The sequence below is a fragment of the Lepus europaeus genome, chromosome 8 (genome assembly GCF_033115175.1).
Source record: "Lepus europaeus isolate LE1 chromosome 8, mLepTim1.pri, whole genome shotgun sequence".
Taxonomy (NCBI): Eukaryota; Metazoa; Chordata; class Mammalia; order Lagomorpha; family Leporidae; genus Lepus; species Lepus europaeus.
Genome location: NC_084834.1, coordinates 74,407,693 through 74,696,050, shown reverse-complemented (window position 1 = coordinate 74,696,050; position 288,358 = coordinate 74,407,693). Strand labels below are relative to the sequence as shown.

General features: G+C 40.6%; 4 protein-coding genes, 2 long non-coding RNA genes and 2 pseudogenes across 11 annotated transcripts; 2 read left to right on the top strand and 6 right to left on the bottom strand.

Moving 5' to 3' along the window:
- Nucleotides 1-19,224: 19,224 nt before the first annotated feature.
- LOC133766041 (uncharacterized) lies at nt 19,225-27,535 on the bottom strand. The gene is made up of 3 exons (XR_009866640.1): nt 27,426-27,535; nt 24,844-24,943; nt 19,225-19,530 (listed from the first exon to the last, which is right to left on the bottom strand). It is a non-coding gene; the product is annotated as an uncharacterized LOC133766041 (long non-coding RNA).
- Nucleotides 27,536-27,717: 182 nt separating this feature from the next.
- CISD2 (CDGSH iron sulfur domain 2) lies at nt 27,718-38,955 on the top strand. The gene is made up of 3 exons (XM_062199814.1): nt 27,718-27,881; nt 36,989-37,203; nt 38,486-38,955. Exons 1-3 carry the CDS (start codon nt 27,779-27,781, stop codon nt 38,573-38,575), a joined length of 408 nt encoding a protein of 135 aa, XP_062055798.1. The 5' UTR covers nt 27,718-27,778; the 3' UTR covers nt 38,576-38,955.
- A 21,524-nt stretch (nt 38,956-60,479) lies between these two features.
- On the bottom strand, nt 60,480-193,884 carry SLC9B1 (solute carrier family 9 member B1). Its single transcript, XM_062199805.1, has 17 exons — nt 193,791-193,884; nt 184,247-184,340; nt 163,177-163,287; nt 158,162-158,238; nt 156,454-156,522; nt 155,318-155,453; nt 143,053-143,129; nt 140,894-141,029; nt 123,505-123,675; nt 121,593-121,735; nt 119,696-119,823; nt 104,075-104,250; nt 71,653-71,759; nt 70,631-70,780; nt 65,475-65,583; nt 63,766-63,902; nt 60,480-60,695 (listed from the first exon to the last, which is right to left on the bottom strand). Exons 3-17 carry the CDS (start codon nt 163,256-163,258, stop codon nt 60,480-60,482), a joined length of 1,914 nt encoding a protein of 637 aa, XP_062055789.1. The 5' UTR covers nt 163,259-163,287; nt 184,247-184,340; nt 193,791-193,884.
- Nucleotides 101,765-102,907, bottom strand: LOC133765779 (ribosome production factor 1-like; annotated as a pseudogene).
- LOC133765298 (peptidyl-prolyl cis-trans isomerase-like 4) lies at nt 164,019-170,886 on the bottom strand (annotated as a pseudogene).
- Nucleotides 193,885-194,057: 173 nt separating the features above from the next.
- LOC133766036 (uncharacterized) lies at nt 194,058-205,084 on the top strand. Of its 2 annotated transcripts, XR_009866639.1 has the most exons (6): nt 194,058-194,398; nt 195,223-195,546; nt 199,585-199,717; nt 202,508-202,613; nt 204,561-204,630; nt 204,868-205,084. It is a non-coding gene; the product is annotated as an uncharacterized LOC133766036 (long non-coding RNA). The 2 variants fall into 2 exon arrangements; XR_009866638.1 differs by having other exon boundaries at nt 194,058-195,546.
- On the bottom strand, nt 203,029-262,066 carry SLC9B2 (solute carrier family 9 member B2). 4 transcript variants are annotated; one of them, XM_062199802.1, is made up of 12 exons: nt 261,974-262,066; nt 250,594-250,718; nt 249,443-249,614; nt 242,350-242,520; nt 239,018-239,160; nt 237,724-237,851; nt 236,019-236,194; nt 233,365-233,471; nt 231,510-231,659; nt 222,033-222,141; nt 219,819-219,955; nt 203,029-204,185 (listed from the first exon to the last, which is right to left on the bottom strand). In XM_062199802.1, the coding sequence occupies exons 2-12, from the start codon at nt 250,681-250,683 to the stop codon at nt 203,967-203,969; spliced, it is 1,602 nt and encodes a 533-aa protein (XP_062055786.1). In that variant the 5' UTR covers nt 250,684-250,718; nt 261,974-262,066; the 3' UTR covers nt 203,029-203,966. The 4 variants fall into 4 exon arrangements, with proteins under 4 accessions (XP_062055786.1, XP_062055785.1, XP_062055787.1 ...); XM_062199801.1 differs by lacking the exon at nt 261,974-262,066 and adding an exon at nt 261,225-261,309; XM_062199803.1 differs by lacking the exons at nt 219,819-219,955; nt 261,974-262,066 and adding an exon at nt 261,225-261,309.
- Nucleotides 262,067-265,613: 3,547 nt separating this feature from the next.
- BDH2 (3-hydroxybutyrate dehydrogenase 2) lies at nt 265,614-287,075 on the bottom strand. Of its 2 annotated transcripts, none has more exons than XM_062199800.1 (10): nt 286,949-287,075; nt 283,958-284,048; nt 283,494-283,572; nt 282,386-282,482; nt 281,195-281,303; nt 274,971-275,031; nt 273,880-273,993; nt 268,758-268,816; nt 268,132-268,224; nt 265,614-265,876 (listed from the first exon to the last, which is right to left on the bottom strand). In XM_062199800.1, exons 2-10 carry the CDS (start codon nt 284,027-284,029, stop codon nt 265,823-265,825), a joined length of 738 nt encoding a protein of 245 aa, XP_062055784.1. In that variant the 5' UTR covers nt 284,030-284,048; nt 286,949-287,075; the 3' UTR covers nt 265,614-265,822. The 2 variants fall into 2 exon arrangements, with proteins under 2 accessions (XP_062055784.1, XP_062055783.1); XM_062199799.1 differs by having other exon boundaries at nt 283,958-284,037; nt 286,949-287,074.
- Between the last annotated feature and the right edge of the window lie 1,283 nt (nt 287,076-288,358).

The following is a 288,358-nucleotide window of genomic DNA, read 5'->3' as shown; positions in this document are numbered from 1 at the left end:
CAAGGAAAAGCACATTATACTTTATTCTGAGAACAAGAAAAGGATGTACAACACAGAATTGTCCCAGGCAAAAATATAGGAAAGGCAAATAAGTGCCATACAACCCAAGTTTCTGTATTACCAAAATTCAATTTATGTAAAGGAAACTAGATTAAAATGAGAGAGCAAGAGATGATGGAAGGGTTTGTTCTAACCCTTAAATCAACTTTAAAAAAATTATTTATTTATTTGAAAGGCAGAGTTACAAAGAGAGGGAGAGAGAAGGAAAGAAAGAGAAACAGATCTTCCATCCTCTGGTTCACTCTCCAATGGCTGCAACAGCAGAGCCAGGCTGAAGCCAGGAGCCAAGAGTTTCATCCAGCTCTCCTACTTGGGTGGCAACGGCCTGAGCACTTGGGCCATCCTCCAGTGCTTTTCCCAGGCCATTAGCAGGGAGCTGGATTGGAAATGGAGCAGCCAGGATGTGACCCATTGTCTATATGGGATGCTAATATCGCAGGCAACAACTTTACCCACTATGTCACAACACTGGCCCCTCAAATCAGCTTTTTATTTTATTTATTTTTTATTTTTTGACAGGCAGAGTGGATAGTGAGAGAGAGACAGAGAGAAAGATCTTCCTTTTTGCCATTGGTTCACCATCCAATGGCCGCTGCGGCCGGTGCATTGCGCTGATCAAAAGCCAGGAGCCAGGTGCTTCTCCTGGTCTCCCATGCGGGTGCAGGGCCCAAGCACTTGGGCCATCCTCCACTGTCTTCCCAGGCCATAGCAGAGAGCTGGCCTGGAAGAGGGGCAACCGGAGTAGAATCCAGCGCCCCAACCAGGACTAGAACCCGGTGTGCCGGCGCCACAAGGCAGAGGATTAGCCTGTTGAGCCACGGCGCCGGCCTATTTATTTTATTTTTAAAGGTTAGCTTATTTATTTGAAAGGCAGAGTTACAGAGAGAAAGACTGATTTTCCATCTGATGATTCTCTCCATAAATGGCTGTTACAGCCAGGGCTGGGCCAGGCTGATGCCAGCAGCCAGGAACTTCATCTAGGTCTCCCACATGGGTGCAGGGGCCCAAACCTTGGAACATCTGCTGCTGCTTTTCCCAGGCCATTAGCAGAGAGCTGCATTGGAAGTGGAACAGCTTAGACATGAACCGGCACCCATATGGGATGCTGCTGCTGAGGGCAGCAGTTTAACCTAGGCGTCACAGCGCAGGCCCCTCAAATCAATTTTTTTAATACATGAAGCACTTTTTGCCCAAAGTCACCAAAGATGCTGGATGCTGTTAGGAATTTAACTTCTAAGACAGATTCAGTATAATACTACAGCAGTCTAGAAATAACCAAGTAAACTCTGGGAACAAATTTTTTATTTCTAAAACATGGAGCTACTGTTAATGTAGGTGTCCATTAAAGTTTAATTTTAAAAGCAGCTAAGAGAAACCTAATGACTTTAAGAGCTTGCATTGTGGTGCAGTGGGTTAAGCTGCAGTGTGTAATGCAAGCATCCTATATGGGCGCTAGTTTGAGCCCAACTCCAGCTGTTGTGGGCATTTGGGGAGTGAACCATCAGATAGAAGATGTCTCTCTCTGTCTTTGTCTCTCTATCTCTCTCTAACTCTGCCTTTCAAATAATCTTATTTTAAAATTGATACCAACAAAAACTAAACACCAGAACTTATTAAAAAAAGATTTCAAGGGGCAATAGAAACATTTAAAATGTAAGAGACAAATGTATCATCCATATAACTTTAAGTATTTGATTATGTTTCATAAGGAATTTGGATAGAAAAGCACATGTATACCTTGATTATAGGAAGGTATTAGTAGTGACATTTATTTAGAATGATGCATAGAGAGGTGGGCATTAGATCGAATGGTTAAGTCGCCATTTGGGGCACCCATATCACATATATCAGAGTGCCTGGGTTTGAGGGCTGGCTAATGCACACCCCAGGAAGGTGGCAGGTGACAGCTCAAGTACTTGGGTCCCTGCCACTCATGTAGTAGATCCAGACTGAGTTTGTGGTTCCTGGCTTCTGCCTGGCCCAACCCTGGCTGATGTGAGCATTTAGAGTGAACCAGTAGATATAAGATCTCTGTCTCTGTGTATCTCTCTCTGCCTTTCAAATACATACATATATTTTTAAAATAATCATGTGCAGAAAAAATAGCAGCTCCATATTAAATTAGAGGGACTTAAATAATCTTTAAAACCAGTCAATGCCCTATGTAATGAGTGAAATAGATTAAACTTCCATGAGTATATGTCCTCCCTTCTCCCTGCTTTCTTTCTTTTATTTTTCAGATTTTTTTTCTTTCTTTTATTTTTAAAAGATTTATTTATTTTTTTAAAAGAGTTACACAGAGAGAGATGGAGAGGCAGAAAGAGAGGTCTTCCATCCGCTGGTTCACTCCCCAGTTGGCTACAATGGCTGGAGCTGTGCTATCAGAAGCCAGGAATCAGGAGCTTCCTCCTTGTCTCCCATGTGGGTGCAGGGGCCCAAGGACCTGGGCCATCTTCTGCTGCTTTCCCAGGCCACAGCAAAGAGCTGGGTGGGAAGTAGAGTAGCTGGTACTGGAACCGGCACCCATATGGGATGCTGGCACTGCAGGCAGTGGCTTTACCCACTGTGCCACAGTGCCAGCCCCTCTCCCTGCTTTCTTAAATACGAGAACACAAATTCCCCAGAAGAGAACTCTTTTCTCTGTTTATGAAATTATATTTTAGGAATTTCATATGACAAATACTCAAGAATATATGAAACTAATATACACGACAGAACTGCGTGCTGAACATTTTCCACAATTGAAATTAAATAAATCACTCTTTTCTTCCTAAACCTTGTCCTATTTTCCAAAAAAAATTGGTTTGTCTATTGACTGTCCTACTTAGGTGAATATAGACTCAATATATTGGAGTAATGTTTGCTTTCACCTTTCTTGCTCCTTTCACTCTCCATTTCTGCTTCCTTAGGCCTTCAATGCATATTACACCTTAAGTTTTCTGACATTTTATATGTTGAAAACGTTTTTCATCATTACTATATTTATATAACTACTCTGTGAGTTAAGCCAAAGCTATAAACATGTCATCATTCAAGTATTTATTGAGGGCCTACAAGGTGACTGACATGCAAATAAGAAAGCATCATCAGACAGGCTAAATGACTTGCTGAAGGTGACAGATCAGTAATTAAGACCAATCCTGTGGTTCTTACGTCAACATTCCTTTCATTACATATGATGCCTCTCATGAACTCATTTTTGGTCTATTACTTTAGATTCCTAGTGGGTTTCTCTGTTTCTGCTCTTCTTCATTCTATCTTGTACATCACCATTAGATTAAGCACAGCTTTCAATCTAGCATAGTCCAATAAAATTTTTAGTGGTTTCCCAGTATATCGTATGTAACAGTGAATCATGTTAAGGCCTTATTGAGTCTCATTCTCTTTTAGGACACTGACTACTGGACACTGACCACTGGACAGCCTAACGTAGTACTTTCCTGACACAAAGTTTAAGTGTTATTACAAACCATGATAGTCGGCCGGCGCCGTGGCTCAACAGGCTAATCCTCTGCCTTGCGGCGCCGGCACACCGGGTTCTAGTCCCGGTCAGGGTGCCGGATTCTATCCCTGTTGCCCCTCTTCCAGGCCAGCTCTCTGCTATGGCCCGGGAAGGCAGTGGAGGATGGCCCAAGTGCTTGGGCCCTGCACCCGCATGGGAGACCAGGAGAAGCACCTGGCTCCTGGCTTTGGATCAGCGAGATGCACCGGCCACAGCGGCCATTGGAGGGTGAACCAATGGCAAAAAGGAAGACCTTTCTCTCTGTCTGTCTCTCTCACTATCAACTCTGCCTGTCAAAAAACAAAACAAAACAAAACAAAACAAAAAAAAACAAACCATGATAGTCAAAAAGCACAGCAAGATGCCTAAGGGACCTAAATAATAGTAAGGGAATGTTGTAACACACTTTCAGCCCCTAGCTCCCCATTAATCTGTAAAAGTATCAAACCTGGCCCTTCTATTTTCCCCTGCAGAATAAACCTTACTGAGTCATGCCTGGACCAATCTGTATGTAAATTGCCTTAACATATTCTTTCATTTTTTAAAATAGCTTTTTTTTTTTTTTTAAGATTTATTTATTTGAAAGACAGAGTTACAGAGAGAGGTAGAGACAAAGAAAGAGGTCTTCCATCCGCTGGTTCACTCCCAAGGTGGCAGCAATGGCGAGAGCTGTGCTGATCCAAAGCCAGGAGCCAGGAGCTGCTTCTGGGTCTCCCACGCTGGTGCAAGTGCCCAAGGACTTGGGCCATCTTCTACTGCTTTCCCAGGCCATAGCAGAGAGCTGGATTGGAAGAGGAGCAGCCGGGACACGAACCGGTGCCACATGGAATGCCGGCACTTCAGTCCAGGGATTTAACCCACTGCGCCACAGCGCCGGCCCCTAAAATAACTTTTAAAAATGTTTGTTTATTTGAGGGGCTGGCATTGTGGCATAGCAGTTTAGGTCTCCACCTGTGACGCAGGCATCCCATATAGGTGCCGGTTCAAGTCTTGTCTGCTCTACTTCCTTCCAGCTCCCTGCTGATGTGCTGATGTGAAAAAGCAGCCAAGGACGGCCCAAGTGCTTGAGTCCCTGTACCCACATGGGAGACCTGGAAGAAGCTCCTGGCTCCTGGCTTTGATCTAGCCCAGCTCCAGCTGTTGTAGCCATTTGGGCAGCGACCCAGAAGATGGAAGACTGTAACTCTCATTTTCAACTAAATAGAATTAATCTTTAAAAAAGGTTTGTTTGTTTGAACAGGAGAGTGAGACAGAGAGAGAGAGAATGTTCTCACCCATTGTTTGCTTCCCCAAATGCCTGCAAAAGTCAAGCCTGGGCCAGGCTCAACTCAGGAGCCAGGAATTCAATCCAGGTCTACCACATGGGTGGCAGGGACCTAACTACTTGAGTTACCACCTGCTGCCTACCAGGGTAAGCATTATCAAGAAGCTGGAGTCAGAAACCCAGCAGAGACTGACTTGGACAGAATAGCAGCTTCAGATCCTCCATGAGTTCACAGGTTTATGAAGGTTCCTCTGCCTATTCCTGTAGGACAGAATCAGGAATAAGTTTAATTCTGGAGAAGTTAACTTGGAGAGGGATACCTTGAACTTTTTCTATGGTAGGGATGTTGGGTAGTACTTTGATAGAACACTTTCTATTCAGGCTGTAGTTGAGCAGGTGGAAATCCCCTTCTTCAAGTCTTTAGTAACACAAGATCTAAGAAACAGACTGTTTATGACCCTTGGGATATGGTGTTGGAAAAATTCTGTTACTATATTCTCCAAGAGCTTTTTGTACATGATCCAAATTAATAGTGTACTTTATTTGATCCTGGGTATATGGATCAAAGTGAAAATCAGCAGTATGGAAAGGCCACGCACACATCCTTTCATAGGAATTTAGCAATAAGTTTGCTTTAGGTGCCATTCTTATTTTAAGAAGGAAAACTGGGCAGCAGCTTAAGTCAATTTTCAAAGGTGTCTTGACATAATTTAGCCAGGGTGCATTTAAGGAATTGGTTTACTCTCTCAACTTTGTCTGATGACCAAGGTTTCCAAGACACATGGAGGTGGCAGGTGATGTCTACAGAGGAGGTTACCTGATGGCTTCCTTTGGAGACAAAGGGCCATTATCTCTTGGGAACCTGAAATGGGGAATCACTTCATTTAGCAAGACTTTAGATACCTCTTGGCACCTTTTCTGTTTGAGTTAGAATGGCTTCATCCAGTAGGTGTCAAGAAAAAAACCATTTGCTTTAGGCATGTTTGTAAAGTAAAATTTTCAGTTTTCACCAATATGTGATCCCTTCCCTGTATAGGGTTAAGTAGAAGGTGTGGTTTGTTGTAGCTGCCAGGGATATTTTGAAGACAAAAGGAGAAAAAAGATCTAGTCACTGCTTTTGTCAGTGTATAATCCATTGCATCCAAAACTGTGAGAAGTCATCTGAGCCAGAGTTTCCATCCCCAGCTGGGTGAATCGTATAAGTTTTTGATGATTTTCTACTGAGAGGCCATTGGTAGCACTATTTCAGGATGTAGGTACCCTCATCCATTGGGGTCTTTAGTATAGCCTGGTTGTTGGGGTCATTCTATCTTGGGAAGAGTATAGTGGGAGATTTTAGCTGTTGACAAGAAATGGGGGATCAGAACCATTTTCAGTGCTCCTGAGGCTTTTTTTTTTTAAGGTTTTTAATTTTTTTTTTTTTTATTTGAAAGGCAGAGTTACACAGAGAGAGGGAGAAACAGAGAGGAAGAGAGATCTCCCATCTGCTGGTTCACTCCCCAGATGGCTGCAATGGCTGGGGCTGGGCCAGGATGAAACGAGGAACCTGGGACTCTCCTGGGTCTCCCACAAGGGAGGCAGAGGCACTTGGACTTCAGCCATCTTCTGCTGCTTTCCCAGGTGCTTTAGCAGGGAGCTGGATCCAAAGTGGAGCAGCTGGGACTAGAACCAGTGCTCATAAGGGATGTTGCCATTGCAGGCTGTGGCTTAATCTGCTGTGTCACAATGCTGGCCACCCAGGGCTTCTTATGTAGCAGCTCATTTTGCTGCCTTACCTTCTGCCAATATGATTGTTTCCCTTTTGGTGCCCTCTTCAAGAATCTCAGCTACCTCTAGGGGTTCCAAAATGCCTGTAGAAGAGCCACAATTTCTTGGCCATGTTTAATAGGAGAAGTTTTTTAGAGTAAGTCCAGATTGCTGCCTGCGCATGCAACACAAGGAAAGCATAGTTGAAAAAGTATTGACTCTCTTATCTTTTCCTAATTTTAGGGATCTGGGTAAAGCAATGAGTTTGGCATTTTGACCTGAAGTGTCAGGAGGTAATGTTTCAGCTTCCACATTTGACTGAGACTCACTATGGTGTATCCTTGTATCCTGCCATTCTGATCCCTCATTTTATGAAACTACTGCCATCAGTGACTATTCATCATCTGAGTTTTCTAGAGGCTCATCCTTGAGGTCAAGTGTACTCTGCTCTGAAGTCTCTACACAGGGGTTAGCTCTTTAACATCTTCAAAGGGAAGGAAAGTGGCTTGACTGATAACTAGGCATACTTTGAAAGTTATCTGGATTGAGAACCAGGCCTACTTTGAGAGTTCTCTCTGATAAATCTAAAAGAAAGATCTGTTACTTAGTGAGGCATCTTTATGTTAGCCATTGGTGTTTCTCTTAACTTCCAGAATCCCCCTGCCCCTGGTGAGGAGTTTAAACCTTGGGGGACTAACCTGAAGTTCACTTGGCAACTGACCACCAGTAGTGAGTAGCAATCACTGCCTTTAAGCATCCATTTTGTCATTTTGTGGCTACTGAGTCCAGCTGTTTGGAGAAATAGGTCACTGGCTGTGAGAGTGGGTCTAACTTTTGAGTAAGCACCCCAAGAGGAATTCCCTTTTGCTCAGTCAAAAATAGGGTAAAAGACATATCAAAATTAGGGATTCCTAGTGCAAGGGCAGTGGTCAATAAGCTCTTTTTTAAAAAAAAAAATTAATTTGAAAGGCAGAGAGAGAGAGAGAGGAGAGAGGGGAGAAAGAAGAGGGGAGAGGGGAGAAGAAGAAGCAGAGAGAGAGAGAGAGAGAGAGAGAGAATATCTTCCATCTGCTGGTTCATTCCCCAAATGGCTAAGACAGCCAGGGATGAGCCAGGCTGAAGCAGGAGCCAGAAGTTCATCTGGGTCTCCCATGTGGGTGCAAGGGCCCAAGCACTTGAGTCATCTGTTGCTTTCCCAAGCACATTAGCAGGGAGCTGGATTGGAAGTAGAGCTGGAAGGCAAACTGGTGCCCATATGGAATGCTGGCACTACAGGGTAGCTTAACCCACCACACCACAAGGCCAGCCCCATCAATAAGCTCTTAATTTCTTGGAAAGCCTCATGACATTTCTTGATCCATTCAAGTGGATCCATTTTGGAACCTTTAAGGTTTCGTGTAAAGGCTTGGTATGAGTACAAATCTTGAAATCCAGATCCTGGAGGAGCCTGCCATCCCCAAGGATGTTCTTACATTTTTTAAAAGATTTATTTATTTTTATTTATTTATTTGAAAGTCAGAATTACAGGGAGAGACGATGGGATGCTGGCATCATAAGTGGTGGCTTAACCTACTGTGCCACAATACTGGCCCTATCTGTAACATGTCTCCTTTTTATTTAATTGCTTTCTGGTTTCATGATGTATCCCAGATAGGCCACTTTCTATTAAGAGACTTGGGATTTAGCTGGGGAAACTTAATACCCTCATTCCCCTAAACAATTTAAAACCTGAATAATATTTTTATTTGAATACTCCTTTGATGGGTCACAAAAAAGAATATCATCTATGTACTGTAAAATGTCCCCAGCCTTTAATTGAGCTCCTTGTGTTCCCTAACAAGGCTATCCCTAAAACCTTGGGGAAGGACCTTATCCGTGTACTGTTACATTTAAGTAGGGGGTCATTCCATTCAAAGATGAATAAATATTGGGATTCTGGATGTAGAAGTATACAAAAAGAGCATCATTTTAAGGCCAGGACCATAAAACAGATGGTGCTTTTATGGAACTGGGCTAGAATAGTATAGGTGTTTGATACAATAGGGTGGAGCAGGATGACAGCCTCATTTATGGTCGAGACCCTGAATCATGCAATGTTCCTCATTTGGCCACGGGACTGACAGAATAAGAGTACTGTAGGAGGACTGACATTAAAGTAGAACCCCGTGTTCAAGAAATTTATTGATCAGAGGTTGGAGTCCCCATTAGGCATAGGCCTTAAGGAATACTGACATCAATAGGGAGAAACTGGTGGTATCCTTTTAGATTCTGACAGGGACATAATAGGTGGCCTGTCCAGAAATGTCCCAGAGTTGAGGGTTTGATTTATGTTGAAACTTAACAGGGAGGTTATCTAAATGGAGTATTGCCTTAGTATCTATTAGCATCATAATAAGAGGTCTGGTCCAGGGGCATTTTTAGCCCAAGGAGGACAACAAGTTTCTGAAACTAGAGGCATTAGGCATTCCAGCATTACCTCAAAGTGCTGGGTGACTAGAACATCTATTTGGCAAGCTCTAGAGGCAAGGTAAAATATTGGGAAAGAGATTTACTATCAACTCTGGTAATACATCTTTAAGGACAGGGGTCCTGCCTGGGAATTTTAAAAAGAGTAAATGGTTCCTTTGTCCATCCAATCAGTATTGTTACTTGTGACATCCAAGGTCCTCTGGGTTTCTAGGAGTGAAATAATCATGAGTTGTGGTTGCTACCTGAGTTCCCAGGCCATCAGTCCTCAGTGACATAAGGGAATTAGGATTCTCCCCCTTCCTTTGGAGATGGGGACAATCCCATTTCCAGCATCCTTTTTGTTTGCATTGAGGACATGGGCTGTGTGGCTCTCTCAGGTGGAGACATTATTTGAGCCAATGTCCTGGTTTCCCACTTTCAGTTCTCCTTTGGATTTTTCACTTACACCTGGACACCCCTTAGGTTGACTATGAGGCTGCAGAGCACTGGTTTATAGAAACTGCTACCATGAGGGCTTGTTGTAAAGAACATTGTTCCCTGAAGTAGAGCCCCCTTTTCTCCTCAGCTTTGTCTGTTACTAAGTATGCCAAACACTGTAGCTAGCATCTGGTTACTGAGAATTTGGGGGTTCTACTGATAAATTTTGGAGTTTTCTCTGAATGTCTGGGGCTGACTGATGAAATGAATACTGACCAAGACCTGTCTCTCAGGTGTGCTGGGTTCTATATTGCTGTATCTCTTTAAGGCCTCTATCAGTTGTCTCTGGACTAGAGCTGGGCTTTCTAATTTTGTCATAATTGATTGGCTTAACAATGTATTTTGTTTTCTTTTATCCCAGTCACCAATCAGGTAACTCTATGGCTTCAGTACCCTAAAGCCCCATGACCTCTTTGATAGTTCCATTTGGGATGTTTGAGGAACTGCTGTGGCTCCCATAGCATATCAGCTGGGTTGCTGAGCGGTCAGGGACTCGGTATGAACTTGGGTTTCAGCACAAATTTGCTGTTTTTCTTCCAGGGTACAACAGATAGAACAATAAGTAAGTCACCCAGGTTAGATCAAAGGCTAGGGTTAAGGCCTGAAACTCTTCAGTGATCTAAGTGGCACCTTCCAAGCATCTCCTCAGGTTTTGTTTGCACTGAGTTAGATCAGTCACAGAGAAAGGAACATGTACTTATTATCCTAGCTTCTCCACTGGCTACTTCCCCCAGGGGGCAAAGTCTATTTGCTCCACTACAGGTGACCCCAGATGAACTACTTCCTAGTAAAGGAACACAGACTGGATTATAGGGTGGAGGCTGGGGGCTGGTAGGAAGCAAAACAGAATCAGGACTTGAGAGAGAGGAAGTCCCATCACCCCTTCACACTTAGGCAGGTTGAGGTTGAGGTAGTTGGACCCTGGGTGGTAGAGGGGCACTTAATAGTAATTCATCCATCGAATTCACCTGTCTTTATAGAGGGTGAGGCTAGACTTGATGCTGGACAGGTGCTTCAAGATTTTCCACAGGTATAGCAAGGATAGTTAGGGTCTACAGTGTGGCAGAATTTGTTATCCATCAATAAAAAGAGGCTTGCCACCCAGGGCCCAATATTTCCTTAGCTATGGCAGTGGAATACTTATGTTTTATAACAGGAAAGTAGGGGTTTTAGAAGACAATGTAAAAAATCTCATAGCTAGATTGCAATAAAGATGAGAGACTCCCCAGCCAATGCCTTGGAGCAAATCCCAACCATTCTTACAAGGCTTCATCAGGAAGGATCCCTGGCATCTTATCTGGTTGATGTTGGCTCTTGGCATTCCCACCTCCCAACAGTTGCTGGAGGGAGCAGACATCATTGAGTTAAGAGGAGTTAGTCCATAGTGGGTGAGAATGGAGTGAAGAAGTGAGGGTAGAGGGACACAGTCCAAGATTCTCAACCACAACAGAGATTACAGTTGACAGAAAGATTCATTGGCTGATTCCTCAGTGGGCTTTCAACTACTGCTTGGCTCACCAAGGATTGTGGGGAATGAGGGGGTCCAGGTTCTGGTCACCAACAGAGGATAGAATTTGGAGATAGGACAAAAGGGCCAGTAAAAAATTTTTATTGCAAAGCAGAAGTACACACTGAAGGAGTGAGTGTGGGCACACTAGAGAATGAGCTGTGTCCCAGGTGCCGATAGAGATCATTTTATGAGGCTTTTCCAGCTTGTGGCAGCATCCTTTACTGATGGGTGAGTCTTTGTCCATGTAGTACTACTGGGATAACACACTCTAACATACATTGTGTATTTCACTAGAATCTTAATTTTCCCCCCAGTGATGTATGTGTTTTACTATTATAATAAAGCAAAGGTTGGTCAGTGGTTAAGATGAAGCTTCGAGCTTTTTTTTTTTTTTTTTTTAATTTTTGACAGGCAGAGTGGACAGTGAGAGAGAGAGACAGAGAGAAAGGTCTTCCTTTGCCGTTGGTTCACCCTCCAATGGCCGCTGCGGCTGGCGCGCTGCGGCTGGCGCACTGCGCTGATCCGATGGCAGGAGCCAGGTGCTTCTCCTGGTCTCTCTTGCGAGTGCAGGGCCCAAGGACTTGGGCCATCCTCCACTGCACTCCCTGGCCACAGCAGAGAGCTGGCCTGGAAGAGGGGCAACCGGGACAGGATCGGTGCCCCGACCGGGACTAGAACCCGGTGTGCCGGCGCTGCAAGGCAGAGGATTAGCCTAGTGAGCCGTGGCGCCGGCAGCTTCGAGCTTTTAAAACTGGTTTTGATTGCCTGTCCAGTTTAAAAAAGTGGTTGGGGTATAACTTCTTGGTTATTGTTGATCAGGACTTGTTTTCAAGAGGTGGTTATGACACCAAAAGTGCTTGCCTTAGAGCAGACCACTTGCCCTATACCAGTTATCTATCCTGCTTCATTAGGGTTTTAATTTGAGATCCTGAAGAATCAGAATGAACTGAAAGTAGATCAGAACTTACAGGAACAGAGTCATCTCAGGCATAACTATATTGTGGTGATAACTATATTGTGGTGATAGCCCTTGTCTAGCTGCCTAACAGAAGCAAAAGAAATCCTCTTTAGAGGAAAGTAATGTTATCCACAGCCTCAAAATATCTCTGTGATATTTTATATGTAATATTCAGGACACAAAAATAATCAGGTATATAAAAAGGCAAGAGAAAACATGAAGCAACCCATAATAATTACAAGGACTTTAAAAATCACTGTAATTAATATGTTCTTAAACTTAAAAAAAAAAACAACACAAGAATAGGAATGTTTGTAGTGCCTGGAAACATGGAAAACCAAATGAAAATTCTACAGTTGAAAGATAAACATCTAATCAATGGATCTAATGGCCACTTACAAAGTTGAAAACAATCAAGGAATTGGAAGAAATTTCAGAAGAAAATATGCAGGTGTATTTAGAGAGAGAGATGAAAATATAAAAAATTAGGGAGTGGGGAGAAGAGGAGATATACAGAACAAATATTTTTTTTTTATATGATGGAAAAAACACATATTTAGAATTAGCCAGCTGGACTCAGTTCAGATGATCCCAATTTGTTGGCAACGTCCAGAGCATCATAGTCAGGAGCCAGCCGCACATATGCCTTCTTCTCTCAGTCAGGTCTGATCAGGGTGTTGACTTTGGCCACATCAGTGTCATAGAGTTTCTTCACAGCTTGTTTGATCTGGTGCTTGTTGGCCTTGACATCCACAATGAACACCAGGGTGTTGTTGTCTTCTGTCTTCTTCATGGCCGACTCCGTGGTCAGGGGGAACTTGATGATGGCATAGTGGTCAAGCTTGTTTCTCCTGGGGGCGCTCTTCCGAGGGTATTTGGGCTGCCGTCGAGGCGTAGTGTCTTGGGCCGCCGGAAGGTGGGGGACGTGCGGATCATCTTCTTCTTGTGGCTGTGGACGCCTTTCAGCACTGCCTTCTTGGCCTTTAAGGCCTTTGCTTTGGCTTCGACTTTAGGAGGGGCAGGAGCTTCCTTCTTCGCCTTCGGCGCCATCTTGGTGAAAAGAGAACAAAGATTTTTTAAAAATGTCTAATTTAGGTATAAGTAAAGACCCAGGAAAGGAGTGACAGAATGGAAGAAGGTATTGTTTGAAAAGATGTCTAAAATAAAAGCCTCCTGAAAAAGCAAGAAAATCACACCAAGTCACTTCATAGTAAAACTGCTAAAACCTAGAAAACAAAACCAGAAGCAACCAGAGGACAAAGATAAATTACTTTATTACATGAGTGGCAATAAGAAAGCTGCTTCACAACTCAAATTATGCTATCTTCAACTTACTGAAAGAAAATATTGCGAACATAAAATTCCATATCAAAATAACTATAAAAATAGTGAGAAATAAAGTTATTTTCATACACACAGAAACTAAGAATTCATCACAAGCATATCTGCTCTAAAAGAAAGAGCAGCCTCTGGGCAGAGAAAAATGATGTAAGAAGGAAGTGCTGATATTCTACAAGGAATTAAGAGCAATAAAAAGGAAAAATATGTAGGTAAATCTAAGTGAACATTAACTTTACAAAACAAGGCTGCAATACTGTGTTAAAACATACAGATTTAATTCATAACAGCAACAAAAATTTAGGGAGCACAAATAAAGTGTTAGAGGGTATTTTTACAATGTCCATAGAGTGGCAAAAGTACTAATATACATATTAGAATTTTAGAAGTCAGGGATGAGCAATCAACTTCCTAGAGGAATTAAGATAGTGAGCAACAACAACAAAAGAATAGTGAACACAGAACTAAAAGTCTAAGAAAATGAACTAATTTCCTAAAAATTTGATAAATTGCAAAGGAAGTAAAGAAAAAAGCTTGGGGCCGGTACTAGGGCATAGCAGGTAAAGCTGCCGCCTGCAGTGCCGGTAACCCATATGGGCACTGGTTCGTGTCCCGGATGCTCTACTTCTGATCCCAGTTCTCCACTGGGAAAGCAGTGGAAGATGGCCCAAGTCCTTGGGCCCCTGCACCCACGTGGGAAGAAGCTCCTGGCTCCTGGCTTCGGATCGGCGCAGTTCCAGCCGTTGCAGCCAACTGGGGAGTGAACCAGTGGATGGAAGACCTCTCTCTCTCTCTCTGCCTCTTTTTACTCTGTGTAACTCTGACTTTCAAATAAATAAATCTTTAAAAAGAAAAAGGGTTGTAAACTAGATGGGACAAATAAAATACAGTAGGGTGGCACTTCTAAAGCTCCATATATCAGTACTTACATTAAATGTAAATTAGTATTCGCAACTAAAAGACAAGGTGTCACCTTGGGCTAATAAAATACACCTTTAGCTTATTTTCAAGAGACAAAAAAAATTTTTTTTTTTTTTTTTTGACAGGCAGAGTGGATAGTGAGAGAGAGAGACAGGGAGAAAGGTCTTTTTGCCTTTGGTTCACCCTCCAATGGCCGCTGCGGCCGGCGCATCTCGCTGATTCGAAGCCAGGAGCCAGGTGCTTCTCCTGGTCTCCCATGCGGGTGCAGGGCCCAAGGACTTGGGCCATCCTCCACTGCCTTCCTGGGCCACAGCAGAGAGCTGGCCTGGAAGAGGGGCAACCGGGATAGAATCCGGCGCCCCAACTGGGACTAGAACCTGGTGTGCCGGTGCGGCAAGGCGGAGGATTAGCCTGTTAAGCCACGGCGCCGGCCCAACAAAAATTTTTTTTTAAAGATTTATTTGTTTCTTTGAAAGGCAGAGTTATAGAAAGAGGAGGAGAAACAAAGACATCTTCCATCTGCTGGTTCACTTCCCAAATGGCCACAATTGCTGGTGCTGGGCCAGGCTGAAGGTAGGAGCCAAGTAGAGCAGCCTGGACTTGAACCAGTGTCCATACAGGATGCTGGTGTTGCAGGCAGCTTAACCCACTATGACACAAATTTTAAATATTTACACACACACACACACACACCTGTAAAACTAACATAGATAGATGGTGTGGCCATGCTATTACCCAAGTATCATTTATACAAGAAGCAAAACGAGAGATAAAAAGGTCCTTTGTAAGGGTCCTAATAGGAAACAAATAACATTCAGGTTGGGATCATTTAGTAAGGATTTATTTACAATGGGACTGATAACAAATTTGTGTGTAGGGTACAATAGAATCATAAGGGATAGTTCTGTAACCCAGGGCTAACAGCAGGGGAGCTGTACCACCTTTACACCCAAAGACACAAAGGGATGAGGAAGTTACCAGAATCTGGAAGGAGAGAAAATTGTGAAAAATTCACTTCAAGGGATGCAGTGGCTTTTTGTTAGAGTACACACCCAATTCCAAGGTATCCTGATTTCTACGAGGCAATCCAGTTACGAGGTAACCTCTACAGAGGGAGCAGAGAAATAAATACCCTCATCTCACTCTTTTCACCAGTATCCTCCTGTCAGCTACAAAGTCATCATGCAGTGGTGTTAATTCAGTCATATGTTCACTCAAAACCAAAAACATTAGCCACCCCAGAATTCTTCATACACAGTTGAGAAGAAAAGAAATAAGTAACAAAACAATCAGTTTCATAGAACCTGCTTTTTCACTGGTCATAAGGCCTAGAGTCATAAGCATAAATGCTTTCTTTTACCACCTATTCTAGGTTTCTCTCAATCTTTACCAACAGCTAAGCCGCAGGGAGTTATTTTACAGGTGAGGTAACCAAGATAACATTCTTGTATGATCCAAGTCCTAGTGGAGGTCCTTATGGGGTTATATCCCGCCCCCCCCCCCCTTTTTTTTTATTGAACTACTGGCCAAGAGAGCACTGAATGCATCTGAGTGAATACCCTACATTCTACATGAAGTAATACTTAATCCAATTTTCTCCTATTAAGTAGGAGCCTCACCCTTGCCAGTACAGTGATCCCCTTTTCTGTTGGCTTAGTGATATAAGCAGTTCAAACTTGCTGGTGAACACCATCTGTGTCTAATTAATTGAAACCATTTTCCCTGTGAAGCATTCCTCCACTGCACACAAGGACACTGGAAGCCACTAAAGTTTCAGGGACCAGAAAATTCTTTAAGTGGGTTATTAGGGTATAATAGAGCAACTGCCAAAAAGGTGTATCTTTGTACACCATAATGATATATACAAGAATGTTCATAGTAGTGCTTTTCATAATAGTCAAAAAAGTAAACATTTCCAACTTCCTACAACAGTAAAAGGATTAATTGTAGTATATTCATAAAGTAGAATATTGCATAATAGTGCAAATGGGTGTACAATTTCTACAAGTAACAGGAATGAGTCTCAAAACTTAAATGAAGGAAGTCAGACACAAAAGAATGCACTATGTATAATTCAATTTATATAGTGGTTAATTATTGATGAAACTAATTTTTGGTTTCAGAACAGAAGATGTGACTACCTTGATTAAAACACACAATTTGCTACTATCCTGAATAGATATTCTAACATGTCTCAGGCTGGTGGACCCCCAAGACACTTGTAGGTCCTGGAAGTTTTGTAGGGTATATAGTGTACCTCCTACCATGCATATGTCTTACCAATGTGTATAAATATTGGATACTATTTGCTAATTTCACTTTAATTTCATTACTGTAATGAATCAATGTGATGTTCTACGGTATAACAAGATTACCAAGGTCTCTTAATACCATACAAGAGAGTTGACATAGGTAGTAGTAAGATGATAGGAGGGTTACTGTTGTCCTTTCTATCTAAACTCAATCTGCTAATTTTCTTTACTGATTGCAGCGGTGGGGGGGTAATTCCAGATCAATATCATGTCATGTTTATTAATTTCCTCCAAAGAAGATATCATATCTAAGACAGTTTCTGCAGATGTCATCTCCACCTGCTTAAGCTTTGCAATAATGTGCTGTCATCCTTCACTGCCCACCTGGTTTTTACAGTAATTCTGTAGACCTACCCGGTGACCACACAGGGAGTGGAAATGGCAATGTGGTAAGAATCCTCATGCCAGCATGACAGTGTTAATATCTGCAATTTCCTCAGGCATGTGATGCTGCTTTGCATTTACTATCTTGATGAGGAGTGGCAGAAAGCAGTCTTGAGCTTCCATGTAGCTTTGCTGTATTAGTCATTTTTTTAAAGATTTATTTATTTGAAAGAGTTACATAGAGAGAGAAGAGGCAGAGAGAGAGAGAGAGGTCTTCCTTCTGCTGGTTCACTCCCCAATTGACTGCAATGGCTGGAGCTGCGCTGATCCGAAGCCAGGAACCAGGAGCTTCCTTCGGGTCTCCCACGTGGGTGCAGGGATCCAAGGATTTGTGCCATCTTCTACTGCCTTCCCAGACCATAGCAGAGAGCTGCATAGGAAGTGGAGCAGCCAGGACTCAAACCAGTGCCCATATGGGATGCCGGCACTGCAGGACAGGGCTTTACCTGCTAAGCTATAGCGCTGGCCCCTATTAGTCACTTTTATTCATCACTATAATACCTCAAAGAAGGAAGATTTATATTTGCTCATGGTTCTGCAGGTTCACAGTCCAAGACTGGATGGGCCCCATCAGGGTCTCCTGTGTGGTCAGACAGAGATTGACAATGGCAAGAGTGTATGCAAAGGAATGACCACATGTTGAGCCAGGAAGCAGAAAGACAGTGAGCATCATCATCTCTATGTGCTCTCCTTATATAAAGCCATCATTATACACCATGAATACTTTAAAAACATTTTTATTTATTTTTATTTTATTTGAAAAGCAGAGAGGGGCCAGCATTGTGGTGTGGTGGGTTAAGCCACTGCCCATAATACTGGTATCCCATATGAGAACTATCTCAAGTCCTGGCTGTTCCATTTTCAATCCAGCTCTTTGCTAATATGCCTGAAAAAGCAGTGGAAGATGGCCCAAGTATCTGGGCTCCTACTCCTATTGTGGAAGACCTGGATGAAGCGCTTGGCTCCTGGCTTTGGCCTGGTTCAAACCTGGCTACTGTGGCTACTTGGGGAGTGAACTAGTGGATGGAGAATCTCTAACTCTGCCTTTCAAATAAATAAATCTTTTTTTTTTTTTTTTTTTTTTTTTGGACAGGCAGAGTGGACAGTGAGAGAGAGAGACAGAGAGAAAGGTCTTCCTTTTTGCCATTGGTTCACCCTCCAATGGCCGCCGCGGCCGGCGCATCGTGCTGATCTGAAGCCAGGAGCCAGGTGCTTCTCCTGGTCTCTCTTGCGAGTGCAGGGCCCAAGGACTTGGGCCATCCTCAGCTGCCCTCCTGGGCCACAGCAGAGAGCTGGACTGGAAGAGGGGCAACCGGGATAGAATCCGGGGCCCCAACCGGGACTAGAACCCAGGGTGCCGGCGCCGCAAGTGGAGGATTAGCCTATTGAGCCGCAGCACCAGCCCAAATAAGTAAATCTTAAAAAGCAAAGCAAAGAGAGAGAATGAGATAGAGACAAAGATCTTCCATTCACTGGTTCACTTCCCAAATGTATGAAACAACTGGGTTGGGCTAGGCTGAAGCCAGGAGTCTGGAACTTAATCCAGGTCTCCCATGAGGGTGGCAAGGAATCAAGTACTAGAGCCATTACCTCTTGCCACCCAGGTGTGCATTGGCACCTCCAGAAACCATAATTGGATTAAGGTACCACCCTTACACAATTAACCATTAATGTAAGACTTTGGGGACCAAATACTGAACACAAGGACCTTTGAGTGACACCCAAACTAATATTCAAAGCATAGCACATTCTACCCTTAACAGCATTCACACCATGGGTTAGAAAACCAAAAGTCTGATTGCTTATTATTAAAATATATCTATTCTGACTATATAGCTACATACCTGGGACTGGAGATGGGTTCCTCTGGATCCACTGTTAGCCGCTCATGCCAAGACTCCATCTGTCACTTGACTTAGGTCTTCTATGTTGACCAGTTGCTCAGTGTGGAATTCTGGGTGTTTAGGTATTAGTATATGTTTAGAGATAGTATGCAATAGACCTTAAGAGATCTGGATACTTTCCTTTCTCCAGGAAGCTGGTACTGGTCCCTCTAGAGAATGGTTAGAGTAGTGATTTCCTAAATTTTCTCCTTATTGGAATTACCAATGCCAGGGCCAGTGCTGTGGCACAGTGGGTTAAAGCCCTGGCCTGAAGTGCTGGCATCCCATATGGGTGCCGGTTCAAGACCCAGCTGTTCCTCTTCCCATCCAGCTCTCTGCTATGGCCTGGGAAAGCAGCAGAAGATGGCCCAAGCCCTTGGGCCCCTGCACCCATGTGGGAGACCTGGAAGAATCTCCTGGCTCCTAGCTTCAGATCGGCGCAGCTCCAGCCGTTGCAGCCATCTGGGGAGTGGGCCAGTGGATGGAAGACCTCTGTCTCTCTCTACCTCTCCGTAACTCTTTCAAATAAAAAAAAAAAAAAATACCAATGCCTAGGTCTCACCCTGAGAGATTATAACTCAATTATCCTATAAGATATTCAAATGTGCAGACCGGTTTGGGAACAATTCATGATACACAGCTGTGGTTCCAATGTAGCTTCCGCAAAAGAATGCAGTTTCTTTCCATCAGTCAAGGAGTCCAAAGTCTGAGAAAGAGATGAGATCTTTGTAGTTTCACAATAACATGTTAACTTATTTCTTAGAATTTTTATACCTATCCATCAAGAAGCATCTTAGTAGGTTATCTATTTTGTTTCAAGAACTCTTGATCACTTCGCCATTACCATCTTTTTTCATGGGGTCAAACACTCTGATTAACATTCTATCCTTTGATTGTGGTAACCCTGCCCACTTTATCTCTAATAGTTGTATGTCTCTACCACTTTGGGATTCTATCCCTGCCACTGAGATGAGGAAACCCAATTTCACCACAGTATTCATCACCATGTCTGGCAAACAAAGATTGCTATTTCAGAGTTCTTTGGGAATGCTGATGCTCCCGTCATTATTGCATTCCTAAGTGACTTGAAAATTGAGGATGGCTAAGAGTCTTTGTATTTCAGGAAATTTCTGGCATTTGGACCATTTCACTTCTACACTATTACCGAGACCAAGCCTCATCCTAGCAAACTATTAATGCCAACATAATACATCTTGATTCTTGGGTGAGTATATTTATGCCAATAAATCTGCCTTGATTTTATTTTGTATTTACTCTTCCTTGGTAATAACACCCTTAGAACTCACTTCCATAGATACTTGCCGGGTTCCTGCTGATTAAATTGTCAAGATCTCTTTCTCTTTTTAAAAGGTTTATTTATTTGAGAGGCAGAGTTACAGACAGAGAGAAGAACAAAGAGGTCTTCTATCTATTGGATCACTCCCCAAATGGCCACAATGGCCAGAGCTGAGCTGATCCAAAGCCAGGAGCTTGGAGCTTCTTCTGGGTCTCCCACACGGGTGCAAGGGCCCAAGCACTTGGGCCATCTTTTACTGCTTTTCGCAGGCCATAGCAGAGAGCTGGGTTGGAAGTGGAGCAGCCAGGACTGGAACTGGCACCCATGTGAGATGCCAGCACTGCAGGTGGCAGCTTTACCTACTATGTCACAGTGCCAGCCCTGGCAAAGTCTTTTAATTCTTGTGTATGCTGTCTCCTTCCAGAGCAGGCTTCATACTTTCTTAACCAAGTTGTTTGGGAATTTAACTGGAGGCATTGGGAGACGGGAAGTTGAGGAAAGGTCTTCCTTTGCCGTTGGTTCACCCTCCAACGGCTGCTGCAGCCGGCGCGCTGCGGCTGGCTCACCACGCTGATCCGAAGCCAGGAGCCAGGTGCTTCTCCTGGTCTCCCATGGGGTGCAGGGCCCAAGGACTTGGGCCATCCTCCACTGCACTCCCAGGCCACAGCAGAGAGCTGGCCTGGAAGAGGGGCAACCGGGACAGAATCTGGAGCCCCGACCGGGACTAGAACCTGGTGTGCCGGTGCCGCAAGGTGGAGGATTAGCCTGTTGAGCCACGGCGCCAGCCCTGTATTAGCTTTTGAGGAGGAAAGTGGTCACCAAGGCCCTCCATGTAGAGGCTGATCCTCTGAGAACAAGGGAGGTTGAGGGGAATATGGAGGTTCAAAGTTCTAATTCTTGTCCTGTCTATGCTTTAACCTTAGAATGATTAACTGGAAAAATTAGGCATTTAATTGGTACGATAAATCTGTGTAGCAGTTTCAAAAACATAAGAAACTCCTTCAAAACTGCAGCAGAGGAGTGATGCTCCATATGCATTTTTAAAAAGATTTATTTATTTGAAAGAGTTACATAGAGATTTCAAGAAAGAGAGGTAGAGAGAGAGAGAGAGAGAGGGGTCTTCTATCTGCTGGTTCACTCCCCAATTGGCCACAACAGCTGGCGCTGCACCGATCTGAAGCCAGGAGGCAGGAGTCTCCTCCAGCTCTCCCATGTGGGTGCAGGGACCCAAGGACTTAGGTCATCTTCTACTGCATTCACAGGCCATAGCAGAGAGCAGGATTGGAAGTGGAGCAGCCAGGACTCAAACCAGCACCCATACAGGATGCCGGCACTGCAGGGAGCGGCTTTACCCGCTATGGCACAGCTCTGGCCCCTCCATATGCATAGTTTTTGTTTTTCTTGTGGCCATTCTGTCTAGGTCAGGCAGATCCACAATTTTCATAATTACTACTATTACCATAGTGATACATTCTTCCCACCTTCACCCCATCCCATGCTATTATGGTGATACAACATGGATGTTGTCCCCCAGGGTTCATGTGTTGGATGCCTGTGGAACATTTAAGAGGTGAAGCCTAGTGGGAGGTGATTGAGTCACTGGGGGCATCACTCTTGGAAGAGATTAATGTGGTTCTCATGGGATTCTGGTTAGTTCCCATCAAAGAGTTGTTAACAAAAGAGCAAGACTGGCTCTTTCCTGGTCTCTGGCTTTGGAGACTAGCTTTAGGAGGGCACGATTTTCATCACTAGTCAACCTGACTAGAGATTCTGGAGGGTCTCCCAGACCTTTTACTTACTCCATTGCTCTGGCTGTCTTGTGGAGTGGAGATAGGCAGAGAGCCAGTCTAGCTCGCATGCTGAGAACCTCCATCTATTTTTTCTGGGACAGTACGCTGAAGTGTTCAAGGTTGTGTGCCTTCTTCCAGTGCAGCAGTCCAGCCAGTTGCAGAAATCTGTGTGCTGTATGCAGGCCTCCATGGAGGATGGTGGGGCACTGGCTACGAGGGGCAAGGTGGGTGATGCGTCCCAGTTCAGAGAATCTGTAGAACGAGGCGTGCTGTGGAGTTCATTCACAGGCCTCGTGGTGGAGTCCCACAAGCCAGTTACCAGGATCCATGGCCATCTGTTGGGAATTAAGTACTAGCTGCTGATGTGCCTCAGCCCTTTATCCCAGCATCTAACTATTCCCAGAATATTCAGTCATGAGATTCCCTGAATGTTTAGTTTAGTTTTTTTTTTTAAGATTTATTTGTTTGAAAGGCAGAGTTACAGAAAGGGAGAGGTAGAGAGAGGAGAGGTCTTCCATCCACTGGTTCACTCCCCAAATGGCCACAATGGCTAGAGATGGGCTGATCTGAAGCCAGGAGCCAGGAGCTTCTTCCAGGTCTCCCATGCAGGTACAGGGCCCTAGGACTTGGGCCATCTTCCACTGCTTCCCTGGCCATAGCAGAGAGCTTGATTGGATATACAGCAGCTGGGACTCAAAGTGCTACCCATAAAGGATGTTGGCACTACAGGCAGTGACTTTAACCTCTAAGCCACAGCGCTGGCCCCTCCCTGAATGTTTTGCATGCAGTAAAACAGCAGTGGTCTCCTTGGGCAGCATCAAACAAGCTTAAGGAAACTAGCCATTCCCTTCACTCTTTCCCCCTGCAAGAATTCCTAGGCCACGGAGGCCTCTTTTGGTTCTGAGCTGTGCTGCCTTGGGGAGGACAATGTGAGTCAAGTAAACTGTTCTTACCCTCTTCAATGCATCCATTATTGGAGTTTTTGTTCTACCTAGGTGGTGAAACCTTTGAGTTGGAGTCCAAGCTCCATTAAAGATAATCATCTTGTCTGTGAGTGGTTGTTATCATCAGTATTTCTGAAACCCTTTGAGGGCTGGGAGTTCGTATTCCACCATCCTGATGTCAGTTAGGGTGAAAATGCTGCTCTGAGTTTACTAACTCAAAGGTGAACACATCTTACTTTATTTATTAATTTATTCTAAACACAACAGTAGCATAACAAAGCATTAGTCAGATTCTTGTTTTCTTTAATGTTTTTCAATGCTTAGAGAAGACTAATTTCAGACTTCTGAGGTAAATGAGAATGTGCCCTATTGTTTTATTATTTTACTACTTAATGATAATATGTGCAGATTACAGTGAGCACAGAATTTCTAAGGGAAAAAATATGGCTTCTAAAAAAAGAAAAACTTCCAAAATCTATAGAATTAAGCCTTTAATTATGCATATTCATGTCTTTATATTTACTTTTAAAAAATGTTTTATTTATTTATTTGATAAGCAGAGTTAGAGAGAGGGGGAGTTATCATCTGCTGGTTCACTCCCCAAATGGCTGTAATGGCCAGGGCTTGGCCAGGCCAAAGCCAGGAGCTTCTTCTGGGTCTCTTGCATGGATTGCAAGGGCCCAAGCACTTGGGTCATCTTCCACTGCTTTCTCAGGCACATTAGCAGGGAGCAGGATCAGAAGAGGAGCAGCTGGGTTTGAACCAGTGCCCAAATGGGATGCTGGTGTTATAAGCAGCAGCTTCACCCACTAATACTGCAACACTGAGCCCTATATTTGCTTTTAATCATAACCTTTTTTCTAGTCAATGATTCCATCAGTGAACAATCAATATACACTCATGGAATTATAGAGTATAAAGGTTCTTTCAAAGCTTATTCTAGGGGCAGCTGTTATGGTGTGGTAGGTTAAGCTACTGCCTGTGAAGCTGTGAGCATGGGTTCAGGTCCTGACTGCTCTGCTTCTGATCCAGCTTCCTGCTAATGTGCCTGGCAGAGCAGTGGAACATGGTCTAAATACTTGGGCCTTTGTCACCCACATGGGAGAGCAGGATGGAGTTCCTGGCTCCTGGCTTCTGCGTGGCCCAGCTCTGGCCACTGCAACCATTTGGGGAGTGAACCAGCAGATGGAAGATCTCTTAACTCTGCCTTTATAAATAAAATCTTAAAAAAAAAAAAAAGCAACTGGTTCTATTTTCTTAGGTCTAAGAATTTTACACAGGGAATTCTATAGACTGCTTTTTTTTTTTTTTTTTGGGTAATATAAAGTACTAGGGAAGATAACTGAAAAATAGTTTAATTATTGACTTATAATAATTAACAAATAACAAAACTCCAGTTTTGTTTTTGCAATTTGACTTTTATTTCCAGTTTTCTGTACTTCCTCTTAAAGCTGTGGGCAATGCAAAGCAGTTCAAATGAAGTTCCCTCCAATAAAGAGGAAGTATAATGTAAGAATGCTGAACACCAAAGTCAAAATACTCATTTTAAAATGAGTTTCTTGGTCCCTTAAAAAAATATTTGAGCAGGGTGGTGTTTGACCTAGCTGTTGGAATGCCCACATCCATAGTGGAGTTGCTTGGAATCAGTTTCCACTCTTGCTCCTCAGTTTAGCTTCCTCATAATACAGACTCTGTGAAGCTGAAGTGGCTAGGTTCCTGCTATCCATATGATAGATTGTTTTGAGTTCCTGAGTCTCAGTTTCAGTCCTAGCTGAAACTGGGGGCTGTTGTGGACATTTGGAAAATAGGGTGGCAGAGGGGAACTCTCTTTCAATTAAATAAAAAATAACTTTGGAAAAACAAACTGATATAATTATATTTTCACTATGCTTCTATGTAATAATTATCAATTCAGTCTCAAACCCAGCTCAAGGTAAGTCTCTCAATTTTTTAAAACATATTATATTCTCTTTATTTCATCTACTCACCCAATCATGGATCTGTGACTCTTTTTCTCTCTCGTTTCCTTGATCACATGTCCCATTTGTTGGTTTATTCATTTAGGAGGAACATACTCTCCATTAGCTTCTGGGAAAAAATGCATGGAATATGTATTTTCTTGAGCCCTTTCGAGTTTAAAAATTACTTTATTCTAGTTTCACAACTGGTTGATCATTTGGCTTGGTACAAAATTCTAATTTTTCTGTGAAACTTTGAAGCATTATTCCCATGTGCTTAGTTTCTAGAGTTCATGTTGAGAAGACCTGTACATTCACCTTTGTGTGCATGATGAAATCTAATTTTTTTTTCTGTCTAAAAAACTTGTATAAACTTTTCTTTGACTTTGTAGGATATAGTAATGGGGAGAAGGGAGATAAAATTCCAGACAGCTAACACAGAAGGAGCTCCAGAAATCTGCATGGGGTTCCCTTAAACTTTTTACTTGAGGGTACTTCCAAAAGTTCATGGGAAATGGAATTAAAAGATAACTTCATTTTAGTGCAAAAACAATTTGAAATCTATGCATGGGAGGGTGAGGGGGTCTTCCAAAAGTTCATGAAAAATGTGTATTTTAAAAAAACTCTTCATGGGTTTCAAAATCTTTTGGCTTATGCTTTTTTAAAATTTTATTTATTTTTTTATTTTTTAGACAGGCAGAGTTAGACAGTGAGAGAGAGACAGAAAGGTCTTCCTTTTTCCGTTGGTTCACCCCCCAAGTGGCTGCTAAGGCTGGCGCGTTGCGGCTGGCGTGCTGTGTTGATCCAAAGCCAGGAGCCAGGTGCTTCCTCCTGGTCTCCCATGAGGATGCAGGGCCCAAGGACCTGGGCCATCCTCCACTTCACTCACGGGCCACAGCAGAGAGCTGGACTGGAAGAGGAGCAACTGGGACAGAATCTGGTGCCTCGACCGGGACTAGAACCCGGGGTGCCAGCGCCGCAGTCGGAGGATTAGCCTAGTGAGCCATGGCACTGGCCTGGTTTTTGCTTTAACACGTTTTAATTCATTTTCTGAATTCCCCTTGTACTCATAACAATCTTAATTAGGTATTCAATAGTCTATGTGATTAGTATCGAAGCACTAGTTCAACCACTATAAAAAACAAATTATGTCTTTTACGGAGAGTTTAAATGTAAGAAATGCCAGTGAGACCTGAATTTTGAATACTATGTCACAAGGTGGTAAGGAAGCCTGTCATTCCTTTTTTAGAACGTTATCTTCAGACACTCTCTCTGTTTTATGTACTGCCAAGAAGGCAAGGTTGTGAAAATGAAATCCAAATTAAAAATATATGTAAAAACAAGATTTAAATTTTAAAGGGAATCTAAGAAAATATCCCTGATAAATGTACAATAATTGTACATTTGGCACTTGAGAATTTTTCTGTTATACTTCTAAATTGAGGTATTAGTTTAATTCCTTAAGAAAAAGCTGTCTGGAGGCCTTAACAATATCATTCAACACAGCATGTTTTGCCTCTTCAGGATGACAAAGTGTCTAAGAAACATGTATTTTATTAAACTTATTTTCTTAACTTTTCTTCCCCACTTACAACCTACCGCTACCTCAAACAGCTTCCCAGTGGTATTTCTATATGTGATGAGCAGATATTTAGACAGCCAACAGTTCAGATAACAAGGATGCTTGCTGAGTTGCATTACTTTCTAGATAAAGATGCTCCAGTTCCTTCTTCCCCGACACCAAAAACAAACTCCCAAAGAAAAATTCTAACATAAATGCCAACCTTTTAACTCTGTTCACCTTCTATATTACTCTAGGTCATAGCTATGAATTTACATTCAAATGTACTCATAGAATTTCCACTGTGTTTTTACTTGGACAATTCTGAACAGGTTAAACCGACAGAAGATAATTTTATCTAATTTCTATTACCCCTCTGAACTTTTTGTTTTTGGTAAGAGACATAAAAAATTTAGTTCAGAGAAAGACTGCCTTAAAATTTTTATTCTTCCTTTTCCATTTTAAAATAAAAATGCCAAAGAAAAAGTTAAAAAATAATACCAACTCTCAGTTCCTTGGTATGTGTGGTTGGTTAAGCAAAGAACTGTAACTGACGGTATACACCCCACGGAAGTGGCCACGGCGTCTTTCAGAGATCTTCAGCCCACATGTGACACAATATAGTGGCAAGGAATGATTCAAGAGACTGAGGGTGTCTCCTTTCACCCTCCAATCTTCTTTATACTTAATAAAAGCAAGTAAAAAAAAGGCTTTACATTTTAGCTGAAGGCCTGCTACATAGAGAAAACCCTAAGGCTTTGTTTTTCCATTACCGCGAAGAGTTTTAGTTAATGCAGAAGACATGATCTGCCAGAAGAACGAAAATACCTAAGGCAGGCCTACTAGGGGTCTTGCCTGCGTGCCAAAAACCTCGGAGCAGGGCTGCCGCAAGTTTGCCAAGGGGCAGTTCCTGGTTTAACTTCTTTCTTTCTAGAAAAACACCCGGCCCTTGGGGTGAGGGAGCAGAATCGGGGGCCGCGGGAGCCTGGGTGAGGCTGAAAAAAGGGGTAGAGACCTCAGGGGCGAAACAGCGCCGGCGAGAGAAACTCACTCTTGAAAGACACTGGCCGTTAGCAAGCACCCACAGGCCTTATCAGCACACAGAATCCTTCCCGCTGGCCTCCAGGGCCTCCCAGGCGGAACACGCCCACGGCGCCGGCCTTCAAACGCCAGGCTCCCAGGAAGGCCTCCCCACTCACCCACCAGTTCCCGCGGCGCCGCAGCCCGCCGCGCGCGCACGTGACTCGCCGTGGCCAATCGGCGCCCGGAGACTCGCTTCTCGGCCCGCAGCCCCGCCCGTCGGGGCGACCGAGGCCGCGAGTGCCCGGCGGCCGCTTCCGCTCCCGGCGCAGGCGCAGCAGCTCGGCGTGGGGCTCCGGACAGAAGCGGAAGCCGCACGCCAGGATGGTGCTGGAGAGCGTGGCCCGCATCGTGAAGGTGCAGCTCCCCGCGTATCTGAAGCGGCTCCCGGTCCCGGAAAGCATTACCGGGTTCGCGCGGCTCACAGGTAACCCTGCCGGCAGCCAGGCCCCATCCTCGCACCCTGTCCACGAGGGCGTGGGGAGGGATGGTTATGGAAATCCTGGCTCTGAGGGGCGGAGCGGAGCCTGGCGAGCGGCCCGTCGCCCCGTGACCCGGTGCGCGGAGGGACGCCGCGGCGGCGGTGGATGGCGCGGCCAGCGGCTTTGGGAGGAGCGAGGTCGGTTTTTGCCGAGAAGTTGCTGAGCTGGTCGCCGGCCAGTCTGTTTCGTCTCCTTATCGCTGTCCCCAGCGTCCTTGTTTGTTGTAAGACTGATTAGGTTATCATTGTCCGAGACGTCTTGTTCTGTGACAGGCAGCCTCAGCCCTGCGCTGGGTGTCCCCCTCAGAGCTTTGGGTGCAGGGGACACACACATGTGGCTGTCCTGCTTAGAGAAGTTGTAGCCTCCGGTTCCACAGGGTAGAGCCGACCTGCCGTGGGGGCGTCCGAGGTCCAGTCCTGGGGCCAGTTGAGGTGACGAGTTGGAGGAGAGATGCCTTGGCCGGAACGTATTCGAAGGCTGGTATGACGGGCCCAGAATTAGGAAAGGAAGCTTAATATTTAATATACTTAACGTTCTGTATATAGGGTTCCTCCGATATACAAAGATACTACAATTAGGTATTCGTAGCCAAAGGATGTAAATTGCAGAAGGCAGTCTGTATTTGGAAGGTTCCTTGGGTTGGGAGCGTTACAGTTTGTCTTGTGTGGGATACCTTTGGAAACCATTCTCATTGAGTAGGATGGGGAGGAAACAGGCAAACATGGAACTCCTGTGCCTAGCTGTTGGGAAACTGAAGCAGATTAGAACGTGTGATACTAGACTTAGTAGCTGGGAGATTTTTAGAAAGGTGTCTTGAAGATCCTCACTGTCAACAAATATTTAATCCCTGTTAAAGGCATTAAGAAAACTGATCCAAAACACTTTGCTTTCTCGCTTTATAATTTATAGTAACTTCCACTTTAAAGATGTTAAATATTTAATATACTCAGAAATGACAACTATATTTAACAAGTCTCATTATATTGTGTCTGCAACTTAGTTCTCTGTATCGCTGTTTGTTCAGGAAACATGAATATACTGTAGTAACTGCTGCAGATTGGACAACAGTTGCAGGGTCTCTGGAGTACTGTGGAAGAACTTAAGTCACCCTTTTTGAATTTCCCCTTCAGGATAGATACATTCTGAAGTATACCTAGTGACATTGGACTTTCTTGAATGAGCTACTCGTGGAATCCATAGATAGACTTTTGAAATTAAAAGCCAGTAAGACAACATTTTACCAACTCATCAAAAAGTTTAAGAGGCTGAAAAATATTTCTGTTTTCTTCTATGGAAATTAGAGCAAAAAAAGTTATAGTTCCCAGTATTGTCTATTATTTCCTTCCCTTTTTAGAGCTAGTTTTTTTTTTTTTTTTTTTAAGCAGTGGACTCTCATGATGACTCTGCACTTTTTTTATTTTTTTAAGATTTATTTATTTATTTGAAAGTCAGAGTTACATAGAGAAGGAAAGGCAGAGAGAGAGAGAGATGTCTTCATTCTGCTGGTTCACTCCCCAATTAGCTGCAATGGCCAGAGCTGTGCTGATCTGAAGCCAGGAGCCAGGAGCCTCCCCCGGGTCTCCCACGTGGTTGCAGGGGCCCAAGGACTTGGGCCATCTTTTACTGCTTAACAGAGAGCCATAGCAGAGAGCCGGATAGGAAGTGGAGCAGCCGGGACTTGAACTGGCGCCCAGATGGGATATCAGCACTGCAGGTGGCAGCTTGCGGCTTTACCCACTAAGGCACAGCGCCAGCCCCTGGCTGTTCATTCTCACACACACATTCAGGTCCTTAATTACCATACACTATTTAAATATAATTCTCATCTATCAGAAACAACTTACTTGTCTATTTATGTCATGTTTTCAAGAGTGAACTTTTTAAGATAAATTTCTCCGGCCTCTGGAAGTGTAAGTGTATTCTAATACTTTGACTTTTGAAAAGTCTCTACCTGTTATCTTATAAGCTTTTTTTATTTCATTTATTTATTTGGTTCCTCCAGGTCTCCCACGTGGGTGCAGGGGCCCAAGCACTTGGGCCATCTTCTACTGCTTTCCCAGGCCAAGAGCAGGGAGCTGGATTGGAAGCAGGGCAGCTGGTAGGCTAGAACCAGCACCCATGTTGGGTGGTGGCATCGCAGATGGCGGCTTTACTTGCTGTGCCACAATGCTAGACCCAAATCAGATTTTTTTAAAATAAAATTATTCAGTCTTTCAGAGATAACCTTTATAATATATGTATATATGTTATTAAGTCCAACTCTGTAAACAATCTAATGCTTTCCAAAAAAATTCACTTTGCTGCATTTTTTAAAGTAGATTTACATACAATAATCAGAGCCTCAGTGTTTAGCTGAGTAATGACAAGCAAATACACCCTTGTAGTCTCTACTGAAAATCAAAGGATTCTCCTGCTCCTTTCTAGTCTATTCATCCTCTCTAATGATTTTGATAACATAAAGGTTTTCGAGGTTCATCTAGTAGATCGGTAATTCATTCCTTGTTACTACAGACCAGTATTCTATTCCTTATAATACCATAATTGGTTTATCTATTCTGTTGGAAGACACTGGGTTAGTTCCAGTTTGGGGGCTATTCATATAAAGTGCTTTGGACTTCTTGTACATGTCTTCTTGTAGATGTATGTTTTCCAACTCTGTTCCACTTACAAATTCTTGTTTCAGAATTGGCTCTTTTGGAACAGATAGCACTAACAAACTAACTAACTTGTGTTACTCTGGAAAAGATACTAAAGCCTCAGACACTGATTATGTTTAAGAGTAAAGCCTTGTGGCCAGCACTGCAGCATAGAGGGTAAAGCCGCCACCTGAGATGGTGGCATTCCATATGGATGCTGGTTCGAGTCCTGGCTGCTTCACTTCCGGTCGGCTCCCTGCTAATATACCTGACAAAGCAGCGGAGGATGGCCCAGGTCCTTAGGCCCCAGTTACCCACATGAAGACAGGGAAGAAGCTCCTGGTTCCCGGCTTTAGACCAGCCTAGCTCTGGCTGTTGCAGCCATTTGGAGAGTGAACCAGTGGATGGAAGATCTCTCTGTGTGTCCTTTCCTCTCTCTCTCCTGTAACTCTGCCTTTAAATAAATAAATCTTAAAAAAAAAAAAAAAAACAGCCTTTATGTTTCTCAGAAGCATATTAATTCAAACTGGCAAAATTTCCTAACTACACTGTAGATCTGGAAATTGTTTTTTGACTTTTGAACTGGAAGACTTTTGTTGTTGCTGTTCTATTTTAAAAGCTTATACAGTGGGCGGTGCCGCGGCTCACTAGGCTAATTCTCCGCCTTGTGGCACCGGCACACCGGGTTCTAGTCCCAGTCGGGGCACCAGGTTCTGTCCCGGTTGCCCCTCTTCCAGGCCAGCTCTCTGCTGTGGCCCGGGAATGCAGTGGAGGATGGCCCAAATGTTTGGGCCCTGCACCCCATGGGAGACCAGGATAAGCACCTGGCTCCTGCCTTCGGATAAGCGCGGTGCGCCGGCCTCAAGGGGAAGACCTTTCTCTCTGTCTCTCGCTCTCGCTGTCCACTCTGCCTGTCAAAGAAAAAAAACTTATACAATGGGGCCAGTGCTATGGTGCGGTAGGATAATCCTCTGCCTGTGGTGCCAGCATCCCATATAGGTGCCGGTTCTAAGTCCTGGCTGTACCTTTTCTGATCCAGCTCTCTGCTATGGCCTGGGAAAAAAGTAGAAGATGGCCCAAGCACTTGCTCCCCTGCACCCATGAGGGAGAGCCAGCAGAAGCCCCTGGCTCCTGGCTTCAGATTGCCTCAGCTCAGGCCATTGTGGCCATTAGGGGAGTGAACCAGTGGATGGAGGACCTCTCTTCTCTGTCTCTCCCTCTCTCTCTGTAACTCTACCTCTCAAATAATCTATAAATTAAAAAAAGATCCTTAAAAAAAAAGCCAGTGTAATTAAGTATTGACTAGCCTTTGTAGTAAAAGTATCTTTATTTAAATGTTTTCTTCCATATCGCTATTTCACAATTTACAAATTATTGAAGTATTTATTGAGCACCTACTGTGTGTCAGCCAATGTTCTAGATACCCAGACTGTTTCATAATGATGAATGGAAAAGAGATTTTTTTAGTTGGTCATTAATTTTATTTTATTGGCCCTTCAGTCCTGAATTCAGTTTCTGCTGAGTTTTGAGTGATAATAATAAAGTCATCCATTGAAAATATTCTACTTTCGTTTTTTCAACAGTTGAAAAATAGAAAACATTTCTGCGTCTTAGCTGTAAATGGTACATAAGAAAATAGGATATGAAATTAACAGCAGCCAATTTGTCTATTATTTTTATGGTATTACTATATGTAATCTTTAAAATTTATTTTCATCTTACTCAAAAAGTGGAGAGACAGAAAAAACTTCCATCTATTGCTTTACTTCCAAATGCCTGCAACAGCCAGGGATGGGCCTAGCTGAAGCTAGGAGACTGGAACTAAATCCAGATTTCCATGTGTCTGGCAGTGACCCAACTACGTGCTGACTCCAGGGGTGAGCATTAGCAGGAAGCTGAATCAGAAGTGGAGGACTGGGACTTGAACAGGGCATTCTGATAGAGAATGTGAGTGTCCCAAGTGACAACCATGGTGCCGGATACCCACTCCTATATGTAAGCTTTAGCAGATTTGAAAAGGAAAAAAAAAAAAGAACTGTCCAAATTCTTTATAATATAGTGCCTGATTGATACCTATGTGTTTTTTAAAAAATTTATAATAGATTTTTATAATTGTTTTAATGATTCATTTTCTTATTTGAGAGAGACAGAATTCTTATCCTCTGGTTCACTTCCCAGATGCCTGCCAGGAGCCAGGAATTCAGTCCAGGTTTCTGGTCTGAGTGGCAGGAAACCAGTTACTAGAGCCAAACCACTGCCTGCCACTGTGTTAGCAGGAAGCTGGTATCAAGAGCTAGTAGTGAACGTAGGTCTGATAATGAGACATGCTGTCTCAACTGCTAAGCTGCATGCCTGCCTCTCTTCACGTCTTGATCAGGAGTAGGTTGTCATAGCCAGTTTCACTACATAGGTTGAACCTGCGCTCTTTTAAGTCCAGTTGTTTTTAGTAGGAGATACTTTCTTTGAATTGTTTCTAACCTTTCAGAAAACATGTTAAAATTTCTTTGCTACTCAGGTTGCTTTGAAATATTCCTTTCTGTCTAGATTTTGTTTCTTTGACGATGATGCTGGTTCTTTATTCTACTTTCTTTAGTCTTCTTGCTCATCTGAATAGTGGAACATAGAAGTTCAATATAGATATTAGGAACCTGCTCAGGATTATGTGGTCTGTTTTTTTCTTTTAAACAAGTGATTTTTTTTCCCCCCTTTAAATTAGAAAATGGAAATCTTCACTGATAGAGGAAGAAAGGCTTTTGGAAGTGAAAATTTTTAAGGGAAAAATTAGGAAAACTCAATCCTTTTACATTCAAGTTAGCAAATAAGACACTGAGTGAGTACTTTTTTTTTCTTTTTTTAGATTATTTATTTGAAAAGGTTATATAGAGAGAGAGATCGATCTTTGGTCTGCTGGTTCACTCCCCAAATGGCCACAATGGCCGGAGCTGCGTCAGGTTGAAGCCAGGGTACTGGAACTCTGTCCAGGTCTCCCACAAGATGGCAGGGGCCCAAACTCTTGGGCTATCTTCCTCTGCTTTCCAGGAATCTGGGTCAGAAGTAGAGCAGCCAGGACTTGAATGGGCACTCATATGGCATGCTGGCTTTGCAAGCAGTGGGTTAATCTGCTGCGACACAATGCTGGCCCCTTGTAGTCTTACTTATCTTTCAGAGACCTGTTTAAGTGTCAAGATTTGTTCAGTTTTTGCTCATTTGAGCTAGAGTTAATCACTTTTTCCTCTGCATTCCTTATATATGATTGCCTAGAGTACATTGTACTATAATCCTCTGTGGGTCTGTATTCCATACTAGATGTAAAGCTCCTTTGTGATGGGGAGTTTTCTCTTTTTTTAATTAAATTTTTTTTCACACCCCTATGGAGGGCTGACTTTCTGTAGTCTGCAACAGGGAGGTGCTCTGCTATGGTTGAAATCCAAACCCAGAAGCAGGTCTTCTATGAATAGTTTAATGCCAAGTTCCCCACAAGCATGCATTGTGTGATGGGGTCAGGAAGGCACCCCCCATTCCGGCTGCACCTTGTTTCCCAAGATGAAGGGCTTTCCACACCAGACCCTAGCCCCACGGTGTGGCAGGGGACTGACTGACAGACCAGCTGAGGCTCCTTTGGTGCTGCTGTCCATTCCACTTGGGCAGGATTCTGGCTTAGAGGCATTTAGTCAAAAGTGATAGGGCTTTTTGTATCTTCTGTCCAATCATATCACTTGGCTTATGTCAATGAGATTTTACAGTTTTTGAAGACACTGAAAGTTTTTATTAACGATTTTAAATAGTCTTTCTGAATTTTAACTTAAACTGTTTCAATGGTGAACCATGAACAAAGGTAAGTCAGTCTACCCCTTAAAGGAGTTACCTCAAATGTCAGTTTAATGGAATGCAAACAATTTAGCTGAAATTTATGGAAGTCTTGGTTTATGTAAGTCTCTGTTAAAAGAGATGGGAGTTGACCCTTTTGTTCAGTGAGGCAGGAAACATGTGCATCACTAGTTTCAAGGTGAAATGCAATAATAGCTTTCTTTATAATAGTGCTCTACAGTTTTACTGAGAGTTCCTACTTCAGTCATTTGTTCCTCTAAAAGTCCGATGATGTTGGATGATTTTTTTGTATGTATTTTTTGTATGCCTTGGAAGTTTTTACTCTCAAATCTTTTGAGTGCATAGTTTCTCTTCATTCTTTTGATTTTAGCTTAAAGGTCCTTTTTTAGAAACTTTCTGTGATCCCTTTACCTAGCCTACCTAACAGCCAACCTAGTGCTCTGCAACAGCTTAGTCGTTTGTTCTCCTATACCATCCTGTTTATTTCCTTCATAGGACAGTGTGTGATGATCTTTGTTTGCTTGTGTATTGTCTGGCTCTGCTAAAATGTATCCCCTAAGAGAGCAGGGACCTTACCTAACTGCCTGTCTAATAGTGATGTCCGGAATGGGGTGAGTACGGAGAAAATATTGTTGAACAAATGAATGAATTATTATAATTCCTGCTTTATGGTTAAAATAAACCTGACTCCCACGTGTATGAAAAACTGGATTTATACCAAAGATACACTGGAAACTAGCTGCTTATTGAAATCCTGCCCTGTGCCAGGTATTACATATTGGGTATATGGAGACAAATAAGATAGCAGCAGCTGCACTTGCATGTAACAGTGTCTCTCTACATGGTGGGTCCTTAATAATTATGTAGTAACAAAATTGAAAACACTTAATAAATTAGGAGACTGATCAGATTTGCTTATTCAGAAAATGCTTATTCATTTAATTGAAGATAAAAATAAAAAGGGTAGTGACTGAAAAAGTAAAAGAGGAAACTTGCTGGGGTGATGGAAATAACTTATATTTCATTTTAGGTGGTGTTTACAGGTGTATATACTTTCACAACTCCTCAAACTTACTCAACAAATTGAACTGTAAATTATGCCTCAATGAAAAGGAAATTAAACAAATTACATTATTTAGGGGCTGTAGTGGTGATCAGGTAAGTAAGGTCCCTGTTCGTGTAGATCTTATGTTGTGATTGAGGGATATGATAGGTGACTACAGCCATTAAAGTTTGTGTTTTTCAAGCGATATTAAGGATTTGGGGAGGTATATTTATTGAGTTTGAAAAGTAGGATATAGACTGTACAGTAATGGCCTCATAAAAATTTTATTTGTAAAAAATTATTCATTTACTTGAAAAGGGAGAAAGAAAGAGAAATATCTTCTATCCACTGCTTTCCTTTAGTCCCCAAATGCCCTCAACAACCAGAGCTGAGTCAGGATGAACCAGGAGCCAGAAACTCCATCTGGGTCTACTGCGTGGGTGGCAGGGGCCCAAGCACTGTAGCTATCCTATCATCTGCTACCTCCTAGGATGCATCAGCAGGAAGCTGGATTGGAAGCAGACTAGCTGTGATACAGATGCAGATGGCTTAACTTCTGCCACAATAGCCACTTCCAGTCTCATTGTTTTTAAAGCATTTACAACTTATATTAACATACAACAGCAAAAAAGGAAAAAATAGAAATATAGCAAAATATTACCAACTCTTACTGGTAGGATTATAATTATTCCAAATGTATAATAAATGTTATTTTCTTATGTTGAAACAATAAGAATAAAAATTTGCTGTGTGAAATACATGTCACTTTAAATTATTTCTTATATTTGCAATTTGTAGATAATATTTTCCCTTCAAAGTATTTGAGCTCAACATACATCAGGCAGGTTCATAGAGGGTCTGATGTCATGGCGCAGTGGGTAAAGCCACTGCTTATGACGCCGGCATCCCAATATGGTCGCTAGTTTGTGTCGTGGATGTTCCACTTCTCATCCAGCTCCCAGCTAGTTCAGCTGATAAAGCAACGGAGTATGCCCAAGTGTTTGGGCCCCTGCCACCCATTGTAGGAGACCAGATGAAGCTTCTGGCTCCAGTCTGGCCTAGCTTAAGCTGTTGCTGGGGAGTGAACCAGTGGAAAGAAGATCTCTCCCTGTCTCTCCCTTTCTCTAACTCTGACTTTCATATAAGCAAGTAATTCTTTAAAAAAAGTGAAAATGTTTTCTAAGCCTATAAAATACATCACACATTGAATTTCATTTATATTTATGGTGATTGTAATTCCTGGGGAAAAAATAAATACAAACACAAATATACTTAATGGGAGCAGTGAGATAGGATTTTTAAATAAGATCTGTTTCTAAAAATTTACGTCTCCACCTTCTTATGTGTCAGGTTAGCCCATAAATAAAATAAGGTGACTGTGGGTGAAGCTTGCTTTATTGTGTTACTTATTTATAGTTTCACAGATAAGGTAAATAAGAAATTAATACATGAAGTAAGAGATCAAAATAAGTTCATGGATGAATGTGGACTTGGCTTTTTTTACAACAGCGCTACAGACCCTGACAAGTCTGCACATGTTTAGTTTCAGAATGGCTCCGGTTGCTGCCATTCCTTGGTGTACTCGCACTACTTGGCTACCTTGCAGTTCGACCATTTTTCCCGAAGAAAAAACAACAGAAGGACAGCTTGATTAATCTTAAAATACAAAAGGAAAATCCAAAAGTGGTAAATGAAATCAACATTGAAGATCTGTGCCTAACTAAAGCAGCGTACTGTAGATGTTGGCGTTCTAAGACGGTAAGATGTCCATTTATATGTGCACTAACATTTTGTGCAGCTATATTTGTTTGGCTTGTTAATTCCTCAGTTGTGGGGGTTCTGTGAGATGATTGTTTTCATATTGTTTATAATTCTTCTATGGTATTGAAAGTCCATATTCCTAAGTTAAAGTTTGCATTTTGTGATTGATACTACCTACCTTGGAAGTGATAAAGCTGCAAGGAAGTCTGGAAACTGAAGCTTTCACAATGCTTAAGCACCTGAGCGAGTAACATGTATTTTTAAAAAAAACTTATTTTTTTGAGAGGATATGAAGTTGAATGGAAAAGGGCTGAAGCTGTGGAGTCAATAACTAATGCTCCAATCTGATGCCTGTCACTCGGTCAAGCTGGGCAGGTGGCCAGCTTGGGCTGGAGCAGATTGCTTAATTTTTAATCTCTGATCTCCAGGTTTTTTTTTTTTTTAATCGGCTATGTATCAACATTGCAGATGTTTTTGAGGATTTGGTGAGTTGATCTATGTATAAGGTGCCTTACATAGTATGAGGTAGTAAATGGTAGTTATAATGATAGATGGTTTTTAAGGAGAAAGGAATTCAAAGTGAAGAGTAGTCACGTAGATAGTTGATGGAATCTGTCTTGTACTGCATTGATTACACGTTGAGGTTTTAAGCACAGCATCCTTTGTAATAGCAAGATTTTAAAAACTAAAGATTTGAAAATATGGGAACAATTATAATACAAGTGATGGGATCTTAGAAACCATTACATATCATATTCTTAAAAAATATTTAATGATCTGAGATCCTGATGTCATATAAGAAAAGCATACTATAATATGATCTCAATTTTGAAAAATGAGTACAGTAAATGCATGGGAAAAATAGAACAAAATGTTAATTGCTGTTACATATATCTGGATGGGATATGAGTGAATTTTTAAATTTAGGGTTTACATTCCATTCTTTTTACATGTAAATAAGTTGAGATGTATGCAAAAGTAGAGCAGAATAGAGACTAGGAGCTTTTTTTTTGACTCTTTTTTTAAACCTAGTATAGTCATTCATATGGAGTCATCGAAAGGTTTTATGTTAAAATCTAAACCAAATAATGAATAACTGTTTGGATTGTTAGATTTGCTGGGTATGGGAATGTGGCTTGTTTAGACATAGATTATATCCATTACCTAGAAAAGGTATTTTTTGATAAGTACATGATGTTTTCTTTGTGAGGGCAAAGAAACATTTCTACTTAATGAAACATTTTTAAAATAACACTTGTAATTGTTTTTTTCTTTTTAGTTTCCTGCCTGTGATGGCTCACATAATAAACACAATGAATTGACAGGAGATAATGTGGGTCCACTAATACTGAAGAAGAAAGAAGTATAATAGTATGGAATTAGGATTGGAATCAGTTGTGTGCTGTAAAGTCTTACAATATTTTCTCATCCTTTGTGTGTAGAAAATATGAAATGGTGGTCGTAATTATTACCACTGGTTGAATAATTGTTTCTGCCAGTTTATTTTCTTGCTACACTAGTATTTATATTTGATACTTTATATATTCAGTCATTTATGTAGACGTTAGATTGTCAAACCTCATTCTGACTTCGAGTTAATGTATCTTTCAACAGTAAAATCAACATTTCTGATTTTAATTACCTGAAGAAAATCTAAATTTGGGCAGTGGGTTCAAAGCTGTTTCTTTGAATATCAATATTTCCAACAGAATCTGTACTTTAATAAATTTTTCCGTGTTTTCTGTTAAATATATTATTTTTCATTTTGCTTTGGTTTTTATCATTTGAAGTGTATCTTTTTTCACCTTTTGGTCTCACACAACCTATTCTTTTTAGATTAGGGAACATGTTACCATCAAGAATTATTTGAGTGTTCATTAAGATAAACTCTCCTTTAAAGAGACTGTTGTCTAATTAACATGAATATGCTAATTTCAGAAAAGAAGTAAACTGGATATAAAAATTCCAGTGAGGAACAGTTATTTACATTATAACAGATTTGTTTGCAAAAGGCTTGTTTGTGTCTGTTAGAAAGAAAAAAAAAAATGAGAGGGAGAGAGATTGTGTTTGTGTGTATTTTGAGGCATTTGACTTGGTGACAGCTGGGATGGGGTGGCAGGAACACTTGACAGACTTCTGGACTGCTACATTTTGAAGGTCAGTTAGACAAAAATACACCATATCTGAATTCTCATTGAAATGAAAAATAGTTTTGTTCAAACTTGTATTAATATGAACATTCTGTCTTTAACAATTACATTATCTAAGGAAATAGATAAAAATATTTCCAAAATATACTGGAGAATCTCTTAAAAGTTTAGTACTTTTTTTAGCCTACTAGTAAGAGTCTTTCAGTTCTCACATTAATAGTTATTCTTAAGTCTGTCTAATAAAGGTGTAATCCATTGAGTTAACTGGTTTTTTTTTTTTTTTTATAATTAAGAAGGTGCAGAAGGCAGACATACATACTTAAACATTCCTACAATAATAAAGCTAAAAGTTACTGAGCGTTTCTGTGTATCAGACACTACCCAAGCATGGTGCTTGGATTATTACAAGTAATATAAGGCAGTGCTATTGTGTGATCTTAGCTTTCTCCTGACCAGTAGCTGGAATTTTAAAAGTAGACATAGACATGTGCTTGTGGTTTCTGAGAAGTTTTACAAGGTGTCTGTTTTTTCCTCTCACCACCTGTGAATGGGGAAGAAACAGAATATTGTGACTACTTCTTTGGCTTTGGATTTTTTTTTAAGATTTTTTTTTTTTTTTAATTTATTTGAGAGGAAGAGTTAACAGACAAGAGAGGAGGAGAGGTAGAGACAGGTCTGACATCCACTGGTTCACTGCCCAAATGGCTGCAGTGGCTGGAGCTGGGCCCATCTGAAGCCAGGAGCCTCCTCCGGGTCTTCTGTGTGGGTGCAGGTGCCCAGCACTTGGGCCATCTTTTACTGCTTTCCCAGGCCATTAGTAGGGAGCTAGCTGTATTGGAAGTGGAGCAGCTGGAACTCGAACCGTGCCTTTATGGAATGCCAGTGCCACAGGCGAGGCTTGACCTACTACACCATAGGCACTGGCCCTGGGTATTTTTTCTGAGGCTTTTTCTTTAGCATCCTTAAATGAGCTTCACTGTCAGGTTAACCAATTTGTTTTTTCCACACTTAGTCACACAACTTTAGGAAAAATCCTCATCAAAAGTCTGGATATTCTGTCTGTGGTCATGAGTGCTTTTCTTTTTGTAAAATCATTCAATGCACAGCAATATGTCTTTACACCTGTTTTAGTGGTTTCCCATACTTAAGATTTCACAGTAGGTAAATTTACTAAAAATGTGAAGCAAGATTATGAACTTTTAATTTTGTTAGGTTACAGGACTTAAAAAATTGAAAGTGAATCCACTCATAATTTTAATAGAAAGTATGATGGCCATACTCTCAGAATAAAGTTTTTTTCTCCCACAGCTTTTCAGTTGGAATATGTTAAAGAACTATGCCAAATATTTTCCCACGTGTACAAAATTTTTCAGGAGCCTGGGGCTGGAAGCAAGCATTTATTTTTAATAACTCCTTTATATGAGCATTATTATCAGTTGCCATCACTTGTGAAGTATGCCTTAAAACAGCCACATGCATCTGAATCAATACAAAAGAAGTAATTTAGCTCTTGAGATACATGTCTTAGGTTTCTAGGACTTGAAAGAAACCACCCTGCTGTTAAACTGTCACATGCATGATTTGAGGGCTTCTTCTGCTTGCCGAGGGAACTACTCATGTCTTACTCAGCAAATGAGCACCACCATTACATAAATATCAGGCATCCAAAAGTGTTAGCAGGCTTGAGGTATTAATGATTCATTCATTTGGGTAATTAAGCAAGTTGTATTATGAAAAGCACATTACAGACCAGCTTTGAGTTCAGTGCCTCAGATGATGAGTCATTAAATTGCTTTTGTATTTTGTAACCTAATTTGCTAATAAGTGTATGGGAAGCTAATTAAGCCAGTTGCTGATCTACATGGTTCTAACTTCCTCACTGTGATCCTAGTCTTCCATTAGCAATGTGCTGTCAGACTCTACAGAGAGCTAAAGATCTACTGTTTTACAGCGGCCTTAAGAAATTCTGTCGGGTATTTTATTTGATAGGTACCAGAAACCTCGTAATTCCACTGCACCCATCTAGAATTATTCTGTGGCAGCATCACCAATCTGGAGATGATTAGGAAGGATGTTACTAATACTTGTGCTTTATTCAGTTAGTGCTTCGGGTCCCCACCTTCAGTCTACTAACTGTTCACTCCCAGTTCTAATAAGATTAGTTATCTGATTTCTTCCTGAATTAGTCACAGGTTTGGAAAGGGTCCTTCTAGAGTCAAATGAATAACAAAAAGTGACAGCTAGTAGCAGGAGACGGGACCAAAAAATACAGTGAACATTAAAAGCCTATTAGACTTGAGACAATTTTTTAATATAGGATCCTGCATACAATAGGCCCTGAGGACATCACTGTGATCCAATTGTACAAATGATTTAGGGATGAATTTGAATCAAGATAAGTAGTAAGTGGTAGTTAAGAAGGCAGGATATATTTTGCATTTGGTGACACCAACTTCCACTTTATTAACAGTTAACAATTTAGTGTTTGAAATGGTATATCCAGGTGGAAAATTTATGCAGACTATATCTTGACCCATGTCTTGATATTTATAGGCTTTATCACAAGAAATTTTTCCATTCAACTGAAACTTTTGTTTTTAAATATTTATTTGAAAGGCAGAGTTACAGAGAAGGAGAGACAGAGAGAGAGATCTTCCATCTGCTGGTTCACTCCCCAGATAGCCACAAAGGCGGTGGGGGGTGCTGGGCCAGGCTGAAGCCAGGATGCTGGAACTCTGTCTGGGTCTCCCATGTGGGTACAGGGGCCCAAGGATTTGGGCAGTCATCCACTGTTTTCCCTGGCACAATAGCAGGGAGCTATATTGGAAATGGAGCAGCTGAGGCTTGAACGCAGCAGCTTAACCCACTGTACCACAATGTCAGCCCCTCAGCTGAAACATTTTTAAAGTTTAATGAATAATTCACTAGATGATTTGTGAAAATATGAGGGAAACTAAAGCAGAGGCAATGGAAGCCACATAAATCATGTTAGGCAACCTTTTCTACCTTAGGGAGGATTAAGAATCACTAAAAACTGTGAGCAGCAGCTCTGTGACTGCGTCCCTGTCTTGCTGGCCATGGTGGCCCTTTGCGGCACACAGGTTGGATTGTAGAAGATGCTTGGAGGCTGTTTTCATTTTTTTCATTACTATGATGCATCGTTCGAGGTTGCGCTTTAGTTTGTCATGGTAAGCTTACTTTACTGTATCATGTTCAGTAAGTCAGCTAGTCTTCAGAAATGCAGTTTAGTAGTCAAGTTGTGGCAAGCATCATTTTAATACAGTGTAACAAGTACAGTTTGTACTAGTTATTAGTAATCGTATTGTGCAAGTTTATATCAGTTGCAGTCTTGAAAGACATTGAACATCTGTTCACAAAGATATCTTTCAGCCAGAGATGACATCACTGTTTCTTTCCCTTGGCTGAAGTGCCTGATTCTTTGCTTACTAAAATATTCTGTTTTGAACAATTATGATGAGGGGTGTATTTGTGACTCTTAGAACACTAGTCAAATGCATCACTACAATGTTAAGTTCCTGAGTTCTTTCATAAGGCTGTAATTTTCCAAAATAATATAGAAAAGGGGAAAGGAGTAGTAAATCACTTAATTATAGAGATAAACCCTGTACTAGCGAGAAAATAAAAATGTCAACAAGCAGTTTACTAAAATTTCAAGCTCCCTGTAACTTTCCATTATGACCATCATACTTTCTCTGCACCATCACACATCAATCAATTGCATCCATTCAACAAAATGAAGAAACGGAAAGCTTAGAAGTACTTAGTCTTCAACTCTATAGAGTGACACTCAGAAGTGAAATATGTAGAAAGATGTCTGCTTGAAAATGCTGCATGCAGCTATCAGGTAGCATATTGGGAAATCCAGAGGAAATTTTTCCTGGGAAAACATGGATGACCAAAACTGACCCAAGCAGAAATTTAAAATACTAGACCAATTACAAAAATGAGAATGGAAAGTGATTTTTTAAAAAAAATCCATAATTTAAAAAGTTCTATGATTGCAAGGAAGTATAATTCCAATATTAAGTAAATTATTGCAAATTTTTTAAAAGGAAAAATTTCCCAATTCATTTCATATCGTCAATATATCATTACTATGAAAACTCAATAAACAAGACCAAAAGATCAGATCAATCTTTTACATACGAAAATGTTAAGTAAAAACCTAGCACTTTTTTAAAAAAAAAGCAAGCAATACATTTTGACAGTGTTGTATTTCAGGAATTCCTGGGTGTTTCAATATCAAGATATTAACAATTAAAGGAGAGAAAATATGATCATATTAAGATTGGTGAACAATCAGGAACATTCTTCCTAATGGAAGTTCTTGAGTAAAATAGAAGTTTAAACAGTAGTTACTTATGAAGAGCCTTAAGAAAGCATTTTAATTTTTATTTACTTGAGAGGTGGAGAGAGAAGACAGCATTTGTCTGGTGACTCACTTCCCAGATGTCTGCAAAGGACCTGAAGCCTGCAACAGGGTAGTCATTCTAGGTCTCCCACATGGGTGGCAGGGATCCAACTAGTTGAGCTATCACCTGCTGTCATCCAAGGTGTTGCATTAGCAGGAAGTAGGAATTGGAAGCAGAACCAGAACTACTACCTAGGGGTGCCAAGATGGATGCAGCCTGTTAGGAACAGCTCCTGTAGTGAGTATTTTAAAGATTTATTTATTGGAAAAGCAGAGTTACGGAGAGAGAGAGGGAGAGATAGAGAGGTCTTCCATCTGCTGGTTCACTCCCCAAATGGCCACAGTGGCTAGAGCTGGGCCCATCTGAAGCCAGGAACCAGGAGCGTCTTCTGGGTCTCCCAGATGGGTGCAGGGTCCTAAGCACTTGAGCCATCATAACTGCTTTCCCAGGCCATTAGCAGGGAGCTGGATTGGAAGTGGAGCAGCCGGGACTCGAACTGGTGCCCATATGGTATGCTAGTGCTGCAGGCAGATGCTTAACCTATTAAGCTACAGCACCAGCCCCTCCTAGAATTACTTAATATTAAAAATTATCTTGGGGTATTTGTGACTGTAGAGTTTAAAGTGAAATAATTACAGATATAGGGAAATAGAAAACTTTTTGATATTATTTGCCTAGGAAGAAACAGATTAGGAAAAAGGGAAGAGGGAGTTTTGGTAATATATTTAGAAATGAGGAATGTACAAAACTTATGATTAAGTGCCCTGAAATGCTAATGGGAAAAATACTTCAGAGCAAAAATAATAAAAGTAAAATAAACCTGCCAAGAAAAATAGAGGGGCTGGCGTTGTGGTGTACTGGTTAAATCCACCACCTGATCCCGGCATCTCATGTGGATGCCTGTTTGAGACCTTGCTGTTTGGCTCTGAGCCGGCTCCCTGCTTTTGTGCTTAGGGAGGCAGCAGAGGATGGCCTCAGTGCTTGGGCCCCTGCACCTACGTGGGAGACTCATAAAGAAGCTCCTGACTTCTGGCTTCAGACTGGCCCAGTTCCAGTCATTGCAGCCATTTGGGGAGTGAACTATTGGAAGGAAGATCTTTCTCTCTCACTGTGTCCCTCTCTGTGTAACAGCCTTTCAAATAAATAAATCTTTAAAAAAAAATACAAGACCTTTAAGGAAAAAATACTCTATTACCAAAGATAAATGAACAAGATTTAAACGTGAAAAAGATACTATTAAAATACACACCTCCTGAAATTATATGTAAATTCAATACCATTCACTTTATAATCATATGGGTATTTAAAAATTGGATTAGTGCAGGTGTTTAGCCTAGCAGTTATTCTGTGGGTTTCGGACGTCCACATACCACATCGGAGTACCTGGGTTGGAATGCAGGCTCCTAGCTCCGGATTCCAACATCCTGCCAGGGCAGACCCCGAGAGGCTGCATGTGATGACTCCTTGCCACACTCATGAGTGACCTGGTTTGAGTTTCTGACTTCCAGCTTTGGCCTGGCCCGGTCCTGGCCACTGGAGACATTTGGGAAGGGAATCAGTGTATGGAACTCTGTCTCTCTCAAATAAAAATAAATAAAATTGGATTAAGTTATCTTAACATTCATATAGAAGAATAGAAAATTGGGAAAAAACTTTTAAGAGGAGTTTTTCTCAGCAGGTATCAACAAATATTATAGTTACTGGAATCAAGTTAATATAAGAAAAACAATAGTGTTCAGGACTGGTACTGTGGTGAACAAGCTAAGGCAGCATCCCATATTGGAGTGCTGGTTTAGTCTTGGCTACTCTGCTTCCAACCCAGTTCCCTGCTAATGGTCTTGAGAATGCTGTGGAGAATGACGTAAGTGCTTGGACCCGTGCCACCCACGTAGGAGTCCTGGATGGAGTTCCTGGCTCCTGACTTCTGCCTGGTTCAACTCCAGCTGTTGTGGCTATTAGAAGAGTGAACCATCGGATGGAAGACTTTTCTTTCCCTCTCTGCTGCTGTGCCTTTCAAATACATAAAAAATAAATACTGAAAGGAAAACAAATTGCATTCAGTAAGCAGAATGGTAGGAAAATATGGACAAAGTACCAATACATGAAAGTTTAGTATGTGACAGATGTGTTCGAGGAAAAACATGGGTCCTCAATTTGCACTAACAGTTTTGATGTGATGTGATACAGTATTAAATGCACACACACACACACGTATAGAATGAGAGCGAGGGAGAGAAAATAGGAGATGAAGACAGGGAAAACCAGTGTGACAAAAGGTAACATTTATGTGACAAGATGAAGCCAGATATCAGTAATACATCATAAATAAGGGGGAAATTGCAGCCTAAGTTACAAAGATTAAGCAAACAAAAATAAGGAAAGAAAAATACTAACTTCCACGTTTGACATGCCAATTGGAAATTTTATGAAGTACATGAAGGAAAATTTAAAATGTGGATTTGATAACATGTGGGTCATTGATGACCTTACTCAGAGCTGTTTTGGTTAAATGGGATCAAGGAATGCAACAAAATTCGTATAAGAGCACAATTTGAATAATATATAATTAAAAAGCAGAGTATAGTTTACTGAAATCCAATCTATTCCATAATATCAGTAAATATGAGCAAACCTTTTTTAAAAATGAGTAAATATGATGAACTATGTTGAGCAAGAAAGAATACAGGGAGTACCTGCGTGTTATGTAAATGAGCCAGAAAGCCTCTGTACATTGGCCCCTGAGCTTATTTCTTCATAATAGGCTGAGACTCATTAGCTCAAAAGCACACCAGGACCAAACTCCAGTTTTTACATATCCAATTGCTTTCACAGCGACAGAACAAGCTAAGTTTTGGCCATTTAGAGCCTGCCTGCTTTACATACCCTGTGAAACCGTGTCGGTAATGTGCTTGCTACAGATAAAGCAAGCCTTGAGCCATGGAGGCTCCATGCTGCCGCTGCCCTTTGGAGTTCTCTGATCTCGGTTCTCCTCCATGCCATGCTGCTCAGTGACATCACTGAGACACGGATACCCCTGCTGTAATCCTTCTCTTCCCACCGGGAGGTGGAGCCCATGTCTCCCGCCTCTGGTTGGCCTCTTGCTGGGAGAACCTTCCTCTCACTGCAAGGCTGTCAATCGAATACCAAAAAACACCTTTTGTGTGCTACTGCCACCTCGTGGTCACATTTTTCATTGCTCAGTAGAGAAATCTTGAAATGCACCCTCTTACACTTACGTAAGTAGTAAAAATTCATGAGGAGGGTATATCAATTCTAAAATTGTAAATACCTAACACTACTTCTCACAAGAAGTAAGTGCAAAGTTAATAGGCTTGCAAAATGTCCCTGACAAACCTACAAATACAGTGAAAGATTTTAGCATTTTCAGTAATTGACTAGATGGGCATAAAATTAGTAAAACAATATAGATGCTACAGAACTCTTTTAAAAATTGCTTATTTATTTTCATCTATTTCAAAGGCTGAGCAAGCGAGCAAGAGAGGGATAGAGAGAGAAAGTTATCTCCCATCTTCTGGTTCTCTCTCCAGGTGCACAGCCAGGGCTGAGCCAGGCTAAAGACAGGATTCTGGAACTCTATCTGGTCCTTCCACTTGGGTAGCTGGGGCATAAGCACTTAAGCATCATCAACAGCCTACCAGGAAGCTGGATTGGAAGAGAAGTGGCCAGGATCAAACCCAGGCATTCCAATATAGGATGTGGGCATCTCAAGCTGCTGCTTAATCTGTTGTGCTGCAACACCTCCTGCATGAACAGTTAAAGAATATCTGTTCTGGCCGGCGCCGCGGCTCACTAGGCTAATCCTCCGCCTTGCAGCGCCGGCACACCGGGTTCTAGTCCCAGTCGGGGCACCGGATTCGTCCCGGTCGCCCCTCTTCCAGGCCAGCTCTCTGCTGTGGCCAGGGAGTGCAGTGGAGGATGGCCCAAGTGTTTGGGCCCTGCACCCCATGGGAGACCAGGATAAGCACCTGGCTCCTGCCATCGGATCAGCGCGGTGCGCCGGCCGCAGCGCGCCTACCGCGGCGGCCATTGGAGGGTGAACCAACGGCAAAAGGAAGACCTTTCTCTCTGTCTCTCTCTCTCTCTCACTGTCCACTCTGCCTGTCAAAAAATAAAAAATTAAAAAAAAAAAAAGAAAGAAAGAAAAAATTCACACACACACACACACACACAAAGAATATCTGTTCTTTCCAAGCACACTTGAGATATATGCAAAAACTGACCAGAAATTAGATGTAAAGGCAAGTCTTGAATTTTTACATTGGCATGCAGAATAAAAGCACTATTATTAGAAATCAGTAATAAAGTATCCAAAGTAAGTCTACACATGTAGAAATTAAAAGAAATGTTTCCAGATGGAACCAAGAAGAAATTATAATAAATATCAGAGCACATTTAGAACTGAATGAAAATGTAACGATCATTGATATATATACTGTTGGCCGGCGCCGTGGCTTAACAGGCTAATCCTCTGCCTTGCGGCGCCGGCACACCAGGTTCTAGTCCCGGTTGGGGCGCCGATTCTATCCCAGTTGCCCCTCTTCCAGGCCAGCTCTCTGCTATGGCCCGGGAAGGCAGTGGAGGATGGCCCAAGTGCTGGGGCCCTGCACCTGCATGGGAGACCAGGAGAAGCATCTGGCTCCTGGCTTTGGATCAGCACGATGCGCCGGCCGCAGCGGCCATTGGAGGGTGAACCAATGGCAAAAAGGAAGACCTTTCTCTCTGTCTCTCTCTCTCTCACTATCCACTCTGCCTGTCAAAAAAAAAAAAAAAAAAAAAAGATATATACTGTAAAATGGCTGAAGCAGTACTTGGAGGGAAATTTACCAGAAGCAATTCACATTCATTGGAAGGACAACAGCATACATTCAGAGTGTGTTTTTTTTTGTTTGTTTGTTTTGTTTTTTAAATGTAGACTCCTGATCCCTATCTGAAATTCTGAGTTAACAGAATGTTATTTTGGAGCAAAGGACTCTTCCACTTCCTCTTTCCCTCCACCACCCCTCTTCTTCCATTTTTTAAAAAAGATTTATTTATTTATTGGAGAAGCAGAGTTACATATAAGGAGAGACAGACAGAGAGGTCTTTTATCTGTTGGTTCACTCCCCAAATGGCTGCAACCACCAGAGCTGGGTCCATCCAAAGCCAGGAACCAGGAGCTTCTTTTGGGTGGGTGCAGGGGCCCAAGAACTTGGGCCATCTTATACTGCTTTCCCAGGACATTAGTGGGGAGCTGGATTGGAAGAAGAGGAGCTGGGACTTGAACTGGTGTCCATATGGGATGCTGGTACCATAGATGGAGGCTTAACCTACTATGCCCTACAAGATCCCTACATTCAGGGTCTTAACCAAGATCTATGTTACACAAAAGGACTTCAAAAAACTCATGGAAAAATGGAATTAAAAGAGGTTTGTTTTGTTGTAAAACAACTTGAGATCCATGCGTAATTTTCCGTACTCCTAATTTTCCATTAACTTTTTCAAGACCCCTCATATTAGCTTTTCTACCCTTGGTCACAATGTAGGCCAAAGACTCAAACTATCTATAAATTCTACAGAGCATCCCATTTGTCCTTTATCAGTTCCAATGCACTGTGTAGGAAGTAGACAGTATGTTGGTCACCCTGAGGAGACACATCCCCAACAGTGAGAGCAAACCTGTCTAAGGATGAAAGGACCTAACACATCAGCAAAGATTTTAGGAATTCTAGGGTTCTAAGGGAGGACAAACCTTTTCATCTCACCTATCACCATTTCATCTTCCTACCATGAAGAAGGGGGTATAATGCCTCAGAGGCCTCTGGGGCAGCATATTTGATACTTGGAACACTGCTCTGACACATTTGCTGACTGATATGCAAGGCTTTGACAGGAAGTTGGCCATAGGTTTGATAGGAAGTTAGAGAAGCAAAGAGCTCTACAGCAGGTTCAGGCTCCAGTGCAAGCAGTACTCTTGAGTGGGTTATACAGAGGTGTATGCAGTGGGAAAAGACACCATGCAGAGTTTTATGGCAAATCTCAAAAGGAGAATCACAACATATAGTCTTATGAGGTGCCATCTGCAAACAATTATACACTATATAATTCTATAGCATACTTACCTATCATAATAGCTCCTGGCATGCTACTGGATGCAGGTAGAAATGGATTGCCTATCCCTGGGCTTTAAGTGACCCTGTGGCTCTAAATCCCATCATGACTTTGTCATAAGGGCTACCATGTCATAAGGGCAGGCTGGCCATCAGCAATCCGTAACACAATGGAAGTAGCACATCAAGGACTGGGCATGAGAAGGACTAGAATGCACAAGCAGTGTGAGCAAGTGGTGTATTTTCCTGTGTCTTCAAAACCTATGGTAACAGATTCTCTCCCTCAATTTGCAACTATGTCTGCATAGGTGTTCTCATGTTTCCACAGGAGGATAAAAGCTAAGTTTTGTTCATTGAAAGGTCACCTTACTATGTGGATATAAGCCAAAAATAGATGACTGCTTACCTCAGTTCTGGGATTACAGCCATAGATTAAATTCTCTCCAGGGGAGGTTCAAGAGATACAGATCAATAAATGTAATATACCACATTAACAGAATGAAGGACAAAAATATATGAAAATCTACATAGATGCCTAAAATTTATTTCACAAAAGCTCAGCATTCTTTTATCCTAATAACTTCCAACAAATCAAGTATAGAAGGAATGTGCATTGGGCTGGCATTGTGATATAGCAGGTAAAGCTGCTGCCTATGATACTGGCATCCCCTATGGGCGCCAGTTGATGTCCTGGCTGCTACAATTCTTATCCAGCTCTCTTCTAATGGCATGGGAAAACACGGAAAGATGGCCCAAGTACTTGGGCCTCTGCCACCCTTTTGGGAGACTTGGATGAAGCTCCTGGCTTCTGGCTTTGTTCTGACTCAGTGTTGGCTGTTGTGGCCATCTGGGGAGTGAACCAGCAGATAGAAGATCTCCATGTCTCTGTCTCTCCATCTCTGTCTGTAAGTCTGACTTTCAAATAAATAAATTTAAAAAAGAAGGAATGTGCCACAATACAAGAAAGTCCATAAACGATAAGCCCACAACTAGCATCATACTCAGTGGTGAAAAATGGAAAGATTTTCCTTTAAGATCAGGCATAAGACAAGGATGCCCACCCTCAATATCTTCTATTCAACACAGTACTAGGAGCTATGGTAGGAGAATTAGGCAAGAAATAAAAGAAAGAAGTGAAATCGTCTCTTTGCAGATGACATGATTGTTATGCAAAAAACCTTAAAGATTCCACCAGCAAGAATAAATGGATTCAGTAAAGCTGAAAGATACAAAACCAATATACAAAAGCCAGTAGTGTTTCTGACACTAGTAACAAACTGACAAAGAAGTCAAGAAAACACTCTCATTTACAATAGCCACAATAAAATACTTAGAATAAATTTAGCTAAGGCTATGAAAAATGTATGCCTTGAAAACTATAAAACATTGATTAAAGAAATTGAAGACGAGACAAATAAATGAGAAAACATACCTTGCTCATGCATTAGAACATTGGATATTGTTAAAATGTCCATGCTACTCAGAGCATCTGATGGATTTAACGCAATTTCTATAAAATTTCAGTGTCATTTTCCATAGAAACAGAAAGCGTATACTTGAGGCCGGTGCTGTGGCATAGCGAGTAAAACCTCCACCTGCAGTGTCAGCATTCCAAGTGGGCGCTGGTACAAATCCTGGCTGCTCCACTTCAGATCCAGCTCTCTGCTGTGGCTTGGGAAAGCAGTAGAAGATGGCACAAGTCCTTGGGCCCTTGCATCTGCATGGAGACCAGAATAAGCTGCTGGCTCTTGGCTTCAGATCAGTCCAGATCCAGCTATTGCAGTCATTTGGGGAGTGAACCAGTGGATGAAAGACCTCTCTCTCTCTCTCTCTCTCTGCCTCTGTCCTCTGTAATTCTGCCTTCAAATATAAATAAAGTATTTTTTTAAAAAAGAAAGAGTACCCTAAAATTTGTATGGAATCACAGAAAAGTCCAACTAGCAAATCTTCAGCAAAAACAACAAAGCTGGAGGCACTACACTACCAAATTTCAAATTAGTCTACAAAGTTATAATCATAACAGCATGATACCAACATACAGACATGTAGACCACCAGAACAAAATAAAGACCCCAAAATAAATTCACATCTTTGATTGGTTTTTAACAAAGATGCCAAGAAGACAATATGGGGAAAGGACACTCTTCAATAAATGGTGTTGGGAGAGTTGGGTATTCATACACCGAAAAATGAAGTTAGACCATAATCTCATCTCGTATACAAAAATCAACTCAAAATGGTTCAAAGACTTGAAAATAAGACCCTAAACTCTGAAATTGCTGCAAGAAAACATATAGTTAAAGATCTATGATGTTGATCTCGGCACCGATTTTCTGGAAATATCCTAAATCATAAGCAACAAGAACAGAAACAGACAAATGTGATCACACGAAGCCAAAAAGCTTCGGCATAGTAAAGGGAACAATCAACAGATAAAGACATAGTCTATGGAATGGGAGCAAATATTTGAAAACCATGTATCTTAGAAGAAGTTAATATGCAAAGTATATAAGGAATCAATTCGATACCAAGAAAACAATCCAATTTAAAAATGAGAAAGAGGGCCTGGTGTTGTGGTGCTGATGGGTAAGCCAGTGCTTGTGATGCTGGCATCCCATGTGGGAGCACCTAGTTTGAGTCCCAGCTGCCCCCCATCTACTCCAGCTCCCCTTTAATGTGCCTGGGAGTCAATGCTCCTGGGAAAGCAGCAGAAGATGGGTCAGGTACTTGGGCCCCTGCCACTCACATGGGAGACCAGGATGGAGTTACCGGCTCCTGGCTTCAGCCTGGCCCAGCCCTGACTATTGCAGCCGTTTGGGGAGTGAATCAGCAGATGGGAGATTCTTCTCTCTCTCACTTTCAAATAAATAAACAATTTTAAATTTTAAAAAACTTATTAAAGTATTGAATATTTTGCATGGAGTGAAGATATTTCAAGATTAATTAGAAAAACGTACCTTTACAATGTAGAGATCTCATAGTCACTACCTCAAATTGGTAGTGAAAACTGGCATCACTGAAGTGGAATGAGACATTAGAAACACTTCCTGACGTGCTGCCATTTGAAGTACACAGCATCACCTACAGATGACTCTACCCAAAAATGCTCAAGATACCCAAATCTTTGTATTTAATGTCCCATTTCAGGAAACTCAGGGATAGAGGAGCAAACTAACTGAAATCATGAAGTTTCACGTATCCAGAATGGGGCACGTTCTATGTGGTAGTTGGCATGGTCCCTTCAAAATGTCAATGCCATTTAACAGTGGTTTGAGTGTGGAGGAATTGTGCTGGATTACAAGATAAGTCATAACAACGTATGGTTTGGTTCTTGATTAGATCCTGGCTCATAATAATTGCTCTGATTGGGGAATAATGAAAGAATTTTGAATATATGTATCTATTTGAAAATATTTGGGTACTTAATAATTTAAGGAATTACTGGCAACTGGTTTTAAAGAGATAATGGAGTTGTCATCATGCTGGATATACATATGCCTGAGTATACAGAGCAATATCAGCATAGTGCCTGTAATAATTTATTTTAGCACAAATTTAAAAATTACATGTGAAGAAAATCTGAAAAAATGTTAACAATTATTGCTTTGGGTGGTAATTATGTGGGTGTTTGTTTTTTCCTACCTTTCTGAAGGCTTGGACTTCTTCATAATGAAAAGAGAAAAGCTGAGGTCACTGGAGACAGCGCATTTAAACAGTAGTGGGTCCCTTCCCCTAGCAATTGGCTCAGAACATACATTATTTTAAACAAAGCCCTCCTACTCTGACCCACCAAAATCCTTAAAATATCTTCATCACCCCCTACCCCCCAATTTTACAAAAAGTCTGCATCTCCATTGCTGGAGACATCTTTTTTTCTTTTTATAAAATAATCAGGCAAAATAGCCAAGGCCACTGGCTAGCCTACAGCCTGCTGCAGCTCCCAGGAGGACCTATGGGCTCTAGGCCTTTGGCCAGAACTGACAGGATCATATTAGCCCAAAGCTTGCAGCCTGCAGGGGTCTAGCATGCTGCACACTTTAAAATGCAGCAGCTCAGATTCTAGGTGAGCTTTGTCCCTCTGTGCTGGCCTCCGTCCCTTACAGGGCTCTGGCACTTGGTCTCTTCTCACTGAAGAGCTCCCCACTGGGTGCGCCCAGCTAGCTCCCACCACTCTGGGTGGAGTGACTGGCACCTTCACATAACCTGTGCTGTCCTCTGTGTCTGATTCTGAAGGAACAGGATCTCCCACAGTTCCTGGCCAGGCAGATGCGAAATGTATTTTGGATGTCCTTACTTTTGGTATAAGGACAAGCCAGTATGTACCATGTGGTCTTGGTGCCTGGCCACTCATCATTGTACAAAAGTAGACAACATAGTTACCAAAAATTTGGACAAATCCATTAGTAATAAAGTATTGCATGATCTATTTTTTTGCTGGCATTCTTTCATGTTAAGATACTTTGTGATGAATGTAGTTCTGAGGGTTATGGTTTTATACATTTTGAGATATGGAAGACACTGAAAGAGCTATTGAAAATATGAAATGGTCACTTCTAAATGATGGCAAAGTTATCTGTTGGGTGGTTTACGTCTTATATAGAACAAGAAGCAGGACTTGGAGCTACAGCAAAAGAATTCACAAATGTTTACATTGAGATTTGGGGAGAAGACATGGCCTCTTTGGACCTGCCTTAACAATGTAAAAATAATGATTGGTGGAAGTGTGAAACACAAAGACTTTGGATTCATAACCTTCGAAAGGTATATAGAAAACTGTAGATGAACTGTAAGAAGTTCAGAGGAAAACAAATTTATGCTGTCAAGCTCAGAATAACATGCAACTGCAGACAGAACAAGCCCAAACACTTGGGGACCATCTTTTGCTGCCTTCCCAGGCATATTAGCAGGGAGCTGGATCTGAAGTGCAGCAGCCAGGAATTAAACTGGCACCCATATGGGATGCCAGCGCTGTAGGTGGCAACTTAACTTGTTAAGCCACTGCGCTGGCTCTGGCTAGATTTCTCATTTCTACCAGCTCCTTTTAATGCCTGGGTCTTTTAATACTAACAGAAAAAATACAATTCATTTCCATTTGTGATTTAATTTTGTAAATAAAAACTGAAGATAGTGTTTCATGTAAAAACTGCTAAACCAGACTTACATTTTAAGGATATTCCAGAATGAATGTAAGACCAATTATGGTTCTTCAAAAAATTTTTTTTTTAATTTGAGAGAGAGAGAGCAAGAGAGTAAGGGATATGGAACACTGCCATCTTATTTACTCTCTAAATGCCCAAAACAGCTAGGGACAGACGCCAGAAAAAGGAAACTCAATTCAGCTGTCCCACGTGGGTAGCAGGAGCCCAACTACTTAAGCCATCACTGGTGCTTCCCAGGGTCTGCTTTAGTACAAACCTGAAATGAGGAGCCTGAGCTGTGGATTGAATCCTGATACTTAGATTTGGGACTTGGGAATTCTAACAGGTGTCTTATCTGCTAGGTCAAACACATATCCTCCAACTATGGTTCTTTTACTTACCATATTTATTCAAGTATAATCACCAAGACCATATTTTAAAATCTATTTAGTTGAATCTCCTTTCCTTAATATTAAGCTATGAGGGGCCGGTGCTGTAGTGTAGCAGGTAAAGCCACCGTATGCAGTGCTGCACCCTATGGGTGCCATTTAGAGTCCCAGCTACTCCTCTTCTAATGCAGCTCTCTGCTATGGCCTGGGAAAGCAGCAGAAGATGGCCTAAGTCTTTGGGCTCCTGCACCCACGCGGGAAATCCCGGAGGAAGCTCCTGTCTCCTGGCTTTGGATCAGTGCAGTTCCAGCCACTGTGGCCAATTGGGGAGTGAACCAGTGGATGGAAGATCTCTATGCCTCTCCTCTCTTTGTGTAACTCTGACTTTCAAATAAATAAGTAAATTTTTATACAAAAAGAAAATCAAGCTATGAATTAAAAAAAAATCAAAAAACAACAAAAAACACCAAAAACATGGAGAGAGTCCAATCTCAGGGAAGAGATCCAGAGAAAACGGTAGAGGAAACTCTACACAAATTAAAGGGACACAGTGGACCTAAGTGAAGGGCATGGATGCACACAACTCAGGACTCCAGCAGCTAAGAACCTCAGCACCAGCTTTGGAGAGTGAGGTGAGATTAGACTGCAGCAGCCCAAGCTGCAGGAAGAATCTGGCATGAGTATGGCTTGAAGCCCTGTGGGGATCAGTGTACCTGCCAATCTAGAGAATAAAAAGGGGGCATAGTTCTCTTTCTCCAACCACCTGGCACCAGTGTCCTGTAACTAGATGAGAGAGGGTGGGTGCCATTTTGGACATCTGTAACAACTGTGCCAGCTCATGTCTGCATCCAGCAATCAGCTGAGAGGAGATACCTGAGTATGGCTGGGAGAATTGACAGGGGGCTGGGTGTTCCTGACTGTGGGAGTAGTATGTGCTGGGGCTGTGAAAACAATGTGGCTGCATGTGAGGGGGCAGGGTATGGATGGGTCTTTGGGCAGTCACTGTGGGTGGTTCCACATGCTTGGGGCTCCCTGATTCCCTGGTGAGGGTCTTTGCTGAGGGAATCTGTGCTCACACTGAAGACTGCAAAGATCCTTTGTGTGGTTCTTGTGGCAGTGTGAATGGAATATTATACCCACTGGGGCTAGTAACCAGGCAATGATCTCCTTGGAGGAGAAATAAGCACGAGTCTATGCCAACAGAGCAGATAATTCGCCCCTCTGATAAAATAAAAATGAAAAAGAATTTGAGTGTCACCCTGAACACTCCCCTCACCTGGAGCACTGAACAGAGCTCCATGGCCACACCCAACGCATGCCTCAGGGTATTCACTGAAAAAGCAGATGCTCCACTAATCCACAGAGGCAAAGTTCAAAGAGAAAAGCCATTACAGGGAAACAAAAAACAAGTATCTCCACAAATGCCCAAAAATAGACACTGCAACTCAAGAAATAAGAATAAGGAAGACAACATGATGCCTCCAAAGGAACACAACACTTCAGTACAGAATGTGAAAATGAAGAGATTGAAGAAATGCCAGAAACTCAAAATTGATCATAGGATTACTTAGAGGTAATCAGAAGCAAATCAACAAATTAAAGAAATCTATACATGATATGAATGAACATTTTTCCCATGAAATTGAGATTTTAAAGAGAAATCAAAATGAAATATTGGAAATGAAGAATTTAATAGATCAACTAAAAAATGCAATGGAAAGCCTTAACAACAGACTTGGTGAGGCAGAAGAAAGAATATCTGAGTTAGAAGACAAATTTCTGGGAATCCTACAATCAGACCAAAACAAAACAAAACAAAACAAAAAAACAAAAAACCAATAAGAAGAAAATAGGAAACTTATTGGAGATTTATGGGATGCTATCAAACAACTCAACATATGGGTCTTAGGAGTTCCTGAAGGCGTGGAAATACAGAATGTATTAGAAGGCCTTTTTAGTGACATAGTTACAGAAAACTTCCCTAATTTGGATAAAGAAAGGGACGTCCAAGTATAGGAAGCACACAGAACTCCCAATAGACATGACCAGAAAAGATCCTAACCATGTCACATTGTAGTCAAATGCTCCACAGTAAAACATAAAGAAAAGATTCTAATGTGTGTGAGAGAAACACCAGATTACTTTCAGAGGACCTCCAATTAGACTCACAGCTGACTTCTTATCAGAAAACCTACAGGCTAAGAGAGAATGGCAAGATATATTCCAAGTCATAAAAGGAAAAAAACTATCAACCCAGAATACTGTAACCTGCAAAGCTCTCATTTATGAGTGAAGGTGAAATAAAGACCTTTCATAACAAATAGAAATTGAAATAATTTGTCACCACTCATCCAGCCTTAAAAAAGATGCTTAAGGATTTGCCTCACACAGAAATATGGACATCACCATGAAAGAAGGTGAAGGCAGAAAATCTCCCAGTAAAAGTACAAAGGAAATCTGAAGTAAACAACAGGAACATTTATGGGAAAAGTGGCAGGAAATTTGAACTTACTCTGGTTTTTCTTCTGTATTTCTTTAGATTTCAGAATATTCTGTTACTGAAAATCTAGCCACATATTAAGACATTCTGTTTTTGAATCTTTTTTAAAAAGAAGACATTTATTATATTGGGCCATCTTTTTTTTCCCTTCTCGTATTACATATCATTTGTGTGATTATAGTGTTAAGTCTTGGTTCTTATGTCTTTGGGCAGAAGAGTGTATCAGTTATTTTAAATGAATTTTTCCCTATCTTTGAAGCTCAATCTGTAAGTGTGTTGTTGCCACAAAAGAAAATACTTGGATTTGCATTACTTGAATACTTTAAAACTGAAATTGATAAGATACATTATGTAATGAATTAGTTTTTCATATCTGGACAAAATTAGAAACAAAATAAAGATTTGAATTTGAACAAAATAAAGATTTCAACAAAATAAGCACTGTGAACCCTTTTGTGTCTGAGGCATATAAAATTCAAGTGTTTACCAGATTTTTCTCCTGAAATCCTGCTCTTTTCTGTGCTTCATGCATTTACTCTTATTATTGACATTTTAAAACAGCAGGGTTAAAGTGTTATTATATCTGTGTTCATTATGAATCCCATAGCTTTTCTAGTTAGGAAAAAAATAAAAATATTTTATTAATATTTCATCCACTGATGGTATTTTAGATACCTTTAATCATTTTAATAAGGCATCTATAAAAATGTAAAACATTATATATTGTGTTTGAACTAGTTAGTGAAGAGTAAGAAAAAAACTAGCTTATTGAGACTGTAGATGTTCCATTAGTTAAGTTTCAAAATTTTTAATAAAGGAACTTTCAGGGATAGGTTGAGACCCAACAGTATCCATTAAACTAGCTCCTGTGACATGGAAAGGAACCCTGGAAGCAGTGGAGGACATATGAGGGCATTAATTTACCATGGTTGTGATTGTAGTATGCTCATATTTAAATACAGGTAATGACACATTGATATTTTTGTTGCCCAATAATCTGGAGTAGTGTCTTGTATTTATCTGCACTAAAATAACTATAAATTAATGGAATCTACAAAGAAAAAACTTTATGACTGTACTGTATTTGGGAGCCTTTGTACAGCTGGGTAAAGTTTCCATAATACAAAGTATTTGAGTTTTAAAATTTACTGTTATAAGGAAGAAGACATGGTATTATTTCATCTACTTTATTGATAACTTGCTTATTGAGTTTCAGAAGAAAACAATAAGAAATGATGACTTTTCACTGCACTGGTATAATGTTAAATTGGCAAGTTGTAGCATAAAGCTTAAATCTGTTTCTCAAATGTGAACCATAGGTCGGCGCCGCGGCTCAATAGGCTAATCCTCTGCCTGCGGCGCCGGCACACCAGGTTCTAGTCCCGGTCGGGGCACCAGATTCTGTCCTGGTTGCCCCTCTTCCAGGCCAGCTCTCTGCTGTGGCCCGGGAGTGCAGTGGAGGATGGCCCAAGCACCCCATGGGAGACCAGGAGAAGCATCTGGCTCCTGCCCTCGGATCAGCGCGGTGCGCTGGCTGCAGCGCACCGGCCGCGGCGGCCATTGGAGGGTAAACCAACAGCAAAAGGGAGACCTTTCTCTCTGTCTCTCTCTCTCTCACTGTCCACTCTGCCTGTCAAAAAAAGAAAAAAAAAATGTGAACCATAGTAGTCTAATGCTGCTTTGTGTATACTGTAAGTGCTACAAATAGTCTCAGCACTGAAGATGTATTGATACCTCTCAAATAAATGCAACCTTTGATGTAGGTGTTTTGATATGCCTCAGAAAGTATCTGAGTGTCTGCAAATTTGTTAATCTGTTTGGTAATGAAGATACTTCCTTTTTCTTTCGTTGCTGTTGTTCCATATTTTCATGTTTAAATTTCAATTTTTACATTTTTATTACTGATAATTTAAGTATAATTTGTTCAATGGTTCAAATGGGGTGTCAGTGAAGAAACTTAAGAACAACCTCATTCATGTAACTGCTTAAGTAAAAACTACATTTTATGTTCTGTATTCATACACTTTTAATGATCTGTATTTCCATTTATATATAAGTGATGATGTTTAAAAACAAAAAAACCTATTTAGTTGACCCATTTATATGTGATTTGTTTTATTGCTTTTTTTTTTTTTGGATGATTTTTAAAACAGTTACTAAAGTGATGGAGAGTTCTATTTCTCCTATTTTGGATTAGTCTATTTTACCAAGTTCAATAGTCAAAGATTTTTATTGCTGTCATTAAGGTCATTTAATTCTTATTATGCTTAGTTTGTATCATGACAGCAAACTCAACCTGATAGATGACTTTACTAGGGTATTTACAGATTTTTTTTTTATGTTGTTCTTAAACATGTAAATACTAAGGGAACATTTCATTTAATGTTATTTATATTAAATTAATTTTAGAAATAAAGAATTGAGTAGTACAGTGAGTTATATAGTCACTAAATCCTGGGTTCTATGAACAGTCTCCACATATTTCTACATTTAAATATTTGTAATGTGAGATAATTCATGAAAAGAAGCAGGTCAGTGATGTAATAAATAAACCTTTTAATGATGTTCTAATGCTGACAAATGCAGTTTTATTTCGTTTGGATTATAATGGCGTGTAAGTATTTTGGGCCCCAATATGCCAATAATTAGAGCTCCATTTGGAGCTGTGATCAAGATGGCTAAAAATGCTACTGTCATCACATCCTTCGAATATGCTTCCAAGTGGGGTGCAGTGCGTCTTGCTGTTTCTAGAGCCAAAGGACCTAATACAGCCTGCATTTAGGGGGAAAGATGTTAAACACAGTTAACATGCAATAAAAGTAAATGGCTCTGTCAAAATAACAAACAAAAAATTGCTAGTACTAGGCTAATAGAAAAAAATGAGACAAGAGTAAAAGTGGTTATGCATTAGTTCTATGTTCTGCTTAGTGAATATATCTGGGAGAATAGCAAGAATAGAGAATAGGAAGGACAACTCGGTGTTCAAACTCTTTGGGGCTGATTTTACACTCCTGTCCTCTCAGCCTTTTCCTGTTGAAACATCTGAGTGCTCACATTACCCTCAGATCTTTAAGTGTTTCAGTTGAAGCAGTGTTTTACTTAGTTGCCTTTACCATGTACCACTGGGTTCTGGGCAGCAATAAGACAACACAAGATACTAAGGCTTTCAAGATTCGCTAGGATTTGCTGTTCTTCTCATTGTTCTTACTTGGGAGGTGGTGTGACATAGGACTGACAGGAGTTTTGGTTTCTAACAAACTGGGTTTGAGTTCTGTTTTTGCTGTAACCACATGAGTGATCTTGTACAACCAACTCAAACTCTTTCTAATTACTTGTAAATTGAACAACATGAGAGTACTTCAAAAAGTTCATGGAAAATGTGTATTATGAAAAAAGCAGGCATGCATTTCAGATTTTCTGCAGTAAAATTAACTTATCTTTTGGTTCCATTTTTTCCAAACCTTTTTCTGATGTACCCTCATACTTAACCCCACTGGAATAGTTGTGAGGATTAAATATGAGAATAGAAAGAACACCTGGCACACAGCATGTATTCAGATAATAATAAGTTTCTCTTCCCATTCAGTCCTCATTCCCTGCATGTCAGGGGATGAATTCCTTTGAATTCTTTGTTTTAAAGTGACCTACAGAGTCACAAAAATTTTCCACATATTTATTATATCATATTTATTTTTAATTACTTAAAACAAATTTCTTGCTATCCTTCTTTATATTTGCTAATTTGCATCTGAACTTGTCAATATTTTTAGGGATTAAATACAGATACATATTTTTATGAAGTTGCAAAGTGATAATGCACTGGTAGACATATTAGTCTAATATCAGAGATTATGACAAAAGAACCCCCAGTTTAAGATCATTTTCTATATTCCAAGTCAGTGATTAAAAGTGGTTTCATTTATATATATATGTATATATATATATACATGCAAGTTTTGTGTGTATGTATATATTATATACATAACTTTTATTTACTAAATATAAGCCAGTGTATTCGATTCAAGGGAGAGAAACATAAATCAGGAAGAAAACCAGCTCTAAAGAATATTACAGTTTAGAAGAGATTTTGAACATAAAAGAGCTGCCAAAGCCATTGACTTTTAAGAGATGATGTTGATAATTGCTAAATTAATAATGCTTATATAGTTAGATATAATTTATCATATGGCAATTACTATTCTTAAAGCTTTTCTTTTATTAACTCGTTTAATCCTCAAGTGAAACATACCATATAGGGACTGCTATTAGATGACAAATGATTTCCACCTAGTAACTTAGAGTTAATATTATTTCTTTAGAAGAATCCAGTTAGCAAACTTATCTTACATTTATAACTACATTCTTTATGTGCCCTCATAACATCTTCCATTTTTTCTACTTGAATATTTTTAACAATTTATTTATTTATATAAAGGTTCTGCTTGACTTTCATCAGTATCTTCAAGCAGCAGAGAATGGAGGAAGAGATGAAAGTGAAAACTTAAAAAATTTTGTTCATCCAATTCATCTGTCACATTTTTATCAGCTGTCATTGCTGTTGTGACTGTCTCCTTGCATAAATAACTAATTTTGTATTTCTTGCTACTCACTGGAACCAGTTTGATATTCTTTGTACAGACGACAGCCTAGATCCAGGAGACAAGATCAGGCGGAAGAGGAATAATACTGAAAGACTTGAGGAAGCACTTGCTTTTCTTTTTTTCCCTGCTTTACAAAAATTATGAAATAATAAAAACAAAATTGCAAATGTATTGTTGTAAGGAGACAAAATAGAGTGATGGACAGATACTCCTTTTGCAGATTTATTATCCCTACAGCAGAAATTGAAAACAAAAACATCATTAATTAGTAACATCATTGCTTGAGCACCATCATGTGCCAGAGACTGTGCTGAGCACTTATGTGCATTATCTCATTTAATCCTCACAACACTGCTTACGAAGTAGATTCAATTACAGACTCACTGGAAAATGTGGAAATGGCAGCACAGAGAGATTAAGAAGTGACTTGCCTAATGCTATAGACAAGTACCATGGTATTTAAAATAGGCAATCTGGTCCCTTGGGACTGATTTTCTAACCAAGAGAAAAGAAAATTCTGTTGCACAGAAATTTACAAGCTTCTGCTTTGGAATAACAGTGCAGAGAAGAATTCCAATTAAATGAGGAATTATGTTGCTAGGTTAAAAAAGTCTAACAAGTAGTAATATCTTTTAGAAGGAGAAAATCATTGAATTAGAGGACAAAACTACAAGGTCGCCTTTTTCATTCATTCATTTATTAATTCATTCTTGTAGGTATGCAATTCATATTTATTTTAGGCACACAATGCTTATTTACCTCATGTGTGCCAGGCACTGTGTTAAGTGCCATGGAAAAATAATGAGAAACAAAGCAAATAATGTTCCTGTCCTTTCTATAAAGGATATTGCAAGGACTCTGAAATTAATCAAATATCCATAGAAATGTATAATTTAAAACAATATATGTGTATTCATGTGGTAGAATGAGTAGCAGGATAGAAAAGATGTATTTTTAAAAAATTAGAAAAAATATAAAAATTATAATTTCTAGATACACTCTTTTATATTTTAGGAAATTAGGAACAATCCATAAACTTTAAGAAGTATGTCATTAAAAGTACATTTTTCAATTTCAGAATAATTGCTTTCAAACTCAGTTTCAAAGAGGTTACATTATTATTAATAAATAATTATTGTCAAACAAGCAATCTAAAAGTAAGGCCAGTAAGCCTTACCTTTTTCATTCAGAATTTTAAAAAATAATCATAAAATTGTTAGAATGATTTAATATGTTCTTACTTGGACTGTAGCTTTGGGCATCCATGATAAAGCAATAAATATTTTCTCCTTAAAATTAAAACCAGCAAAACACATCAACAGAAATGTGGTTAAAATTCGAACACACAATGCCAGACTGAGGGTAGCAACACAAACGCCTACAACAGATAAAAACAAACATAAATAAAAAGACATTTGGGAAGAAAGCATATGCCTAGAGATTGCTTTCTATAACTTTTGAAAACATTTTAAAGTTACTGCTCCTTTATGTCTAGTTTTAAGTTAGAATTTAATAATTATAAAAAATGATGGGGCTGGCGCTGTGGCACAGTGGGTTAAAGCCCTGGCCTGCAGCACAGGCATCCCATATGGGCGCTGGTTTGTGTCCCAGCTGCTCTACTTCCGATCCAGCTCTCTGCGCTGGCCTGGGAAAGCAGTGGAAGAGGCCCAAGTCCTTGGGCCCTTGAATCCGCGTGGGAGACCTAGAGGAAGTTCCTGGATCCTGGCTTTGGATCGGCTCAGCTCTGGCAGTTGCGGACATTGGGGAGTGGACCATCAGATGGAAGACCTCTCTATCTCTCTCTCTGTCTCTACCTCTCTCCATAATTCTGCCTCTCAAATAAATAAGATAAATCGTTTTCAAAAAAAAAATGCAGGAATATGTGTTTGGCCTAGTGGTGAAGACACCATTTGAGACACCTGCATCCTATGTTGGAGTGCCAGGGTTCAAGTCCTAATTCCTCTTCTACTTCTAGTTTCCTGCTAAAATGCACCCTGCAAGGCAGCAGCAAGGGCTTAAGTAGCTGGGTCTCCAAAACCCATGGGGAAGACCTGATTGAGTTCCTGGCTCCTGGCTTCTGCGTGGCTAAGCCACAGCTGTTGTGGCATTTAGATAGAGAACCAACAGATGGGAGATCTCTGTCTTTCAGTGTCTCTCTTTTTTCTCTCTCTCTTTCAAATAAATAATAAATAAAAATTTAAAAATACAAATATGATTGAGAATTCAGCATACAGTGCAAGAGTTACCTAATGGTAGAAACATCATATATAAGAAGATAGATGACATTTATTCAATTCTGAACTAACAAATTTTTTAAAAAAAATTTTAAAAAGAGTTGCAGAGAGAGGTAGAGACAGAGAGAGAGAGAGATTTTCCATCTGCTGGTTCACTCCCCAGATGGCTGCAATGGGCAGAACTGCGCTGATCCGAAGCCAGGAGCTTCCTCCGAGTCTCCCACATGTGTGCAGGGGCCCAAGCACTTAGGCCATCTTCTACTGCTTTCCCAAGCCACAGCAGAGAGCTGGATCGGAAGAGGAACAGCACGGACTAGAACCGGCACCCATATGGGATGCCTGCGCTTCAGGCCAGGGTGTTAACCAACTGTGCCACAGTACTGGCCCCTGAACTAACAAATTTTAAATTGAATTCAATTCTGAAGAAATAGACCTTTTGGAAATACTTTTAAGTGGAAGTATTTAAAAGCTCCTGATAGCATCAAGTATTTCTCCACAGAAAAGAAATCTTAATCTCTATTTTCTCAGATTATCCAGGGAAGAGAGTCAAAGCTATCTCTGAAAAAAAAATCACACAGTATAAGGAAGGGCAAATATACGTATGTCACATAGTATCTATGAGTTTTTAAAAAGATATATTGTAAATAAAATTTAAAAATTGATAATTTCTTAAATATTTTTGAATTTTATATTTTTTGTGCTCTAATTATTCTTACCAATTGTATTTGGTTCAAGAGCTGACACAGATATTTCTGATCCAACTAAACCAAAAAGAAGAGGTTGAAAAACATTCCATGCAGCTGTAATAAAACTTTGGACTCTAATCTGTGGAAAGGAGAAATATAGTTACTGTGGCACATAGAAGATAAATGCATTTGAGAGATTTGAAGTTTAACCACATTTAATAAACTTATTTCACTTTTAGGAGAAATGTTAAAACCCAGTTAATAAAAACTGAGTATGTTAATTCTTTTATACAAACATTTAGGTAAAATTTGACTAAAAGAAACATACTAATGTATAAAATAAAAAATGTGGTTTGATCATTTTGCCACAGAACAAGTGAGATCTTGGGAGATTAAGAGATGCACAATTAGAGCGCAAACCTTTGTTTGTAAGGTAACTGAACAGCGACAGAACTGCATCACTCGTAATGAGAACCTATCTGGCTCGTGCAAACATCTGGACTTGCAGAAGGGAGCTGAGAAGACCTCTGCTAACAATCACCCTAGAACTTAGTCCCAGGAAAATGAATCCTTATGATGTCATAGGCTATAAGGTAAAAATGTCATTAGCTACTAGGGAAAAAAATCTGATATTCTGTTAGACCTGCTTCCAGAAGAACTATGTTGAATACTTCAAAGTCATTTTTTTTTCTTAAAATCAAATCAAAGATGGGTATTAGATTCTTATTCAGATGCCTGGCTAGCTCCCCTTTTTGTGAATGAATGCCTCCCAGGGTCATTTCCCAATTAGTTACAAGAAGGCCTGTACTGGTATAACAGTCTGGTTCTTCTGCAGCAATCTGGATGGAAAGATTTTCTGCTCAGTTGGTTTATTTTTGTTTACAGAACATATATAAGAACTCTGAGGTACCTTGCTTGGGGCATAAGCCACCTTCATAACTATTCCCCTTATGACTGGAGTTTCTGATCGCTGCTTATAAAAGTAAAGTTAAAAGAAAGAAAAAAACAAAAAAAAATCAGTATTGCTATTTCTTCTTTAGGGTACATTATTTGTTACATTTAAGATTTTTTTAGAGATTTTATTTATTTGAAAGACAGAGTTACAGAGAGAGAGAGAGAGAGAGAAAGAGAAAGAGAGAAAGAAAGAGAGGTTTTCCATCTGCTCTTTCATTCCCCAAATGGCCGCAACAGCCGGACTTGAGTTATCTGAAGCCAGGAGCCAGGAGCTTCATCCAGGTCTCCCATGTGGGTGCAGGGGCCCAAGGACTTGGGTCATCCTCCACTGCTTATCCAGGCACAGTAGGGAGCTGGATTGGAAGTAGAGCTTGAACTGGCTCCCATATAGGATGCTGGTGCTGCAGGCTGGGGCTTTAATCTCCTGCGCCACAGTGCTGGCCTCTTTATTTAATCTTTAAAAGTTGTTAATTTCTCCTTCTCCTTCTCCTTCTCCTTCATCTCCTTCTCCTCCACCTTCTCTTATTTTGTTCTCTTCCTCCTTCTCCTCTCCTCTCCTCCCCCTCCTTCCTTTTTTTTTTTTAATATTTATTTATTTGAAAGGTAGAGTTAACAGCGAGAGAGGGAGATACAGAGAGATCTTCCATCTGCTGGTTCACTCCCTGAATGGCTGTAACAGCCACAGCTGGGCTGGAGTGAAGCCAGGGGCCATGAAATTCATCCTGGTCTCCCATGTGGGTGCAGGGACTCAAGTACTTCTTTTGCTGCTTTCCAGGTGCATTGGCAGGGAGCTGGAATGGAAGTGGAGTAGCCAGGGCTCGAACAGGTGCCCTTATGGGATGCTGGCATCACAGGTGGTGGCTTTACCCACTGTGTCACAACCCTGGTCTCATCTTGTTTCTTTCTTTTTTCATATGAAAAAGAATTATATAATTTGGGATAAAATCTAGGTTTTTCTTTTTAAAGATTTATTTGAAAGGCAGAATTACAGAGATAGGGAGAGAGAGAGAGAGATCTTCCATCTGCTGGGTTCACTTCCAAAATGGCTGCAATAGCCAGGCCTGAACCAAATTGAAGCCAGGAGCCAGAAGCTTCTTCCAGGTCTCCCATGTAGGTAGCAAGGGCCCAAGCACTTGGGCCTATTCATTAATTTTTAAAAATTATTATATTTGTTTATTTGAAAAGGAGAGAGAGAGAGAGACTTGCTTCTACTCACTGTTGAACTCTCCAAATGCTTACAACAGCACATACACACATATATGAATATATCTTTACCCCACAGTATTCACAAAATAAAGTCTAGATAAAGAACTAAATGCAAAAACATAATGAACAAAAATTACCAACATAATAGAAGATAATATAGTAGTATATCTTTATAATGTTTATACTTTTACAATCTTGGATGTAGAAGTCTTTCTTAAACAGGATGCAGAATCCATGGGGTAAACATTTAACCTAGCAGTTAAGACTCTGATTAAGATGCCCACATCCTATATCAGAGTATGTGGATTCACTTCACAGCTACAGCTGCTGATTCCAGCCTCCTGTTAATGCAGACCCTGGGTGGCAATGGTGATAGCCCAAGCAGTTGGGTTGCTGCCATCTATATGGGAGATCTGAATTGAGTTCTCAGCTCCCAGTTTTGGCTTAGTCCAAACCCAGCCATACAATGCTTTTGGGGTATGAGCCAGCAGATGGGAGCTGTTTGTCTCTGTCTCTCTCACTCTTACTCATCTGCTTCTTTCTCAGTGTCTCTCACATAAATAAATTAAAAAAATTTTAACAACACAAACAAAAAATTCAGGATGCAGAATCCCAAACCGAAAGGAAAAATGGATAAGTTTGGCTATAGGAAATTTTACTTTTATACAAAAGATAACATAAACAATGTTGAAGATAAGTAAATAGTATATGCAATGAATACATAACAAAGGATCAGAAGCCCTAACACACAAACTGTAAGATAGAAACAACAAGGTAAATAATTAAATAAAATGGGCAAAGAATCAATAAGCAGTTAAGAAGGAATATATGAGAAGAAACTTACTCCACTACTAATCAGGGAAATGTAAATTAAAAAAAACAATGTCATTTAGTTTCTTACTCATCTGATGGTTAAAAAAATAAAAAAAGAACTAATTGAGAGTCTCCAGTATTGCTGAAAATTTTAAGTATTAACTATTCTCCTACACTGTTAGTAGGGGTATAAACAACTAAAATATTTTGCAAGTAGTAATTCTACAATACCATCAAAATAAAGGTAAATTATTTTGTAACCCCAAAATTCCATTTCTAGGAATCTATGCTTATGGACGTCCTTGTGCAGATGTAAAAAAGACACATTGACAGGATTGTTTATGGCAGCATCATATGAAATACAAAAAATGAAAAAGATTGAAATGTCTTAAATTAGTGGATTGGTTAGATGAAATCATTAATTGTGGGAAGTGAGTTTGATAGGAGTGATGGAGGATAATCTTCATGGATTAATTATATGATTAAAATGTTAACATATAAGACTTAAATTAATAAAAGTTATATAATTATACTAAATACAATTTGGGGAAAGGCCTGATGTGATAATGCAACTTCTGATTGCATTTTAGTATATTTCTAAGTGTTTTTCCTAAATATATATTTTTAAAAGTCCAAAGTTGGTTTATATATATATTTTTAAAGATTTATTTTATTTCTTTGAAAGACAAGTTACCGAGAGGTAGAAACACAGAGAGGTCTTTCATCCATTGGTTCACTCCCCAAATGGTCACAACAGCTAGAGCTGAGCTGATCCAAAGCCAGGAGCTTCCTCTGGGTCTCCCACCTGGGTACAGGTGCCCAGGAACTTGGGCCATCCTCTGCTGCTTTCCCAGGCACATTATCAGGGAACTGGAAGTGGAGCAGCCAGGGCTCAAACCAGTGCCCATATGGGATGCCGGCACTGCAGGACAGGGCTTTAATCTGCTGCACCACAGTGCCGGCATTAATATTCTGTTTCCTTATTGATTCATACACTTCCTTGCGGACACAAATGGCCTGGGAACATTTTTCATCTAGGATGAGGGGATTTCCTAATTGTCCATTATAAATATAAAAATTAGTTATTTTGTCTTTTATTTATTTTTAAAAATGTTTATTCATTTTTATTCACTTGAAAGAGAGAGAGACAGAAAGATCTTCATCTACTTGTTCACTCTCCCAAATGCCCACAACAGCTGGGGTCAGGCCTCGCTGAAGCTAGAAAATAGCAACTCCATCTGTTCCTCCCACATGAGTACCAAATACTCAGTACTTGAGTCATCGCCCACTGCCTCCCAGGTAATTATAGGAAAATGGATTGGAAGTGGAGGCAGAGGCAGGAATCAAACCAACGCAGTCTAATAGGAGATGTGGGTATCCCAACTGTTGGCTTAAATGGTTGTGTCACAATGTCTGCCGCTATTTTTTATTTAAAAATTGTATTATGTGAAAGAAAAAAAGTTGATTTCATGGAAGTAAAGAATAGATAGTGGTTATCAGACCTTGGAAAGGGTGTGGAGGAGGAAGATGGAGAGCGGATGAGTACTGAGTACAAGAGTCCAGTGGGATAGGAGAAGTAACTTCTGGTGAATGTTTTGTAGCACAGTAGGATAATTATGGTTGACAACAATTAACTGATTTTTTTTTTTTGACAGGCAGAGTGGACAGTGAGAGAGAGAGAGAGAGACAGAGAGAAAGGTCTTCCTTTTTCCGTTGGTTCACCCCACAATGGTCGCTGCGGCCAGCACGCTCTGGCCAGCGCACCGCACTGATCCGAAGCCAGGAGCCAGGTGCTTCTCCTGGTCTCCCATGCAGGTGCAGGGCCCAAGGACTTGGGCCATGCTCCACTGCACTCCTGGGCCACAGCAGAGAGCTGGACTGGAAGAGGAGCAACTGGGACAGAATCCGGCGCCCCAACCGGGACTAGAACCCGGTGTGCCGGGGCCACAGGCGGAGGATTAGTATATTGAGCCACAGCGCCAGCCAATTAACTGAATATTTTAAAATGGGCAATAGAGAGGACTTTGAATGGTTCCAACACAAAGAAATAGTAATTATCTGAGGGGGATGGCTATGCCAGTTACTTTGATCTCATCATTACACATTGTATGCAAATAATGAAATATCACAGTGTACCCCATAAATGTGTACAATTGCTAAGTGGTGAATGAAAATAAAAATACATTTTAAAATGGTATATTAAAAATATTCACCTTTTCTTCAGACCATGTTTTCCCTGCAATGAAAGACATCACTAATGTACATAATCCTCCAGTTCCATGCAAACCAATACGTTGGCTGCCTAAGACAGCAGAGACACACATACTCAAAATAAGGAATGCTCTCTTCAATGGGAGTTTTGACTAGAATTAGATAGATATTTAGAAATTAATTTACATTAAATACATGACACACAATTTGACATTATCATTTATTTTTGAACCTGTGATATCATATTGCAAAATATTATATTAAAGAGTGTCTAAAATGTCAATTTCCTTCCTCACTATGCATTTTAGCAGACTTACTAGCAAGTAACAAGACTTTTGATTACTAGAGGTTCAACTTCCAGTACATCTGATATGAATGTTATTAAAGTGTTTATAATACTTAAATTGTAATTGAAGATAACAGGAGGGACCCCTATAACCTTCAGTTCCATATACTATCCAATTAATTATTAAATTTAAAATTTTGAGTATCTTTTTATCCAAAATAATTGTTACAGGTCAATTAGGATGGAGGTCACAGAAATACAGGGGGTAATGAGACATCTTTTAGGGCAGTAAAGGGTAAATTTAATGTGTTGCCTCTGTCAAAGGAAAGTAGCAGCAAATTTAAGTCAGAAAGTATGCAGCAATGAATAGGAACCTCTATTTCCATAAAATGTTCAACGGTTAAGTTTTGCGGACTAAAGATTAGGAAAAAAGCCATCAAACATCAATAATCAATTTAGTGGAGAAAAGGTTTGGTGGAATGAAAGTGATAAGCTGAGTTTAATGACATTTTTCTGATATTCCTTACCTGCCAAGTCAGGAAATAAGTCTTCAATCAAAGACATTGACCTGTATCAATCACTACTGTGCTGTTTTTGCACAGAGCAAGCATGAGTCTACTTTTGTGGAAAGGGAAGTAAGTACTAAATTTAGTATTTCATGGATCTCCCTAAAGTTAAAGATTTTTAAAGGAATGTCTAATACAACACTTCTACAGAATAGGTTAGTTTTTAATTTACCTGGTCTTTACTTGGAAAAAAATGAACAAAATGTCCCAGAATAGTTCCTACCAGCACACCAATAAGTACATCCCGGAAGGAGGATACGATATTATTAAGTATACCACCTGTAAGGGCACACAATAAGGGAAACATTTCATAGAGAAATATTTTCACAGATGCTACATATCAGAAAACCATTTCTAATGATTCATGAAGAAAGGCAAGCATTTTATAAAACATATATTAGGAAAATGAAACTTTACTATTATTTTTAAATTTTTTTATTAATTAATTTTTTATTTTTTTTGACAGGCAGAGTGGACAGTGAGAGAGACAGAGAGAAAGGTCTTCCTTTGCCGTTGGTTCACCCTCCAATGGCCGCCGCGGCTGGCGCGCTGCAGCCGGTGCACTGCGCAGATCCGATGGCAGGAGCCAGGTGCTTCTCCTGGTCTCCCATAGGGTGCAGGGCCCAAGGACTTGGGCCATCCTCCACTGCACTCCCTGGCCACAGCAGAGAGCTGGCCTGGAAGAGGGGCAACCGGGACAGAATCCAGCACCCCAACCGGGACTAGAACCCGGTGTGCCGGCGCCGCAAGGCGGAGGATTAGTCTAGTGAGCTGTGGCGCCGGCAGGAAAATGAAACTTTAATAGTGACATATGTGAAAACATGTAGATTTACTAGATAAATTAAATATGTGCTTGCAAAGAATTTAATAGGGACTCAACTCAGAAGTTTCCATTGTATAAAGGGCTAGAAAACAAAGAAATAATGAGTTACAATGTGGTCCTCTTAATCAAGCCTGAAAGACCAGGTTAAAGCAAAGTAACAGAGAGAAAGTGAAAAAGGAGCACCTGTAACACCTAGCAGATGGCCAGGGCAGTTTTATTAATGATTTTTCTCTGATGCATTACTTTGAGAAAGAAACAAATCATTTAAACATTAAAAAATAAAAACAATTTAACAACATAAAAAATTTTGCTCCTGGGCCAGTCCTTGCAATATCTGAGTCAACTGAGTTTTCAATATATTTTATACCCATGGATATTATACATTTATATTTCTGGCTCATTATAACAAGTAAAAAGCAAGAATAAGCAACAAAAAATTAATCCTGGGTCACAAGAAACTTTCCATTCTACTTTAGGTATTGGACTCACTAAACTATGTAAATATATATCTTGGAAAATTTTTATATTAAAAATAATAGTGATGGCTGGCGCCGCGGCTCAACAGGCTAATCCTCCGCCTTGCGGCGCCGGCACACCGGGTTCTAGTCCCGGTCGGGGCGCCGGATTCTGTCCCGGTTGCCCCTCTTCCAGGACAGCTCTCTGCTGTGGCCCGGGAAGGCAGTGGAGGATGGCCCAAGTGCTTGGGCCCTGCACCCGCATGGGAGACCAGGAGAAGCACCTGGCTCCTGGCTTCAGATCAGCGCGGTGTGCTGGCCGCAGTGCGCCGGCCGCGGTGGCCATTGGAGGGTGAGCTAACGGCAAAGGAAGACCTTTCTCTCTGTCTCTCTCTCTCTCTCACTGTCCACTCTGCCTGTCAAAAATTAAAAAATTAAAAATAAACTAAAAAAAAAAAAAGTGGGGCCAGCACTGTGGCATAGTGAAGCCACTGCCTGTGATGCAGCATCCCATATAGGAATCAATTAGAGTCCGGCTGCTCCACTTCCTATTCAGCTCCCTGCTAATGGCCTGGGGAAGCAGAGTAGGACATCCCAAGTGCTTGCGCTCCTACACCTATGTGGGAGACTTGGATGAAGCTCCTGGCCGAGCCCCAGACATTGTAGTCATTTTGGGAGTGGATCAGGGGATGGACTATCTCTCTGTTTCTCCCTCTCTCTCTATGAGACTCTGCCTTTCAAATAAATAAAATGAACCTTAAAATAGAAACAGTGACATCAACAAGGTGATGAATTAGGAAGCTCCAAACCTTTATGTTCCATAGAGACACTCTCTGAACAACCATAAAAAAAGCCTTTACAGAACTCCATAAGCCAATTAAAAAGCTGCAGCACCCCAGGCAAGTCCAAAGCATGGGATAGTGGCATGGAAACTTGTAAGAAAAACTGCTTCTTTGTACACACAATAGCCCTTCCCCAAGCTGGCACAGGTTGGCATGATTGGGAGAAAATCATCAGGAGTGAAAGAGAAGAGCAACTATAACTAGTACTCAAACAGTATTTTTCACTTTGTGTTTCTATGTGGGGGCAAACTGTTGAAATCTTTACTTAATATATACTAAACTGATCTTCTGTATATAAAGAGAATTGAACATGAATCTTGATATGAATGGAAGGGGAGAGGGAGCGGGAAAGGGGAGGGTTGTGGGTGAGAGGGAAGTTATAGGGAGGAAAGCCATTGTAATCCATAAGCTGTACTTTGGAAATTTATATTCATTAAATAAAAGTTTAAAAAAAAAAAGAGAGAAGAGCAGGACATTTTTGGGAGGTTTCCTTGGGTTACTGCTCTCTGCTTTACCTGTCTCCCAATCTGCATACTTTTTAGATGCCTGAGAACCACTGAGAACAAAGGGCACAGAAAAGGAACATATTACAGAACCACAGGCAGACACCAGGGGGAGCAAGAACTCCAGAAGAAGAAACTGGCAAACCCCTCTAATTGGGCTACTGCATGCACAAACTCGAAGTTGATGCAGCCCAGAAGTTTGAGAGCCCCTAGAATCTATCTCCAAGCTTCTTGCTGAATGTCTTCTACATGAAGCCAGTCAGTGAAGACTGGGAAAGGTGGCAGTCTTTCTAAAAGCCCTAATCCCTCCAACATTAAACACACATACAAGGCATACATGAAAAGGGATATATGATCAAAGCAAAGAAGCAAATTATATCTCCAGAAACCGACCTCAAAGAAATAGAGATCCATGAATTATGTAACAAAGAATTCAAAATAACTGTCGTAAAGCAGTTCAATGAGAACATGGATACACAACTAAAGGAGTCAGGAAATGAGGTATGAACAAATTGAGGATGTCAACAAAGAGACAGAAATTATAAACAGGGGGCTGGCATTGTGGCATAGTAGATTAAGCCACTGATTGCAGAGCCAGCATCCCATATCAGTGCTGGTTTGTGTCCTGGAAGCTGCACTTCCAATCCAGTTCCCTGCTAATGCACATGGGAAAGCAGTAGAAGATGACCCACATGCTTTGGCCCCTGACATCCACATGGGAGACCCAGATGGAGTTCCTGGCTCCTGGTTTTGGCTTCTCCCAGCCCTGCTGTTGTGGCCATTTGGAAAGTAAGCCAGCAGATGGAAGACTCTCTCTCTCTCTGTAAGTCTGTCTTTCAAATAATAATAAATCTTTGAAAAAATGAAATAAACTATAAGAAGAACCACCCAGAAACTCTGGAGCTGAAGAATACCATAACAGAATTTAAAAATTCACTAAAAGGGATCAAAAAGAGTCCGCATTAAGCAGAAGAAACAATTAGTGAAGGTGAAGACAGGTCATTTGAAATTATTAAGTCAGAGGAGCCAAAAAAAAAAAAAAAAAAAAAAGAAGAAGAAGAAAAGTTAAGAGAGCCTAAAGGACTTATTGCATGTCATCAAGTGGACTAATTTGCATATTATGGAACTTCTGGAAAGGAGAGAGGATATAAAGGGGCAGAGAGTCAGTTGAAGAAACAGCCAAAATCTTCTCAAATTTGAGGAAGGAAATGAACATTCAACTTCAAGAAGGTCAAAGAACTCCAATAAACCCAAAGAGACCTACAAAGAGATATATTGTAATCAAACTGTCAAAGTCAAAGAAAAATACAGAATCTTGAAAACAGGAAGAGAAAGCATCTAGTTACATCTAAGCTAGTTGCCATAAGATTATCAGCGGGCCAGCGCCGTGGCTCAATAGGCTAATCCTCTGCCTGCGGCGCCAGCACACCGGGTTCTAGTCCCGGTCGGGGCGCCGGATTCTGTCCCAGTTGCTCCTCTTCCAGTCCAGCTCTCTGCTGTGGCCCGGGAGTGCAGTGGAGGATGGCCCAAGTCCTTGGGCCCTGCACCTGCGTGGGAGATCAGGAGAAGCACCTGGCTCCTGGCTTCAGATCAGCACGGTGCGCCGGCCGCAGCATGCCGGCAGCAGCGGCCATCGGAGGGTGAACCAACGGAAAAAGGAAGACATTTCTCTCTGTCTCTCTCTCTCTCTCACTGTCCACTCTGTTAAAAAAAAAAAAAAAGAATAGTATATACAATGAAACTATCTTTCAAAGATGAGGGAGAAACAGATGTCCCCAAATAAATAAAGCTGAAAGAATTCATCACCACTAGATCTTCCTTACAGGAAATATTAGGGAGAACACTTTAGGCAGAAATGAAAAGGCAGAAGACAGTAACACAGAGGTATCAAAATATAAACTTGCACATTAAAAAGATATGTATTTAATAGGCAGAGTGACAAAGAGAGAAACAGACTGAGATATCTTCCACCAGCTGGTTCACTGCCCAAATGTCTGCAACAGCTGGGGCTGAATCAAGCCAAATCCAGATGGATAGAGCTCTATGCAGATCTTCCACATGGTGGGCAGGAGCTCCAGTACTTGAGACATCTGCTGCTTTACTGGCTCATAAGCAGGAAGGAGAGTAGATGGGACTCAGCAGGCACTCCAATATGGGACAGGGGCATCATAAGTGGTAGCTTAATGGCTGTGCCACAATGCCTGCCTCTAAAGTTTTATATTAAAGATAAATATATTGGGGCCAGCTCTGTGGTGTAGTGGGTAAAGCCACTGCCTGCGGTGCCGGCATCTCATATGGGCACTGTTCAAGCCCTGGCTACTCCACTGCCAATACAGCTCTCTGCTATGGTCTGGGAAAGCAGTAGAGGATGGCCCAGGTCCTTGGGCCACTGCACCCGCGTGGGAGACCTGGAGGAAGCTTCTGGCTCCTGGCTTCAGATCGGCACAGCTCTAGCCGTTGCGGCCAATTGGGGAGTGAACCAGCGGATGGAAGACCTCTCTGTCTCTCCTTCTCTGTGTAACTCTGACTTTCAAATAAATAAATAAATAAATTTACATAAAAAAGGTAAATATACAAATATAGAATCCTGAAATACTGTACTAGTGCTGCTAAGTCATTTTTTTAAGCTTTTATTTAACGAATGCAATTTTTTTTTTGACAGAGTGGACAGTGAGAGAGAGAGACAGAGAGAAAGGTCTTCCTTTTACCATTGGTTCACCCTCCAATGGCCGCTGTGGCTGGCACACTGCGGCCGGTGCACCGCGCTGATCCGAAGCCAGGAACCAGGAGATCTCCTGATCTCCCATGTGGGTGCAGGGCCCAAGCACTTGGGCCATCCTCCACTGCACTCCTGGGCCACAGCAGAGAGCTGGCCTGGAAGAGGGGTAACCGGGACAGAATCCAGTGCCCCGACCGGGACTAGAACCTGGTGTGCCGGGGCCGCAGGTGGAGGATTAGCCTATTGAGCTGCAGCGCCGGTCAATTATGCAAATTTCATAGGTACAACTTTAGGAATATAGTGGTTCTTTCTCCCATACCCACCCTCTCACCCACACTCCTATCCCACCTCCCCACTCCCTCTCCCATCCCATTCTTCCTTAAGGTTCATTTTTAGTTTAAGTTTATATACAGAAGACCAACTTTATACTAAGTAAAGATTTCTACAGTTTGTGCCCCCCCCAACATATAAAGTACTGTTTGAGAACAAGTTTAATTCAAATATGGAATATAAAAGATGAAAGCATACAAATAACTTCATTAAAATATATGAATGGGTACAGAATAAAAGCAATGTAAGGTATGGAAAAGGAAATGTAAAGGAGTAAAATTTTGTATGTAATTGAACTTGTTTATTTATTTATTTATTTATTTATTTATTTGACAGGCAGAGTGGATAGTGAGAGAGAGAGACAGAGAGAAAGGTCTTCCTTTTGCCGTTGGTTCACCCTCCAATGGCCGCTGCGGCCAGCACATCGCGCTGATCCGAAGCCAGGAGCCAGGTGCTTCTCCTGGTCTCCCATGCGGGTGCAGGGCCCAAGCACTTGGGCCATCCTCCACTGCACTCCCTGGCCACAGCAGAGAGCTGGCCTGGAAGAGGGGCAACCGGGATAGAATCCGGCGCCCCAACTGGGACTAGAACCTGGTGTGCCGGTGCCGCAAGGCGGAGGATTAGCCTGTTAAGCCACGGCGCCGGCCTGAACTTGTTTTAAGTTTAAAATAGATTGTCATAACTAAGATGCTTTATGTAATTCTATAGTGATAAAAAATCTACAGAAGATACACAAATAAAAGTGAGAAAGGAATCAAAGCATATCACTACAAAAAAGGAATCAATGAAACACAAAGGGAGGCAGCAAGAGGTGAAAAGAAACAAAAATAATCACAAGACACGAGAAACAATGAATAAAATGGCAATAGTTAGTCCCTGCCTATCAGTAATTGCTTTAAATATTAATGAATTCCCTGATCGGTGACAACTAACCGAGCACTAAAAAGGAAACCTGTTGAAGTGAAATGGACACTATGAGAAACGGTGACTTGATCAGCTCTTGTCCTGACTGTTGATGAACAACTTAATACTTTTTTTTTAATTAAACTTTTATTTAATGAATATAAATCTTTACTAATTATATACTGAATCGATCTTCTGATATATAAAGATAATTGGAAATGAAAAAAAAAAACCTGGTGTTAAATTGGAAATGGCATAGAAAATTAATTAATTTTTTAAAAAAATATTATGTAGGATCTCTGTCTTTAATGTGCTGTACACTCTTATTTAATGCTATAACTAGTACTCCAATAGTATTTTTTTTCACTTTGTGTTGCTATATGGGGGCAAACTGTTGAAATCGTTACCTAATATATACTAAACTGATCTTCTGTATACAACTTAATACTTTATCCCTTTTAGTACTTTTTTTTGTTCTACTTAATACTATTGGTTGAACTCTGTAATTAACACACAAGTATTTCTTAGGTGTTTAAATTTAACTGAAAAGTGATCCCTGTTAAATATAAGAGTGGGAATAAGAGAGGGAGGAGATGTACAATTTGGGACATGCTCAATCGGACTTGCCCCAAATGGTAGAGTTAGAAACGTGCCAGGGGATTCCAATTCAATCTCATCAAGGTGGCATGTACCAATGCCATCTCACTAGTCAAAGTGATCAGTTTCAGTTCACAATTGATCACAATGATAGGATTAAGAATCAAAGGGATCACATAAACAAGACTAGTGTCTGCTAATACTAACTGATAGAATTAAAAAGGAGAGAATGATCCAACATGGGAAGCAGGATACACAGCAGACTCATAGAATGGCAGATGTTCTGAACAGCACTCTGGCCTCAGAATCAGCCCTTAAGGCATTTGGATCCGGCTGAAAAGCCTATGAGAGTATTTCAGGCATGGAAAGCCAGGACACTCTGTCAAAAAAAAAAAAAAAAGACCTAAATGGAAGATAGCTGTGAGATCCCAGTGGAAAGAACAGGTCATCAAAGAAGGAGGTACCTTTCTCTGAAGGGAGGAGAGAACTTCCACTTTGACTATGACCTTGTCTGAATAAGATCGGAGTTGGTGAACTCAAAAGGCTTCCATAGCCTTGGCAACTCATGAGAAGAGCCTAGGGTGATTACTGATGCCATAAACAAGAGTGTCAATTTGTTAAGTCAACAACAGGAGTCACTGTGCACTTACTCCTCATGTGGGATCTCTGTCCTTAATGTGCTGTACATTGTGATTTAATGCTATAACTAGTACTCAAACAGTATTTTACACTTTGTGTTTCTGTGTGGGTGCAAACTGTTGAAAGCTTTACTTAACATATGCTAAACTGATCTTCTGTATATAAAGAGAATTGAAAATGAATCTTGATGTGAATGGAATGGGAGATGGAGTGGGAGATGGGAGGGTTGCAGGTGGGAGGGAAGTTATGGGGGGGGGGAAGCCATTGTAATCCTTAAGCTGTACTTTGGAAATTTATATTAATTAAAAGTTAAAATAAAAAAATTAATGACTTAATTCCTCAATCAAAAGACATAGTTTAGTTGAATGGATTTAAAAAACCCAAGTTGTCTACAAGAGACTCACTTTATTTATTTATTTATTTTTTGAGGTTCACTTTAGCTACAGGGACACATATAGGCTGCAAGTGAAAGGGCAGAAAAAGATATCCCATACAAAGGGTAACCAAAAGAGGGAAAATAGACCTTAAGTAACCATTGTCACAGAGAGAATATTATATAATGAAAGAAAGGGCAATTTATCCGGAAAATGGCATTGTGGCACAGTGGATTTTAAAGGTGCCTCCTGTGACACTGATTGTGCTCGAATCCCAGCTGCTCCACTTCCAATCCAGCTCCTACTAATGACCTGAGAAAAGTAGTGGACAAGTGCTTGGGCCATTGTACCCATGTAGGAGACCCAGTGAAGCTTCTGGCTCCTGGTTTCTGCCTGGCTCAGCCCTGGCTGTTGCCAGCCACCTAGGGAGTAAACCAGCAGATGGATGATCTTTCTTTCTCTGCCTCTCTTTCTGTAATTCTTTCAGATAAATAAATAAATATTTTAAAAAATTATAAATAGGTATGCAGAGCACCTAACTATATGAAGCAAACACTGACAAAACTGAAGGAAGAAATAGACAGCAGTGCCCTAATAGTAGGAAGCTTCAACACTTCAATTGCAGTAACAGACAGAATGACCATACAGAAAGAATAATTAGAAACCAAAAGATTTGAAACATTATAGACCAACTGGACCCGACACTTCCAGAACACTTAACTCTAACATAGTAAAATCTGCCTTCTTCTGAGGACTACAAAAAACCCTCTCTGAGACATGTTACATGTTAGCTTGCCATATTTAAGAGATTTAAGAAGACTGAAGTCATACCATGTATCTTTTCTGACACAATGGAATGAAACTAGAAACGCACAGAAGGAAAACAGGAAAAGTAAAAAAAACTGGTAATTAAATAATACAGTATTAAACCATCAATAGGGCATAGAAAAAAATCACAGGGAAGTTAGAAAATGTTCTGATACAAATAAAAGTGAAAACACAATGTACCAAAACTTAGAGGATATAGTGGAAACAGTACTAAGAGGGAAGTTTACAGAGGTAAAAGCCAACATTAAAAAAGAAGAAAGATGTCAAATCAATAATCTAACTTTATACCTTAAGGAAGAAAAAGAACAAACTCATGTATGATGTTAGCAGGAGGAAGGAACTAATAGATGTTAGAGAAGAAATAAACAAAATAAAGATTAGGAAAAAAATTCAGTAAAACTAAGAATTCTTTGAAAGTTCAATAACTGATAAACTCTTAATTAGACTAAGACAAAAAGGATACTCAAATTAAAAATGAAAGAAGCGACATTACAAAGGATGAATAAAGAGGATTATGAGTCCACCATTGGGGCCAATGCTGTGGCATAGCAGGTAAAGCTGCCTCCTTGCAGTGCTGACATCCCATATGGATGCTGCCAGTTCGAGACACGGCTGCTCCATTTCTTTTTTTTTTTTTATTAAACTTTTATTTAATGAATATAAATTTCCAAAGTATAGCTTATGGGTTACAATGGCTTCCCCCCTCCCATAACTTCCCTCCCGCCCGCAACCCTCCCCTTTCCCGCTCCCTTTCCCCTTCCATTCATGTAAAGATTCATTTTCAATTCTCTTTGTATACAGAAGATCAGTTTAGTATATATTAGGTAAAGATTTCAACATTTTGCCCATATAGCAACATAAAGTGAAAAAACTACCATTGGATTACTAATTATAGCATTAAATAGCAATGTACAGCACATTAAAGACAGAGATCCTACATAATTTTTTTTTAAAATTAATTAATTTTCTATGCCATTTCCATTTTAACACCAGGTTGTTTATTTTTTTTTTTTCATTTCCAATTCTCTTTATATACAGAAGATCACTTCAGTATATAATTAGTAAAGACCTCATCAGTTTGTGCCCACACAGAAACGCAAAGTATAAAAATACTGTTTCAGTACTAGTTATAGCATCACTTGGCTTTAGACGACACATTAGGGACAGATCCCACATGGGGTGTAAGTACACAGTGACTCCTGTTGCTGATTTAACAATTTGACACTCCTGTTCATGGCGTCAGTAATCTCCCTAGGCTCTAGTCATGAGTTGCCAGGGCTATGGAAGCCTTTAGAGTTCGCTGACTTTGATCTTATTCTGATAGGGTCATAGTCAAAGTGGAAGTTCTCTCCTCCCTTCAGAGAAAGGTACCTCCTTCTTTGATGGCCCCGTTCTTTCCACTGGGATCTCACTCACAGAGATCATTCATTTAGGTCTTTTTTTTTTTTTTCCCCATGATATCTTGGCTTTCCACGCCTGCTATACTCTCATGGGCTCTTCAGCCAGATCTGAATGCCTTGAGGGCTGATTCTGAGGCCAGAGTGTTGTTTAGGACATCTGCCATCCTATGAGTCTGCTGTGTATCCTGCTTCCCATGTTGGATCTTTCTCTCCCTTTTTGATTCTATCAGTTAGTATTAGCAGATACTTGTCTTGTTTGTGTGATCTCTTTGTCTCTTAGACCTATCAGAGCTATCAATTGTGAGCTGAAATTGATCACTTGGACTAGTGCGATGGCATTGGTACATGCCATCTTGATGGGATTGTGTTGGAATCCCCTGGCACATTTCTAACTCCACCATTTGCGGCCAGACCGATTGAGCATGTTCCTAATTGTTCATCTCCTCCCTCTCTTTTTCCACTCTTAGATTTAACAGGGATCACTTTTCAGTTAAAATTTAAACACCTAAGAATAATTGTGTGTTAATTACTGAGTTCAACCAATAGTACTAGAACAACAACAACAACAACAAATACTAAAAAGGATAAAGTATTACATTGTACATCTAAAGTCAGGACAGGAGCTGATCAGTTCATTGTTGCTTATAGTGTCCATTTCACTTAACAGGTTTCCCCTTTGGCGCTCAGTTGTCACCGATCAGGGAAAACAAATGATATTTTTCTCTTTGGGACTGGCTTAATTCACTCAGCATGATGTTTTCCAGATTGCTCCATCTTGTTGCAAATGACTGGGTTTCGTTGTTTCTTACTGCTGTATAGTATTCTATAGAGTACATGTCCCATAATTTCTTTATCCAGTCTACTGTTGATGGGCATTTGGGTTGGTTCCAGGTCTTAGCTATTGTGAATTGAGCTGCAATAAACATTAATGTGCAGATGGCTTTTTTATTTGCCAAATTAATTTCCTTTGGGTAAATTCCAAGGAGTGGGATGGCTGGGTTGTATGGTAGGGTTATGTTCAGGTTTCTGAGGAATCTCCAGACAGACTTCCATAGTGGCTTAACCAGTTTGCATTCCCACCAACAGTGGGTTAGTGTCCCTTTTTCCCCACATCCTCTCCAGCATCTGTTGTTGGTAGATTTCTGAAAGTGAGCCATTCTCACCGGGGTGAGATGGAACCTCATTGTGGTTTTGATTTGCATTTCTCTGATTGCTAGTGATCTTGAACATTTTTTCATGTGTCTGTTGGCCATTTGGATTTCCTCTTTCGAAAAATGTCTATTGAGGTCCTTGGCCCATCTCTTAAGTGGGTTGTTTGTTTTGTTGTTGTGGATTTTCTTGATTTCTTTGTAGATTCTGGTTATCAATCCTTTATCTGTAGTATAGTTTGCGAATATTTTTTCCCATTCTGTTGGTTGCCTCTTCACTTTCCTGACTGTTTCTTTTGAAGTACAGAAACTTCTCAATTTGATGCAATCCCAAATGTTAATTTTGGTTTTGACTGCCTGTGCTGTTGGAGTATTTTCCAGGAAGTCTTTGCCTGTGCCTATATCTTGCAGGGTTTCTCCAATGCTCTCTAATAATTTGATGGTTTCGGGTCGTAGATTTAAGTCTTTAATCCATGTTGAGTGAATTTTTGTGTAAGGTGATAGGTATGGGTCATGCTTCAAGCTTCTGCATGTGGAAATCCAATTTTCCCAGCACCATTTATTGAATAGACTGTCCTTATTCCAGGGATTAGATTTGGATCTTTGGTCAAATATAAGTTGGCTGTAGATGTTTGGATTGATTTCTGGTGTTTCTATTCTGTTCCATTGGTCTATCCATCTGTTTCTGTACCAGTACCATGCTGTTTTGATAACAACTGCCCTGTAGTATGTCCTGAAATCAGGTATTGTGATGCCTCCGGCTTTGTTTTTGTTGTACAGGATTGCTTTGGCTATTCGAGGTCTTCTGTGTCTCCATATGAATTTCAACGGCTGCTCCATTTCTGATCCAGCTCTCTGCTATGGCCTGGGTAAACAGTAGAGGATGGTTCAAGGCCTTGAACCCCTGCACCCATGAGGGAGACCTGGAAGAAGTTCCAGGCTCACGTTTCAGATCAGCATAGCTATGGCCATTGTGGCCATTTGGGGAGTAAACCAGCGGATGGAAGATCTGTCTCCCTGTCTCTCTGTAACTCTGCCTTTCAAATAAATAAATCGATCTTTTTTTTAAAGAGTCCACCATGAATAACTCTACACTGGAAAATTGGGTAAGTTAAGGAAAAATGAACAAATTTGTAGCAGATAAAATCTGCCAAGACAAAATCATGAAATAAAAAAATCCAAATAGGCCGGCGCCGCGGCTCACTAGGCTAATCCTCTGCCTTGCGGCGCCGGCACACCGGGTTCTAGTCCCAGTCGGGGCACCGATCCTGTCCCGGTTGCCCTTCTTCCAGGCCAGCTCTCTGCTGTGGCCAGGGAGTGCAGTGGAGGATGGCCCAAGTGCTTGGGCCCTGCACCCGCATGGGAGACCAGGATAAGCACCTGGCTCCTGCCATCGGGTCAGCGCGGTGTGCTGGCCGCAGCGCGCTATCGCGGCGGCCATTGGAGGGTGAACCAATGGCAAAAAGGAAGACCTTTCTCTCTGTCTCTCTCTCTCACTGTCCACTCTGCCTGTCAAAAACAAAAACAAAAACAAAAACAAACAAACAAAAAATCCAAATAGATCTATACTTACTGAAAAACCTTTTAACAAAGAAAGCCTAAACTCTTTGGAAATTGAAGAGGAAGGAACACTTCCAAATTAATGTTATGAGATTAGCATCACTCTAAAGCCAAGGATACTATAAGAAAACTACAGACCAATATCCCTGATGATTTTTTAAAGGTTTTTATTTAATGAATATGAATTTAATGAATATGAATATGTACAGCTTTTAGGAATACAGTGTTTCTTCCCCCTATTCCCTCCTTCCCACCCCCACTCCCATCCCACCTCCTACTCCCTCTCCCATTCCATTTTTCATTAACACTCATTTTTAATTCACTTTATATACAGAAGACCAACCCTATACTAAGTAGAGATTTCCACTGTTTGTACCCACACAGACACATGAAGTAAAAAGTACTGTTTGAAGACTGGCTTTACCATTAATTCTTACAGTACAACTCATTAAGGACAGAGGTCTAATATGGGGAGTAAGTGCACAGTGACTCCTGTTGTTGATTTAACAACTAACACTCTAATTTTTGATGTCAGTGACCACCGAGGCTCTTGACATGAGCTGCCAAGGCTATGGAAGCCTTTGGGGACCACAAACTCCGTCAGTGTTTAGAAAGGGCAATATGCAAAATGGAAGTTCTCTCCTCTCTTCAGAAAGAAGTACATCCTTCATTGATAGCTCCTTCTTTCCACGGGGGTCTCACTCACAGAGATCCTTCATGTAGGTCTTTTTTTTGCCACAGTGTCTTGGCTTTCCATGCCTGAATTGCTCTCCTGGGCTTTTCAGCCAGATCCAAATGCCTTAAGGGCTAATTCTGAAGTCAGAGTGCTATTTAGGGCATTTGTAATTCTATGAGTCTGCTGTGTGGCCTGCTTCCCGTGTTGAATCATTCTTTCTTTTTTAATTCTATCTATTGTCATCACCAGACACTTGGTCTTATTTATGTGATCCCTTTGACACTTAATCTTATCTATATGATCAGTTACACACTCAATATGATCACTTTAACATGTAAGATGGCATTAGTACCTGCCAACTTAATGGAATTTAGATTCCTATGGAAAATTTTTAGCTTTACCTTTAGGTCTAAGTCCGTAGGAACATATGCCAAACTGTACATCTCCTCCCTCTCTTATTTCCACTCTTTTTTTTTTTTTTGACAGGCAGAGTGGACAGTGAGAGAGAGACAGAGAGAAAGGTCTTCCTTTGCCATTGGTTCACCCTCCAATGGCTGCCGCGGCCGGTGTGCTGTGGCCGGCACATCGCGCTGATCCGAAGGCAGGAGCCAGGTGCTTCTCCTGGTCTCCCATGCGGGTGCAGGGCCCAAGGACTTGGGCCATCCTCCACTGCCTTCCTGGGCCATAGCAGAGAGCTGGCCTGGAAGAGGGGCGACCGGGACAGAATCTGGTGCCCTGACCGGGACTAGAACCCGGTGTGCCGGCACCACAGGTGGAGGATTAGCCTATTGAGTTGCGGCACTGGCCTCCACTCTTATTTTTTACAGGGATCAATTTTCAATTGAATTTAAACACCTAAGAATAATTCTGTGTTAACTGAAGAGTTCAACCAATGGTATTAAGTAGAAAAAAAAATACTAAAAAGAGTAAAATAGTAAGCTGTTCCTCAACAGCCAGGATAAGGGCTGATCAAGTTATTGCTTCTCATAGTGTCAATTTCACTTCTACAGGTTTCCTTTTAGGTGCTTAGTTAGTTGTCACAGATCAGGGAGAATATATGATATTTGTTCCTTTGGGACTGCCTTATTTCACTCAGTATGATGTTTTTCAGATTCCTCCATTTTGTTGCAAATGATGGGATTTTATTATTTTTTTTTACCACTGTGCAGTATTCCATAGAGTACATATACCATAATTTCTTTATCCAGTCTTCTGTTGATGGGCATTTAGGATGATTCCATGTCTTAGCTATTGTGAATTGAGGTGCAATAAACATAGAGGTGCAGATAGCTCTTTTATTTGCCAATTTAATTTCCCTTGAGTAAATTCCGAGGAGTGGAATAGCTGAATCGTGTGATAGGGCTATATTCAGATATCTGAAGTATCTCCAAACTGTCTTCCACAGTGACTTTACCAGTTTACATTCCCACCAATAGTGGATTAGTGTGCCTTTTCCGCCAGCATTTGTTTTTGTTGATTTCTGTATGAAAGCCATTCTAACCATATCCTTGATGATTATCCAGGAATCCTCAACACAATACTAGCAAACCAAATCAACAGCACATTTAAAGGATTATATAGCATGACAAAAGTGAGATCCACCCTTGGAATTTAAAGGGATTAAAAAATTATTCGATGCAATACAGCACATTAACAAAATGAAGAAAAACAAAACACACAATTATTTCATTTGATGTGAAAAAGCACTAGACAAATCCAATACCCGTTCATGATAAATACCTCAGCAAATAGAAGCAAATTGCCTCAACATGATAAATTCCCTATGTGAAAACCCTACAGCCAATATCATACCCAGTAGGAAAAAGCTGAAAGCTTTTCATTTAAGAATAGGAACAAGGCAAAGTTGCCTGCTTTCACCATTTCTATTCTCAAAGTACTGGAAGTCCTAGCCAAAGAAATTAGACAAGAAAAATATATAAAGGCATTGAGAATTGGGAAGGAAAAAGTAAAATTAACTCTCTTCACAGATGGCAGAATCTTATATGTACAAAACCCCCAAATTTCCACAAAAAAATATTAGAACTAATAAACAAATTTAGCAAACTGGCAGGAAGCCATATCAACACTAAAAATTGGTTGTGTTTCATACATTAATAATGAGAAATCAGAAGATAAATTTGTAAAATAATTCAGTATCAACAATAAATAAATATAACTAAGGAGGCAAAAGAGTTCTACACTGAACCAGAAAACATTGATGAAAGAAATTAGACACAAATAAATGAAAAGACATTTCATGTTCATAGACTGGAAGACATAATTTTGTTAAGATGGGCATACTACCCATAGCAATCCACAGATGCAATGCCATCCCTATCAGAATTCTAATATTTTTAATAGAAATGGAAAAAGAATCCTAAAATTCACATAGAACCAAAGGACCCCCAAATAGCCAAACAATCTTGAGAAAAAAAACAAAGCTGAGGCCTCACATTACTGGATTTTAAAACTTTAGTAATCAAAACAGTAATTCACTGGCATAAAGACAAACATGTAGAACAATGGAATAGAAAATATAAAGCCCTGAGATAAACACTCAATAAATGGCCAAATGTGGCCAGTGCCACGGCTCAGTAGGCTAATCCTCCACCTGTGGCGCCGGCACACCGGGTTCTAGTCCAGGTCGGGGCGCCGGATTCTATCCCAGTTGCCACTCTTCCAGGCCAGCTCTCTGCTATGGCCCAGGAGTGCAGTGGAGGATGGCCCAAGTCCTTGGGCCCCGCACCCACATGGGAGACCAGGAGAAGCACCTGGCTCCTGGTTTCGGATCAGCGCGATGCATCTGCTGCAGCGCGCCGGCCGCGGCGGCCATTGGAGGGTGAACCAATGGCAAAGGAAGACCTTTCTCTCTGTCTCTCTCTCTCTCACTGTCCACTCTGCCTGTCAAAAAGAAAAATAAATAAATAAATAAATAAATGGCCAAATGATTTTTGACAAGGCATGAAGATCACATAATGCATAGTGTCTTTTAAAAAATTTTAAGTTTTACAAGTTTCATGTATTTCATATATACAGATTTAGGAACATAGTGATACTTCTACCCTACCCTCCCTTCTTCCCACACTCTAACTTTTCTTCCTCCTCCCTCTTCCATTTCTACTCTTAATTTTTATAAAGATCTACTTTCAGTTTATATAATGATCATAAAATTAACCCTACACTAAGTAAAAGAGTTCAACAAATAGTATGAAAAAAAAAAAAAAAAACCAGTATCCCTCAACAGAAGATACAAGGGCCATAATCAGTCATTGAATCTAAAAATGTCAATTTCACTCCAATACATTACATTTAAGTACTCTATTAGCTATCTCAGATCAAGGAAAACACATGGTTTCTGTCTTTGGGACTGGCTTATTTCACTAAGTATAATGGTTTCCAGTTGCATCTGTTTTGTTGCAAGTTGGGATTTCATTCTTCTTCTTCTTTTTTTTTTAATAGCTGAGTACTACTCCTTAATATGTGTCTGTGTCAACGATTAGATATCTGGGTTAATTCCATATCTTAGCTATTGTGAACTGTGCTGCAATGAACATGAGGGTATAGACAACTCTTTCATACGCTGATTTCTTTTGGTTTGGGTAAATTCCCAGGAGTGGGATGGCTGGGTCATATGGTAGGTCTATATTCAGATTTCTGAGATGTCTTCATACTTGGACAGTATCTTTTGCAAATGATGTAGGAAAACTATGTATTCACTTGCAAAAGATTGAAGATGGGGAAAAGCTCCATGATCTTGAATTTAGCAATGATTTCTTGGGTAGGAAACAACCACAGGACTATATTATGTCAAAATGTCAAGCTGGTAAAATCCAATAGTGAGCAGATCCTAAAAGTCCTTGCCGCAGGGCAGTGTCTGGAGTTGGAAACTCTAGAAGTCTTTGTTCCAGTGTCAGTCTCTGGACCTGCTCTACTGCCAAATGGAGTACTCTGGCACCAGTTGATCAGTTTTATATCATAGCCAGCATCACTGGTAGTGGCTAGTAGGAGTGGCCTTGGGTTATGAGTCTACTACAACAGTAGGCAGACCACAGTAAGGTGGGCTACAGTACCACTGCTACCCCATTTGTAGGCTGTGGGATATAGGTGTGGCATAGCATCAGGGCTTTGGTAGCCACGGTGTTAGGCATCTGGACCTACTTCTGCTCTAAGAAAGGACTTGTAGGAATGGACAACAGTTTTAAAAATTAATTAATTAATATTAATATTTATTATTTATATTTATTAATTTATATTTATTTATAACAGTTTAAAAAATTAATTTATTTCACACACACACATACACACACACACACGAGAAAGAAAACACCAAATACCTATAATGGGCAGGCCTCCCAAAGCTGGGATGTAAGAACTCATTCCAGGTCTTCCATGTGGGTCACAATAATCCAATTACCTGAGCCATCACTACAGCCTTTCAGGGTCTGCATTAACAGGAAATTGGGTTCAGGAGCCAGAGCTGGGTATCAAACCTAAGTTTTGCAATATAAGAGCAACTTATCCAGCGCCTTAACTGCTAGACTTAATGCTCACTCCAGACCACCCATTTGTAGACACTTTCCCAGTTCATTCTGAATCATACGCAAACTGTGAATTTGGGACAGATTTGATCTTGGGGTACATTTTAGGACTGAACATACAGAACACACTAGCAGATGATCTATGGCAAACTTTGACTCAAGATACCATCTAGTACTGGAATTGCCGAAGTGTCCACAGGCCCAGAGAAAATAAATAGACTCCTTAGAATTTCTGGAAGGATAACCACAAATAAAGCAAGATTAATTTAATGAATCCTGAAATGAACAGATGATGTTGTACAGCAGAAAGTGTCAAGAACTTCCAGGGACCCATGACATCACCTAACAAAATAAGATGCCAGAAGCCAATCATCTAGGAATTGGAATTTTCAAATGAATAGATGAAGATTTCAAAATAGCTGTTTTAAGGGAACTCAATGAATTTCAAGTGAACACAGAGAAACAATTATACTCTAAGAAAGACTTGACAGAGATATTAGAGTAATTAAAATACACTAAGTATAATTAAAAATGTCATATAAGTCATAAATAGCATAATAGATCAAATGGAAGAATGAATCAATAGGTTTGAAGACAGTCTCTTTGAAAACATACAATTAGATTAGAAAAGAGAAACAATCAAGCAGATTGAAAAAAGCTTATGGGAACTTTGGGGAAGCATGAAAAGGGCAAATATCTGAGTTTTTCAGGTTCAGGAGGGACTTGAGAATGCCAAAGGTTTAAAAGACATATTCAAAGAGTTAATAATGAAAAGATACAACTATTCAGGAACAGAAAGGCCAGAGATCATGAGTCAGATTCAACCCAACTAACTCTACCTAAGACATATTATAAACAAACTCTCTGTATTTAAAGATAAAGAGAAGATTATCTAAGCTACAAGAGAAAATAACATATGCAGGGGTCCCAATTTGCCAGAAACCTTATGGGCCAAGAAGGAGTGCGACAAGATTTTCACAGTACTTAAGGACAAAAATTGCTAATCAAGAACACTGGCAAAGCCAGGCTTAAGATCTGAAGGAAACACAGTCAATTCTAGAGAAAGAAACATAAGATAATTCTGTTACCCCCCAGACCTGTCTAACAAGAAATGCTAAAGGAAGTTCTTCAAGCTGAAAGATAGAGACACTAATGAGTAAAAAGGAGCTAGCAGAAGGTAGAAAACTCCAGTAACAGTAACTATATAAATGTGGAATGCTCTAATATTGTAAACATGGTCAGTAAAGCATTCATATCTTTAGTATGAAGACCAAAGACAACAATAATGGCTACATATAAATGTTAAGAAATACACAATATAGAAAGGGAAAATATGGGACATAAAATTCAAAATGTTGGGAACAACAAAGTGCCAGTACAGAGTTCTTTCTTAGCATTTGTTATCTCTTTCTTTTCCTATATTTATAATCAATGTCATTTTGCTATAATTCCTCAATAGCTTGTTTGTAACCAAACATGTTTTTGATAAGCCTCACAGTAATCACAAAAGCAAAAATATATAACAGACTTAAAAAATAATTAAAACACTACTAGAGAAAATCACTTGTATGTGTGCATGCGCGTGCGCGCACACACACAAAGACTGTAAGAGAGGGAGAAAGAAAGGACAACAATTAGACTAGAAAACAATTATCAAAATGGCAGCAGCAAGACCATTGCCTGTTGAGAGTCACATTAAAAGCAAATGGATCAAATTCTTCAATTAAATAACATAGAGTGACCAAATAGATTTAAAAAAAACAACACCCAATTATATGCTGCTTATAAGAAACTCGTTTAACCTTAAAGGACACAATGGACTTAAAGATAAAGGATGGAATAAGGTATTTCATGCAAATGGAATCCAAAGGAAAGCAGGAATTGCCACAGTTATATAAGCAAAAATAGATTTTAAACCAAAAGCAGTATAGACAGACAAGGAAAATCATTATACAATGATATAGGGTTCAATCCAGCAAGAGAAAAATAACAATTGCAAATAGATATGCATCCAATATTAGTGCTCCCAAATCTGTAAAGTAAACAGCAATAGATCTAAAGGAGGAGAGATATACTCCAATACAATATCAGGGGACTTTAACACCCTACTTTCAGCAAAGGACATATTATCCAGACAAAATTAACAAAGAAGTAGCAAAGTTAAATAGCTAGATCAATTGGACCTAACAGATATCTATAGAACATATCCCATCCAACAGCTTCAGATACAAATTTTTCTCAACAGAACATGGACCATTCTCCAGAACAGAGCATATAGTAAGTCATAAAATAAGTCTCAACAAATTTACAAGATTGGAAATCACAGAATATCTTTTCTGATCAAAATAAAACTAGAAATCAATAAAAAGAAACACGTGGGCAACTACATAATTAATAGAAATTAAACAACTTACTCTTGAACAATCAAGGAAGAAACTTAGAATGAAATAAAAGTTTTCCTGATGAATAAAAATGCAACACAAGATACCAAAATATAAGGGATACAGCAAAAGCAATAGTAAGAGGGAAGTTTATAGCAATCAACAGCTACATCAAAAGAGCAGAAGGCTCTGAAATAAACAACTTATTACTTCTCAAGGAACTAGAAAAATAAGTGTAAATTATATCCAAAATTAGTAGATAGAAATAATTGTGAAAAGTAAACCAATCAATTTAGTATTTTTAAGAATTTCAACAGGATAAAAGTCACATTTCCATTATTTGAGAGCTATATAATATTCAACAACAAAGTAGAAAGTACTGCCTTAATAATTGGCAAAAAATAAAATTAGATCCTGACACCTACCATATTCCAAAATATAAATGTAATAAAGATCCAATATACAAATAAAACTTTAAACATCCTTAAAATTTTAAGTGACAGTTTAGTGTCATGAGGCAGAAGAGGATTTTCTAAGCATGTACCTGCTTGGTTTTTCACTTTCTTTGGTGCTCCACAACTTGGGTTTCATTTCCTATAACGTGTTCACATGGTACCATATACTCTGTAACATTCATTGTATTTGTAATTATGGGTTCAATATAAACTTGAGAACTTGAGTCACTTGGTCTTGTCTGTATGCTGTGTTGGGAGCCAGATCAGAACAGTAGTCAAATGTGTGCAACTGGGATCAGACTGTCAGATTTGCATATTGGCGCCTCTACTCATTGGGTCTTTAACCTTAAGTAAGTTATTTAACATATTACCCTTAGTTTCCATACATGTAAATGAGTGGAAACATGTATGAAACTCAAAATAAGTATCAAGCAAGGATTCAGTAGTAGCTAGAATCACTGTTCACTCTATCCTCAGTGTCTGGCACAGTAGCTGGCACAATAGAAGAGGAATACAAAAATCATTTTTTGAAAGAATAACTGATACCAGTCATGAAGGAAAGACTGTCAGATTGAAATAAAAATATTTACAATTTCTGAATTTTAAAAATTGAGATAAAATTAAAAGGGAAATTACAATGGGTAAACTACAGAATACAAACAAAGAGTTATTCTAAATTTTATACAGAGCCGGCGCTGCGGCTCTCTAGGCTAATCCTCCGCCTTGCGGCGCCAGCACACCGGGTTCTAGTCCCGGTCGGGGTGCCGGATTCTGTCCCGGTTGCCCCTCTTCCAGGCCAGCTCTCTGCTGTGGCCAGGGAGTGCAGTGGAGGATGGCCCAAGTCCTTGGGCCCTGCACCCCATGGGAGACCAGGAGAAGCACCTGGCTCCTGCCATCGGATCAGCGCGACGTGCCGGCCGCAGTGGCCATTGGAGGGTGAACCAACGGCAAAAAGGAAGACCTTTCTCTCTGTCTCTCTCACTGTCCACTCTGCCTGTCAAAAAAAATTTTTTTTATACAGAACCTTGACAAATCACAAAGAATAAGAGATAAACATACCAATAAGAAACTGGCAAAAGACTACCAATAAAAGCAACTTCCAAAACACTCCAAAATGCCAATGGCCAATAAACATGAACATTTTTAACATGACTAGTACTCAAAGTACTTAATTTAAAGAGCTCTCACTTCTGTCTGGCTGCTGCTGCCTTGGGCCATGGAGCCAGGAGTGTCATCACTTCTATGCTTGGCATCAAAGCTTTTAACAGCTTTCCTTTGGCGAACAACTGGGATGGTGTTTTTGATACTTGGATGTGCCCTTCCAATATACAACCAATAGTTGCCCCTCTTTGTTCTATTTTTCTGCATTGTTTCACTTATTCCATACTGTGTAGCAGGAAGTCTGGTGGATGACAAAGATGTTATGAGTAATGCTTGCAAGGAACTTGTATTTCTTATAACAGGCATTGTTGTCTCCATTTTTGGAATTCTGATTATATTTGCCAGAGAACATGTGATTGAGTGGAGAGCCTGAGCACTTGTTCTCACAGGAAACAGTTATCTTTGCATCTTCACTAGACTTTTTATTAGTCTCTGGTAACAACGACAACTTCAGTTGGCAGCACTGATGGAAAATTACTGTTGTCAATGGACTTCTTGTCTCTTTTTGGCTATCCAAGATGGGGCAGTGGTGCTGAATAGTACAGCAAGCTTCTTGGGAGTATTCTAGGTACTCCCTTCTCACTTTTCTTCTAAGTATACTATTTTCACAGAAACTTGCTGGAAGTTTAAAAGGATTTTCTCTTTTGGAAGAGCTTGACTGATTTCACCACGTATGCTTCTGTGGTGTCCTGCTGAATTTAAATATTTATGTGTTTTTCCTGTTCATTTTATTTTTAAAATATTTACTTATTTATTTGAAAGGCAGAGTTACAGAGACTGAAGGGGCAATGGAGAGTGGGGGAAATCTTCCTTCTGCTGGTTCACTTCCCAAATGGTTGTAACGGCTAGGACTGGGACAGGCCTAACCCAGATCTTCTATGTGGGAAGCAAGGCCCAGGCATTTTTGGACCATCTTCCAATGCTTTCTCAGGAGCATTATCAGAAGTGGAGCAGCCAACATTAGAACCACTGCTCATATGGGACGCCAGTGTTGCAGGCAGTGGCTTAAACCACTGTGCTACAACACAGGCTCCCTGCTCATTTTAAAAAAAAATCAATATGCAATGTTAAACACTTTTTTGTGGGGAAATTAGTTACATGATGGAGCCCAAAGTTGTTTACCACTAAAACTGATTGGCTGCGCAACATCAGGGGAGGTAACAAAACTAGTAACAAGTGTATAGACATAGGGCTAGTCCTATAGAAAGCCCCCCCGTAAGGTGAATTTTTAAGTGATTGGTTGATCCTTAGCCCTGCCCCAATGACTCTGCAGTTTTGTGCTATAAAAGGTTCTGTTTCGCAGGAAGTAAATGAGTCCTTGCTAGACTTGGCTCCCCGCTGCGTCTGATTGTCTCCGGGACAGGGAGGCTGGGGAACGGGCAAGCTGCGCACTCACCTTTCCTCGGACCCAGTCCATCCTTGTACGGGTGGACTAAGACCCAGCACTTTTTAAATGTAACAAGCATTTGTACTGGTTAGGAATTCAGAATTCTGCTGTTTCACTGGGCTCAAGTATATCTTTTTCTCCTAAAATTAAGTTTTATTATTATAAGAAATGATAAGGGCTGGTGCTGTGGCTCACTTGGTTAATCTTCCACCTGCGGTGCCAGCATCCCATATGGGCACCGGGTTCTAGTCCCTGTTGCTCCTCTTCCAGTCCAGCTCTCTGCTGTAGCCCAGGAGGGCAGTAAGGATGGCCCAAGTGCTTTGGCCCCTGCACCTGCATGGGAGACCAGGAAGAAGCACCTGGCTCCTGGCTTCGGATCGGCGCAGCACCGGCCGTGGTGGCCATTTGGGGAGTGAACCAACGGAAGGAAGACCTTTCTCTCTGTCTCTCTCTCTCACTGTCTATAATTCTACCTGTCAAATAAAAAAAAAGAAATGATAAGTCAGGATGACATCATTCCCAGTTTTATGCAGACATGATGAGTACTGGCACACCTATATACTCAGTGCAAATATGGTAGCATTTATACCTCATAGGGGCCAAGTATTAATGTTCAGGCTCTCCATTAAGAGCTGCTAGTTTTACTAATAGACAGGTGTTTTGTGAATTGGAAATTATTTTATGGAATTGCTACAAAGGAGTGCTTTTCTTCTCAGCTATGGGTAGAATTATGTGAACTTTAAGGTAAGCGTGTAAGGACTCTGGCCTCAGAATCAGCCCTTAAGGCATTTGGATCCGGCTGAAAAGCCTATGAGAGTATTTCAGGCATGGAAAACCAGGACACTCTGTCAAAAAAAAAAAAAATGACCTAAATGAAAGATCTCCGCAAGTGAGATCCCAGTGGAAAGCACAGGTCATCAAAGAAGGAGGTACCTTTCTCTGAAGGGAGGAGAGAACTTCCACTTTGACTATGACCTTGTCTGAATAAGATCGGAGTTGGTGAACTCAAAAGGCTTCCATAGCCTTGGCAACTCATGAGAAGAGCCTAGGGTGATTACTGACGCCATAAACAAGAGTGTCAATTTGTTAAGTCAACAACAGGAGTCACTGTGCACTTACTCCTCATGTAGGATCTCTGTCCTAAATGTGCTGTACATTGTGATTTAATGCTATAACTAGTACTCAAACAGTATTTTACACTTTGTGTTTCTGTGTGGGCCAAACTGTTGAAATCTTAATATATACTAAACTGATCTTCTATATATAAAGATAATCGAAAATGAATGTTGATGTGAATGGAAGGGGAGAGGGACTGGGAAAGGGGAGGGTTGCGGGTGGGAGGGAAGTTATGGGGAAGAAAAAGCCATTGTAATCCATAAGCTGTCCTTTGGAAATTTATATTCATTAAATACAAGTTAAAAAAAAGGTAAGTGTGTAAAAACAGACATCTGAGTTAAGATTTTTATCATGTTTATTTGGTTGAAATAGAATGAATGGTTGATGGGAGGAAATGTTATTGAAATTCTTTTTTGAATGCTGTTTCTATTTATGAATACAGTTTCTGATCTTTTATCAACCATTTGTGTTTTACCATGGACAAAATGGACATAGATGGAACTACTACTGATAAGGAAAAGTTTTATGTTTGCATGCATACACCAGAAAGCCTTCCTCTACTTCCTTCTTTTAACTTACTTTTACAACTTAGAATATAGTTTAATAACACTCAGAAATCCTTAACTCACTGGGAAAACAATTGCTTTAGCATACATTTGAGTCTCCCCTCCCCAGCAAGGTGTTACGTGATTAACAAGTCACTTGCTAGTCTTGCAGATAATTCATACATTATTGATTTAACACTTAGACAATGGAAAGGGTAGTTCATATTTTCTACAAGGTTATATCATATGTAATTAAAAATATTTAAGACAAATTTCCTGTGTACTTCTCAATTATTTTGATTTTGATTTCATCATGACAGATTTACTCTTTCTTCATAGAAGGTTTATGTTGTATGGATTAATGCAAAGCAGGCAAATCCAGTTGTAAAGGAGTTTTGGTACAAACTTGACTGAAAAATCCCCACTAACTGGGCATAATCAAATTCTAGCGGTCATTTGTACCTCACAATTATCAGTACTTTTCCAGGAGCTGGTTAGGAACATGTTCAAGTTGGTCTGACAGTATTTTGTTAGGGATATTTGTTTGTGTGTTTACTCAGTATATTTACATAAAATTTACTTTGCTTTCTGTCAAAACTGAATAATCATGACAGCTATCTTTTGTTTTATATGGCTTATTTCTTAAGAAATGGCAAGGGGCCAGCACCATGGCTCACTAGCTTAATCCTCCGCCTGCGGCACCAGCATCCCATATGGGCGCTGGGTTCTAGTCCCAGTTGCTCCTCTTCCAGTCCAGCTCTCTGCTGAGGCCCGGGAGGGCAGTGGAGGATGGCCCAAGTGCTTGGGCCCCTGCATCCACATGGGAGACCAGGAAGAAGCACCTGGCTCCTGGCTTTGGATCGGCACAGTTCTGGCCGTTGCGGCCATTTGGGGAGTGAACCAATGGAAGGAAGACCTTTCTCTCTGTCTCTCTCTCACTGTCTGTAACTCTATCTGTCAAATAAATAATAATAAAAAAGATATATATATATATATATATGTACATATATATATATATATAAACAAATGTGGAAATGTTTACTTTTACAACTTCTGTAGATCCATTCAAGGCCAGATATAACCTTTGAGATTAGAACAGGAGTTAGAGTCTTGTCACACAAATTACCAAAAAGCATTTGGTTGTCCTGGTGCTATAGATTTAAATTGTCTTAATAAAAGAGCAACCTGTTACTTTATAAGGATAGTACAAAGGTACCTTTAAAAAATATCTGTTGGAGTAGATATCTGATGCAGTGGTTAAGATGCCACTTGAGATGACTATATTCCTCATTGAAATGTGTGGATTCAAGTCCTAGCTCTGCTCTTGTTTCCAGCTTCCTGCTCACACTCACCTTGGGAGGCAGCAGTGATGGCTCAAGTCACTGGATCCCTGTTATCCATGGGGGAAACCTGCATTGTGTTCCCGGATCCTTGCAATGGCCTGGCCCAACCCTGGTTGTTACAAGCATTTAGGGAAACGAATCAGTGGATGGGAGATCTCTGTCTCTTGGCTTTTCAAATAAATTTTTAAAATTAAAATAATTAAAAATACCTATTAAATATTAGTAGTAATTTTAATACCTATTAAAATTAAACAAAAATAATAAATTTAATAATACTGCTGTTTAAAGTTTTCTAGTAAAAATTGTGATAAAGTTCCAAAATAGCATAAGCAGATTAAGAATAATAATATGGTGGTGCCGTGGCACACTAGGCTAATCCTCCGCCTGTGGCTTCGGCACCCTGGGTTCTAGTCCTGGTTGGGGTGCCGGTTGCTCCTCTTCCAGCCCAGCTCTCTGTTGTGGCCTGGGAAGGCAGTGGAGGATGGCCCAAGTGCTTGGGCCCTGCACCCGCCTGGGAGACCAGAAGCACCTGGCTCTTGGCTTCGGATTGGCATAGCACGCCAGCTATGGCGGCCATTTGGGGGGTGAACCAACAGAAGGAAGAACTTTCTTTTTTTTTTGTCATTATTTTATTTTAATTTTTATTTAATTTTTATTTTTTTTAACTTTTATTTAATGAATATAAATTTCCAGTGTACAGCTTATGGATTACAATGGCTTCCCCCTCCCATAACTTCCCTCCCACCCGCAACCCTCCCCTCTCCCGCTCCCTCTCCCCTTCCGTTTGCATCAAGATTCATTTTCAATTCTCTTTATATACAGAAGATCAATTTAGTATAAAGATTTCAACAGTTTGCACCCACATAGAAACACAAAGTGAAACACACTGTTTGAGTACTAGTTATAGCATTAAATCAAAATGTACAGCACATTAAGGACAGAGATCCCACATGAGGAGCAAGTGCACAGTGGCTCCTGTTGTTGACCCAACAAATTGACACTCTAGTTTATGGCACCAGTAACCACCCTAGGCTGTCGTCATGAGTTGCCAAGGCTATGGAAGCCTTCCAAGTTTGCCGACTCTGATCATATTTAGACAAGGTCATAAAAGACAGAGTGAGGATAGTAACCAATGATCCTAAGAGTGGCAATTACCAGGTTTGAACAATTATACAGCATTAAGTGGGGAAGAGGACCATCAGTACACACAGGTTGGGAGTAGAGCCATTGGTGGTAGAGTAGAGGCTATGATTACAAAGGAATGAGGCCCAAGTGCGCTAGACAGGGCCTAGAACAAAGGACAGAGTCATTATTAGAGGAGCTAAGAAAGGTGCTGTCTAACTACAATTAAGTTTTCTGATTGAGAGGCAAATAGAACCTGATAGAAGGGGCTTGATAATAATCTGGTGGGCTTTAGGCCTTGTAAATGAAGAGGCCCAGACCTATCTATCTCTTCACATGGGGTACATCCTAAGGGAGGTGTGAACCTCCTAGGGGAAGGCACTCTGTTGACTTTCATTACTTGGCTGGCCTGGGAGGAGAGATGGCCAGGTAAAGGCAGGTGGCATCTCTAACAAGAAATTTACAGTTCTGCAATTTACAGCCTGCAATGTTGCTGACCCTACTTGACCATCCCCTCAGCTGCAGTGGTCACTTTGGAAGCTGGGCTGAGTGAAGGGCTTTTCAGCTTAGAGCCAATAAGATCTGTGGCTCTGACCTGGGCATCCTTCGACTCCAGGGCAGGTCCATTTCCAGTGATCCAACTCTTGGCAGAGCTGCCAGGGCTCTTCACAAGCTGACTTCTGCTGAAGCCCAGGCTTACCACATTGAAAGCCACTGCAGTGGACTGGCCTGTTGGGTTTCCTTGAGGGCAGATCACTGTACAGATCAGCCATTAATAGGCCTGCCACCCATTGCTTCTGATGCCGAGCTTTCTTTTCCTCCTGGTTTGTGTTAAAGCAGACCAGAGGATGCAAGTCAAGGGAGTGCCCAAGTCCCATCTCTAATCTTCGGTGGCCTAAACTACAAGTCTATAGTCACAGGCATGTTCTGTAGTAGTTTTTCTAAGGTAGACAAAGCCCATATGGAAAATTATATTCTCACTTTAAAACTTTCTTTCCCTTTGGTCTGAAAGGGAGGTTTTTTCTACTTACTGTTTACTTCACTGATGGCGAAGTGAATCTAGCTATGAAATTATAATTTAAGTTCTTATTTTGGCTATGCTATTACATAAAAATGTTAGCCATCTCTTTTATAAGGTCTAAAGATTAAATTGTGCATCCTACAGATTCCTTCATAATAGAATTAGTTTCCTACCTTGAAGAGAATAGAGAAATGAAAGAACAAGTTGGGCTTAGAATAGAGAAATGAGGGAGCAAGTCCTAGATCGCTTGCTGAGAATAGAAATATCACATGAATAGTTAGCAAACCGTTTCAACCATTAGATAACAACTTAAGAAAACATTTACCAGAAGGTCCAATGCCTTCTAGAAATTTTAAGAATCATGTATTTGGAAACACCTCTTAAATATCTAACATGGTGTAGTTTGTTTAACCAGTAAACTTAAGCACAACCATATAAAATGTTTTTAGTTTCTTTCTACCAACAAGTTTAAAACATATGATACACAGATTCAGGTCACACAAATTAAAATGTATCTTTGATTGATTTTAGCAGCTTAAATTTATGGACAATCTTATCTATAAGCCAATTAAAATAAAACTCTTAATAAAATTTTCCTATGTGGACATACAATATGTACACACATATAACATAGCATAATAGACCAATATAGCAATTTTAATAATAGCTTTTAAAATCTTTAACTCTTTTTGTAGATTGCCAATTGATTTGAATTGCTTTTTGTTTTTAGTAACCTCAGTTAACCATACTTTCTCTCAGTTGGTACTGTTAATACATTATTGGCTTCATCTGTTTACAGAGCCATCCCAAAGTACTGAATACAGTAGAAGTGGCTGGAAAAAGTCCATAGGAGCCTATAGGAGGACAGCTAAACACAGAACTGACAACACTTTAGTTTTATGAGCAGCAAATCATATATAACTATGGATGACAAAAGACTTTAAGTCGCCATGTTTAAAATTATAAACTCATCAACCATCAAGAGGCACTTGCTTACTTCACAGTATTTTTGAAAGCACCTGTAGGATTTTACAAGTATAGAAAGACCTTTCTCTTTGTCTCCCTCTCTCACTGTCTAACTCTGCCTGTCAAAAATAAAAAAAGAATAATAATATGGATTATCAAATTAATTGAAACATATTATTTTTCCAACTTTTATTTAATAAATATAAATTTCCAAAGTACAACTTTTGAATTATAGTGGCTTCCCTTCCCTCATAACCTCCCTCCCACCCGCAACCATCCTATTTCCCACTCTCTCTCCCACCCCATTCTTCACCAAGATTCATTTTTAATTATCTTTATATACAGAAGATCAACTTTACTAAGTAAAGTATACACTAGTAAAGATTTCAACAGACAGCACCCACACAGACACACAAAGTATAGAGTACTGTTTGAGCAGTAGTTTTATTGTTAATTTGCATAGTACAACACATTAAGGACAGAGGTCCTACATGGGGAGCAGATGCACAGTGACTCCCATTGTTGATTTAACAATTGACACTCTTATTTATGATGTCAGTAATCACCCAAGGCTCTTGTCATGAGCTGCCAAGGCTATGGAAGCCTCTTTTTTTAAATTATGAAACAAATGGTTTATTAAACCTAAATGACCACTTTAAACTGTCACCAAAATGACTTATATTTACTATATAAACAATGGCAGTCCAGGGTACTTGGTCATTTTTGTCCAGACATGAAAGGGAGTTTTTGAAATCAGTAAATGCCATTTTGAAAAAGGTATTCCATTCAGAAATAATTTACCAAGTTCAAGATAGGCCTGTTCAGCAAAATCCAAGTTATCCCCTCAGTAGTTTACAAATGAAATTTTCTTCTACTTGTGTCCATTTCCCGAGGCTTATGGACCCATTCATATTCTCCGTATTTAGAATCAAAGGTTCCTTTCTGAAGAGATCTTAATTTTAAGGTAAAACGTGGTCCAAGTTCCTGAATTCCTGCTTTCTTTTCACTCTTGAATATGTATCTGTGAAATCTGAAGAAGATAAAATCCCGCTGATTATGGAATGTTGCAACTTGCCTTCCAATAAACTGAGGATTATGGGGAAAGAGAGAAGCAAACATACGACCAATAGAATGACCTAGCCGTGTTGTAAAATTATTCAGAATTATTTCAGGTCTGTGTTCTGTAGGGTCTTTGCCTCTTCTCTTAATTTCTTTATGAAGATGAACACTGCTCATTTTAAAATGAGCAGTTGGACCATTTGGCAAGTGACTCAAAATCAGTCCATTTGGTGTTTTACGATCTTCATTAATAACAATCAGATCTGTGGAATAATTTTTTTCAGAGCCAGTCCTCTTCTGTAATAAACATGTGAGTTTAGTATAACTGTGGAGAGCTGTTCACAAAGTTTTACTGTTCTCCCATGAGGTCTATCTGATGTTGTGATGAGAATCTTGGGACGCAAAGAACCAAAGAAAATGGCGAAAGCCGCGGATAAGACTGGCAGTGGGGGGAAGAAAAACCTAAAAAGGAAAGCCGTTACCGAAGAACCGCAGGAGGCCACAGTCGCTGGGGATGAGGTGACAGAAAGTGGGGTTCAGCCCCCGAAAGCGGCTGCGTTTCCCCCAGGTTTCAGCATTTCCGAGATTAAGAACAAACAGCGGCGACACTTAATGTGCACGCGGTGGAAGCAGCAGCAGCGCAAGGAAAAGTTGGCAGCTAAGAAAAAACTTAAAAAACAGAGAGAGGCTCTTGGTGATAAGGCTCCATCAAAGCCTGTACCCAAGACCATTGACAACCAGCGCGTGTATGATGAAACCATAGTAGATCCTAATGATGAAGAGGTTGCTTATGATGAAGCTACAGATGAATTTGCTTCTTACTTCAACAGACAAACTTCTCCCAAGATTTTTTTTTTTTGACAGGCAGAGTGGACAGTGAGAGAGAGAGACAGAAAGGAAGGTCTTCCTTTTGCCGTTGGTTCACCCTCCAATGGCCGCCGCGGCCAGCGCGCTGCGGCCAGTGCACTGTGCTGATCTGATGGCAGGAGCCAGGTGTTTCTCCTGGTCTCCCATGGGGTGCAGGGCCCAAGCACTTGGGCCATGCTCCACTGCACTCCCGGGCCACAGCAGAGAGCTGGCCTGGAAGAGGGGCAACTGGGACAGAATCCGGTGCCCCGACTGGGACTAGAACCTGGTGTGCCAGCGCCGCAAGGCGGAGGATTAGCCTAGTGAGCCACGGCACCGGCTTATGGAAGCTTCTTGAGTTCATCAACTCCGATCTTATTTAGACAAGGCCATATTCAAAGTGGAAGTTCTCTCCTCCCTTTAGAGAAAGGTTCCTCCTTCTTTGATGGCCCATTCTTTCTGCTGGCATCTCACTCACAGAGATCTTTCATTTAGGTCTTTTTTTTTTTTTTGCCACAGTGTCTTGGCTTTCCATGTGTGAAATACTCTCATGTGCTTTTTAGCCAGATCCAAATGCCTTAAGGGCTGATTCTGAGGCCAGAGTGCTGTTTAGAGCATTTGCCATTCTATGATCTGCTGGAAACACATGTTTTTAAAATGAACAATTTCTGTTAAGCATTAGTTTCTTGATCCATTTAAGTTTATTCCCTATTCTAGATTGACTTTCCATGAAAAATAAAAGGATGTTAAATTGGAAAGTATTGGTAGTAAATTAAGAAGGAAAGCCAGAAACCTTTTTTAAAAAACTGACTAAAAAGGTCATGAATTGATATGATGTAGTTGTATCTTCTGCATACCTGAGGAGAAGACTATGCTCAGGCATGTGTTGAATCCAGTGATGGCCAGGATGTCATCCAAGCTGCTTGCAGCTACTAGTAAGGTTGGGATGCCTTTCTCGACACCATATCCATTTTCCTGCAGAAGCAGCATGGAAGGGACAACAACAGCAGGAGAGACAGCTCCTAGCACAAAGCTGAAAAAAAGACATGGAAAGCTAACTGGAAAATATGCTTTTACCAAAGAGCATTTCACTGTAAACTCTGAATATGTTAACCTTTATGACAATTCCAAGTGCAAAGATTCTGCTTTCATGTGAATTTCATCTAATGGTGATAAAACTTCCCAGGCATCATTTAGTGCTGGCTAAAATTTTATAAAGATGTGGTTCAGGATGCTAGGCTGTATACAACAGCAGCCTCTCTCCTTGCCCTTAAATCTTTTGACATGAAGCTATAAGGATAAAAGGAAAAGCAGTAACTCAAGTAGAGAACAAAAGTGGAAATCTCAATGGACTAAACGCAAGCGGATCCCAGGAAGACAATTTAGGTTTGGCAAAAGAAACCATAAGCCAAACTATGTGTAGGTAATGATCACTGCAAAAAATATGGTATGCCCCTAAATGTGCTCTAGGTCCAGAATTGACATATGCTGAGAGCAGGGGAAATCTCCGGGGAAAGCAGAGACCACTGTCAGAATGGCCAGACAAATCTACCTTCCACACCACCAAATACCCTTGATTCATAAGGGATAGAGATGTCTGCCCCAAACCAGGAAAAGTGAGTATAATCACCATTGCTACAAAGGTAAAGGAGAAAATTCCTAGGAGTGATTGATGACATGTATGAGGAATGGGAAAACTACTGCTGCAAATGTCATATCCCATCCAGAACTTTGCCTCACCTCTTCCACATTCACTCTTTTATTTAAAATTTTTAGTATTTTTACATTATCTTTATTAAAGACAGAGTGAGAGAGGATAAGAGATCTTCCACCCTCTGGTTAGCTCCCCAAATGGACACAATAGCCAGGGCTGAGTGAGGATGAAGCTAGGAGCTTGGAACTCCACCCAAATCTCTCACATGGGTGGCAGGGACCCAAGTACTTTGGTCATCTTCCACTTCCTTCCCAGGCACATTAGTAGGGAGCTGGATCAGAAATGGAGCAGCTAGGAGTAGAACTGTTGTTACAACATGGGATGCTGGCACTGTGAGTGGTAGTGTAACCTGCTGTACCACATTGCAAGCCTCCATAATTACTTCTTAGAGTTTGAAGTGTTTCCTGGGTGAAGGTACTCTTGGTGACTCCACCACAATCCATTGAGCAGTCCTGATCACACAACCTCCAGCTGCTGCTTCTTGGCAGCCAGCTACCAGCATCTGTAGGATTCTAAGAGCTTTGCGCTACCAATAAGAGTCCACCTGGGGACCCTGGGGAGGTTTCTCCCTCTTCCGTTGCCTCAGACAACTCCTGTCAAGTGACTGACTGATGATGAAAGTCAAAGTTCAGCTCTTTTGTGTCTGGCTGTACAACATCCATGGTACAGTTTATGCTCCCGATTTCCCTGTGGACTTCAAGAATGGAGACTACAATTCTATGAAACCACATATTTTCCCCATTCAGTGGTGCCTGCACATTGTTGCACACTGGGATTACCTAGTGTTTTCTGTATCTGTTTTTGTTATTATCTCCAAACATAGTATCTTAAGAGAAAAATCATTTATCTCATGACTTCTGTGAGTCAGGAATCTGAGTATGCCTTAGTTGTATGCCTCCAACTCAGAACCTCTCATGGGTTGGCTAGAAGATTTGCATTCTCTTTATTCACACAGCTGTTGGCAGGCTTCAGTCTTTGCCAGGGGGAGCTTCTCCACAGGACTGCCCCAGGGCATGGCATCTAGCTTCCCACAAACCATCAAAGAGAAGGCAAGAGAGAACATGAAAGACAGCACTCACGCCTTTCTTATAGGCTAATTTTGCAAGTGACATCCATCACTTTTGCTGTTTTTTGTTTATCAGAAGCAAGCCAGTGAATCTAGCCCACTCTCAAGAATAGGGTATTAAACAGAGTTGTAAACAGCAGAAAGCAGATGTCACTGATGCTTAGGGACTTTCAATGAATAAAATACCTGCTTCCTATTCCGAGACATTCTGGTATAATAAGAATAGAGTGTGAAATGAGTGTTGGGGTAATTTTTTAGGAGCTGTGGTAAAAGATACATAATTTATTATCATTTTTTAAACTTTTATTTAATGAATATAAATTTCCAAAGTACAGCTTATGGATTACAATGGCTTCCCTCCCATAACTTCCCTCCCACCCACAACCCTCCCCTTTCCCACTCCCTCTCCCCTTCCATTCACATCAAGATTCATTTTCAATTCTCTTTATATATAGAAGATCATTTTAGTATATATTAAGTAAAGCTTTCAACAGTTTTCACCCACATAGATATACAAAGTGAAAAATACTGTTTGAGTACTAATTATAGCGTTAAATCACAATGTACAGCATATTAAGGACAGAGATCCTACATGAGGAGTAAGTGCACAGTGACTCCTGTTGTTGACTTAACAAATTGACACTCTTGTTTATGGCATCAGTAATCACCCTAGGCTCTTCTCATGAGTTGCCAAGGCTATGGAAGCCTTTTGAGTTCACCAGCTCCGATCTTATTCAGACAAGGTCATAGTCAAAGTGGAAGTTCTCTCCTCCCTTCAGAGAAAGGTACCTCCTTCTTTGATGACCTGTGCTTTCCACTGGGATCTCACTCGTGGAGATCTTTCATTTAGGTCATTTTTTTTTGACAGAGTGAAAGATACATAATTTAAAATTTACTTGTTTAACCATTTTTCAGCATATAGTCAGTAGTGCTAACTATATTCACATAGTTGTATAAGAGATCGCTAATATTTTTGCATCTTGCAAATTCTTATATCCATCAAGCAATTCCCCTTTTTCCCTTTCCTTCAGTTCTTGATAATCATGGTTATTTTCTTGGTTACCTTGATTCTGGCTATGCTATATAATTCATATAATTTGAGCCATATAATCCTTTTGTATATGGCTCATTTCAATTGGCATAATGTTCTTAAGGTACATCCTTGTTGCTGCATGGTCCAGAGTTTCTTTTTTCATATGGCTGAATCATGGTCCACTGATGCTCGTATTGGCTGTTTCCACCCCTTGGTTACTGTGAATCATGTTGCAATGAACATGAGTATACAAATATGTCTTAAAGATCTTACTTTTAATTATTTTGAATATATACCCAGTGGGACTGATGGACTATTTGGTAATTCTACTTTTTGAAAATCTCAACACTGTTTCTCATAGTGGCTTCACCAGTTTACACTTCCACCAGCAGTGTACATGGGTCCCAAATTCTCCAGATCCTAGCCAACACTTGATATTTTGTATAAATCAGGGTATGAGGTGGTGTCCCATTGTGTGGTTTTTAATAAATGTTTATTTATTTAATTTATTTGAGAGGCAGAGAGACAGAAAAGAGAAGAAGAAAGAGGCAGAGAGAAGGGAGGGAGAGCTTGCTCATCTGTTGGGTCACTCCCCAAATGGCTGCAACAGCTGGGGTTAGGGCAGGCTAAATATGGAAACTGGTCACTCAAGCTGAGGCTTCCATGTGGTTGGTAGGGACCTAACACTTGAGCCTTCATTGCTGCCTCCCAGGGTGCACACTGTAGGAAGCTAGAATCAGGAGCAGAGCCAGAACTTAAACCTAGGCACTGTGATATTATGGACTGTCAGCAGCTCAAGTGGTGTCTTCACTGTTAAGTAAAATACTCACCTCCATACCTTTCTCCGAAGGGAGGAGAGAACTTCCACTTTGACTATGACCCTATCGGAATAAGATCAAAGTCAGTGAACTCTAAAGGCTTCCATAGCCCTGGCAACTCATGACTAGAGCCTAGGGAGATTACTGACGCCATGAACAGGAGTGTCAAATTGTTAAGTCAGCAACAGGAGTCACTGTGTACTTACACCCCATGTGGGATCTGTCCTTAATGTGTTGTCTAATGTGAAGTGATGCTATAACTAGTACTGAAACAGTATTTTTACACTTTGTGTTTCTGTGTGGGTACAAACTGATGAGATCTTTACTAATTATATACTGAATCGATCTTCTGTATATAAAGATAATTGGAAATGAAAAAAAAAACCTGGTGTTAAATTGGAATTGGCATAGAAAATTAATTAATTTAAAAAAATATTATGTAGGATCTCTATCTTTAATGGGCTGTCCACTGTTATTTAATGCTATAACTAGTACTCTAACGGTAGTTTTTTCACTTTGTGTTGCTATATGGGGCAAACTGTTGAAATCTTTACCTAATATATACTAAATTGATCTTCTGTATATAAAGAGAATTGAAAATGAATCTTGATGTGAATGGAAGGGGAGAGGGAGTGGGAAAGGGAAGGGTTGCGGGTGGGAGGGAATTTATGGGAGGGGGGAAGCCATTGTAACCCATAAGCTGTACTTTGGAAATTTATATTCATTAAATAAAAGTTTAATAAATGAAAAAAATACTCACCTCCAAATACAGAATTTTAAAATTAATCAAATTGTCATTTAAATATAAGGTTTAATTAAAGTATTTTACTTAAGTAAACCCTTATATTTGGATATTTTACAGGTTTATTAGTTTATTATATCATAATATAATTATATTATATTAATATTATAATTAATATTCATCAAATTAGAATATTTGCAAGCATTCAAAGTTTGAAAAGATTGTCATTAAGAACCATTTTATGAATCATAAAAAGCAATAAGTTAAATGAAAAAAATTGTGGAAAGGGGGAAAACATGAATAAAGAAAAGACAGGGCAAATAGAAAACAAATACCCAACAGTATTGATAATTATATTAAATATAAGTGGTCTAAATATTCCAATTAAAAGACCACACTTGTCAGACTTTATAAGGACATTTAATTATATACTGACTAAAAGAATTTAAACATGCAAATGCAAATTACATTTCTGAGTAAAAGCCATCAGTAATTGGAAAAAAAATTAAAAGTAGTTTTAAACAATGTAAAAAACATAAGATATTAAGGAATATGTATAAGAACTAGAAAGTGAAAGACAAAAATTATAAAATATTAATAAGAAAATTACAAAAGACTTGAATAAGTTCATAGATTACATTATGGTCATGGGTTCTGAAACTCAGTATTGTCTGTGAACTATTTCCAAACAGATCTTTAAATCCAACCCAATTACAAAAAAAATCCAAGAAGAGGATTTTTTCTTTTTTCAATAATAGTAAGTTTATATAAAGTGTACATGAAAATATAACAGACATAGAATAAAAAACTAATCTTGAAAAATAAAACATTACATTATCTGGTTTGAAGATTTAAAATAAAAATACAGTAATCAAGAAAATAAGGAAAGATATTTAGATCAGTGAAGTAGAATACAGAGAGCAGAAAAAATTCCACACATACATGCCCAACTGTTTTTCAACAGAGGTGTTAATATAACATGGAATTAGCAGTATTTTCTTCCTTTTTTTTTGACAGGCAGAGTTAGACAGTGAGAGAGAGAGAGAGACAGCGAGAAAGGTCTTCCTTCCATTGGTTCACCCCCCAAATGGCTGCTACAGCTGGCACGCTGCGCCGATCTGAATCCAGGAGCCAGGTGCTTCCTCCTGGTCTCCCCTGCAGGTGCAGGGACCAAGGACTTGGGCCATCCTCTACTGCCTTCCCGGGCCACAGCAGAGAGCTGGGCTGGAAGAAGACCGGGACTAGTACCCGGGGTGCCAGTGCTGCAGGCGGAGGATTAGCCAAGTGAGTCATGGCACCAGCCAGAATTAGCAGTCTTTTCTATAAGTGGCACAGGAAAATTACACAGCTTTATAGAAAAAAATGAACATTAATTCTTACTTCATGGCATCCAACAAAAATAGAATGAAAAAAATTAATAGAGCTAAGCTCTCATGTTGAAATTATGAAACTTTTAGAAGAAAGTAGAAAATTTTCATGATCTGAGGGGCTAGAAAAAGTAAAAGACACTACATAAAAAGCACAAACCATAAAAGAAAAAAAAAACCTGGTAAAACTGAGTATATATGTAGAAGAATGATATTAGATCCTTATTTCTCATCAATTAAAAAATTAACCCTAGTTGTGTCAAAGATCTAAATATAAGACCTGAAACTATGAAATTTGTAGAAGAAAACACAGGGTAAATACTTTAACACATTATTATAGGTTATGACTTCTTGGATAAGACCCACAAAGCACAGGCAAAAACAGCAAAACTAGACAAACGAGATTGTATCAAACTCAGAATCTTCTGCATAGCAAAGGAAAGAACCAATGTAGTAAAGAGAGGGGCAGGTACTGTGGTGCAGCAGGTAAAGCCGCTGCTTGCAGTGCGAGCATCCCATATGGGCAATGGTTCGAGTCCCAGCTGATCCACTTCCGATCCAGCTCTCTGCTATCACCTAGGGAAGCAGTAGAGGATGGCCCAAATCCTTGGGCTCCTGCACTCACACGGGAGACCTGGAAGAAGCTCCTGGCAGCTCCGGCTATTGTGGCCAATTGGGGAGTGAACCAGTGGATGGAAGAGCTTTCTCTCTCTCTGCCTCTCCTTCTCTGTGTAACTAACTTTCAAATAAAGAAATAAAAATATTTTTAAAAATGTAGTGAAGAGATATCTAACAGAATGGGAGAAATATTTGCAAGTTACTCATCTGACAAAGGATTTATATTCAGAATACATCAGCAAGTAAAAAAACTCAACTTCAAAAAACTAAGTAATCCAGCTAAGAAATGGCAAATGATCTGAATAGATAGCTATTTTCAAAAGAAGAAATACAAATGTCTGATTCTTGGATCCAAGATGTCTGAATGGTAAGAAGTCACACTGCTCTCATCCATAGAAAGATAAGAGAAACAAAGGAAGGACCATATCTCCAGGGGACTGATGAAGAGAAATTTTCAGTGGAGGACTGACAGAACAGACAGGACAGACATGCTGCCACTAGCCATGCTACTAGCCACGCCTGCATCTATGTGACTGACTTCCAGTTGGGAAATACCATCTTGCCAAGATAAAAAAAAAGCTGCAGCAGCCCCTACCACTGGTAGCTTTAACTGAAGGAGAATTCCACAGTCCCCACTGATTTCAAGACCAGCCTAGGGAGCTGACAGGTTATCTGAGTGACAACTTTGCTCCACAAAGGGAAGCTACAGTATCTCCTCCCTCTTCTCCCATGAAAGTGCCAGCCTCAGTTTGCTGTGGTAGAGTTGCTGCTAAACTTTGTTCTGACTCGGGGAACAACAAGCAGTGCTCCTGCTACTAGAAGCCACTGGAGCTGGAGACAGAGAAACTTACAGAGTCTAGAGCTGACCCCATACACTGTGACTGTAAGAGTCCTGGGCATAAGCCCTGGATCTAAAAATATTGCAGGTTGTATTTTGGTTCCTGTGTACCCACTCAGTCTGACTGCAGAGACTCAGAACTCCTTGCATACTGGGGAAAAATCTCACAGTGGGGTCAGAAGTGGGGTCAGTACTAAGCCTCTGCCCATGGCACTGGCATCCCATATGGGTGCTGGTTTGTGTCCTCTCTGCTCCTCTTTTGATCCAGCCCTCTGCATGGCCTGGGAAAGCAGTGGAAAATGGCCCAAGTGCTTGAGCCTCTGCACTCATGTGGGAGACCCAGAAGGAGTTCCTGGCTCCTGGCTTTGGGTCAGCCTAGCTTCGGCCATTATGGCCATTTGGGGAGTCAATCAGCAGATGGAAGACATTTCTGTCTCTCCTTTTCTCTGTCTGTAGCTCTGCCTCTGAAATAAATAAATAAAACTTTAAAAAAAAGCAACACAGAAGGATAGTCATCATTATGAAAGAATGTGAAGGCAGAAAATCTCCCAGGAAAACTACAAAGGAAATCCAAGCAAACAATAGGAATATTTACAGAAAATGGCAGGGCCAAATAGTTATTAGTAGTAATGTTGAATGTAAATGGCCTAAATTACCCAATTAAAAGATACAGGCTGGCTGAATGGATTAAAAAACAAGACCCTTGTATTTGCTGCCTACAAGAAATACATCTCACCAATACATGCAGACTGAAAGTGAAAGGGTGGAAAAAGTTATTCCATGCTAGTGGAAAGCAAAAACGAGCTGGTGTAGACATCCTACTATCAGACAAAATAGACATTACCATAAAAACTTTAAAAGAGACAGAAAAGGGCAGTGTGTAATGACTAAGAGATCAATTCAACAGGAAGATATAACTATAATAAATGTATATGTACCCAATGCCAGGGTGCCTGACTATTCAAAACAAATGTTAATGGACCCAAAGAAAGACACAGACCCCAATACAATAGTAACCAGGGACTTCATCAGCCACTTTTCATCAATGGACAGATCAATGAGACAGAAAATCAACAAACAACAGAGCTAATCAACACTATGGAGAAAATGGACATGATATGTATAGAATCTTTCATCCCACAGTTGCAGAATACACATTCTTTCCATCAGTGCATGGAAATTTCTCTAGGATAGACCATATGCTAGGCTATAAAGCAAGTCTAGCAAATTAAAAAAAAAAACTGAAATCATAGCATGCATCTTTTCTTTTTTTGTGGATGAAAGAGACAAATATTTTTTTTAAAAATAAATTTTCCATTGCAAAATATTGCATACATAGCAAAAGAAATGAATGTAGAGTTTAACAAGTGAACCAACAGCACTGTAACTATTCTAGGTCAATATATATGAGATACCTCTGGCACACACAAGCCCCTGTGTGTCCCTGTCCCATCTCACCTCTTCCTCATTTAGGCTGTGTTAACTTCTTTGCTATTCTCTGTAGCTTTTTTTTTTTTTTGACAGGCAGAGTGGATAGTGAGAGAGAGAGAGACAGGGAGAAAGGTCTTCCTTTTTGCTGCTGGTTCACCCTCCAATGGCCGCTGCGGCCAGCGCATCCCGCTGATCTGACGCCAGGAGCCAGGTGCTTCTCCTGGTCTCCCATGCGGGTGCAGGGCCCAAGGATTTGGGCCATCCTCCACTGCTTTCCTGGGCCATAGCAGAGAGCTGGCCTGGAAGAGGGGCAACCGGGATAGAATCCTGCTCCCCAACCGGGACTAGAACCTGGTGTGCCGGCGCCGCAAGGCGGAGGATTAGCCTGTTAAGCCACGGCGCCGGCTCTTATTCTCTGTAGCTTTACCACCTGTGTTTCCCTCCACTAGATTGAGAGTTCTATCCTGCTTCTACTGTAGAGATTATAATGTTTATATTTACCCAAATCTATAACATATTTCAACTTCCATTTGCTATTTAAAAGTTCTTAGAATATTCTAAAAACATTTCACTTTTCTGAACATCTTTTTTCTCATTGTTCAATGTTTTAATTCTGTATTCTTTTAATAGAAAACTTTTATTTAATATTTATAAATTTTGAAAGTACAACTTTTGGATTATAGCAGTTCTTCCTCCCATAACCACCCTCCCATCCATAAACCATCCCATCTCCTACTCCCTCTCCCATCCCATTCTTCATTAAGATTCATTTTTAATTATCTTTATATACAGAAGATCAACTTAGTATATACTCAGTAAAGATTTCAACAGATTGCACCCACACAGACACACAAATATAAAGTACTGTTTTAATACTAGTTTTACTGTTAATTTGCATAGTACAACACATTAGGGACAGAGATCCTACAAGGGGAATAAGTGTCCAGTGACTCTTGTTGTTGATTTAACAATTGATATTCTTTTTTTTCTAAAGATTTATTTATTGATTTAAAGTCATAGTTACAAAGAGAGAGGAGAGGCAGAGAAAGAGACAGAGAGGTCTTCCATCCACTGGTTCACTCCCCAATTGACCACAATGGCTGGAGCTGTGCTGATCCAAAACCAGGAGCCAGGAGCTTCTTAAGGGTCTCCCATGCGGGTGCAGAGGCCCAAGCACTTGGACCATCCTCCGCTGCTTTCCCAGGATGTAGCAGAGAGCTGGATCGGAAGTGGAGCAGTCGGGACTTGAACCATGCCCACATGGGATGCCGGCGCTTCATGCCAGGGCATTAACCCTTTGCATCACAGCGCCGGCCCCAACAATTAATACTCTTATTTATGACATCAATAATTACCTAAGGCTCTTGTCATGTGCTGCCAAGGCTATGGAAGCCTCTCGAGTTTATCAACTCCGATCTTATTTAGACAAGGCCATAATCAAAGTGGAAGTTCTCTCCTCCCTTCAGAGAAAGGTGCCTCCTTCTTTAATGGACCTTTCTTTCCACCTGGATCTCACTCACAGAGATGTTTCATTTAGGTCATTTTTTGCCACAGTGTCTTGAGTTTCCATGTCTGAAATACTCTGCTGGGCTTTTTAGCCAGATCCGAAATAGCATGCATCTTTTCCAACCACAATGTAATGAAGCTGGAAATCTCCAACTCAAGAGTTTCTAGAACATATGCAAACTCATTTCACTGAATTATGCCATCATACAACATACTCTTCTTTCCCCATATTAAAAAAAAAAGAAAGAAAGAAACACCAGAGGGGAGGAAAAGTAACGACTCTTGGGGTCCCAATAATGTTGTGTTCTTAGTTTGTGTGTTGGTTGTAAGTGTGCTCAGAGGGCAAAAATTACAAAATATACATCCTGCATTTCTTAGTTTGTATCCTATAATTAAATAAAATGTTTAAATTAAAAAATACAATTGGCTAACAAATATATGAAAAAATGCGTATCAGTAGTCATCAGTAAAATACAAATCAAAAGTAAAATGAGATATCACCTCACCCCTGTTTGAACAGTCATTGTCAAAATGACAGCAACTTGGGGCCAGCACTGTGGCATAGCAGGTAAAGCCATCGTCTGCAGTGCTGGCATCCCATAAGGGCACCAGTTTAAGACCTGGCTGCTCCACTTCCGATCCAGCTCTCTGCTATGGCCTGGGAAAGCAGTAGAAGATGGCCCAAGTTCTTGGGCCCCTGCACCCACGTCGGAGACCTGGAAGAAGCTCCTGGCTCCTGGCTTCAGATAAGCGCAGCTCCGGCCATTGCAGCGAATTGGGGAGTGAACCAACAGATGGAAGACCTCTCTCTCTTTCTCTCTCTCTCTCTCCCTCCCTCCCTCTCCTCTCTGTGTAACTCTGACTTTCAAATAAGTAAATAAATAAATCTTTTTTTTTTTTTAAAGACAGCAACAAATGCTGGTGAGGATGTAGAGATGGGGAACACTTACACATTATTGGGGGACTATAAATTAGTGTAGCCACTGTGGAAAACAGTACGGATACTTCTTTATAACTTTCTTTTTAAGATTTATTTATTTGAAAGAGAGAGAGAGAGAGAGAGAGAGAGAGAGAGAGAGAGAAGTGGCTTTCTATCTGCTGATTCACTCCCTAAGTGGCCCACAAACTTCATCTGAGTCTCCCATGTGGGTGGAAGGGGACCAAGCACTTGGACCATCTTCCAGTGCTTTTTCTAGGTTATTTACAGGGAGCTGGATTGGAAGTGGATCAGCTGAGACATGAACCGGCATTCATATGAGATTCTGGCATTGTAGGCGGAGGCTTTATCTGCTTGGGATGATGATGCTGGCCCTAAGATTTCTTAAAAAACTAGAGATAGGATTGGCCCGGCTGCAAGATGGCGGAATAGGAAGGGAGAACACTGATAGTCCGGGAAGAGACAGTTTAATAAAAGTGGAGGTACTGCAGGTTCAAGGAAGAGTAGGAGAAGAAACAGCAGAGGAAACTCTTCAGGAACTAGTGATTCACAGTGGACCTGCGTGGAGAGCGTGGGAGCCCAAGCTCGGGACACCAGCAGCAGACTCAACACACCAGTGCTGGAACGCGAGGTGAGCGGAACCTCAATAGCCCGAGACACCAGCGGGCAAGAGGAAAAATGAGACTAGAGGGAATGAGGCTTGAAACCCGGTGGGGAAAAGTTCACCAGGCTAACTAGAAGAGAGAGGAAAAAAAAAAGTGACCAATACGGACACAAGTTTCTCTCTCTCCGCTCACCTCTCAAAGGTGAGCAAGACAAAGAGCAGGCGCCATTTTGGACATATGTCATAAGCAGGACAACCTCAGGTCTGCACCGGCTCTTAGCCTAGCAGAAAAATCTGACTCTGGGGGTGGTGGTGGTGGTGAAATAACAGGAGATTAGGACCTAGTGAATTTGTGGTGCTAATGAACTGAGACTTGAAAAAAGGGACGGTGAGGGAGAGAACTCATGGAATTCATGTGAGTACTCTCCAGAGACTCTACAATTCAGTAACCTTGGCAACCCAGTGGGAGACTGCAGGAGAATTTGAGCCCACACTGAAGGCAGCACAGATTCTCTGTGTGGTCCTTGGGAAAGAGATTCTGATCTCTGGCTCCTGTGGGTATATCATTCGTCTGCTAACTACCTCCAATTCCATTCAGCTGTGTGGAATTACTTCCCTTTTGAATCAAAAAAAGAAAGAGAGATTTGCCACGCTTAACCTGGGAGTGTCACCTTTGGCACACCCTTAACCCTGAGGAACCAAACAGAGCTCTCAGGCCACACCCATCTCAAGCCTCTAAGGCTCCATCAAAAGCAGACAGTCCACTTAATACAGTCATAGTATAACAAGAAAAAACACCACAGCGAGGACAGAAAAATCCAAAGATATCTCCACAATGCCAAGCAACAAATGCAAAAATTGAGGAAACAAGAACAAGGAAGACATTATGACACCCCAAAAGGAACAAGACACCCTAAGCCAAGATTATGAAGATGATGAGATGGAAGAAATGCAAGATATGGATTTCAAAAAATTTATGATAAGAACAATTAGAAGTTTTCAAAAACAAATGCTTCAGGTATGGAACTCCTTACTGGACAGGATAGAAAATCTCCTTCGAGAAAATGAAATCTTAAGGAGGAATCGAAATGAAAGGCAGAAACTAGTACAGCAGGAAAGTGTGATAGTGAAGAGAAATCAAAATGAAATGAACTCAACAGATCAAATGACAAACACATTAGAGAGCCTTAAAAACAGAATGGGTGAAGCAGAAGAGAGAATATTGGACTTAGAAGACAGAGCACAGGAAAGTATACAGTCAAACCAAAGAAAAGAAGAGGAAATTAGAAATCTAAAAAATAATGTTGGGAATCTACAGGATACTATTAAAAAACCTAATATTCGGGTTCTAGGAGTTCCTGAAGGCATGGAGAGGAAGAAAGGATTAGAAGGCATTTTCAGTGAGATACTAGCAGATCTTATTGGCTCTAAGCTGAAAAGCCCTTCACTCAGCCCAGCTTCCAAAGTGACCACTGCAGCTGAGGGTATGGTCAAGCAGGGTCAGCAACATTGCAGGCAGAACTATATATTTCTTGTTAGAGATGCCACCTGCCTTTAACTGGCCAGCTCTCCTCCCAGGCCAGCCAAGTAATGAAAGTCAACAGAGTGCCTTCCCCTAGGAGGTTCACACCTCCCTTAGGATGTACCCCATGTGAAGAGATAGATAGGTCTGGGCCTCTTCACTTACAAGGCCTAAAGCCCAACAAGTTATTATGGTTCACCCCCAAATGGTCACAACAGCTGGAGCTACGCTGATCCGAAGCCAGGAGCCAGGTGCCTCTTCCTGGTTTCCCATGTGGGTACAGGGGTCCAAGCACTTGGGCCATCCTCCACTGCCTTCCCAGGCCTCAGCAGAGAGCTGGACTGGAAGAAGAGCAACTGGGACTAGAACTCAGTGCTCATATGGGATGCTGGTGCTGCAGGCGGAGGATTAACCTAGTGCGCCATAGCGTCGGCCCTGCCTATAGATATATTTTAGAAGTACAGAATTCTTTTTAAAGGCTTAGAATAATAGTGTGAAAATCATGACTTTTCACTTTGGGTAGAGTATAGGCACTAGAATTTGAAGATACAGGCAAAAGACACTTTACTTTTATCTAAAGTTCTAATTTTTCAAAAAATAAAATGTATTTAGATATTTCATAATGAAAATTAATTTTAAAAATCCACTGGATTTGGCCACCAAGTATGCAATGGATGACCTTTGCTGCAAATTTTATTGGAATGGATAAGTTGAGGCAAAAGTTAATTTTTTCTTTCTTTTTTTTTTCTTTTGACAGGCAGAGTGGATAGTGAGAGAGAGAGAGACAGGGAGAAAGGTCTTCCTTTTTGCCGCTGGTTCACCCTCCAATGGCTGCTGCGGCCAGCGCATCGCGCTGATCTGAAGCCAGGAGCCAGGTGCTTCTGCTGGTCTCCCATGCGGGTGCAGGGCCCAAGGATTTGGGCCATCCTCCACTGCTTTCCTGGGCCATAGCAGAGAGCTGGCCTGGAAGAGGGGCAACCGGGATAGAATCTGGTGCCCCAACCGGGACTAGAACCCGGTGTGCCAGCGTTGCAAGGCGGAGGATTAGCCTGTTAAGCCACGGCGCCGGCCAAAAGTTAATTTTTTCTTTTGACAGTCAGAGTTAGACAGTGAGAGAGAGACAGAGAGAGAGAGAGAAAGGTCTTCCTTCCGCTGGTTCACCCCACGATGGCTGCTACGGCTGGTGGGCTGTGCCAGTCCAAAGCCAGGAACCTGGTGCTTCCTCCTGCTCTCTCATGTGGGTACAGGGCCCAAGCACTTGGGCCATCCTCCACTACCTTCCTGGGCCACAGCAGAGAGCTGGACTGGAAGAGGAGCAATCAGGACAGAATCTGGTGCCCCAGCTGGGATTAGAACCTGGGGTACCAGTGCTGCAGGCAGAGGATTAGCCTAGTGAGCCTTGGCACTGGCTGAGGCAAAAGTTAATTTTGAGGAATCTGGAATTTAATCGATTGTAGAGCAGATAAAAACAGATGAAGCAGTGAATCTAGGAGAAGAGTTTTTATTTCTTTTCTTGTTTTTAAAAATGGTAGAGTTTTAGGCCGGCGCCGCGGCTCACTAGACTAATCCTCCACCTTGCGGCACCGGCACACCAGGTTCTAGTCCCAGTCGGGGCGCCGGATTCTGTCCCGGTTGCCCCTCTTCCAGGCCAGCTCTCTGCTGTGGCCCGGGAGTGCAGTGGAGGATGGCTCAAGTGCTTGGGCCCTGCAGCCGCATGGGAGACCAGGATAAGCACCTGGCTTCTGCCATCGGATCAGCGCGTTGTGCCGGTCGCAGTGCGCCAGCCATGGTGGCCATTGGAGGGTGAACCAACGGCATAGGAAGACCTTTTTCTCTCTCTCTCTCTCTCTCTCTCTCTCTCTCTCTCTCTCACTGTCCACTCTGCCTGTCAAAAAAATAATAATAAAATAAAATTTTAAAAAATGGGAGAGTTTTATTTCTGTGTCTATCTCTACATAAAATCTTTTTCTCACACACACAGTATATAAGAAAGAGGCCACTGGATAGGTTACAATATACAGCCATGTAACAACACAGAAGAGAAGGAATACATCAATGAAGTGAATTAACTTCGCTCTATACATTTAGGGACTATGAAGGTTTGTCAAAGATATGATAGATTTCAGACACAGTTCTACTTTCGATCAACTAATTTCCATGGTTTTCTACCACTGTGAAGAGAACTTTAACAAAGAGTCTTGTCTCTGTAATATTTGACTAGTCAATAATTTTAATCTAAGCATCCTTAATATTTTCATAGGGAAAAATGAGAAAAAAATTACCCTAATAGAAATCCCCATTCCCAGGGAAGTTTCATAATGAAGTGGGAAAAAACAGCAGCTGAACAGGCTTCCATGATACACGGACCCATGGACAATCTTAAACAAACTCTCTTCAAATGCTTCAAAGCCTGAAACACAAAAAAGGTTACATTTAGATAAATTTTACAATAACCAACAAAAATATTATTTAAGAAAATATGAAATATAGAGCCTTTTTAGAGTAAACTAAATTTTACTAAACTAAATTTCATCTGACCAGATTGTTCTATTGTATTGGTCTTGTAGCTCTAATACTCCAACAGCTCACTTTATGTTACCATGGGTTGGATTACAAACAGTTTCACATTGTATAAAACACTATTACATTTTATTTATTTGTTTTTAAAGATTTACTTATTTATCTGAAAGGCAGAGTTACAGAGAGGCAGAGGCAAAGAGAGAGGTCTTCCATCCGCTAGTTCACTCCCCAAAATGGCCAGAATGGCCAGAGTGGGGCCAATCTGAAGCCAGGAACCAGGAGTTTCCTCCAGGTCTCCTGCACGGGTTCAGGGGCTCAAGGACTTGGTTCATCTTCTGCTGCTTTCTCAGGCCATAGTGGAGAGCTGGGAAGTGGAGCAGCTGGGACTTTAACCCGTGCCCATATGGATGCCAGCACTGCACGTGGCGGCTTTAAATGCTATGCCACAACGCTGGCCCCTAAATATTAATTATTAAAAAAGATTCATTTCTTTGTGATTAAATAATTACTTCTACTTTCCCTAATATATGGTAAATGATAATATCAGTTAATTTTGGAAATAAACTGGTTAACTTATTACATAGAAAATACCAGTGTGTCAAAAAAGAGGAAAATCACTTAAAAACTGCATAATTAACTTAAAAAGGGAGAAGTCTTCCAATCTTTCATGGTCAAATTTTCTATTGGAGAACAGAATAAATTATCACTTGATTTAATTACTTATACTTTTGAGATAGTATTTCCATTAAACCCATACATTTGCCACATTTATCTGACTAGCTCTTACATTCATGAACAATCATCATCTTGAAACTCACATAGATTTATGATCCCTAGATTGTAATATTTTAGGAAGTCTTTTAAAAGATTAGCTTTTACAATTATTCAAAAATAATTAAGATCATACATTTGTGGAGAAGTAATGAAACAAAAATATTATTGAAATTTTTAATTTCCCTAAAAAAGAAAAAAAAATCCCCTTACAGGGGGAACTAACTCTGAATTAACTGTAAAGTTCTCCATAAAACAGTATACTACTAATAAAGATGCTGTATTAGAGACATCTGTATCTGCAAATCACTAAAAATGATCTCGGGGGCTGGCACTGTGGTATAGCAGGTTAGGCTGTGTCCTCTGATGCCAGCATCCCATATTGACACCATTCTGAGTCCTGGCTGCTTCACTTCCAATACAGTTCCCTGCTAATGGTCTGGAAAAAGCAGTGGAGGATGGCTCAAGTGCTTGGGCTCCTGCCACCCACGTGGGAGACCAGGATGAAGCTCTTGGCTCCTGGCTTTGGCCTGGCCCAGTCCTGGTTGCTGGGGAGTGAACGAGCAAATGGAAGCACTCTCTCTTTCTCTTTCTCTCTCCCCTTGTCTCTCCCACTCTCTGTGTAACTTTGGTTTTCAAATAAATAAATGAATAAATCTTAAAAAATGATTTCAAGTAGAGACCGTCCTTCACAGCGATTTATCTTCATATCAGTAATAATGATGGCTGGAGATAGAACTAAGGTGCAGTATTTCTGGAAAGTCTATTCTTTAGCCTAGTTTTGCTTACAGACTCCAATTGGAACAACTATAATAAAAATTCTGCTTCTTTTCTCACCACTGGCTAATATTTGAAATTACTTTAATCAAGTTATAATTGGAAATCTACCTTCGCATCAAGTCCAAGCCCTGCTCGTATAAGGATAATGGTAAGCGCAATGTTTCTTAATGTTGAAGACCATGTGTTATGAACTTGGACATGCTTACTGATGAATGGAACATTCCTGATGATAAAACCAGCCAGTAACATCCCTTAAAGGAAAGAAGATACAGTAAGTCTGATTTAGTTCATTTTTCTAAGTGAGAAAATAAAAATGTTTAATTACTTCTCTTCAAAAACACTGTCTCTGATTGCTTTGGTGAAAGGCAGGTTACATAGCAGTAGAGGAGATAGAATAAAAAAGGAATGGAGATAAGAAACACCACATCCAAAATGGAAATTTAAATCTAATTACTGAACACAAATGGGCAAGGACAGGAGTGGGGAGAATGAGCTGGAGTGGCCAGATTATGGAACTCTCCCCTCCCCTTTAGCACAGTAAGGCACTGGTGGGTTTTATACAGCAAGTGACATATTGAGTCTTGTGTTTTCTATGGGATGTTCTGGTGAATTAGAGATAAAACTGGAAATGGACCTGTTAGAAGGCTATGCCATAGTACATTTAAACGCTATAAATAGTCTAAGCTGCAGCAAATGTGAAGATTTTGGAGAGGAGGAAAAAGATTTGATGAACACTTGGGAGCTGTTTCTAGGTGGGTATTACAGACACAGAAAGAGGGTTAGAGATACCATGTAGAGATTATCTTTACTGATTGTGCACTGAATAATTTAGATGTATTTACTTAGAAAATAAGAGGCATAACTCCCAAAAACTTTTCCACTAATTTTCCTTTGTTCAGCAGAAGACCTAAAGGACAAGGGTGATGAAGAAATATGGTATAGGGGCTGACACTGTGGCACAGCAAGTTAATCTTCCACCTGCAGAGCCGGCATCCCATATGGGCGCCGGTTTGAGTCCCAGCTGCTCCTCTTCCAATCCAGCTCTTTGCTATGGCCTGGGAAAGCAGCAGAAGATGGCTAAGTACTTGGGTCCCTGCACCCCCATGGGAGACCCAGAAGAAGCTCCTGGCTCCTGGCTTAGGATTGGCATAGTTCTGGCCATTGCGGCCACCTGGGGAGTGAAACAGCAGATGGAAGACCTTTCTGTCTCCTCTCCCTCTCACTGTCTGTAACTCTACTTCTCAGATAAATAAACAAAATCTTAAAAAAAAAGAAATTTGGTATAATACAGTTGAGGCAGATGGTGTATCCATGATTATACATTGTGAAGATACCTAAATAGGTTACTAAAAAAAAAAAAATCATAGGACCTCTCTACAAAATTTGATTCTTGTAATTGTATTTGAGTTAGATTATCTACAGAAAAATTCAGTCTATTGCAAATTTTTCTTTTTCCATATTATACTTAAAACCAAGAAGAATATCTTAATAAATTATAAAACAATAAGAATCATACATTGAAGATATGCAAATTATTTTAAAAACAGATTTTGAAAAAAAAATCTGTGTGTGTATGTGGAGAGATTAAACACAACTATAACAGAGCTCTCTCAGGGCCAGCATTGTGATGCATTAATTTAAGTCACTGTCTATGATGCCAGCATCCCATATGGATACTGGTTTGAACCCCACCTGCTGCACTTCTGATCTAGCTCCCTTCTAATTCACCACAGAAAGCAGAGGATGATGGCCTGAGTACCTGGGACCTTGCCATTCATGTGTGAGACCCAGATGGAGTTTCAGGTTCCTACTGCAGCTGTTTAGGCAGTGAATTAGAACATGTTAGATCTCACTCTCTTTCTCTCTCCACACACACACACACACACAGACAGTAAATGCATAAAGAAGCTATATAGATCATATTACATTAAAATATTTCTGAATTAATATACAGCTAGACTAGAAGATTTTCACAATTTACAGACAGTAACAGAGAAAAGAGATCTAATTATATACTTACCAAGAAGAGGTGGAAGTGGAGGCACTGAAGGTATTCTAATTAGTTGTAAAAGTTTACCCCCAAGTATAGCACAATAAAAAACAATTAACAGTCCAAATAAATTTCCACCAGGGAGCACTGCAGGGCCTGAGAGTGACCAGGTTATACACCATATCATAAGGAGTATAACTCCTGAAACAGAAAAAAAACTTATCTACATAGACATAGATACAAAAATGAAAGAATTATATTTTATCAAATGTATAATTATATATTTTATAATAGTAAATGCATAATATATATACATTTTATTTTTTATTTAGTAAATATAAATTTCCAAAGTATAGTTTATGGATTACAATGGCTCCCCCCCCCCCCCATAAATTCCCTCCCACTCGCACCCCTCCCATCTCCTGCTCCCTCTCCCATTCCATTCACATCAAGATTCATTTTCATTTATCTTTATATACAGAAGATTGATTTAGTATGTATTAAGTAAAGATTTCATCAGTTTGCACCCACACAGAAATACAATATATTCATATATTAATAGCCAAAGCTATATAATGTACATAGTATAGACTAACATTGCTTACTGATATGGCTGAAGAAATATCTACTTAAAAGACTTTCAAATTATTGGACAAATTTTAAAGAGAGTGCTTTTATTTAAGAAAAAAGTTAAAAACTATGCATTAATTAATTCTTTAAAGGGCTAAGGATTTCACAAGAGCTGGTGCTGTTATATAATGGGTAAAGCTGTTGCCTGCAATGCCAATATTCCATATGGGCACCAGTTCATGTCCTGGCTTTTCCATTTCTGATCCAGCTCCTTGATAATGGCCTAGGAAAACTAGTGGAAGATGGTCCAAGTGTTTGGACCCCTGCTACACACGTGGGAGATTCAGATGAAGCTTTTGTTTCATAGCTTTGGCCTGGCCCAGCCCTGGCTGATGCGGTCATCTTGGGAGTGAACCAGCAGATGAATGATCCCTTTCTCTGGCTGTTGCCCTAGCTATTGTGGGCAATTGAGGAATAAATCAGTAAATAGGAGATCTGTCTCTCTGCCTTTCAAAGAAAATAAATAAATAAGGGAATAGAAAAAGAAAAAGGAGTTATGAAGAAAAGTGAAATAAGAGAAACAAGGAAGGAAGAAGTATTAAGGGGAGAATAAATTTAGGAGTAAGTAATGCCTCAGAATTCAAGGATAATGCTTCAGTAAGGAAAGAGTGTTCACTGGTATTAAAAGCTGCAAAGATCTTGGATAGGTATGCAGTCAGAATGGCCAATGGATTCAGTTAATACACTTGATCACATTAAAATCAGAACAATTGAACCAATTATGGTCCTTTCCATATTCCAGCAATGAAGTATGCTTACTAGCCTACATAGTATTTTATGCCTTGAATGTAAATACTAATATTGATTTACTTAGGACTTCTAGTTTAAAATCAAGAACTGAAATATCTTATAAAATTCAAAGACATTTCCTAACAGTCACCAACAGTTTGCATGGCATCTCATCTACACAGGAACTAACTTACATCCAAGCAATTTTTTTTTTTTTTACTTTTACTTGTGGGGGTAAAAGGAAAGTGGGGAGAGGAGAAAAGAAGAGGAGGGGCCGTGGCGGTGCCCGCCAGCAGTGGCAGCCGCTACATCCAAGCAATTTAAAAGTTTTTTTTTTTCACTTTTAAATTTGTTAATATATACAGAACAGAGTTCATGAATTTCACAGGTGCAATTCTAAGGATACAATGATATTTTTCCTCCCTCCCACCCTCCATCTACCTTTCCTTTTTTTTTTTTTTCTAAACTGTCTGCAATATCATACTTTCAATTGACTTTATAATCACAGGCTGAATGCTCCTCTAAAGAGCTTTACAAGTTAAAGGTAGCTAGATCACTGTTCTGCAGGGGGTACAGACAAGGGTTACTGACAACTATATTCTATATTAGCTACAACCAATCAGAGAAAACCTATGATGTTTGTTGTTTGGGGTCTCATTTATTTCACTTAGCATCATAGTATCTAGTTGCAAAAGACAGGATATCATTGTTTTTCATGGCTGGGTGATTACATATATGGAAGTTCCTAGTAGTGCCTATAGTATTAATTCTCACATTAAAGAAACCAACAATTGATTTAATCAAGAAATAGAAATACACACAAATTAAAATTATATAAGTGCTACAAAGAATTCATTGATCCTTGAAAGATGAGATTTTACTAAGCAAAGAATTAAGGAATGCTTTATTGAGGGATAGGCTGAACACAGATACAGCAAGGTAAAGTCAAGAACACACTGAAAGGTGAATAAACCTTTCTGGTTGTAATGAGAACTTTTGAGAGGTAAGAGTAGAATGAAAATTAGGAACTGAAACATGAAGTACCTTGAATTCTGTAGTAAAACTCAAAGTAAATAAATATGATGTAAGTAGAAATGATAGGATTTATAAACAAAGTAACTGGCAACAGCATGAGGAAAAAGAACAAAGATGATTATTATGAAATTTCTAGGCTAACAGACATAAATTTTTTATATACTTAAAAACATTTTTATATACTTAAAAAAGGAGGAAAAAATAGGAACAGAATTATCTGGTGAGACGATTTTTTTGCTATTTTTAAAAAATCAATTTATTTAGCATTTAAGGTAAACAAATTTCATGTATATCATATATACAGATTTAGAAGCATAGTGATACTTCATATATTTTTGGCTACAGTGCATCTGAGGCACTTAGCACCTTACAAACAAGATTTTGGTTAAAGATTTACTATTATGTTTTTGGTTGAAGTAAGATTTTCTTTTGGCTCTCTAACAATTAGGACTATAGGTATGCACAAACATTTGCTTAATAAATAAAATTTTGATGCATCTAAATTAATGTTACTTCAGTACAGTACCTAAATACCACAGCTGAGAAATTCTTTTGGGAATACTTCTATCAAGAACTTTTAGAACACTAGTACAATTTTTTTTTTCTACTAATGAGAAAGATTCCTTGTTTCTAGTAATTCTTTTCAATGTGCCATTCTCAGAGTCTCATTTGGGCACACAATATGACAAAGCAATGTATATGGGACAGCTAGATTTCTTTCCTGGCTTATCTGTGAGAAGTTTCAGATTTTAGAAAACATACAGTTCTCTTTTATCTTTAGGACAAACTATAAAAATTTGTTAAAACAGATGTTCCAGGAGCCAGTGTTGTGGTGTAGTGGGTCAAAGTGCCAGCTGCGATGGTGGCATTCCATATGGGCACCAGTTTGAGTCTTGGCTGCTCTACTTCTGATCCAGCTCCTTGCCAATATGCCTGAGAAAGCAGCAGAGGATGGCTCAACTTCTGAGCCCATGAATCCTTGTGGGAGACCCAGAAGAAGCTCCAGGCTCCTGGCTTATATCTGGCCCAGCCCTGATTGTTGTGGCCACTTGGGGAGTGAACCAGAAGATGGAAGATTTCTCTCTCTCTCTGTACTCTGCCTTTCAAATAAATAAATCTTCCAAAAAAAGATGCTTTAAAACTTTTATTTATGGAATCAACCTAGATGTCCATCAACTGTTGACCAGATAAAGAAATTATGGAAAAAAAATAATAAAGGCTTCTCTCTCGCTCCACTTTCTCCTCCCTCTCCCTCTTCCTCTCTCTCTCCTCCTCTCTACTCTCTCTTCTCTCCTTGCTAGCTCCTCTCCTCTCTCTCTCTCTCTCTCTCTCTTTCACACACACACACACACACACACACACTCTCTCCTTCACCCTCTTTTTCCTTCCTCGCCCCTTCTCTCCGGTCTGCTGGGTTTTCCCAATAAACCCTTTCCCTTAAAAAAAAAGAAATTATGGTATATATATATATATATATATATATATATATATATATATATATGTGTGTGTATACACACACACACACACACACTATGGAGTACTAAGCTCTTAAAATAAAAATAAATGAAATCCTGTCTTTTGCAACAAGATGGATGCAACTGGAAACCATTATACTTAGTGAAATAAGCCAGTCCCAAAAAGACCAATACCATGTTTTCTCTGATCTGAGGCAACTAATAGAGTACCTGAAATGTAATGTCTTTGATTAAAATAGACATTTTGAGATTCGATTTGCAGCTTTATAATGACATGATGTTGAGCATCTTTTCATATGCTAACTTGCCATATATATACCTTATTTTGCAGGGTGTGTGTTCCAGTGTTTCATTTTTAATAGGAGTGTTTTTCTTATTGATGAGTTTGAAGAATTTGTGTGTACACATACATTATGTGTGTATAAAAACTATTTGAAAGAGAGAAAGGGGTGGGGGAGAGAGAGAGAGAGATCCTCCAACCACTGTTTTGTTCCCCAAAAGCCCACTACAGCCAGGGATGGGCCAGGCTAAAGCCCCAAACATAATCCAGGTGTACCATGTGGGTGGCAGGGACCCAAGTACTTGAGTCATCAATTACTGCCTCCCAGAGTGTGCAGGAAGCTGGAATTGGAAGCAGAGCTACAACTTGTCCAGGTAATCTGATATGGGATATGGGCATTCCAAGAAAATATGCCAAATGCCTGTTCTTCTTTATATATTTTAGTTAATAGTCTTTATCAGATTTGTCTTTTGGAAATACTTTTCTCTCAATCTGTGGTTTGTTTCTTGAAAGTATATTCCAGGGGCCAGCGCTGTGGCGCAGCAGTTTAACATCCTGGCCTGAAGCGCCAGCATCCCATATGGGCGTGGGTTCAAGTCCCAGCTGCCCCACTTCCAATCCAGCTCTCTGCTATGGCCTGGGAAAGCAGTAGAAGATGGCCCAAATCCTTTGGGAGACCTGAAAGAAGCTCCTGGCTCCTGGTTTCAGAAGGTGTAGCTCCGGCCGTTGCAGCCAATTGGGGAGTGAACCAGCGGATGGAAGACCTCTCTCTCTCTCTCTCTCTCTCTCTCTCTCATTCTCTCTCTGCCTTTCCTCTCTCTGTGTAACTCTGACTTTCAAATAAATAAATAAATCTTAAAAAAAGAAAGTATATTCCAGATAAGCTTTTAATGTTAACTAATTTCAGTTTATCAATTATTTTTTTCATGGAGTATGTTTGGTGTTCTATCTAGTCATTGCCATATTCAAGGTCATCTACATTTTATCTTATGTTACTTTGTAGGAATTTTGTAGCTTTTGTGCTCTATATTCAGGTCTACGATCCACTTTGAATAAATTTTTGTGAAAGGTGTAAGGTTCGGGTCTAGATTGATTTTTTTAATGTGTATGTCCACTTACTTGATCCAGCACCCTTTGCTGAGAGACTATCTTTGCTCTACTTTATTCCCTTATCCTTTTGTCAAAATCAGCTGATGGCAGTCATATTTATTTAAGTCTATTTCTAGGCTCTCTATTCTGTTCCACTGATCTATTTGTGCAGTCTTTCCCAACATCAGAGTTTTGACATTCATGGTTTTATGTTAAGCTTTGAAATTGAGTAAGTCAGTTCTCTTTGTTCTTCTCCTTCAATATTTCATTAGATATTCTGGGTCTTTTGCTGCCTACATGGACTTTAGAATCAGTCTATTGATAGCCATAAGAAAAAACTTTCCAGAATTTTTTATTGGAGTTGCATTCAATTTACTGATCACACTAGGAAGAACTGACAACAGACAATATTGGGTCTTTCATGGATACAGAATATCTATTTATTTAATTTGATTCCTTTCTACAGATTTTTCTATTTTCCTATATAGATCTTGTGTATATATATATATATATATATATATATATATATATATAGTTACTTTCATATCTAAGAATTTCATTTTTTTGTGGTACTAGTGTAAATGGTATTGATTTTTAATTTGAAATTATACTTGTTCACCATGGTACATCTGAAAGCAATAAACCTGTGTATATTACTCTTTTGTCCTGCAACCTTATCATACTCACTTATTATTTGCTCCAGGAGTTTTTTTCCTTGATTCTCAGATTTTTCTATCTAGATAGTTATGTTATCTGTGAAAAGTTTTTCCTTCTGAATCTTTTTATTTCTTTTCTCTGATTTACTGTATTGGACATTAATAAGTACAATGTTGAAAAGGAGTGGTAAGAGGAGGCATCCTGGTCTTGCACCCGATATTACAGGAAAAGTTTCTTGTTCCTTATCATTAAGTATGATGTTAGCTGTAGGGTTTTAGTAGACATTACTGAAGTTGAGGAAGTTCTCTCTATTCTTAATTTGCTCTTAGCCTTTTTTTTTTTTTCAGTCATGAAAAGATGTTGGGTCCTATCAAATGTCTTTTTTATATTCATTGATATAATCATGTAATTTTCATCCTTAGCTCTCACGTGATGGATTATATTCATTGACCTTTGAATGTTGAGCCAACTTTTTTTTTTTTTGACAGGCAGAGTTAGACAGTGAGAGAGAGAGAGACAGAGAGAAAGGTCTTCCTTTCTGTTGGTTCACCCCCCAAATGGCCGCTGTGGCCGGCGCGTGCTGCACCGATCTGAAGCCAGCAGCCAGGTGCTTCCTACTGGTCTCCCATGCAGGTGAGGGGCCCAAGTACTTGGGCCTTCCTGGGCCACAGCAGAGAGCTGGACTGGAAGAGGAGCAACTGAGACAGAATCTGGCGCCCGAACTGGGACTAGAACCCGGGGTGCTGGCGCTGCAGGCAGAGGATTAGCCAAGTGAGCCGCAGCACTGGCCTCCAACTTTGTTTTTTAAAATGATTTAATTAAAAGGGAGGGAAGAAGGAAGGGAAAGATAGGGAGGAGGGCAGAGATTTTCTGCCCACTGATTCACTCTCCAGATGGCCACAGTGGCCAGGACTGGGCCAGGCAGAAGCCAAGAGCTTCATCTGGGTCTCCCATGTGGGTGGCAGGGGCCCAAGTACTTGGGTCATTCTCCATTGCTTTTCCCAGGCAAGTAGCAGGGAGTTAGATAGGAAGTGGAACAACTAGCATTTAAACTGGTACCCAAATGGCATTACAGGAGGCAGCTTTACCCACTAAGCCACAATCCAAGCCCCTATTTTGGTATTTTTCAGCTCATTTTATTATTTCTGATTTAAACCATTTGTTATTTGAGAGCTCACATTTGTAATTTCCATTCTTTTAAATTTGCTGAGGCACATCTGATGGCTCAGAATATGGTCTAGCTTGGTGAATGCTTCAAGTAAGCTTAGAAAGAATCTATTTCAGCCATTGTTGGATGAAGCATTCTACAAATGTCAATTGCATCCAGATGATTGATGGTACTGTTGAGTTCAACTATGTTTTTTTTTTAGGGTTGAGAAAAGTTCGTTTTTGAGGAATACTTTTTTTCTGCTTTTATTTAATAAATATAAATTTTGAAAGTACAACTTTTGGATTATAGCGGTCCCCCCTCCCCCATAACCTCCCTCCCACCCACAAACCATCCCAACTCCTACTCCCTCTCCCATCCCATTCTTCATAAAGATTCATTTTTAATTATCTTTATATACATAAGATCAACTTAGTACATACTAAGATTTCAACAGTTTGCACCCACACAGACACACAAAGTACACAGTACTGTTTGAAGACTAGTTTTGCTGTTAATTCTCATAGTAAAACACATTAAGTGCAGAGGTCCTACATGGGGAGCAGGTGCACAGTGACTCCCGAAGTTGACTTAACAATTGACACTCTTATTTATGTCATCAGTAATCGAGGCTCTTGTCATGCGCTGCCAAGGCTATGGAAGCCTCTTGAGTTCACCAACTCCGATCTTATTTAGACAAGGCCATAGTCAAAATGGAAGTTCTCTTCTCCCTTCAGAGAAAGGTTCCTCCTTCTTTGATGGCCTGTTCTTTCCACTGGGATCTCACTCACAGAGATCTTTCATTTAGGTCATTATTTTGCCACAGTGTCTTGGCTTTCCATGCCTGCGAAACTCTCATGTGCTTTTTAGCCAGACTCAAATGCCTTAAGGGCTGATTCTGAGGCCAGAGTGCTGTTTAGGACATCTGCTATTCTATGATTCTGTTGTGCATCCTGCTTCCCATGTTGGATCGTTCATTCCTTTTTATTTTTTTTTATTTTTATTTATTTATTTATTTTTTTTAACTTTTATTTAATGAATATAAATTTCCAGTGTACAGCTTATGCATTACAATGGCTTCCCCCTCCCATAACTTCCCTCCCACCCGCAACCCTCCCCTCTCCCGCTCCCTCTCCCCTTCCATTCACATCAAGATTCATTTTCAATTCTCTTTATATACAGAAGATCAATTTAGTATAAAGATTTCAACAGTTTCCACCCACATAGAAACACAAAGTGAAACATACTGTTTGAGTACTAGTTATAGCATTAAATCACAATGTACAGCACATTAAGGACAGAGATCCCACATGAGGAGCAAGTGCACAGTGGCTCCTGTTGTTGACCCAACAAATTGACACTCTAGTTTATGGCGCCAGTAACCACCCTAGGCTGTCGTCATGAGTTGCCAAGGCTATGGAAGCCTTCCAAGTTTGCCGACTCTGATCATATTTAGACAAGGTCATAAAAGACAGAGTGAGGATAGTAACCAATGATCCTAAGAGTGGCATTTACCAGGTTTGAACAATTATACAGCATTAAGTGGGGAAGAGGACCATCAGTACACACAGGTTGGGAGTAGAGCCATTGGTGGTAGAGTAGAGGTTATGATTACAAAGGAATGAGGCCCAAGTGCGCTGGACAGGGCCTAGAACAAAGGACAGAGTCATTATTAGAGGAGCTAAGAAAGGTGCTGTCTAAGCTACAATTAAGTTTTCTGATTGAGAGGCAAATAGAACCTGATAGAAGGGGCTTGATAATAATCTGTTGGGCTTTAGGCCTTGTAAGTGAAGAGGCCCAGACCTATCTATCTCTTCACATGGGGTATATCCTAAGGGAGGTGTGAACCTCCTAGGGGAAGGCACTCTGTTGACTTTCATTACTTGGCTGGCCTGGGAGGAGAGCTGGCCAGTTAAAGGCAGGTGGCATCTCTAACAAGAAATTTACAGTTCTGCCTGCAATGTTGCTGACCCTGCTTGGCTGTCCCCTCAGCTGCAGTGGTCACTTTGGAAGTTGGGCTGAGTGAAGGGCTTTTCAGCTTAGAGCCAATAAGATCTGTGGCTCTGACCTGGGCATCCTTCGACTCCAGGGCAGGTCCATTTCCAGTGATCCAACTCTTGGCAGAGCTGCCAGGGCTCTTCACAAGCTGACTTCTGCTGAAGCCCAGGCTTACCACATTGAAAGCCACTGCAGTGGACTGGCCTGTTGGGTCTCCTTGAGGGCAGATCACTGTACAGATCAGCCATTAATAGGCCTGCCACCCATTGCTTCTGATGCCTAGCTTTCTTTTCCTCCTGGTTTGTGTTAAAGCAGACCAGAGGATGCAAGTCAAGGGAGTGCCCAAGTCCCATCTCTAATCTTCGGTGGCCTGAACTACAAGTCTATAGTCACAGGCATGTTCTGTAGTAGTTTTTCTAAGGTAGACAAAGCCCATATGGAAAATTATATTCTCACTTTAAAACTTTCTTTCCCTTTGGTCTGAAAGGGAGGTTTTTTCTACTTACTGTTTACTTCACTGATGGCGAAGTGAATCTAGCTATGAAATTATAATTTAAGTTCTTATTTTGGCTATGTTATTACATAAAAATGTTAGCCATCTCTTTTATAAGGTCTAAAGATTAAATTGTGCGTCCTACAGATTCCTTCATAATAGAATTAGTTTCCTACCTTGAAGAGAATAGAGAAATGAAAGAACAAGTTGGGCTTAGAATAGAGAAATGAGGGAGCAAGTCCTAGATCGCTTGCTGAGAATAGAAATATCACATGAATAGTTAGCAAACCGTTTCAACCATTAGATAACAACTTAAGAAAACATTTACCAGAAGGTCCAATGCCTTCTAGAAATTTTAAGAATCATGTATTTGGAAACACCTCTTAAATATCTAACATGGTGTAGTTTGTTTAACCAGTAAACTTAAGTACAACCATATAAAATGTTTTTAGTTTCTTTCTACCAACAAGTTTAAAACATATGATACACAGATTCAGGTCACACAAATTAAAATGTATCTTTGATTGATTTTCGCAGCTTAAATTTATGGACAATCTTATCTATAAGCCAATTAAAATAAAACTCTTAATAAAATTTCCTATGTGGACATACAATATGTACACACATATAACATAGCATAATAGACCAATATAGCAATTTTAATAATAGCTTTTAAAATCTTTAACTCTTTTTGTAGATTGCCAATTGATTTGAATTGCTTTTTGTTTTTAGATTACTTTAACACATTGCTTTAACAGAGCATCAGAGTTTAATTCTATGTCAAAGAGAAATTGAGCTTCCTGTGATCTTTTGCTGTGAGGTTTCCTTCCTTTACCTTCTTTCATATTGGTGACCATGTTTCTGTGTTTCTGTGTGTAACACATCTTTAAGCATCTTTTGCAGGGCAGGACATTGGCAACAAATTCTTTCAATTTCTGTTTGCTATGAAAAGTCTTAATTTCACCTTCATTCACAAATGAGAGCTTTGCAGGATATAATATTCTGGGCTGGCAGTTTTTCTCTCTTAGTACCTGGGCTATATCTCGCCATTCCCTTCTAGCTTGTAGGGTTTCTGATGAGAAGTCTGCTGTGAGTCTAATTGGAGATCCTCTGAGAGTAATCTGACGTTTCTCTCTTGCACCTTTTAGAATCTTTTCTTTATGTTTCACTGTGGTGAGTTTGATTACAATGTGTCGTGGTGAGGATCTCTTTAAGATGCCTCTGTCTTTCTCCAAACCTGGGAAATTTTCTGCTAGTATCTCACTGAAAATGCCTTCTAATCCTTTCTTCCTCTCCATGCCTTCAGGAACTCCTAGAACCCGAATATTAGGTTTTTTAATAGTATCCTGTAGATTCCCGACAATATTTTTTAGATTTCTAATTTCTTCTTCTTTTCTTTGGTTTGCCTGTTTCCTTTCCTGTTCTCTGTCTTCTAAGTCTGATATTCTCTCTTCTGCTTCGCCCATTCTGTTTTTAAGGCTCTCTAATGTGTTTGTCATTTGATCTATTGAATTCTTCATTTCATTGTGGTTTTTTGTCACTATCATAGTTTCATGTTCTACTAGTTGTTTCATTTCATTTTGATTCCTCCTTAATATTTCATTTTCACGAGAGAGATTTTCTATCTTGTCCATTAAGGATTTCTGTAGTTCAAGAATTTGTTTTTGAGAACTTCTTAATGTTCTTATCAATTTTTTGAGATCCGCTTCTTGCATTTCTTCTATCTCATCATCTTCATAATCTTGGCTTGGGGTGTCTTTTTCATTTGGGGGCTTCATAGTGTCTTCCTTGTTCTTGTTTGGTTTCTTCACTGTGGTGTTTATTCTTGTTACACTATGGCTCTATATTAAGTGGACTGTCTGCTCTCGGTGGAGCCTTAGAGGCTTGAGATGAGTGTGGACTGAGAGCTGTGTTTGGTTCCTCAGGGTTGAGGGTGTGTCAAAGATGACACTCCCAGGTTAGGCGTGGTAAATCTCTCTCTTTTTTTTTTTTTTGATTCAAAAGGGAAGTAATTCCGCACAGCTGAACGTAATTGGAGGTAGTTAGCAGGCGAGTGATATACCCACAGGAGCCAGAGATCGGAAGCTCTTTCCCAAGGACCACACAGGGAATCTGTGCTGCCCTCAGTGTGGGCTCCAATTCTCCTGCAGTCTCCCACTGGGTTGCCAAGTTAGATGCTAATCTCCTGTTATTTCACCCCTCCCCCCATAGTCAGGTTTTTCTGCTAGGCTCAGGGCTGGTGCAGACCTGAGGTCGCCCTGCTTATGACGTATGTCCAAAATGGCGCCTGCTCTTTGTCTTGCTCGCCTTTGAGGGGTGAGCGGAGAGAGAGAAACTCGTGTCCGTATCGGTCACTTTTTTTTTTTTTTCCTCTCTCTCTTCTAGTTAGCCTGGTGAACTTTTCCCCACGGAGTTTCAAGCCTCGTTCCCTCTAGTCTCCTCTTTCCGCTTGCCCGCTGGTGTCTCGGGCTATTGAGGTTTGGCTCACCTCGCGTTCCAGCGCTGGTGTGTTGAGTCTGCCGCTGGTGTCCTGAACTTGGGCTCCCACGCTCTCCACGCAGGTCCACTGTGAATCACTAGTTCTGGAAGAGTTTCCGCTGCTGTTTCTTCCCCTACTCTTCCTTGACCCTGCAGTATCTCCACTTTTATTAACCTGTGTGTCTTGCTGAACTACCAATGTGCTCCCTTCCTATTCCGCCATCTTGCCCATTCCTTTTTAATTCTATCAGAGTTCAACTATGTTTTTACTGAATTTCTGCCTGCCAGATCTGTCTATTCTGATACAAGGAGGTTGAAATTTCCAACCAGAAAATCTATTTCTCTTCACAGTTTTGTTAGTTTTTGACTCATGTATTTTGATGCTGTCTTATTAGGTATCATATACATTACAGATTGCCATGAGTTTTCAGAAAATTAACCTCTTTTATCACTATGTAATGATCCTCTTAATCCCCAGTAACTTTCAAGGTTCAGAAATCTACTTTGTCTAAAATTGATATAGCTACTTCACATTTCTTTTTATTAATGTTAGCATGGTATATCTTTCCACAAACCTTTATCAATATGTGATTTGTATAATCTATAATTGGGTCTTGTTTTTTGTTCCACTCTAACATATATTTGATTTTCTGAAGTTTGACTAGGATATGCCTACATGTAGACCTTTCACATGATTGTTTTACATTTATCCTGTTGGGTGTTCTGTGAGTCCCTGGACTTTTGATGTGGTATTTCACATTCATTTGGGGAAATTCTTAGTCCTTATTGATTCACATATGTTTTAAGTTCATTTCTGCTTCTCTTCCAATTCATGTATGTTCTACCTTTTGTAGCTGTTCCACAGGTTTTGGATATTCTATTAATTTTTCAGCTTTTTTTTCTCTCTTTGTTTTCAGGTTTGGAAGTTGTTATTGATTTATTCTTAATCTCAGAGACATTTTTGGCTATGATCTTTCCATTAATGAACCCATCCAAAGGCATGCTTCTTTTCTGTGTTTTTAATCTTTAGCATTTTTTTCTTCTTACAATTTCTGTCTCTCTGTGCACAATATCTATGTGTTCTCATGTTGTGTACTTTTACCAGCTTAGCATATTAACCATAGTCTGATAATTTTAACATCCATAGTCTGTTATAGGTGGATTTTTCTTTTTTCCTTTTAATATATCTTCTAAATTTTAATTGGAAGGTGGGCATAATTTACTGAGTAAAAGGGCCTTTGCTAAGCAAACTTTTAGTAATATTGTTGTAGGGAAGGGTGTGTGTGGGGGGGTATTCTATAGTGCATGACTAGGTCCTATGCCCAAGGACTGTGAAATTCAGTACAGGATGGCCAGAGCAGACTGGTGTTAATTCCTTTCTCCAGTGTAGAAGACCAGAGAGGCCTGGAACTAGGTATTTTCCTTCCCCTAGGTTGGTTAGGCTCTGGTAAAATTCCTGTAGGTTTGACTCTGGTGAATGATTTCTCTTGAGGGCTGGCCTTGTTAAGCACATAATGCCATGCTCTCTTTCACAGTGACTACTACCTCCCTCTGCTGGTTGGCTCCAGGGGGGGTAAAACTTATAAAACTGTGGACCTCCCCATCCCACAATGGGGCCTCTCCTGGAGTTTTTGACTCCAGATTTGTTCAGAATGGGTTTCAGCCAACTTAAAATTACAACTCAGATTGTACTACTCAGTCACTCATTCCCACAGGAGTTTCTAATCCTGTAAGTGAGAAGCCTCTCTGTCCACCTGTCTTTCTCCAAAATTTTAGGAGTGTCATTTGCCCTATGACATGTTTCTCTCAAGGATTTAAGAAGCATTCAATTTTCACCCTTTATTTGTTGTCAGGGCAGAGTAATGACTTCTAAGCTCCTTACATGTGGGACTAGAAATCAGAACTCTCCAGAATATTATTTTTGAATCATAAATTTCCAAAGACTGCTAACTTTGTAAAAAAGGTAATAAAATTTTGAGAAATTCTGGCCCATTAAAATAATAATATAAATTAAAAAGGTGAGATAATTTGAAAATCACAATTGGCTGTATAACAAAGCTTTTCATTTTTTTAAAGAAAAAAATCTTCATGAAAAAGTACTGTTATTGAAAGTAAGCTAGTGGCTGGCGGCGTGGCTCAATAGGCTAATCCTCCACCTACGGCGCTGGCACCCTGGGTTCTAGTCCCAGTCAGGGCGCTGGATTCTGTCCCGGTTGCCCCTCTTCCAGTCCAGCTCTCTGCTGTGGCCCGGGAGTGCAGTGGAGGATGGCCCAAGTGCTTGGGCCTTGCACCTTCATGGGAGACCAGGAAAAGCACCTGGCTCCTGGCTTCGGATCAGCATGGTGCACCGGCTGCAGTGTGCCGGCCGCAGCGGCCATTGGGGGTTGAACCAATGGTAAAGGAAGACCTCTCTCCTTGTCTCTCTCTCTATCTCACTGTCCACTCTGCCTGTCAAAAAAAAAAAAAAAAGTAAGCTAAAAAGAAATATAAAAGGAATAATGATCTAAAATCTGACTCTATCACCCTAGAATATCCTTCTTTATGACTAGGCATGCCATTCCCCAAATTAGGAATAGAAATACTGTGATTAAATATGTTGACACTAAACACCGTGTACAGCTGAAAATTTAGATTTCTAATTCAAATTAAACTTGAATATATTGTGGGAATGACAAATAAACTACTTCTTAAAGAGAAACTACAGAGCCAGTTCATTTTATAGGGACTTCTTTGGTTGTTTAATTTTACTTAAATGCGGTTATATATCACTTATTCCATGATGAGCAGAGTGGAATTCCTAACAGTGACATGTTCTAAGGACAGCTAGAGATTAAGATTCTATACTTTGCATATATATGAGCCAGTGTGAACATAGGATGTGTGTGTGTGTGTGTGTGTGACAGAAATAGAGACAGCTCAAGAATATGCATCTCCTGAATCAAACATGAAAGCTATGAAAAATTTCCATTTCCTGTTTCTTTAAAATGGCAAAATTGCCACAAATGAAAGAAAACAAAAAGGGAAAGGAGTTAAGGAAAGCTTCAAAACTGATGTTCTGTAATGCCTCACTCAGTTCCTGAAGAAACTGCAGCCTGACCACAGGTGAAAACCTTTGGTGACCAATATACTTCCTTCTCACCCTTAGGCCCTGGCCCTTCTCCTAACACCCACACTATAGAAACTGCCTACCAAGTAGACAGGAGCATAGGAACATACATGTAAGATCCATGTGCAGAAAATCTATTTCCAAAGAAGTCTAATCTCTTATGAACTATGAGGATCACTGAAGTTCAGAGAAAAATAGATTCAGGGGGGCCAGCGCCGTGGCTCACTTGGTTAATCCTCCATCTGCAGTGCCGGCATCCATATGGGCGCTGGGTTCTAGTCCCGGTCACTCCTCTTCCAGTCCAGCTCTCTGCTGTGGCCCGGGAAGGCAGTGGAGGATGGCCCAAGTGCTTTGGGCGCCCTACACCCACATGGGAGACCAGGAGGAAGCACCTGGCTCCTGGCTTTGGATTGGTGTAGCTCTGGCTGTAGCAGCCATTTGGGGAGTGAAACAACAGAAGGAGGACCTTTCTCTCTGTGTCTCTCACTGTCTAACACTATCTGTCAAATAAAAAAAAGAAAGAAAGAAAGAAAAGAAAGAAAGAAAGAAAGAAAGATTCAGGGCCTTCAAGATAGTATTGTTTTTAAAAAATATTTATTAATTTATTTGAAAGTCAGAGTCACAGAGAGAGGGAGGGGAGAGAGGGAGAGGGAGAGAGTTCGTTCTATCTGCTGGTTCAGCTCCAGATGGCCACAACCCAGTGCAGGGCCAGGCCAAAACCAGGAGCCCAGAGCTTCATCCAGATCTTCCACATGGATGGCAGGCGCCCAAATACTTGGGCCGTCCTCTGCTGCCTTTCTGAGGCCATTGGCAGGGAGCTGGATTGGAAGAGGGCCAGGCTGGACATGAACTGGCACCCATATGAAATTCTGGAGTTGCAGGCAGTTTTACTCACTCTGCTACAACCTTGGCTCCTCAAAATAATATTGTATACTAACTAAAAACTAATCTTTACTGATGAAAAATCAATGAGTAAAATTTGCTTTCAAAAGTTTGAAGTTAGCAAGAAGCAAATTAGAAAATACAATTTAATTAAAAACATAATTGAGTATTTTAGAAAATGTTACTTATCCTTCATCATATTTAGTTTTGTTCTCTATAGGCTTATACTTCTTGAGGTCAAAATATCTTTCTCTTTCTTAAGTTTAATCAAATAGAATAATTAGTAAAAAAACAAGGAAACATACAAAAAATATTTAGTGACAATGAAAGGATTTAAAATTTTCATGAGATTGGGCCAGTGCAGGAGCGTAGTGGGTAAAGTCGCCGCCTGCCAGTGCCCACATGCCATGTGGGTGCCAGTTGAGTCCTGGTTGTTAAACTTCTGATATAGCTCCCTGTTGGTTCATCTGGAAAAGCAGTGGAAGATGACCCAAGTCCTTGAGCCCCTGCACCCATGTGGGAGATCCAGAAGAAGTTTCGGGCTCCTGGCTTCAGCCAGGCCCAGTCCTGGCTGTTGCAGCCATTTGGGGAGTGAACCAGTGGATGAAAGACCTCTCTCTCTCTTTGTCTCTCCCTTCCTCCCTCTCTTTCTGTAACTCTGCCTTTCAAATAAATAAAATAACTCTTTTAAAAAATTTTCATGGGAAAGCAACTTTATAGAATTCTTTGCATGGAAGTTGCTGTTTTAAAATTTGAGGCCTAATTTTTATAAGAACCTGCATATGGTCAGGTGGATAAAGTTCTTACTACCTTAAAAATAAGTGTCAAGGTGGGTTGTAAAATAAAAATCTTTAATTTATGCTGCTTCTAATCCCAAACATTTTAGTATATGTGCTGCCGAAGCGAATACACTAATCCCGCAAACATTTAACATAAAAAGGCATGCAAAATGAAACTATAGACTTTTTTTTTTTTTTTTTGACAGGCAGAGTGGACAGTGAGAGAGAGACAGAGAGAAAGGTCTTCCTTTTGCCATTGGTTCACCCTCCAATGGCCGCCGCGGTAGTGCGCTGCGGCCGGGCGCACTGCGCCTGTTCCGATGGCAGGAGCCAGGTCGCTTTTCCTGGTTTCCCATGGGGGTGCAGGGCCCAAGCACCTTGGGCCATCCTCCACCGCATTTCCTGGCCACAGCAGAGAGCTGGCCTGGAAGAGGGGGCAACCGGGACAGGATCGGTGCCCGCCGACCGGGACTAGAACCCGGTGTGCCGGCGCCGCAAGGCGGAGGATTAGCCTACTGAGCCAGGACGCCGGCCGAAACTATAGACTTTTTAAAACATTATTTTGCTTTTGCTTTTGAAAAGTTCAAAGGAATATTTACTTTGTCCATACAGATTCCACTTAGATTTCTTATTTCACATACCATTTGTAATGATTTTATTCAATGTTCCTTTTACAGGACAAGGAATGTGCATTCTCATTTTCTTCTGTGGTTTTGTTTCCTCTGTTTTTGACAGGATAGTTTCTTCATATACATTACTGTTAGGATCACTGAGGATCTGAAGTAAAACAAGGAGATTTTTTAAGAGTGTACTAAAATCACTAAACCTCATAACTAAACTCATATTATTACTATTAACATTGCATGGAGGCTTTCACATTCATGATCTATATTGGCAGGAATTTGGGTGTTACAGCAGTGCAGTTTGGATGGTATCTTGATTTACCATTTTACAGGCTGCACTCTCCATCATTTTCCAATTACCATTTACTGTATAAGGGTACTGTTTAAAAGTACATGGAAAAATAGAAATTAAGAGATCAGTTTATTTTTGGTGTAAAAATTTATGAAACCCATGCACAGTTTTTTTTCATGATATGCATTTTCCAAGAAATCCTGAAGACATTTTAGATAATGAATCAGTGTGATAGAGTAATAAAAGTGTTCATTTTCTGTCTAGTTCCCAAAGATTATTCCACCAAAGCAACTTAAATGGCGGACCTTATTTCATTTCATATGAAAAACTTATATAACTGAAGGAAACATAAAAAAAAAAGGTCGAGTCTTTAGAAATTCAAGCATGCTTTCACTAATATTCTTGGTAATATATTTAGATAGTTTATAGGTATATCTTATTTTTTCAGGCCTTTGAATGGTAGTTAGTTTACTTAGAAAACTGTTGAATTGGAAAAAAAAAAAAGAAATTGTTGGATTGTGAGAATATTGAGAAGTTTCTCCCAATGCAAAAAACAATTACAACTTATAACAACAAAAATCTGGGGTGAGTTTAATCCTGGAATAGATATCTCCAAATCCTGTGCCTCCACACACCAATATTTTGAGTGTACTGATAAAATTGTGAGTGCAGTTGGAGAGAGAACATCACACTGATACAGGAAATAAAACAAAGATTACCGTGCAGTGACAGATTAAGGCAGGGAAAAGTTAACACTCAGTAACCAGGGAGATAGAGAAACCATAAGCAGATGGTGGCCAAAAATAATTTAACTCTTTAAGGTCAAAGTTTTTTCAAACCTGATCATAACTGAGTGGCTGGAGTGCTGCTGTAGAGGCTTCTGAAAATTCTGTTACTGTGTAAAAGGGCTAAAGACACAATGGCAAACTTTTATTAGGGTGGATGAAAGGTAATACACAACAAACACGTTAAGTTTTATTATTTCAGAATTTTCCAATAAGTTAACATAGACTAAGATGAATTATTCATAGGTAAAGAAAAAGTAAAGTTACAGGTAATGCTGAATATTTAAAAAACTTTTAAAAGGGGACTTTATTGGCCCTTAAGAACTGTATAAATCTCTACTTTTTAAAAATAGGCAATTTGCATTTCTAAATATTTTTTAAAAATAGGCAATTTGCATTTCTAAATATAAGCAGTTATTATTACCTAAAACTATACCACAACGGATTTACTGAATACTCTAGACACAAAAATAAAAACTTGAGTTTCCTCAAATATACAGAACATTTTCATAAATATGGAGTCGCCTTTACATCTATTCGTTTAAAATACCAAGTTTTTTCCTAGCCATAACAAGAAGTAATAAGCAATGTTTCTCTTATTCCTAACATCTGACTATAATAGCTAAAAAATACTCTGCATTCAACACTTTTATATCTGTTCCATCCTTCGTACTCATATCAAAACTCATTTAAACTAGCTATTTCAAATTAACTTCTTTACATTTTTAAGACATATAACAGAAAACTAACCAACAGCAAATATTCCAAATGAATTTTAAGATCAGATGGATTTTAATTTTCTCTCTGTCTCTTATCTGCTAGTTCACTCTCCAAATGCCTACAATAGCCATGGCTGTCCTGACTGAAGCCAGGGGCAGAGTACTCAATCTCAGCCTCCCAACACAGGTGGCAGGAACCCAACTACAGGAATCATCACATGCTGACTCCCAAGTTCTCCAGGAACTGGAGCCAGGAATCAAACCCAGGCACTTTGATACAGGATGTGGATGCCTTGATTGGTGTCTTAACCACTAGTCCAAGTGCCCACTCCCAGACTGGCTTTTATATCATATATTACATTGGAGTTTTAAGACTTTTACCTCAGTGGATGTAGATGTTACAAAGTCTTTATTATCCAAAGATTCAGTTTTTGATTCTGTGGTGTGCATGCTAAGATCTAGAAGAAAAATAATTTGTAAGTATAAAAAACAAAAACAAAAACAGGATGATACATCCACATGAAAACAAATATGGTTATGTGACATTAATGTTTAAATTATTATTATCATAAAGCTTTATCAGTCAATCAGATAAGGTTATAGCAAAAACAGCTCCACATATTCATTTTAAAAGTTATTAACCCAAACCATGTGCATGTTTTCAAATTATCATATAGGAATTAAAAAAAAATTTTATTTGACAGGTAGAGTTATAGACAGTGAGAGAGAGACAGAGAGAAAGGTCTTCCTTCCATTGGTTCACTCCCCAAATGGCCGCGACAGCCGGCGCTGCACTGATCAAAAGCCAGGAGCCAGGTGCCTCTTCCTGGTCTCCCATGAGGTTGCAAGAGCCCAAAGACTTGGGACATCCTACTCTGCCCTCCTGGGCCACAGCAGAGAGCTGGACTGGAAGAGGAGGGACTAGAACCCGGTGCCCATATGGGATGCCGGCGCCACAGGCGGAGGATTAACCAAGTGAGCCACGGTGATGGCCCCATCATATAGAAATTTAATATATCCAATAATTCATAATAATGGACAAAGTTTCAAAAGAAAATATCAGAAACTGTAGTCTTTTTATTTCATGGATAGAACTAGAATTTTGAGATATTTTCTACCACTGATTTTCTCTATCTTCAATCACATTCATGAATGAGACTTCAAAAAATTTTAAATGAAATATGAAGGATGGACAGCTATTGGTACTAGATACACTTCCCTGCCATAAGAAATTATTATTTCAGCCGGCACCGCGGCTCAATAGGCTAATCCTCCACCTGCGGTGCCGTCATACCGGGTTCTAGTCCCGGTCGGGGTGCTGGATTCTGTCCTGGTTGCTCCTCTTCCAGTCTAGCTCTCTGCTGTGGCCCGGCAGTGCAGTGGAGGACGGCACAGGTCCTTGGGCCCTGCACCCGCATGGGTGACCAGGGGAAGCACCTGGCTCCTGGCTTCAGATCAGCGCGATGCCTCGGCCGCAGCGTGCCAGCTGCAGTGGCCATTGGGGGGTGGACCAACGGTAAAGGAAGACCTTTCTCTCTGTCTCTCTCTCATTGTCCACTCTGCGTATCAAAAAAAAAAAAAAAAAAAGAAATTATTATTTCAAATAATCAGCATAATGATGCAAGTCAAGGAAGTAGAAAAGTAAGAACAAACTAAAGACCAATTTAATATAACAAAAGAAATAACAAAGATCAGAGCAGAGAGAAATGAAGAAAAAATATATAAAAGATCAAGGAAAAAAGTTTTTGAAAAGATAAACAAAAGTGACATACTTACAGCTAGACTAACCAAGAAAAAAAAGGTCCTATTAAAATCACAGATGTAACAAATAGGCTTTAAAGCTAATACCACAGATATACAAAAGATTATTAGTGATTATTATGAACAACTGTCTGTCAACAAATTGGAAAATTTAGAAGAAATGGGTACATTTCCAGATACCTCCCAAAACTGAACCATAGAGAAAACCTACACAGACCAGTAACATGCAATGAAGCTGTATCAGTCCTAAAAAGTCCCCAAAGAAAGGCCTAGGACTTACTGTTTCACAGCTAAATTCAAGCAAATTTTTTTTTAAAGATTTTATTTTTTATTTGAGAGAGTTGCAGAAAGAGAGAAGGAGAGACAGAGAGAAAGGTCTTCCATCACCTGGTTGCTTCCCCAAATGGCCACAATGGCAGGAGATGGGCCAGTCCAAATATATGAGCCAGGAGATTCTTCTGGTCTCTCACATAGGTACAGTGGCCCAAGCACTTGGACCATCTTCCACTGCTTTCCCAGACCATAGCAGAGAGCTGGCTCTGAAGAACAGCACCCATGATAGAAACTGGCACCCATATGGGATGCTGGCACCATAGGAAGAGGCTTAGCCTACCGTGCCACAGCAACTCTCTATCAAACATGTTTTTTGAAGATTTATTTATTTATTTATTTTAAAGGCAGAGCTACAGAGAGGCAGAGGCGGAGAGAGGGAGAGAGGGAGGGAGGGAGAGAGAGAGAGAGAGAAAGAAAGAGAATCTTCCATCGCTGGTTCACTCCCCAAATGGCTGTGACAGCAGGAGCTGGGTGGATCTGAAGCCAGGAGCCCTGAGTTTCTTCCAGGTTTCCCACATGGGTATAGGGGCACAATGACCTGGGCCATTTTCTTCTGTTTTCCCAGGCTATATCAGAGAGCTGGATCTGAAGAAGAGTAACTGGGTCTCGAACCAGTGCCCATATGGGATACTGCCACTGCAAGTGGTGGCTTTACTCACTACGCCCCAGTGCTGGCCCCTCTAGCAAACTTTTAAAAGAACTCATACCTATTCTCTATCCCCCAAAATTGAAAGAATGTTTCCAAACGTATCATATGAGGCTAGTATTACTGGACAAGACTCAGCAACCAAAGAAAACTATAGACCAATGCCCACAATGAACCTTGATAAAAAAATCCTTAAAGAAAAAAGAAAAAAATGCACATTGAATCCAACAGAACATAAAAAAGACCATACACCACAATCAAATGGGATTATCCCAGAGATACAAGGATGCTTTAATACATGCAAATTAATAAATGAAAAACATTACAAAGGTGGCCAGTGTTGTGGCACAGCGGGTTAAGCTGCCACCTATGACGCCAGGATCCCATATGACTGCCCCACTTCCTTTTTTTTTTTTTTTTTGACAGGCAGAGTGGATAGTGAGAGAGAGAGAGAAAGGTCTTCCTTTTTGCCATTGGTTCACCCTCCAATGGCCGCTGTGGCCGGCGCATCTTGCTGATCCGAAGCCAGGTACCAGGTGCTTCTCCTGGTCTCCCATGCGGGTGCAGGGCCCAAGCACTTGGGCCATCCTCCACTGCCTTCCTGGGCCATAGCAGAGAGCTGGCCTGGAAGAGGGGCAACCGGGATAGAATCCGGCGCCCCAACCGGGCCTAGAACCTGGTGTGCCGGCGCCGCAAGGCGGAGGATTAGCCTGTTAAGCCACGTGGCTGCCCCACTTCTGATCTACCTCCCTGCATATTTCCTGGGAAAGCAGCAGAAGACGGCCCAAGTACTTGAGCCGCTGCTACCCACATGGGAAATCCAGATGGAGTTCCAGGCGCCTGGCTTTGGCTTACCCAGCTCTGGCAGTTGCAGCCATTTGAGGACTGAATCAGCAGGTGGAAGATCTCTCTCCCTGTCCCCTGTCTCTCTTTAACTCTGCTTTTCAAATAAATATTTAAATAAAAAAAAAGTCACCAAAGAACAGAAAACACGTGATCACCTCAATGATGCAGAAAAGTACTAGATAAATTAAGTATAGAAGATGTATGTCTCAGTATAATGAAGACTATCCATGAAAAATCACAGCCCAGGTAATACTGAATGGTGAAAGCTGAAAGTGCTTCCTCTAAGATTTGAAATAACAGGAGGATGTCCATTTCTGCCACTCTTATTAAATGTGGTAATGGGAGTCTTAGCCTGAGCAATCAGGTAAGAGGAAAAAAAGCATGCAAGCAGGAAGAGTGAAAGTCAAATTATACTTGTTTGCAAATGACATAACTTCAAATATAGGAAAACTTAAAGACTCCAACAAAAAACTTAGAATTGATGAATTCAGTAAAGTTGCTAGATACAAAACAACATACAAAAATCTGTTGTGATGTGGCTGCTGTTATGTTGAAACAGGTTAAGCTGCTGCCTGAAATGTTGGCATATGGCTGCTGGTTCGAGTCCCAGCCACTCCATATCTGGTCTAGCTCCTTGCTGATGTGCAGTAGCAGCAGCACTGGAGGACAGCCCAAGTCTTTGGGCCCTTGCATCCATGTGGGAGATGTGGATGAAGCTCCTGCCTCCTGGCTTCAGCACGGCCGAGCTCTGTCCATTGTGGCCATCCGGGTAGTAAACCAGTGAATGTAAGACCCCTCTCTTCCTGCATCTCCCTCCTGCCCTGTCTGTAACTCTGCTTTTCATATAAATAAAATAAATTAAAAAAAAATTTCTTGGGAAAGCGACTTTATAGTACTCTTTGCTGGATAGCTGCTGTTTTAACATTTGAGGCCTAATTTTAGTAAGAACCAGCACACAGCCAGATGGATAATGTTATTCCTAACTTAAAAAAAGTGTTGGGGGGTTCCAAGATGGCGGAACAGTGACAGGATGGTCTGATTTATGCAGTCGAGATCAATATTCTAAAAAGGTAGCATTTCTCTCTCCCTCCCCTCTCCCTGCAACAGCAGAGACCTGCAGCCAGCGGGGGAGGGCTAGTGACGTTTTTAGACACAGGCAGGTAGCAGCCACCCCAGCTCCCACCCAGCAATAACTGGGGTTGCCTTCCACCCAGTCAGTGAGGGTGGAAGCAATTCTGAAGAAACCGATGCCAGGTGCATCCTGCCAGTTGTCCAGCAACAGGAGGAGAGGGAGAACTGTTCCTGTGGAGGGGAAGTGCTGCCTGCGGTACTCTCCTACATGCCCAGCACAATTAAGAAGTGAGCAGGGCTGCAGCAGGTGCCTGAGAACTTTGTGTGCCTGGGAACCACAGATCTAAGCAGGACCACACATAGACAGCAGCTCTGGGAACACCTTAATTTCCTTATAGCCAGGATTGGCTAGAATGGGCAGAGTGGCAGCACTGGCATTCAATGATCTGGAGAGATCTGGGAGCTAAGTTTGAGAAAACAGTGACTGTATAAGAGAAGAAAGAGTGTGGCTAGCTCCTGGGCAACCACAGAGCACTTGTCCGCACTCTCCAAGCTCCTCAGTTGCCTATAGCAGCTCAAAACAGAGGGAACTGTGCTCACAGGAAAGACACAACAGATCAAAAGTGCAGCTTGTGAAGTGGTACACATGAATGCTGAGCTCACTGGGGATTAACACCTGGGTGTTCCTTAGCTGGGAGAAAGGCTGGTAGCACCAACGAGGTGACCATTCCTCTTCATCCAGTTAACCAGAGGAGAGCTATCATGCCCAACTGGGGTGTTACCCCGGATACTCACCCTACCCCGGAGCACTGAAAGGAGTACTCTGGCCACACCCAGCACATACCTCTTAGTATTCACTGAAAGTGTAGACATCACACTAAGCCACAGACAAAAGCCATCAGACCAAAAAAAGAAAAAAATTCTATGCTGAAAAAAAGCAAAAATTCAAGAAACAAGAAATGAGGAAGACACTATGAGCCTCCTAAATGAACACCACAACATTTCAATATTAGAATGTGAAGATGAAGAGATCAAGGAAGTGCCAGAAATGGAATTCAAAAAATAAATCATCAGATTACTCAGAAGCAATCAGAAGCAATTCATGAACTAAAGAAAACTATATATGATATGAATGAAAATTTTTCCCATGGAATTGAGATCTTAAAGAAAAGTAAAAATAAAATACTAGAAATGAGAATTCAATAGATCAAATAAAAATTCAGTAGAAAGTCTTAACAATGAAGTTGCTGAAGCAAAGGAAGAATATCCCAGCTAGAAGACAAACCTCTGGAAATTTTACAGTCAGACCAAAAACAACAGAAAGAAATTAGAAAACTAAAAAAACATTGTTGGAGATCTATGGGATACTACCAAAGACCCAACATACAAACCTTAGGAGTGCATGAAGGCATGGAAAAAAGAGAAAGGGATAGAAGGCATAGTTAGTGAAATAATTACAGAAAACTTCCCTAACTTGGAGAAAGAAAGAATGTCCAAGTGCAGCAAACACACAAAACTACTAACAGATATCACCAGAAAAGATCTTCACCACTACACAAAGAAATAAAACTTTCCACAGTAAAGCATAAAGAAAAGATAGTAGGGGCTGGTGCTATGGCATAGCAGGTAAAGCTGATGTCTGCAGTGCCAGCATCTCATATGGGCACTGGTACGAATCCCAGCTTCTCCTTTTCTGATCCAGCTCTCTGCTATAGCCTGGGAAAGCAGTAGAAGATGGCCAAAGTCCTTGGGCTCCTGCACCTTCATGGAGACCTAGAGGAAGCTCCTGGCTCCAGGTTTCAGATCTGCACAGATCCAGCCGTTGCAGCCAATTGGGGAGCAAAAAAGTAGATGGAAGACATCTCTCTCTCTCTCTCTCTCTCTCTCTCTCTCTCTGCCTCTCTTTCTGTCTCTGCGTAACTCTGATGTTCAAATAAATAAATAAATCTAAAAAGAGAAGATTCTAAAATATGCATGAGAGAAATGCTAGATAACTTTCAGAGGATCTCTAATTAGACTCACAGCTGACTTCTCATCAGAAAACCTACAAGCTAGAAGACAATGGCAAGATATAGTCCAAATATTAAGAGAAAAAAACCTGTCAATCCAGAATACTGTACTCTGCAAAGTTCTCATGCACGAATAAAGGTGAAATAAAGACCTTCCATACAAATAGAAATTCAAAGAATTTGTCACTACTTGTCCAGCCCTACAAATGATGATTAAGGATGTGTTACACATAGAAACACAGAAAGAAAGCCATCATCATGAAAGAAAATGAAGACAGAAAATCCCCCAGTGAAAATACAAAAGAAATCCAAATGATAGGAATGTTCACGGAAAAATGGCAGGGCCAAGTGGTTACTTATCAATAGTTACCTTGCATATAAATGGCCTCAACTCTCCAGTTAAAAGATAGAAACTGGCTGAATGGATTAAAAAACAAGATTCATCTATTTGCTTCCTACAAGAAACACACCACACCAACAAAGGTACACATAGACTGAAAGTGAAAGGATGGAAAAAGATACTCCATGCTAATAGAAAGAAAAAATGCCAGGTGTAGCCATCCTAATATCAAACAAAATAGACTTTAATGCAAAACTGTTTAAAGGAGGATATGATATAATGATCAAGGGATCAATACAATAAGAAGATGTGACAATAATAAGTATATATGCACCCAACTATGGGGCACCTGGCTATGTAGATCTGTTAACAGATCTAAAGAGAGACATATACTGACTTCAATACAATAGTAATGGGGGACTTCAACACCCCACTTTCATCACTGGATAGATCAATCAAACAGAAAATCAACAAAGAAACAACAGAGCTAATTGACACTATGAACCAAATGGACCTGATATCTATAGAACTTTCACCCCACAGTGGCAGAATAAACATTTTTCTCAGCAGTGCATGGAAGTTTCTCTAGGTTAGACCATATACTAGGCCATAAAGCAAGCCTCAGAAAATTCAAAAAATGCAAAATTATACCACGCACCTTCGCTGATCACAATGGATTAAAGTTAGAAACCAACAACTCAAAAATCTCAAGAACATATGCAAATACATGGAGACTGAACAGTATGCTCCTATATGAACAGTGGGTAATAAAAGAAATCAAAAGAGAAATAAAAAAAATTTTGTAAACAAATGAAGGTAACAATACCTCATATCAAAACTTATGGGATACACAGAATAGCAGATGTCCTAAATAGCACTCTGGCCTCAGAATCAGCCCTTAAGGCATTCAGATCTGGCTCAAGAGCCCATGAGAGTATTTCAGGCAGGGAAAACCAAGGCACTCTGGGGAAAAAAAAAAAAGAAGACCTAAATGAAAGATCTCTGCGAGTGAGATCCCAGTGGAAAGAACGGGGCCATAAAAGGAGGAACCTTTCTCTGAAGGGAGGAGAGAACTTCCACTTTGACTATGACCCTGTTGGAATCAGATCTAAGTCGGCAAACTCAAAAGGCTTCCATAGCCTTGGCAACTCATGACTAGAGCCTAGGGAGATTACTGACGCATAAACAAGAGTGTCAAATTGTTAAATCAACAGCAGGAGTCACTGTGTACTTTCGTCTCATGTGGGATTCTGTCCTTAATGTGATGTCCAATGTGAAGTAATGCTATAACTAGTACTGAAACAGCATTATACACTTTGTGTTTCTGTGTGGGTGCAAACTGATGAAATCCTTACTTAGTATATACTGAGTCGATCTTCCGTATATAAAGATAATTGAAAATGAAAAAAAAAAACCTTGGTTTTAAATTGGAAATTGCATAGAAAATTAATCAATTTTTAAAAAAATATCTTGTAGGATCTCTGTCCTTAATGTGCTGTACATTGTGATTTAATGCTATAACTAGTACTCCAACAGTATTTTTCACTTTGTGTTACTATGTGAGGGCAAACTGTTGAAATCTTTACTTAATATATACTAAACTGATCTTCTGTATATAAAGAGAATTGAAAATGAATCTTGACGTGAATGGAAGGGGAGAGAGAGCGGGAAAGGGGAGGGTTGCGGGTGGGAAGGAAGTTTGGTGGGGGGGGGGGGAAGCCATTGTAATCCATAAGCTGCACTTTGGAAATTTATATTCATTAAATAAAAGTTAAAAAAAAACTTATGGGATATAGCAAAAGCAGTGTTAAGAGGGAAATTTATAGCAATTAGTGTCTACATCTAGAAACTGGAAAATCACCAAGTAAATGAGCTGTCAATACATCTGAAGTACCTAGAAAAACCACAACAAACCAAATCCCAAATCAGTAGGAGGATAGAAATAATTAAAATTAAGGAAGAAATAAACAAAATTGAAACAAAAAAATTGAAAATCAAAATTGAAACCAAAACAACATAAAAGATCCATGAAATGAAGTTATTTTTTTGGAAAAATAGACATACTATTTGCCCAACTGATGAAAAAAAAGGGAGAAGACCCAAATCAACAAAATCAGAGATAAAAAAGAAAATGTAACAATAGATACCACAGAAATAAAATCATCAGGTCATCAGGAATTACTACAAAAAACTGTATGCAAATAAATCAGGAAACTTAGAAGAAATGGATAGATTCTTGAACACATACACCTACCTAAATTAAATCATGAAGACACAGAACACTTAAACAGAATAATAACCAAGACAGAGATTGAATTAATTAAGATTAATTAAGATTGAATGGATTAATTAAGACACTTCCAACAAAGAAAAGCTCAGGTCCAGATAGCTTCACTACTGAATTCTACCAGACATTTGAAGAACCAATCCTAATCCTTCTCAAACTATTCAAAACAATTGAAAAGGAAGGAATCCTCCCAAACTCCTTCTATGAAGCCTGCATTACCTTAATACCCAAGCTAGAAAAAGACATGACAAATCAAGAGAACTGTAGACCAAATCCATGATGAACATAGATGGCAAAAATCCTCATCAAAAAAACTAGCCAATCAAATCCAACAACACATCAGAAAGATCATTCATCTGGTCCAAGTGGGATTTATCCCTGATATGCAGGGATGGTTCAACATCCAAAAATCAGTAAATGTGATAAACCACATTTAAAAGTGAAAGCCAAAAACCATATCATTATCTCAATAGATGTAGAGAAAGCTTTTGACAAAATTCAACACCCTTTTATGATGAAAACCTTAAGCAAACTTGGTATAGAAGGAACATTCCTCAACATAATAAAAATAATTTATATCAGACTCACAGCCAGCATCTTACTGAATGGGGAGAAATAAGAGACATCCCATTAAGATCAGGAACCAGACAAGAATGTCCACTTGCTATTTAATACAGTTCTGGAAGCTTTAGCCAGAGCCATCAAGCAAGAAAAAGAAATTGAAGGGATACAAATAGGGGAAAGAAGTCAAACTATCCCTATTTGCTGATGATATGATTCTATATATAAGGAACCCAAAAGACTCCGTGAAGACTATTGGAACTCATAAAAGGGTTTGGCAAAGTAGCACAATATAAAATCAACACATAAAAATCAATAGCTTTTTTATTCACAGACAATGACATAGCTGAGAAAGATCTTCTAAAATTAATCCCATACACAGCAGTTACAGAAAAATTTAAGTACCTTGAAATAACCAAGAACGTCAAAGAACTCTATGATAAAAATTATAAGACATTAAAGAAAGAAATAGAAGAATACAAAAAAGGTGGAAATAATCTCCCTTGTTCATGGATTGGAGAAAACAACATCTTCAAAATGCCCCTACTGGCCAGTGCTGTGGCTCAAAAGGCTAATACTCCGCCTTGCAGTGCTGGAACACCGGGTTCTAGTCCTGGTCAGGGCACCGGATTCTGTCCCAGTTGCCCCTCTTCCAGGATAGCTCTCTGCTGTGGCCCAGGAGTGCAGTGGAGGATGGCCCAAGTGCTTGGGCCCTGCACCCCATTGGAGATCAGGATAAGCACCTGGCTCCTGGCTTCGGATCAGCGCAGTGCACTGGCCGCAGCGCGCCAGCCGTGGCAGCCATTGGAGGGTGAACCAGCAGCAAAGGAAGACCTTTCTCTCTGTCTCTCTCTCTCACTGTCCACTCTGCCTGTCAAAAAAAAAAAAAATCAAAATGCCCCTATTGCTGAAAGCAATTTATATTTCAATGAAATCCCAATCAAAACACCAACAACATTCTTCTCAGATACAGAAAAAATGATGCTAAAATTCATATGGAAACACAAGAGGCCCCAAATATCTAAAGCAATCTTAAACAATAAAAATAAAGCTGGAGGCATCACAATACCAGACCTCGAGACATACTACAGGGCAGTTATTATCAAAACAGCCTGGTACTGGCACAAAAACAGATGTGTAGACCAATGGAACATAATAGAAACCCTAGCAATTAAACCACACACCTACAACCAACTTGTCTTTGACAAAAGGGCAAAAAATCAACCCCTCAAGCCAAGACAGTCTCTTTAACAAACGGTGCTGGGAAAACTGGATCTCTACATGCAGAAGCATGAAACAAGACCCCTATTGTACACCTGACACAAAAATCCACTCAAAATGGATCAGAGACCTAAATCTACAACAGGTTACCATCAAATTATTAGGAACATTGGGGAAACCCTACAAGACATTGGCATAGAGAAAGACTTCTTGGAAAAGACACCAGAAGTACAGGCAATCAAAGCCAAAATTAACAAGTGAAATTACATCATACTGAGAAGCTTCTGCACTGCAAAAGAAATACTCAGCAAAGTGAAGAGGCAACCTACAGAATGGGAGAAATGCAAACTAAGAAACTGACTAAGGATTAACCTCCAGAATCTATAAAGAGCTCAAGAAACTCAACAACTACAAAATGAACAACCTAGCCCAGAAATGGTCAAAGGACCTGAACAGATATTTTTCAAGAGAGGAAATTCAAATGGCTAATAGACACATGAAGAAATGCTAACAATCACTAGCCATTAGAGAAATGCAAATCAAAACCACAATGTAGTTTCACCTCACCCCCATTAGAATGGCCCTCAGAGAAATGAACAAAAACAAATGCTCACAAGGATGTGGGAATAAGGGTACCTTAATCCACTGTTGGTGGGGATGTATACTGGTACAGCCATTGTGGAAGACAATATGGAGATATCTCAGAAATCTGAATACAGACCTACCATATGACCCACTCATCCCACTCCTGGGAATTTATCCAAAGGAAATGAAATCAGCATATGAAAGAGTGATTTGTACCCTCATGCTCATTTCAGCACAATTTACAATAGCTAAAATATGGTATCAACACAGATGTTCATCAATTGAGGACTGGATAAAGAAATTAAAGTATATATATACACTATGAATACTACACAGTGGTAAAGAAAATGAAATCCTTTCATTTGCAGGAAAATGGATGTAAATGAAAACCATTACGCTTAGTGAAATAAGCCAGTCAAAAAAGACAAATACCATATGGTCTCTCTGATCTGTGGTAACTAATAGAGTACCTAAAATACACTCTATAGGAGCGAAACTGACACTTTAAGATGAATTGATTTTGAACAGCCTTTGCCTTGACTGTCAAGGAACAATTTTGTTTTTTCTTCATACTAATCAAAGAACTCTCTACTTAGTATAGGATTAATTTTATGAATATGAAATTACCTGAAAAATTTATCTCTGTAAAAAATAAGAATTGGAAAGGAAGAAAGAGGAGAAAGGATGGGAGTAGTGGTGGGAGGAGGGTAGGGAGGAAAGAATCCTCATGTTCCCAAATCTGTATATATTAAATGCATGAAGTTGCATTCCTTCAATAAAATAAAATAATTTTAAAGTGTCAAGATGAGTTGTAAATAATAATCTTTAATTTATGCTGCTTCAAATCCCAAACATTTAATAGAAAAAGGCATGCAAAGATGAAACTAAAGACATTTTAAGCATTATTTTCCTTTTGTTTTTGAAAAGTTCAAGGGAATATTTACTTTGTCCATACAGATTCCACTTAGATTTCTTATTTCACATACCATTTGTAATAATTTTATTCAATGCTCCTTGTGGAGAACCAGGAATGTGTATTCTCATTTTCTTCAGTTGTTCTATTTCCTCTGTTGTAGACAGAATAGTTTCTTCATATACATTACTGTTAGGATCACTGAGGATCTGAAGTAAAACAAGGAGATTTTTTAAGAGTGTACTAAAATCACTAAACCTCATAACTAAACTCATTACTATTAACATTGCATGGAGGCTTTCACATTCATGATCTATATTGGCAGGAATTTGGGTGTTACAGCAGTGCAGTTTGCATGGTATCTTGATTTACCATTTTACAGGCTGCACTCTCCATCATTTTCAATTACCATTTACTGTATAAGGGTACTGTTAAAAGTACATGGAAAAATAGAACTAAGAGATCAGTTTATTTTGGTGTAAAAATTTATGAAACCCATGCACAGTTTTTTTCATGATATGCATTTTCCAAGAAATCCTGAAGATATTTTAGATAATGAATAGTGTGAAAGAGTAATAAAAGTGTTTGTCATCTGTCTAGTTCCCAAAGATTATTCACCAAAGCTTTCTGTGAAATGGAAACACAACTTAATGGAAAGCAGGTAAAATATCATTCGATGTGGATTCATTTCACATGAAAACTTACATAACTGAAGGAAAAATGAGAAAAACACAGGTCAAGTCCTCAGAAAATCAAGCATGCTTTCACTAATATTCTTGATAATATATATAGATAGTTTATAGGTATATCTTATTTTTCCAGGCCTTTGAATGGTAGTTAGTTTACTTAGAAAACTGTTGAATTGGAAAAAAAAAGAAATTGTTGGATTGTGATAATATTGAGAAGTTTCTCCCAATGCAAAAAACAATTACAACTTATAACAACAAAAATCTGGGGTGAGTTTAATCCTGGAATAGATATCTCCAAATCCTGTGCCTCCACACACCAATATTTTGAGTGTACTGATAAAATTGTGAGTGCAGTTGGAGAGAGAACATCACACTGATACAGGAAATAAAACAAAGATTACCGTGCAGTGACAGATTAAGGCAGGGAAAAGTTAACACTCAGTAACCAGGGAGATAGAGAAACCATAAGCAGATGGTGGCCAAAAATAATTTAACTCTTTAAGGTCAAAGTTTTTCAAACCTGATCATAACTGAGTGGCTGGAGTGCTGCTGTAGAGGCTTCTGAAAATTCTGTTACTGTGTAAAAGGGCTAAAGACACAATGGCAAACTTTTATTAGGGTGGATGAAAGGTAATACACAATAAACACGTTAAGTTTTATTATTTCAGAATTTCCAATAAGTTAACATAGACTAAGATGAATTATGCACAGGTAAAGAAAGTAGTTAGAGGTAATGCTGAATATTTAAAATACTTTTATTTTGACATGCAGAGTTAGACAGTGAGAGAGAGAGAGAGAGAGACAGAGAGAAAGGTCTTCCTTCCGTTGGTTCACCCCTCAAATGACTGCTATGGCCTGTGCGCTGTGCTGATCCGAAGCCAGGAGCCAGGTGCTTCCTCCTGGTCTCCCATGCAGATGCAGGGCCCAAGGACTTGGGCCATCCTCCACTGCACTCCCAGGCTACAGCAGAGAGCTGGACTAGAAGAGGAGCAACCAGGACAGAATCTGGCGCCTCATCCGGGACTAGAACCCGGGGTACTGGCGACGCAAAGCGGAGGATTAGCCTAGTGAGCTGCGGCACCAGTCCTAAAATACTTTTTTTTTCTTTTATTTTTGACAGGCAGAGTGGACAGTGAGAGAGGGAGACAGAGAGAAAGGTCTTCCTTTGCCGTTGGTTCGTCCTCCAATGGCTGCTGCAGCCAGTGCGCTGCAGCCAGCACATCATACTGATCCAAAGCCAGGAGCCAGGTGATTCTCCTGGTTTCCCATGGGGTGCAGGGCCCAAGGATTTGGGCCATCCTCCACTGCACTCCCGGACTACAGCAGAGAGCTGGACTGGAAGAGGGGCAACTGGGACAGAATCCGGCACCCCGACCGGAACTAGAACCCGGTGTGCTGGTGCCGCAAGGCGGAGGATTAGCCTATTGAGCCGCAGTGCCGGCCCTAAAATACTTTTAAAAAGGACTTTTTTGGCACTTAAGAACTGTATAAATTCCTATTTTTAAAAAATAGGTAATTTGCATTTCTAAATATAAGCACCTATTGTTAGCAAAAAGTAAACCAACAGTTTACTGACTTATTTTAAACACAAAATTAAAAAATTGCGTTTCCTCAAATACACAGAACATTTTCATAAATATGGAGTTGTCTTTACATCTTTGTATCTATTAGTATAAATGACCAAGTCTTTCCTAGACACACCAAAAAGTAACAAGCAATGTTTCTCTTATTCCTAACATCTGACTATAATAGCTAAAAAATACTCTGCATTCAACACTTTTATATCTGTTCCATCCTTCGTACTCATATCAAAACTCATTTAAACTAGCTATTTCAAATTACTTCTTTACATTTTTAAGACATATAACAGAAAACTAACCAACAGCAAATATTCCAAATGAATTTTAAGATCAGATGGATTTTAATTTTCTCTCTGTCTCTTATCTGCTAGTTCACTCTCCAAATGCCTACAATAGCCATGGCTGTCCTGACTGAAGCCAGGGGCAGAGTACTCAATCTCAGCCTCCAACACAGGTGGCAGGAACCCAACTACAGGAATCATCACATGCTGACTCCCAAGTTCTCCAGGAACTGGAGCCAGGAATCAAACCCAGGCACTTTGATACAGGATGTGGATGCCTTGATTGGTGTCTTAACCACTAGTCCAAGTGCCCACTCCCAGACTGGCTTTTATATCATATATTACATTGGAGTTTTAAGACTTTTACCTCAGTGGATGTAGATGTTACAAAGTCTTTATTATCCAAAGATTCAGTTTTTGATTCTGTGGTGTGCATGCTAAGATCTAGAAGAAAAATAATTTGTAAGTATAAAAAACAAAAACAAAAACAGGATGATACATCCACATGAAAACAAATATGGTTATGTGACATTAATGTTTAAATTATTATTATCATAAAGCTTTATCAGTCAATCAGATAAGGTTATAGCAAAAACAGCTCCACATATTCATTTTAAAAGTTATTAATCCAAACCATGTGCATGTTTTCAAATTATCATATAGGAATTTATATATCCAATAATTCATAATAATGGGTAAAATTTCAAAAGAAAATATCAGAAACTGCAGTCCTTTTATTTCATGGATAGAACTAAAATTTTGAGATATTTTCTACCACTGATTTTCTCTATCTTCAATCACATTCCTGAATGAGACTTCAAAAAATTTTAAATGAAATATGAAGGATGGACAGCTATTGGTACCAGATACACTTCCCTGCCATAAGAAATTATTATTTCAAATAATCAGCGTAATGATGCAAGTCAAGAAGTAGAAAAGAACAAACCAAAGACCAATTTAATATAACAAAAGAAATAACAAAGATCAGAGCAGAAAGAAATGAAGAAAAATATTAAATGATCGAGTTAGTTATATCAAGATCAGTTAGTTTTTGAAAAGATAAACAAAAGTGACATACTTACAGCTAGACTAACCAAAAAATAAAAAGTCCAAATAAAATCACAGAAGTAACAAGTAGGCATTAAAGCTAATACCACAGAAATACAAAGGATTATTAGTGATTATTATGAATAACTGTATGTCAACAAATTGGAAAATCTAGAAGAAATGAATACATGTCCAGATACTCCAAATTTTAACCATAAAGACAGAAAAACCTGCACAGACTAGTAACATGCAATGACGCTGTATCAGTCATAAAAGTCTCCAAAGAAAAGCCTAAGACTGACTGTTTGCGAAATTCTAGCAGTTTTTTTTTTTGACAGGCAGAGTGGACAGTGAGAGAGAGAAAAAAAGATTTTCCTTTTCCGTTGGTTCACCCCCCAATGGCCGCTGCGGCTGGCGCATTGCGGCCGGCGCACCGTGCTGATCCGAAGCCAGGAGCCAGGTGCTTCCTCCTGGTCTCCCATGTGGGTGCAGGGCCCAAGACTTGGGCCATCCTCCACTGCACTCCCGGGCCACAGCAGAGAGCTGGACTGGAAGAGGAGCAACCAGGACAGAATCCGGCGCCCCGACCAGGACTAGAACCCGGGGTGCCGGAGCCGCAGGCAGAGGATTAGCCTATTGAGCTGCAGCACCGGCTAAAGATTTCATTTTTTATTTGAGAGGCAGTTATAGACAGAAAGAGGGAGAGACAGAGAGAAAAGTCTTCCATCAATTTCCAAATGGCTGCAATGGATGGAGCTGGATGGATAAAACTCCTAGTCAGGAGGTTCAAATAGCATATGGGTGCTAGGGCCCAGGCACTTACGCCATCTTCTACTGCTTTCCGAGGCCATATCAGAGAGCTGGATCTGAAGAACACCTGGGATACAAACCAGCACCCATATGGAATGCCTTTGCTATAGGCAGAGGCTTAGCCTATTGTACCACAGCTGTTCTAGAAAAAATTTTTAAAAAAGAACCCATACTTAATCTCTATCCCCTGAAATTTTAAGAATGTTTCCAAACTTATTATGTGAGGCTAGTTTTACTGGACAGTACTCAGCAATCAAAGCAAACTATAGACCAATGCCCATGATGAATTGATATAAAAGTCCTAAAAAAAAAAATGCACATTGAATCCAACAGAACATCAAAAAGATCATACACCACAATCAAATGGGATCATCCTAAAGATACAGGATGGCTCAACACATGTAAATTAATAAGTGAAAAACATTACATAGGTGGCCAGTGTTGTGGCACAGCGGGTTAGGCTGCCATCTATGACACCGGAATCCCATATGGATGTTCCACTTCTGATCCACCTCCCTGCATATTTTCCTGGGAAAGCAGCAGAAGATGGCCCAAGTACTTGAGCCCCTGGTACCCACATGGGAGTTCCAGGCTCCTGACTTTGGTTTGACTCAGCTCTGGCAATTGCAGCCACTTGAAGAGTGAATCAGCAGATGCAAGATCTTTCTCTGTTCCCTTGTCTCTCTATAACTCTGCCTTTCAAATAAATAAATAAATCTTTCAATACAAAAAAATCAACAAAGTAAAGGACAGAAAACATGTGATCCCTTCAATAGATACAGAAAAGTACTAGATAATTTTTTTTTTTTGATAGGCAGAGCGGACAGTGAGAGAGAGAGACAGAGAGACAGAGAGAAAGGTTTTCCTTTTCTGTTGGTTCACCCTCCAATGGCCATTGCGGCGCATCTTGGCCGTCGCACCGTGCTGATCTGAAGCCAGGAGCCAGGTGCCTCTCCTGGTCTCCCATGGGGTGCAGGGCCCAAGGACTTGGGCCATCCTCCACTGCCTTCCTGGGCCATAGCAGAGAGCTGGCCTGGAAGAGGGGCAACCGGGACAGAATCTGGCGCCCCAACCGGGACTAGAACCCAGTGTGCCGGCGCCGCAAGGCGGAGGATTAGCCTATTGAGCCGCGGCGCCGGCCACTAGATAAATTAAGTATAGAAGATATGTGTCTCAATATAGTAAAAGCTATCCACAAAAAACTACAGCCAAGATAATAAATACTGAATGGGAAAAAGCTGAAAGTGTTTCCTTTAAGATTTGAAATAATAGGAGGATGTCCATTTTTTTACCACTCTTATTAAATGTGGTAATAGCGGGGCCGGCACTGTGGCACAGTGGGTTAAAAGTCCCAGCCTGCAGCGCCGGCATCCCATATGGGCACCGGTTCGAGTCCCAGCTGCTCCTCTTCCGATTCAGCTCTCTGTTGTGGCCTAGGAAAGCAGCAGAAGACGGCCCAAGTCCTTGGGCCCCTACACCTGCATGGGAGACCTGGAAGAAGCTCCTGGCTCCTGGCTTCAGATCAGCTCAGCTCTGGCCTTTGCGGTCATTTGGGGAGTGAGCCAGCAGAATGGAAGACCTCTCTCTCTCTGACTCTACATCTCTCTGTAACTCTTTCAAACAAACAAACAAAAAATGTGGTAATGGGAGTGTTAGCCAGAGCAATCAGGTAAGAGGGAAAAAAAAGCATGCAAGCAGGAAGAGTGAAAGTAAAATTATACTTGTTTGCATATGACAACTTTGTATGTAGGAAAACTTAAAGACTCCAACAAAAAACTTAGAATTGAGAAATTCAGTAAAGCTGCAGGTTACAAAAACAACATAAAAAATCAGTTGTGATGGGGCCTGTATTATGGTTTAATGGGTGAAGCCACTGCCTGCAATATCGGCATCTCATCTTGGCACTGGTTCAAGTCTCAGTTGCTCAATATTTTTTTTAGATTTATTTTTTCCATGAAAGGCAGAGTTGGAGGGAAGGAGGGAAAGAGAGAAAGAGGTTCTCCATACACTGGTTTACTACCCAAATGGCCACAATGGCCAAAGCTTGGCCAATCTGAAGCCAGGAGCCTGGAGTTTCTTTCAGGTCTCCCACATGGGTGCAAGGGTCTAAGGACCTGGTCCATTTTCTACTTCCTTCCCAGGCCATACCACCAAGCTGGATCAGAATTGGAGCAGCTTTTTGTATTCTGTATCAGAATTGGAGCAGCTGAGACTCGAACTGGTGCCCATATGGGATGATGGCACTGCAGGTGGTGGCTTTACCTGCTGCATCAAAGCGTTGGCCCCACTTCTGATCCACTTCTGGATCTAGCTCCCTGCTGATGTGCCTGGGAAAAGAAGTGGAGGACAGCCCAAGTCCTTGGGACCTTGCACCTGTGTGGGAAACCTGGCTGAAGCTCCTGGCTCCTGGCTTCAGCCTGGCTCAGCTTGGGCCATTCGGGGAGTGAACCAGTGGATGGAAGATTTCTCTCTCTCTCCCTCTGTCCCTCCATAACTCTGCCTTTCAAATAAAAAAAAATCTTAAAAAATCAGTTGTATTTCTTTTTTCCTTTAAGATCTATTTATTTATTTGAAAGGCAGAGTTACAGAGATGCTAGGAAAAAAGAGGTGAGTGGGAACAGATGGATTATGGAAACAAACCAGAGTTAGATGAAAGGAGTAAGTTTTGGTGTTCTATAGCACAGTAGGATAACTATAGTTTATAACACTTATTATATATTTTATAAAGAACTGGAGAAGAGGAGTTCTAGGATTCCAAACACAAAGGCACCGTAAATGTCTGAGGAGAGGGTTTGGTGCTGTGGTGTAGCAGGTAAAGCCACCACCTACAGTGCCAACATTCCATATGGGTGCTGGTTCATGTCCTGGCTGCTCCACTTCCAATCCAGCTCCCTGCAAATGTGTCTGGGAAAGCAGTGGAAGGATGGCCTGAGTCCTTGGGCCCCTATACCCATGTGGGAGACCCAGAAGAAGCTCCTGGTCCCTGGATTTGGATTGCCTCAGCTCTGGCTGTTGTGGCCATTTGGGGAGTAAACCAGCAGTTGGAAAACCTCTCTTTCTCTGTCTAACTCTCTCTGTAACTCTTTCAAGTAAATAAAATAAATCTTTCTTAAAAAGTCTGAGGAGATGGAAATGTTAATTACCCTGACCTGATCACTGCACATCAACACATGTATCATATTGTCACACAGTTCACCATAAACATGCCCTAGTATTACGTATCAATTAAAGATAAATTTTAAAAGAACAAAATGAAATATGATCAACTACATTAATACTTCCATCTATTGTTACTGATACATGCTAGCTGTTTATAAGGTTCACATGAAAGATCTGTAGGTCCAATATTTAAAGATATCTATCTATAAGGTTTTCTTTTGAAGAATGAACTAGAACTTCATCAAAAGAGTAACAACATCTGGGAATTTTTATCTTAAAATATCTGTTATTTCTACCTTCTCTGTGATCCAGCTATGAGTGCAGGAAGAACAGCCTTATTTTAAAAATATTTTTTTCGAATCTCACCGTTATCCTGGGCAACAGATGAGCTGTCCAGGAAGGGATGCATCTTTCCTGCTGAAGGCTTGGGGTGAAAACGCTCAGTCATCTTGGTAATATCAGATTGGATGCCTGAAGCTGCAGGAAAAAAGACTGGAACTTTCAGGAAAAAACTGTATCTAACAATTCCAATATAGCAGAAGTGAAGTCAACATTCCAGGAAATTCTTCCAAAACAAGGGCAGTTGTCTATGGAAGATAAACCTAAAATAATGTAGTTTTGAAAGAGTCCATGATATAAATACAAACATTAGATTTGGAGTTTTAATTCTAGTGGACTATACTTCAAGCTATAATATGTATATTCCTAAGAATACCTTTGTAAATTATTAATGTAATAATAATAATGTAATAATAATAATGTAATAATAATAATGTAATAATCTTGGGTGGTTTGTTGGAGTCAACAGACACTTTAAATTAGCACAGACCTTTCGATCTTGCCAAATAATTAAGTTCTATAAAAGAAGTTAGAAATGTGCTAATTCTTTAGAAAACTGCTATTGGTGGTAGGTAGTATTTTCTGAGACACTGAATAAATGTAAAGCTTTGAGTCTCTGGAGAATAATTGTTTTCTTTTTTTTTTAGAATATAGAATCTCTTTATTAGTTCAGGATAGGTAAGGATTTCTTAAAATACAAAAAGCATAAAATACAGAGGGAAAGAGTAGTAAGTTTATAATTAAACTTTAAATTTTATGCCTAAAATGTATAACCTAATTCTAATCAAACAAGCAGAACTAACTTCCAGTTTATAGGAAATAAGCTATCAGACATGATGAAGATACATCAAATAATTAACTTTGCCATCTTAAGCAACTAAAAATGCGTACAACACGTATACAACAAAATTTTCAGACACTGGACAATAGCCAGTATGTGACAATGACTTTTTAAAAATTAATTAATTAATCTGAGAGGCAGAGAGATAGAGTGAACTTTCATACACTGGTTCAATCTCCAAATGGCTGGGACTGGGCAGAGCCCCCCACCCCCCATGATACATACAGAACAAAAAAAATACAGTCATTTTCTTTCTGTAAATCACAATACAATATCTTTTAAATCCACTAAATCCACTAGAAATTTGAAATTAGTAAATATTAGAAATTAATATTAGTAAATATTAAATTAGTAAATATTAGAAAATTTTATTTGACAGGCAGAGTGAACAGTGAGAGAGAGAGACAGAGAGAAAGGTCTTCCTTTGCCGTTGGTTCACCCTCGAATGGCCGCCGCGGCTAGCGCGCTGCGGCCGGCGCACTGCGCTGATCCGATGGCAGGAGCCAGGTGCTTTTCCTGGTCTCCCATGGGGTGCAGGGCCCAAATACTTGGGCTATCCTCCACTGCACACCCTGGCCACAGCAGAGAGCTGGCCTGGAAGAGGGGCAACCGGGACAGAATCTGGCGCCCCAACCAGGACTAGAACCCGGTGTGCCAGCGCCACTAGGTGGAGGATTAGTCCATTGAGCCGCGGTGCCGGCCAGAAATTTATTTTTAAAAAATATCATGTAGGATCTCTGTCTTTAATGTGCTGTACACTGTTATTTAATGCTATAACTAGTATTCCAACAGTATTTTTTCACTTTGTATTGCTATGTGGGGGCAAACTGTTGAAATCTTTACTTAATATATACTGAACTGATCTTCTATATATAAAGAGAATTGAAAATGAATCTTGATGTGAATGGAAGGGAAGAGGGAGCGAGAAAGGGGAGGGTTGCGGGTGGGAGGGAAAATGTGGGAGGGGGGGAAGCCAATGTAATTCATAAGCTGTACTTTGGAAATTTATATTCATTAAATAAAAGTTTTTAATAAAAAAAAAAATGATGGGCAACAAAGGGAACACTTATGTGCTGGTAGGGCTACAAACCAGATAGTCACTCTGAAACAGAATGTGGCATTGTCTGGTAAAGATGAAGACAAATAGTATCACTCCCAGATAATTTTCATTAGCAGCACTGTTTGCAATAGCAAACACAAAAACAAATAAAACCCAAATGTCCATCAACAGAATGTATAAGTTGTGGTATATTCATACACTATGCAGCAAAAATGAGTGAGTCTCTAAAAATACTAAATTGCAAAAAGAAAGTCATAGGAGTAAATATACATTAAGCCATTTATATAAAATTCATAAACATACAAAAATTAACATTACATTTGGGATACATACATACATTGTGAAACTATAACAACTAGCAAGAGAATGACAAACAAAATTCAAAGTAACAATTATTGGAGGAGGAGGACACACAGAGGACTTTTAAAGTGTAGGTGTTTGTTTCTTAACCTGGCTGACTGCTGCACAGATATTTACATTTATTATTCCCTATGCCTCATATATATGTGGCTGTGTATTTCTGTAGTATGAAATACTTAATTCTTAAAAAGACTGAAAATATGAAGGACTTTAAATATGAAGATGGCAATAAAATTAATGTAAAGGAAAAAAGGAACCACCCAGTTTGTTATCTTTCATTGCCCTATGGAATCATTATTAATCTAAAAGGGCCACAATGACAATTGGAGTCTTTTAACTGCTGTGACACAAAATCTGAACATCTGCTTTTCTGGCACTCTACATTAGCCATTCATTTCTGGTTATTCATCTTTCATCTGTACTTAGATTCTTCTTTTTCTTTAACTTTTATTTAATAAATATAAATTTCCAAAGTACAGCTTTTGGATTATAGTGGCTTTTTCCCCCATAACCTCCCTCCCACCCACAAACCATCCCATCTCCCACTCCCTCTCCCATCCCATTCACATCAAGATTCAATTTCAATTATCTTTATATACAGAAGATCAATTTACTATATACTAAGTATAAAGATTTCAACAGTTTGCACCCACACAGAAACACAATAAAAGCATAACAAAGGGACTCTCCTGTCTTCCAATCTTAGATAACCTTACAACTTCTTATTGGCCCAAATACTGAGAATATTATTTCCAGATCTTCATCTGTAGTCACTGGATTCAATTTACAAACAAACACCACATTTTCTGGAGGTTTAATATCTGCGTCATGGAGGTCTCCCACTATCTCTGGGAAGAATAGCTTGAGTTTTGGCCTCTTTTTCTTCCTTAATTTCTTCCACTTCTTCAGCTGATCTTCCTTTAAAATCATCAATTTCTTCATCTGCTCCTATTTGACCACTATCTAACTGTTCCCTTGTGGGTTCTGGTGATTGAACAGGAATAAATCAGGATGGCCATCAAATGGATCATCTAAAATCACTGAATGATTTATCCAAAGTCCTTGTCAACAACGGCTTCATTAATTTTCTTAACTATGTCCATGCCTTCTGTCACCTCGCCAAACACTATATGAACACCATCAAGGTCATCTAGATTTTCTCCTGTAATAATAAGAAACTGAGATCCATGCTGATCACTGACATTTGTTCCCCATGGAACAGTGCCTTTCTTCTTGTGTTTAATTCTTGCACTTTTTCTGCTTCAAAAAAGCTTGCTTGATCACCATATAGTTGACCAAAAATAGACTCTTCTCCATGACCAGTGGCTGTATGATCACCAGTCTGTATGATAAAATCCCTCTGTACATTGCAATTAAAGCAATAATTATAATATTTTATTTTGCACAACTTCAAAAAATTTAAGCAGGCTGTTGGGGAATCTTGAATATTAGGTTTCAGTTGTGTTTCTTGCATGCACTTCTGGGCATGGCCGCTCCTTGCTGTACAGGTCAGTGATGACATCGCCCTGGTGCCAGCTGATAATAATTTTTTTTTAACACTAATCATTTTGATAATATAATTTCAGAATGATCAAGGGGTCAGCGCTGTGGTGTAGCAGGTAAAGCCGCCGCCTGCAGTGCCAGCATCCCATATGGTCACCAATTCAAGTACTGACTGCTCTACATCTGATCCATCTCTGTTATGGACTGGGAAAGCAGTAGAAGGCGATCCAAGTCCTTGGACTCTTGCACCCACGTGGGAGACCTGGAAGAAGTTCCTGGCTCCTGGCTTCGGATCAGCCCAGTTCCAGCTGTTGCAGTCATTCGGGGAGTGAATCAGTGGATGGAAGACCTCTCTCTCTTTCTCTGCAATTCTGCCTTTCAGGTAATAAATAAATAAATCTTTTTAAAAAAATGATCAAAGCTATTTTGTATCTTATAGATTTTCATTAAGTGGCTGGCGCCGTGGCTCACTAGGCTAATCCTCCGCCTGTGGCACTGGTACCCTGGGTTCTAGTCCCGGTTGGGGCGCCAGATTCTGTCCCGGTTGCTCCTCTTCTAGTCCAGCTCTCTGCTGTGGCCCGGGAAGGCAGTGGAGGATGGCCCAACTGCTTGGGCCCCTGCACCTGCATAGGAAACCAAGAAGCAGCACCTGCTCCTGGCTTCAGATCAGGGCAGTGCACCGGCCGTAGTGGCCATTTGGAGGGTGAACCAACAGAAGGAAGACCTTTCTCTCTGTCTCTCTCTCTGTCTAACTCTGCCTGTCAAAAAAAAAAAAAAGAAAGAAAAAATAAATTTCATTAAGTTTTATATCAGTTCGGTAAACAAGGGAGTCAAGCATGCATACGTTTTCCCCAGTGTAATCTTAAAAGATTTACTATTATACTTTCAATTCAAAAGTTTACAAGGATTATTTTTTATAAAAGTTTGCTAGGAACACAGCTTAAAATCAGCAAATTCAGATGTGCTTCCTTACTTGATTTAAAATTTGTTGTGTGAAATTAAAAGTTCTTAAAAAGACCTAAAATAAATGTACTCTCAAAAAATATTTTTCTCTCTGGCCGGCGCCATGGCTCAACAGGCTAATCCTCCGCCTTGCGGCACCGGCACACCAGGTTCTAGTCCCGGTCGGGGCGCCGGATTCTGTCCCGGTTGCTCCTCTTCCAGGCCAGCTCTCTGCTATGGCCCGGGAATGCAGAGGAGGATGGCCCAAGTGCTTGGGCCCTGCACCCCATGGGAGACCAGGAGAAGCACCTGGCTCCTGCCATCGGATCAGCGTGGCGTGCTGGCCGCAGCGCGCCGGCTGCGGCGGCCATTGGAGGGTGAACCAACGGCAAAGGAAGACCTTTCTCTCTGTCTCTCTCTCTCTGTCCACTCTGCCTGTAAAAATAAAAAAATTAAAAAAAATTAAAAATAAAAAAATTTTTCTCTCAATTCTTGAGTTATTGTTGAGGAAAAATTAAAGATTTTAAGTTTTAATTATTAGGTAATATATAGGAATTTATCATACATACCCCACAGTGTTTCAAGTATCTATATAAGGTAAGAAATTTTTTTTGATATTTTAAAAAATTTAATGACAAATGTAAGTCCTAACAAATCAAAACTTACATTATTTTTAAAAAGATTTTATTCATTTATTTATTTGAAAGGTAGAGTTACAGACAGTGGGAGGGCGTGACAAAGAAAGGTCTTCTGTCCACTGGTTCATCTCCCAAATGGCAGCAACAGCTGGAGCTGGGCCGATCCAAAGCCAGGAGCCAGGAGCCAGGAGCCAGGAGCTTCCTCCAGGTCTTCCACGTGGGTTCAGGGGCCCAACGGCCTGGGCCATCCTCCACCACCCTCCAAGGCCACAACAGAGAGCTAGATCAGAAAAAGAACAGCCAGGACTAGAACCAGCACCCACATGGGATGCTGGTACCACAGGCAGAGGATTAACCTACTGTGCCACAGCACCAGCCCTTTAAAACTTATATTAAATGTAAAAAGTCTTTACCAATTAAAAGGCAGATGGGCAAATTGTGTTTAAAAAAATGACCCAATAATGTACTACCTACAAAGAGCTTACTTCAAAATATAAGCACAATTAAAATAAGAACAGAAAAATACATTATGCAAACATTGATCAAAGGAAATCAGGAGTACCCATATCTACATCATATAAAGTAGACTTCAGAGCAAAGAATGTTACTAGAGACAGAGAGGAAAATTATATAATAATAAAATTGTCAGTTTTCATAAGACACCAATCCTAATTGTTTATGCACCAAACAGTAAAACTTTAAAATATATGACACAAAAATGGATACAACTGAAAGGAGTAGATTAATCTATAGTACAGTTCAATATTTCAACATCTTTCTCAACATTGCTTGAAAAACTAGATAGAAAACCATCAAGGGGCCAGCACTGGCACAGCGGGTGAGGCTGCCAGCTGCAGTGCTGGCATCCCATATGGGCACCGGTTCGAGTCCTGACTATCCACCTCCGATCCAACTCTCTGCCACGGCCTGGGAAGGCAATAGAAGATGGCCCAGGTCCTTGGGCCCCTGCACCTTTATGGGGGACCTGGAGGAAGATTCTGGCTCCTAGCCCCGGATCGGCACAGCTCCAGCCGTTGTGACCAATTGGGGAGTGAACCAGCAGATAGAGGACCTCTCTCTCTCTGCCTCTCCCTCTATCTCTGTGGAACTCTGACCTTCAAGTAAAATAAATAAATCCTTTTTTTATCTGTTCAACTTTTTATTGTTTTGACTTTTTTTAAACATTTATTTAATGAATTTATTTAATTTCCAAAGTACAGCATATGGATTACAATGGCTTCCCCTCCCACCCGCAACCCTCCCATCTCCCGCTCCCTCTCCCCTTCCATTCACATCAAGATTCATTTTCAATTCTCTTTATATACAGAAGATCAGTTTAGTATATATTAAGTAAAGATTTCAACAGTTTGCACCCACATAGAAACACAAAGTGAAAAATACTGTTTGAGTACTAGTTATACCATTAAATCACAATGTACAGCACATTAAGGACTAGATCCTACATGAGGAGTAAGTGCACAGTGACTCCTGTTGTTGACTTAACAAATTGACACTCTTGTTTATGGCATCAGTAATCATCCTAGGCTCTTGTCATGAGATGCCAAGGCTATGGAAGCCTTTTGAGTTCACCAACTCTGATCATGTTTAGACAAGGTCATAGTCAAAATAGAAGTTCTCTCCTCCCTTCAGAGAAAGGTACCTCCTTCTTTGATGACCCGTTCAAAGGTAAGAAATTTTAAAACTAAGAAAAAAAAGTTTTTAAAGTTTATTTATTTTTAAAGATTTATTTATTTTAAAAGGCAGAGTTACAGAGAGGCAGAGGCAGAGGTAGAGAGAGAGAGAGACAGAGAGAGGTCTTCCATCCACTGGTTCACTCCCCAAATGGCCACAACAGCTGGAGCTGTGCCAATCTGAAGCCAGGAACTTTGTCTGTGTCTCCCACTTGGGCACAGGAGGTCAAGGACTTGGGCCATCTTCTACTGCTTCCCCAGGCTATAGCAGAGAGATTGATCAGAAGTGGAGCAGCCAGGACTCGAACCAGTACCCATATAGAATGCTGGCACTGCAGGTCGCAGCTTTACCTGCTATGCCACAGCACTGGCCCTAGTTTATTTATTTTATTATGGTTACTTTTTTAAAAGAAAGAGTCGCAGAGACAAAAAGACAGATGGACAGGAGATCCTCTGTCATTGGCTCACTCCCCAAATGACAACAGCTGTAGCTACCAGGCTGAATCCAGGAGACCAGAACTCAATTCAAGCCTTCCATGTGGGTGGCAGGGACCTGAGTAACTTGATCTATCACCTGTTGCCACCCAGAGTGCATTAGCAGGAGGCCTGAAGTGGGAGTAGAGTCGGGACGTGATAGCAGGCTCTCTGAAATGGGATGCTGGTATCTCAAGCGGGGTCTTACCTGTAGCACCGAACACCCATACTGACAATAAAAATTTTCTATAAGAAGGACATGAAAACAAATGTTACCATTTGAATGTCTATCATATGCTAGGCTCTTTGCATTGACTGTCTCACTTCAATGAAATAAAATATTACTGTGTAAATCCTGTCAGTGATAACTGAATATGACTTTATTAAAGCATATAATAGTATTTGTTTTTAAAATTTGATTTAAAAATTAGAAGAAAATGGCTGGCGCCATGGCTCAATAGGCTAATCCTCCGCCTGCAGCGCTGGCACCCCGGGTTCTGGTCCTGGTCGGGGCGCCAGATTCTGTCCCAGTTGCCCTTCTTCCAGGCCAGCTCTCTGCTGTGGCCCAGGAGTGCAGTGGAGGATGGCCCAAGTCCTTGGGCCCTGCACCCATATGGGAGACCAGGAAAAGCACCTGGCTCCTGGCTTCAGATCAGTGCAGTGCGCCGACCACAGCGTGCCGGCCCCAGTGGCCATTGGAGGGTGAACCAGCGGAAGGAAGACCTTTCTCTCTGTCTCTCTCTCACTTTCCACTCTGCCTGTCAAAAGAAAAAAAGAAAGAAAGAAAGAGAGAAAGAAAGAAAGAAAGAAAGAGAAAGAAAGAGAAAGAAAGAAAGAGGAAGAAAGAAAGAAAGAAAGAAAGAGAAAGAAGAGAAAGAAAGAAAGAAAGAAAGAAAGAAAGAAAGAAAGAAAGAAAGAAAGAAAGAAAGAAAGAAAGAAAGAAAGAAAGAAAAAGTTAGATGAAAGTCCGTTCAAAGCGAAATTAACATGATGGTCAAAACTGCTACCTTGTCTTAGAGTGACTACCTTGTCATTAGCTGTTGGATCAGGCGCTAAACTCTAACAAAAAGGGAGTAAGTTCTAAGAACAAGAAGGGTGAGTGAATCACATATATTGTGTGAAATTCTGAAGGGATAGACTGACGTCTAGAACCATTAAAAATTTGAGCTGTAGTTCACCTAAGTTGTGAGTTAAGGACACAAAGTTATTAATTCACTCAATTTTTGAATGCCTATTCTTTTGGACTTTGGAAGCAAATGAATAAACCAAACAAGAAGACACCTGCTTGCATGGAGCTTATATTCTTGTGGAGGGACGGCAGGAGGAAATAATAAATGGCATCTTTAGACTATGATAAGTACTAAAGAAAATAAATGAGGATGTCATTGTGATCAAAGTGACACCTGGACTGTGACTGAAACGAGAAGCTCTTAGTCATACTAGGCAGATGGCCAGAAAACAGGCATACACAACACCAGGAATTACACAAGTAGAGTTATCCAGAAACCAGGAAGCATATTTTAAGATCTACAGCTGTGTAATGATTAGGATGGCAGGGCATGGAATCCAGGCCAGCAGATTATACATTAGAACTTTAAAGAGAACCTGGGTAAGGAATCTGTATAACAAATGTATAGATTAGCAGCTAGAAATGAAGCTTGATCCTGAGTCAAGCACTCTTTATGACTGGCAGTTACTCAGGTCTTTCTTCACACTATGTAAAGAGTAAAATTTGTAGGTGGTATCCCAAGTAACTAAAAGAAAGGACTCTGAATTTGAGGCAGAATGTATTCTACTCTCCCTTTTATGGTTTTGTAACTATGGGAAGCGATTTATCTCCATAGGCCTCCATTTCCTTATCTAAAAATAACAATATAATGGCACTTACTTTATTGGTTAATATGATTAAACAATATTAATAACTGCTGAACTATGCTAAACACTTCACACAAATGATGTCATCTAATTCCTACCACCCTATGAAGTCTTTACTATCTCTATTTTCCGATGTTAAAACTTAAACCAAGAAAGTTATATAATTTTCTATCATGGATTCTTTCTTCATTCTTTTCTATGCTGGCACTGAGCTCATCTAGAGAATTCTTTATTTAAGATACTGTATTCTTCATTTCAAAATTTTGTTTCTTCTTTGCAGTTTCTATATTTCTACTATAAATGAGTATCTTTCCTTTTATAACAGCTATGCTTATCTTTACCACACAAAACATAGTTGTAGTGTCTGCTTTAAAGACTTTGATAATCCCAATATCTGCATCATCTTGGGTTTGCATCTGGTGATTTTCTTTTCTATTAGATAATCATTTCTTGTTCTTAACATACGAAGTATTTGGAGTAGAAAACCATTTACTGTTCGTTACATATCAAGCACTTGGAGTATATGCTAGACATAATATTATGTAGAATTTGGATCCTATTAAAATTCTCCAAAGAGTATTTAAAATCTGTGTTTATTTTAGCAGGCAGTTAACTTGTTTACATATGGATTATCAGTTCTCTTTTGCTTTCAATGGACAGCAGTTCCAATCTCAGTTGCTTTCAAAGCTTTTGCTAGGATTTTTTGGGTCTATTTCATGCATGCAAAACTTGAGGTGGCCCAAGATACTTGGTTGGCTTCATATATAGACATAGAGCTACCCATAATGCCATAAGTACAGGCTATAAATGAGGAAAAACCCTAATGGGAAAAACAAAAAAACTACCATCAAGGATTTCTTACACTGTCTTCAGTCCATTGTCAAGATCTTCAAGCTTCAAAAATGGGCTTTCTACCATTGTTTTGGCCTCCTGTACTGCCCTTGCACAATTGCATGAATGGGACCTTGCCTTCAGCAGAAAGAAAAATTCACCCATAGGGGCCAGCGCTGTGGCTCACTTAGTTAATCCTCCACCTGCTGTGCCGGCATCCCATATGGGCGCTGGGTTCTAGTCCCGGTTGCTCCTCTTCCAGTCCAGTTCTCTGCTGTGGCCCGGGAAGGCAGTGGAGGATGACCCAGGTGCTTGGGCTCCTGCACCCGCGTGGGAGACCAAGAAGACGCATCTGCTCCTGGCTTCGGATTGGTGCAGTTCCAGCTGTAGCGGCCATTTGGGGGGTGAACCAATGGAAGGAAGACCTTTCTCTCTGTCTCTTTCTCTCTTACTGTCTATAACTCTACCTGTCAAATAAATAAATTAAAAAAAAAATGAAAAAAATCACCCGTGTGGTTTGACTCTCCTTCACAACTCACTGGCTTTGTTTGCTTTCGGCAGACCTCAGGCCGTTTCTATCTGCATTTTATCCACAGGTTTGGGTTGTAAGCAGCAGAAAAGATCAGCTCTGGTTAGCCTATGCCATGGAGGATGGAACTGGAAGCCTGTGGGCTCAATAGGAGAGGGACTATAATTGGTTTTATTTTGATCTACATAGTGCCTGGCACATGGTAGACAACTCAATACATATTTGTGGAATAAACATTAACTGAATTGAGAACTTAAAAATGTCAGATATGGCCAACAGAATCCAACAACACATCACAAAGATCATCCACCCAGACCAAGTGGGATTTATCCCTGGTATGCAGGGATGGTTCAACATTCGCAAATTAATCAATGCAATACACCACATTGACAAACTGCAGAAGAAAAACCATATGATTATATCAATAGATGCAGAGAAAGCATTTGGTAAAATACAACACCCTTTCATGATGAAAATTCTAAGCAAATCAGGTATAGAAGAAACATTCCTCAATATAATCTAAGCAATTTATGAAAAACCCACAGCCAGCGTCATACTGAATGGGGAAAAGTTGGAAGCATTCCCTCTGAGATCCGGTACCAGACAGGGATGCCCACTCTCACCACTGCTCTTCAATATAGTACTGGAAGTTTTAGCCAGAGCCATTAGGCAAGAAAAAGGAATCAAAGGGATATGAATTCGGAAAGAAGAAGTCAAACTATCCCTCTCTTTATTTAGGAGATCCAAAGAACTCCACTAAGAGACTTGGAACTCATAAGAGTTTGGAAAAGTAGCAGGATATAAAAAATCAATACACAAAAATCAACAGCATTTGTATACACAGACAATGCCATGGCTGAGACAGAACTGCTAAGAGCAATCCCATTCACAATACCTCCCCCCCCGCCCCCCCCGCACACAACTCAAATATCTTGGAATAAACTTAACCAAGGATGTCAAAGATCTCTACAATGAGAATTACAAAACTTTAAAACAAGAAATAGAAGATGATACCAAAGGAAAAATCTTCCATGCTCATGGATTGGAAGAATCAATATCATCAAAATGTCCATTCTCCCAAAAGCAATTTACAGATTCAATGTGATACCAATCAAAATACCAAAGACATTCTTTTCAGATCTGGAAAAAATGATGCTGAAATTCATATGGAGGCACAGGAGACCTTGAATAGCTAAAGCAATCCTTTACAATAAAAACAAAGCCGGAGGCATCACAATTCCAGACTTCAAGACATACTACAGGGCAGTTATAATCAAAAAAGCATGGTAGTGGTACAGAAACAGATGGATAGACCAATGGAACAGAATAGGAACACCAGAAATCAATCCAAACATATTCAGCCAACTTATCTTTGATCAAGGATCTAAAACCAATTCCTGGAGCAAGGACAGTCTTTTCAACAAATGGTGCTGGGAAAACTGGATTTCCATGTGCAGAAGCATGAAGCAAGGCTCTTAGCTTACACTTTGCACAAAAATCCACTCAACGAGGATTAAAGATCTAAATTTATGACCTAACACCATCAAATTATTAGAGAACATCGGAGAAACCCTGCAAGATATAGGCACAGGCAAAGACTTCTTGGAAAAGACCCCAGAGGCACGGGTAATCAAAGATAAAATAAACAAATGGGATTACCTCAAAATGAAAAGTTTATTTACAGCAAAAGAAACAGTCAGGAAAGTGAAGAGGCAACCGAGAGAATGGGAAAAAATATTTGCAAATTATACAACCGATAAAGGATTAATAACCAGAATCTACAAAGAGATCAAGAAACTCCACAGAAACAAAACAAACAGCCCACTTAAGAGATGGGCCAATAACCTAAACAAACATTTTTCAAAAGAGGAAATCCAAATGGCCAACAGACACATGAAAAAATGCTCAGGATCCCTAGCCCTCAGGGAAATGCAAATCAAAACCACAATGAGGTTTCACCTCACCCCAGTTAGAATGGCTCACATTCAAAAATCATTTAACAACAGATGCTGGCGAGGATGTTGGGGGAAAGGCACACTAATCCATTGTTGGTGGGAATGCAAACTGGTAAAGCCACTATGAAGTCAGTTTGGAGATTGCTCAGAAACCTGAATATAACCCTACCATACAACCCAGCCATCCCTCTCCTGGGAAAGTACCCAAAGGAAATTAAATTGGCAAATAAAAGAGCTATCTGCACCTCAATGTTTATTGCAGCTCAATTCATAATAGGTAAGACATGGAATCAATCTAAATGCCCATCAATAGAAGACTGGATAAAGAAATTATGGGGCATGTACTCTACAGAATACTACACAGAGGTAAAAAAAAAAACCTGAAATCCAGTCAATTGCAACAAAAAGGAGGAATCTGGAAAACATCATGCTGAGTGAAATAAGCCAGTCCCAAAGGGACAAATATCATATGTTCTCCCTGATCTGTGACAACCAACTGAGCTCCTTAAAGGAAACCTGTTGAAGTAAAATGGACACTTTGAGAAGCAATGACTTGATCAGCCCTTGACCTGACTGTAGAGGAATAGCTTACTATTTTATTCTTTTTAGTATTTTTTTTCTCCTTAATACCATTGGTTGAACTCTTCAATTAACACAGAATTATTCTTAGATGTTTAAATCCAACTGAAAATTGATTCCTGCTAAAAATAAGAGTGGGAATAAGAGAGGGAGGAGATATACAGTTCAGCAATGCTCCTTTGGACTTACCACTAAGGGTAAGGCTAAAAACTTGCTATGGGACTCCAAATCCCATTAAGTTGTTGGCAGGTACCAAAACCATCTTACTAGTTAAAGTGATTCGTTTAAGTTTATAACTGATCATAAAGATAGGATTAAGTGTCAAAGGGATCACATAAATAAGACCAGTGTCTTCTAATAATAATTCATAGAATTAAAAAGGAGGGAACAATCCAATGTGGGAAGTGGGATACACAGCAGACTCGTAGAATCACAAATGTCCTAAACAGCATTCTGGCCTCAGAATCAGCCCTTAAGGCATTTGGATCTGGCTAAAAAGCACATGAGAGTTTTGCATATTGAAAGCCAAGACACTGTGGCAAAAATGACCTAAATGAAAGATCTCTGTGAGTGAGATCCCAGTGGAAAGGATGGGCCATCAAAGAAGGAAGTACCTTTCTCTGAAGGGAGGAGAGAACTTCCACTTTGACTATGGCCTTGTCTAAATAAGATCGGAGTTGGTGAATGCAAAAGGCTTCCATAGCCTTGGCAGCTCATGACAAGAGCCTTGGGTGATTACTGACATCATAAATAAGAGTGTCAATTGTTAAATCAACAGTGGGAGTTACTGTGCACTTGCTCCCTATGTAGGACCTCTGCACTTAATGTGTTGTACTATGAGAATTAATGGTAAAACTAGTCTTCAAAAAGTACTGTATACTTTGTGTGTCTGTGCGGGTACAAATTATTGATATCTTTACTTAGTATAGAGTTGAACTTTTGTATATAAAGATAATTAAAAATGAATCTGAGGGGCAAGATGGTGGAATAGGGAGGGACACACCGATAATCCGGGAAAAGATAGTTCAATAAAAATTGAGATTCTGTAGTTTCAGGGAAAAGTTAGAGAAAAAATACTGCAGAGGGAACTCTTCTGGAACTAGTGAGACAAGGTGGACCTGCGAGGAGGGCACGGATGCCCACGGCGCACGACACCAGCCGACCAGTCTATGCACCAGTGCTGGAAGGCGAGGTGAGACAGGGCAGCTGGCACTGCTGCAGCAGTTGCCCACAGCCGCTACTGCAGCCGCCGCTGCCCCCTCCCCCATCCCCAACCCACCCTGGGATGGACAGGTGAGACACGCACGACTGTGTGGGGGAGGAAATCAAAAACAAAACAAAGTGAATAGTGCCTGCGGGAAGAGGGCGCAATCCAAGGGGACGAACTGAGGGATTGAACATGCCAGGATCCTTTGGTGTCTCCACCCTTCCCCCAATCAGAGCTGCAGCGGGTGGAAAGCAGCCATCTTGTTTGTTTACATTCGGGCATAAAGGAGAACAGCCTCTGCTTCCACACTCCGAAGGAGGAAACTTCAGGAGCGGAGTCCAAAGGTGGTCTGGAGCTACTCGGCACTCCTCGCGCAGGGGGTGCAGCGAGGGAGAGTGGCTGACCAAGGAACTGAGAAGACACCTCACAACCAGCTTTTACTATGCTCTTATTATCCATTATAATAGTGCTAGAAAATATTATCATTATTTTAATGTAACCTAAAGTGTAATCACATTAGCTTATTAGGCAACTAGTAGTAATAATAAGCAATGCTAAGTGTCTTTGACTTTATATATGTATTATGTTAGATGTTGAGCTAAGTAATCCAATAACTACATTAAGTTGATTATTGTACGACCCGCACCACTGCCCGTTCCTGGCCCTCGCTATCGTACACTCCCCCTTTCCTCCACCTGGCCAGATGTGACCCTACCCTGACCCAGGTCCAGGAATATAAAAGGGAGGTTTAAAGCTTGAGATAACAACCAGCCCCTACCCTGGAGTCTGCAGCGATGTTGGGACTTATCAGAAGCGTCAACTTGACCTAAGCTTTCCCCTAAAGCCTGCTTGTACATGATAATAAAAGCTCTGTAAAAATTGGGCTTGGGGCTTCTCGGGGGGCTTCCTTTCCTGGAGGCACTGAGAGACCCAGGTTTGAACTCGTAATAAAAATGACCCTGCTAATTGGCTTCAACTTCGGTCTCTGGTGGTGTGATTTTTGGGGGACCACGGATTGCGGGCATAACAGAACCCCAGGCACAGACACATCAGGGCGAACAAAGGAACAGGGAAACTGGCCCCAAGGGGTGGAGACTGGCACCTCAAAGCCCTGACACCTGCCCACTCAAATTACCAAAACAAAAATAAATAAATAAATAAATAAAATCTAGAAGGTAGAGCTGCCTGCTTACACTGGATATTGGTACAGACCCACAGCAGCCCATAGCAGAGGGAAATCAACCTGAAAATCAAGCCAAACGGAAATGCCAAAAAACAAAGGAAAAATCCAGAATAAGAATATAGAAGAACCTATAAACTCGCCAGTGGGGCAGGCTAAACCATCCATAATAGAGGCTGAAGAAGAATTTGAAACCATGCCAGAAAAAGAATTCAGAAAATTAATAATCAGATTACTCAGAAATAATGAGAAACAGTTTCAAGATCTGAACAAAAAGCAAGCCCAAGTATTAGAGATCCTAAAGAGAAGCCAGAATGAAATACTGGAAATGAAAAACTCAACTGACCATATAAAAAACACCGTGGAATCCCTCAGAAATCAACAGATGAAATAGATGAGCGAATATCAGAATTTGAAAACAAACTTCCAGAAATAATAGTCAGTTCAAACACAGGAAGAAGAAATTAGAAAATTAAAAAATATGGTTGGAGACCTACAAGATTCAATCAAACCAAGGATGTCAAAGACCTCTATGATGAAAATTACAAAACATTAAAGAAAGAAATAGAAGACACAAAAAAATGGAAAAACCTGCCATGCTCATGGATTGGAAGAATCAATATAATCAAAATGTTCATTCTCCCAAAAGCAATTTACAAGTTCAATGCAATACCAATCAAAATACCAAAGACATTCTTCAAAGACCTAGAAAAAATGATGCTGAAATTCATATGGAGGCACAGGAGACCTCGAATAGCTAAAGCAATCCTTTACAATAAAAACAAAGCCGGAGGCATCACAATTCCAGACTTCAAGACATACTACAGGGCAGTTATAATCAAAACAGCCTGGTACTGGTACAAAAACAGATGGATAGACCAATGGAACAGAATAGAAACACCGGCGATCAATCCAAACATCTATTACCAACTCATATTTGACAAAGGACCTAAAACCAACCCCTGGAACAAGGACAGCCTCTTCAACAAATGGTGCTGGGAAAACTGGATGTCCATATGTCGAAGTATGAAGCAAGACCCCTACCTTACATCTTATACAAAAATCCACTCAACATGGATCAAAGAACTAGAGATACACCACGACACCATGAAACTAATTGAGAGCATAGGGGAAATCCTTCAAGACATTGAACAGGTGAAGAATTCCTGGAGAAGACCACAGAGGCATGGGTAATCAAAGATAAAATAAACAAATGGGATTACCTCAAAATGAAAAGTTTCTTTACAGCAAAAGAAACAGTCAGGAAAGTGAAGAGGCAACCAGCAGAATGGGAGACGTTATTCGCAAACTATACAACTGATAAAGGATTAACAAATGGAATCTATAAAATGATCAAGAAACTCCACAGAAACAAAACAAACAACCCAATAAAAATATGGGCCAAGAACCTTAACAGACATTTTTCAAAAGAGGAAATCCAAGTGGCCAACAGACACATGAAAAAATGCTCAGGATCCCTAGCCCTCAGGGAAATGCAAATCAAAACCACAATGGGGTTTCACCTCACTCCAGTTAGAATGGCTTACATAGAGAAATCAGCTAACAATAGATGCTGGCGAAGATGTGGGGGAAAAGGATACTAATCCATTGTTGGTGGGAATGCAAACTGGTAAAGCCACTATGGAAGTCAGTTTGGAGAGTCCTCAGAAACCTGAATATAGCCCTACCACAGGACCCAACCATCCCACTCCTTGGAATTTACCCAAATGGAATTAAATGGGAAAAAAAAAGAGCTGTTTGTACCTCAATGTTTGTTGCAGCTCAATTCACAATAGCTAAGACATGGAATCAACCTAAATGCCCATCAACAGATGACTGGATAAAGAAATTATGGGATATGTACTCTATGGAACACTATACAGGAGTAAAAAACAATGAAATCCAGTCATTTGCAACAAAATGTAGGAATCTGGAAAATATCATGCTGAGTGAAATAAGCCAGTCCCAAAGGGACAAATATCATATGTTCTCCCTGACTGATGACAACTAAACAAGCATCTAAAAGGAAACCTGTTGAAGTGAAATGGACACTATGAGAAACAATGACATGATCAGCCATTGTCTTGACTCTTGAGGAACAACTTACTATTTTATTCCTTTTAGTATTTTTTTTTTGTTATTGTTGTTCTTTTTGTTCTACTTAATACCACTGGATGAACTCTGTAATTAATACACAATTATTCCTAGGCATTTAAAATTAACAGAAAAGTGATCTCAGTTAAATATAAGAGTGGGAATAAGAGAGGGAGGAGATATACAGGTCGGCACATGCTCACTTGGACTTACCTCCAATGGTAGAGCTAGAAATGTGCCAGGGGATTACAATTCAATATTATCAAGGAGGCATGTACCAATGCCCGCTTACTTGTTAAAGTGATAAGTTTAAGTACATAATTGATCAAAAAGATAGGTTAAGTGTTGAAGAGATCTCACAAATAAGATCAGTGTCTGCAAATAATGAAGGATAGAATTAAAAGGGAGAGAATGATCCTGCGGGGGAAGCGGGACACACAGCAGACTCATAGAATGGCAAAAACCCAAAACAGCACTCCGGCCTCAGAATCAACCCTTGGGGCCTTTGGATCTGGCTAAAAGGCCCATGAGAGTTTCACAGGTATGGAAAGCCAAGACTCTGTGGCAAAAACAACCTAAATGAAAGATCTTGGTGAACAAGACCCCAGCAGAAAGAATGGGCCATCAAAGTAGGAGGCATCTTTCTCTGAAGGGAGGAAGGAACCTGTGATATGGCCTTGACTAAACAAGTTCAGAGTTGGTGAACTCAAGGGGCTTCCATAGCCTCGACAGCTCATGGCAAGAGCTTCGGGTGATTACCAACGTCATATATAAGACTGTCAATTGTTACATCAACAACGGGAGTCACTGGGCACATGCTCCCCATGTAGGATCTCTGTCCTTAATGTGTTTTACTATGAGAGTTAAAGGTAACACTACCAGTCGAACAGTACTCTATATCTTGTGCGGTTGTGTGGATGCAGTCTGTTGAAATCTTTGCATAGTATATACTAAGTTGATCTTCTGTATATAAAGATAATTGAAAATGAAACTCAATGAAGAGTGGGATGGGAGAGGGAGTGGGAGATGGGAGGGCTGCGGGAGAGAGGGAGGTTGAGGGGGGGAAAGCCACAACAATGCAAAAGTTGCACTTTGTAAATTCACATTTATTAAATAAAAAAATGAAAAAAAATAAAAATGAATCTTAAGAATGGAATGGGAGAGGGAGTGGGAGATGGGATGGTTTGTGGGTGGGAGGGAAGTTATAGGAGAAAGAACTGCTATAATCTAAAAGTTGTACTTTCAAAATTTATATTTATTAAAGTTTTTTAAAAAAATAAAAAATAAAGATGTGAGATACACAAAATAGCAATAAAATCATTTCTGCCTTGCGAATAAGAAAGACATCTAGTAGAAGAGTAAGAGATTCCAACCCTAAAAAAATTTTTTCAAATCATTAAGAAAAAAAGCAAAATAGTGAATAAGACAAGAAATTAGCAATTATGATGTAAAAGCAAACAAAAAATCAGTAAACAACCTAGAAAAAGGTTGTGCTTTACAGAACAAAAATCTAAGGAGGAAATTTTGAAGAACTAGAACAGGCTTGGAGAGATTTTTGGCACAACTTTACAAGAAGGAAGCTGAAGAAGAAAAACCAGGAATCTAAATAACCAGAAAAGGGTATCTTGATATATAAGCCTTGCTTCTTTCCCTAATGTCCCCTTCCCTCTTTTTTAATACCTGTCCCCTTTCTTCTTTGCTCTAGACATCTCTTTACAACTATCTTTGTTTGAATTTATCTCTTCGTTGGGAAACCCTTTCTCTTTTATCTGATCAATATTTAAAATGTTTATTTCCTGGGGCCAGTGCTGTGGTTAATCCGCTGCCTGCGGTGCCAGCATCCCAGATGGGCACCAGTTCTAGTCCCGGCTGTTCATCTTCTAATCCAGCTCTCTGCTGTGGCCTAGGTAGGCAGTGGAGGATGGCCCAAGTGCTTGGGCCCCTGCACCCACACGGGAGACCAAGAAGAGGCACCTGGCTCCTGGCTTCGGATCAGCGCAGCTCCAGTCGTTGCGGCCATTTGGGGAGTCAACCAGCAGATGGATGACCTTTCTCTCTGTCTCTCCCTCTCACTGTCTGTAATTCCACCTCTCAAATAAACAAATAAAATCTTTTATAAATTTTTTATAAATTTATTTTATTTTATTTTTTTATTTTTTTGACAGGCACAGTGGACAGTAAAGGGAGACAGAGAGAAAGGTCTTCCTTTTTGCCGTTGGTTCACCCTCCAATGGCTGCCGCGGTAGGTGCGCTGCGGCCGGCGCACCATGCTGTTCCGATGGCAGGAGCCAGGTGCTTCTCCTGGTCTCCCATGGGGTGCAGGGCCCAAGAACTTGGGCTATCCTCCACTGCACTCCCTGGCCACAGCAGAGAGCTGGCCTGGAAGAGGGGCAACCGGGACAGGATCAGTGCCCCGACCGGGACTAGAACCCGGTGTGCCGGCGCCGCAAGGCGGAGGATTAGCCTAGTGAGCCGCGGCGCTGGCCCAAATAAAATCTTTTAAAAAAATAAATAAAATGCTTGTTTCCTTAATATAAGTCTTGCAATTTCAAATGTAAAGTAGGGGCCTGTGTGGCACAGTGGGTTAAGTCACTGTCTGAAATGCTGGCCTCCCATATGGGCACTGGTTAGAGTTCTGGCTGCTCCACTTCCAATCCAGCACCCCACTAATGTGCCTGTGATAGCAGTGGAAGATGGCCCAAATTCTTGGGCCCCTGCACCCACATGAGAGATCCAGATAGAGTTCCAGGTTCCTGGCTTTGGCCTGGCCCATAGCCAGCCAATACAGCCATTTGGGGAATGAATCAGCAGATAGAAGATCTTTCTGTCTCTCCCTCTCTCTCTCTGTAACTCTGCCTTTTAAATAAATAAATAAAGTAAACTCATGAGTCTTATTTTTAAATAGTTGTTCTTGGACCGGTGCTGCAGCATAGCGGGTAAAGCCACCTCCTGCAGTGCCAGAATCCCATATGGGCGCTGGTTTGAGTCCTGGCTGCTCCACTTCCAATCCAGCTTCCGGCTAATACTCCTTGGAAAATAGAAGAAGAGGGCCAAAGTGCTTGGGCCCCTGAACTCATGTTGGAGATTTGGAAGAAACTCCTGGCCCCCTAACTTCGGATTGGCCCAGCTCCGGACATTGCAGCCATTTGGGGAGTGACCCAGAAGATGGAAGATCTCTCTCTCTCTCTCTTTGTAACTCTGCCTTTCAAATAAATAAATCAATATTTAAAAAAAAATGTTGTTCTTTTTTTTTTAAGGAATTGATTGCTTAATAGAACATTTTGTTGCCAACTACTGTGCAACTGTTTGAAATAAATCTGATATACACAAAAGCCTACCTGATTAATCCAGAAGGAATTGTGGTAATCCTGGGGTCTAAGGGTTCTAGTGACTGAATCTTACAAGGAGTCCTCACACTGTATGTCTGGATGGCTAGAATAATGGAAGAAAGAAAATTTTGAAATCATAAGTATACAAACTGTATGACTACGGGTAAATGACAATATCTCATCTCTTAAGGGGCATAGTACTGCATTTTTTTACAGCTCAGGAATGAAATTGGAGACATGCCAATCAAACATAACTTTACTGGGTAAGTTTATGGGAAATCATGGCATGCCTTTTGTTTATTTTGAATAAAAAAAGTAATTCCCTACTGGCATGCCAATTTATACTCTAATATCTTACAGTTATGATTACCTCAGTTTTAAAAATTTTACACTAAATTTATATATACATAAGCTTCTTTTTTTAAGATTTATTTATTTATTTGAAAGTCGGAGTTACACAGAGAGAGAAGGAGAGGCAGAGAGAGAGAGAGAGAGGTGTCTTCCATCTGCTGGTTCACTCTCCAAATGGCTGCAACAGCAGGAGCTGTGCCGATCCGAAGCCAGGAGCTTCCTCCAGGTCTTCCCATGTGGGTGCAGGGACCCAAGGACTTGGGCCATCTTCTACTGCTGTCTGTCACAGGCCATAGCAGAGAGCTGGATCAGAAGTGGAGCAGCTGGCACTCGAACCAGCGCCCATATGGGATGCTGGCACCATAGGCAGTGGCTTTACCCACTACAACACAGAACCAGCCCCATACATAAGCTTCTTAGAATCCTTTATGAGAGGGAGAATGAGGCAGAGTATAAATAAATACATACCTTGCTATTATAGGGACTGAGATACTTATATAACTTACATTAAAGGTTATGGTACTCAAAATTTTTATTAGAAGTATGCAGTGTTATGTTGCTCGGCTTTGCTTTCAGATCAGTAGAAAACTTTGGTGAATTTAGAGGTCTTACTTTCATGCTTTATTAGAATATCTGTTTGACTATATATATACAAAATGGACACTGGGACATTGTAGAAAGAACTAAGCAATCTAAAATCTCTACTTTTCACTTGCTGCATAGTACTGAGTAAATTTTGTCATTTCACCTCACTGCATCTTAAGTCTAGATCTATCAAATGGGGCAGAGATGGAGAATCTTAGATGACCTTAGGGCTTTCTCAGTTTTAAGTCTATCATTCTAGTCTCTGATGCAAACTTACTGAAAAAACAGGGTAAACAAATACCAATGCATGCTACTTGGGAATTTCACCTCCTAGATTAATGTCATATATGTATTTTCAGTTCATATAAACAGCTTCTTGTCTTTCCCTGGTGTGTTCACGTGCAACCTAAAGGCTTATCCTTTTGGATCAAAGTTGCACAATAGAGACACCTAGTGATACACCATAGATCATTCAGCAAAAATTTATGGCCAACTATCAAGCCTCTGAAATGTGAACCATTCATTTTATGGTTTAAATATTTTAAATCATTCCTCACTTCTCTGCTCTACAGATTTAAGAAATGCCAATTAAATTTGACAGTAGCTTTAATAATTAAATAAGAACTGAAATTTCCTTCAAAAATCATAACACATGCAGAATTTAATATAAATTATTCTCAATGAAACTGCAACTTTTTGGATTCTGGCATGTTTTAATATGTAGTCTGTGCCCTTTGTCACTGCACACCACTGACATATAACAGGTATTTAATACATATTTAGACAGTAAATGCTAGGCAAAACATATGCTCCAATATCTGTATTTACATGTGCTGCTTTAGAATCCTTGGAACTATTGCTTCCTTTCAAAGGACTCTTCCTGAGGTTAGATCAAGGATCATCAGATAAGAAGAACTGCAGTATAAATTTTTCTAAAATAATGAATTTGAGAACTACATCCACAAAGAGAATACTTCTATAAAAAGCACTCCAACTAGATCAGCTTTTAAAAAAATAATTACTGGTTAGCATTATTACTTAATCAGAATGATATATAACAAGGATAAACTATTACTATTACAATTTAAACTCACTGTCACTGTTAAAAATTTCTATACAGATTAAGTGTTTCCTTACCCAAATAAGTATTCCTTTACCAGAAATACTTGACACTAGAAGTGCTTCAAATTCTGGATTTTTAAAATTTTACAGTATTTCCATATACATAAGCAGGTATGCTGGAGATGGGATTCAAGTCTAAACGCTAAATTCATTTATGTTTCATATGTACCATATACACATAGCTAAAAGTAATTTTATAAAATATTTTAGTGCATCTGCATTTTGATTGACCTGTCACATGAGATTAGAAAATTTCAGATTTTGGAGTAGTCTAGATTTTGGAATTCCTGATTAGGGACACTCAACCTGAGTGTTTAGCATTTGCTTTCATCCACCAGATATTAATTTAAATTTTTATTCTTTTCAGATGCCTAGATCTTGTTACCACAATAAAATGGTAAGGTGTCTGTCATGTGCTGCTCTAATAGAATACCACAAACTGGATGACTTTTAATGAACAATAGTGTATTTCTCGCAGTTCTGGGAAACAGAAAGTTCAAGATCAAGGCACTGGCATGGGGTCTTCCTGGTGCATCTTCTGCAGTGGAGGATTGCTGAGTTCTCTTAAGCTGAAGGCATAGGGCAAGAGAAGAAAGAGGCTGAACTACTTTTATAAAGGAATTAATCCCATCCGTGAGGGTGGGAGGCTCATGGCCTAACCTTTTCTTAAAGGTCTCACCTCTTAACATTGTCACCATGGTAATTAAACTTCAACATCAGTTTTGGAAGGGATAAACATTTAAACCATTGTAGCATCTCAGCACATTTGTACTGCTATAATAAAATATTCAAGACTAGGTAATTTATAAAGAACCAGAATCTCAACGTTTTTGGAGGCTAGAAGTTCAAGATCAAGGCAAGAGCAGGTTCTGCATCTTGTGAGGGATCTGTCTGCTTCCAAAACAGTGGGTTGAATACACTGTGGCCTTCAGAGAAAATGAATGCTGTGTCTTCACATAGCAAAAGGACGCAGAGACAAAAAGGGCCTCATGAGTTCTTTCTAGCCCATTGATAAGGACTTTTATAATCCACGGAGGAGGGCGGAGTCCTCCCTCATGGCATAATCACTTCCTGAGGCTCTGCCTCTTCATACTACTGCACTGGGGATTAAGCCTCAACATGATGTTTTGAGGGGATACAAACAGTCAAACCATAATATTCTGCACTTTGCCTCCAAAATTTCATGTCTTTTTAACATAAAATACATTCTCTCCACCCTAGTAGTCCCCCAAATCTTAATTTGTTCTAGTATCAACTAAAATTCTTCAGTCTTTTCTAAATCAGATATGGATGAGTCTCATGGCACCATTCATCATGAGGCACACGCTCTCCAGCTGTGAGTCTATGAAATCAAACAATTTATGTGCTTCCAAAATACAATGGTGGGGCAGACAGGAGATAGGCAAACCTATATCAAAGGAAAGAATTAGGGGAAAAAAAGGAGGTGGTGATGGAAATACTTGGTCCCAAGTAAGTCCAAAGACTAACGAGACAAACAATAAACATTGATGCTTCAGAATAATCTTCTTTAACTCTGTCCTGCTCTCTGAACACAGTAGGGCAGCGGGTGGCTCCCTGAGTCTCCTGGAAGCCTTGTTTCCAAGGCTCTGCTGGGCATAGCCTGTGCAGTAACTCTCCATGTTGGATCTCAGGTTTGTGGCTCTGTTAGGCTGGCACTGCATGATGGTAGTTCTATAGGTCTAGGATCTTGAGGGAAGCCCTGCTCCAAAGGTGCCACCAGACATGGCCTCATCTTGCTTTTCATTGGTAACCCCAATCACACAGTTCTACCAGGCATTTTCCTAGTGCAGACTCTGAAGCGGTCCCACCTGATGGGAGTTTTCTTCCTGACTCTGGGCTGAGTCTTCTTTTGAAATCCAGGTGGAGGTAGTCATGGCTCCACAGCTCATGCAATCTGCAAGCCTGTAGTTAGTGACATGTGGATGCCACCAGAGTTTACTGCTTGCATCCTGTGAAGGAGAAATTGGACCCACTTCTGCCCACACCTGGGGTGGCCAGGGAGTGCTGTACAGGACTGTGTGGAGCAGAAACTGGAGACAGCCCTGGGCATCAATTCCAAAATTCCATGGGCACCACGGCCCTGCCTTTGAAACCATTCTGCCCTCTGGAACTGCAACATTGGGTGAGGGGAGTGACAGCTTCGAAGATCTTAGAAAAATGCCTTCAGGGCCACTTTCCAATGACCCTGATGGAAATCATACCTGGCTTCTTTCTTTTCTTCTTTCTTTCAAGATTAACTTGGCTACATCCTTGGTATTTTCACCCAAACTTTCCACTTTAGTCTTTACAACCTGTCCAGGCTGAAAATTTTCCAACTCTTTAGATTATGCTTCCTTTTTACTATAAATTCATCTTTTTTTTTTTACTTTTATTTAATGAATATAAATTTCCAAAGTACAGCTTATGGTATAAATTCATCTTTAATTCATTTTTCATCTCACATTTGACAGTAAGTAGTCAAAGCAATCATGGAGCACCCTAAACACTTCACTTAGGTATTTCTTCCACTGAATACCCTGGTTCACTGCTCTCAAGTTCTGCCTTCCACAAAGAAAAAGGATATAGACATAATTCAACCAAACTCTTTGTCATTTTGTATCAAGGACAACCTTTTCTTCAGTTTCCAATAAGATATTCCTCATTTCTGTTTAAGAGCTCAGTAGAATGGCTTTTATTATCCATATTTCTACCATAATTTGATAATCTTTCAGCAGACTATGGATCTCTTCTTCTGAGCCTGCACAAGAATTATCCTTAATGCTCTTTTCACATAAATCTAAGATTTTTCTAGTATGTACTGCACAAATGGTTATAGCCTTTATCCATCAACCAGTTCCAAAGTGACTTCCACAATTTCAGGTGTTTCTTACAGCAACATTCCACTTCTCGGTACTGTGGTTTTTTTTGGTTTTTGTTTTGTTTTTAATCTTGGTCCAATCCTGCTGCTATAATTAAATTGTTGAAACTGTGTAATTTATAAAGAACAGAATTCTATTTTGTTAAAATTCTGGAGACTAGGAATCCATGATCATGGTGCCAGTAGGTTTGGTGTCTTGTGAGGGGCCTCTATGCTTCCAAAACAGTGACTTGAATATGCTGTGTCCTCCAGAAGAAAGAACAGTGTATCCTCACATGGCAAAGGTGAGAAAGGCAAATAGGGCTCAGCTGTTTCCTTTCAGCCCATTCATAAGGGATTTTATAATTCACTGATGAGGACACTGCCCTTCTCCATAGTCTGCTCACTTCATGAGCCTCTAACTCTTAACACTGCTACATAGGGGATCATGTCTCAACATGAATTTTTGAGAGGCCAAAGTCATGCCACAGTGTAAGGTACTATAGGGCTTCAGAGCATGTCTCATATTTTTGTCTTTTCCTTAGAACCAAACCAAATTTCTCAATTACAGAATAAAATTACCAACAAATTTATCCAGAATCTGAGGTTTCCAAATATGGCATCAAACTATCTTTCCAGCTTTCTCTCTGGTTCTTTCCCTTGATACTACATTTCAGGCAGGTGAAATTGCTAACTGCTCTTCCATGCTTTTATGTGTTCTCTTTTATTTGTTTGGAATACTCTCCCCCTGCATTTCTTCTTTGTAAATGATTATCTACTGCTTAAGAGGCAGCCCAAATAAAGTTTTCTCAGTGTGTACCACAAAACTGGAAGTTGTCTTCCCCTTTTGAATTCTCACATTATTTTGTCACATGCTCTACCTTTTCTACCTCTCTGGTTGTCCCTTCTTGATCATCTGCGCTGGCTGCTTTCCTGTATTGACTCCTTATATTGTGGAGGTCCCTAGAATTTTACACTATGCCCTATTTTCTTCCCACTCTATGTGTATTTCCCAAGAAAGCTATTCTATTTCTTAGGATTCCAGTGATGACTAACACGCTGACTGAGTTTGGCCTAGATGAGCTCTCTTGAGATTCTAATTTATCCAACCTCCTGAATGTCTCAGCTTGTTTTATAAGCATTGTAAGCTTAGTATATGCACAACTGAACTCAAGCTTTTCTCCCATCAAATGTATTCCTTCATCAGAGAATTAATTTCCTGTTTCAGAGATGAAGCCACCATTTGCTCAAAGTAGAAAGACAAGTCATACTTTTACCTCCTACTCCTTTCCTGACATCCAAAGTTACTAATTCATGTTAATAAAAGTTACTAAATATTAAAAAATGGTCCATTTTTCATCAGATAAATTGCCATAAACCACTATTCAAGACATAAACGATTTCCTCCCTAAATACTGTAGTGGCCTTTCAACTGTTCTCCCACTTCTAGTCTTGTTCCTCTCCAATATAACTTCTATAATGGAGAATAATCTTCTTAAATGTAAGCTTGATTACAGCATTTCCTTGCTTAATGTTCTTCAATGGCTTCACATATAAGAAGAATGTCAAAACCTCTTAAATTCAGCATATGAGGCCTGGCCCTGACATATTCATGCATACCTTCTCATTCTCAACATGTTATGCTTTAGCTACACTACATTTTACTCTTCAAACCTGCCATGCCTTACCTCACTGAAACATAATGCATTCTATCTGCTGCCTTCCAACACTGATTTTTGCCCAGCTAACTTCATTACTTCAGAAGTTCTTTCTTCCAAAAGCTCTCTTACAGTCCCTCCATATATATCCTTATCAGAGTATCCGTCCTTTAATGATACCTCCACCTCACTTTTAAGATTGCCTGTTTAGCTACCATTCTTTTATTTGACACATAGTGAGAGCCCACCACATAAGGGCAATTGCATTCTCTCCTGCATATAGAATTCACTGAATGTGGGCTATTGCAGAGGCACATCTGGGATGTGAGAGTGGCCCAAGAAACACTTCCCAGTGACTCACGATCCCATCTATTTCTCTACTAAATAATTAAACAAAATTTGATTTCATAATTGTTTCTGGCTTCCTTAGTTTACCTAACAGTAGTTGTGGATAAGTTGGTCTTATTGGATTTGAAACACTTACAAATTGTTATACATTGTTAAGATAGGTTTGTAACTAGCCATTACCCAGAAGAGTTTTGCTTTGATGTCACTTTGGATATAATGAAGTGTAAAAAGCAAAAAGGCAGGGGCCGGCACTGTTGTATGGCAGGTAAAGCTGCCACCTGCAGTGCCAGCACCCCATATGGGCGCTGGTCCGAGTCCTGGCTGCTCCACTTCCCATCCAGCTCTCTGCTATGGCCTGGGAAAGCAGTGGAAGATGGCCTAAGTCCTTGGGCTCCTGCACCCGCGTGGAAGACCTGGAAGAAGCTCCTGACTACTGGCCAACTGGGGAGTGAACCAGCAAATGGAAGACCTCTCTCTCTCTCTCTCTCTCTCTCTCTGTTTCTGTCTCTGTCTCTCCTTCTTGCTCTGTGTAACTCTGACTTTCAAATAAATAAATAAATCTTAAAAAAAAGAATGTATCCATGACATTCCCTTAAAAAAAAAAAGAGGCAAACTGCAATGGTGACATACATGAGACTCATAGTCAGAACGCTGTGGTTAATAATTTTGCCACTTATTAGGTATATGATCTTGGTCAAGACCTTTACCCTCTCTGGGTCTCCATTTCCTCCTATGAAAAAGGCAATTCAAAAATCAAATGAGATAAAATAAAAGCATAGCACATAACAAAGGATTATCCAACATGCTATCTGTTGTTATTATTAGACACAATATAGATCAGATCTCCCATAAGGGAAACAGGATTTCCAAACCTCATTCTTCATTTTCCCTATACTTACATATTTTTTTTAATTTATTTGACAGATAGAATTAGACAGTGAGAGAGAGAGAGAGACAAAGAAAGGTCTTCCTTTTTCCGTTGGTTCACTCCCCAAGTGGCCCTATGGCTAGGGCGCTGTGCCGATCCGAAGCCAGGAGCCAGGTGTTTCCTCCTGGTCTCCCTTGCAGGTGCAGGGCCCAAGGACTTGGGCCATCCTCCACTGCCTTCCTGGACCACAGCAGAGAGCTGGACTGGAAGAGGAGCAACCGGACAGAACTCGGCGCCCCAACCGAGACTAGAACCCGGGGTGCCGGCGCCAAGACGGAGGACTAGCCTAGTGAGCCGCGGTGCCGGCCCTATACTTGTATTTTAATACACACATATTCACAGAAATGACAGAGAACACAAAGAAAATAGCACAAAATTTTGGTAAGTGCATTTAAAAGTATTAAAGATAACAAGACAAGGGCATGGACCAAAAAAAAAAAAAAAAAAAAGTCACAATTCAAAAAACCAGATGGGCAAGTGGTACAGAATAGTCATACTCTGACAATTTCTCAGCAACATGGTAACCCATTGAGCTGGGAAGGCAGGCTATCCGTAGTCAAGGACTAGTTAAGCTACTAGATTCACAATTAATATACAGGTGGATCTGCACAACATTCCCATCTTTCAGTTCCTTAATCTCCATGGTGCCTATGATCTTTCTCTTCCACCTATCTCAGCCACCTACTGACAAGGCCGCAAACCCTGAACGCCACTCTACTTTGTTTTTCTAGTTTGCTTTCCATCACCCAGCATGGCTATTTTGTACCTTCTCAACACCTGGTAACCTTCCACTCAAACACTCAAACATTCCTCCTTATTTCTGATTTTGCCTCATAACTTACTTTTTTTTTTTTTTTTTTTTTTTTTTTTTTTTAAGGTTAAGGGTCTTTTGATGGGGAAATCTGACAGCCCAGAGGGAAGGGGATAACTGACACTTTATGGTGAAAAAGCAGCAGTGTCAAACAGAAACTCTCTCACCTCCTGCCCTGAATCTATCCATCTGCATCTCTACCCATAATCACTGCCTTGCTTTTTAAAAAAATTATCTTTTATTTATTTGAGGCACAAACACACATAGACAGTGGGAGAGAGTGAATGAGTAAGGTGTCAATTTTCGCACTTCTGCTGCACAAATGCTAATTAACCCCGTGGAAAATATGGGAGCGGCGTCCAAACCCCCAGTCGGATCGTCCACAGGCGCTGCACACCCACAGAGGCCTTCTAAATGTATTGCCGGACACATCCCGCGCATGCAACTGTCCTGAATGCGAAAAAAAGCACCAACCTAACCAGCTTGTCGGCTGTGACAAAGCCATGTGAGGGTCCAGGGGTGAGGACGCGGGGGACGGTGGGTGCCAACCCGGGATCAGCAACCCCTCCCGTCATGGGGGCATGCGATAGCTCGTTCGCAGGGATGCACCACGCGCACCTGCCTGCGCTCGGTGAAATAATAACGGTGCAGTTAATTTTGACAGAAAAATCTCTTTTTGTTACTCGCCATTACCAATAAAATGTGAGAAAAAGGAGGAAAAAGAGGAGTTAGCGAGGGAAGAGAGCTGTGCGGTAAGAGTGAGGAAACGAGACGGGCCGGGGAAGGCGACCGGGACTGCTTCCCGCGCGCTTGGGAAAGCAGCCCGGGTGTGCTTCGAACTGAAGGAAAACAAACGACCACAGGCCTGGAAACCAAGGAGAAACGGGCCGTACCTACGACTTCTTTAACAATCCTTCGCCGGCGTGGGAGCGCCCCAGGCGCCCGGCAACGGTCGCAGACACCACGCGCCGCTGCGCGTGGCCCCGGGTGCGGTAGCGCCGCCACGCGGCAAGCATGCGCCCGCTACCGCGAGAACAGCCGAGTCTGGGCGGCAGCGGGAGGCGGGACTAACGGCAGCGGGCGGGGCTGGAGGCGGCGGCGCGCTGGAGTGACGTCTGCCTGACCGCGCCTAGGGCGGGGCAGGGGCCGTGCCCCTGAGAATTCTGACGTGTTTTTGGTCTGTTCAACCCTTTCCTTTCGCTGTGTCTTCCTTAAATTGACGAATAGGGTTGTAAGAGTGAAGGGACAGAGTTGGCGTCACCGGGCTTTTTAGGAAGGAGCGGCCGGGGCTGCACGTGCCGGAAGTAACTTAGCGGAACTCAGCTCGCGAGTACGCTTACGTCCTTGGAAGAAGCGCGATCTCAGGAGTCGCGAGGATCCGGGCTCAGCGTTTAGCAGTGGCGTGTGCTAGCTGTGGGACCGAGGCATTACGTAATGTGCCTGACGTTGTTTCCTCAGCTCCGAAGGCTGCGGTGTTGATGAGACGTGGAAAGCGTCTGGGGTAAGGCTCGGCACAAAGCAAACAGGAAATGTGCTTATCAGTATAATTCCCCAAACCTCTCTCCCCGGTGAAACAAATGAACACAGAGCTGCTCAGCTTGGAGGTGCGCCCCACCAAGCTTCTTTAATAGAAGCCTCAAGCTTCTTGAGTTACACGAAAAACAATTGCTATTGGAAAAAGGCCAAACTTGTTAGAAGACAACCTGTCTTCTCCTATTTAACTTCTCTCCTGAGACGCAAGACAGCGTTCACTGCTGAACAATGTATTCCTCAGTGTTTTTTCCTAAAGTTATTTCCTCTACTGGGAGTGTATTCTTTCTCCCTTTCTTATTGGTCACGTAAGATCTGATTCCAGTTACAACTCTTTTTTGGGTGACTGAATAAGAAATTATTTTTTAAGTAACAGTTTCCTGCCTTCAGTGTGGTATAGCTACTTCAGGAACAATTGAAAGTTAACTTTCTTTCTTGTTTTAGGAGGATACACGGTGTGTATGTTTAGATTATAGAGCACAGGAATTGCTTTGTTCTCATGGGAAAAGCAGGTAGATTCCCAAGGGCACTGGGAATAGGGGGAAACGCCAGGGTTGGGAAGGAGGACGTTTGTGGGCATCCAGTGCCCTGCGTGGCACTGCTCTTTGCTCCAGATAACGATGGACTCTGGGAAAGTTACATACTTAAGGTCCATCTAAACAGGATGGAGGGAACATTAACAAATGAGTTTTGCAATTCTCACGAGATCAGAGGACAAAAGCTAGATTTAATTAGACTCAGTTAAAAACTGCTATTTCTTTTAAAATGGCACAACTTAATTTTCATCTGCTACAGAGAACTACATAAATAAGTTATATGGAAATGCAATGTTCTGGAACCAGTTTTGTGGCACAACAGCCTACAGCTGCTGCCTGTGATGCTGGCATCCTTGGCATCCCGTATGGGTGCCGTTTGAAACCTAGCTTCCAATCCAGTTCCCTCCAAATGGCCGGGGAAAAACGTCAGAGCATGGTCCAAGTACTTGAGCTCCTGCTATCTGTGTGGGAGACCAAGATGAAGCTCCTGGTTCCTGACTCCGTTGTGGCTCAACCTTGACCATTGCAACCATCTGGGGAGCGAACCAGCAGATGGACGATCTCTCTCTGGCCCCTTCTCTCTGTAAGTCTTGACTTTCAAATAAACAAATACGTCTTCAAAAAAAAAAAATCCTCTACAACATTTAAAAAAAAATCCATTTATTTTTAATAGTCCATTTATTTGAAAGTAGCATAATGAAAATTTAACAGTGGTTTAAAAAATGATACATTTTCTTATAAACAATTATCAGTAAGTTAAAATAATTATATTTACAACATCACAGAAAGAAACTTTTGAGGAAAAAGAACCTTATTCATGATCTTTTTCCCACTATTTTTGACATGAAAAGTTATACAATATCTTCTGAAATCACTTCAATAAAAATTTGGCCAATGATCTGTTTAGTTTGATTTCAGTGCCAACTTTCTTTTCTAATTTTCTCTCTCACTGTTTCTGTTTATGAATCTCAAGTGTAAACTACCTACTATGCTCCAGGCGTTACTGTTTTTAAACTTCGCTATTGTGCCAGCCTTTGACTTGCTTGTTTCCATCTTCACCTTGCTCTCTAATATTAAGCAGCCATCCAAATGCTCTGCATTCTGAAAGGTCCCATTCAACTGTTACCTCCTCTATGTTTTTTTTTTTTTTTAATCAATTTCCCCACTGGGAACACTTCTGAATGATTCATTTGGATGACAACTATTTGTACATGTTTTCTTGTAAGGTTCTCAAAATCAAGGTTTGTGTCTTAATTATGTTTATATTCTCCATAGCATCAGTACTAGAATTCAAGTTTCATTAAAAGCAGAGCCATTGAATATCTTGTTTACTACTGTATGCTATCATACCTAGCATAATGCCTGGTGTATATTCAGTTAATAAGAGTATTTTGAGGGCCGGCGCCGTGGCTCACTAGGTTAATCCTCCGCCTGCGGTGCCGGCATCCCATAAGGGCACCGGGTTCTAGTCCTGGTTGCTCCTCTTCCAGTCCAGCTCTCTGTTGTGGCCCGGGAGGGCAGTGGAGGATGGCCCAAGTGCTTGGGCCCTGCACCTGCATGGGAGACCAGGAAGAAGCACCTGGCTCTTGGCTTTGGATTGGCGCAGCGCCAGCCATAGCAGCCATTTGGGGAGTGAAGCAATGGAAGAAAGACCTTTCTCTCTGTCTCTGTGTCTATAACTCTTACCTGTCAAATAAATTCATAAAAAAATATAAACTCCATGATGGTAGCAATTTATTTCATTCATTGCAAAGTCTGAATGTTGCCAAATGAATAAATTATTTCTTGAAGGCTTAGCATTCATTATATACAACAAAAATTCTTCAGTTTATAAGAGTACTTCAAATAGTTCATGGACAATGAATTTAAAAGATGAGCTTAGGGGCTGGCACTATGGCTCACCAGGTTATAATGTGGCCTGCAGTAACAGCATCGCATGTGGTTCCAGTCCTGGCTGCTCTGCTACCTTTGTAGCTCCCTGCTAATGCACCTGGAAGACAGTAGAGGATGGCTCAAGTGTTTAGGCCCCTCCCACATAGGAGACCCCAGAGGAAGCTCCTGGCTCCTGAATTTGGTCTGGCGCAGACCCAACCTTTGTGGCCATTTGGGGAGTGAACCAGCAAATGGAAGACTTTTCTGCCGCTCCTTCTCTCTCTATCAAACAAATAATAAAATCTAAAAAAGTAAAAATGAGTTTAAGGGTGAACATTTAGCCTAGTGATTAAGATGCCAGTTAGGGCATCTGCATTCCATATCAAAGTATCAGGGTTCAATTCTGGGCTCCTGCTCCTGTCTCCAGTTTCCTGCTAATAAAGACGCTGGGAGGTAGTGGTGATAGCTCAAGTAATTGGGTGTCTGCCATCCACATGAGCGATTGGGAGGCAAATCCCAGCTCTGGCCATTGTGGGCATTCTGGGGAGTGAATCAGTGCCTGGGAGTTTTCTGTGTGTGTCTCTCTCAGCCTCTCAAAAAAATGTTGATTTTGATGCAAAGAATTCTGACATCCATACATAGTTTTTTTCATGATATGCGTTTTGTCATGAACTACGAGAAAATCTCTTTTATGCATGGATTTCAAAAACATTTGCAACAAAGTGAACTTATATTTTAATTCAGTTTTTCCATAAACTTTTTGAAGTGCCCTCATATATCTTCACAAAAATTAAATATAAAGCATTTATTATTTTAGCCAATTAATTCAGCAGATGATATATATATATATATTTAAAGATTTATTTATTTATTTGAAAGGCAGAGTTACAGAGAGCCAGAGGCAGAGAGAGAGAATTCTTCCATCCGTTGGTTCACTCCCCCAATGGCTGCAATGGCTGGAACTGGACAAACCCGAAGCCAGGAGCCAGAAGCTTCTTCTGGATCTCCCACGTGGGTGTAGAGGCCCAAGCACCTGGGCCATCTTCTGCTTTCCCAGGGCATAACAAACAGCTGGATTGGAAGTGGAGCAGCTGAAACTTGAATCCGTGCTCATATGGGATGTTGGCACTGAAGGCGGTGGCTTTACCCTCTACGCCACAACGCCGACCTGGATGATGTATCTTTCTATGAATGATATATGCCCCAATACTGCAGGAGTATAATGTAAAAAAATCAAGATAAAATGGGTATTAAGAGTAGTTTGGGGGCTGGTGCTGCGGCTCAATAGGCTAATCCTCCGCCTGCTGCACCGGCACACTGGGTTCTAGTCCCAGTCGGGGCACTGGATTCTGTCCCAGTTGCCCCTCTTCCAGGCCAGCTCTCTGCTGTGGCCCGGGAGTGCAGTGGAGGATGGCCCGGGTGCTTGGGCCCTGCACCTGCATGGGAGACCTTTCTCTCTGTCTCTCTCTCTCTCACTGTCCACTCTGCCTGTCAAAACAAAAAACAAACAAACCAAAAAACCACATTTTTTCTTTATCTCAGTATAGGAAAAATACTAATCCTGACATGTTTGATAATAAGGCAGGATCATTCCAGATTTACTGCAAATTGTTTTAAATTGCAACCATTTGCTTTTGAGAGATATGGAAATCTTTTAATGTGAAGGAGAGTAGATTGAAAAGATCCTAACTGTGCATAATCATGCTATGTCATAAGACTGCATTAAGACATCAAAATTAGTTGTTTTGCTGAAAATGGATGCTTGCTCATCCTTTCCTTACGCTGTCTGAGATCTCTATGCCTAGACTGCCTTCTCTCACTTCATGCAAGCTGCCTTCAATCACAGGCAGCCAACACTGACAGCTTCCCAGTAGTACCACCTCTAAATTCACTAAGACTTCAGCCCTCCTCCACTTCCAGGGATAGTGCATCCTTCCTTTGTACTTTATGTATGCCTCTATTAATATCCCAAACCCTTGTTTGTATTTTTACATTAACCTTGTATATTAGTTTTGTGAGTTTGTCCCTTCTTCACTTAGCAACTTCATAAACTTAGCAACTTAAAACAGCACCCATCTGTTAGCTCACATTTTGATAAATCAGAAATCCGAGTAGTCTGAGTTGGGTTCTCTGCTGAGGATCTCACCAAACCAAAATCAGGGTGTTGGCCAGGCTTTGCCCTGGAATCTTGGAAAAACACCACTTTCCAGCTTTCTCTGGTTATTGCTGGAATTTAATGCCTGGTGCTTGTAGGGCTAACCACTGGCTAAGGGCCATTCTTAGCTTCTAGAGACTGCTCCAAGGACTTCTGTGTTTCCCCTCCAGTCTGCAGAGCCAGCAACAATACATAAAATCTTTGTGCTTCAAATCTCTGATTTTTCTCTCTGCTACCATTTGTTTTGCTTTTAAAGGGCTCATGAGATTTGATGAGGGATGCCCACCAGTATAATCTCCCTTTTGATTAATTTTTTGGTCCACTGATTACTAGCTTTAGTTGCATCTGGGGAAAAAAAAAAAAAACTTTTGCATTCAGTATAATCACAGGTGTGCTATCCCGTCATTTTCATAGGGCAGGAAATCTTGTTGTGCCAGATTTTTCAAGGTCAGGAAGCATGCCCTACTGACCTTTTAACCCTGCCATAGAATACTGCAATGAGAGTGAGTACAGATTATTGGGTATTTATTATGTGTAATATACCATGTTAACTATTTCACATGAATTATTTAATCATCCATACCTTCCTGTTAGCCCCATTTAACAGATGTAGAGGAGTAGAAGACATGCCTGGTGTCATCTTGTACCATGATAGAGTATGGTTTCTGGAATTAGATCTGGATTAAATTATACCGCTGCCATGACCTAGCTGTATGATTTGGGGCTGGTATGTTGGATTTTTTTTTTTTTATCATCACCTCATTCTTCTTCTTCTTTTTTTTTTGTAACTGTTAAGATAAAAATAGTACTTATGTGATACTTGTGATTATTAAATAATATAAGGCATATAACACCTGTATTCCAGGGCCTGGTACTTAATTTCTTGCCTTATTTCTGCAATGTGGCATATACTGTGTATCATGGATAAAAAGGGGAGGGGGCACAGCTATTGTTCCACCTAAATATGATGACTTAAGATCACTTATAACTTCTCTTCCATTTTCATTTTTTGCTTAGTGTGAACATATTGGGCTTACAATGTATACAAAACTAGGAAATAACTAGAGCTATGTCTAAATACTTCTTGTCCGTTCTGTTTGAACCCTATATTTGACAATGCTGGGGCTTACAAATTAAAATACTTGTTCTTTTTTTTTAAATTTAAAAAAAAAAAAAGATGATCAAGGGGCCAGTGCTGTGGTGTGGAGGTAGGGCTGTGGCCTGCAGTGCTGGCATCTCACTTGGGCTCTGGTTTGAGTCCTGGCTGCTCCACTTCCCATCCAGCTCTCTGCTATAGCCTGGGAAAGCAATAGAAGATGGCTTAAGTCCTTGGGGACCTGCACCTGCATGGGAGACCTGGAAGAAGCTCCTGGCTCCTGGCTTCTGATTGGTGCAGCTCCAGCTGTTGCAGTCATCTGGGGAGTGAACCAGCAAATGGAAGACATCTCTCTCTCTCTGCCTCTCTGTAAACTCTGCCTTTCAAATAAATAAATAAATCTTAAAAAAAAATGACCAAGACAAGGTTCCTGCTTCTAAGGTGCTGATATTTAGAAGATAAACAAACTGAAAAAAGTGTTTTATTTGCTCTGAGGTATATATAGGGAACTCAAACGTTTGAGTATTGTTTATCTAAAGTTGGGTCTCAGTAAGTTCATTCAGTACTCTATCATGTTAATTCTGAGTTCACCATGGAAGATAGACTTTGTGACATTCAAGTGAGGCTTCACAAGGTGAGCCCTGTAGAATGGTTTGCATTTTCCAGTCTGACTTCACTGTCTCCACTACCTACAATAGCAACAGTCTAGCAATGAATACATTCTAACAAAGAGTATCTTGCACTGGGCACAAATTTCAGAGATCCAGTGGTGGGAGTCAAAAGGCCAGTACAAGACGTAGATATTTAGATGGCAGCTGTTAATGAGGAGAGACAGTAAAGAACCAGTTACATGCAGCTAAAAATAAAATGGTATAGGTTATTAGCAGTGTCTTATTGTGCCCTTTACTCATTTCTACACACTAGATTCATTTCTATTTCTTCTTCTCTGGGGCTACAAATGTTTTAACAGCATTTCAATTTAGTTGAACTGTATACGTTAACATGTATTCAAAGCCTTTTACTTGGGGAAAATGCTACTGATGACATGGCACACAGACTAACTGCATCTGCCTCAGCTTCACATCCCTTTTGCTGGCCAAATCCTAATCATCCCTTAGCCAAAGGCCTACTTCTCTGGGAAACTGTGCCTTAATTGCACCACTCCCCACTCCCCACCAGGTTAATTAGGTGACCCCGCTGTGAGCTCCCTGTAGTTCCTACACAATGGCACTTATATTGCTTTACAATCTTCATCTGTCTCCTTTGTAGACTGTCAAATTCTTAAGGACAGGAACAGTATTAGTTCTGATGATATGCCTGGGTTACCAAAGGCTCTCAGTAAATACCATTGGCCCTCCATATACATGGGTTCCACATCCATAGGTTCCACAATCAGAGATTTAACCAATTGTGGTTCAATTATATTAGGGAAAAATTTCTACAAAGTTCCAAAAAGCAAAACTGGAATTTAGTGCTACACTGAACCTATGTAATTGGACACTCACAAAACTGAAAGGATGTGCAGGCATTGTATTAGGTATTATGCGTGACACAGAGATGATTTAAAGTGTACAGGACAATATGTTTAGATTATATGCATTTTGTATGAGGGACTTAATTATCCATAGGTTTTGGTATTCATGAGAGGATCTTAGAACCAATTTCCCACTGATACTGAGGGACAACTGTATTTGTTGAATGAATCTAGTCTTAGAAAAGTGGAGGAACAAATAAGCATTAAGTTGATCATGCCCCCATTGTATGTAACTTTTGAAGTTCAGCTTGAAACATCTATCTGACCTTTGGAATGTCCAAACGGACATTATAGAACCATAGAACCATGGGCAACCAGAGTGAGGCTGACACTAAAATGAAGCCTGTTTAGAGAAGGTGAATATTCAGCTAGCTTTGAACAGAACTGTCTTAGTGGAAGAGCCTGAGATGGACGATTAATGAAGAGAGACACTTTCTGCAGATCAGCTGGGTGGGATTAGAATACTGATAATTCATTCATTTAACACATATTTAATAGTTACCTCAAAATTAGACTGAATGTGAATTTTAACTTAAAGAGTTTAGATGGGGTATGACAAGAAATAATAAATACTTCAAGTATACATATAACATAATAAAAGCTATAAACTCTTCATGAACACTACTGTTCTACAACCAGGGAAGACATGGGTAATACAAAAAAGCAGAAATGGACTGTTACAAAGTGGGATAAAATATAACCCATGCAGATAAGCCTCTCTTCTCATATTTTCTCTGCTGGCATGTCACGAAATTTGAAATTCCTGCCATAGAAGTCACTCTTTTGGTTTAGGTAATGTCTTTCAATAATGAGTTACCAAATCATGGTAACATCCAACAAAAATGTTGTTGTTCTGGCCCCAAAATTTGACTTTCTATTTTTCCCAGAGATACTGATGCTTAGAGATTCTGTTCAGCCTCTGCACAGCTGGAATAAGTCATCCTCAATAGAAGGAAGAGAGATGTGTCCAACTTCCACATCACTTCCTTAAAGGTAAATTGTTTTACACGTCCTTTCTTGTTTTCCTTCATCTGGAAGGGTAGAAAGAAAACATGGTAGAGGTCCACTTTTCACCTGCATGCTAAGCTAGGGCCCAGAAGAAGTTCATGATAGAAAGACATGGCAGCCTCCATCAACCAGCTCGTTTTCTTTCAAGCACAGTGTTTTTTTCTATTCTATTTTTCTATTCTATCTTCTTTCAAGCACTGTATTTTTTCTTCATCACAGCAGATTGTCTAATCCTAATTAATTTAATATTGATGAGGCTTGCAAAGATTTGAAAATAAACTTTCACCTAGAGAACTTAAGAACTTGAACATGTGCAACACAAGGAATGAAAAAAATAAGGGCTGGTTTGGGGCCACTGAAACAGCACTCTGAGTAGTGAGCTAAGAGATAGGATCAGGTCTTTTTTTTTTTTTTTTTTTTTAAGACTGATTTACTTATTTGAAAGGCAGAGTTACAGAGAGAGAGAGGGAGAGAGAGCTTCTTTCTACTGGTTCATTCCCCAAATGGCCTCAGTGGGCAGAGTTGGGATTGATAGAATCCAGAAACATCATCTGAGTCTCCCACTTGGGTTGCAGGGCCCTAAATACTTAGGCCATCTTCCACCGCTTTCCCAGACACATTAGTAGAGAGCTGGATTGGAAGTGGAGCAGTTGGGACATGAATCACTGCCCATCTGGGATGCAGGCATTGCAGGTGGCTTTAGTTGCTATACCACAACACCAGCGCAAGGATAAGGTTTTCTGACATCTAGACAGGGCAATAGCAAGAACCAATTAAAATACTTCATGTTCTTTAAAATTTTGGTGGAACCAATTATAATTCACAGAAAGAAGGTAAGGTAGAAATGGAGAAGAGGCATATTCACAGGGAAAGTGAGTACAGAAATTGATGAAGGACTACATTATGTTGTTTAAAAAAAAGATGAATAGTCATAAACAATTCTAGGCATGAGAGCCCATGTGACCATAAATCATGAACCCAGCTAACTGAAGAGGATGCTGCACTTGGTTTTTCCAAGGTTAATTTTAAATTGTGATAGTATGTGAACATAGATGTAATATATCCTTAGAAATCAAGACAAATAGTGAAGTAGTATTAAAAAAACAAAGTGACAGACTGAAGGTAGAGGGATTGGAGGTAGATGACGGAGGCTTGGAGATGCAGAACATTAACACTCACATAGTAAGAGGAAGCACTAAAAATGTTTCAAGAAATAGTATCCTTTGGTTTTATTACATTTTAAGCTTGAACATTATTACATATTTCAATATTCAGTTGATAAGAGCAGTCTCTGGCAGCTGTTTTCTAATCATTATGTTTGGCATTCTCTTTTCACCTCTAAGCTTGTGTAGAAGCTTCTCCTTCATCGTCATCTTTATTTTGATGTTCAAGTTTCTGAAGAAGTCTAGGGCCCAGCAAACCAATAAGTAGACTTCCAATTGGGGCTGTGATGAGGATGGCCAAAAATGCCACTGTCAACACATCCATTCCATAATCTTCTAATTGTTTGTCTCCATGTGATCTTGCTGTGTCCAAAGCCACAGATCCTATTGCAGCCTATAAAAGTTTAGGAGTAAAGTTAGAAACATCATAAGATAAGCAGATATAAAATAGTGAATGATTTTACTGTTTGTAGGAACAAATTGCTTACTCTTTTACTCAACCAAGGAAGTTCTATGCGCCTCCTTCCAAAGTGTACTGCAGTTTGTTTTGATTATCTAAAAACTCTCCCTGCCCTTTCTTGGAGACAAACTAATGATTCAAATGTACTTGTTTGCATAGGGTAGAGCTACATAAATATCAAGCAAGTACATTTCACAACACAAGGCAAATACAGACTCACAATATGAATTAAATACAGCATGATGTTCCTATATACTAAATTTCTCCCGAGTAAAGATGAAAGCTATTGTGTCATTCTTTTATCTTTAGGAATCTGGAATTAAGAATAAGACACAAATATGCAGTGATACCTATTGGAAGATGAAAAAGTTTTAAATGAGTAAGTATTGCTTTAGAGACTAAACTAATTGTCACCTATCATGAAAGTGGTGGCTCATTTAAATCTTGAAGTTAATCTGGTTAGGCTTTTGATTAACTCTTTGCTTCAGGAGTTGGTGAAATGTTATATTTAAAATGCATCCATGGAAGGGTGGGTTTTCAGTCTAGCTGTTAAGATAACTGGTAAAAGGGGCCAGTGTTGTGATACAGCAGATTAAACCTCCGCCTGCAATGTCAGCATTCCATATGGGCATCGGTTCAAGTTCTGGCTGCTCCAATGCCTACCTAGTTCCCTGCTAATGTGCCTGGAAAAGCACAGAAGATAGCCCAAGTGCTTGGGCTGCTGCACCCACATCGGAGACACAGATGGAGTTCCAAGTTCCTGGCCCAGCACTGGCTGTTGCAGCCATTTGGGGAATGAACCAATAGATGGAAGATTCTCCCTCTTTCTCTCTCCTCACCCTCTCTATAATTCAAATAAATAAATTTTAAATATATATATAGTATGTGTATGTGTATGTATATGTGTGTGTGTGTATATATATATATATATAAATATAAACAAATATATACTGGTAAGATATCCACATCCCATATTGGAGTACCTGGATTTGATACCTGGCTGATTCTTGACCAGTTTCTTTCTAATGCAGACCCAGAAGGCACAAGGCAATAGTGATGGCTCAAGTAATTAGGTTTCTGCCACTCATATGGAAGACCTGGACTGAGTTTCTGGATCCTGTCATTGGGACCAGGACAGATAGGGAGTGGACCAGCAGATGGGCACATGTACTCTCTGACTCTGTCTCTGCTTCTCAAATAAAAATATATTTATTGAAAAATATGATGAAAATTTTCATTTACTTTTAGAGGCAAAATACAGTACTATCAATGCACATGTGGGGAAAATCTAGTAATCAACCTGGTTATCACTTAGTGTACACAGCAGAACAATGCTGGCCTGTAAAACAATGAAACAGAGGAAAATATCAATGTACTTTGGACAGAATGGCAGAGACTACTAGTTGCCTACAGATATTTAAATGCCCTTTTTCCTTCTTTAATAAAACTGCCAAGTTTCAAATGGTCACACTGCTGTCCAGAGGTATTTTTTTTAATCCAGCCTCTTTTGCAGATAGATGAAGCTGTGTATCTAACGATTAAGGGGAGAGTGGAGTTGATAACTACTACCTGTAGACTGTACCCTGATAAGGCATGGACACATCGACCTTATTACTGGATGAGAAAAAGGGAAGTCAGACCCAGGGATAGAGGGCACATACTGGGGATGGTGTTCACGTTGTGGCTCTCGAGTGCCCATGCTAGATTGCTGAGTCAGAAATAAACATTTTCCTCATTTTGTCTCTGTGTTGGGTGCTCTATATTACTGCAGGTAACCTCCTGCCATAATTGACTCCACATTTTATGAATTTGTGACAAGAATTGTACGTTACAACACACATTGCTCTTTTTGTGTATGTATGTCTTATTGTATGTATATATGCTGAATCATGATTTTTTTTAAAGATTTATTTATTTATTTGAAAGAGTTACACAGAGAGGAGAGGCAGAGAGCAAGAGAGAGGTCTTCCATCTGATGGTTCACTCCCCAATTCGCCGCAACGGCCGGAGCTGCGCCAATACGAAGCCAGGAGCCAGGAGCTTCTTCTGGGTCTCCCACGCGGGAGCAGTGGCCCAAGGACTTGAGCCTTCTTCTACTGTTTTCCCAGGCCATAGCAGAGAGCTGGATTGGAAGTGCGGCAGCCGGGTCTTGAACCGGCGTCCATATGGAATGCTGGTGCTTCAGGTCAGGGCGTTAACCTGCTGTGCCACAGCACCGGCCCCTGAATTGTGATTATACTTCTCATAGCAGTCATGGATAAAAAATTTTGACAAACACTAATAGAAAGAAAATTTGTATATGTATACATGCATATATACATAGACATATGTATGTTTTATTGCTCATGAAGTGACAGGAGAAAAACAAAATTCTATATAATACTTGCTTCCAAAGAACACACATTATCCAATACATGTTAGATAATTGCTCTGTATCTTAAAATTTGTTTTGGGGGTAGCAAAGTGCTGTCTTTGAAACTTCAACATTTAGAAACAAATTTTGGGGCCAGCGTTGTGGAATAGTGGGTAAAGCTGCTGCCTGCGATGCTGGCATCCCATATGGGTGCTGGTTTGAGATCCAAGTGCTCCACTTTTAATCCAGCCTCCAGCTAATGTGCCTGGGAAAGCAGTGGAAGATGGCCCAAGTGCTGGGAACCCTGCACCTATGGGGGATCCATAAGAAGTTCCAGGCTCCTGGCTTCAGGTTGGCCTAGCCATGGCCATTGTAGCCATTTGGGTAGTAAACCAGTGGAAGGAATATCTCTCTGTCTCTTCCTCTCTCTGTGTAACTCTTTCAAATAAATAAATAAATCTTAGAAAAAATAAATCTCTGATACTCTGGAGAATCCCACAAGAATCTCAAAAAAGAGTCACGGATCACCACTTACCTGGAAAGGAGATGAACTGTGGAAACTCCATAGTAAAACACTGAAAATTTACCACTAGCCATGAAGATTAAAAGTAAAGTGGAGTTATAAGTCAGGAGCTGAGGCAATGCCTAACGGCTGTTAGGGACACACTCCTAATCATTCCAAGTAGACATCTCTGGTCAGTCAGATAACAGTGTGCTATGGAAAATACCCTCCTACCCATGCTGCCTGGACAGTTCAAACATAAGTAAGGCGGGAACAGTATTGACTGGACTGTTCAACTATAAGCAAGGAGGAACCAGCATTGATTGCACAAGTTGGAGGATGGCAAGTGGAGAACTGCCGAAAATGAGGATAAAAAGGGAGCTCTTGCACCACTCTTGATCCTCTCAGGGATCATGGCCCAGTGTGTGTGAACCTCTGGATCTCCACACATCTGGAGCTGAAGAGGTGGCCTGCTACTCTGCAAGGAGCAGGTAGCAGCACAAGCTGACCTGCAGAGCTGTCCCTGAACTGTAAACCCACTGTGTGTGTGTGTGTGTGTGTGTGGCCCAGTGTGAGCGAGCCTCTGGATCTCCTCGCACTTGGAGCTGAAACGCCAGTTCGCTAGCCTCCATGCTAAGCGACACAAGGCGACTACGGGATCAAAACTCCAGCCGAGATGCTGTCTCACCGCTTTGCCTGCAGTCCTTTTCAGCCTGCTGCCAGACCTGACCACAAAGCCGGACCAGGCCTCTCAGCAGGGGACCTCTCCAACTTCTCATCTGGTCCGCCTGGTAACTTTGAGCCTACTGCCCAGAGTGACAGCCTTCCCACAACTTCCTGCTTGTAAGTGACTGATCTGAGATCTGTCTCTGCTGAGACATGGAGCTCTGGACCTTGAACGCTGACACTCTTTTTTTCATGACCATGATACGAGCCTTGAAAACGCAGTTTTTACAAATAATGTTAGTTGGGGCCGGTGCAGTGGCGCAGTGGGTTAATGCCCTGGCCTGAGGTGCCAGCATCCCGTATGGGCGCCGGTTCGAGACCCAGATGCTCCACTTCCAATCCAGCTCTCTGCTATGGCCTGGAAAAGCAGTGGAGGATGGCCCAAGTCCTTGGGCCCCTGCGCCCACATGGGGGACCAGGAGGAAGCTCCTAGCTCCTGGCTTCGGATCGGTGCAGCCCCGGCTGTTATGGCCAATTGGGAAGTGAACCATCGGATGGAGGATCTCTCTCTCTCTCTGCCTCTCCTCTCTCTGTATAACTCTGACTTTAAAATAAATAAATAAGGTGGAGCCAAGATGACGGAATAGTGAGGGAGCAAACTGATAGTCCGGGAAAAGATAGTTTAATAAAAGTGCAGTTACTGTAGTCTCAGGAAAAGGCTCGGGAAAAATTGCAGAGGAAACTCTCCTGGATCTACTGGATGTGACATGGAGGACCTACGGGGAGAGAAAGGATGCCCATGGCGCAGAGGACAGCCTCAGAGTCTGCACGCCAGCGCTGGAAGGGGAGGTGAGACAAAAACCTCAGTAACCTGAGACATTGGTGGGGAAAGGCAGAACAAGGCCTGAGGCCCCACACCAGGCTGACTGGAGGAGAGAAAAAAATGAATAAATAAGGGTAACTGGCATGGACACTAGCCTCTCTCTCCACTCACCTTACAAAGCCGAGTAAAACAAAGAGCAGGCGCCATTTTGGACATACGTAAAGCGGCGCACGCCATCAACCAAGCAGAAAAACCTGACTCTGGTGGGGAGAAATAACAGGAGGTTAAGACCTAGTGAAAGTGTGCAGCTAACGAACTGAGTCTGTGAAAATCTGACCGTAGGCGAGAGAACTCACCGAGTACACAAACTTGGTAACCTTGGCAACCTGGTGAGAGACTGCGGAGAAATTTGAGACCACACTGAGGGCTGTATAAACCCTTTGTGTGGTCCCAAGGGTAGATCAGAAGAATACCCACAGGGGCCAGATTTCATACATCAGCTACGCTCAATTCCACTCAGTTGTGTGGAATTACTTCCCTTCTGAGTCAAAAAAAAAAAAAAAAAAAAAAAAGAGAGAGAGAGAGAGAGCCGAGAGAGAGAGAACACCTTTGACACCTTTGACACACCCTTAACCCTGAAGAACCAAACAGAGCTCTCTGGTCACACGCATCACAGCCTCTAAGGATCCATCAAAAGCAGACAGTCCACTTAACCAAGAGCCATAGTATAACAAGAAAAAACACCACAGCAAAGAAATCAAAGAATATCTGCAATATGTCAAACAACAAACATAGAAACCAAGGTAACAAGAATAAGGAAGACATTATGACGCCCCCAAATGAAAAAGACCCCAGTTCAAGATTATAAAGATGATGAGATAGAAGAAATGCAAGAAGCGGATCTCAAAAAATTGATAAGAACATTAAGAAGCTCTCAAAAACAAATTCTTGAACTACAGAAATCCTTAATGGACAAGATAGAAAATCTCTCTCGTGAAAATGAAATATTAAGGAGGAATCAAAATGAAATGAAACAACTAGTAGAACATGAAACTGTGATAGTGATGAGAAATCATAATGAAATGAAGAATTCAATAGATCAAATGACAAACACATTAGAGAGCCTTAAAAACAGAATGGGTGAAGCAGAAGAGAGAATATCGGACTTAGAAGACAGAGCACAGTAAAGTATACAATCAAACCAAAGAAAAGAGAAGGAAATTAGAAACCTAAAAAATATTGTTGGGAATCTCCAGGATACTATTAAAAAACCGAACATTCGGGTCAAGGCATGGAGAGGGAGAAAGGATTAGAAGGCCTTTTTAGTGAGATACTAGCAGAAATTTTCCCAGGTTTGGAGAAGGACAGAGACATCTAGTACAGGAAGCTTATAGAACCCCTAATAAACATGACCAAAAGAGATCCTCACCACAACATGCTGTAATTAAACTCACCACAGTGAAACATAAAGAAAAGATTTTAAAATGTGCAAGAGAGAAACGTCAGACCACTCTCAGAGGATCTCCAATAAGACTCACAGCAGACTTCTCATCAGAAATCCTACAGGCAAGGAGGGAATGGCCAGACATAGCCCAGGTACTAAGAAAAGCTGCCGGCCCAGAATATTATATCCTGCAAAGCTCTCATTTGTGAATGAAGGTGAAATAAAGACCTTTCATAGCAAACAGAAATTGAAAATTTGTTGCCACTCGTCCTGCCCTGCAAAAAGATGCTTAAAGATGTGTTACACACAGAAACACAGAAACATGGTCATCAATATGAACGAAGGTAAAGGAAGAAAACCTACCAGTAAAAAGATCATAGGAAGCTCAAAGCATATACTAGAAAATATCTTTGGGAAAATGGCAGGGCAAAGTCACTACTTATCAATAGTCACATTGAACGTTAATGGACTCAACTCTCCAGTTAAAAGGTACAGACTGGCTGAATGGATTAAGGAACAAAACCCATCTATTTGCTGCCTACAAGAAACACATCTTCCCAACAAAGATGCATGCAGACTGAAAGTGAAAGGTTGGAAAAAGATATTCCATGCCAACAGAAATGAAAAAAAAGCAGGTGTAGCCATATTAATATCAGACAAAATAAACTTTAACACAAAAACTGTTACTAGAGACAAAGAGGGACACTGTAATGATTAAGGGTTCAATTCAATAGGAAGATGTAACTATTTTAAATGTATATGCACCTAATTACAGGGCACTGGTTTATTTAAAAGGGATGTTAAGGGACTTAAAGGGATACTTAGATTCCAATACAATAGTACTGGGGGACTTCAATACTCCACTCTCAGAAATAGATAGATCACCCGGACAGAAGATCAACAAGGAAACAGCAGATTTAATGGACACTATTGCCCAAATGGATCTAACATATCTTCAGAACTTTCAATCCTACATTTAAAGCATTTACATTCTTCTCAGCAGTACATGGAACCTTCTCTAGGATTGACCACATACTAGGCCATAAAGCAAGTCTCAGCAAATTTAAAAGAATTAGAATCATACCATGCAGCTTCTCAGACCACAGCGGAATGAAGGTAGAAATTAGCAACTCAGGATTCCCTAGAGAGTATGCAAACACATGGACACTGAACAACATGCTCCTGAATGAACACTGGGACATAGAAGAACTTAAAAGAGAAATCAAAAATTTTCTGGAAGTAAATGAGGATAACAACGCAACATACCAAAACTTATGGGATACGGCAAAAGCAGTGTTGAGAGGAAAGTTTATAGCAATAGGTGCCTACATCAAGAAATTGGAAAGGCACCAAATAGATGAGCTTTCAATGCATCTCAAGGATCTAGAAAAACTGCAGCAAACCAGACCCAAATCTAGTAGGAGAAGAGAAATAATTAAAATCAGAGAAGAAATCAACAGGATAGGATAAAAAAAAACATACAAAAAATCAGCCAAACGAGGAGCTGGTTTTTTGAAAAAATGAATAAAACTGACACATCATTGGCTCAACTAACTAAAAAAAGAAGAGAAAAGACCCAAATAAATAAAATCAGAGATGAAAAAGGAAAAGTAACAACAGACATTACAGAAATAAAAAGAATCATCAGAAAATACTACAAAGAGTTGTATGCCAGCAAACAGGGAAATCTATCAGAAATGGATAGATTCTTGGACACATGCAACCTACCTAAATTGAATCATGAAGACAAAGAAAACCTAAACAGACCCATAACTGAGTTAGAAATTGAAACAGTAATAAAGGCCCTCCCAACAAAGAAAAGCCCAGGACCAGATGGTTTCACTGCTGAATTCTACCAGACATTTAAAGAAGAACTAACTCCAATTCTTCTCAAACTATTCAGAACAATCGAAAAAGATGGAATCCTCCCAAATTCTTTCTATGAAGCCAGCATCACCTTAATCCCTAAGCCAAAGAAAGATGCAGCATTGAAAGAGAATTACAAACCAATATCCCTGATGAACATAGACGCAAAAATCCTCAATAAAATTCTCGCCAATAGAATACAACAACACATCAGAAATATCATCCACACAGGCCAAGTGGGATTTATCCCTGGTATGCAGGGATGGTTTAATGTTTGCAAATCAATCAATGTGACACACCACATTAACAAACTGCAGAAGAAAAACCATATGATTATCTCAATAGATGCAGAGAAAGCATTCGATAAAATTCAACACACTTTCATGATGAAAACTCTAAGCAAACTGGGTATAGAAGGAACATTCCGGCCGGCACCGTGGCTCACTGGGCTAATCCTCCGCCTTGCGGCGCTGGCACACCGGGTTCTAGTCCCGGTCGGGGCACCGATCCTGTCCCGGTTGCCCCTCTTCTGGGCCAGCTCTCTGCTGTGGCCAGGGAGTGCAGTGGAGGATGGCCCAAATGCTTGGGCCCTGCACCCCATGGGAGACCAGGATAAACACCTGGCTCCTGCCATTGGATCAGCGCGGTGCGCCGGCCGCAGCGCGCCTACCACGGCGGCCATTGGAGGGTGAACCAATGGCAAAAGGAAGACCTTTCTCTCTGTCTCTCTCTCACTGTCCACTCTGCCTGTCCAAAAAAAAAAAAAAAAAAAAAAGAAGGAACATTCCTCAATACAATCAAAGAAATTTATGAAACACCCACGGCCAGCATCCTATTGAATGGGGAAAAGTTGGAAGTATTTCCACTGAGATCTGGTACCAGACAGGGATGCCCACTCTCACCACTGCTATTCAATATAGTTCTGGAAGTTTTAGCCAGAGCTATTAGGCAAGAAAAAAATGAAAGGGATACAAATTGGGAAGGAAGAATTCAAACTATCCCTCTTTGCAGATGATATGATTCTTTATTTAGGGGATCCAAAGAACTCTATTAAGAGACTATTGGAGGCCAGCGCCGTGGCTAATCCTCTGCCTAGCGGTGCTGGCACACCGGGTTCTAGTCCCGGGCAGGGTGCCGGGTTCTATCCCGGTTGCCCCTCTTCCAGGCCAGCTCTCTGCCATGGCCCGGGAGTGCAGTGGAAGATGGCCCAAGTGCTTGGGCCCTGCACCCCATGGGAGACCAGGAGAAGCACCTGGCTCCTGCCTTCGGATCATTGCAGTGCTCCAGCTGCAGTGCAGCAGCCACGGCGGCCATTGGAGGGTGAACCAACGGCAAAAGAAAGACCTTTCTCTCTGTCTTTCTCTCTCTCTCACTGTCCAATCTCCTGTCAAAAAAAAAAAAAAAGAGAGAGAGAGACTATTGGAACTCATAGAAGAGTTTGGCAAAGTAGCAGGATATAAAATCAATGCACAAAAAGCAATAGCCTTGGTATACACAGGCAATGCCACAGCTCAGAAAGAACTACTAAGAACAATCCCATTCACAAAAGCCACAAAAACAATCAAATACCTTGGAATAAACTTAACCAAGGATGTTAAAGATCTCTACAATGAGAATTACAAAATCTTAAAGAAAGCAATAGAAGAGGATACCAAAAAATGGAAAAATCTTCCATGCTCATGGATTGGAAGAAGCAACATCATCAAAATGTCCATTCTCCCAAAAGCAATTTATACATTCAATGTGATACCAATCAGGATACCAAAGACATTCTTCTCAGATCTGGAAAAAATGATGCTGAAATTCATATGGAGATGCAGGAGACCTCGAATAGCTAAAGCAATATTGTACAACAAAAACAAAGCCGGAGGCATCACAATACCAGATTTCAGGACATACTCTGGGGCAGTTTTGTTATCAAAACAGCATGGTACTGGTACAGAAACAGATGGATAGACCAATGGAACAGAATAGAAACACCAGAAATCAACCCAAACATCTACAGCCAACTTATATTTGATCAAGGATCTAAAACCAATTCCTGGAGCACGGACAGGCTATTCAATAAATGGTGCTGGGAAAACTGGATTTCCACATGCAGAAGCATGAAGCAAGACCCCTACCTTACACTTTACACAAAAATCCTCTCAACATATATTAAAGATCTAAATTTATGACCTAACACCATCAAATTATTAGAGAACATTGGAGAGACCCTGCAAGATATTGGCACCAGTGAAGACTTCCTGGAAAAGACCCTGGAGGCGCAGGCAGTCAAAGCCAAAATTAACTATTGGGATTGCATCAAATTGAGAAGTTTCTGTACTGCAAAAGAAACAGTCAGGAGGGTGAAGAGGCAACCGATAGAATGGGAAAAATATTTGCAAACTATGCTATATATAAAGGATTAATAACCAGAATCTACAAAGATCAGGAAACTCCACAACATCAAAAGAAACAACCCACTTGAGAGATGGGCCAAGGACCTCAATAGACATTTTTCGAAAGAGGAAATCAAAATGGCCAACAGGCATATGAAAAAATGTTCAAGATCACTAGCCCTCAGGGAAATGCAAATCAAAACCACAATGAGGTTTCACCTCACCCTGGTGAGAATGGCTCACATTCAGAAATCTACCAACAACAGATGCTGGAGAGGATGTGGGGAAAAAGGGACACTAACCCACTGTTGGTGGGAATGCAAACTGGTTAAGCCACTATGGAAGACAGTCTGGAGGTTCCTCAGAAACCAGAACATAACCCTACCATTCAACCCAGCCATCCCACCCCTTGGAATTTACCCAAAGGAAATTAAATTGGCAAACAAAAAAGCTGTCTGCACCTTAATGTTTTTTGCAGCTCAATTCACAATAGCTAAGGTCTGGAATCAACCTAAATGCCCATCAACAGTAGATTGGATAAAGAAATTATGGGATATGTACTCTATAGAATACTATACAGCAGTCAAAAACAATGAAATCCGGTCATTTGTAACACAACGGAGGAATCTGGAAAACATTATGCTGAGCAAATTAAGCCTGTCCCAAAGGAACAAATATCAAACGTTCTCCCTGATCAATGACAACTAACCGAGCACCAAAAAGGAAACCTGTTAAAGTGAAATGGACACTATGAGAAACGGTGACTTGATCAGCCCTTGCCCTGACTGTTGATTAAAAATGGAGAGCCCATGAGGGTATTGTAGGCATGGAAAGCCAAGATAACATGGGGAAGAAAAAAAAAAAAAGAAGACCTAAATGAAAGATCTCTGTGAGTGAGATCCCAGTGGAAAGAATGGGGCCATCAAAGAAGGAGGTACATTTCTCTGAAGGGAGGAGAGAACTTCCACTTTGACTATGACTCTATTGGAATAAGATCAAAGTCAGCGAATTCTAAAGGCTTCCATAGCCCTGGCAACTCATGACTAGAGCCTAGGGAGATTACTGACGCCATGAACAGGAGTGTCAAATTGTTAAGTCAGCAACAGAAGTCACTGTGTACTTACATCCCATGTGGGATCTGTCCTTAATGTGTTGTCTAATGTGCAGTGATGCTATAACTAGTACTGAAACAGTACTTTTACACTTTGTGTTTCTGCGTGGGTACAAACTGATGAGATCTTTACTAATTATATACTGAATCGATCTTCTGTATATAAAGATAATTGGAAATGAAAAAAAAAAACCCCTGGTGTTAAATTGGAAATGGCATAGAAAATTAATTAATTTTTTAAAAAAATATTATGTAGGATCTCTGTCTTTAATGTGCTGTATACACTCTTATTTAATGCTATAACTAGTACTCCAACAGTATTTTTTTTTTTCACTTTGTGTTGCTATATGGGGGCCAACTGTTGAAATCGTTACCTAATATATACTAAACTGATCTTCTGTATATAAAGAGAATTGAAAATGAATCATGATGTGATTGGAAGGGGAGAGGGAGCGGGAAAGGGGAGGGTTGCGGGTGGGAGGGAAGTTTTGGGAGGGGGAAGCCATTGTAACCCATAAGCTGTACTTTGGAAATTTATATTCATTAAATAAAAGTTTAATTAAAAAAATATAAAAAAATGTAATACTTTATTCCTGTTAGTATTTTTTTGTTTGTTCTATTTAATATTATTGGTTGAATTCTGTAATTAATACACAGTTATTCTTAAGTGTTGAAACTTAACTGAAAAGTGATCTCTGTTAAATATACGAGTGGGAATAAGAGAGGGAAGAGATGTACGATTTGGGACATGCTCAATCGGACTTGACCCAAATGGTAGAGTTAGAAACATACCAGGGGATTCCAATTCAATCCCATCAAGGTGGCATGTACCAATGCCATCTCACTAGTCCATTTGATCAATTTCTGTTCACAATTGATCATAATGATAGGACTAAGAGTCAAGGGATCACATAAACAAGACTAGTGTCTGAATAATCCTAACCGATAGAATAAAAACGTGAGAGAACGATCCAACATGGGAAGCGGGATGCACAGCAGACTCATAGAATGGCGGATGTCCTAAACAGCACTCTTGCCTCAGAATCAGCCCTTAAGGCATTCATATCCGGCTGAAAAGCCCATGAGAGTATTTCAGGCATGGAAAGCCAGGACACTCTGTCAAAAAAATAAAATGACCTAAATGAAGGATCTCACGCGTGAGATCCCAGTGGAAGGAACGGGTCATCAAAGAAGGAGGTACCTTTCTCTGAAGGGAGGAGAGAACTTCCACTTTGACTATGACCTTGTCTAAACATGATCAGAGTCGGTGAACTTAAAAGGCTTCCATAGCCTTGGCAACTCATGACAAGAGCCTAGGATGATTACTGATGCCATAAACAAGAGTGTCAATTTGTTAAGTCAACAATAGGAGTCACTGTGCACTTACTCCTCATGTAGGATCTCTGTCCTTAATGTGCTGTACATTGTGATTTAATGCTATAACTAGTACTCAAACAGTATTTTTCACTTTGTGTTTCTATGTGGGTGTAAACTGTTGAAATCTTTACTTAATATATACTAAACTGATCTTCTGTATATAAAGAGAATTGAAAATGAATCTTGGCCGGCGCCGTGGCTTAACAGGCTAATCCTCCGCCTTGCGGCGCCAGCACACCGGGTTCTAGTCCCGGTTGGGGCACCGGATTCTATCCCGGTTGCCCCTCTTCCAGGCCAGCTCTCTGCTATGGCCCGGGAATGCAGAGGAGGATGGCCCAAGTGCTTGGGCCCTGCACCCCATGGGAGACCAGGATAAGCACCTGGCTCCTGCCATTGGATCAGCGCAGTGCGCCGGCCGCAGCGGCCATTGAAGGGTGAACCAACGGCAAAAAGGAAGACCTTTCTCTCTGTCTCTCTCTCACTATCCACTCTGCCTGTCAAAAAGAAAAAAAAAAAGAAAATGAATCTTGATGTGAATGGAAGGGGAGAGGGAGCAGGAAAGGGGAGGGTTGTGGGTGAGAGGGAAGTTTTGGGGGGGGGAGCCTTTGTAATCCATATGCTGTACTTTGGAAATGTATGCTCATTAAATAAATGTTTAAAAAAAAGAAAAAGAAAAAAATTAAATAAAATATTTTAAAAACCAAAATGTTAGTCATGTATAACATAACTATGTTTTGACCCTATGCAAGGTATCTGTAAATAATGCTGGAGACCTTGATGTACATATACTATTATAATCAGATAGCCCTCAAAATTACTTTAACACTATATACTGTGATCAATGGATTAATGAATAACTTCAAATAGTATTATTGATATTGATATTAATGGTGTTGATTCCAGTAGTCCTCTAGTCATTAAGGAAACAGTGTTACTCTGATAGTTGAGTATTAGAGTAAGTAAGTTAAGTAGATGATAAGTAGTTATGTTAAACTGATTCAGTAAGTGTGTTAAGTTAGCTATAAGTTATGATAAGTGATATTATTGACATTATTGATAGTGATATTAGTGATATTGATAAGTGTGTTAAGTAATTATGTTAAGTTAGGTGATTAAGCTAAATAGTTACGTTAAGCTAAGTAGCTAAGTTAAGTAGTTAAGTCACGATTAAGTAGTGGTGTTAAGTTTATTGATAAGTGTATTAATTAGTATAGATTGATAAGTACATTGATACTGATAAGTGTATTGACCTCAGTGAGAATGCTGATGAGTAGTGTGATAAAAAAACCCTGGTGTGTAAGCAATAAAATCTCTCCTTGGAAAGACAAGTCTTGTGTCCTGGTGTTCCTTTCTTCCCCCTGACTGACAAGTCGTACGTCGCACTTGCTACTGTTGAGCTGCGTGACAGTAGGCACTCGCGACAGATACGTAAGTTTTTATAGTCATTATTTTGATACTTACCTATTAAAGTTATTAATGTGGAAGCTGGAAACACTGTGAGGTTGGAACTATTCCATTTATTGTACTATATGTATTATTCTCACAATACTTCTAGTCATTATCCCAGATATTTTTGGAAGCTTGATGGCGTAATTTCTCTGGAATAACTCTCAAGCCCACAGTCACAGAAAATGTGGAATATAGGTACAAAACATAAACACCACCCAATGCCTCCTGAATTAAGAACATCTGATTTTCATTTAATAAAAGCATAAATTTGCATATTTAAATAACTGTAAAATAATCAGAGATAGAAGAGTTAAATCTTGTTTGACGTAATTTGTCTAAAAATATATGATATAAACAGGGAAAAACAACTATTACAGTTGGAAAAAATCATAATCTATATGATTCTAACTTAATTAGCAATTATAGGTATCCTACCAAATGCATAGTAAACAATTTCATGTAGCTATCTGTAAGTTTTTTATTACTTGTCCATTGGAGTGTACAAATACTGGGTCAAAAGACTAAAACCTCTCTCTGGAGGTTCCGCTGGTTCCGCTCATCCCCCATATCCACAGGGAATGTGTTTTAAGACCCTCTGTGGATACCTGAAACCCAGGATAGTAGTATAGCCCAATATGTACTATGAGGTTTTTCTTTTCTAATTGAGTTTAGAAATTTCACTTTTTTTCCTTAAAGAAAGCACTTTGTGGCTTTTCCTTGTCATATACTAATTGCCAGCAACAAGACTCTTGCGCTCTGGGGCCATTATCAAGTAAAATAAGTCTTACTTGAACACAAGCACTGCATACCAAAACAGCTGATCTATTAACAGAGATAGCTATTGACTAACAAGCAGGTAGAGCATACTGCATGGAAACACAGGGATGAGTCACGTTCTGGGTGGGATGCAGCATGACGGTGTGAGATTTCATCATGCTACTCACTCAGAACAGCACGCAATTTAGAACTTACGGATTCCTTCCGGAATTTTTCATCTAATACATTAGTAACTGAACGTGCAGGAAGCAAAACCTTGGATATGGGCGGCTATGGGAAAGAATTTTCTAAGTTGTTTTTCAAGAAATATACTTTCCTCTATTATATATAAGACTCTGGTTCAGCATAATTGATTATCAATCAAATTCACATTGAAGTATTTTCAAATATCAAGATAAACCACGCTGCTTTTGTTTTATTTTCCTCTTTGAAGATGTTGAAAAGAGCTAAAAACTCTCTCTTTGGGTAATTTAGAGAGTGCTGATAAAAATGTCAAGCCTTCTCTCCAGCTACTACTACTTCCCTATATTTATGGTAAGAATCACATTTTTTTCCAGTTAAAGTTTACTAAATGATACTAAATGATTTATTGGATGTTTAGTTATATTCTGCTGAGCAAAGAAATTTACATGAGCTATCATATTTAAGGAATTGATATACTCAAAACTTTTAAAGAGCAGATTAACATAAATACTTTTTATAAATTAAACTTCAGTTACCTACAGTCATCAAATGTAAACAAACCCTTTTATTCAATATTTCAAGGTATTAACATAGAAACAGCAGTTAAAATGCTAATTGATCCTAACCATCATTACCTGGACTGTGGCCTTCGGAAGCCATGCAAAGGAAATAAATATCTTTTCTTTTATGTTAAAACCAGCAAAACACACCATCAGATATGTAGCCAGAATTCGTATCAATACTGCAATGCCCAGGGTGGCAACACAAAATCCTGTAAAAAATAGTCAATTTTTAGAAATAATGAAGTACTAGGGAGAAACTGCATCTCATGGTTACTGGTTCAAAATTCTATCAACAAAAATAACAAAAAAGATTTTAAAATTTGGGGGGAGGCAGCGCTGTGGTATAGCGGGTAAAGCCAAAATGGGGGTTAACACCTTGGCCTGAAGTGCCGGCATCCCATATGGGTACCAGTTCATGTCCTGGCTGGCTGCTCCACTTCCAATCTAGCTCTCTGCTAAGGCCTGGGAAAGCAGTGGAGGGTGGCCTAAGTCCTTGGGCTCATGCACCCTTGTGGGAGACCTGGATAGAAGCTTCTGTCTCCTGGCTTCAGATCAGCCCAGCTCTGGCTGTTGTGGCCATTTGGGGAGTGAAACCACAGATGGAAGATTTTTCTCTCTAAGTCTCTCCCTCTCTCTGTAATTCCACCTTTGAAATGAATAAATAAATCTTAAAAAAAGATTAAAAAATTCAAAACCCAAAAAGGTTTAGACAAAATTTATCAAAAACCCAGTATTAAGGATCAATCAGAACATTTGCTTAAGATAAGGTATTTCCCCTAGATTAATATCAGACATTAATTAAATATTTTACAAAAATGATTTGAATATTATCTCTCTTATGCTTTATGGTAAGAATCACATTTTTTTCCAGTTAAAGTTTACTAAATGATACAGTGCATGACAAGCTTTAAGCTAGGGACAGCGCACACAGAATTGTGCACTGTACAGAAAAGAATGGGAAACCAAGTGGAAAAGGGCTGTGGGCAGAAGTGAAATTAAGTACGGGGCCATATATAAGATTTCTAACATTATTTTAATTTTAACATATTATTTTTAATTATAAAATGCACATAAAATTTATTATCTTAAACATTTCTAAGTGTATGGTTCAGTAGCATTAAGTATATTTACACCATTGTGCAACCAATCTCTCCAGAACTTTTCTATCTTGCAAAACAAAAACTCTGTAGACATTAAACAACTACACATATTCCCCTATGTAGTCCCTTTTTACTCCCATCTCTGACTGACTACATTAGGTACCTCATGTAAGTGGAATCACACAGTGTCAGCCTTTTTGTGACTGGCTTATTTCAATTAGCTTTATGTCCTCAGGGTTCATGTGCATTGCAGCATGTGTAAGAATGGATTTCTCTTTCTCTCTACATGCACACACACACACACACACTGACTTTAAATTCTGAAGAGAAGAAAACTATAACAGGGATATTTAAAGATGTATGACAGAAAGGGAAGTATCTAAGTAAACAGGATTGCTAGTAAGGACAGAAAAATACTATGATGGGAGGAAAGGAAGAAATAATGAAGATATGCACAGAAACAAAGTTAAGTGCAGTGTTTTAAATCAGGAGAGTTTTAATGTGATTTTAATGTATGAATAAATAAGAGAATGAACACATAAATTTTTTATTCTATTTTATTCTATTATAGAACCATCTTTAAAATTCTGACCATTCATCAGAAGTAAACTCGATGAACATTCATGTCCTTGGGAAAATTTTTTTTAAAGAATTGACTTGTCTGAATAATAGTCAGCAATGTCACTTTTTTTGCTAATTTTTAAAATATTCATTAATTTGAAAGTCAGAGAGAGAGAGAGAGAGAGAGAGAGAGAGAGGGAATGTCTTCTATCCGCTGGTTTATACCCCAAATGGCTGCAACATCAGGAGGTGGGCTGATCTGAAGCCAGGAGGCAGGTGCTTCTTCCGGGTCTCCCACGTGGGTGCAGGGGCCCAAGCACCTGGGCCATCTTCTGCTGCTTTCCCAGGCACATTAGCAGGGAGCTAGGTCAGGAGTGGAGCATCCATGTGGAATGCCGCAACTGCACAGCACCAGTTCCATTGCTTTATTTACAAGGAACAATATTACATGCATAAAATTGACTGTCTTATATTAGCCAGAATTATTCTCTAACCAACCACTCTGAAAGATTTAGATCATAGTTAACTTTTTATGTCATTGTAACAGTGGGAACCATATACATACTATTTTAACTGAATATAAAAAGAATTGATCTTAGCAAAGGTACCTCTTTGAAATTCTTACCAACAGTTTCTGGCTTGAGAGATGCAATGGATACTTCTGCTCCAATCAGTCCAAAAAGAAGGGGCTGAAAAATATCCCAGGCAACGGCCACAATCGTTTCAACATCTTCCTAAAAGAAAAACAAACAACAAAACATATACAGAAATTTTTAATATATGATGTTACAAATCCAAAGCATTGGGCCAGCACTGTGGCTCATTTGGTTAATCCTCCGCCTGCGGCGCCGCCATCCCGTATGGGCCCCGGGTTCTAGTCCCAGTTGCTCCTCTACCAGTCCAGCTCACTGCTGTGGCCTGGGAAGGCAGTGGAGGATGGCCCAAGTGCTTGGGCTCCTGCACCTGCATGGGAGACCAGGAGGAAGCACCTGGCTCCTGGCTTCAGATTAGCATAGCTCCGGCTGTAGCAGCTTTCTGGGGAATGAATCAATGGAAGGAAGACCTTTCTCTCTGTCTCTCTCTCTCACTCTTTCTGTCAAATAAAAAAAAAATCCAAAGCATTTTACTATATTGAAATTTGGATCATTTGACCTAAGATGGGCTTTATTTTTGTAGCATCAATAAATAAGAGATTACTTGGAACATAGAAAAAAATTCCTTGAAGACACTTTAACAGTTACGATACATGGTGCACAGTAGCATATTAAGTGTTAGTTGCAAACGGATGTTATTTATAAAGATTCTTATACAGTATGTTAATTATATGGATTCTTATATGATTCTTACATAGACATGTATCTCATTATTGCTATAAAAAAACCTATGGCATGGAAGTATGTAGTGTATTCAATCATTTCATTATTGACTGGCCTTTAAGCTATTTCCAATTTTATCTTTACAAAAATAATTTAAAGTTATATCATGTCATGTGCAAAAATAAACCCAGGTATAGTAAATCAATGAGCCAGTTACCAATGTATTGCCCCTTGGCTACAATTCTTTCATTGAGCTTGACCTTTTAGGTACTTCTTTTTTTTTAAATTTTTTAACTTTTATTTAATGAATATAAATTTCCAATGTACAGCTTATGGATTACAACGACTTCCCCCTCCCATAACTTCCCTCCCATAACTTCCCTCCCACCCGCAACCCTCCCCTCTCCCGCTCCCTCTCCCCTTCCATTTGCATCAAGATTCATTTTCAATTCTCTTTATATACAGAAGATCAATTTAGTGTGTATTAAGTAAAGATTTCAACAGTTTGCACCCACATAGAAACACAAAGTGAAACATACTGTTTGAGTACTAGCTATAGCATTAAATCAAAATGTACAGCACATTAAGGACAGAGATCCCACATGAGGAGCAAGTGCACAGTGACTCCTGTTGTTGACCCAACAAATTGACACTCTAGTTTACGGCACCAGTAACCACCCTAGGCTCTTGTCATGAGTTGCCAAGGCTATGGAAGCCTACCAAGATCGCCGACTCTGATATATTTAGACAAGGTCATAAAAGACAGAGTGAGGATAGTAACCAATGATCCTAAGAGTGGCATTAACCAGCATTAAGTGGGGAAGAGGACCATCAGTACACACAGGTTGGGAGTAGAGCCATTGGTGGTAGAGTAGAGGTTATGATTACAAAGGAATGAGGCCCAAGTGCGCTAGACAGGGCCTAGAACAAAGGACAGAGTCATTATTAGAGGAGCTAAGGAAGGTGCTGTCTAAGCTACAATTAAGTTTTCTGATTGAAGGGCAAATAGAACCTGACAGAAGGGGCTTGATAATAATCTGGTGGGCTTTAGGCCTTGTAAATGAAGAGGCCCAGACCTATCTATCTCTTCACATGGGGTACATCCTAAGGGAGGTGTGAATCTCCTAGGGGAAGGCACTCCGTTGACTTTCATTACTTAGCTGGCCTGGGAGGAGAGCTGGCCAGGAAAAGGCAGGTGGCATCTCTAAAAGAAATTTACAGTTCTGCCTGCAATGTTGCTGACCCTACTTGACCATCCCCTCAGCTGCAGTGGTCACTTTGGAAGTTGGGCTGAGTGAAGGGCTTTTCAGCTTAGAGCCAATAAGATCTGTGGCTCTGACCTGGGCATCCTTCGACTCCAGGGCAGGTCCATTTCCAGTGATCCAACTCTTGGCAGAGCTGCCAGGGCTCTTCACAAGCTGACTTCTGCTGAAGCCCAGGCTTACCACATGGAAAGCCACTGCAGTGGACTGGCCTGTTGGGTCTCCTTGAGGGCAGATCACTGTACAGATCAGCCATTAATAGGCCTGCCACCCATTGCTTCTGATGCCTAGCTTTCTTTTCCTATTGGTTTGTGTTAAAGCAGACCAGAGGATGCAAGTCAAGGGAGTGCCCAAGTCCCATCTCTAATCTTCGGTGGCCTGAACTACAAGTCTATAGTCACAGGCATGTTCTGTAGTAGTTTTTCTAAGGTAGACAATGCCCATGAGGAAAATTATATTCTCAATTAAAAACTTTATTTCCCTTTGGTCTGAAAGGGAGGTTTATTCTACTTACTATTTACTTCGCTGATGGTGAGTAAATCTAGCTATGAGATTATTATTTAAGCTCTTATTTTGGCTATGCTATTGCAGAAAAATGTTAGCCATCTCTTTTATAAGGTCTAAAGATTAAATTGTGCATCCTATAGATTCCTTCATAATAGAATTAGTTTCCTACCTTGAGGAGAATAGAGAAATGAAAGAACAAGTTGGGTTTAGAAGAGAGAAATGAGGGAGCAAGTCCTAGATCGCTTGCTGACAATAGCAATATCACATGAATACTTAGCAAACCGTTTCAACCATTAGATAACAACTTAAGAAAACATTTACCAGAAGGTCCAATACCTTCTAGAAATTTTAAGAATCATGTATTTGGAAACACCTCTTAAATATCTAACTTGGTGTAGTTTGTTTAACCAGTAAATTTAAGCACAACCATATAAAGTGTTTTTAGTTTCTTTCTACCAACAAGTATAAAAATATGATGCAGAGATTCAGGTCACACGAATTAAAATGTATCTTTGATTGATTTTAGCAGCTTAAATTTTTGGATAATCTATAAGCCAATTAAAATAAAATTCTTAATAAAATTTTCCCATGTGGACATATAATATGTACACTCATATAACATAAAATAGACCAATATAGCAATTTTAATAATAGCTTTTAAAATCTTTGACTCTTTTTGTAGATTGCCAATTGATTTGAATTGCTTTTGTTCTTAGTAACCTCAGTTAACCATACTTTCTCTCAGTTGGTACTGTCAATACATTATTGGCTTCATCTGTTTACAGAGCCATCCCAAAGTACTGAATACAATAGAAGTGGCTGGAAAAAGTCCATAGGAACCTATAGGAGGACAGCTAAACACAGAACCAACAACGTTTTAGTTTTTTGAGCAGCAAATCATATATAACTGTGGATGACAAAAGACTTTAAGTTGCCATGTTTCAAATTATAAATTCATCAATCAAAAAGAGGCACTTGCTTACTTCACAGTATTTTTGAAAGCACCTGTAGGATTTTACAAGTATTTAACCCTTTAGGCCTCTGGGGCTTTCTCATTAAGATAACTATCATGTCTAGTAACACAAGATCATTAGACTTTTTAATTCTCAAACATTTGTATTAAAGCATTTTCCATTATAGAAACTTAAAATTTAGTACCACGTCACATCTTGACAGTACTTCTAATATAATCCAAATAGCCTGATTAGTTGGTGTCTCTATAAGATGAGAGACATAGGTCCTTTGACTTTTTCAGTTGGGCCCAAACTGGAAAAACCAAAGTCCAAGATTTACTGGAAATTTTAGAGTCCAGATTGTTTGGAACTTTGATTTTTTGAATGCCTATCAAGAAATCCAAGAAGGCTCAAAATCCAAAATATCTGGTTGAAATAAGATTCCTTAAAATCATGACTTAACATAGACCAAATTTGATCATTGTTACAAGGTGATTATTCAAATCTTTGAAAATAAGCAAATATTTAAATAACCCATAGCTCTTAATAAAAATTCAGCTGTTTTTGAACAATTAGAATTTAACAGACATCAAGAGAACATAATAGATTACTTTAACACATTGCTTTAACAGAGCATCAGAGTTTAATTCTATGTCAAAGAGAAATTGAGCTTCCTGTGATCTTTTGTTGTGAGGTTTCCTTCCTTTACCTTCTTTCATATTGATGACCATGTTTCTGTGTTTCTGTGTGTAACACATCTTTAAGCATCTTTTGCAGGGCAGGACGAGTGGCAACAAATTTTCAATTTCTGTTTGCTATGAAAGGTCTTTATTTCACCTTCATTCACAAATGAGAGCTTTGCAGGATATAATATTCTGGGCTGGCAGTTTTTCTCTCTTAGTACCTGGGCTATGTCTCGCCATTCCCTTCTAGCTTGTAGGGTTTCTGATGAGAAGTCTGCTGTGAGTCTAATTGGAAATCCTCTGAGAGTGGTCTGACATTTCTCTCTTGCACATTTTAGGATCTTTTCTTTATGTTTCACTGTGGTGAGTTTGATTACAACGTGTCATGGTGAGGATCTCTTTTGGTCATGTTTATTAGGGGTTCTATAAGCTTCCTGTACTAGATGTCTCCTTCTCCAAACCTGGGAAATTTTCTGCTAGTATCTCCCTGAAAATGCCTTCTAATCCTTTCTCCCTCTCCATGCCTTCAGGAACTCCTAGAACCCGAATGTTGGTTTTTTAAATAGTATCCTGTAGATTCCCGACAGTATTTTTTAGATTTCTAATTTCCTCTTCTTTTCTTTGGTTTGCCTGTTTCCTTTCCTGTTCTCTGTCTTCTAAGTCCGATATTCTCTCTTCTGCTTCACCCATTCTGTTTTTAAGGCTCTCTAATGTGTTTGTCATTTTATCTATTGAATTCTTCATTTCATTATGATTTCTCGTCACTATCACAGTTTCTTATTCCACTAGTTGTTTCATTTCATTTTGATTCCTCCTTAATATTTCATTTTCACGAGAGAGATTTTCTATCTTGTCCATTAAGGATTTCTGTAGTTCAAGAATTTGTTTTTGAGAACTTCTTAATGTTCTTATCAATTTTTTGAGATCTGCTTCTTGCATTTCTTCTATCTCATCATCTTCATAATCTTGAATTGGGGTGTCTTTTTCATTTGGGAGCATCATAGTGTCTTCCTTGTTCTTGTTACCTTGGTTTTTGCGTTTGTTGGTTGGCATGTTGGAGATATTTGGTTTCTTCACTGTGGTGTTTTTTCTCATTATACTATGGCTCTTGGTTAAGTGGACTGTCTGCTTTTGATGGAGCCTTAGAGGCTTGAGATGGGTGTGGCCAGAGAGCTGTGTTTGGTTCCTCAGGGTTGAGGGTGTGTCAAAGATGACACTCCCAGGTTAGGCGTGGTAAATCTCTCTTTCTTTCATTCTTTTTTTTTTTATTCAAAAGGGAAGTAATTCCATACAGCTGAACGGATTTGGAGGTAGTTAGCAGGCAAATGATATACCCACAGGAGCCAGAGATTGGAAGCTCTTTCCCAAGGACCACACAGGGAATCTCTGCTGCCCTCAGTGTGGGCTCCAATTCTCCTGCAGTCTCCCACTGGGTTGCCAAGTTAGATCCTAATCTCCTGTTATTTCACCCCTCCCCCCAGAGTCAGGTTTTTCTGCTAGGCTCAGGGCTGGTGCAGACCTGAGGTCGCCCTGCTTATGACATATGTCCAAAATGGCACCTGCTCTTTGTCTTGCTAGCCTTTGAGGGGTGAGCAGAGAGAGAGAAACTCGCGTCCGTATCGGTCACTTTTTTTTTTCTCTCTCTCTTCTAGTTAGCCTGGTGAACTTTTCCCCACGGAGTTTCAAGCCTCGTTCCCTCTAGTCTCCTCTTTCCGCTTGCCCGCTGGTGTCTCGGGCTATTGAGGTTCGGCTCACCTCGCGTTCCAGGGCTGGTGTGTTGATTCTGCCGCTGGTGTCCCGAACTTGGGCTCCCACGCTCTCCACGCAGGTCCACTGTGAATCACTAGTTCCGGAAGAGTTTCCTCTGCTGTTTCTTCCCCTACTCTTCCTTGAACCTGCAGTATCTCCATTTTTATTAAACTGTCTCTTCCCGGACTATCAGTGTGCTCCCTTCCTATTCCGCCATCTTGCCGCTCTCCTCAGTACTTCTTTTTGCCAGTGAGTGCCATGTTAAACTTTGTCAGTAAGGAGTGTTAGTTAAAGAGATAGCAGGATCCTACAGCAGACACTGGTTTCTTCAGTACTGGGTTAGCCTTGGGGGCTTCTCCAGTGTCAGGCTCCTGCAGTCCAAGGTGGCCAGCAGCACCCAGTGGCCAACAACTTCCCCTCGCACATCCTAACTTTTTAACACAAACTATCTTTATAACACACACTACAACGACCTTAGGAAAAGATTGGCATGTGCACTATAACAAAGTCAAGATGTTTTATGGCAAAAAAAAATTCATAAACAAAAAGTGACAAACTGGAAGAAAATATTTGTGCCATGTGTATGAGAAAAAGGAGCATTAACCAAGGAGCAAGACATTGACCCTAGTAGAAAAATGGGCAATGCACATGCACAATGATTCACCGAAGGAGGAAGGTAAATGAGAAGAAAACTCAAGATGCTGAAATTCATTAAACAAAGAAACACAAAATAAAATGATAAACCTTTTTTTTTTTGACCGGGGAGGTGTGGGGTACCATATTGGAAAGAGTTTAAACAATGTTAAGTATTTCTGAGATTGTCAGGAAATACTCAGTCACTGATGGGAAAGAAATCGCTAATGCCTTTTTCTCGAAGGCCAATTTAGCAGAAGCTGTCACAGTGTCTAAGAATGTACATTGAATAGATTATTTTTCAGTTAGTAAGAATCTATATTTGGCTGAACATTCTATGCTTATCATTTCACATCTTCAAGGATCTACAATTCCACATATATATGTATGTACATATTCACCTGTTTATCAGAGAAGAATTTTTTCTGTATCTTCATTATTATTATTTCTGATATGTTTATGTAGGGTGAAGATTCTATTTCTACTTTGCTCATAAATATTAAAAGATAGAGCATATATGAATGGGGTGATTTAAATGGGGTATTAAATACTTCTAGTCTTAGGGCATGCAAAAATTTAAGTTTTCAGGTCATAAAGAATCAGATAATTACTTACGTTCACATCTGCCACCTGTTAACTGCAAGCCACTTGTCTCTCAACACTCATTCTCATCAGTAAAACAGGAAGTTTCTATTAGATAACATTTAAGATCCTTTATCATTTAATGACAGTGACCAGTTTTGTGAGAACAAAGATATGGTTGCCACCCTTCCTCATATATTTGGATTTTAAAAAAATGTAGTTATTTATTTTCATTTATTTAAAAGGCAGAGAGACAAGGAGATATCCCATCCACTGGCTCACTTCTCAAACATCTGTAGCTCTCACAAGTGGGCCAGGTCCAGGTGAGGGTCCCAGAACTCAATCCAGATCCCCCATGTCAGTGACAAGGACTCAGCTACGTGAGCCATCACCTGTTGCATCCCAGGGTATATATACATCAGCAGGGAGCTGGCACTGGAAGAAGAGCGTGGACTTGAACCCAGATACTCAATGTTGGATGAAAGTGTTCTAAGCAATACTTTAACTGTTATACTAAACGCTCATCACTATTTTTGTTTTTTAATTTTCTAAATTCATTTATTTTATCTGTATGAAAGAAAGAAAGAGAAGGAGGAAGGGAGGCAGAGGTGGGGTGGGGAAATCTCCCATCTGCTGGCGTACTCCCCAAATGCCAGATGTCAGCAACAGCCTGCGCTGGACCAGGCTGACACCAGGAGCCAGGAATCAATCTTGGTCTCCCATATGGGTAAAAGGGACCCAAAAACTTGAGTCATCGCCTGCTGGTTCCCAGAGCATTATCAGGAAGCTGGTATGGGGAGTGGAGCCAAAACTCAAACCCGGCATTCTGAATGGGGTATGGGCAAAACAAGTGGTGTTTTCCTGCTGTGCTTAAGTCTACACCTTCATATCTTTAATTTTAATTTTTTATTATTTTATTTGAAAGGAAGAAAGAGAGAGAAACAGAGAAAGAGAAAAAGAGAGGCTGGCGCCTTGTGGCGCCAGCACACCGGGTTCTAGTCCCGGTTGGGGCGCCGGATTCTATCCCGGTTGCCTCTCTTCCAGGCCAGCTCTCTGCTATGGCCCAGGAAGGCAGTGGAGGATGGCCCAAGTCCTTGGGCCCTGCACCCACATGGGAGACCAGGAGAAGCACCTGGCTCCTGGCTTCGGATCAGCACGAAGCGCCGTCCACAGTGGCCATTGGAGGGTGAACCAACGGCAAAAAGGAAGACCTTTCTCTCTGTCTGTCTCTCTCACTGTCCACTCTGCCTGTCAAAAAAAAAAAAAAAAGAAAGAGAGAGAGAGAGAATCTTCCACACACTGGTTCACTCTCCAAATGCCTGCAACAGTCAAGGCTGGGTAGCCAAAGCCAGCAGCCCAAAACTCAATCTGGGTCCCCATGTGTGTGGCAGGGACCCAAAACCTTTAGCTATCATCTTCTGCCTCCTGCTGTACCCATGGACAGGAAGCTGGATTGCAAGTGGAGGAGTCAGGACTCCAGCCAGGAACTCTGATAGGGATGTGAGTGTCCTAAGTGGCATCTTAACTACTACCATAATGCCTGTTCCCCCACTTCCCATATCTTCTAACTTTTAAATTTTGTTTTCAAAGTATATCAGGGCTAAAGCTCTCTGGGTCCGTGGGCCCCTGCACCCACATGGGAAGACCCGGAGGAAGCTCCTAGCTCCTGGCTTCGGATTGGCGCAGTTCTGGCTGTTGCGGCCAATGGGGAGTGAACCAGCGGATGAAAGACATCTCTGTCTCTCCTCTCTCTGTGTAACTCTTTCAAATAAATGAATAAAATCTTTTAAAAAACAGAGAGAGAAAGAACGGGGAAGTTATCATGGTAACATGTTATATTTTAAGTAAAGAAGGGGCCCAGCACTGTGGCACAGCGGGTTAATGCCCTGGCCTGAAGCGCCAGTATCCCACATGGGTACTGGTTTGAGACCTGGTTGCTCCCCTTCCAATCCAGCTGTCTGCTATGGCCTGAGAAAGCAGTAGAAGATGGCCCAAGTCCTTGGGCCCCAACATCCACGTGAGAGACCCAGAGGAAGCTCCTGGCTCCTGGCTTCGGATTGGCGCAGTTCTGGCCATTGCGGCCAACTGGGGAGTGAACCATTGGATGGAAACCTCTCTCTCTCTCTCTCTCTCTCTCTCTCTCTCTCTCTGCCTCTCCTCTCTCTGTGTTACTCTTTCAAATAAATAAAGAAATCTTTAAAAATATGTTTTAAGTAAAGAAAAGACATCTAGTTACAGATTGAAAACAAGAGAGAAAATGATATACACATACATTGGGAGTATTTTTGTATATATAAAGAAAATAGATTCGTGATTTAAAAATCTGTATCAATTTGATGTTAAGAAAGTTATCTGGAAAGAAAAAATAATCTGATTAGGATAGAGTCATAAGCAGTAGAATTTAAGATGAAATTCACCTTCTTGTTGGCCCATTTTATCCCTGCTAGGAAGGCCATGACCAGTGTGCACAACCCTCCCGATCCAGGGAAACCAAAATACACGCTGCTGAACACAGCAAACACAGCGAAGCCCAGAACAAGGAATGCTCTCTTCCACACAAGGTTGACCTTTAGGAGAAAAAAAAGGTAGTACTTATTTCACATAACTGATTCTTTAATGATTGATTTTTTCCCCCTACATCTGGGAGTTAGAGGAAAAGAAAACTCTGTACACATAAATGCATGCCACAACACTGATTTTCTTCTCCTTAGCCAAAGCACAGTAAGGAGTATGCACAAATGTAGGTTCCCCTTGCAGGAACACCAGTTATCTCAATCTGCAGCTATCAGTGCAGGATTTCATAGGGCTTAATGGAGCAGCAGAAAAAAACTTATGGGCTTTGGTGCCAGACAAGCCAGGGCTAAAACTGCAGCTTTTGTCCATCATTGCAGTAACCTCTCTGAACTCAGTTTCCTTATCCTGAAAGCATCAAATTGTGTATTGTTGAGTTGTTGTGAACGTTAAAGGTATCCTTTCTCTATTAGTTTCAGGGTCCACGTTTACTCTTGATTGTGATGCCCCCTTGACTTTTCTTTCTAAATCCTTGAATTCTTGAAGAAGCTATAGACTGAGTAGTGTGTTTTTGTTCTACAGTCTGAGATCTGCATACCCTTCTCTCTTTCACTTTTCCCTGTTCAGTCTTGTAAACTTCTTGATCATATCAGAAAGCAGGCTTTTCAAAGTGCCTAGCTTGGAGGCAGGCAAGCTCTTGAGGTAGATTTCCTTAGTTTACACCCAGCTCCACTGCTTCCTACCTGGGTGACCTTGTTCAAGTTACTTACCCTGCCTAAGCCTCGATTTCCTCATCAGTTAAATCGTCATAGTAACAGTGCTCTCTGTATGGATTGTTGGATTATACTAGAACAGCAGTTCCCAACAGAATTTCTGTTCAGTGATAAAGAACACGTTCGTATCTGTCCACAGAAGTGTTCTGTGTCTGCTACTGCCACACACAGCTAGGGGCTGCCATGCTAAACAATGTGGCAGGAGGGATGACATCAAAGTACTTACCACATCATTTAACATACAGAAAGAAACAAGGTGTAGCTATCATTTTCGTGTTCTGTTGCATCAGTAGAATAATCTTAGAACATTCTTTAATGCATTCATAAAACTTCCCTTGAAGTTTTTTAGGAGCATAATAGAAATCCAAATTACCATACACACTGATAATGGAAACATTTTCTTAATTAAGATGATTCTTCTTTAGTTATGTTTCTAATTCCATTAAAATACTCTGAAATCTCAAAAGAATTCCAATATTATATAAAGAATAGTTTTATGTATGTTTACCTACCCTAAGAGATTCAGAAAGGTGAAGGGAAACAAGCAAAACTTTAGTCTCCCAATTAAAAAAAAAATCACTGTATATATTAAGAATTCAGATCTTGGAGTGCCTGTATTATAATGAGATGTTAAAGTCTTATCTATCTGCTAGCATTAGAATCTAAGATAATTTTGACACTAAAAAAAGGAATCCTCCCAAAAGCCATGAGTATTATAAAAATTTTTTAAACTTACATATACTGTTATTTTGGAATTGATGCTATTTGCTTTACAGTCAAATTTGAATTACACAAAATACAAGTTGGAGAAAAAAAAGTCCAGGATTGCATTAAAATCTTACATATTTAGCCCCCTTCATAAATCTCCTGGACATAGAGAGCAGTTTAGCAATTTTAAAATTTCTCAAACATGGCCTTCATATTCAGCTTGAGGAAAGTGTTCCAGTGATATTTTAGAGCAAACTTGCACAGCGCGTATTTCTTTCACCTGGTCACTGCTTGGAAAGTATTGAATAAAAAATCCAAGAAGACATCCAGCTGACACACCAATTACCACTTCCAAAACTCCTCTGAGGACATTAAATACCGTAGACCCTGGAAACACACAAAAAAGAAAACCTCAGGCAGACTTCTAAGTCCCTAGGTATAACCAGGTTTACCCTACAACCATCAACACAATGCACCTGATACCACAGAAGGAAATGTTACAGATGTCAACTGTTTTTCACATTCTGAAATTTATATGCTTTAAAATGTTTAATAAAATGGGCCTATCCTATAAGAGGATGCATATCATTTGAGACAAATTTAAAAGGTGGTATACGGTATTATTTACGCACTTTTTGTAGTTTACTTCAACGAAAGTCAACTTACCTATGAGAATAGCTGATGCTCAAGCTGTTATAGTAATTTATTATGAATGTACAGAATATGGCAAACTAATTTCAATCTGTAATATAGTCATTTTGGATTTTTTTTTAAGATTTAAAAAATTTATTTATTTGAGAGGCAGAGTTACAAAGAGGGAGAGACAGAGAAAGGTCTTCCATTGGCTGGTGCACTCCCAAATGGCCGCAATGGCTGGAGCTGGGCCTATCCGAAGCCAGGAGTCATTAGCTTCTTCTAGGTCTCCCACACAGATACAGGGGCCCAAGTACTTGGGCCATCTTCTACTGCTTTCCCAGGCCATAGCAGAGAGCTGGATCAGAAGAGGAGCAGCTGGGACCAGAACTGCACCCATATGAGATGCCAGTGTCATAGGCAGAGGTTTAGCCCACTATGCCACAGCACCAGCCCCTGTTGAGTTGTTTAAAGAATAAAAAACTTCTTGGCCTTTCCTCCTGACAATTTTGATTCAGTAAATCTGGTGGGCTCAGTTCCAAAAGGTCTAAGGACCACCCTTAGAAGGTGGGACAGAGGAGATACAGCAAAATCAGCTAGGAAGGTTTACCACATGGACTCTTCTTCCCAACTCCTCTCTCCAGCCCTGGCGTCCCTCCTCCTACCTGACCCTGATTCAAGCAAATAGTTGCTCTGATGCTGTAGTTCCTAATCCTGCCTGCACTGCTTTCTAATCCTAAAGGTTCTGACTTAACTGGTCTAAGGTAGAGTGGGAAGAAAGGAAGAAAGGAAGAAAGGAAGGAAGGAAGGAAGGAAGGAAGGAAGGAAGGAAGGAAGGAAGGAAGGAAGGAAGGAAGGAAGGAAGAAAGAAAGAAAGAAAGAAAGAAAGAAAGAAAGAAAGAAAGAAAGAAAGAAAGAAAGAAAGATACTCCCCAGGTAGTTCTAGTGTTCTAGTGTGAAGCTAAGGCTGAGCTCTGTTGTTTTAAAGGGGTATACCAGGAAAGCAGCGAGAATGTTAGCTTGAGTAGGTAGAGTTAAAATCCAGACAATGCTATAGGTTTGACCCAACAGATAATAGGGTATCCTCACTGGTTGTGAACAAGAAAGTACTATTATGAAAACAATGTTTTGAGAAGATTAGTTTACCAAGGATTGGATGGAAGGTAGACTCTGGGACAACGGGAAGACGTGTGGTTCTATGTGATCATATGTACTCATCACACAGGAAGGTAACTCCAGGGGCTGTAGAGAATGAGAATGCATACCTTTATCAGAAGGCATGCTTCCAACTAAGGAATCTGAAGCTAAGCTTCAGCAAGCAAGTATACTTCTTCACTAACATAAAGTCATTTTATTTCTCAATTTTGGGCACAGATTAGGAAGTGAACGTAAACCTGTGCTGTGCCAAAGGATAATAAAAGTGTCGAGTTGCTTCTTGACCTTTTGGCTGAGATCAAGTGTAGCATCCAGTCACATTAAGTTCCCCTTTGACCACCACTTCAAACAAAATATGTCCATGTTTTTAAATACCAATAAGACATTCATTAAAATCACTGTTATGACCCATAAAAGGTGGATGGATAACAGAACAGGGATGGTTCCTTCAGAAGCATGCTGTTAATTTCACCTGGACTATCCTCTGTCTTTTGTGCTCATTAAGAAACCTATTCATCCTTTGTGTGATGTCTCTGAGATTACACTTTCCCAGGTCACTCCAAGCAGAAGCTGTTGTCTTTTTCAAAACTTCCCTACCTTGAATCTACACTCCTGCAATAGAGATTTGAGCAGTCTCTATTTAGAGGAAAGAAGGGAGTGAATATAGGGAGCTTCTGGTCCCTCCTCTGACATTGTTTTCCCTATTTATGATTGATCTTAATCAGGTATCAAGCAAATATGTCATGGTTCTACCATTTTTTTTTAAAAAAAAGATTTAATTGGAAGACATGATTACAGAGAGAGAGAGAGAGAGATATTGATTGATTGATTCCAACTGCTAATTTACTTCCCAAATGGCTGCAATGAGCCAGGCTAAAGCCAGGAACCTGGGACTCCAGCTGGGTCTCCTACATGGCTGGCAGGGGGCCAAGCACATGGCCATCCTTTGCTGCCTGCCCAAGTGCATCAGCAGGAAGCTGGATAGGCAGTAGAGCAGCTGGGACACAAACCTGGGCTCATATGGGATGCTAGATCACAGCCAGTAGCTTAACCTGCTGTGCCATAATGCTGGCCCCGCTTTTACCATTTTAAACTATATGTTCAGCATGCAAGAGAACAGCATGTTGTGTGAACTGATAAGTTTACCTGTGGAAAAGGCCATGCCTAAGCACGTGTTGAATCCAGTGATGGCTAGAATGTCATCGAAGCTGCCAGCAGCCATGAGCAAGGTCGGGACTCCCTTTTCAACGCCATAGCCTCCTCCCTGCAAAAGCAGCATGGAAGGCACCACGACAGCTGGTGATACGGCTCCTAGAACAAAACTAACCATGCAGTATTTTAAATGTTTATGACAGTAGCTTACTCAGTTTTTTTGAAACTATAATAACCTCTACTCTTTTAAATATTTTACTTGGACAATTATAGTCTTTTAAATGGCAGAGAAGTACTGAACCAGGAACACAGAAACACACTAAAGTTCTGCAAAACATTGTTTTCCAAAGGATACTCATGGACAACTTGCTTTGGAACTATTTAGGTTGCCTAAAAATATCTACTTATGAATAGTACATAAAGTTCTAATGGGATTAGGTCCCAGGAAGCTGCCTTTTATGAAACAAAACACTCAAGTCATAAAGCCTGAAAAATTGCCATGGATATTTTAGATTGGAGTTTAGTATCAGCAGCCTTCTATCAGGGCTTGGTATGTAAAACAAGACAACAGATTAGAAAGAGAAGCCATATGAAAGTGACGATAATAGCAGCAGTCCTAACAGCAGAAAGCATTTTTTAGGGTTTACTACGTGCCAAACACCATGCTGAGCACTCTGCATTGATAAGCTGAGTTAATCCTTGCAATGAACCTTTGAAGTAGATATAATTACTTTCATTTTTGAGAAAACTGAGGTACAGGGAGATTCATAAGTTGTCAATTATCACAAACTGGAAAAGTAGAGAGCTCAGATCTGAATACAGGCATAGGGCTCCAGAGTCTTAGCATGAGAAGTAAGGATTTCTGACTCCTGCCTGCTCATTAACACTTAATTCTACTTTTTTTTTTTTTTCTGACAGGCAGAGTGGCTAGTGAGAGAGAGAGGCAGAGAGAAAGGTCTTCCTTTTGCCATTGGTTCACCCTCCAATGGCCGCCGCGGCTGGCGCGCTGCGGCCGGTGCACCTCGCTGTTCCGAAGGCAGGAGCCAGGTGCTTATCCTGGTCTCCCAAGGGGTGCAGGACCCAACCACTTGGGCCATCCTCCACTGCACTCCCTGGCCATAGCAGAGAGCTGGCCTGGAAGAGGGGCAACCGGGACAGAATCCGGCGCCCCGACCGGGACTAGAACCCGGTGTGCCGGCGCCACTAGGCAGAGGATTAGCCTGTTGAGCCACGGCGCCGGCCTAACACTTAATTCTTACTAAGTACTTTCCTCTATTTACTTCTCATGGCTTTTAACCATTGGAGGTAAAAACCAATCATGGAAGGAAGAGACAGCAGAACCGTGGAGTCACAGTACCCTGATGGCTGAGGGGAAACAATGGTAGGGGTTGACAGCCATTGCTGTGTTTATTATTCTCTGTGCAGACTTTGAGGGGAGATCTAGCTTCTCTCCACAGGCATGCAATCAGAGGTAGGCAAGAGAGCATGACTTTTTCAACAGCTTGAATTATTATAATCATTGGAAAAGCACCTACAAAGACACAGACTATATTTTCAAGTTAAGACTACTGAGATGATACTAGAATATCTTATATTTCTTGATGTCCTTAAGAACATGGAATTGTGCATTCTGTGTGTGAAATCCAAGAGAGCCCTTATATCCCTGCACATTTTCACATAAAAAAGAAAAAAGCATTACCCCAGTATGAATCCCCATTGCCATGGCAAGCCCATCAGGAAGTGGGAAAGAACAGCAGCTGCACAAGCCTCCACTAGACAGGGACCCAGCGAGAGTCTTACACAAACACCCTTCAATTTCTTCAGGGCCTGAAATACAAAAGCAAACATACTAACATAATCCCCTGCAGACAAGCAAGAAGATGAGCTTATTAAATGCTTTGTCTTCAGTATTCGGGTCATGTCTGGGTCACTATGAGTTTCCCAGGTAGTGAGTTTTATTTAACAAGCACTTTAGCTTTCCAAGTGTTTTAGAGTTTGCATATTTAATCTTCATAGCAATCCTATGAGATAGGTAGTATTATTTACATCTTTTTCTAGCTGTTCTCATCTAAAAAGGTGTAAGTTTAAGTCATTTGCCTTACATCATGAAACTGGTGAGTGGGGAGGGTAGGTGTGAACTCAGGCAGGCTGCTTCCAGGGTCTGTGCTCATAATCCCCGCACTAGCTGACTTAAACTTTCAGTGTGGGTTTTACTTATAATTTGTAACCCCAGGATGAGGCTAGAGTGGAGAACCTCACCCCTCAAGAACATTCATTCCTGCATTCAAAAACACAATTGCAGGGCCAGTGTTGTGGCACAGCAGGATAAGCTACCACCTGCAAACGGGCATCCCACATGGGTTTTGCTTTGAGTCCTGGCTGCTCCACTTCTAATCCAGCTCCCTGCTAATGCAGCTGGAAAAGCAGTAGAAGATGGCTCAGGTACTTGGGCCCCACCACCAGCATGAAGACCCAGATGCAGCTCCTGGTTCCTGGCTTTGGCCTGGCCCAGTCCTGGCCATTGTGGGCATTTGGGGAGTTAACCAGTGGTTGGAAGACTCTCTCTAACTCTGCCTTTCAAAATAAATCTTTAAGAAAAAAAAAAAAAACCCACACATGAAAAAGCATTAAAAACAACATTCCATACACTTGTTCCATGTATTAGGCTGTTTCCTAAGCCAGTATATTTAGCCCTGAACACTTGTATAGGGATCTGCACACTAAAAATATGCTTTGTGCCCTTCAACCAGAATCTACAACAATGGCCTAGATCTCTCTCAGAGAAAAGGAGAAGCTTTTTTAATCCCACCTTTCCCCAAGAAACAGCATGAAAACATCTCCTGGGTTCTTGTGAAGCACAAGGCCCTGCTTGCATGAAATAAATTCTATTCTTTTCTTTAGAATATCATGAAAAGTATCCACATCCGTTACCTAAAGATAAATATCAGAGGATCAAAATCCCTAATCAATAACCAGCCACTTACACTTCATACCTTTGAATCCAGACCAAGGCCAGCACGAACCAATATGATAGAGAGGGCTATGCTTCTCAAAGAGGAAGACCACTTGTGGTTGATCTGCACATTATCACTGATCACTGGGATATTTCTGATGAGAAACCCAGCAAGCAGCATGCCTTGAATGGAAAATCAAACAAGTCTAGTTAGTTTACAAATACAGAAAATATTTTTCAGACTGACATGTAGAAGATAACTCCTCTCTAATCACAGGAACCACTTTCCTGATATTTAGTCCTTGGGTGAAATTAAGTTAAACTTTAAATTTAAAACACTGGAGCCAGCGCTGTAGTGTAGCACAATTAAGCTGCCACCTGTGAGGCCTGCATCCCATGATTCTGTCCCAGCTGCTCCACTTCAAATTCAGCTCCCTGCTAATATGCTTGGGGAAGCAATGGAAGATGGCCCAAATATTTGGGCCTCTGCACACATGTGGGAGATCCTGAAGAAGCTCCTGGCATTGGGCTGGCCCAGTCCCAGCCATTGTGGCCAAATAGGGAGTGGATCAGCAGATGGAAGATCTGTCTCTCCATTTCTCTCTGTAACTCAGCCTTTCAAATAAACAAATAAGTTTTAAAAAACTAAAATAATAAATTAGAAAAGTAAACAAAAAATTACCAATGTTCCCCCCAAAAAACTGAAAACTAAAGGGGAGAAACAAGATTTAGCATTTGGAGAGTATGATTAAATTCTATATATAAAATGTTTTACATAATGCCAGTTTGGTCATCCCTTTGCATGTAAATAGTTCCTGAAATTACATGCTATAACTGATTGCCTGAAATACCAATAAATACTTACATAGGTATGATTTGGCGAGCTTTTAAAAATTTTGATATCCAGGCCATCTTCCATACATATTAATTCAGAATCTCCAGGGTGGAAGGGCCTGAGCATCAGCCTTTAAAATTTCCCTAGCTGCTTCCTATGTGCAGTCATAATGATCTTACTACTTAAACATGGTCTTGAAGCTTTAGAAATGCAGAATTTCAGGACTTACCCCAGATCTACTGGATAAGAATTTGCATTTTTACAAAATCCCCAGGTCATCCTCTACACAGCGAGTTTTGAGAGTGATTGATTTAGATGAGGGGGTCAGCAAACATTTGAGTAAAAGGGCAAATAATGAATATTTTTGGTTTTGATCGCAATCTGGTCCCTGTTACAACTTCTCCATTCTATTAATAGAGTAGTAAGAAGCCATAGTTAGTAATATAAGTGAATGAATGTGAGTTTCTTCAGAAAAAGGGATGGCCTGTCAACTTTGTATCATAGCATACAAGCATATTTAGAAACTAATTTTAACAATAATTAAGTTAATAACTTCAAGAATGAAAAAGCACCCATGAGAAATTATGTGAATTGCATGAAATTCTTTGCTTTACTTAAGATTTAAAAACATATTGGGAAATACTGCAGAGTAAGATGTAAATAACTTTACTTCTTTTTATATTTAGCTTCAATAGCTGACCAGAAATTCAAAAGCAACTAATTTTTGTCTATTGTCCTCACTAAAATAAGTCAACAGGAAAAAAAATTGATTCAGGAAATGCGTACAAATATGTATAACTGTGTAAAAGGTATTATTAGCATTTGAATAAAACTCATTTGAATAAAACTTCCTTTGTGATACATCGAAATTATGCAATGTAGAATTTTTATAAGAAACATTAGGTGTACAATGGCTGGTTTGGAGACTAATGTTTGGGGGCAGGAACTGTGGCGTACTAGCCTATGCCTCCACCTGCAGTGCCGGCATCCCATATGGGTGCCAGTTCGTGTCCTGGCTGCTCCTTTTCTGATCTAGCTCTCTGCTATGCCCTGGGAAAGCAGTGGAAGATGGCCCAAGTGCTTAGGCTCCTGTACCCACATGGGAGACCTGGAAGAAGCTCCTGGCTCTTGGCTTCAGATTAGTCCAGGTCTGGCCATTGTGGCCATTTGGGGAGTGAACCAGCAGATAGAAGACCTTTCTCTCTGTTACTACCTCTCTCTGTTTGTAACTCTACCTCTCAAATAAATAAATAAATAAATAATCTTAAAAAAGAAGACTAGTGTGTGTGTGTATTTTGTTTGGGCAGTTCTCACTGCCTCTGGAAGCACTATCTTTGGATATGTTTTTTACATTTTTTTAAAGATTTATTCATTTATTTGAAAGTCAGAGTTATACAGAGAGAGGAGAGGCAGAGAGAGAGAAAAGTCTTCCATCCGATGGTTCACTCCCCAGTTGGCTGCAATGGCCGGAGCTGCGCCAAAGGAGCCAGGAGTTTCTTCCGGGTCTCTCATGTGGGTGCAGGGGCCCAAGGACTTGGGCCATCTTCTACTGCTTTCCCAGGCCATAGCAGAGAGCTGTATTGGAAGTGGAGCACCAGGTCTCGAACCAGCGCCCATATGGGATGCTGGTGCTTCAGGCAAATGTGTTTACCTGCTGTGTCAAGGTGCTGCACCATGTTTTACATTTTAAAAACAGTCCGTGGTGTGTTGGTAGATGCTTAACAAGTGGCTCTCCAAAAAAATATGCACTCTCTATACATACATATGTTTATTGTACATTTTACTGATAGGGTGTACACTGTTTACAAATATTTATATAACAACTTTTACTGTAAACTCTGAATCCATGAGCAACTATGATTGCAGTTCAACCAAAATTTCACAAAATCAGACTACAAATAAATGCTTGACTCTTAAATTATAAACCAAAGAAGCCACTTGCATCACTGATGAGTGACTTTAGTGTTACCATGAAGGTTGGTTGATACCAATTTATGTCAAGGAGCAAGATGAAAATGAAACAATGAAAATACAGGATGATCTCTGTCAACACTAAGAGTGACTTACAACAAGCCCTGTTTGCAGCATTCTTACATTACACAGAAACTTCTGCTACAGCCAATTTAAAGGCACCAACACATTACTGAGCATGGAGTAGGGAAGAGATGTGAAGTGGCCACAATTATATAGTATCCAATAATCTCAAGATCATGGATCAGGAGAAATGTAGTAAATTAGGAAGTTATCAGTTTTGAGCACTAATTGCTCTTGTTTTTTAATTAAGTTACTTAAAGTTTATAAAATTTTCAAAAAATATATAAACTATATAAATATATAATACATAAAATATGTTTATATAATCTTCAAAAAATTGCCAAGTTTACCAACTAGCTCACAAAGCTTTAAGTCTAACAAATGGTGTCAGCATAATAAATATAGGCTTCTTTCAATTTTATTTTCCAAAGCTATTCAAATCCAAATCACTATTTAAAAAATGTGATTTACTCTGAGGAAAACAGGAAGAGTTTAGCACTTACCAAGAAGAGGGGGCAGTGGTGGCAGTGTGGGTAACTTGATGAGCCCAAAAAGTTTACCTCCAATGACAGCACAATAGAATAGGATGATAATTCCAAATAGGTTTCCTCCAGGAAGGCATTCACTGCCAGTAATTGACCAGACTACGGCCCACAGAAGAACGATGATGATAACTGAAATAAACCAGGACAACTAGTTTTTATCAATAAGTTGTCATTATTGTGAATACATATACCAATATTTAAAGCATGTATGCATGATGAAGAAAATCAGTAATATGAACAACTAGGTAATTAAGCAACCACATTAAGAAACAGGATCTTTCCAGTACCTTTGAATGCACCTACATGCTCCTCCAATCCCACTCCCTGTCTTCCTCACGCTGCCAGAAGCAACCCCTATCTTAATTTTCAATCATTCCCATGTACTATTTTTCTTTCATTTTTTTTCTTTTTTTATTGTTACTATTTCGTTTCTTTTTTTTTTTTAATTTAACTTTTATTTAATGAATATAAATTTCCAAAGTACAGCTTATGGGTTACAATGGCTTCCCCCTCCCAAAACTTCCCTCCCACCCACAACCCTCCCCTTTCCCGCTCCCTCTCCCCTTCCAATCACATCATGATTCATTTTCAATTCTCTTTATATACAGAAGATCAGTTTAGTATATATTAGGTAACGATTTCAACAGTTGGCCCCCATATAGCAACACAAAGTGAAAAAAAAATACTGTTGGAGTACTAGTTATAGCATTAAATAAGAGTATACAGCACATTAAAGACAGAGATCCTACATAATATTTTTTTAAAAAATTAATTAATTTTCTATGCCATTTCCAATTTAACACCAGGTTTTTTTTTTTCATTTCCAATTATCTTTATATACAGAAGATCGATTCAGTATATAATTAGTAAAGATCTTATCAGTTTGTACCCACGCAGAAACACAAAGTGTAAAAGTACTGTTTCAGTACTAGTTATAGCATCACTGCACATTAGACAACACATTAAGGACAGATCCCACATGGGATGTAAGTACACAGTGACTTCTGTTGCTGACTTAACAATTTGACACTCCTGTTCATGGCATCAGTAATCTCCCTAGGCTCTAGTCATGAGTTGCCAGGGCTATGGAAACCTTTAGAGTTCGCTGACTTTGATCTTATTCCGACAGGGTCATAGTCAAAGTGGAAGTTCTCTCCTCCCTTCAGAGAAATGTACCTCCTTCTTTGATGGCCCCGTTCTTTCCACTGGGATCTCACTCGCAGAGATCTTTCATTTAGGTCTTCTTTTTTTTTCTTTTCCATGGTATCTTGGCTTTCCATGCCTACAATACTCTCATCCCATGTATTATTTTTCAAAATAATTTTAGTACAAATATATATATATATATATATATATATATATATATATCATTAGCTACCATTACACAGGGAAACAATTGTTATTTTTACACTCTTCATAGGAACACGAGAATACCCAAACTCCTGTCAAACCAGTATTTCAGTTCTGCCTTGAACTTCCTTTTTTACATAGTCAATGTTTGTTTAGAATTACTCACTTATTTATTTTGGTCATCACTCATCATGAAATTTCAAAACCTCTTATCTGGGACAATTATTGTACTACCTGAAGTATTTCCTTTCATAAGGACACTAATATCATATAGTGAAAACCCGTGTTATGATGTAGCAGGTAAAGCTGCTGCCTGTAGGGCTGGCATCCCATATGGCTGCCAACCAACTCCAGGCTACTCCACTTCTGATCCAGCTCCCGGTTGGTGTATCTGGGAAAGCAGCAGAAATGACCCAAGTGCTTGGGCCCCTGAACCCAAGTGGGAGACCTGGAAGAAGCTCCAGGCTCCTAGCTTCGGATTGGCCCAGCTCCGGCCATTGAGGCCACTTGGGGAGTGAACCAGCAGATGGAAGACCTCTCTCTCTGTGTCTGCTTCTGCCTCTCAGTTAACTCTGCCTTCCAAACAAACAAATAAATAAATAAATAAATAAAAGTGTTCAACAAAAAGGTACAGTAAAAATGCAGACTGAAGTAGTAAGGAAAGCAGAATTAGGGCAGATCAATCAGAACTCAAAAACAATCCTAAGAAAAGTACTAGCACAGTCCGTTCTTTGCAGACTTAAATCCAGAACCACATTTCCTACTGCAATATGTATATTTTGATGGCATCTATTTCAAGAAGAAAGCAGTTTCATCAAAATATGATCCACACTGTGCTCTCTTCATCATTCAAAAAATAATATTTTAAGCTGAAATTTAAGTGATGGCAGCTCCTTTGCCTACTACTGTGAGCTGCTTCACCTACCTGGGTATTTTCATTAGCAGGCTTAATGCCATGGAACGTATATAGTCCCTGAAGCCCCTAAACCAGCTACTGAAAAGAAAGCATCTCCATAGGATTTCAGTTTTCACAAAGTGCTCATGTGAGTAAAGTTGTTTTGTTGTTGTTGTTGTTGTTGTTTTTGACAGGCAGAGTTAAACAGTGAGAGAGAGACAGAGAGAAAGGTCTTCCTTCCGTTGGTTCACCCCCCAAATGGCCGCTATGGCCTGCACGCTGCGCCAATCCGAAGCCAGGAACCAGGCACTTCCTCCTGGTCTCCCATGTGGGTGCAGGGCCCAAGCACTTGGGCCATCCGCCACTGCCTTATCGGGCCACAGCAGAGAGCTGGACTGGAAGAGGAGCAACCGGGACAGAATCCGGCGCCCCAACCGGGACTAGAAGCCAGGGTGCCGGAGCCACAGGCGGAGGATTAGCCAAGTGAGCTGCGTCACCGGCCCAGTAAGGTTTTATTGTAAAGAAGCAAATACCTGATCTTTTTTCTTTTGTTATTGGTTAATGATGCAAAAATACTGATGTGCCAGGAAAAATTATGCACAAAAATGCAAATTCCATATTACATTGTCATAATTCCCTATTTAGCAAACGAGCTAATTCATGGTACACAAATACATGTATCAGAGCCCATTATATTTTTCATGAGGATCTGTTGCAGTAAATTCTTACTTTATTGTTGAGAATTATCTTTATTTTCATTCTTAAAAGATAATTTTTCTAGGCATACCCCCAGGTTTACCTCAAATTCTAGTTTGAGAATTATTTCCCCTCAGTTCCTTGAAAATATTATTCCTTGGTTTCTGGCTTTCACTGTTGCTGTTGAGAAGTTTAATTTCAGCTTGTGTAACAGATAAGTTTTCTTTGGCTGTTTTAAGTTCTCATTTTCTTTGGTTTTCTGCAGTTTTAGAATGATACATTTAGGTGTGGCTTCCTTTTGGTTTGCTTAGGATTTATACTTTTTTGTTAATTCTAAAAAATTCTGTCTATTTCTTCGACAATTTCCTCTTCCCTATTTATTCATTCTCCAGATTCTCCTTCTGTGAGGTTAGGCAGTCCCACTGTTTCCATGTTGCTAAGCCTGTTTTTCCTCTTTCTGTGTCCTGCACCCTGGATGATCTCTTCAGATCTATTTGCCAGTTCATCTATTCTCTTTTCACTTAATCTGCTGCCTAATCTATATACAGAGTTTTCAATTTCAATTGAAAGTTTTAAAATTACTGTGCTCTTTCATTTCTAAAAGTTCAAGTTGGTCCTCATTCACACATGATTGTTTTTAAATAGTTACTTGTTTTACATTCATGTTTGCTAAATCTTCTTTAACTTTATATCTATCAAAATATTTTATATTTTTCTGAAATGCAAACTTTTGAGATCTCTGTTTTGTTTCTTTGTGCATGTTTTGTGGTTTTTTTAATTTGGTTTTTGCAGCAGTGAGTACATCCTCGGAATTCTAAGCGTTTGTTGGAGCCTTAGGTTTAGTGAGAGTGTTCCTGGATTGGCTTCTAACAGATAGTTTCACTTTGGGTTTTTTTCCTGTGAATTTGGGGCACAAATTAGAATGAAGTTACATATTTTTAGTGGAGACTCCTTTGTTTCAGCCAACAACCACAGTCCAAACAGACAGGGTTAGTTGCACACCCACCTGACGAGCAGTTTTACCTCAGATTCACCAGCACACTAGATTCCCACTTTATGTGGGTGAAGGAGAATGGTTTTTCCTGTTATACTTCTTCCAATGTGGGCAGACTCAAGCTTAGCCTCTTGTGCCTTCAGGGCTCTCAAATCACACTCAAGGTCACTGGAGTTTGGCAGAAAGCTCTAGGGTGAAAGCCAGTGTGAGTGCTACTTACCTTCCCTACTTGTACTTTTGGTTTTGGTGTCTGATGATTGGCTATTTGCTTGAAAGATCACAGTTACATTTCAAGAGATTTAAGCAGTTTTTTCAGATTTTTCATTGATTTAAGTGACAGGATTTTCCACTGAGTTTTGTCTACCATACTGCTAGAGACTGAACTCAATATCCTTGTTTCCTAAACTTCACATAGTTATTCCAGATTTTCCAGAGTTATGACAATGAAATAATTCAAGGGCCTTCTGTATTCTTCAATTGGATTTAGGGGTTAAAAGTTCAATGCAATGTTGGAAGTAGAATGGGAAAGCAGGATTTGCCAGCTACTAAATCTACTTTATAATATAAAAAAACTAATTTTATACTAAATTCAGCAACATAGAAATAATTTTTTTCATTTTCCCATTTCAATATCACTTTTTTTCAAAGTCTCTAACTCCTTTTTTCCCCATATTTGAAATACAGTTATAAACACATAGCAAATGTACATTTATATGGTTTCTATAAATCATACTTCTGTCAGTAATTTATTTCTTAGTTATGATTTTGGAAAATCATATTTTCCAATAAGATTTACTTAAGAAGAATAATTCTATATCCTGAATGAGCACAGGAAGGAATATAGGACAAAAATAGTCTTGTAAACCTAAGAAACAGAATGAATTTTAGAAAAATATGTGGAAAACATATTTATTGTGAATCCCAGGATTCAGGAATTTTTGTAAAAAAAGATCATAAATGTTTAAAAAACACGTCTCAAAATCACATCTTTCATTTTACCCTTTGCTTTATGTCAACCTGTATCTATTTTATTGGAAATATTTTAACTAGAAATTGGCCATATTTTGAATGGGAAAAGTTAAAAAAATAATATAAAGGACAGAAAAGCATTAAATTATCCATTGCTTTATCAGCTTTGGCACGTGGTTTTCTTTAAATAAAGATTTAGATTTTCTCCATGCTAGTTCAGAACCTTACTTGATTTCATTAAATACATATCTGGAAGGCCCAGCACTGTGGTGTAATAGGTTAAACCTCTGCCTGTGGCACCCATGTGGGGGCTAGTTCCTGTGTTGGCTGCTCCTCTTCCAATTTAGTTCTCTCTTTGGGAAAATAGTGGAAGATGGCCCAAGTGCTTGGGCCCCTGCACCCACGTAGGAGACCTGGAAGAAGCTCCTGGCTCCTGGCTCCTGGCTTCGGATTGGCTCAGCTCTGGCCATTGAGGCCATTTGGGGAGTGAACCAGTGTACCCTCTCTGTAACTCTGCCTCTCAAATAAATAAATAAATATTTTAAAAAAATATATCTAGAGCCTAAAGCTCAACATATTATAATTAGTTTTCATTGTTCAGATGAAAGTGATAAAAAATGTCTTTCAGAGTTCACAAATACAGTATAATTAGAAAGAAGTGAGTCTTATTTTTCAGTAAGCATAACATAAATACTGTACTTCAACCAATTTGTGGAAATGGAATGAAAAGCTTATTTTGATTAAAAAAAAAGTTGAAATCCATGCATAAAAGGGTCTTCAAAAATTTAGTGGAAAATGCATTATGAAAAACCATGCATGGATTTCAAAAACTTTTTTCACCAAAATAAACCTATCTCTTCATTCCTTTTTTCCATTAACTTTTTGAAATACTTCTTATAGGAGGCCAGATACTAATTTCAACGATAAGACCATTCCTCAATACAGTTTTTGAAACTGTTTTCAAATTTGTCAATATAGACCATTTTCAACCCCCTCTTCCTTTGCTATGGTCTGGATATTAGTTTGAATGTTAAATGTCCCCTAGAGGCTCATGTGTTAAAGGTTATTAATGCATTCTGTCCATAGTACTAAGAGGGTGGAAAAATCCACTTGTAGTGTTTAGGGGTAAGGTCTTTGGGGAGTAATTAGACTAGATTAGTTTGTTAGGGTAGGGCCCATCCTAGTGACTTCTTATGAGAAGAGACAGAGACATACATGATGTCCTGTGCCACTTTGGCGTTCCATCAGCAAGAATACCCTCAGCAGACACCAGACCAGTGAGTGCCTGATCTTAGACTTGCATCTCAAAAACTGTGAGCCAATAAGCCTCTCTCCCTTATAAAGTTAGGTTGCCTCAGGTATTTCACTGTAGTGATGAAAAGCTGACTGATACATTCTTTTTCTTAATATATTGCACATACCCCATCATACACAACTTACACACATCCTTTTTATGCAGAAAGTGGCATTACTGAATCAGAATACCCATTTATTAATCAAACTAATAATAGAACAAAATTTGGCTAACTCCCCAAACCAAATCCATTCTTAGAAGACATAAATATCCCAATCCTAACAATATTCAAAATAGTGTTGGTATAAAATAACAAAGACAAATTCTAAAATGTTTTAGGCAATGGCAGCCCTTCTAGAAGAAGCTGAATTACAAACCGAGATCCTAACTTATAAGACAACAAAATTTAATTGGAAGTAAAAATTAAGCCATGCTTACTCAAGTACTAGCTGTATTATTTTAACAATAGAAACAAGCATTATTTATGTAGTGCTTTTCTATTTATAAATGAGCTCCCATTTTTCTCACTGGAGCCCTAAAGTAACCCTGTGAAGCTATTCAGATAAAGAAAAGGAAAGGCCTTTGATTTGTGTTCTTTTCCCCTTCCTGCTGCCTCAAGTGGTGATGGCCAATGTGATCTTAAAGGCCAGGGCTGAAGACCCAGCTCTATTGGCCAGGGTCCTTGAATGACTGTGTGGAGCAGAGCTACTTATCATTGTGCATTGCTTACCTAGTAGTCTTTAGTGGGAGAGAAAGAAACTGTTTTTCCTTTTAAGCCATACTATTTGGAATCTCTCACTACATTTTCCCCTTTTACCCTTTCTTTCTGAGTATACCTTCACCATTTACATACCATTTGTTATGACTTTGTCAAGTAAACCATGTGGAGGGCAAGCCAATATTTCTCTCAGCATTTGTAAATTACTTGACTCAGTTGGTGTTTCTTGCAGCTTTTTTTCACCACTATTCAACAGAATGCTTCCTTCTGTTGGTTCATTTCCTTTGAGGTTCATAACTGCCTCCTCCTGTATTTAAAATAGTTTTATTTATTTATTTATTGGAAATGCAGAAGAGTGTGCATACACACACACACACAGAAGGAGAGAGAAAGAGGAAGAACTCCTTATCCACTGGTTTACTCCTCAAATGCCTAGAATGGCCACTCCACCTCTTCCATGTGGAACCCATTACTTGAGCCATCACTGCTGCCTCCCAGGGTCAGCATTGGCAGGAAACTGGAGTTAGGAGCCAGAATTGGGTTCCAAACCCAGGTACTCTGAAGTGGGATGAGGGTATCTTCACTGGTATCTTAACTTCTAGGTTAGACATCTGCCCCTAAAAAAACCCTTAAAACTATTTTTCTACACATTTTAAACTTATTAGTTCATCACATTTCAAATCAAATCTCCATTACTAGAATCACAGACAGCATTTCATAAGGAAAACACACACCATCATCTCTAGCTAATTAGTTTAGGGGGTGGAACAAGGATTATGTTAGAAGAACTTATCAATGAAACACTATTTTTAGTACTATAAGCACTTAAGTCACATAAACTTTCATATTGATTTTATAATATTAGGTTTAAAAACCAGCCTATTTAAGATAGAATTCAGCACAATAGTTGGTAATATACACAAGTGGTCCAAGGAAAAGATAACTATCTGTAAAGAAAACCAATTCACATTCACTCATCTACTTGAATTTAAGCAATAAAAAAAGAGAGGGAAGAAATCAAAACCATCCTTGGGATTTGGCCCTGGAACAAAACCATTTCATAGGCTCTTTGTTTTTCCAGCCTCAAGTAGCACTAGTTGCTAAAGACCACAGCTGGGAAAAATGGTACCTATTTCTGCACTGTGTAGTTTGGGAATGAATAATGGAGAGAACTGTTAACTGAATGGTAGAGAATGAAGAGAACATGGTTCTGTCATAGCTTGGACATACACAATCTCTTCCTTAAACAAATGGTGGAGGTGTTCTACATTTTATCACAGACTTACCTGTGATTCTTGACAAGTAGTGTCTGTATGGTTCAGCTCTGTGGATGGTCCTGCATCCTCACATTCAACTGTTTTATCTTCATCCTTCATGATTTATAATTGAGAAGAGGGAAGAGGAACAAAGTCTGTTTGAAGGGGAAACAGAATAGCAATTTGAGCATCTCTGAATGTAAGTGAATAAACTACTTATTTCTTCCCCTGGTATACTGAATGACAATAGACTATACTTAACTTTCAAAATGTAATCTTTTTATTGATTCTAATATATTATCCTCATTGTTTTGTACCTTTTCGCTTACGTTGAAAAAGCCCTGATTGACCAATTGCATTTTCATTTCTTGATTTTCTTTATTTTTTCCTTGCTTTTTTTTTTTAAAGATTTATTTATTTTACTTGAAAGAGTTACACAGAGAGAGGAGAGGCAGAGAGAGAGAGAGGGAGAGAGAGAGAGAGAGAGACCGAGAGAGAGAGAGAGAGAGGTCTTCCATCTGCTGGTTCACTCTCCAGATGGCCACAATGGCCAGAGCTGTGCCAATCCGAAGCCAGGAGCCAGGAACTTCTTCCGGGTCTCCCACGTGGGTGCAGGGGCCCATGGACTTGGGCCATCCTCCACTGCCCTCCCAGGCCACAGCAGAGAGCTGGATTGGAAGTGGAGCAGCTGGGTCTCAAACTGGCGCCCATAGGATGCTGGCACTGCAGGCGGTAGCTTTACCCGCTACACCACAGTGCCAGCCCCTCTCCTTTTTTTTTGACAGGCAGTTAGACAGAGAGAGAGAGAGAGAGAGAGAGAGAGAGAGAGAGAGAGAGAGAGAGAGAAAGGTCTTCCTTCCGCTGGTTCACCCCCCAAATGGCCACTACAGCCGGCACACTGTGGCTGGCACGCTGCACCGATCCGAAGCCAGGAGCCAGGTGCTTCCTCCTGGTCTCCCATGTGGGTTCAGGGCCCAAAGACTTGGGCCATCCTCCACTGCCCTCCCGGGCCACAGCAGAGAGCTGGACTGGAAGAGGAGCAACCGGGACAGAATCCGGCACCCCGACCGCAGGCGGAGGATTAGCCTAGTGAGCCATGGCGCTGGCCCTCCCTTCCTTTCTAAGTTATACTTCAAACATCCTGAGCAATGGTAACTAAAAATTATCCCCTCTAATGGGTCAACTTTATGAAGCAGGAAAATTCCAGGTAATTGTCCAAGGCAGACATGAAGCATGAGTCACCAAAGGGAAATCTCTGGATTCCATTATTTCCAGAGAAATCAGAGTCATTAATTCCTGCTTGGTGCTTACTTCTAAATTAAAATGTAAAACATAACCCCACTGACTGTGTTGCCACAATGTCCTAGACACTCTGATAAATGGTAGCCATGGCTAGTAATTACAGGCAATTTGAAGTTACCAAAGTACACTCTGTTCTCTGAAGATTTACAGCATAACAGGAAAGATCAACGTATACCAAGTACCTACAATCCTGTAAGGCAGACTGTAGGCTGCTCAATAAACAACTTCAAACATTTCTGTCTGGAACTTCCAAGCTATAGAGGCTGAGAGGACAAACACTCCAAATCCTAGCTACTTTTGTGGCTAGAGGTGGCCATGTGTCATAGATTTATGATGAGATCTAAGTGGGAGTCTTCAGGGAAGCCTCTAGAGGAATATAATTTTTGCTCTCTGCCTTCTAACATTTCTCTTTCTAGAATGTAGATACAGTGACTGGTGGTGTAACAGTCATCTTTCAACCTTGACAATAACACCCCCATATCTGGGAGAGTAGATAAGCAAGACAGGAGGACCTGTTTACTTAATGATATCTATGAGTTGTTGCATCAGTCATGGGCTGCCAACCTTTGAGGTAACTGTTAAATCACTATTAGTAAAATTTTCTTTTTATGAGCAACCAAACTTATTCCTAATGCAGCAAGTATGGTGAGTTTTATAACAGAGGTACAAACTACAAACTTAGGTAGAATCAAAGACAAAATTACACAAGAGAAGGGAAAACTCTAATTCAGCACATATTTGAGAGCCTAATATGCGCCAGGCACTAGACAGGGCCATAAGGACAGGGATGATTCAGACTGCCAAAAGGAATCAATTTCCTAGTCTAACAAAGGGTCAAGATGTTTGTATTTAAAATTTCAGAGAACATCATAATCTCACCACCACCATTATGATCTTCTTTACAAAACACAATGATAACAGGGTGGCATCTCAGAAAATCTTCAGACTTTTATCCTACACAAAATATAGATTTATGTTATATAATACTATGTATATATATGCTTTTTTAAAAGAATTATTTATTTATTTGAAAGGCAGAGTTACAGAGAGGCAGAGGCAGAGAGACAGAGAGGTCTTCCTTCCACTGGTTCACTCCCCAAATGGTCACAATGGCCAGAGCTGGGATGATCTGAAGCCAGGAGCCAGGAGCTTCTGGGTCTCTCATGTGGATGCAGGGGTCCTAGGACTTGGGCCATCTTCTACTGCTTTCCCAGGCCATATCAGAGGGCTGGATCGGAAGTGGAGCAGCTGCGACTGGACCGAGCCCCATATGGGATGCCAGCACTGCAGGCATCAGCTTTACGGGCTACGTAACAGGGCAAGCCCACATATTTTTTAAATTAAAGAAGTTACTCCAAAATTTAGATTGATAATGAGAAAGACAATTACTTTAACAGGAAAATGTTGGATTCAGGGCATTTGTCTTAAAGGCATGGCAGCCTGAAAGCCAGAAGGGTTGAAGGGAAACTGTGCTGGAGCCTGTGGCTGGCAGCTGAGAGTGATAGATGAGGTTAGAGAGCTGGGATATTATACCCCAAACCACAGAAAATTACCCCTAACATCACAGTTAGTGGTAAGATCTGCTAGCTCAGGCACTGGACGAGCCTACATCTGAAGTCCAGCTCCATCATATCCCAAACTACTTAGCCTTTGTGTGACTTACTCCTTACCTATAAAATGGGGTCAGTCATAGTTCCAACTGTGCACATGCTTGGCATGCAGTAGTGCTGGGTACTGCTGACCACTCAGATTCCTTCTCCATACCACCACAAATCTCTGGGAATCTTTCTGCCCTTCCCACTGCACAGGACAAGGTCTCCCAAATCTTGAGGTAGTTACTCCTCAATCCCATTGACTTTGATTTTGAATCTCTTTCAAGATCGATTTCTTGCTTAGGTGCATATTACACTGACTGCTGTCATATTTTCATCTTTCTTATTAGAATTAAAGTTCTTAGCAATGCCATCAGAATCACCTCTTTTATCAAATTCACAAAATCAGCCAATTTTGCCATTTAGGCAGAACATTTTAAAATGGTAACCAAGTATAAGAGGTTAAAATAAAAGCTTCAAGAACTGATTTCTTTAATGTTATTTATATCATAAAAATCACAACTTGGCATGTTGCACAGTATATACTACCTGTGGGAGTTTATATAGTTTCATGCTCCAAAAAAAATCTCCCTATTCTCCCATAATCTTCACCACAGTGTTTACTGGAATCTTTGGGAAAGAACGCTCTTTTTGTAAGGTTTTTAAGTCTAGACTTGCTATTGAAAATCCTCGTGACACTCAAGAAAAGCCTTCCAAAGAATGAAGCAGCCACAAAGCAAAGTGGATTCTTTATCTAGAAGAGATATTAATAACCACATTGTTGGAACATCCAGAAGCAGCCACTTTTCTGCTAGGCGAGACAATAAGTTCCTTTAATTAAGCAAGTTTTGAGTTGGGTGTCTGAACTTGCTCCTAAATGAATCCTCAACAAGAACCTTCACACCTGAATTGGCCCCAAAAGATCTCTTGTTAATAGCTGATTTGAAAAGTGGTTCTGCAACCTCAAGAAAATGAAAAGAAAAAACAATGGGAATATTTTCTGTTTTAAAAAACATTAAAATATATAGTATAATTTAGAGATTTGCATTAAAGAGAATGCTTAAACCAAAATTTGGTATGTAATAAAATAGTTGTCAGTTATTCAGAACACTAATTTCAGTGAAATGCTATGCTTTTCAATATTTTTTTTAACTAGATTTCATTGTGCCTGGGAGGAGGGGGGAGGAAGGGAATATCATTAGATTCTTAGAATTGTACCTGTAAATCACATTGAATCTGTGAAAAATTAACTAAAAATTAAAACTAAACAATTTTAAAAATAAAATAAAATCCAAACTAAACTACTTCCTTTGTCCCAAAGTTTAAGAGCCCTGCTAAGAGGGGCCAGCGCTGTTGAGTAGTAAGGTAAGCCTCTGCCTGCGGCACCGGCAATCCATCCAGCTCTCTGCTAATGGTCTGGGAAAGCAGTGGAAGATGACCCAAGTGCTTGGGCCCCTGCACCCACGTGGGAGACCTGGCTCCTGGCTTTGGATCTGCCCAGCTCCGACCGACTGTTGTGCCCAGCTGGGTAATGAACCAGCGAATGAAAGACATTTATCTCTGTATTTCCTTCTGTCTGTAACTCTGGCTCTCAAATAAACAAATCTTTTTTAAAAATTACATTTTTTTTTTTTTAAAGAGCACTGCTAAGAATCGAGGGATGGGGGCTGGTGCTGTGGCATAACAGGTAATGCTGCTGCCTGCAGTGCCAGCATCCCATATGGGCACCAGTTCGAGTCCTGGTTGCTCCACTTCCCATCCAGCTCTTTGCTATGGCCTGGGAAAGCAGTAGAAGATGGCCCAAGTCCTTGGGTCCCTGCACCCACGTGGGAGACCCGGAGGAGGCTCCTGGCTCCTGGCTTCAGATCAGCACAGCTCTAGCCATGGCGGCCAATTGGGGAATGAACCAGCGGATGGAAGACTTCTCTCTCTCTCTCTCTGCCTCTCCTTCTCTCTCTGTGTAACTCTGCCTCTCAAATAAACAAATAAATCTTAAAAAAAAAAAAAAGAATACGAGGGGTGGGCATTTAGTCTAGAGGTTAAGATACCTTCATCCTACATTGGAGCACCAGGGGTTGATGCCCAGCTCTGGCTCCTGACTCCAGTTTCATTTAAGTTCAGATCTGGGGAGGCAGCGGTGATGCCTAAGTAGCTGGGTTCCTGTCACTCAAGAGACCCACACTACATCCCAGGTTACTGATTTCAGCTACCAGGCCTTGGTCATTATGGGCACTTGGAGAATAAATCAGTGGATGGCAGTGCTCTCTCTCTACTCCTCAGATAAATACATTTTAAAAAATGATGTATTTAGTTATGTGAAAAGCAGAGTTACAGAGAGAGAGAGAGAGAGAGAGAGAGAGAGGGAAAGAGAGAGAAAATTCTTCCATCCATGGGCTGGGCCAGTCTGAAGCCAGGATCCAGGAGCTTCTTCTGGGTTTCCCATGTGGGTGCCCAAGTACTTGCGCCATCTTCCACTGCTTTCCCAGGCCATAAGCAGAGAGCTGGATGAGAAGGGTAGCAGCTGGGACTCAAACCGGCACCCATATGGGATGCCAGCGCTGCAGATGGCAGCTCCACTGCTTTGCCACAGCACCCACCACCAGGTAAATACATTTTTTAAAAAAGAATCTATCCAAGACTGAATGTCTGGGGATGGAAAAGTTAAGAAGTGAGAGCAACAGAGAGAAACCAGATGGTTTCCAAGTATCAGAAATTATGTACTGGGGCCGGCGTGGGGCACAGCAGGTTAATGCCCTGGCCTGCAGTGCCAGCATCCCATATGGGCACCGGTTTGAGTCTCAGCTGCTCCACTTTCTATCCAGCTCTCTGCTAATGTGTCTGGGAAAGCAGCAAAGGATGGCCCAAGTGCTTGTGCCCCTGCATGCATTTGGGAGACCTGGAAGAGGATCCTGGCTTCCAGCTCCGGATTTGCCCATCCTCGCTGTTGTGGCCATTTGGGGAGTGAACCATCAAGTGGAAGACCTCTCTCTCTGTGTCTCTACCTCTCTCTGTAACTCTGTCTTTTATTATTTGTTATTATTAAATTATTAAGTTATTACTTCTTATTAAATTATTTATTATTTGAATAAATAAAATTTTAAAAATCAATGGACTAATGAAAGTTAGAAAGGCCTTTAAAAGTTATCTAGTTCTACCGCTTTAATATTCAGATAAAAGTACTAAAACCCAAAGACTAAATAGCATTTCTCAAATCACAGAGCCCATATTAGCCAAGTCGCATAGTAAAAAGGTATAAAAATGTACAAAATAATATAGTTCTTTAATCTGCATCTTTGACTTCATGTCATTTATTTATATTAAATCATTTTACTTATATATGTATATATACACACATATATACATACATAATTTCATATGCATTGTATAGATAAGCTATTATATATAATACAATTATGTATACATTTTATATATAGTAGCTTTTGCTATAATATTATCTTTAAAATCCCACTTTTATATGGCCATAGTCAATATTAAGTTTGAAAGTACATTCCAAAAGCAAATATAAATACTTTTATTTTTTACCTTATGTTACCTTCAGCTTTACTGTTTTCCATTGTTACAAATGTTACACAGTTTATTATAAGCAAAAAATGTCATTAATCTGTTTAGGCTGTACAACACTGATGGCAAAATTAAAGGAATGATTATTCACATGACAGATGCTGTTTTCATTCCCTGAATTATTAGTTAACTAACAGATAACTTGCTTTAGGCATGCCTTAAGAGTCTAAGAATTAAGGAGTTTTTCCTTTTTAAAAATTCAATTAAACTGAGATGTTTTGGGAGATTTTTGTATATCAGAAAATTAAACTGAGAACCAGGAAGGCAAGGTACCTGTTAAATAAAACACTGAAGTGCCTATACAGAAAAGCAACAGATTTTTTTTTTGCTTCTCAATCAAAATATTGTATTATTTTGACTGTTCTACAGTCTATAAGCTATATTGGTAAAAATTTATTCTGCTTCAAATGCCAAAATTTCATAAACCTCTCAAATTCAGTAAATAACGTGAATTTAATCAAATTTCCATGGATAAAATACAGATTTCTGCAGAAGAGTGGGGACTTGGCTTTTATGACTGTTGTGATTATCCAGTTGCCTGTAGGTGAGCAGGTCAAGTGTTTTCTACAAGGATAAGAAAAGGCTGTTAGAAATGTGCCAGGGGATTCCAACACAATCCCATCAAGATGGCATGTACCAATGCCATCGCACTAGTCCAAGTGATCAATTTCAGCTCACAATTGATAGCTCTGATAGGTCTAAGAGTCAAAGAGATCACACAAACAAGACAAGTATCTGCTAATACTAACTGATAGAATCAAAAAGGGAGAGAAAGATCCAACATGGGATCATAGGATGGCAGATGTCCTAAACAACACTCTGGCCTCAGAATCAGCCCTCAAGGCATTCAGATCTGGCTGAAGAGCCCATGAGAGTATAGCAGGCATGGAAAGCCAAGATATCATGGAAAAAAAAAAAAAAAAGACCTAAATGAATGATCTCTGTGAGTGAGATCCCAGTGGAAAGAACGGGGCCATCAAAGAAGGAGGTACATTTCTCTGAAGGGAGGAGAGAACTTCCACTTTGACTATGACCCTATCGGAATAAGATCAAAGTCAGCGAACTCTAAAGGCTTCCATAGCCCTGGCAACTCATGACTAGAGCCTAGGGAGATTACTGACGCCATGAACAGGAGTGTCAAATTGTTAAATCAGCAACAGGAGTCACTGTGTACTTACACCCCATGTGGGATCTGTCCCTAATGTGTCGTCTAAAGCGAAGTGATGCTATAACTAGTACTGAAACAGTATTTTTATACTTTGCGTTTCTGTGTGGGCACAAACTGATGAGGTCTTTACTAATTATATACTGAAGTGATCTTCTGTATATAAAGAGAATTGGAAATAAAAAAAAAAACAACCTGGTGTTAAAATGGAAATGGCATAGAAAATTAATTAATTTGAAAAAAAATTATGTAGGATCTCTGTCTTTAATGTGCTGTACATTGCTATTTAATGCTATAATTAGTAATCCATTGGTAGTTTTTTCACTTTATGTTGCTATATGGGCAAAATGTTGAAATCTTTACCTAATATATACTAAACTGATCTTCTGTATACAAAGAGAATTGAAAATTAATCTTTACATGAATGGAAGGGGAAAGGGAGCGGGAAAGGGGAGGGTTGCGGGCAGGATGGAAGTTATGGGAGGGGGGAAGCCATTGTAACCCATAAGCTATACTTTGGAAATTTATATTCATTAAATAAAAGTTTAATAAAAAAAAAAAAAGAAAAGGCTGTTGACCATTCATGCCTCTCTTTAATATACCCAACATTCAGAATTTCCTGTAGGATGGATCCACATACTTAGCAAGAATCGGCTTGATTTGAACCTTACTTTCCAACATTAGGGACACATGCCACCACAATGAGAGAAATGTGAACTTGAAAGGAACAACTCCCTTAATCTTTCCCTCACATTTGAGGGAAAATTGGACTTCAAAGAACAATATGAGTTTTTATGAAAACATGCGTGTAATGAATCAGGAAAAAATGTTTTCAGTAGTTGTCTTTGGGAAGGGCAATAGAATTAAGGTATGCATGTAATATTTACTTTATATTGCTCAGATTTTTACAAAAAGACTTTGTTATGCAATCTTAAATGCATTTTTTCAAAAAGAATCTATGTAATTATTAAAACTTTCAAGAAAACAAAAAGACATAGCTTTCTTTGTTAATAATATTTTCCATTGATTCATTCTGGTGTTTTGATTTTAAGTAGCTTAATTCCACCCACTATAATTTAAGGTCATTTGTCGTTCTTGTGTTTTTCAAAGATGAGACACTGCTTAGAATCGTCTACAGCAATAGTTTTAAGTTCTAAGCCAAAAATCTTTCATCAAATGAAACCTTATCCTTAAATCCAACAATGGACAGATAATGGTAGAGCTGCAGCATCTTTTGCACACAATTTCTATACATAGGCTTTTCCATACATAGTTGTTAAACTAGCTTTTTCTTTTCAGGTTATCTGACTCATTTAGACATTTAAATTCCTTTCAGTCTTTCAGTACTATTTCAGAGGAAATAAAGAAATCATCAATGTATAAATGTCCTTAAGCTCTGGATCAAGTAAAACATGTAAACTACTATCAACTCAATTACTGCTGAATGATCTCTGCAGGGGGGAAGCCTGGTTATTCTTGGGACTTACTGTCTGAGGAATGGACAGGCCTGACAGCAGATGGAAGACCTCTCTCTGTCTTCCCGCCCCCTAACTCTGCTTTTCAAATAAAGAAATAAATCTTAAAACAAAAAATTGTGAGAAATAAGTTTCTGTTATTTATAAGCTCCATAGTTTGTGGTTTGGTTACACCAGCAGGTGTGTACTAAAGTATTGCTGGGATCTCTCTGTGTTTTATCTACATACATTAAAGAGCATCACCGGGACTGTTCATTAAATACTCTATAGTGTTATATTAATAACAATCTCCTATTTTTTATCTAGTATTTGTGTGTTGAGAATAGAGTTTCACACAGTATTGTTATGTAGACTGTGTCCAGCTTCTGAATTTTACCAACTCTGATTTAAAATAAATTTTCACAAAAGGAGCCCTATCCAGAAGTGAAGAATTCATTTCAGATGGCAGTCACTGTCCTTGACAGTCACTAAAATGATTCAGAATGCTTCTCTGACTGTGAATGAGCTTGTGTGAAAGTGTGAGGTGTGTCAGCCCCATGCAGTCAGGTTACCTAAGAAAACAATCGCTATTCTATTTGGTTAAACTGGTCACTTGATTGACTCATGAAGTGAAAAACTCCATAATGAGATATGAAGGAAAGAAAATTATCCCGAGAAGGAACTCAATACTTGTTTCTCTCCTCTATACTCTCCAAGGGGAAAATGCATTTATAAAAAATTATGTGTTTTTTTTTTTTTTTTAAGATCGACTAAAGTCAGAGTCTCTAGAAACGGAATCTCTCCAAGAGTGGCTGACACGCCTTCCTGCCCACCCCAAGCCATGTGTTCAGGTCTCTGCCACTAGGTCCCTCCCCAGTCTAAGGGTAAGTCACCACTGGTGTGGATCGAATCCACCGCATTTTGAAATCCCGTGTGGCAGAAACGCTTTAATTCACATCTGTATTCCCTGTCCTCACACCTCCAAGGCACAGAGAAGACACACAAGTAGTTGCTGAGGTGAAGCGTTTCAGTCACACTTCAGTGCGAGAAACAGCAAACCGGACTGCCACGAGCGCGCTGGGCGACAGCAGTCACGCTCAAGCGCAGCCCCTACGCAGATGGGCTGGGGGAAGGGGTTCAGTCTTTCTGGGAAAGCAGGCTGCCTGGCGAAGGCGTCTGCTTTGTCGGCCCGCTGACGGGCAGAGGGCGGCTTCCTCAGTCTCTGGGGGACACATCACACCGGCATCCAACGTGAGACAACAAGCTTGGTAAGTGGAAAAGCCACAGCCCCAAGAGGGCTCTGAGCCCGGGTTACAGTCTCTCCAGTCTACAGGGTCTCCTGGTTATCGCCAGGGGATACCTAAGTCCACAACAGCAACACCTCTGGTAGATTAGAGAACAAAAGCAAGCGGGAAAGACCCGCACCCGCCAACAGCAAGCTACAGTCCACCCACACACTGGCACGCACACGCACCCAGGGGTAAACAACCTCGTTCCGCAGGGCCTGCACGGTCCCCGCCGCGGGCGCCGAGTCTGCTCCCCTCAGGGGTCCCCGCGCCCACTCACCTGGCGTCCGGGCGCTGGCGGCGCGCTCCGCCCTGCCGGTCAGGACCGGGCTAACGGGGCTGCCGCGTCCCCCGGCCGAGCCCAGCTGCGACTACTGCGGTAACAGCGCGGGCCGGGAAGCGGCAGCCGCCCTCGCCCCGCACTCGCGCCGGGCGGTCTCGCATGTGCCCGGGCCGGGCCGGCGGCGCCCAAAGTCTCCAGAGCGAGCCTGGGCGCGTCCTCGGGGGTCGGGAGGCCGCTGTGGGTTGCCCGGGGCTGCTGCCGCCAGAGCCCCCACAGGCCCACTTGCCCGGGCGTCGGAGCCGCCCCGTGCTGCCGTTCACTGGGCGGCTGCCCGGGTCCCTGGCGGCAGGACCAGCGCGTTCCCCCGGGGAAGCGCGGCGAAAGGCGCTCATCCAGGGCGGGCGGGCCTAGGCGCCGGGCCCCCGGGTGATGACGAGACCCTGCGTGAGGCGCGCGGCGATGCCGGGCCGCAGCCAATGGCTTGCTTTGCCGCTCCCTAAACCAACTGATGAATTCTGCGGGTCCAGAATTTATTAAATAAACTAAACGGCAACACTAAGGACTCGTTCTTTCCGCCCTTCTCGCCCTTGCTGTGTTGGTTTATATTTTAACCCTTCCAGCAAGAATGTGACCAAGAATGTGACTGTTCATTTCATCCCCCCTTCCTTCTTCCTTTCCTCTGCACTTTCCCCTTCAGCCGAGTATGTTTTGTGTGTCTTGTGAGTCTTTGTGCGCGCGCCGCTTACCTGGTTTTCACTCCTTAGCTCAAGTGCCGGTTTCCATCCCCGCTAGTCAGGCAGGAGGGACTAACCCCAAGTAAATGTCTGCACAAGTCAGGAACGACTCACTCCCAGCTCTCCTCCCTCGTGACCAACCTAGGTTCCAACTGGGATCCTTCTTGAGGGCTTCTAAGATGATTATTTTCCTTAAGTGAATTCTTCCCTCCCGAAGCTTTCAAAACCTTCCGGGGATCTCCAGCTTCCTCTTACCACAGAAGAGAAATATATTTTTCCTTTTCCCCCAGTCATATGATCTTCATTCATACATCACCTGCTCTGATGAACATGACTTTGGAGAACAGTGGCTTTTTTGTTTGTTTCTATTGTTTGTGATGTTTTGTAGTTTATGGTTAGGGGAGAGAAGTAGCATTTGTTGTTAGAATCTGTTGAGGAATTCATTGTGGTTTTTGGGAATTCATTTATTCATAGCCCTATATACACCCATCTCTGCTCACAGCAGGCAGCATTTTATGTCATTCTTACAAGCTCCTGTTGTGTTCATTCATTAGCTGAGAAGTTACAGGGGCCGGAGTTGTGCCCTAGGCCTCCCTGATTCAAATCCCGAATTCTCTAGTTTTGATCCAGATGCTTGCTAATGTGCCTGGAAAAGCAGAGGAAGGTAGCCCTGCACCCACACGGGAGACCTAGAGGAGGCTTCTGGCTGCTACCTTCCTTTGGCCCAGCCCTGGCTGTTGCTGCCATTTGGGGGAGTGAACCAATGAAGATCTCTTCCTCTCTCTCCTCATAACTGTGCCTTTCAAATAAATTAAATCTTTCTTTAAAAAAGTTTTCATTTATCTTCACTTGATTTGAAGGACAAAAAAAGACCAAGAGAGAGAGAAAGACCTCTCCTGGTTCATTCATTCCAAATACCTGCAACAACGAGGGCTGGGCCAGGCCGAAGCCAGGAACTTGGAACTCAATCTGGGTCTCTGTCATGTGCATTAGCAGGAAACTGGAATTGGGAGCAAAGCCAGGACTAGAACTCAGTTACGCTGATACAGAATATGGGTGTCTCAAGTAGCACCTTAGACACTGCCAAATGCCTGTTCCCACTTGGTCTTTTATTATCATTTATTTGTTTGTTTGAAAGGCAGAGAGAGAGAGAGATGCTCCATCCACTGGTTTTACTCCCGTAATGGTTGCGATGCCAGGTGTGAGCCTGGAACTCCATCTGGGTCTCCTACGTGGGTGGCAGGGGCCTAAGCACTTGAGCCAGCCCTGCTGCTTCCCAGGGAAGTTGGATCAGAAGCAGGGAGCTGGATCAGAAGCAGAGCAGCTGGGACTAGAACCAGTGCTCCAATATGGAGTTCCGGTGTTGCAGGCTGCAGCCTAAACAGCTGTGCCACAACACTGGGCCTCCTTCATTGGCTTTCATCTTTTGAGATAGCAACCAACACAAAACAAATATAAAATTAAAAGGTATGATCTTCTTCCTAACAATATTATGGAATTATCAACCATAAATTGAAACATCTTGAAAATTTTAATTTCATTTATTTCTTGTTTTTTTTGATTCATGTATATTTATTTATTCAGAGACAAATTCCAAATCTCATATACTCTTCTTTGTTGCCCCGGAATTTTTAAGATTTTTTTAAAAATTTATTTGAAAAGTAGAAAGAGAGATAGAGATACCTTCCATCTGTTGGTTAACTCACCAAATGGCTGGGATGGTTGAGGCCAGGTCAGGCTGAAGCCAAAGGCCAAGAACTCCATCTGGTTTCCTATGTGTATAGCAGGTGCCCAAGTACTTGGGCCATCTTCCGCTGCCTTCCCAGGTGCATCAGCAGGGATGCTGGATCAGAAGTGGAGCAAGTGAGACTCGAACTGTTGCTCTGATACAGGATGCCAGAATTGCAGGCAATAGTTAAACCCATTATACCACAATGCAGGCCCCTGGAATTTGGGTAAGAAATCTGTACCTACCTTAAAAAAAAATCCTTAAACTTCCAATATTGTCAGTTAATTAAATATTTCATAGGCCTGTGTCAATCTCATTGTTTATTTTAATAAAGATTCTATAGTTATACTAAGAAAATAGTACTCAATAAGTGATGGGCGCAGCAGGTTAAAGCCCTGGCCTGAAGCGCCGGCATCCCATATGGCCAGTTTGAGACCTGGTTGCTCCTCTTCCAATCCATCTCTCTGCTATGGCCTGGGAAAGCAGTAGAAGATGGCCCAAGTCCTTGGGCTCCTGCACCTGTGTGGGAGACCTGGAAGATGCTCCTAACTCCTGGCTTCGTATTGGTGCAGCTCCAGCCGTTGCGGCCATCAGGGTATTGAACCAGCAGATAGAAGATCTCTCTCTGTCTCTACCTCTCTCTGTAACTCTGCCTTTCAAATAAATAAAATAAATCTTAAAAAAAAGTGATGACATTCATTAAGAACTAGATTATTTTTATTTTGTATAAAGATCAACAACATAGTCTAATATCTAAATTTATGTAATTTATTCTAAGTTATTGAGACCAAACTCCTTCCTGCCTTTAGTGTTGATTTATGATAATATAAAATTAATAAGTTAGTATCCACACATAGCAGGATTATACACTGCAGCATTATACAAAAATACTTGAATACTGGAAAATGGAAAAATATATAAATTACTTTTTCCTTAGAAAATTTTTATTTTGGTGTAGGGTGGGTACTTGGCCTTACTATTAAGGTGTTGGTGTCCATATCAGAGTTCTTGGTTTCAACACTGGCTCTAGCTTCTGTTTCCAGTTTTCTGCTCATGCAGACTCGGGCAGATAGCAGTGAGAGCTCAAGTAATTGGGCTGCTACCTACATGAGAGTCCTGGATTGAGTTCCTGGCTTTCTTCTGACCCAGCTGTGGCCATTGCAAGGACTGAACCAGAAGAGGGGAATTCTGTTTGTGTCTCAATAATAAATTTTTAAAAATTATTTTCTTCATATTCATTTATATGTTGCTATGAACTGATCTTTAAAAATTCTGTTGATCTTGAGAGGCAGAGAGAGAGAACACTCTCACCAACTGTTTCAATCCCCAAAAACCTGCTATGGCTAGGGGAGCTAAAGCCAGGAGTTAGGAACTCAATCCAGCTCTCCCAGGTGGGTGGGAGGGACCCAAGCATGTAAGGCATCACAGCTGTCTCCTAAAGTCCAAATTACAGACAACTGGAAGCAGGAACCATAGCTGGGGATTGTGCCCAGGAACTTTAGTGGAACACAAGGCACAGTAACAAGCATCTTAACTGCTAGGTCAGATACCTGCCTCTGATTGAATGTTTATAATTCCCCTAAATTCATAAGCCCCTCAAGATGACGCTATTTGGGAGGTGGAGCCAATGGGAGGTGATTGGGTCATAAGAGTGGACACCTCATGGACAGGGTAAGAAGACAGGATGGAGCTGGCTTACTCTCGTTGCCTTCCCTATGTGAGGACAGGACAAGATGATCATCTGCAAACCAGGATGTGGGCCCTCACCAGACACTGGCTCTGCTGGCACCTTGATCTTGATTTCCCAGCCTCCAGACTGTGAGATGTATTTAAGACACCTGGCCAATGCTAACTTCTTACAGCAGTCTGAACTAAGACAGGTGCTCACAAATAAAAGTTTGTTTTAAAAACTATTCTCTTACAATGAGTTCAATATTTTTTATTTCCTCAATTTACAATGATTTCAGAAAGGATTAGAAACAGATTAATATATTCAGAGAATCAGACCCAGAAACAGTTACTAAAAAGAGCTTATTTTGATGAAAATGTCATTAATTGCTGATCTGTGGCTTCTCTTCATAACCAGTTGCCTGTGCACAGGTAGGGCCCGCCTTCCCTGCAGGGCCCTGAAATCACAGACTCCAGCCTCCGTCGATGACCACAGGGTTACCTGTGATGTAGGCAGACTGCAGTGACAAACACAAGAAGACACAAGGTTAATCGAGGTTGACACAGCCTGTTTCTTCAGTTTTTCTATGACTGGGAAAACTCAACAATTTACTCTTAAGCTAACAAAATGAATTTATGAAAATCCAAATTAAATTTCAGATGATTTAGAACTGAGCATTCCTGTGATCCAGAGCTAAGTGGCTTCTGGCTGGCATCTGAGCACATGACACACTCTAAGCAGGACTGGCTGGGTGTTTGGTCTCAGAATCACAAAATTAAGGACTAATGATATATAGCCATCCCCAATTTAGGATCAAGTGCAGGCTGAAACGCCACATTTTTATTTTGAAACTCGAAACTATTGAAAACTAGCTGAGTTTTATGCAATAAATAAATTTCTGAACATAACTGTGTCAGTCATAAAGCAGTCATATAATAGCCAAACAATTTTTAAAAATCTCATAAATATCATATATGTTCTTGACCAATACATATAAGTAATTCCAGGGGCAGAGGTGTACTAAGTGTGTTTTTGAAACTTATATGAATAATAATTATTATAATCTATTATATCATGAAAATATTATTCCATTCTAGTTTGACATCTAAATCTGTATAAAATAAAGGATTATAAAATAATTATTGTTTGTCCTCACAAAAGTTTTCATTTTCCAAAGAATTATTGGTGAAATGATCCTTGAGGTAGAAGTTTAAAACGTTTTTAAGTTAAACTGGATAATTTGTATTCTTGGTGTTAAATTCACCTAAAGCTTGAAACAATGGAAGCAGCAAGAAGGAAAGGCATCGTAATATGAGGAAAGTAGGAAAACTAGGGGGTTACTAGTCACTTTAGCAAAGAAATGGCTCCAACTTCTTTGAGTTCTTTTAAAAGGCAAGCTCTCTGATATTCACAGGAACTCTTCTAGGCCCCTCTAAAAAGCCCAAGTTCCTTTTGCTCTTCATTTCAAGCCACAACATTTTCAAGTATTTGGTAACCTAAGTCCTGGCTAAACAAGAGCAACATTGCTCACCAGCGATACCTCCAAATCAAATAAGCTTTTCTGAAAGTCTGGATTCAGAGAAACCCAAGGGCTACCACGCTCACAGCATTGATATTTGACTAGCCATTTCCCTAGCTACTAATAACTGATAACAGTCTGAGAGGCCATGATTCTCTGTCACCAACACATTTCAACCCTTGTATTTGTCACATTCACCAACCACAGGGTATTCACCAGGTTCCTGTAAAGAGGAGCTAACTCATCAGGACCACACCCCTGTTCACACTCACCTTTCCCCCTCTCCTTCCCATGCATTAGTTTCCTGTTTACATATTATTCAAAGACAAAAGCAGAGGACAATATTCTCATGCTCTCCATCTTATAAACATGGTTTTTGCTTTCTCATTTAGATGTCAATTAAAAATACACAATACCTGTTAAGAACGGAACTGGCAACTACAGATGCAGAGTGGAAAAAACAGAATTAGGAGTTTCCATACATGATGACAAATAAGAATTAATACGAAAAAAGAGCCAGTGGAATTCTCCCAAAGAAGTTCTCAGTAAAACTAAAACAACACATATCAATTCTGTACTTGCCAGACACAGTTAAGGCTGGCTAACGCGCATACCATTATATCTGATGTTCTCGTAATCCTGCAAAGTCATTTGTTTGACTCAAGTTTAATCAAGATATTTTATTTATATTTAAAAGGCAGAGAGAGACAGGGACTATTCTACCTATTAGTTTAGTCGCCTAAAATGCTCCCAATAGCTAGGGCTAGGTGAGGCTAAAGTAAGGAGTCAAGAACTCAATTTAGGTCTCTCACCTGGTGGTAGCTACCCAACTACTTGAGCCATCACCTGCTGTCTACCAGGGTGTACATTAGCAAGAAGCTGGAATTGGGAGCTGAAATGGGACTCAAACCCAGGTACTTGGTAAGGGATGCAGATATATAAGCCGTGTGTGTGTATGTGTATGTGTATGTGTATGTATGTGTGTTTTAAATCCCAAATCGCATTTAACATCTGCATCAAATGTCCACCCTACAAGATTTCTTGACATGTGAAGTTGAATAAGGAAGCACAGTGCCTCACAGCAAAATGGGCTTTTCTTTGAATAATTTAAATCAGAATTTATCCCTATCTTGTAATGTAGGATCTTAGCATGGAAACTCTATGAGCTCTCTTAAAATGTCATTATTTTGTTGAGCAAATAGTGGCCAAATGTAACTGAGGATAATGAACTCCCTGGAAAGAATGGTGCTTACTTCATCAGAAGCCAAATACACACAGAGCAGGGCTACTTCTTCCGCGGTTGCAAACCTTCCCGTCTTTTGTCTCTTCAGGAAATCACTCAGCGCCTGTGACCACAGACCATCCCAGACATCAGTGATGTGAACTGACATATGTGCTTACCTGTAACTCCCTCAAGCAGCTAAAATCAAAAGAAATCTCAGAGGCACCAATAACTGGCTGTCTTAATGAATCATGAACCAGAGTTAGAGTGATTCATCCATGCTACTCAAACTATTTGTCTTGTATCAAAACCCACAGATGCCATGACAAATCATAAAGCATTCTTTTTTTTTCATTTTGAAAAACTGTAATGAAACACACATAACATCTACCACCTTAATCATTTCACAAGTACAGTACAGCAAATGCTAAGTGTATTCACACTGTGGTGCCATCATCACCACCATCCAATTTCATAGCTCTTTTTCTTTCACACAACTGAAACTCTGTACTCATTAAATCATAACTCTATACTGACCATTCCCCCAGCCCCTGGAAACCACTATTCTACTTCCTATCTCTAATGAATTTTTCTGTTCTACTTAAGGAGGAGGACATTTTTTAACAAAAAGTTGAAACACATTTGCAATTTGTATACCTCTTCAGGGTTTTCTCTGGCTTGTATTCTTTCTTGCAGAGATGGAGTATCAACTGTTCCTAAATCAAAAGGTGCATTCAGATTGGTTAATTACTTAAACTGAAAAAGAAATTCATTATTAAACTTTCCTTTCCACACAATACGACAATCAACATTCTTCTCCTTCGTCTTAAAATCATAGGTTCATCTCTGCCTGCCTCTCATCTTAGGTACAACTTTTTTTTTTTTAAAGATATATTTATTTGAAAGGCAGAGTTACAAAGCAGCAGAGGCAGAGAGAGAGAGAGAGAGAGAGAGAGAGAATCTTCCATCCACTGGTTCACTCCCCAGATGGCCGCAATGGCCAGAGCTGCACCGATCTGAAGCCAGGAGCCAGGAGCTTCTTCCGGGTCTCCCACATCGGTGCAGGAGCCCAAGGACTTGGGCCATCTTCTACTACTTTCCCATAGCAGAGAGCTGGATCGGAAGTGGAGCATCCGGGACTTGAACTGGTGCCCATGTGGGATGCTGGCACTGCAGATGGGGGCTTTACCCACTATGCCACAGCACTGGCCCCAATTACAACTTTTAATAACATTTCTATGATTTTTAAAAACAAAATATGATTCTTTGTGATGCTCAGGACTCCGAGTGAATCATCCAGCACTCTCAAAGACATATATTTAGTCACATTGAATTTACGTTATGATTTATAAATTTTAAGTACTTTTACATGTGTTAATTTTTAAGATAACCTTGAGATTTAGGCAAAAGAATAAAAGCAAGGGCTCGGTTTGCATCAATGATCTCCAAACCATTCTTTCTGTCAAGTTCACGTGAGGATCCTCAGGGATCCTCCATGGCCGCCATAGCCCTTGGTGCTTTTGAGTGGTTCCTCATCATCTTGCCTGATTTTATTGGTTTTCAATTTCTATTTTTAACTACTATCTCAAGTTTCAAATAAAATGCAATCTAAACTTATTTTATTTTAAAAAAGGATAATAATGGCACTAAAATTTTTTAAATCACATTTGGTTTACATTCCAAGGTCCCCCTTTTTGTTAACTCATAAAATCCATAAGTTCTCTTTGAAGGGGCTTTTTAAAACTTTTTCAGACTAGACAGACCTCTGGTGTTTGAAACAAATGATTTTAGTCATACCCCTAACTTCATCTTTAACCATGTTCCTGATCTTTGATTAGAAACTCCCTTTCAAAAAATGCTTATTTTCATCTGCTTGAAAGGTAGACTAAGAGTGAGAGTGCATGAGAGAGAAATTCTATCCACTAGCTCAGTCCCCAAATGTCCACTATGGCCAGGGCTGGGCCAGGCTGAAGCCAGGAGCATAAAACTCCATCCAGATCTCCCATTTGGTTCCAGGGGCCCAAGCTCTTATGCCATCATCTGCTGTTTCCTAGGAAGCATTAGTAGGAAGCAGGATTAGAAATGGAATAGCTGGGAATTGAACCAGCGCTCTGATTTGGGATGTGGGCACCCAGGAGGTGGCTTAACCTGCTGCACCACAACACTTATCACTACTCCCCTTCTTTACTTTAGTGCCATTTGCCATTTTTTTCCAGAGAAGCTGGACATCTTAAAAATTAGAAGTCCTGACTACTTTTTGGAGTCTTTTTTTTTCAGGTTCTCCTCACATTTTAGAAACAGGCAATGATTTTAACATCCTGGGTAGAAATTGCTGTAGCTAGATCTCACAAGGCATTACAAATATTTTCTATTTTTGCATGACTTGGGTAACGGTGTTGATAAATTATGTGAAACTACATAGCAAAGATCTCTTTTTACCCAGTTTTCCTCACTCCCCTTATCAACAGCCTTCTTAAAGTCCTAAATTTAACCAACAGTAAAATTTCATTAGCACTAGCTTTTGGAAAAGCTTTTACAAACACTCTCTTCAAAATCCTTATTGTTTTGGGGTGGGCATTTGGTATGCCTGTATCCGGTATCAGAGTTCATGGCTGAAGTCCTGGCTCTGTTTCTTCCTCTTCTCCTTTTAAAAAAATTGATTTATTTATTTGGAAGGCAGAGTTACAGAAAGAGGCAGAGAGATCTTCCATTTGATGGTGCACTCCCCAAATGGCTGCACAACAGGAGCTGGGTTGGTCCAAAGCCAGGAATCAGGAGCTTCTTCCAGGTCTCCCATGTGGGTACAGGGGCCCAAGTATGTGGGCCATCTTCCACTGCTTTCTCAGGTGCATTAGCAGGGAGCTGGATTGGAAGTGAAGCAACCGAGACTAGAACCAGTGCCCATATGGGATGCTGGTGCCACAGGCAGTGGCTTTACCTGCTCCACCACAGAGCTGGCTCCCCTGCTTCTGATTCCAGTTTCCTGCTACTGTACACTCTGGGAGGCAGAGGTGATGGCTCAAGTGAGTCGCTGCCACCCATGTGGGATACCAGGATGGAGTTGCAGGCTCCTGGTTTTACCCTGGCTGTTGCAAGCATTTGGGGACTGAACCAGTGGTTGGAGATCTATGTCTCTGCCCCTCTCTCCTTCATTCCACCTTCCAAATAAATTTGCTAAAAATTTAAAAATTCTTATAGCTTTAACAACTTCTTCCTACAGAAGTAAATGAATGTGGAACCTTAGATATGGCTAGTACCAATGAAAAAAAAAAAACAAACAAGGCTCATGATTCAGGTTAACTCCATTGCAACTGTACTCTGTTGTGTCCAGGGCAATGATGGACAGGATGTGCCACAGTTTACACAAGATGGGTGGAGATTGGTTACCATCAGCACCATGCCAGCCACACTCATTATTCCTCAGCTTTTCTCCTATTACTGGCTCAGTGAGTCACAGCTACTTCCTTGTTCCAGGGAGTTGATAACATATTTTCCAACCTTCAAATAAATCCAGCAGCTGAAACAGCCCAATTTTCCAAGTCATTTTGCCATATATTCCCCTGGCCACCTGGCTCCAGGAAGAGCAAGATGCAAGAATTACCAATGTGCACACAGAAACTCACCACCTTCTCCCTCCCCCTCCCTCTTCCCCTCCCCCTCCTCCTTCCCCTCTCCCTCTCCTTTTCTCTCTCCCTCTCCTGTATTCTTCTTCCCAGGAATGGGGGACCTTTTTTTTGCTAAGGGGCCATTTGAACATTCTTAACAACATTCGTGGTCCATTCAAAATGATCAATTTAAAAATTAGCCTGTGGGGTTGGCGCCATGGTGCAATAGGTTAATCCTTCCCCTGTGTTGCCAGCATACCATAATGGGTGCCAGTTCGAGTCCTGGCTACTTCTCTTCTGGTCCAGCTCTCTGCTTATGGCCAGGAAAAGCAGTAGAAGATGGCTCAAGTGCTTGGACCCCTGCACCTGCATGGGAGATCTGGAAGAAGCTCCTGGCTCCTGGCTTCAGATTGGCCCAGCTCCAGCCATTGCAGCCATTTGAGGAGTGAACCAGCAAATGGAAGATCTCCCCCTCTCTGTCAATGTCTCTCTATCGGTGGGAATGGGAGAGGGAGGAGGAAGAAGGGTTGGAGTGTGGGTGGGAAGTATCATTATGTTCCTAAATCTGTGTATATGAAATACATGAACGTTGTATAACTTAAGTAAAATAAAAAGTTCTCTTTCTCTGTAAATCTTCCTTCCAATAAATAAACAAATCTTAAAAAAAGAAATATTCAACAGAACATCTTGATCATTGAAATTCCATAGCCTTGAATGATATTTAGTAGTTTTCCCTCTTTGAGTGAGTGGTTATCAGCAAAAGATTCAATGTGAATTTCCTGTGGTACTTTCCAAATGACACACAGTTCTCCCCATCAACTCCTCCACATTCTCACAAGCTCTGCAGTGTGGAAAGGCCCCAGAGGTGATTTTGAGATACTTTCCCTCCACAGCCCCCAACACTGGCTGTCAACAACTGACAGAAACTTTGATTCTGGGTTTGCAATGCTTGATTTCTTTTCAGAGGGCATTAAGCCTTATTGGGCACCATGTTCCATTTTGGGTGGATGAAATCAGGTGAAAGCGCAGATCTATTGGTAAATTACATAAATTTGGCCTGAATTCAGTCTGAGATCGCCTCCCCACTTGAGTTCTTCCCTAATGAGCTGCAGCCTGGTTTAGCAATCAACTAACAGAAGACCTAACTTAGGAGCCACTTGTGTAGCAAACAGCTAAGTTTGGGTCAATTAGAGCAGCTGAACTTCAGTTAGTTGCACGTGGCCAATTGATTAGACTAGGAGCAACTCAGAGCTGTAGCCAGTTAAGCCATCTTTATACTTCCATTTTCAAACTATAAATACTGCCTGGTCGCATTGCTGGCTGGAGCTCTTACAGCCTGTTTTGGTTCTGAGAGCTGTCCACTTTTGAATCTGTGGGGGTCTCCCTCTGCCCCCAAAATAAACTGCTAAATTTAACATGTCAAAGATTTTTTCATTGTATCACTATTTAATAGGTACATCACAGTCATTAAGAAAAAAAATGTTCTTTCTTTTATATGAGAACCAGCACACTTTTTGAGTAAAGATCCAGCAAGTCAATGTTTTGGCACTCAGAGCCATTTGATCTGTCCCAGCTACTTAGCTGCCACACACAGCTAATACTCAAATTCGGTGTGGATGTGTTCCAGTAAAGCTTTATTTACAAAACAGATGGTGGGCCAGATTTGCCCTGCAGGCCATGGTTTGCTGGCTCACCTTTCAAAGAAGGGTTAATGCCTCCTTTATAGCCCATGGGCCACCCCTGGTGGCTGAAATGACTCTAGTAAACCCCCCTGTTCTGGGAGCCTCCTCTGTTCTCTATGCTGTCCTTTGTGCATGGTCTGGTTTTCATTTTTTCTCTGACATTCTTGCCCTGACAAAATCACCCCTGGTTTGCTTCCAAAACAGCAAGCCCTGGCAAGTTTTGTCCCTCAACCATTTGATCCTGAATTATCCCATGCACAAGTAGCACTTAAACCCTTTGAATCTGTGGCTTATGACCTAATGACCTAGATCTCCATTCCCACCTCCCACTAGACTGTTATTTTTAATAAAGCTAGGCCCTCTTTCCTTTGAAATTCTCCAATGTCAGATTGCAACACAACATGTGGCAGACAAGCTTACGTAGATACCTTTCACAGGAGCAAACAGGATGTCAGAAAGGACAAACTCACTGCCTGGCAGTGCCTACCTCACCTGGGCACACACAGTTGCATCGGATTCCCTGCTGGATGAAGTCTGCAGCCACAGACTTGGTGAGGCCAATCACGGCCGCCTTGGTTGTGCTGTACACACACCTGTTCACAACTCCTGAGGGCAAAGGCATGGAACAGCGATGGAAGGGATCACATTTAGAGTCAAAGGAACACAGGTGAGTTTCCCCAGTAGCCATTCTCATGCTTCCTCCCACCTGCCTCCCCTTTCAGATAAACCGATATAAGGTTTCTCCCTTAACAGAGCCAGTGTTTTTTGAATCTAGGAAATTATTCAGCATAGGCTCAGCTTAACTGAGATTTAAGTGTTGAGATGCTGCACATATTTAACAGCAGTTGTCTTGGTGTTTCCTCTGCAGTTAGTATAACCCTTAGGCAGATTGCAAAAGAAAATAAACAAATAACAATAAAACCGGAGGCCTCAGCGCTTCTTTGCATACTTCTCTCATGCACGCTCCGTGTGTCTCCTTGCAGAGAAGGGACGGTACCTCAAGGAGCAGCTACTGCAGTCTGAACTCACAAATCCACCTGTGCCAGACTGCAACATTATGTTCATAATACATTGCCATCCTATCTCTTCACCTCGCTAGACTGACTTCTCCGGGTCCAGAGGAACGTTTCTGGGAAGTATTCCTCAAATCCACTGGCAGAGTCACCCGCTCCACATGGTGGCAGCACTTCACATTGCTAATACCCCACGCAAGATGGTGTTTGCCTGCCTACACTCCCCTTCAGACTGAATTCTTCTGGGGGCAAAGGCACTTTGTAGGTACTCAATGCAACATTTCTGATGAATTACATGATAAGTTTCCTTCTCTCAGCTCAATGTTCATTTCCATATTCATCAGAAAGAATGAAAGGGAAGATCAAGAAAACAATTTTTTACCAAATTTTACCATTGGTTGACATCTAGGGCAAAGGGTCTGATGGCTAAGGAACTTGATGCCCGTTTTACAAAAGTCACATTGAAATTATGCACAGGTTTTATGATCTCTGCTGTGCTTGTTCCCCAACCCATAGCTCTTGAAGCTTTGTGCCTTGAGTGTCATGATCCCCAGAGACAGGCTGACTCACCTTTGATGCTGGAAGCCACTGAGGACATGTTGATGATATTGCCAGATTTCTGAGCAAGCATCTGCAAAAACAAAAAATTTCACTCTGCCAGGCTGAAAATACGTCTTCCAAAGACTGCATTCACCCATGGTTTGCAGAACGAAGCTGACCATCTTATACCTGTTCACATTAAGCAGTCTTAATAGTGAACCTGCAACACCTCACCCCATCGCTGGGACTAGAGGGCCTATACACACACACACACACACACACTAACTCACTCATATCCAAGGGGATTACTGCCTTCTTGTGGTATGGCAGCATCAGCAAGGCAAAGAATCAAAGCTGGGCTCACTGGAATGTGCACGGATGTCAATCATTATCATGTACTTCTGATGTTGGGAGACATTTACCACAGAGCTGTTGCTGAATGTCTGCGGGGGCTAGTTATTGGGCTCTCTCAAGAGATTCAAAGACTAACAGCACAGGGGCTGGTGCCATGGCCCACTAGGTTAATCCTCTGCCTGTGGCGCCAGCATCCCAAGTGGGCATTGGTTCTAGTCCCAGCTGCTCCTCTTCCAGTCCAGCTCTCTGCTATGGTCCGGAAAAGCAGTGGAGGATGGTCTCCCGCATGGGAGACCAGGAGAAGCACCTGGCTCCCGGCTTCGGATAGGTGCAGCTCCATCCATTGCGGACATTTGGGGAGTGAACCAACGGAATGAAGACCTTTCTCTCTCTCTCTCTCTCTCTCTCTCACTGTCTGTAACTCCACCTGTCAAATAAATAAATAAAATCTTAAAAAAAAAAAAAAGAAGACTAACAGCACAATCCCTGCCCACAGGGAGGAGCCAATCTGAGCGACATAACCAGCATCCATGGAGTGACATCAGAGAGCTCCACAGGGATTCAAGGGGATGGCCAGAGCAGAAAAGGACCTGTGTAGGCTGAGGGGACACTGAGAGGAGCTCCTGAGGAGAAAGCTTGACGGTGGAGATTTGAGAACGTGAGTGTTACCCAGAACAATGAAATAAAAGGCTGTTTCAGGGAGAGGGTAGTACATGCACAAGGGGACTTCAAATCATTCGCAGGAAAACAGAATTAAGTTTATTTTGATGGAAAACTTTTGAAATCCATGCAGAATTTTTTCACAATACACATTTCCCATGAACTTTTTGAGATGCTTCTGTATAAAGATTCCAATGGGGAAGTGGGAGCAGGGACAGGTTTGGCTGGAACGCAGGGTGTGGCAGGAATGAAGCTGCAGGTGTCAACAGGGGCTAAATCTAGTAGCCTGGGTTTCATCCTGAAGGCAGTGCCTTGGCACTGGAACGTTAGAAGTGCAGAAGTGGCACGTTCAGATTTGGGACTATAGGAGGGACCAGTGGAAGCTGATGTGGTGGCTTAGGGAAAGCTGGTAAGAGCAGGATTGCAGGAACATCTGAGGGTGACAGAGGTGGAGGTCGCTGGAGTAGGAGGGGCTGGACTCCACACGTGGTTACTGCAACGAGGAGGAGCCTCACCAATGTAGGACGGTTTCCTAGGAACATTTCCTATAGAATTCCGTTACCTCCTACAAAGGGTACACAGCAGGCAATCAAAAACTTTAGATGAAATAGAATCTTCTGGGGCTGTTGCTTTGGTGTTGTGGGTGAAGCCGCCATCTGCAGTGTCGGCATCTCATATGGGTGCTTGTTAGAGTCCTGGTTGCCCCACTTCTGACCCAGCTGTCTGCTATGGCCTGAGAGAGCAGTAGAAGATGGCCCAAGTCCTTGGGCCCCTGCACCCACGTGGGAGACTCAGAAGAAGTTTCTGGCTCCTAGATTCAGATTTGCCCAGCTCCAACTGTTGCAGCCATCTGGGGAGTGAACCAATGGATGGAAGACCTCTCTCTCTCTCTCTCTGTAACTCTGCCTTTCAAATAACAAAAATTAAATCTTAAAAAATGCAGATTGTTGGGCCCTGTCCTGCACCTAAAAGAAGATACAATGAAAAAAATCTGCTATGAATTAAAAAAAAAAAAACTATTTCCAAATGAACTAGTATTTTATGAGTTAGAATTCACATGCACATTTTCAAGATAACACAAGTACGTGTAAGGGCATGGATGCCCATGAATGTTCTGGGGAGCAGCCATTGAGGGAAGTGCTGACTTTCTGGTACCAACTTCTTAGTGAATTCCCTGACAAGTCAGATGTCAATAAAGAACAGAGCAGGAGATGGTGGAGCATGAGAGAGCAGTGAAGCAGGGAAACAGACTGGAGAAGAGAAGGAAGCCCAAGATATGTTTATTATATCATGAAAATCAAGTCAATAAGTTTCTAAAAGGAAAAGCTCTATAGGCAGTATCAGGGTCTAGAGAAAATATTAGTTCCATTCAGGTGAGTTTCTTCATCAGTTTGCAAAAAAGAGGTGGCAGTACACAGCTCGTGGATGACTGGGTGGATACAGGGAAAGGTGACTAAGCTGCTGTGTGTCTTTGTGGTAATTTCTTAATTTCCATTTTGATACTCAGTAACTAATTGTACCTCAGAGCAGAGGTCCACAAAGCCCCCAAAGCATTATGTTCAATAGGCTTAGAAGATACAAGGGGAGGCTGAAATGTCCCAACCACCTCAAGGAAGACAGTGGGTGGGAAAATATTGAACAAAACTGTTTTTCTACAACATGAGTGGGATCACAATGAAATGGAGTCTTCATAAAGAAGACAAGAATAGGGGCTGGCACCGTGGCTCACTTGGCTAATCCTCTGCCTGTGGCACCGGCATCCCTTACGGGCGCCAGGTTCTAGTCCCGGCTGCTCCTCTTCCAGTCCAGCTCTCTGTTGTGGCCCAGGAAGGCAGTGGAGGATGGCCCAAGTGCTTGGCGCCTGCACCCATGCGGAAGACCAGGAGAAAGCACCTGGCTCCTGGCTTCGGATTGGCGCAGTGCGCTGGCCGTAGTGGCCATTTGGGGGTGAACCAATGGAAGGAAGACCTTTCTCTCTGTCTCTCTTTCTGTCTAACTCTATCTGTCAAATAAAAAAAAAAAAAGAGAAGAATATTAGTAATGGATGTGTATAATGGTGTTGAAAACTAGGCCTTAGAATTGCTCTTTGCATTCCAATTTAGTGTATAACACAGCCTATTTTGATTACATATAGAAGACATGTAACTCAATTTCATATATACAGATAGGATATTAGGTAGATTCAGTTTCCAGTCTTCTGAAATGCAACTGTACCATGGGAAGAACCTTAGAAGAACCATAGTCACTGAGGCTATGCTCAGATGGCCCATCACACTGTGCCACTTCTGCTCAACCCAGGTTCATCTGCTTATTCTGGATCCTGTGGGCTTTGACCTCTTCCATGCTGTCTTCCCAACACCAGTTCAGTACCTGCTGTCAGGGTGTGATGCTCCTCCTGGCTCTCCATGCAACAGATTCTCCCAGAAACTCAAGTAGAGGCTAGAAAGACCTCTGAAGAGTCCCTCTGGCTGTTGATAGTCTTGCTCTGACCCAGCCCTTCTGTCCTCATTGGCCAGTTCAGATCCTAACAATGGCAGACTTTGGCCACTTTGGTCTTCAGTGGTTCAATGCCTGACCTCCATCTGGACTGACAACTTTGATTCCTTTATTCATTCAGCAGATATTTGCTAGGGATTCTAAGATACAGCACAAATCCAAACAACAGAGACATCCCCAAATCTTTGCCCTAACAGAGCTTCTCTTCTAGTGGACCTTGGGTTCTGTATTGACCACTTCTTTAATCATTTTTAAGCTGTTTTTGGTCTTTTGACTGATCTTCCAGTTTTGGAATGTTGGAATGTTTTTAATTGAATGCATCCATGAGAAAAAGTTTCCTACAAGTGTTCTTATGTTTAGAACACATGAGCTATGAGATCTGCTGTAAGTCTAAATTCTGACTTCCCCTGGAAAGTTCTAACTGACATATGTGCAACTTAGTTGATGATACAGTACATCCTTGATACTTAGGACTGGAGGTGACTGTGTGATATGTTACTTCAATGGTTATTTATTTCTAAAAAATGTTTAATTATTTGAAAGGTAGAGAGGAACAGAGACAGGCAGACAGACAAGATGGAGACAGTGAGCTCTCATCCACTGGGTGGCTCCCCACATGCAAATGCATGTAACAGCTGGGGCTGGCTGAATCCAGGAGCCAGGAACTTGTCCCAGGTCTTTCACAGAGGAAGAAGGGGCCCAAGTAATTGAGCCATTACTGAGGCCTCCCAAGATGTGCATTAGCAGGAGGAGGCTGGAATTAAGAGACAAGCTAGGATCTAAAACCAGGTACACTGACACAGGTTGTGGGTATCCCAACAAGTGTGTTAATTACTAGGCCAAACACCCATCCCTACCCCAATTTTTAAATGGAAAAAATTATCACTGAGATGCTGCAAGTATCATCTCCAAGGGCATCTGGTCAATTAGCAACAGAGCACAGGCTGTGCCTAAGAACTTCTAGGCCAAGGTCAATTTAAACAAGTGGCATGAAATCCTCCTAATTCTACATCCCTTCCAGTTATGAATATCTCTTGAGTATTTTTAACAAATGTGTATTATTGGTTCATATGAATTATTGCTAAGATGATTTAAGTCATAGGCAAACTCAATAATTTGTAAGTTGGAATTGTATATTTCAAAATTAAACACAAGTTTAAATTTCAGCTCCACTATGACCCACCCAATTTCCTTAACTAGTAATTTACAAAGCACTTCAGACAGGAAGTTGACTGGTTTTGCAAATGAGTCTCATGCATGCGCAAGAGTTACCTACTGTGCTCTAAGCTTCCCCTTTCACCACAGCCTCTGCTCCATTCCCACAGCCTGTGCTGAAGATTTGTCTTCACAAAACACATTCAAGTTCCATATAACACAGATTCTTATAAACTCCAACAGCAAAAAAAAAGGCAATTTGCCTTTGAAAAAAATTTCCTATTTCAGCACTCTGAAGGTCTGCTCAAAGAGTCCTTCTAGGCACTAAACAAGTAGAAAAAAAATATCCCTTGTTATGGGGTCACTTTCTCTAATTTTCCTTTTAATGTTTACCTGGATCTTTCTTGACATTAGCTTGAGTACTGAGGGCACAGTATCAGCCCTGCTGTGCCATTCACAAAGCTATTCTTCCCTGAGTTGGATGGCATGTCATATGGCTAGTCATCTAATAAAGCTGGAATTGCTATGAAAACCAGCTCTTCTGCATTTTATCAGGATTCAATTTACAACCTCAAGCTGCATCAGAGAGGAAATTTACTAGCCCCAACAGCCTGCCAAACCAGAATGCACAGGTCAAGAGTCAGCCTGTGAAGGCAGGTAGGTTTCCAGGAGGAGGGGACAGGTAAACCAAGACATGAGGATACATTTCTCTTTCCCTCCCTCACTTCTTTCCTTATTTCCTTAGCTTCCTCATTGCACAAGCTATGCTGTCTGCTAATACTGCCTTTATAAGCTCATCTGAAGTCAGGACTGTATGTTTCTCACATGTATACACCAGCGAGCCCATAGAATAGTGCTTTACAACCAAAAAGTGCTTAATACTTGTTTGAAGATAAAGTTAGAAATATTGATGAGTTGTGTGATGGCTGGAGGATTCAAAGGAAGCAGACCCAGGAGACAGGTTCTCTTCAACACACAATGGCTCTCACCTGTCCAATACCTCCACAGTTCAGCTCAAAACAGGAGGGAAAGGAGAATCTTCAGGGCAGAGAAATGCAGTAGGGTACACATGCCTCGAGAGTGTGTGCCTAGACACTGACATTCAAGGAGAGGCTGAACTTCCAGGCTTCAAATCTCAGTTCGATATCCACTTGCTAACTGGGTGAACTAAGGTGAGTTATCTTACTTCTGAGTTCCATTCTCCGTGTAGCAGATGTGATTAAAAAAAAAAAAAAAAAAAAAGCCAGCTCATAGAACTGTTCTGATCCTGTGTACCTCCTTGCTGGTGCCTCTCCCCAAATACCAGAATGGTTAACTCCCTCACTTCTTTCTGATCTCTGAAAATTTCACCTTCTAAGTGAAGTCCAGGAGGGCCTGGTATATAGAAAGTGCTTAATAAATGTTCCTTATATGGATGGACTGGCAGGCTACAGAAATTAATTTTAGTCAATGTCTTCATGCAAATATTCTGTGCACGTTCATTATTAGCTTAGCTGTTACCACCCTTCAGCACACTGGAAGATCTTTCTCTGGGTGTCCAGCAGGGAGACCTCACATGGTGCTCATCTTGGTGGCAGTGGTTGTCTTACTTTGGGAAGGAAAGCCTTGATCATCAGGTACATGCTGCGGACGTTGAGATTCATTGAGAAGTCCCAGTCTGTTTCTTCACAGTCCAGGACGGTTCCATGATGGACAAAACTGGAAGAGAGGATTAAAGAGTACAGAAACATTGCCATTAAAGAAATTTCTGATCCATTTGACGATAATTTCTATGGTCATTTTTTGATTTAGATCATTGTGTTCTTCCTTTACCCAAACTTTAAAGAATTCAAACCTAGTCTCACTTAATGCAACAGGTTAGTAAGAATCCTGAAAACTAAGACTATTTGCTATCTTAAAACAACATTATTTCAAAAGAAGAAGGCAAGGGTCTGGGGTCAGCAAACGGAGAAGCTCTACCAGCTGCACTGGAACACATCAACACCGCCAAAGATAAGCAACCAATAACAGAACTGAACCTGCGACCTGTTTAACGCCTATTTCCAGAGCAACAGTGCCCTCAGGTGGCACAGATTTAGCATTCTCAAGGGAAGGCAAAATTGCAAGGAAAACAAGTATCTCAGTAACTCCTGGTAGCAGGGTAATATTGCTACTTGTAAGATATTGAGTAAACAGGCAGAATAAAACATTACCCTTACAATAACTTCCACTATTCCTGAGGTCACAATTCCTCCACGGAGCTTTCAAAACACCGGAATGTTTATTGATTTTCTTGGTTTGTGGCCCAAGCACTGTGGTATTCACACTTTCAGTTCAGCTGCAATGTCAGCTTCTTGGCAGTGAGAATTACCTATTCTGCTTCTACATCTTCAACACTGCTGAATGTAATAGGTGGCAAAAACTGACTTTGCCTACTTTTTTTTTTTTTTTTAGGTATTTGGATACATTCTTATAGGAGGATGAGTAGATTCTTTGAGAGAAATTATCATAAATTTCTACTTTAATTTTCAGATGTGGCAACACATGAGACAGCTTTGTATCAGTATCAGTTGTATGGGCTTTAACAGCCTTTAGGCACCAAGGCCATGCCAACCTCTTCAACTATCTCATTTGCTGAATCTTATGGGTAATGAAAGTGCTACATGAAATCTAGCCATATTTCTCAGGGAACACATCATAGTTCACAATGAATAATTCTGTCATAGTATCAAAGAAGTTTTTAAATAAAGATTCTAGAAACTTTTCTGCAAGGAAAGTGAAATTAAAAAGGTATGAATTACCCAGCAACATTAAAGAGAACATCAAGTCTCTCAATTTCACTGGCGAATTGATCAATTTGTTTCTTCTTTGTGACATCAAGGACACGAGTTTGAATCCCTGAAAAATAGGATAACAGATACACTTACCTGCAACCACCAAAAAATGCTTAGCCTTGAAAATTCTCCTGTTCTGAGGTGTGAGGTGTGAAAATTGCAACACCTATCCACTTAGGCTTCAAAGACCTGTCGGCTGCTACTGTGGTCTGGTCTTGAGAATCTCACTAACACAAGTTTTAAAGTCCATGCTAGCCCCCCACCCCAATGAACTCATCCCTCTCCCTCCTTCCTTCTCTATTTTCTAAATTGAACAATGAGTCACTCCTGAGTAATGAGTTTACAACAAAGTACCTCACCTGCATTGGGTGTTTTTCTCAGTAAGTCAGCCAGCGGTAACACCTGAAAGCGGGCTCATTTTAACCCATTCTTTCCCCTAGAGATGTTGCTTTTTCCTTTTTAAAATGTGGCTACTAGAACATTTGAAGTTACACCGCGAGGCTCATGCCATGTTACTGGAGGCCAGTGCTGGCCCAGAGGAGGACATGCAAAGCTGTCATCAACAGCACAGCAGCGGGCTGTGGTTCACAACAACCTGGTGGATCCTGTGTGAGCAAACAGAGAGGGGAGCTCCAGAGCCACAGAGGGAGGCCCCAGAGGGGAAACGCTGAGCACCCTGTTTTGAGCAGCACACGTTGTACACACAGACTGAAATGTCACACTGCACTCCACAAACAGGGACAGTTATTGTTAATCAAATGGAATTTTTAAAAAGTTCACATCATAACTGTTGCACTTAATGTTTTTATGCATGCAGCATGTTGAGGGATTCAATTCCAAATTGAGAAGTTAGATCTGAAAGTTCAACAGTTATAAGAAAAATCTTGTATGTTTGAGGTCAGAGATTGTTTTTGTCTGTAGGTTCACAGAATACAGGTTTGCTATCAAAGTCAGAAGCTAAAAAGAAGGGCAGTGGAACCCAGCAGCTAAGGAGTTTTCTCTCAGCACGTGAATATCATTGCTTCACAAAACCTGCAGCCGCTGACCATCAAGTTCCAGCTGCTGAGTGGCTTACCTGGGTACTTTTCCAGTTCCTGAAGTTTGGACTCATTAATATCTGTGGCTAAGACTTTGGCACCTTCTCTTGCAAAAGCCTGGAAGACAAACAGGACAAATAAATCCTTTGTTTTTTTCATTGAACTCTTATGAATGCAAAGTGATTTGGTCTTTTCCCTTCTTTGTCATATTTTCATTGTTTTGTTTTCTCCATAAAATAGGGTAGAATTTCAAACTAAACTCATGCCTTCTCATTGTTACTAATTTTATCATTAATGAGATAAACACGTGAAGCATTTGTGCCTTCATCTGCATCATGGGGAGTGACTTCTATCTTCTTGTAACTTAAGACAACAGAAGCACAAAAGTTAACTAAAAAAAAAAAAAAAAAAAAGTAGAACAGAATTAAATAACCATGGCTTGCGGCCACATAATTCAGTAGATCAAAAGTTAGTAAGAAAACAACAGAAGATGATAACTTACTAAGGCGGCCGCCCGGCCGATCCCCTGAGCTGCAGCCGTCAGGACGATGACTTTCCCGTCCAGCCGCCCCATGGTGAAACCTGTAATTAATCTAGAGACGTCAGTATTTAATGGCTTCCTCTGGAGCACAGGGTCTTGTGCAGGCAGCAACATCTAGAGAGACAGTTCAACGTGCGCCTCTGAGAAACTGAAGATGGCACCTGTGTACAAAGAAGCAGTCCCACCACCATCTGACCACTCCTACAATGCTTACTCTGATACCCAGCTTTGTATATCAAAACCATCTAGCCCTGAACAGACATTGGATTTTTAACCCAGCTTTTGGTCCCTTTAGTGCCTGGAGAGTTCAGCCTCTGTGTTGAGACAGCAAGTGTGACGTCCTCACCACCACCCTCCTCCCCGTGCACAAATTCTATGGCATTGTTTGTGTCTTTACTACTAGGGGCTGCTTCTAGATTTCGCTTCTATAAACTCTTGTTGAGGATGGCATTACCAATGGCGATGGTTGCTACTGCCCCTTGAAAACATTGATAGTTCGCCTCAGAGAATCATTGACCAAAAGAGTGGAAGAAGAAATGTCTAACACCACCTTTTTACAGATGAGGAAACTGATTGGACCTGCCCAAGGTTATAGAACCTGTCAACAGTGGAGCCAGATGTAAATATAGGCTTCCTGACTCTTGCTATGAGAACACCCAACCCAACAATTCTGTTGCTCTCTTTTAAAACCTAAGCATGGATCATAAATGCTTTAAGAGATCTAATAAGCCATTTCCAAAAGGCAAGATGGAGAAACTCTGAAGTAGGGGAGATGTGATATGTATGAGCTATTTGGCCAATGTTTGGCTTGGAGCTCCCAAAGCTAGAGGAATGTGTAGCAATGAGCTGGGGGTGAGGAAAGGCCCAATGACGTCCAGATGAGGTCGTCCTTATGGGCCCAGGCTCCTCTTCTTGTTCTGCTCTGTCCTTAATGTATGCCTCTGACCTTACACCAACTCAAAGTGGCTGCTCTAGTTCAAGGTATCACATCCACATTCTCGTCAAAATGAAGGGAGAAACAAAAGCCAAAAGCCTTTCAGAGAGGTCTCTTTAACTCAAGGAGGCCTTAGAAAAGTCAGCCTAGATGGCCTCGGTCAGATCTGTGTAAGTTGGCCAGCCTAAGAGCAAAGGAGGCCAGGAATTGGAGAAGTTTGTTTCCTGGCATTTAAAAAGCAAACAGGTGGTGGAGAGAAGCACAGAAACCATAACGACTACAGTGGGCCAGAGCTCGATGGGTGTTGGGTGAACCAATTTCTACTACCTGCACACATCACTTTCAGGATCACCTTGCTCAACTCCATACCTGGTAGACCACAGCTAGCCTTGCCCTCTGGGCGCATGCCACCTAGTCCTTTCTTTTCTAATGCACCTCCATTCCCTTGAGCCAAACTTCTATTTATTTTTATTTTGCTGCATCCAATGGGCTTTTCTTGATTTGGTCCAAGCCTCCCACACTGGAACAGGGATGGAGACACTGTTGGATCAGAGAAGCAGTTCAGAGGAAAGCCAACAGTGCCTAGTCAGCCATGGAGCTCATTTCAAAGAGATGACGTGGTTTGCCCTGTCTTTCGCAGCTATGAATCCAATGTTGGCCTTCTGGTTGCAGACTCAAGAGTAGACCTCTTGTGGAGCTGTCTCATGGTAACTGCTTGCCCAGCGGGGGCTTTATCTCACAGACCCCACTCCCCACCCCAGCGCCGCAAAGGAAGGGAGTGGTAATTGACTCTCAAGGCTGAGTGGCTGAGTTTGTACTGAGGCCACCGTTCTCTGTGCCTGAGCACACACTGTTTGGAGGGCTGACCACGTCCTGGAGCTACGCAGCTGTATGGCCATGGCTGAGCTGGCTGGCAAGGGCCCCAGGCAGCCTCTGAGAAGCTCACCCGACTGTGCCCAACCTGGTCCTCTGCCCTGCCTTCCGTGCTGGCAGATCCAGCCTTACCTAATACACAGCTCATTTTCCCAGCATTTCCCCTAGAAAATCTATGCCCATTCAACTCTCAGAGTCTGCTTCTAGGGAGACCAGGCTAACACAATCACGTTATAAGAACTGGCTCCGGGTCTAGCTCACAAGTCACTGCTGCCTGCACCTGTATTAGGCCACGGGACAGCTAGGCTTATGTAGTGTCTGACCTACTCTGATGCATGGAACTTACACTATCCGCCTCCCCCCCCCCCCCCCCCCCCGCTTCTTTTGACGAGAAAGAAAATTTCACTTTAAATAGAAAAATTTGAGAGTGAAATTCGGCACACATTTTAGGAAAGGACTGCAACCCCCCCTCACCCCACCCCCCCCCAACCTCCTACACTGGGCATGCTGTGTCATAAAGCTGTTATTTTACAACACTGGCATTAGAGAGGTGGCACATGGCACTGGGCATACTCTAGTCGAGGTCTTCCCAGGAAACCCTGGCACCCCGAGAAGCCGTCACTGGACAACTGCTGAAGCACTTTCTGCTTGCTCTGAACACCAACCCCTGCCAGCCTCCCTGTCTGTCTGGGATCAGATTTGGGGTCCAATGCCTTAGGATCAGATAAACTGCAGTGTCAAACTCCAATGGGTTTCCTGGGAAACTGAGTGTTCATATGACCTGATATAATAAAGCAAGGCGGCTTTCAATAAATCCAACGTGAAAACAAGAGGACGTTGGCTCCCTTACCCTAGATAATTTTTGATAGTAGAAACACAACAGAGCAGTTTCAGGAACTCTTAATGTTTACAGGGGCCAGGAAGAAATGTGTCCACTTAGGACAGCCACTGTAAAAGTTCTCTTTTCTTTGGCTACTTTTTAAAAACTTAATATGCCAGAGTTGTAAACTCCTTACAAACCCATCTTTATCCTGCTTTAACAGCTAAGATTAATCCTGGAGTAGGCAACCCGCAGAACAAATCAACGTCTAAAATATAAATCCCCGCTCCCCAAAGTTTCATTTTTAAGTATTAGGAAATCTTACTTTACAGCGAAGACTGGATGGCGTCCTTCAGATCCCTGCAGGAGCAAGGGACCTGAGACCTTTGTGCAGAATCAAGTCCCGTGCTCATTAACGAATCCTGGGATTTGTAGTTCAGGTTCCGTCTTCAGTACTTGAGAGTTCAGTTTCGCTTGGTTTTTAAAAGGCGATCCGACAGTTTGTGCACTTTCTTTGTATACACACTGCCACCTAGCGGAATCTGCATAGAACTGTTGACTCTCAGCCGAAGGTTCAAAGTAGAAAAGCAGGTGCTGGGCTGTGGTGCAGGTTAAGCACCATACTGGAGTGCAGGATTCGGGTCTCAGTCTCAGCTACTCCACCTTTCCAGTCCAGTGGTACTCCCGATGTGCCTGGGAAGCAGCAGGTGAGTAGTTGGGTGTCTGCCGCCCACATGGGAGATTCAGAGGGAGTTCCTGGCCCCTGGGTTGGTGCCGGGCTTTTGGGTAGTGATTCAGTAGATGGAAGGCTGACACTGTTTTCTCTGTCACTAAATAAATCTTTAAAAATTGGAACAGCACCTTACAGCTTCCCTGGGGTGTGGGGATCATTGCTTCTGAGGTGGTTGACTGAATGAGCTGGGCACTTGATGTGGGGTACACTAGAGCAATAAAACTGAAGGAACAATCCAGGTCGTTAAAGTTTCAGGAGCTTTTCAGGCTGTGGACCTAGATTGCTTGGAAGCAGGGAAATGAAAATCCTCCTGTGTTGAAGGTATGGTGTTGGTGGCTGTTTTCTCATGCTCAGTCTGTCCTAACAGTAGTACCCATTTAGTGACAGGAAGTAGGCTCCAGGAGGCTTGAAAGAGGAGAGCATGTTGGAGAATGGCCAAAAGCCAGGTCCCGTTGAAGAGAACAAGGAAGGCCATGAGGATCCGTGAGTCCTCTCTGGACAGGACTAACAATTCCTGCTTCCGTTGAGTGATTGTGAAGGCTGTTTGTCAATGTTAACTGGTTTACTCAATACCCATCCAGTTCACTTTCCTCGTGCCCTTTATGTGATAATGTCTAGAGAACAGAACTCAGATTCCCAGCCTCCTTTAGAGATGGCAAGTCCTACAGACCTGGCCAGTGAAAGGGAGGCTGTTTCCTGAGCACGGCTTCCATCCCCAACAGAAAGGTGCAGTCTCTCTGAAAGGCATTTGGCTTTAGCTCTCCCTTTCCCGATGGAAAGTGGATGGAAGCCTTGGGCCTGTGAAGCCACTTTGAGAGTTTGGTCTGAGGTGAGAGGACACAACAAGGACAGAGCAAGAGCTGGTTGAAGACACCCTCAAGGCAAGAGCTCTTGACAAGCTCCTCTGGACTTCCTGTGTGCGGCAGGTAAGTTTCTGCAGGCTGTTGCTTTCAGTTTTTTTGTTACTTGGATTCCTGATGGTTACAGAGACGGAGTGAGATA

Coding starts and splice junctions, on each gene's coding strand:
- CISD2 (XM_062199814.1), top strand. CDS start 27,779: ATGGTGCTGGAGAGCGTGGCCCGCATCGTGAAGGTGCAGCTCCCCGCG. Junction 27,882..36,988: donor CGGGTTCGCGCGGCTCACAG/GTAACCCTGCCG, acceptor GCACATGTTTAG/TTTCAGAATGGCTCCGGTTG. Junction 37,204..38,485: donor GATGTTGGCGTTCTAAGACG/GTAAGATGTCCA, acceptor TTTTCTTTTTAG/TTTCCTGCCTGTGATGGCTC.
- SLC9B1 (XM_062199805.1), bottom strand. CDS start 163,258: ATGACTGAGCGTTTTCACCCCAAGCCTTCAGCAGGAAAGATGCATCCC. Junction 143,130..155,317: donor GAATAAAATTATTACAAATG/GTATGTGAAATA, acceptor TTTTTCTTCTAG/ATCTTAGCATGCACACCACA. Junction 63,903..65,474: donor TCTTGAACCAAATACAATTG/GTAAGAATAATT, acceptor TATCTGTTGTAG/GCGTTTGTGTTGCTACCCTC.
- SLC9B2 (XM_062199802.1), bottom strand. CDS start 250,683: ATGAAGGATGAAGATAAAACAGTTGAATGTGAGGATGCAGGACCATCC. Junction 249,615..250,593: donor CTACTTGTCAAGAATCACAG/GTAAGTCTGTGA, acceptor TTTTAAATACAG/GAGGAGGCAGTTATGAACCT. Junction 231,660..233,364: donor ACTTTCCAAGCAGTGACCAG/GTGAAAGAAATA, acceptor TTTCTCCTAAAG/GTCAACCTTGTGTGGAAGAG.
- BDH2 (XM_062199800.1), bottom strand. CDS start 284,029: ATGGGGCGGCTGGACGGGAAAGTCATCGTCCTGACGGCTGCAGCTCAG. Junction 275,032..281,194: donor TCAAGGCTTTCCTTCCCAAA/GTAAGACAACCA, acceptor TTGTTTTTGCAG/ATGCTTGCTCAGAAATCTGG. Junction 268,225..268,757: donor CCAGAGAAAACCCTGAAGAG/GTATACAAATTG, acceptor CTGTGGTCACAG/GCGCTGAGTGATTTCCTGAA.